Source organism: Panicum virgatum, chromosome 9N (genome assembly GCF_016808335.1).
Source record: "Panicum virgatum strain AP13 chromosome 9N, P.virgatum_v5, whole genome shotgun sequence".
NCBI classification, from domain to species: Eukaryota; Viridiplantae; Streptophyta; class Magnoliopsida; order Poales; family Poaceae; genus Panicum; species Panicum virgatum.
In genome coordinates, this window is record NC_053153.1 from 82,265,322 (window position 1) to 82,515,589 (window position 250,268).

Consider the following 250,268-nt stretch of genomic DNA (forward strand, 5'->3'; position numbering starts at 1 on the left):
ATATAACATAATGTACGTAGTAGTGCCTAATTCCTTCGTTTTGTGAGGCGAGGCGTGGCGTTCCGGTGCACACAACTTTAATCGATCTGTTTTATAGAGGCAGGCTCAGCATGCTCCTAGCTAGCAGCTTAGATAGTGCGTGTGCTTTGTTGTGAGGCCGGCCCGGGCTGGTGTTACATCCCTCTCAACCTTGCTAGCACCACACACCAATCATTATCGCACCATCGAGAACATGGACGAAGCTGATTGGATCGATGCTGCCACCTGGGAATCACATATATATATATATATATATATATATATATATATATATATATATATATATATATATATATATATATATACCAACCTATACTAACCTATCAATATGTGCTCCCGGGCTAAGTAGAATTAATATAAAAATAAGATTTATACCTAATAATTATAATTATATATCTCACGCTATTCTAACACATACTCTAAAATACATATTTATCATTGTCTACATTCTATTTTGTATCGCACCTCCAACTGTGTTTGATATATTGTTATCGCCATAAATTAACATGATTAATTTATGGGCCGAAAGCAAGATGAGCTTAAAGCAGAAGATCAAGAAGACTTGTAAATCGGCTCCTGCGTGAGCATCTGGGCCACTCGTACTGAAGCGTTTTTGATGGCGAGTAATGCTAATTATCTTGATATTCGTAGCTTGACTTTTAGCAGATCTATTGTGCTTTATTGTTTATCATCTACGAATATCATGTTGTCTCTATGCAGTCACGTTTCAATCTCATGCTAGTTCTTATCGCATAGAATTAGTTGCATAGAGGCAACACCCTGCTTCTTTTAAGTTTAATAGATCTGATCTGTTATGGTTTGCTCTTTTCTTAAGAGTTTGCGTAATATCTGCTAGGTTAGGCCTTGCAAACGGATTGGATGATCCGGTGGTGTAGTAGATGTTTTATCGTGGTCTTAATAGGGATTGTTCCGGGAATCGACTCTTGCTAGTTCTTAGGCCTCTGTTTTGGGTTACGGTTCAGTTGTCTGTTACATTCATTAGGCCTAGTCACGTGTAGGATATTCCGATCTAGCAGTGAAGCTGTTGCCATCGTGGATTAGATTAATTAGATTTAATTGAAGCAGTTTCATGGTTATTTGTTTTATTCATCAATATCTGGATAGATATAGATCCACTCTGACACCGAGATTCGATCGGCTCTTTAAAGCCGATGCAAGAGTCGTCCCGGGGAGCCAACCACGGCTCGAACTTATGTTTACACATGTCTTTGTATGCAGGAAACTGTTTGGAGCACGTTCGCACCCTCCTGATCGGGTATAGGTCAGGTGGCACGCCCGGCTTTCTACACATTCTCCGGGCGCGTGGCGGAATTGCGGGCCGTCGACGAGGGAGCAGTGCCTGCCAGCGCCCCAGCAACCTCCCGGCTCTTCGTGTTGCCCGTCGCTGCTCGCCGGTGGGTTTCGACCGACAACACATTCTGGCACGCCCGATGGAACCCTTCTCGCCAACAACGTCCACTGCAACAATGACTGGAGCCCAAGATCAAGAACCCGCTCCCAAGCCCGTCACGTATGAATAGCTCTCTTCTGAACACAAGAAGAAGTATGATGAGATCAAAGCTCTGCTGGAAGCCGATCTCATCGGCTCTTTTGAGAGGACCCGCAACCATGGCATCAGGTGGAAGGGGTTCTCGCCTGAAGGCGCTCTCGACAACGTGGATTTGTCTATACCATCAGAAGAGCGCACCAGGGCCCTGCGTCAGGAGATGAACTACATGGTGTCCCATTCGCTTCATCGGCACTCTCAGAGCCTGATGAACGAGCTTGAGCGCATGGCGCACTGCGTCATCCAGGAGATAATCAAGAATCAGTACTCTCCATCGGGACCAACTCTGGGGAGTCACACAGAGGAAGCCACACTGCATTCTAGGCCGCAATTGTCGTTCTCGTTTGCGGCCCCAAGACCACAAAATTCGCCGATCTACGTCATCCACAAGATCGGCGGTGATCCTGGAGAAGGCCAATTCCTCACTGAGCCACCCAAGAAGATCCCGCACGGCTACACGTGCACCTGCATCCCTGACAGCATCAATCCAACACACTCGGTGCAGATGGTAAACCCAGGAGCTTCTGGAGCAGACGCGGAGAAACAAATGTGGCTGGCAAAGTACGCTACTGGGCCGAGTGCTGAGCCATCGGCCCCAGGAGTTCTTAGTGTGGAGCAGGTCAGTGCAATACTAAGAGACCAGTTCGGCATCCTGCCCAAGAGGAAAGCGATCGGCTATTCCAAGTCGTATCCAAGCGACTATGACTTGATCCCACTGCCACCCAAGTATCGGCTTACTGAGTTCACCAAGTTCAACGGGTCAGAAGGAGCCAGCTCCATCGAGCATGTGAGCCGATACTTAACGCAGCTTGGGATGATCTCAGTGTCGGATCCGTTGAGGGTCCGGTTCTTCAGCCAATCCCTTACGGGCCCAGCTTTTGGATGGTATGCATCACTGGCTCCGGATTCGATTCGGACTTGGAGGCAGCTTGAAGATCAATTCCATACCCAGTACCACTCGGAGTCTGCTGAAGCTGGAATTGCCGACCTCGCCCAAGTCAGGCAAAAGCGAGGAGAGACTATATCGGAATACATACAGCGCTTCAGGGAGGTCAAGAACCGATGCTACTCGGCGCGCATCACTGAGAAGGAGGCAGTCGATCTGGCTGTCCTGGGACTCGCTAAGCCGATCAAGGACGCGGCTTTTCAGTTGGAGTTCACATCTATGGCGCACCTGGTACAGAAGCTTACGACATATGAGCATTACCATCCTGAGCTCTACCAGGACAAGTTCAAGCGCCATGTAAACATGGCCCAGACGGAAGAATCTGATGACTCTGGCGAAGAGCAAGAGGTGGCCGTAGCAGAGTGGACTCGGGGGCAAACCCCGTCCCGTGCAAGTGGATCAAACAGTAGGGTCTTGTGAAGGGCTTTGACTTCGATGTGACCAAAGCAGAGCAGATATTCGATCTGCTCCTTAAAGAAAAACAGCTAAAGCTCCCAGAGAATCACAAGCTACCGACGGCACAAGAGCTGCAGGGGAGGCTGTACTGCAAATGGCACCACTCGTTCACCCATGCCACGGGTGAATGCAAGGAGCTACGTCGTCAGATCCAATCGGCTATCGAGCAAGGCCGATTGATCCTGGCTCAGCACACGATGAAGGTTGACACAAAGCCCTTTCCACAAGCTAACATGGTGGAGCTGTCAGATTTCGGATCCAAGGGCCAGGATTTGGCATTCCAGATCAACATGGTGGGACCCGTGCGCCGCCATGACAAGCACAGGAGAGAGGCCGCTTCTGGCAAACGGCCGCAGGATGAACGCAAGTTGGAACAGCAACATGTGACTGAAGAGCAGGTGCGTCATATCCGCAATCAGCTTTCAGCTTCTAATCGGCTTCTAGAAAAGTACCAGTACCAGTACAAGTTGCGCCGCCGGTACGAATCGGAGGAAGATGAGTATGAGCACCGCACAGGGAGGACACTGGGGAGACACCAGGCTATACGCGACCACTGGCACTGCCCGTTCTTCAGGTACTGTTGGAATTCCGGCATGAGCCGATTGCCTACTATAGATGATTGCTTGGCGTGCAGGCCTCGAGGACACCAGCAGGATGAGACATCGGTGTTCCGGTGCTTAGGTCCCAGAACACGTCAAGATAACCATGTGAGGTGCCCATCCAGGAGTGATTCCGAGCCAGAAGAAGAAGACAGGTACCATCGCCCACAGTGGTGTCCTGACGGGCTTAATCGCTCGCAGAAGCGCAGAGTGCAGCGCTTGCGCAATCTAGAAGAAGCGGAAGCAAAGTACCTCGACGTGCTGAGGAAGGCGCGTCCGGATCTCGCGGAACAAGTCAGGCGACCGCGAAGGGAGGAGAGGCGCCCTCCAAGAAAGGAGTGGCACCCCAAGCAGACAAAAGCCGATGAGAAGCCATCGGCTGATGTGAACATGGTGTTCGTGCTCCCGTCGGAGTTTCGGGCACCCCAACCCGAGGAATTGGCCATTGCGCAGCTGGATCTCGGCCCGCGGCCAATCATCTTCGAGAAGCCCATGGAGAAAAGCTACAAGCACTTGAAGGGATTGTATCTCAAGGGCTTCATCAACGGCAAGCCTGTGAATAGGATGTTGGTCGACACTGGCGCCGCGGTCAACCTGATGCCATACTCTGTGCTGCGCCGATTGGGTCGTTCTTCTGCGGATCTGATCAAGACCAATGTGATGCTTAATGATTTCAATGGACAGCCATCAGAAGCGATGGGGTTTTTTTAATGTGGAGCTGACAGTTGGCCGCAAGACGATCCCGACTTCGTTCTTCATCGTCAACAGCAAGAGTACATACACGGTATTGCTTGGGAGGGATTGGATCCACGCCAACTGTTGTATCCCTTCCACAATGCATCAGTATCTTGTCCAATGGGACGGCGATGAAGTAGAAGTGGTCCCTGCAGACGATTCCAGTGAAGTCTCGCTCGCAGAAATGAATGCCTGGGACGCGGAAGGACAAGAGCCGATCTCAGGGATTGCCCTGGAAGATTGTGATCGGATCGAGGCGACAAAAAACGGACTGAGGCTGGTCTTATCCACTGGCCTCACAGAGTAGACGCATCCTGGCATGCTACGGGATGTAATAGAAATAGAGAGGCCGGTCCCAGCGATCGGCCCAAAAAAATAGAAAAATCCTGTGTGGGTTCGGAATTGTTACATCATGTAAACACGATGGCCTGCTCTGGCAGTTGGCCACTCATCGATTATTTGATTTCAAATGATAATGGAATTATAGAGGTGGCCAGCCCGTGCGGTTGGCCAAGTAATTTTTCCTGTCATCTCCCTGTGTTTGCCGCTGATCTTGTGGATAACGAATACTCGCTTGCGTTCGCAGCTGATTTTTCAGACGACGGCAAACTCGGATACGGGTTCACGTCAGTTTGGAAGAGGTTGACATCGGTCCTGGGGATAAGCCACGGCTGACATTTATCAGCAAGAAGTTGGATCCGGCCTTGCGAGAGGAGATGATTGCACTGCTGAGAGAATACCGAGATTGTTTTGCATGGGACTACACCGAGATGCCCGGTCTGGATAGAAGCATCGTCGAGCATCGGCTCCCGCTTAAGAAAGGGTTTCGACCATTTCAGCAACGAGCACGTCAGATGAAGGCCGAAGTCCTAGAAGAAGTCAAGAAAGAGGTGGAGAAGATGTTGGATGCTGGGTTCATCAGGCCATACCGGTATGCAGAATGGATCTCCAGTGTGGTACCGGTGCAAAAGAAGGATGGACGATGGCGTGTCTGCGTTGATTTTAGAGATCTCAACAGAGCGACGCCAAAGGATGAGTACCCGATGCCTGTTGCGGAGACATTGATCAACGCAGCTGCCGGCCGTAAGATGATGAGTTTTATGGACGGTAATGCCGGCTACAACCAGATCTTCATGGCCCCAGAAGATGTGAACAAGACCGCGTTCAGAGTACCAAGCGCGATCGGCTTGTTCGAATATTTGGTTATGACCTTTGGACTGAAAAATGCCGGTGCAACGTACCAACGTGCCATGAATTATATTTTTCATGATCTCATCGGCAAACAGATAGAGATTTATATTGATGATGTTGTGGTCAAGTCCAAATCAGCTGGGGGCATCTAGAAGATCTGCGTCAAGTTTTGGAGCGGACTCGAAGGTTTGGGCTCAAAATGAACCCAAAGAAGTGCGCTTTCGGTGTATCGGCCGGTCAATTTCTGGGATTCTTGGTCCATGAACGGGGAATCGAGATCGGCCTAAGGAGTCAAGAAGCTGTGAAAACAATGAAGCCACCTACTACAAAGAGAGAGTTGCAGAAGCTCATCGGTAAAATTAAATTTGTCAGACGATTTATTTCTAATCTGTCTGGACACATCGAGCCGTTCATGGGTTTAGTGAAGATCAAATCTGATGATGAGTTTCGCTGGGGGGCAGAACAGCAACAAGCTTTTAATGAAATTAAAGAATATTTGTCCAAGCCTCCAGTGTTGGTTCCTCCTCAGCAAGATAGGCCGTTTTACGTGTACCTATCCGTGGGTGACACTTCCATCGCTTCAGTATTGGTTCAGAAGCACGACGGCCAAGAGAGGGTGGTCTTCTACCTCAGTAGACGCATGTTAGACGCCGAGACCAGGTATCCTGAAATCGAGAAGCTTTGCCTTTGCTTATACTTTACATGTACAAAGCTTCGTCATATTTTGCTCTCGGTGGAAACAATTTTCATATGCAAATTGGATGTCATAAAGCACATGCTATCGGCTCCTGTCCTGAAAGGTCGACTTGGAAAATGTATGTTTGCATTGTCAGAGTTCGATATCCGATACCAGCCTGCAAAAGCGGTCAAAGGACAAGCGCTGGCGGATCTTGTCGCAGACAGGATCAGCACTGATATTGCTGCATTATTTATTCGTGCTTGGGCTATGTTTTTCGACGGATCGGCTTGTGATGATGGGTGCGGTGTGGGAATTCTGTTGGTCTCGCCTCGTGGGGCGACTTATTCCTTTTCCATCAGAATGACTGCCCCATGCACCAATAATTTGGTGGAATATGAAGCCGTTCGCAAAGGGATGGAACTGCTCCTCGAAGCTGGTGCAGAAGCGGTGGAAATTTTTGGAGATTCAAAGTTGGTGATTTCTCAGCTCACGGAAGAATATAGATGTGAGAGCGATGCTCTATTTCCGATATGGATGCAGTGCCGTGAGTTGATATCACAATTCAGGTACATCAATTTTCTACTGGATACGCATGACTCTGAACAATGAAGCCAATGATTTGGCACAGATGGCTTCTGGCTACAGGGAGACAGCCGATGGAGTCGACGTGGAGGTTCAGTTTCTAGAACCCGGAGACTGGAGAGCCGATATCTTCAATTACTTGAAGGATTCGGCTCGGGGCAGTGGCGGACCTAGGATTTCTAAGTAGGGTATTCCTAAAAAAATGTGACCAGCTGCAATAACCTAAATGAAGTATTTTGGTTCAAGCATACTGAGTATACATACCAAATTATCTATACATATATACATATATTTCACTTGTTTTTCTGCCAGCAGGGTATTCCTAGGAATACGGGGGCATCAATACTAGGTCCGCCCCTGGCTCGGGGGGCACCCAAAAGGATAAGACTCAAGGCCATGAAGTATGTTCTGATAGGGGATGACATGTTCTACAGGACCTTGGAAGGACTACTACTTAAATGTCTGGGACCTTCAAAGTCAAATCGGCTCTTGCATGATGTTCATGAAGGAGCCTGCGGTACTCATCAATCGGCTCATAAGATGAAGTGGCTGATTAGGCGATCGGGTTATTACTGGCCCACTATGCTTGAAGATTGTTTTAAATTTTACAAGGGATGTCAAGCATGTCAGAGGTTTGGCAAAATTCAGATAGTGCCACCATCAGTAATGAATCATATCATCAAACCATGGCCATTCAGAGGTTGGGGCATGGATATGATTGGACAGATCAACCCGTCGTCTAGCAAGGGTCACCAATGGGTCTTAGCTGCTACAGATTATTTCACAAAGTGGGTAGAGGCAGTGCCTATGAGATCAGTAGCGTCAAGAGATGTGATCAGCTTTGTCAAAGAGCACATCATCCACAGGTTTGGGATCCCTCAGACTATTACGACCGATGGAGGATCGGTCTTTATATCGGAGGAGTTCAGAAAGTTTGCCGATGACATGGGGATTAAGCTGATCAGATCAACTCCGTATTATGTCCAAGCTAATGGACAAGCTGAAGCATCCAACCAGAGCCTTATCAAGCTCATAAAGAGAAAGATCGATGAATATCCTAGGCGCTGGCATGAGGTGTTGTCAGAAGCTTTGTGGGCGTATCGTATTTCATGTCACGGGACCACCCAGACATCGCCGTACCATTTAGTTTACGGCCAAGATGCCATGCTACCATGGGAGATCATGGCTGGATCAAGGCGTGTCGAGTTCCAGAATGATTTGACAACTGAAAAGTATGCAGCCTTGATGAACGATAATGTGGAGGACCTGACAGAGCTAAGGCTTTGGTCGCTGGAGAAGATCAAAGAAAATAAGGCTAAAGTTGCTCGAGCGTACAACAAGAAAGTCAAGCCAAAGAATTTTCAGGTTGGAGACTTGGTTTGGGAGGAAGTATTGCCATTAGAAACTAAAGATAAAAAGTATGGCAAGTGGTCTACAACTTGGCATGGGCCGTACAAGGTTGATCAGGTCTTGCCTGGGAATGCATACATGCTCAAGGAATTGGACGGCGTCAAGTTTCCTGTTGCTATCAATGGTCAACATCTCAAGAAGTATTTCCCGAGCATGTGGGAAGGCGAATGACGAAAGCCGATGAGATGCATCTGGCTGCAGTGTAATAGGCCAACACGTTGAGTTGGCCGCGCAAAAAAAATCATGATAGGCCAACACGTTGAGTTGGCCAGTAAAAAAATAATGAATGATGGGCTAACACGTTGAGTTGGCCGGTAAAAAAAAAGAAAAAAATGCATATGAGAAGTAAGATAGCCGATGTGTAACCATCGACTTAAGATGTTTTTAAACAAGTACAAGTTTCAGGTTAACAGGCAGTACTAATTGTCTCTTGAGCCTATCTACTGGTTCAGGAATTCTTCTATGGCGTGGATGGCTTCTGTGCGGACGGTGTCTGCTCGTGCTATGATTGCTTCGTCATCCTTGTCATCGCCTGTAACTATCTGCCGACTCAAGGTGCTGATCTCTGCAAACTCTGCTTGTATCTGCTCGGCTACTGGGTTTCTTGTTTGGAGTTTGCAACGGAAGCTTCCTCGGCCTGGATGCGTTCCTTGGTGGTGCGGACCTTTTCTTCGAGTTCCGCCAGTTCTTTCTTAAGGAGGTCGAGTCTCATGTTGGCAGACACGTCAGCTTTGATATCTAGAGTTGCCTTCTTTTGGTTGAGGGCCTTGCACTTTTGGGTAATGTCAGCTTTCAGAGAAGCTTGAGAGCGACGTGCTTCCATCCTTTGTTGTGCTTTACTCACTTCTATCCGAAAGAATGGAAGGTTGCTGGCTAGCCAGAGATTGATTTGCAATGGCTCCGGGAGTTGGGATTCTATTTGCTCGAAGATGTTCTTTGTCTTGCTGGAATCCTCAACTAGAGTAGTGATCGGAGCAGATAGAAGATTCTTGATGAGTTGAAGCTGATGTGCCAAATTAGCCGATTGTTGCGAAGGTGGTGTTTCTGCTCCAGGGATAATCAGACCCATCGATGCCAGGTCAAAGGAAAGTAAACCTGAAATGTCAAAGTCCTATGGACGTATCTGGAGTTAGAGCAAGATGCATTTATGGAGCTATCGGCTGACTCGGAATTGGTTTTGTAATGTTACCTGTTCTGAAGAAGTGTTGGGCGGTTCAGGAGCAATCGTCCTGATAGAGCTTGTGTTGACATCGAGGACATCGACTGTATCGGTTTGTTCCTCGTTTGCATCCATCAGTGCATCAGGAGTTGCAGCCGTCTCGTGTTGTTCCAGGCTTTCTACATTTGGGATGTTTTCGGCTGCGTCCTGGGAATAAAATTACAGTCAACCAAGGTACATATGTATGAAATAAAGAAAAGTTTTGTATGATGAGTTACCTGGTTGGTGTTGGACTCTGATGAACTTGGGGAAGCTGGTGCTAGTTTCTTGATCACTCGGCTCGTGATCATCTTCCTTTTCTTGGTCAAGACTAGGGGGGCAACACTTGTAGAAGTTTGTCTTCGCTTGGAAGCCGACTAGAGTAAGTCTGGCTGAACAGTCATTATCACTTTCTTCATTGGTGGTGACCCTTTGCAGAAGAGTACATCAGGAGCAGTTGGAAGAAAGTGGAATGGCTCTCCAGTGCTGGTCATAGGTTCTGGACCATCTTGTTGCTGCTAACAAGGAGAGCAGGATTAGCCAAGAGAAAGGAATAGAGGGTTTGGAAGGAATAAAGTGCATAAATTCAGTACCTCTTTCTCAGGGATTACATATTCAAGATCGATTTGCTGCAGTCGAGGACCTAGAGCTTTTCTGAAGACATGAGTTTTCCAGATATTCCACCAAGTATCAAAGCCGATTGATGAAGAGGTGAAGGACAGATCGGCTGGTATTGGAATGTGGAGATTATCAAACATGCTGTAGCATCTCGAGCTGGTGAGACCATCAGGCAGATCGGCTCTGCTCTCCACCAAGTAGTGAATATGGAAGTGGGGAGGGACCTGTCCTAGGCCAAATTGCCGAGCTGCTATGACTGGCTGGTAAGATTCATAACCTGGCTTGATAATTCTATTAGAGGTGCTGATGCCAACGGGGAGGAAGCCATGTCGAATCATCAAAGAATACAGATGCCGAGTGCTGTCGTCATCGGCAAAGTTATCTAATCTGAAGGCAGTTGGGTTTTCAAAGGATTCAGATTCAGTAAATGGGAAATAAAGGGGATTATCTAGTCTTTTGTAGAAGATTCTGAACCAATTTGCTGCATCTGTTGAGTTCAATTTACTGCCAGGAAGATTGAATAAAGCTTGGCCATAGCTAGTACATCTAATTGGTTTACCACTCTCATCAGGGAAAGAGTTCTTGGTTAGGCCTTGGAAGTTGGGGATATGGTGCTGAAAGTACAGTTGTGCCCACAACTGAATAAACAACCAAGGGCCTCCAGTTCTCAGTTTCTTTTTATTGAGCAAGTTAGATGTCATCAAATGGAGATATCTGTAGGTTTCTCCAAGGAAGAGTTTGCCTAGGCCGGTGTGATTACCATGGGCCAGGTGATAGGTGTAAGGATCACCGGGGTGTCCGACCCTAGAGGGGGAGGGGGTGAATAGGGTCGCTAATCGCTTTTCTATCCTAGGGCTCAATCTAATTGCATAAGATAAACCTAACACGTCCTACACATGCTAGTTATGACTAAGGTTTATCTATGCTACCCTCTACTTACCCCAAAAGACTTGCAACCTATAGCCAATCCTAATCAAACTAACTAGGAAAGTAAAGGTAAGCAAGAAAGAGTAAATGCGGAAACGTAATGCGGTAAGTAAAGCGGTAAGGGAGAGGATATGCAAACTCCCGTGAAGACACCAAGACACACGATTTAACGTGGTTCGGTTAGGACACCAAAGTCCCTCCCTACGTCCACGGCCACTTGCTCACAAAGAACAAGTGGGATGCCGAGTCTCTTCGCTTGATCACCGTCTTGCCACGCCTCCAAGGCTCCCGACAAGCAAAGGCTAAGTGACACCAAGTCACAAAGACGAGGTCACCGCCACCGTCTATCTCGAAGCGTCACCACGGCACCGTCTTCACTATCTTGGAGCTTTAACACCAAGTAGGGGCCTCCTTCCCCGCACAAAGTGTCGTTGCCACTCCACACCAAGTCGGAGGGTCACACGACGAGTACAAGTGTTTGCTTGCCGCAGCAAGACTTCTCTCAAGGGAGCTCTCGCAAGAACTAATCCCTAATTAAGCACTAAGCACTCTAACAAGTGTGCTTAAGCCTATATGATGTACAATGAAGCTCTATGGTGGTTGGAGATGATCTTTAGCTCTTGTATACTTCCTTGAACTCCAGCACACTCAAATGGTGCGGCCTTGGGGGTATATATAGGCAGCACAAGCAAATATAGCCGTTGGAGAAAAGCTGCCAGAAATGTGCTTAACACCGGTTAATCCGATGCTCCCCAAATCGCCATCGTCGGTTTAACCGGTGATACTAAACTGCCCACTGAAAACTAGCCGTTACGTGTACGGGCAATCAACCGACGCAATCGACCGGTGTATGTAATGTTAGCGTCGGTTTAACCGGTGAGTGCAACTGTCCTCTGATCCTTGAAAAACAAACTCTCTGGACAACTGCACCGACGCCATTAACCGGTGCATCATCGGTTCATCCGATGTATGCATTTTCCTTGGTCTGCTTCTGCCATTGCACCGACGTATTCAAACTTCCTATCGTCGGTTCATCCGGTGCCAAACCCTAGCCCGCAGGCCATCTCTGTCATTGCACTGATGAGTACATTTTGCCTTACGTCGGTTCATCCGGTGATACTAAAACTCCCAGACGTGCTCAAGTCAATGCACCGACGTGTGTAATTTGCTTGGCGTCGGTTCAACCCCCGTAGGGGCGGCCCTTCGGGCCTAGCTTCGCCTCTCTTCTCTTTGTCATCACTTGAACCTAAAAGCCTGAGTATATCATCTAAGCAAACACATTAGTTCAAGTGTTGCGTGTGTCATCAATCGCCAAAACATTATATTGAAATATGGCATGAGAGGCCATTTTCGCTACAATAGGCCAAGGGGAGATAGTTCTTAGTTGGAGCTAAAGAAGGACCACAGAAGATGAAGTGCTCTAGCCAAAAATTTAAGAAGGTTGTGTGTTCCTTCTCAGTCACTGGACCTTTTTTTTCATGTGCTGACTCATGTGAGTACCCCAGTTTGTGCAGTTAACCTTGGAAGAAAGTTTGAAGGGGACTTCTGCCATTTTGTGAGCAGCAGGATTAGGAGAGCTAATGTCTAGTCCAGTGATAATGGTGACATCCAGCAGAGTAGGGGTCATGGGTCCATGACCAAAGAGGAAACAATTCAGAGCATCAGACCAGAAATAGCCGATGGTTTTTAGAAGATTTTCATCTTTGTCAAGGGGTGACAGTGATAAGCTAAGTGCATCGGCTATGTTCAAATCCTGCCATAAGGGCATGTGAGCTTTTGCTACTCTGTTGTACCATGTAATCCAGCTCTCAGGAGGGTTAGGCCAGGCTCTTAAGTAGTCGGCCCAGAGGTTTAGATCGATGTTTTGACTCACAAAAGGAATCCAATTTTCTTCACAAGAGATGAAATCTATGGGATTTTCATGGGTTCGTGGGCCAAGACAGAAATATTTTGGGTTAGAAGGATGCGGCAGAAGGATGTCTGACACCTGAAGTTCAGAAATTCAGAAGTATGCGTATGGTGTCATGTTTCAGAGTTTTAGTTTCAGAAGCTTGGTGAGCTGAAGAAAACTAAAGGATCAGGTTGAATGTTACCTTCAGGCCGCAGATTACCGCATCATCGATCGCGGAGCTTGTCGTCTGAGCTGCAGAATCTGCCATGGTTCAGATCTGTCGGCTTAGGGTTTGATTGTTGTAGGCTCCTATTCGAGTTCCGGCTGCTTGGAGAGTTCTTGCTCAGATTTGTAGAGCTTGGTTCTCAAGTTATGCTCGAATTTGAGAGTTTGTTGAGTTCGGTTCAAGCTGGGAGCGATATTCTACTCTTGTGCGGGTTGCTTCTAGTTTGAATTTTGTCGGCTCTTGGATATTTATAAAAGCCTGATGCGTTGCCATCAGCTTTTTAGAAGGTAATCGGGCACACAAAATTAAAGGAAATTGATTTCATTGATATGAAGTTCATTACAAGGAAAGCCGATTTTTTACAAAGGAATCAATCCTTCGGCTTTATGATCCTACCCCTACGATGCTACCTACTACTACTGTTCGTGGGTACCTAGTACCTACGGCGCTTGGGGCTTCGGGCCGGCACATCCCCGCTGCTGTCGTCACTGCTGTCGTCGTCGTCGTCGTCGCTGCTGAAGGCACTGCTACCGCCTTCGGACCCGAGGTCGCTCCAGCCGTCGCCGCCGCCGGTCTTCTCTTCCTCGCTGTCCTCCTCGGAGGACCCGAGGAACCGAAAGGGCTTGCCGCCCATCGGCTCGTCGTCATCGGAGGGGGAGTCGATCTCCTCTTCCGAGGAGGAGTCGACTCCGTCCGAAGAGGGGTCTTCTTCCTCGCCGCTCTCCGACTCTTGGAACAGGAGCCGGAGGTCTTCTCCTTCAGTCATGGGCTCGTCCTCCTCGGAGACGACCCCGAAGTCGAACTCCTCTGCATCCTAGTGCAGAGGAGCCAGCGCTTCATACGCTGCAGTTGGGTCCCACTCTGGCGTCGGCTCCCGACTCTCCGGAATGGAGTCGATGGAAGAAGCAGGGAGAGGGGAAGAAGAAGGAGAAGAGGAGGAGGAAGAGTCTCCAAAGGAGTTGGAGTCGGAGGAGGAAGAGATGGCCATGTCTGGTGGAGGATTGGGATTTTCTGTGCTACTGGCTTTGGGAAGAAGAAGGAGTTTTGCCGTGAAGAAGAGCCGATTCGGGGTGAGTTTAAATAGTGAAAAGATGGAAGATGGATCGGCAGTTTCACATTCTACGAGGAGCCAATTGCAGAGACGTTGCATCTTTCTTGTTGGTTGCAGTGTGTTTAATGAGCATTAACGGGAAGATGAAGCGACGGATTGGTTTTGGAACTATCATTGCCAAAACCAGGGGGGCATGTGTTGTCGCCATAAATTAACAGGATTAATTTATGGGCCGAAAGCAAGATGAGCTTAAAGCAGAAGATCAAGAAGACTTGTAAATCGGCTCCTGCGTGAGCATCTGGGCCACATGGGCTATGTATCCTTAGATTTAGTTTAAGATTAGAGATAGAGTCTAATCAGGACAAGATTAGTTTAGATTGTTTCCCAAGTCTCTGGACTATAAATATGTACCCTTTGTTATTCGTAAGGAAGAGCGACATCACGTCTCGCAAACAACAACTCTCGGCGTATCGCCACCCCTAATCCTAGGGTTTCATCCAAGTAAGCGCCATGCTGCCCTGATCGCTTCTCGCGATCAAGGCAGCGTTGTCCTTGCTTTTACCTTGATATTACTCGTACTGAAGCATTTTTGATGGCGAGTAATGCTAATTATCTTGATATTCGTAGCTTGGCTTTTAGCAGATCTATTGTGCTTTATTGTTTATCATCTACGAATATCATGTTGTCTCTATGCAGTCACGTTTCAATCTCATGCTAGTTCTTATTGCATAGAATTAGTTGCATAGAGGCAACACCTGCTTCTTTTTAAGTTTAATAGATCTGATTTGTTATGATTTGCTCTTTTCTTAAGAGTTTGCGTAATATCAGCTAGGTTAGGCCTTGCAAACGGATTGGATGATCCGGTGGTATAGTAGATGCTTTATCGTGGTCTTAATAGGGGTTGTTCCAGGAATCGGCTCTTGCTAGTTCTTAGGCCTCTGTTTTGGGTTACGGTTCAGTTGTCTGTTACATTCATTAGGCCTAGTCACGTGTAGGATGTTCCGATCTAGCAGTGAAGCTGTTGCCATCGTGGATTAGATTAATTAGATTTAATTGAAGCAGTTTCATGGTTATTTGCTTTATTCATCAATATCTGGATAGATATAGATCCACTCTGACACCGGGACTCGATCGGCTCTTTAAAGCCGATGCAAGAGTCGTCCCGGGGAGCCGACCACGGCTCGGACTTATGTTTACACGTGTCTTTGTATGCAGGAAACTGTTTGGAGCACGTTCGCACCCTCCTGATCGGGTATAGGTCAGGTGGCACGCCCGGCTTTCTACACATTCTCCGGGCGCGTGACGGAATTGCGGGCCGTCGACGAGGGAGCAGTGCCTGCCAGCGCCCCAACAACCTCCAGGATCTTCGTGTTGCCCGTCGCTGCTCGCCGGTGGGTTTCGACCGACAACATATATATATTTAATTGAACCATCTATTTGTGAATTGATATTCTTATCTTTTCCGTCAGACATGCATACATCATGGTGACACATATCATGGATTTTATTTTTATATAAATAATATATTAATAATGGTAAAAATAATAATTTAGAATTTTATATTGGTGTACTTTAATATTTTGTCCTGGTTATATAATTTTGATTCAGATTTAGAGATTACTTTAACTTTTATTAATAATATAATAGGATAATTCATATGAAAATTTAGAGGGTTGTTTGCATTATTTTTATATGGCAGGGGTGGATAATTTACACGAAGATTAGGGGGTTACTTTAGATTTTTTTTGTAATGGTAGAGGTGGGTAATTTAGATACATGTTTAGGGGTTATACTTTAGTCTATTTTTATAATGGCAGAGATGGGCAATTTAATAGGAAAGTTTTCATATCCCATAACTATTATGATTAGAGTTGTCGGATTGTTGGCTGGATGTTTCTGATTTTTGTGAGAATTTCTCTATTTTTTAAACTGTCCACCTAGCTAGGATCCTAAGTGGGTTCACGTGGAGACTTCAAAAGAAACATCTAATTAGTAGTAGTAAGATAGCTTATATATGTAGATGCTCTCTTCTATCTTCAATTAATCAATTTCTTCATTTGGTGCCCAGTTATTCTACCACCCATCCATTCATAATAATACACAGCAACTTGCCAGCTAGTTAGTATATATAAATTTATACCACCACCAGCATATCATTCAGTGATGATCTATAAATCCTTTTTGTTTTATTCATGGCATGCATGCAGCATGCATGTTAAGCTAGGAGTGTTCACTTGTTTGAGATATACACAATGCACCTATACAGTACCAGATTATTACTAGCTAGTTACACATATTGAGATTATTATGCATGTACGTGTACCGGTGTACAACCACCAGTTAAAAACCGTACCGCACGAGGTCTGGCCGTTATGTTAATAAACAGCTTCAACTCAAACGCCCCCTCCCTATATGATCGAGTTTACTGCTATTTTTTTTAACAAAAAACCATGTGCATGCATACAGCCTAACAAAAAAGTTAATCAGTGATGATCAGGAGAGAACATGCATCGTCTAGCTAGCTAGTTGTCCTGGTAAAAAGTAGAGGGGTTTTTATTCCCGGGCACGCGCCTATGTGTGGATCGGACAAGCACATGTGCATCTTATTTCGTTGCCGTAACCTTTACTGCACTATTTGCTCAAGGTAGTGACATATGATGGTTCAATGCATCTTCTTTTCCTTGATACAATTAGTTTGGCCCTCCAGGGGCATATGTATGCATGTCAACAACTTGGGCTAAGAGTCATATCTTTGTATGCTTGCTATGGGAACAAAAACTTTTAATTAATTGCTTAGGCCATCTTAATTATTACTATATCATATCCATTAAGGGAAGCTATATAGCCGAAAATTAATTAGTTGGGAGTTGCATTGCCAACCACACTGATGATTCCGACTGTTAGGCGGCACACACACATATAGTTCTATGATCCAAATAAATATCCATATATATGTTGGCCTACACGCCACTCGTTTATACTATATATGTCGGCTAATGTCTTAATGACACGTACAGTCGTATCACTGACTCGGTGCAAATTTTATACAATGCGAATAGTGGATTTCTTTTCACATAATAATAATAATAATATAGAAAGAAAAATCATTTACTTCGGAAAATCGACTCACCCACCCACCAAATGACAATGCTGCCTAACTTTGCCATGCGTCCATGCGTGCTGTATGTGTGCAGAAGCAGAGGCGAATGGGCGTGTGGATTTGCTGGGTGGGGTTAGCGGGGCATGGACCCGGGGGCATGCACGTTGCGCGCCACCTTCTTCTCGCTACCCTGCGGGGCCCAGCGCACAGCTGTTATAGTGTGGCCTTGTCTGGGCTTCTCTGTCTCTCTCTCTCATCGTCCTCCAATCCAATCCAACCCCTTCGTCTCTCTCTCTCCCTGCCTTTGTTTCCTCAATCTACCACGTACAGATACTACTGTACATTCTTGGCTTGTGAATTTACAGTGAAGGAATGAATAAGGCCCTGTTTAGATCCAAAACGATAAATGCAAATTTTTTATAAATCATTTGCATAGTGTACTAAATGTGGTCGAAAAATAAATCGTATTACACAAATGGATTGTAAATCGCGAGACGAATCTAATGAGCCTAACTAGGACGTGATTAGACACTAAATTGCTACAGTAATGCTACAGTAAATATGATCTACTGATGTTTTACTTAGGATCATTAGATTCGTCTCGTAGTTTACAGACGAGATATGTAATTAGTTTTATAATTAGTCTACATTTAATACTTCAAATGTTAAATATTCCCTTCTAAAAATATAAAAATATAAAATGTAAAATGATCTAAACAAAACCTAACATGCATGTATATCTTGTGTAAAACATTTTCGTCAGGTAGCTGGGGCTACCTGCCTGCCTGCCATGCTCTGCTCTGCTAGCAGGAATGCAGGATCGATCGATTCGATCGTCAGGGCTGCCAGCGACAAAACGTTTCAAAATTCATCTATTACATCAAATCTCTTACCTCATGTCTAGAGCATTAAATGTAGGTAAATAAAAAAACTAATTGTATAGTTTTGATGTATACGACGAGACGAATCTTTTGAGCCTAGTTAGTTCATGGTAGGACAACAATTATCACAAACAAACGAAAAATACTACAGTGTGCTATAGTATCCGATGTGACCTTTTTTACCACTATTTTACGGATCTTAGTTGTGTTTAGTTCCAAAATTTCTCTCTCCAAACTTCACTATTCACCTATCACATCAAATTTTTTGCCTCATGCATGGAGCATTAAATGTAGATAAATAAAAAAATTAATTGCATAGTTTTGATGTACACGACGAGACGAATTTTTTTGAGCCTAATTAGATTATGGTCGGACAACAATTATCACAAACAAAAAGTGCTTACCACTATTTTACGAATCTAAACACAGCCATTTCCCCCTTGGCCTCTCCATGCCTTAAGCTCTCTTTTTCAGCACAATGTAGTCGCTCGCGGTAACTATTTTTCACCGAATTGCCAAGAGGAACATGATAATTACTTTATACGACCATCTCGCACCATGCATCAGCAGCCGCCAATCATATATAGCATTGGGATTAGAGGTAAAAAAATCATAGCATGCATGGGGGGTGGTTAATTTGAGGTAGAACTAGAAAGCAGCTAGTTTTCTTCTAGGTCGTCTTTGAATAGATAATTTTACCGCACGTGGTAGGAGTTTATATTGTGTGGATAGGTAGAGCAGCTAGAGGTAACCTGATGGATGTACCCCCTCCCCTGACAGCGCAGCAATCTCGTTTGTTCTATCACCGCGCGCCGCTCTCCTCACTCTCTTTCTCACATCATCATCTTCATCCATCACCTCCTCATCTCTCTCTCCCTCCCCCGGCGCGTGATGACCTCAACCTCAACTTGGATAGATAGATCGATCACCACCGCCGCTGATGATCTGGGCTGGGGATGCCCATGCTCACCGGTCCTCCTCCTCCTCCTCCTCCTCCTCTATTATATTTAGAGCTGCTAGCCCTACTGCTACCACTACAGTACTAGTACTAGTACACCCCCTCTCTCTCCCTCCCCTCTCGGCTCGTGGTTGTGGGCAGCAGCGAGCATCTACCTTCTCTCTCTCTTGCCAGCCAGCCCAGCCCAGCCCAGGCTTGTACTGCTCTAGCTCCCTTGTTCTTCTCCATCCATCCTCACCACCTCCTCCCTTTTCTTTCCCCTTTTCCTCACACCCCCTCTTTCCAGTTTGTGCTGTCTGCTGTGCCTCCGGCGTAGCTACCTTTAATTTCTCGCACCACTCGCTCGCCTTAGCTTCATGCGCGCTGATGGCCGCAGCCTCATCCGTCTCGCCCACCTCAATTCTGCTGTAGCACAACAAGCCTACTACTAGTACTAGCGCCAATAATTAAGCCGGCCGGCATGCAGCAGCCGGGCATGCCGCCATTCTCCGGGACGCCGCCGGTGGGGGTGGGCCAGAACGCCGCCACGCCTACCAGCACCCGGCCGCCGGAGGGACAGCAGGCTGTGGGCGGCACGGCCTCTGCAGCAGGAGGCGCCGACCACGAAGCAGCCGCAGGGATGTCCGCGGGCGGCGACGAGGGCGGGCCGTCGGGCAACCGGTGGCCGCGGCAGGAGACGCTGGCGCTGCTCAAGATCCGGTCGGAGATGGACGCCGCGTTCCGGGAGGCCGCCCTCAAGGGACCCCTCTGGGACCAAGTCTCCAGGTGCGTGCCTACTGCTCCATCGTTGGATCCCTCCCTGCAGGCTGCATGAGCGAAATCTCTTGCAGCTCAATTCCGATGTGTTGCTCTTCCATCATTCCATGCATCTTGCGGCCGGCCGGTGCACATGCATGTTGCCCACATCAACGACGACGACGATCCAACACAGTGAATTTATTTATTTCCCAATTTAAAATCATACACACATCGCTCTCCTCCTCTACTTTCCACTTCTTTTTTTCCTTTTTCCTTTCATCCCCCCCCCTACTACTGTACTAATCCTTAGTTTGTGTCACTTCGTCATCCGTAGGAGTAGCAAAAGCTACTGATTTCCTATGACTAGTTCAGATCTGATGCCCCCCGCCCCGGAGATGGCATCGTCCATCCATCCCAATTCCCAAATCCTCATCAACCAATTTTCTGCCTGCGTTACTTCCAAATTGAGCAGTATATAGTAACTTTTTAAGAAAAATCTCCTGTTCCCAAACGGAGCGGTAAAAAGATGGGAATAATCATACCGAGCTCGAGCTACCTACAAGTAGATAGATGCCTCTTTTTCTTTGAGAGCTACATGTGCTGCGTACATGGTGATGGATGCAATAATCCTGATGGCAACCTGCATGCATGAGCAGCTTGACGAGGTTAATTAGCTTTAATTTGTATGTGGTGGCTATGCTCTGCAGGAGGCTGGAGGCCATGGGCTACAAGCGCAGCGCCAAGAAGTGCCGCGAGAAGTTCGAGAACGTCGACAAGTACTACAAGCGCACCAAGGACGGCCGCGCCGGCCGCGGCGACGGCAAGGCCTACCGCTTCTTCTCCGAGCTCGAGGCCCTCCACGGCGCTTCCTCCTCGCCGGCGCCGACACCTGTGGCTATGGCGCCACCGGCCATGCAGCATGCCGACCCGCTGCCTCGTGTCGCCGCCGTGCCGCAGCCGGCGCCGCTGATGATGAGTGGCGCCACCGCTCCTGCAGCGGCCGCCGCCGGCGACGCGGCATGCATGTTCACGCCCGGTGACGTGAGCTTCTCCTCGGGCTCTGATGGGGAGGACACGGAGGACACAGGCGACGGCGGGAAGCGGAAGAGGGATGGCGGGGACGACGTCGGCAGCAGCAAGATGATGCGCTTCTTCGAGGGCCTGATGCGTCAGGTGATGGAGCGGCAGGAGGAGATGCAGCAGCGCTTCATCGAGGCCATCGAGAAGAGGGAGCAGGACCGGATGATCCGCGAGGAGGCGTGGCGGCGCCAGGAGGTGGCGCGCCTCGCCCGCGAGCAGGACGCGCTCGCCCAGGAGCGCGCCATGGCCGCGTCCCGCGACGCCGCCGTCGTCTCCTTCATACAGCGGGTCACCGGCCAGACCATCCCGATGCCCTCCGTCTCCGTCGCGCCGCCGGCATTCATCGGCGCGCTGGCACATCCGCCCTTGCAGCCCACGCCGGTGGCTTCCGCTGCCCCGCCGCCGGCGCCGCACCAGCAACCGCCGTCAGTTCAGCTGTCGCCGAAGACGCACACGATGCTCAAGCCTGCACAGCCCCAATCACAGCATCAGACGCCGCCGCCGGCGCAGCCACAGAGCAAGGAGATCATCGTCCGTGCGCCGCCGGCGGAGTCGCAAGACACGGCGGGGTCCGGCGGCGGCGCGCCGTCGCCGTCTAGGTGGCCCAAGGCGGAGGTGCACGCGCTGATCCAGCTGCGCACGGAGCTGGAGGCGCGGTACCAGGACTCGGGGCCCAAGGGCCCGCTGTGGGAGGACATCTCGGCGGGGATGCGGCGGCTGGGGTACAACCGGAGCTCCAAGCGCTGCAAGGAGAAGTGGGAGAACATCAACAAGTACTTCAAGAAGGTGAAGGAGAGCAACAAGAAACGCCCCGAGGACTCCAAGACCTGCCCCTACTACCACCAGCTCGAAGCGCTCTACCGCAGCAAGGCGCTCGCCTCCTCGTCCGGCGCCGGCGGCGTTGCCGCAGCGGCTCCGCGCCAGCCTCAGGCAGCAGGTGTCACCGTGCTGGCCGCGGTGCCACTCTCCCAGACGGCGCCCCACGGGGGCAAGCAGGAATGTACCAACGGGAACGGGAACGGGAACGGGTGCGCGGGCAGGGGCGGTTCGGACAACGGCGGCAGCTCCGGGGGCATGCAAACGCAGGCGACCAACGGCAGGTTCTCCGTCGAAGGCGCCGGCGGCAATGGCGTCGCGTCGAACAAGATGGTAAGAAATCAGTCAGTCAATCAATCAATCAATCCTGTAGCTGTAGCATTGCGCCTTGCATCACACTTATGGCGACCCGTTGCTGATTGCCTCTATATATACCGTACGTGTGCTTGCATTGGTCACTGCAGCAAGAAGAAGGCATCACGATCACGAAGGAGACGGCGGCGACGGAGCCGAGGCCGCAGCCGGTGTCGACGAACGACAGCTACGTGAACGACACCATGGACAGCGACAGCAGCATGGACGACGACGACGACGAGGAGGAGGACGAGTTCGACGACGACGACGAGCGCAACGTTGACGGCGGCAACAGCAAGATGCAGTACGAGATGCAGTTCCAGCGGCAGCAGCAGGGCCAGAGCGCGAGCGGCGGCGGCGGGTCATCTGGGCCCCGCGGGCCGGCAGCAGCGTCATTCCTGACCATGGTCCATCACTAGGACTACTAGCTGCATACACACATACCAAAGCCGCGTACACAGGTACGGTACGGTAAAAGTGGGCATCAACATCTACCGTCAAGTTAAAAGTTTTACTCCTTCCAACCGATCGATCGACACAACAACAAGCTCCAAAGTAATTCCGGCCAGCTAGCTGTTCATCATCATCGTTTTTCACTTGGATCTCTCTGCACATACACATGGACGTATACGCCATGGAAAGACACGTGAGACTCACCGTACATATACAGATGGTATTGGGGTGTACACTGTCGAGTAGATACCGCGTGTTTTACTCTGCTATATATATATATTGTTACTTGTATGGTACAAAAGCACAAGGACGTTGTCTAGAGCTGAGGGAGAAATTAATGTGCTCTTGCGGGAATTTCTTCATTTTTTTTGGGTATACTTTTGGGCCTTTCTTTTTTTCTTTCCCCTTTTAATTAAGAAGAGTTACCGAACTGTCCATTATGTAATTTATAAATTCGTTATTACATATACTGTGGTTATATTAATGGCTGTTAAACTATATATATGTACACTTATTAGTTGGTAAATGTAAATTTCTTGAGGTTCTACATGCATGCATGCATGCTGTAACAGCTAGCTGCTGAATTAGTTATTTGTATCACACCCTGCGGTTAGACTCTCTTTTGATCTTTCAATAACTTACTAGTTGCATTAAAATACAATCTGAGCTGTGGTTATTCTCTTGGGATCCCAAGTGAGGTTATTCTCTTGGAATCCAAAGTGACCATCAGTTTAGTTTATTGTCAACTATACTACCTCTAATTTCCCCCCTATAGATCCCAATTCGTAACAGCTCTTGATTAATATAAACTATACTCTAACCATTGCTTGGAACATGACCTGACATATATGCGTGTCAACGTCAGTTTACAATAACGTAGTAAATGTAGAAGCTACTATGTGAACATGCCTTGTGGTATGCGTAGGTCCGCGCGCATATAGCCATGCATATGATGAGATCGATGAGATGCATGGCAACTGTATCTTTTAATTTATTATTCTGGAGTTTTAATAGGATCGGTGCTTTAGCACTGAGAATCAACAAGAGAATAGCTATCTTTCTAGCTAAATTTGGAGTTTTACCAACCCTGTAAAAAATAGAGAGCTTTCAAAATGTTAGAAAAACCAACATATTAGATAAATCTTGGGTATGTATATTTCAAATGAGATCCACATGGACCTGGATCCACTCTTTTCCGTGCAGTGGCAGCTCTGTGCAGAGCGCCGCAGCGGCGCTTGACTAGAGGTCTCGTCGGAGCTGGCTTTTCCCCACTCTTATCGCCCCCACTTCTAAAGGTTACGTCGATTGACTCCACCGCCACCGCCTGACCATCCATGGGGCCCGCCGGTAGGAGCCCTGCACTCGTGCTCCTCGGTCTCCTCCATCTCACCATCTCCGCCACATGTGGCTCGTCGAACGGCGGGAACGTCCTCCGCCTCCCCTCCACCGCGTCGCGGCACCTGGCTCGATGCTTCCTCCGCTCAGCCGCCGTCGACCTGATCCATGCCCTCAACCTCCACCCTGTCGACGCCTCCACGCGATCCGCCCCCGCCGACAGTGCCCCCGCCCAGCGGGGACCCTCGTCGAGAGGCCCATCCGCCTTGCATCCCTCGCGGCCGAGCACACGTAGGTGAAGGATCTCGGCCACCACGCCGGGGTACTACTGCCTCCCCAACACCCATGATGCCAGGTGTGCTTCCCCCGTCTCTTTAATCCCTCGCTCATGGTGGCGCGGCGAAGGGGACGGAGGGGATGCCAGATTGGAGGGGCCAACAGAGGGGACAGGGCCACAGAGGATGTGCGGAGGTTACGGAGGACTCGCGGGAGGAGACTAATATCGAGGCGAGAGTCTCGCCAAAGAAAGCTTGCGAAGGAGGCTTGATTGCTAGCGAGATACCGAGCCAAGAAGTTTGGAGAGACCGTTGGATCTGAATTTGAGCCTAGTTTTTCTATTTTTACAGGACCGTGGAGATGCTCTTACTATCACATCCAATTTGGAGTACGTATTTATTAGTTATGAGAATTTTAAAATTCCTTACATCTGGTCTATATACAAAGTTGTTTTAATCAACATTTTCTGCGAGTCTTTTTAGTCCGCAATTTTGTAATGTGCTGCAAGTATAGCTACAAAATTGTACCCGAAATTTGAGTAATAAAGATAAAATGTCCATCCAAAATGGAATGCTGGGGGACCTCGATGTTAGTGCCAGATTGGCAGCCTTACAAAATTAGTTCCGGGTCAGTGCCGGATCCGTATAAACGGTTGCAGGCCAAGCGAGGTGTCATAATAAAAAGTGGGTTTTTAATGGGAAGGGTAGCTGTGGGATCGGTGCTCGCTAACCGTCGTCAGCGCATGCGAGCATTCCCATCTATCAGTAGCTTCTGAATCCGATGCCATTTTTTGTTTCAGCATATAGCGTGGCATGGCACCAGGTAGCGCCTAGGCAAGCGTCGTCGTGCGTGGTGATCTACCTGGCCTGACCGGATGTGAGCAGCGTCCTCTGACATGCATGCTCCACTCGCTGATCGACGAATTCCCAAAAATTCTTCACTTCCCACTAGAGGACTGGCTGTATATACTGATCATGGAGTTCCGTTACGTTTTTCTTCTCTCCATGCATGGAACTAACAAGGATTTCTTCCCGAGAATATAATCGATCGCTCGATGGACGGATGGAAATTTCGATTCCTGATGCATGGAACTCCAGCTAGCAGCAGACTCCGATAGATGAAGTGCCCGCACGGAATTCAAGGCCACCACCCTTCGCTCGCTCACACCGTACCGTCACACGTGCTGGTGTCGTCACTCGTGTGTCATGTTCAAAGCGCCTCGTTTATATGCCACCACTCACCATTATAGCCATGTCACACGCTGGCTTTACTGCATGCCCTTCTCTGCTCAGAAAGCTACAGGCGGACAACCGTTTCACTCACACTTAAATCAAAGGGCTTAATTAATACGCCCAGTTATTACTGAAACATAGTATAAATTTCTCCACGTAAATTCATTTTGCAAATACTATATGTATATATATCAAAGTAGAAGAACTTTGTTTTAAAATCAAAAGAAAGATGGAGGCTTCAGTGAGTGTGTATCCTATCCTAGGTCGCTGGTGGTGCTGATAGATGGTATCGTCTCGGCATTTTAATGCCGTGCGGTTAAGTGAAAACATGCATACTACGCTCTTTCACCCTGTTCGGCAGGCTGGAGCTGGAGTTGTGTGAGAGAAAAACACTGCTGCCTGGCTGGTGGCTGGAGGCTGGAGCTGGAGTTGTGTGAAAGGAAAATACTGTAGAGACTGGAGGCTGTCCACCAGCCGAACGGGGTGTTTGATTGCAACGGCAGGATTTGGCAAAAATCAAAGTGTCCCATCTGCCAGGATGTTTCCTTCAATTAATTGCCACAAATAGTTGTTCCTATATACCAATTAATTGTTCCTCCAACGTCGCCCAAATTAATATAAGTATACTTACTACTAAGGCAGTTGAACAACAAAGTTAAAATTCATATTTCATATAAAAAAGAAAACAATGTTAAAATTTGCTGGAAAACGGGAAATGGGGAAAAAAGAGCAGTAACAGTAACAGATTTACCTCTGCTGTGTGAAGAAAGCTAGCATCCAGCAAAGGCATAGACAGAAAGGCATCTCGCATGGCTAAGGCGACAAACTGGTAAACGAAAAGGCCATCGTCGATCGAGAGGAAAATTGTACCAACCTGGGGAGGGAGCTAGCTGCTAGCTAGTGGGTCTGTCTGGGTTAACACGTACGCCGCCCGAGTTGCGACGACACCATGATGCATGCATGAGCTGCTTCATTTCATTTCCGTTTTCATCTCCTCCACACTGGGATCGGATCGGAGTGCGGCCGGTCATCACCTCTAGCTACTTCCACAGCAGCGCCGCCAACAAGCGTTGAAACACCTGCAAGTTGTGCACGCTGTTGCGTGACTTGCAAGGCTGCACCTGCACATACGGCTGAATGATATGTGTATGCCTCTTCCCCAAAAGTACAGAAGCAGATGATTTCATTATTAACCACTATCAGTCTGTTACCAAGAGATACAGAAAAACACTCTAGTACAAGGTAGCATATATAGTGAATGATAGATAATTATGTTATACAAAAAAGACGGTAGATTATGATTGAAAGGTTCTGTAGAATTGACACACACACACACACACACACACACACACACACACACACACACACACACACACATATATATATATATATATATATGCAATGAAGATCGATAATGCATTTTTATAATGGAGCACAAAGAGAGGGAAACTGTACCAAGCAGAATGAATGCAAGGGGCGCCCATGCTGTAGATAAGCCGTGGCGATCATTCACTTCAGAATAAAACGCCTCAAGGGGGTCCATTTCGGTGCTCGTCGACACAGTACAGCCTAACAAGTGAACCATTATTATTATGGTCCCATGATGCTGGATGGAGTGCTGAATTATACGCGCCCATCTGGACATATCTTTCTTTTCTTGTCCTCTTTCAGTGAGGAAGTAAACATGCAGAGTCTTGCAAGGAAAGCTTTGTCCATCATGGACCACTAGAGCAGAGATTACTACACCAGTAAATCTCTCTGATCTGACCAAAAGGAATCAACAGATGGAACCACAAAGTAGAAAGACTGATAAAGGGGAAAATCTAAAGGAAAATGATCTTTCAATTTGCAATTCCATTTGAAGCCTGCCTAACAGAAGCTTTAACGACAACCATTAGCATCAGAGTAGATCTCCTTTTCACCTTTACCAAGTGTTAGGTGCACACTATTAACGGCATGACTTGCTGTGCTTATTAAGTGATGTTAGGAGTTAGGACCAATTGTTCGTTGTTGACAGGGATACTTAAGCAATAGCTATGAATGTTGCTGGCCAATGTATTTGCCATCATATTTGATAAACCTAATGATGTAAATGTAAAACAAGCATTACTGTCATGCAAGCATTCTTGAATGATGCTCTATATCTTCCCGACTTCCCCTTTACTCTACCTATTCTCTTTTCTATGGATTTATAGGAATCAGCATGCAGTTCAAGTAATAGTAGTGTTTTCAATATAAGTGGATCTTACAAACACTGAGGTCCTGAAAATCTAATCCAGTCCAAGTACATCTTACTAGTTACTATACTATGTTCCATACAGAATATGCCAGATCCCACCCATTTATATGGGCCTCAGTTAAGAGATACAAGCAAGTTTCTTATGAAAATATGTGCACACCTATCATTTTCCTCGACATGTAGAACTTGAAATGGTTCACTTGTATCCATTGCTCTCTAACATTATTGAAATGGACAGGTTCACTCTACATCTGAAATAAATCAATGATAAATGCTGTTCAGTATTTGTTAAGAGCACAGCTGAAAAGAAACGTTCTGCAGGAAGCCAACACCATCTTAGGAGCACAGCTTAGTGGTCTAAACTGAAATAGGTAAAGTTGCTGATGGACAGGTTCACTTAACAACTGCAACAAATCAATGATAACTGTTGTTCAGTTTCTGTTGAGATTACAATTGAAAAGAAACATTCTGCAAGAAGCCAGCACCATCTTAGGAGCACAGCTTAGTGGTCTAAACTTAAATAGGTAAAGTTGCAGAGTACACTGAAGCAAATTAAGTATGCTACTAGCTCACCAAACGAGTAATATAATACCACATCTTAAAAAAGAAATGCCCAGCCTTGCACCCTCCCAATATTCTATGAAGATACCTAAGATGCATGAAACTTGATCTCTCAAGTCTACCAATAGGCTGGTGCTCAGAGTAATTCACAACATTTAGAGGCTTCCAAAATGATAAGAGTTGTCCTCGTCCAGGCCACAATAACAGTCTAATCATGCTGTGACCACTTATTCCCTGTTTCTCCTAAGGCCAAAGTGCAAAGGATTTCTCCAATACACCCAGATGCTCTTATAAAAATGTAAATGAACCTCCACCCCCTACAGCCCACTTAACAGTACTATTATGATAATATAGTAGAGCTTACAAATGACCAGTCCATAACATTGCCGGATAAAAATTTACCTCACCTTAACAACTGCACCAAAATTATTACTGCAGTTGCCATGCATCCTTTGGCAGCTTTTTCAGATATTCACCCTGTTAAAAGCAGTGCAAGATACTCGCTCAATATGTATGTAATTGATGTTGCCCACACAATCATAAGCATGGAAGCCCTTAACTGTAAATCAGCTAGGTTTAATATGAAAGAGACACTCAAGCACCTGCTGTATGCCTACTGGGTAGTGTTTCTCTAAATTTCATAAATGAAAAGAAAGAAAGGCATCACTGTAGCACCACTGTTATCTTTTCCCATGGAATAACATAAAAGGATAAAGAGATAAAGTGGAAGTGGGGATATTAAGTTGGTGGTTGTTATTCCCTTGCCAGAGTAGTCCAGCCAAGATTGAAAGCTATACAGAAATACACACTAAGTAACATGGACAGACATTGCTCCCATCCCATGTTACCCCCATCCAACTGTTGTTCCCCACTTGTGTCGTTGTGCCCTTCTTTTGCACATGGCCTCACAACTAACCCCTTCTGCTTTTCACTTCTCCCATAGTTAACATTGAATCTGCAATTAAACAGATTGTTTGGAAGTGTAGCAACCACAACATAGCAAATAGTTTTATGATGTATGCACTAACTATTTGAGTAGTTTCTCTATGAACTGAAACTAGCTACATGATAGAAAACAATTCCAAGAAGATCAACTTCAGTGTAAACTTCAGGGAATCCGCAAGAAACAGCATATCTCACATCTTAACTCAGAACAACATGTTAGCTGAAGGGTGATGGCAATGCAAGATGTTATATACTTGTGGGTGTTCCCATTTGTATGAAAGTGACAGGATTTATCACTTCACTTTGATGCCCATCTGTACCATCCTTCGTTTTCAGGCAAACTTTGAGAAGTTGTCATCATGTTACCCATAAGATGTGACAAAAGTGTGTTGGGCAAGTGGGCCAGGTGTTCAATTAGATAACTACAAAAGTACATTATAAGACCAAAAACGGGTCACATGCCACGGTTATAGCAGAGAAAAGAATCCGAGGGTGATAAAAATATGGTAACACTACAGTCCACAGTAAGAGGATGTGAGAACATTGATTCTGTGAAATTGCTGGCCACATGAGTGGAATAGCGTTTGATATGTCATTTCTTATACGCAAACTCACCTTTATTGTAGCTTTGATGGAGAAAATGCAAATCATGTTATATAGAAGTAGTACCGGATCAAATGTATTGGCCCAGAACTGACAGATTTCACTAAATTTTGTCTGATGGATGATGGACTGATATGTCCATGTTTCCTATGTAAGCCCAAGTAGCTTTTCAATCAGCAGATGCCCATCTAAGAATCTTCACCCGAAACAAACTTTGGGAAAACAAAAATCAAATTATCTAAATATGAACTTGGTTCTGAAAATGCAAGGAGGAAAAGGTAAAAACATGATAGGTATGTATCCATCGATCTTGATAAGACTCGGTGCATGCTGAGCCTGGAATGCTTTCAAAAGTGTGTCACCTTTGTTTCACACTCCAAACAAAAGTTGGCAATCCTCAAAAGAAACACTGACTTGACATTCCAAGCAATTAGAGAATTTGAGGTCTGAGTATCAAAATTTATATGGAAAAATCAGATGCAATTGTGCACCCATTCCGCATTTTTCGGAGCCCAGTTAACAAGCATTTCAAGGAGGCGCGTACCACAAGAAAGGGCTCAGTCAGTAAAGATTCTAAGGTTACCCAATAAGAAAGTATTATAAGGTTGTGACTATGTGCCAGCTTCAAGAGAGAGGCATTAAGATCCTCATAAAATTTGGGTAAAATACAATAGCAGCGATTCTTATGTATTGACCAGGAAAAGGAGATAGTGGCAAGAAGCAAACTCTAGATACATAAAAGTTCAACAGGTTTAATAATCTACTGACAATAGTAATCTACTGTGTTGCCAGTATATGATTGGGATTGGACTTGCGTGTTTTTCATTTCTTATCAGAAATAAACTTGAAGAAATTATTTGGAAAAAATGAAAAATGTGCTCTCTTAAGTTCGAACATGTTCTATGAAATTTAACCACTGCCATTATCCTATACTATAGGATCTCAAATTTTGAGCTTGATGGAAATTTCATAAAACATCCGTAAGAAATTATCTTCAGAGAGCTTGCTCGCTTTCAAGTTCAGATTCATCTCCAAGATTGCAAACAAACAAAATCATGAATTAGCAATAATATGCATCTGAATAACAAGTGAATCAGCGCCAAAGTTTCAAGCAAAGATTCACCCAATATATGATGCTAGAGCTACATGTTTTTGACTCAATATATGATGCTAGAGCTGCATGTATTCACTTAACTGAAGGGCACATCTAAACTTGTGGATGTCAATCAGTACAGCTAAAATTTACAGAGCTCAATTTTGAGGAGAACCCCCAAAAGACAACTGGACTTAATTTTCGCGAGGCATCAAACTGCGTGATGACTTCACCGCCTACAGCAATTTGCAGGTCCGGCTAGTACCAAGAAGGGTTATGGAGGTTGCAATGAAGGCAATTGGCATCGTCATGATAGAATCTTAGCAATGACACACAGAAGTCATTGAAACTGTCAAGAGGGGCCAAATAAAGGCTGAATTAGCTGAATGACTATGTAATGTAAGTGGCACTGTAATGAAGGTTTATCAGAAATAAGGATGTCATCCTAAATATAAAATGTTTTCAATCGAAATCAGTAAGTAAATTTTCCATTCAGCAGCTCAAGCGTGACTCATCCATTCAATTTAGCAGAATAAGCACTGAGTGAAAATAAATCAAAACAGTGAACATTGTACAGGCCAGCGAGGACAATGTTTGTAGCATAGCGGCATTAATCAACACATAGAGTGGAAATGAGAGTACTGATGTCAATGAATACATGAAACTTCATTACTATGGGGAGGTCGCATTGAACCTACCCACCATGCTGTTGCAAGACCGAAAATAAATTGCTAGTGCAGGTGGAAGCATAGTGAACGATTTGGAGCCAGCAATAAGAATGCAGATACTTGCAGCATAATGCGGCAATACATCAACATTTTAAACGATCCCAATTCACAATCAAAACTTTGGTAATGTAAACATGCAATCGGGAGAATATACCAAAAATACAGATCCGCGCAAAATAGGAACCTCGTACTGAATTCCCGGGGGTATAAAAAAAAAAAGTAACTCCAGATATGCTCGTCAGAAGCATCGGAGCAGGGATGACCTCGTGCCTTCATCGACGGCGGTGGTCTGTTGTTCACCTCCGTGCCCCTTCCAACCGGATGAGAAGGGGATCGCCGCCTTGCATATTGGCGCGGCCCGCTGCGGAGCGCCTAAAGCCTAACCTCGCCGTCTCCATTGGAGATGAATCACCTCTTGGCTCCCGCCCCCTGCTGTCTCTGTCTCCCAAAACTCTCGCTCTCGTTTCCAACAGCCAGTGGCCCATGGCCCATGGCTGCTGCTCTGCCCGTGACGTGGGCTGGTGAGGGGATATGTGTCATGGTGATTCGGGCTGGGCCTTTCTCTCTGTTGGGCCAATTTCCCTTGTAAAAAAAAAAGCTAAAAAAGAAGATGCCACTATGCTTGCTAACTAGCCTTTTCGGAGCCCAAAAATACCTGAATGAAGGTGGTTCCCTGCACCTAACAAAGGCAAAGCTCTGCAAAACGCCAACGCTCTAGCAGCATCGAGCCGCTACCAATTCAGGTCAGGTTAGGTCAGGTCACCGCATCTGATGACTCCGCGGCACGAACGGATCCAAGGAATCATCAGATGCACGATTGGTGGATGCAGGCCCGATCGAAACGAGACAGCATCGATGATAAGGCAGGCGACTGTTTAATTTGGACGCAGCTGCTACCTCTCTGCTGCTCACCAGTCTAAGTCACCACAGGTCATGGTCATAGTCTCGCAAGCTGCTTCCTTGTTGCGCGAACAAGGCTAGGTGCTCGGCGTGAGGCAGCCACCAACCAGCATCAGAGTGGAAGCCATCGCGCCGAACACTTGTTCCAAATAGTAGTAAACTCAAGTGTCCTCTTTTCAGTTTTCAGACTGTGCGGCTGCTTTTGTGCAACACTCCAATAATATATACCTACCATTTACCAATGCAAATATGCAATGCGAGAAACTGGGGCTTGCACCTGCATGCCCACTGTTATTTATTTCCCTTGAGAACATGCAATGGAGAAATAAATCAGCTAATGAGCATGGCCCTGCTAGCGTTAGGTAGGAGCACTTAAACTCTTGAGTCTTCTCTGTCACCATTCACATTCACTCTGTTCTCTGTACTGGTGCTAGTGGCTGGTGCTGGAGTGGTGTGAGAGAAAAATACTATTGCCTGACTGGTGGCTGGAGGCTGGTGCTGGAGCTATGTGAGAGAAAAATATTGTTGGCTGGCTGGAGGAACCAAACAGCGAACATAATGATTCTCTGCTCGGTTGATGCAAAGCGTTAGGTAATAAAGTAAAAAGTACATACACACATATTCCTTCCTTGTGGTACAATTGTTGAAGTGCTATTTACTGTCATACTAGTCTTTATCTAATTTTCCCTTCGCTATCATAGTATTCAATCTGTAAACAAAGCATCTCATATGTACTTCTTCCATCCCAAATTACTAGTCGTTTTGACTTTTCTAGATATATAGATTTTGTTATATATATATATATAATATTTAGATGTATAAAAAATACATATCTAAAAAAATTCAAAATGACTAATAATTAATTGGAACAGAGGGAGTATAAATGTAGCTGATGGAGATGTGCTAAAACAACCAAACCATGTCCACTCGTACTACTTACTGCTAAAGTGCTAATCAATCGACAGCGTGCCGGAGGTCTACACTGTTTTTTTTTTAAAAAATAAAGATATCCAAAGAACAGACTAAAAATCGCCTTTTTACACTGGCCGCTGCCGCTCATGGGGTTTCTACTTCTTCCATGGTTTCACCGTCACCCATTTCACGTCGCGTTAGAGCAACTCCAGCCGAGTGACTATTCAGGTTTCTATCCGACCTTTTAGTCGCTCTGGGCCAAAAATCACCCTCCAACGGGGCGACTATCCAGGGCTCCATGCGACTAAAATTGGTAGCCCACCAAATTTTGGGGCAAAGCCCACAAATCTGGGGTCCCTCTATCCTCCCTCTATCTCCTCTCTCTCCTCTCCCTCTCTCTCTTCTCCTCGCGGTGCTGGGAGCGAGGCGGCGGCGGCGCTTCTTCTCCGGCGCCTCGCCGCCGTGTGTCCTCGCGGTGCTGTGCTCCCCCGCCGCCGTGGTGGAGGTGTCGGCGCGGAGGATTGGGGAGACGTGCGGCGGCGGAGTAGATCCGGTGAACCAGACCAGCGCGACGCGGGCCTACTCGCCGCTGAGGCGCGCGGCGAGCTCGCAGCTGCCGGCGCGGAGGCTGGCGGCGCGCGCGCGGAGCTCCTCCAGGTGCCTCCCGCAGCCGGAGTAACCATTGAAAGCTGCTAGCTGCCACGGTCGGATCTCTGAGCTTTCGCTCGCCGTCGGTGAAGGAGAAGGCGACGGGGACGGGCTCGGCCACAGCGGCGCACCACCGAGCTGGTTGCCGTAGTTGTGCAAGGTGAAGGCCGCCGCCGGGCTGTCGAGGCGTGTCTCCGCCCTCGGGCGCCGGCCGCCGCCGAGCAGGAGCCGCTTGAGCTTGGTGTTCCAGTGGTTCTTGACGTCGTTGTCCAGCAGGAGCGGGTGAACAGGATCCAGCAGGACATGAACCTCGGCGGCGGCGGCGGGCAGCAGCCTCGTGTCGTCGTCGACGGCTCCGACGCTCACCAAGCTCGAGGAGCTTAGGGCCTACCTGCACCACCTCCAATCGGAGAAGGCCAGTTCTGATCGATTCTTCACATTTAATTTGAGCTCTTATCTGAAGGAGTTCATTCCTGAATCCTGATTGATTCTTTACGATAATTATATTCTTGTTTTGAAATTTGGCAGGAGAGCCGCACCAGGAAGGTTGCGGAGCTCATGAGCTTGTTGCAGTCTTCGTCCTTGGTTCTCGGCATGGATCCCAGGGAGATCACCGCCGCCCGCCGCGGCGACGAGCATGCCGGCGACTTCAGCGACGCCGCGATCGCGAGGCTGGCATCGGAGATCGAGAGGCTGAGGGAGATCAAACGGAGCCAGATGGAGAAGCTGCAGGACCTGGTGGCGAGCATGCTGGAGCTGTGGAACCTGATGGACACGCCGGCGGAGGAGCAGCGGCGGTTCCAGGGCGTCGCCTGCAACATCGCCGCGTAGGAGGACGAGATCCCCGACGGTCTCCGCGACGGCGTCGGAGGAGAGGCGGCGGCGCGCTGGGGAGGAGGGCCGGCGGCGCGCTGGCGTCTGGCGGGCGGCGTGGGGGCGTCGGCGAGCGAGCGGGAGAGAGATGGGAGCGCGTCGGGAGAGAAGACAGGAGAGAGACGGGGCCCACTGGTCAGATGGATAGAGGCCCTATTTAGTCAGTTGGGCTGGAGCACACCTCTCATTTGGCCCTCTAAAATTTTAAAACTGGCCCTCAAAATGAAATATAGAGTCCCATTTTTAATCAGCCCACTGGAGTTGCTCTTAGTTCCAACTTCCAAGCTGGGGGTATATATAAACAAACGGTAGCTGGACCATCATATATATGACACGCGGCTCCAAAGTCCAAACCCGCAACGCTCCAACTCGTACGACGCCGACCAGGCGGCGGCCATGGTGGCGCTGGCGGCCGCGTGCGTCGGGGAGAACCCGAGCCTCCGCCCGTCGATGGCCGACGTGGTGCGGACCCTGGAGGCCTCCATCTGATTGATCTCCACCGTACCGTCGACGGAAAGCTAGCTGAATAGGTTGTGTGATGGCAGAGACGTGGCTGCCCAATCAAATAGAACCCGCGCGAAAATAAGATATCCAAACGCTAACAGGTGAAAGTGCTAATAAGATATCCAGATGGAAATGCTAATGGGGTGTGCTAAATTTTAACTTAAGACTCAACAACTTTAGTATGTTTATTACTTTAGCTCCTCCAAACATATAGATGCTCAGGATATACAAAAGGGAATGTAGGGCATTTCTGGCCCAACTTTTCTAGCATCAGGATCTAGGACATAGTCAGAGTAGATGTAGTCATCTTCAAGATCACCCACCTTGTCTAGGGCTTTGACATATAGATCATCGTTGGTGTAGTCCCTCCCGTCTGATCCACGAAAAAGAGGTTCTCCAACCAGCACCTTCTCAAACTCTATTATGTCACGCCCATGAAAACCATGGACAGCTGGATGCACAATCCTAGTCCCTTGCTCCTCGCAGTACATGCAACGGACATGCTCTGCATACGCACATTCTGGTGATGACATTTTTCATGCCAAGACAATTTCTGCCGCATTTGCGCACTACACAAATACGAAAGGGGCAAACCATTTCAAGGTTTATTTCTTGCTTGCCAAAATAATAAATAAGCTTACCTCCTTAATTTTGCATGTTTTTCTTTAACTACAAAAACAAAGCGTCCACTTTCTTCCCCGGCATTCAGATTTTATATCTAGGGGTAATCATCATCATCATATAAAGAGCATTGCTACGCATTCAGCATTCTACAATAATTCAACTGAAATTAATGTATGTCTACACTATGATTGTTACTTACTAAAAATCTCCCTTCAAAATTTCATGGACGAACCAGAGCTGAAGGTTCCTTGAGACGAGAGTTGAACATAATCTCAGAGTAGCATATATATCTCAAATTCCTAACATAATTTATTCTGGTTATATTCAAGGTATGCCCTTTCATTTATCCTGGTTACAATGCCCATAGCATCTTCTAAGCTGAATTCTGTTCTGCACTTTTCCATGGCTAGGTACATTGGTGTCGCAGGGCTTTCACATATGGGCATACCGAAAGAGGTGCTTTGAAGTGAAAATGTTATTGGCATATTTCCTTGCATTTTACATGCTTATGAAGAGTTTAAGTGTGCCTATTACATGTTAAGACTTTCAAAAGAAACCAAAAGTTCAGAATGAAGAGCTGGGGTGGAAGAATGTCAATATAATACGTCTTTTCTTCCATAAAATCGAACTTTTGCTTTCCACAAAGTGTCAAGTCCAAGGAGAGCATTTTTCACTGGGGGTGTTTTGTTTGAAGAACGATGTGGTGCACCATGAGCCTATTCCTTAAATTCTTGTTTGGTTTGAGGAATGGAATAGGTTGGCCCATCTACTTGACCCTATACAGATCTACTCTAGCATTTCAATTAGTCAAGCTTTAGCAGTGTCACTATTATTATTTAATATCTCTATGTTACACAGCAACAGCCAACAGGAATGATTTTCAATTAGAGATAGAGATAAACTAAACAAGTCCTAACCAGCTCTTATGTAATTCCAGAACACACAAACTCTTATACGTACACTATATCACAAACACGGAAATTGTAAGGTTGATAACAGAGCATACCAGTGTCTTGATCCAGATTCACAGGTAAGCACCAAGATTCATTAGGCCTATAGTTGCCACACTCAGCAAAAAAGAGCTTTGCAGGAGCATGCACAGATTGAGGGTCTTCACAAGTTGCAAGAAAATTGATATGGCTGTGATAATATTTTGAAGGATCCCTCGGATTGTATCCTATGTCCAGGCTGTACTCCGGGCCAGATACGTGTTCATTGACACCACATATAAAATGAAGCTTATACTTGTCCACCTTAAACCATGGAAACAAAGAGTTACATTGGAAGGTTGAGCGTACGACAAGCACAGGGGGATCAATAAAAGTAAAAACTTTGTAGAGTAAAAGTAAGAGAAGAAATCAACCTTGCTGTTGTTGAATTTGGTCAGTGCTTCTTCCACCTTCCTGAGGACTAGTTCATGCTGTTTCCAGAACTGTTGGCATCGACGAGAAAACCAAAGTAAGGTTGAGCTGTCTACCTTTCGAGGCTCAGGGTGTGGTTGCTGGTACAAGTCATCAGCATAGGGAGGCATGATGAAAGTGGCAATAGTCTCAACATTCTCAGAGGAGAGTATGCGATCGTTACGCATCACCCGCGTACAGGCTAACTGAAGCATATGCACTGAGTCAGGTGATCCAAGAAGCGCTTGCTGCTCATGCGGCACGGGGTGGCTCGCAGCAGTGGCTGCTGCATTATATGCTACTTGGACACCGGGGTGTGAGCTTCTTCCCCCAACCAAACTTTTTGTCGCCCCTCTGAGCAGAGATGCAACAACCTGTCACAAATTACCAGAGAAGCTCAGTGCATTATCGTTCCTCGTAGCCGCTTGGAGCATATCACCAAAGGTGGGAACAGCAACTCGCAGGTCAGCATTGGCGTCTTTGTAGGCGCTGCAGAATCTGGTCGGCTGTACGATCCGGGTAGCGGGCACACATGAAGGACACAAGGCCATAGAAAGACCGGGCCACAATTCGCATCAGGCAGCTGATGCTGATCATTTGTATTGTAAATTGTTTGCTTGGCGGGTAGGCTTTGTCATACCAAATGGTGTTGATAATGATGTTGGAGACAGGGTCCAGCGGGCCATAGCAGTGGCCCGCCTTGAGCAGGCTGTGGTGGTACCGAGAACACAGCTCGTCCTTGGGCAGCCTGGCCAGCGCATCTAGGTAGAAACCATGGATTCTTGCCATAAGCACTCGCTTCCTGGGTGCCCGGGTAGGAGGCAGTGCTCGGGGTTTTGCTTTTGCGCGCTCAAGCCTAGATTTGGCAAGCTCCCAGGATCTTTCTAGTTGGAGAACTGAATCCGATGCTACATGATGCAGCTTGAGCAGAAGTTGGTCAAACTTGCATTGAAGCCTCGGCTGCTGGAGGTTGTTGAGGCCAGGTGAAAGTGAAAGCAGCTTCCACACTAGCACGAGCCTGTGCGGATCTGGGTGGCGGGCGGCGAGTGCTGCGCATCGGAGGGCCGCCTCGACGGCGGCCACGGTGGTGCCGGAGTCGGCCACGAAAGATCGCTCTATCCCGCGGCGATTGATGATGAGGAGGGAGGCGACGAGGGGGTCCGCCTCGGCGGCGTCGAGGTATCGCATGGCCTCGACGATGGGGAGGTAGGGGAAGAGGCGGGTCGGGAAGGCGACGAGGCCATCGAGCGACCGCTGGATGATCCTGTCCGCTGCAGCCTCATCTCCTCCTGTTGCCGTCGCAGCCACACGGGCAGCAATATCTGGAGCCATGACGGAGTTGACATAGATGTTGGAGGCGGGATCCAGGAGGCGTCACGTGCACTGCGGGTCCAAAATTTGGGGGGGGGGGGTTAACTTTATACCATTCTAACGAGTGTCACTTCTTGAGATAGTATTTTTATTTTTGACACTAGAATCAGCACAGGAGAGAAAATGTTTATATTTTTATCACTTTTGCCCTCGTGGACGCAGTCCAGGTAGGCTCCACGTCAGCTCCCGCCCGCCTGTGCCCGATCCCAGCCCTTTTGTCCAGCCCGCCAGCCCAACCCCAGCCCATTTCCACTCCGGCGTCCCTCCTCTGTGGTCCGCGACTGCCCGCCCGCTCTTCTCCTTCGCCGCCCGCTCCGGCGTCCCGCCGGCCCTTGGCTCTCTTCCCCTCTCCCGCACGGCCAATGCCCGCCCTTGCTCTGCTCGTCGGCCGGAGAAGCCCCGCCGCCGGCCCAGACCACCTACTTGCTCCGATGCCCGACATACCCGCCTTCCTGCCCGCGCACCTCCCACGCGGCGGCGCCAAGGCCTCCGCCTTGACCAGCAGACGTCGGGGAGCACGGCGGTGCCCCGCGTGACGCTCGACCTAGTTGACTTCATCAAGGGGCACGGGCAGCGCGACGAAGCGGCGTTCAGCGTGTCGGCCTCGGGGTGCAGCTCCTGGGCACGCGTCCTACTCCCCCGCCGTCGTGGGGACGCTCCTGGCTCCACCTCTACGCGGGCCTCTCCTGCCCCTCGACGCGCCTTCCCGGCCGCGTGCTTCAGGGCCCGACTGCCCCCCTGCCTCGGTCGTCATCGTCGGCGCGGGCCTCACCGCCGCGTGCAGTTGCTCTGCTTCGGCCTCTAGGTGCTCGTTCTTGAGGGCCGTGCGCGCCCGGACGGCAGCTCGGTGCGGAGCGTCTCTGCGTCCTTGAACGGGTCCAGCACGCGACGTATGCCAGCTCACCGTCAGAGAAGGGCAGCGAGGACTGCGGCCAGTGCAGCCACTTGAAGTACAGGTCGTCCAGCTTATCGTGGGATTTCTGGGGGACCCACAGCCGGGTGGCGGAACGCACCCGCCTAATTCCAGAGGGGGAGTACACGGAAAGTTACTAGGCGATTGGGCTAATCTAGCTCTGAGTTAGGCACACAAGAACACACGATCTAGAGTGGTTCGGGCCGCCGGAGCGTAATACCCTACGTCCACTATGTGTGGTATTGATCTTGGTTGTGTATGAACCTATCATCTGCCGGGTCTTGGCTATTACCCAGCCTGAGTTTTCTTCTAGCGGACGCCCCCCTTTTATAGACCAAGGGGTGCGGATACATAGGACGTTGATGCCCCGACAGGTGGGCCCAACGTAACTGTGCAGCGTACTGCGTAGAGTACTTAAATGGCTACAGTGGTTGCGAATCTTTCCTTCGATATGCTTCCATGCCCTGCTGACCCTCTGACGAAGGGAAGTCTTCTCTTGTCCCGTCACCAAGGTGCCCGTTGGGGGAACGTAGCTTGTGGCGTGACCTGTTGAGGCTATTATGTAGGCGTCATAATGGGTGAAGCCGAGCCGTCGTATCCATCTGTTATGGCAGACTGGCAGGCGCGGCGTGGGCGGCGCCAGCAGCTCCACTATGCATCTTGGTAATACGCGATCAATAGTGCCCCCTGGTCAAAGAATCGCCTCGGCTTCTGCTATATTAATGCGGACGTCCTCCTACCGCAATGAATGTAGTGGTAGGTGAGCCTTAATATGGAGACCAAGCGGCCTTATATACGTGTCTGTGCTTTGCAGACACGTGGCGGCTCCGGACCACCCCGAGTCGGGGTGTCGATTCCTTCCCTTGGTGAGGGGTCCGATTACTATACAGGGGGTCCGGGATTCCATGGGGATCCGGACCTCCATGGGAGGTCCGGAGCCTTCGGTTGTTCAGGCTGAGCGCCTGCTTCTTCCGGGAACACGCGGTGGTCCCGAAACTATCCAGGGGACGGGCCCAGGACTGCTGCTGGGCGAACAGGGCTCCGGACCGCAGGGGTCCGGCTGCTGGACGTAGTTAAGGATAACTACAAGGCTCTTGCCTAGACACAGCAAGAGGGAGTACCCCAGTCCTGGGGTACCGACAGTGGCCCCCGGGCCCACCTTGGGAGAGGCACGAACCTGCGAGTGGGGCCTACTATCGTGATGTGTTTCCACGCAAACTTGATTGCGTTGGTGTGCTCATGCAAAGAGCGGGTGCTCCGGACCCCTGAGGTCGGTACACGGGTTGCCAGGTTCAGGTCCTAGAGCGCTCTCCATAGGGCGACGAAGGTGTAGGATTAGGGTGCGGAACCAAGCTAAGCGGCTACACATACCTCGGATCGCTCAGGGAGCCAGCACCTCTTCCCGGACCCAGCTCTTGGCGACCGTAGCGAGCGGTCTCCGCCGGAGCGGGCCACCGGAGTGGACTTGAGTCGACCGTGGCGAGCGGTCCGCCGGAGCGGGCCACCGGAGTGGACTTGAGTCGACCGTGGCGAGCGGTCTCCGCCGGAGCGGGCCACCGGAGTGGACTTGAGTCGACCGTGGCGAGCGGTCTCCGCCGGAGCGGGCCACCGGAGTGAACTTGAGTTATTGCTGACGAACCAAAGAAATATGTCACCGGACCTCACAGTAAGGTGCAAGAAACCAAGCCTTACACTAGAAGGGAGCCCGAGACCTCTAAAGACAGCAGTCTCGGATACTAGAGTACTTGTAACAGGGTAGTGAAGTACGTATACTTAGGGTACATTACCAGGCTAAGCCACGCGGAGCTTCTCTACTCCAGGATACGAGTACCACTTCTCCAGAGCAGGTCCTTAGGGGTCTGGACTGCCTTCCAGCTAGAAGGGGTGTCCTCACCTGACTACAAGCCAGCAACTTAACTTGGATTGCTAGCAACAAAAGAAAGACTCTGTTTGGGGGGAAGAGACGGTTAACCAAGAAATAGCCAACCAGAACGAATGAATGTAATCAGGGTGGAGTCGAGATAAGACTGAGAAAATAAATCTCCTTTATTACTGTGGTTATCATGGTATACATCAGAGGTCGGGATTACGAGGTCGGACCTCTACCGCTCCGGACCATTTTTTGCATGTTTGTGCAGTAGTAACAGAGGTCGGGTTTACAAGGCCGGACCTTGACCGCTCTGGACCACACGTAGGCGCCACATTATTACAAAGGAGGAACTCTCTTAGTTTTATCTAGGGGTAACCTATAGCTGCCTTCTATACAACATGTTCTTCTCCGGTTGGAAGTGGTGCGGCCACTCCTGAATTCTTCATAGTCGTCGGAGGCGAAGGCGCCCTAGATGTGCCTGAACTGCATCATCTAGCATCACCTCGGGAACTCGGGAGGCCACTCCTTACCTAAGAGATGTCATATGCTTAGGTAGCATGAGACAAATTCTTTGGCTTTGAATGAAAGAGGCCCCCTGCCGCCGCTGTCCGCCCCCGGGAGCCAGCCGCCTGCCACTCGCTGCGGCAGGAGCTGGCTTTCCGCCCTGACGCAGCGGGAGAATGTGTGCTCGTATGGACGAGCACGGAGTGTGGAGAAGGGTGGTCGTTCGCCGGCTTGTCCTTGGTGCTCGCGCCAGAGGCCCCCGCGCCTAGCGGCGGGGTCCTGTCTGTAGCAGCACCAAGCACCTCGGGTGGTGCCGGAGACGATACGACGACTCGGCCAACTTCCTCCAGGATGGCCGTCGGCTCCAGGCTCCATGTTGAGAGAAAGCCTTGAGCCGACGTCATGCCGCCGCAGAGGAAGCGTGGCTGTTGCTTGAGAGAAAACCTTGAGCCGACGTAGGGGCGGCAGCGCCCAGCAGTGCCTCCGCTGTGCGTTGCCGCGCCGGCTCCGAGGTGTCGCAGTGGCGACGCACAACAAACGCCGCTGCCGTGCACCGCCGCACTATGGGCATTGGCGCCCCAGAGCCACGGCATTTGGCGTGGGTGACGCCCTGCCTTCCTTCATCTTCTCGTTCGCCGTTGCAGAGGATGAACACAGCCCCCCAGAAGCCTGAAGATCCAGCCCGCGCCTGACCTCCCCACGGACGGCACCAAATATCGTGGGATTTCTGGGGGACCCATAGCCGGGTGGCGGAACGCACCCGCCTAATCCCAGAGGTGGAGTACACGGAAAGGTACTAGGCGATTGGGCTAATCTAGCTCTGAGTTAGGCACACAAGAACACACGATCTAGAGTGGTTCGGGCCGCCGGAGCGTAATACCCTACGTCCACTGTGTGTGGTATTGATCTTGGTTGTGTATGAACCTATCCTCTGTCGGGTCTTGGCTATTACCCAGCCTGAGTTTTCTTCTAGCGGACGCCCCCCTTTTATAGACCAAGGGGTGCGGATACATAGGACGTTGATGCCCCGACAGGTGGGCCCAATGTGACTGTGCAGCGTACTGCGCAGAGTACTTAAATGGCTACAGTGGTTGCGAATCTTTCATTCGATATGCTTCCATGCCCTGCTGACCCTCTGACGAAGGGAAGTCTTCTCTTGTCCCGTCACCAAGGTGCCCGTTGGGGGAACGTAGCTTGTGGCGTGACCTATTGAGGCTATTATGTAGGCGTCATAATGGGTGAAGCCGAGCCATCGTATCCATCTGTTATGGCAGACTGGCAGGCGCGGCGTGGGCGGCGCCAGCAGCTCCACTATGCATCTTGGTAATACGCGATCAATAGTGCCCCCTGGTCAAAGAATCGCCTCGGCTTCTGCTATATTAATGCGGACGTCCTCCTACCGCAATGAATGTAGTGGTAGGTGAGCCTTAATATGGAGACCAAGCGGCCTTATATACGTGTCTGTGCTTGCAGACACGTGGCGGCTCCGGACCACCCCGAGTCGGGGTGTCGATTCCTTCCCTTGGTGAGGGGTCCGGTTACTATACAGGGGGTCCGGGACCCCATGGGGGGTCCGGGATTCCATGGGGATCCGGATCTCAATGGGAGGTCCGGAGCCTTCGGCTGTTCAGGCTGAGCGCCTGCTTCTTCCGGGAACACGCGGTGGTCCCGGAACTATCCAGGGGACGGGCCCAGGACTGCTGTCGGGCGAACAGGGCTCCGGACCGCAGGGGTCCGGTTGCTGGACGTAGTTAAGGATAACTACAAGGCTCTTGCCTAGACACAGCAAGAGGGAGTACCCCAGTCCTGGGGTACCGACACAGCTGCTCCGGCAGGCAGAGGTCGTGGTCGATCGGCACGAGGTCGGTGGCGTTCCGGTGGCGGCGAAACCGAGAGCGGATGGGGAAGGGGCCGGTGAGGAAGAGGAGTATGCGGGGGAGCTCATCGAGAGCTCGAATCGTGCGGAAGGTCATAAGGGTGGGGGCGACGGCAAGGTGGTCGACACCGGCGACGGGGCTTCTCCGGCCGGCTGGAAATCGGCCGATTCCGGCCGGGGAAGGGCTCGGCCGGGTCTGAGGAGGTGCCGCGGAGGTGCGGGGTCTCACTGTCGGAGCTGGCGGCGCTATTCGAGGGTGTGGGCCACGCGGTCACCGACGACGAGGTGCCGCGCGTGATGGAGGAGGTCAACGCGGGGCGCCATCGGCCTGCCTGAGTTCGCCGCGCTCGTGCGCTCCACCGACGTCGATGCCGTTGAGGAGGACCTGCGCTACGCCTTCATGGTGTTCGACGCTAACGGCAACAACCTCGTCACGCCTGTCGAGCTCGCGCACGTCCTGCCATGGTTGAGCGCCAGCCAGAGCAGAGGGAGAAGAGAGTGGAAATGGGCTGGGGTTGGGCGGGCGGGTTGGACAAAAGGGCCGGGGTCGGGCACGGGCAGGCAGGAGCTGACGTGGAGGCTACCTGAATCAACCTGCTGGCGTCCACGAGCACAAAAAAATAATAAAAATATAAATATTTTTTCTCTCCTACGCTAATTGTGTAGTGCCAAAAATAAAAGGGCTTGGGGCTGCACGCAGAAGCAGTCGACCCAACTCAAGAGTCAAGACCCCGCCTCGAAGCAAACGGGCCCCCAAAATTCCAAGGCAGGCAGAGCTGCCGGCGCGCCACCGCCGATGGCCACCACGCTGACGCCCACGCAGCGCTACGCGGCGGGGGCGCTGCTGGCGCTCGCGCTCCGCCAGGCGCAGATCCACCAGTCCGTGCCCCTCGGCGGCGGCTCCCCAGGCCCCGACGACGAGGAGCGCGCCAGCAGCGCCAGCGGGGGCTCCTCCGCCTCCACCGCCACCACCAGCGCCTCGGCTTCGGAGTCGGACGCCGCCGCGGACGCCGACCTCTGGACGCACGACTCCCGCGGCCTCCTCCGCCCCGTCTTCAGGTGCGCTGCTCCCCCGCGGTTCGTCCCCGCCCCTTCTACTGCTTCTGATTAGTACTCGCCATCGCTGCCTGCTATGCTAGGTTCCTGGAGATCGAACCCCAGGCGTGGGCTGGCCTGGAGGAGACCGCCGCGTCGCCCGAGGCCAAGCATCACATCGGCGCGGTACGCATTCCCTTCCCACCCGCCCCCGCCCTAATTAGTTTGGGGGTCACCAACTCACCATCGCGGGGCCGGGGCTCCCTCATTTTGGGGTTTCTGTTTTCCACTGGGGGATAACGATTATTATGCTTGTAACGCCCACCAGATCAAATTGATCATGATCATCTCTCTAAAATGCTGTTCAAATTCTGTGTGCTTAAGCAAGCAGTCCAGTGAATGTTGAACTGACTCTTTCAAGATTGCATTTCACAGTCTCGTTTCGCTTCACGTTTTGCAGTTTCTAAGGATAATCTTTGAAGAACACGGTGCGGGCTCTTCTGATAGATTGGAGCAGGAACATGCCTTGGTGAAAGCAGTTGATGTCATGGAAATGAGCTTGGGCAGTGATATTGTGCCAGATGAGAAAATCAAAGACGAGGGTAAAGACTCCGCGACTTCTAGCTCTGGAACTGCAGAATCATCAGAGGCAGGCTCACCTGAGAACTTGCTTGGAATTGACAAGTTGTCCTTGGATGATGTTCCTGCTAACCATCACCGGAAGATGGCTTTGCTGTATGCACTTCTCTCTGCGTGCGTGGCTGATAAACCTGTTTCACAAGAGCAAGAGGAGAGGAAGTCGTCTCACTTCAGGAAGGGTTATGATGCTCGGCATCGTGTTGCTCTTCGGTTGATAGCAACATGGCTTGACGTCAAGTGGATCAAAATGGTCCGTGCAAACTATTCCTTCTCAATGCAGCACAGTAATAAATCAGTTGGTGTAGAATTTCAACAAACAAAAATGCACTGAGATCATCCAAGGAGGAACTTGATCATATGCATGTATTTTCATATAGCTTGACTTCTTCTGTAACCATCAATCTTGATACTGTAGGAGGCTATAGAGGTAATGGTCGCATGCTCTGCCATGGCTGCAGCAAAGGAGCAAGAACAAGAGCAAGAAAGCGCATCACCGAAGAGCAAGTGGGAAAAATGGAAGCGTGGAGGCATTATTGGTGCAGCTGCCTTGACTGGAGGAGCATTGCTGGCTATTACAGGGGGTAGGACTAAGCTCCCAATAATATATCTATTAAAGTATAAACACATTGACAGTTCACTTGGACACACTGCTCCCAGGAGGTTGATATGCTCTCAACCTCTTCTACCCGACAGGTTTAGCTGCACCAGCTATTGCGGCAGGATTTGGTGCGCTAGCTCCAACACTTGGCACACTTGTCCCATTCATAGGAGCTAGTGGATTTGCTGCTATGGCTGCTGCAGCAGGATCTGTTGCTGGCTCTGTGGCAGTTGCTGCTTCATTTGGAGGTTGGTAGAGAAGTTCTTTTGAAACTGCTCTGATGATGTTATTTTGTGCTTCTATTTCTTCATTATATGTCCTGTGCTGTCTACCAATAAAGATTTATTTAGTTTAGTTAACAGTGGACACTTCTCTGCTGGTATAGTTGTTACTGTATTGCTTTGTGAACCTACAACACAAATAACGAATAGGCACACCTCTTTATGAGTGCTGGCACATTTTCCAATTAATTTTTTTCCTAGGTGAATTCCTTGTGGTAGTTGTAATGTATTATCCCAAAAAGAGAAATAGGAAGTAGTTTGGAATTGTGGTACTTAGTTGTTTATATTCCTTGATTGATTGTTGGCAAATTAGCTGCTGGAGCTGGCTTGACGGGAAGCAAAATGGCGAGACGAATTGGAAAAGTGAAAGAATTTGAGTTCAAACCTATTGGCGATAACCACAATCAGGGTGTGAGTTCCTTTTCTTTCTGACTTTCACATTAACTTTACGTGAATAAATGCCATTCACCCATCTTGGAACCAAACTGATTAGGTCTTTGTAAATGGTGCTAACTCTTTCAGCGCCTTGCGGTTGGCATCTTGGTCTCTGGATTTGCTTTTGATGAGGAGGACTTCTGGAAACCTTGGGAAGGATGGAAGGATAACCTAGAGAAGTATGGATACCTTTCATATCTGTTTCATGAATCATAGTTGATGTACTTTATCCATGTGTTTTACATCTGTGCTATAAGGCTGGAGCATTCTTACACTGTCGATTAATGTTTGACAGGTACATCCTTCAATGGGAGAGTAAGCATATAATTGCAGTGAGTACAGCAATACAGGATTGGCTGACATCAAGTAATGTTCAGGGTTTTGTACTCTACCTTACACTGTCTTTGAACACCTTGTAACTATCACTGTAATTGTTGATGCAGGACTTGCAATGGAATTGATGAAACAAGGTGCAATGAGAACTGTCTTAAGTGGTCTTCTTGCAGCATTTGCTTGGCCTGCTACGTTGCTTGCAGCTACTGATTTTATTGATAGTAAATGGTCTGTTGCTATTGACAGGTGCTTGCTAACTCTCGTAGTACAATGTCTCATGTGACAACTGCTTATTTTTCCAGTAGTAATATGCTATGTGGTAATTGCTAAATTCCCAGTTACAGTACTTTAGAATATCTATAGTGTATCTACAGTGCAATGGTTGAAAAATGTGTCTCTTTAAGGATCACAGCAATTTATTTAGCTAAGCTACTCTACCCTAGTACCCTCTCAGATCGGACAAGGCAGGAAAAATGCTTGCTGAAGTGCTTCTAAAGGGACTGCAAGGAAACAGGTAATTAAAGCTGAAGCACTTTTTATCCAGTGGGGTTAGTTTCCTGTACATTTTTTTCCCTGATTTCAAAATTCTCCCAGGCCTGTGACTCTCATTGGGTTCTCGCTAGGAGCACGAGTTATATTCAAGTGTTTACAAGAGCTTGCTTTGTCAAGCGACAATGGTATCTGCTCTATAATTATCTCCACCTAAAGATCATTGCGACTTTGCTCACACATTTGATGGTTCTATAATTATCTCCACAAAAGTTCATCATGTCTTTGCTCATACATTTGATGGAATGAATCAGAGGGACTTGTTGAGAGGGTTGTCCTCCTAGGTGCACCAGTTTCGGTGAAGGGTGAGCAGTGGGAGCCTGCCAGGAAGGTAGGGTGCAAAGCTGTGTAAATCTTCAGTTACAAATGGTCACTAACGCCCAATTTGGCTGCTTCGATCACTTAACATGCCTTCGCGTTTGCTTCGCTGCAGATGGTTGCAGGAAGATTTGTCAATGTGTACTCGAGAGATGACTGGATTCTCGGTGTTACCTTCCGAGCAAGGTGAACAAAATAGGATTGATTTTGGATTGGATAGCCATTGTGGGAACAGTTTTGATGTTTTTTTTTTCTGTTACTTACTAATTCTCTGATGCAGTCTGCTCACCCAAGGATTAGCTGGCATCCAGGCCATTGATGTGCCTGGTGTCGAGAATGTAAGTATGCTGATGAGTGATGACCATTCTTGTGCCTTTGATCAACTCTGTTGACCTACTGTTTGCATAACCTTTTGTACAATTTACAGGTTGACGTTACCGAGCATGTTGATGGCCATTCGTCGTACCTGTCAGCTGCCCAACAGATCCTAGAGCATCTTGAATTGAACACCTACTATCCTGTTTTTGTCCCCCTTCCGGCAGTCAGCAAATAGAAGATGTAACAGTTGCACAGTATGCATTTGGGACAAGATGTAAATATCTCCGTTAGGAAAAAAAACTTCCGAACTTACTAAAGTTTTACATATATATTTACTTAACAGATGTTAAAAGATTTCGGATTGGATATCGGCATGTTCGAAGTTTTGGACTTTTGTGATTTCTACTCGTCGTTTGACTGCTGCTATCTCCACGGTTGACGAAGCAACTGCTGACAGGCAAATGTTAAGTGCATCTGTGGTGCTGAACCAAGCGGAGCAAGCACGAAGTAATAGGAAACCGGGCAGAGACCAGCATCGAATGCCATAGCAGGTTCATACATGACAAACAGCTACTCATTTCTCACCTTCGCTACATGGCAACACATCACTTACGAGCAACACACAGGTCTACGACACACCACATCTATTTACATGGAGCAGCCGTTCTATATTCTAAATATTTTAAAAAAAATTCTAAGTGCTATTTTCGCCTTCATCTTCCTGTCTGGCGCATACAACTCCTTTCAGCAAATCATCTTCTACACTCACCAAAACAAAGAAAGAAACCATCTTCCACCAAGTTCGGTGTACAGTTACACTAAAAATCACAGAATATCATCCAGTAACACCAGATATATCAGAAGCTAAACCAATCAATCAGACATCACTGTTTCCAGTACATCAGGCGTACCAATGCGTCAAGAGATTGTGGTGGTACAATGGCTGTTCCATCGAACAGAGTGTCAAGATGATACAGACCATGCCCAAAAGCTGAATCTACTTGTTGGGAAGCACATTCGGTCATACCTCTATGCTAAACATATACTCCTTGCTACAGTTGAGTGGAGCAGATATGGTCATTTACGCTCTGTTGACTACATTGTAATTAGCCTATACAAAGGGGAAACATATGACAAAGAATTTAAAACCTATTTCTGCTGCAGAGATCAAGGATGCAGGTAGCTACAAGATGCACCCTTCCTCCTGCTCTCATCAAATTTACATTAACCCTTAGGTTGCCCTTTCGAAGTTGATCTTGATGACCCACTGCTACCAAATCTATCAGACCTACTCCTAGAGTGATTTGAACTAAGAAGCCAAGACTCGCTGATTTGAGAGTACCTGCCACGGTGATGATTCCGCTGGCTGCCCCGATTTGCAATACCAGAAGGTGGGTTCAAGCCCTTTCTGGTGTTTCCAGTGGCTTCTCCTGAACCAGAAACACTGGAATTGGTGGATTCCTGCTTCTTTGTTGCTTCCCAAGTCCTTTTACTTGAGGGCTCTGCATTTTCTTTGCTAGAAATGTTGAGATTCTGGCTAGTGCTCCATGTAGTACCCTCATTTAAGCTCTGATTGGCTGATGGCTGCCAACCTACAACTCCTGTACTCTCATCTACTGATGATATTGACATATCATGTGGTATTGACGGAACCTGAAGTAGGGAAAAACACAATGTCATATGAAGTCATATAGGAGGAAAATGCCATTCAGGCATTACATACAAAATTACCTGCTCAGGCAGGACCCAATGTGTGGGAGCACCCAAGTTCACCTGGTTCACAATGTCGTCAACTGGCACTGATCCTCTTTGAACAATTTCATTATTACCATGGGCCACACCTACCTCGTTGATATCATAAGTTTCCTTCCCCTCAGTTCCAATACCTGGTGGAGAGAAAACAGATGATTCCACAATAAAATTAATGGAGAGTTCAGGACATGCTAAGCATTGCATACTGACTAACCAGATGAAGATTGGAGCATAGGTCTTGGAGAAAGCAATGACCACATATCGTTGATTGGATCATCTTGGACACCCCATAGTGCAGAATCAATAGCATCACCTTGGTAATAACTAGGTTCACCCCAAGGAGATAATGCAATAGGGCTAGAGCATTGTGGTTCTTCCTCGGCAGAGGTGGCTAGGAAGTCCTCCAAATCAGTTGTTCCTTGCATGTACGAAGTCCCACACCTTTGTTCTTCCATTAAAGATTCCAAGACATCTGACACATCAATTGACTCAGCACCACAGGAAGGATCAATTAACATGTTCCCTCTTGTAAGAACAATAGATTCACTTTCACAGTATAGTTCTTTCTGAATATTTTGTTCACATTTAAAATCTGACTTCATGGCATCTAATTCCCCAGTTATTGGATCAGACTTGGGTGATACAAAAGCATCTGGTGAGTCCACATGCTGCTTAATTAAATTTTCAGGTGCAGCTGATGTTAACACAGAGCTGAACACAACAGTCTCCTTAATCTCAGGTCTAGGACCCCCAGTTGGTTGACCAGACTTGGGTGATACAAAAGCATCTGGTAAGTCCATATGTTGCTTAGTCAAATTTTCAGGCGTTGCTGATGTTAACACAGAGCTAACCACAACAGGTTCCTTAGTCTCAGGTCTAGGACTTGCAGTAGGAAATTCACGTTCAATATCTAGGACAACAGGAGAAGACACAAGGAAAACCTTGGATTGAGGAGTCTGAGTAACCGAACCATTTGTTGGATTTGCTTCAAGTGATCTTTTCTCGTTCAAGATCTCCTCCATCTTGCATATATCGGAAGCAGATGCAGAGGTAGAGGTTAAATTTTCAGGCACTATTGATGTTAACCCTGAGTTATCCATGAGAGGATGCTCACTCTCAGACCTTGGAGTTGGTTTAGGATATTCACACTCCATATCTTGGTTATCAGGACATAAAGCGTCAGTGCAAGAAGGCTGATTAAGTGAAGCATTTGATGCATCCGACTCATGTGTTCTTTCCTTATTTGAAATCTCCTCCACCTTGCATGTACCAGAAGCGGGCACAGAAGTTGACGGTAGATTTTCTGGCCCTACTGATGTTAACACTGAATTGTTCACAATAGGGTCCTTACTGTCAGATGTTGGAGAATGAGGAGGCTGATTAAGTGGGCCATTTGATGCATCCGTTTCAAGTGTTTTTTGCTGATTCACACACTCCTCCATTTTGCATGTATCAGAAGAAGATGCAGAAGCTGTCGTCACATTTTTAGTGGCCATTGATGTTATCACTAAGTTGTCCAGAAGAGGTTCCTTACTGTCAGATCTTGGAGGACATTCACGCCCAATTTCTTGATTATCAGGAGGAGATGCAGGGGAAATGTTAGAATGAGGAAGCTGATGAAGTGGACCATTTGATGCATCTGTTTCATGTATTTTTTGCTGATTCACACGCTCCTCCATTTTGCATGTATCAGAAGAAGATGCAGAAGCTGTCGTCACATTTTCAGTGGCCATTGATGTTATCACTAAGTTGTCCAGAAGGGGTTCCTTACTGTCAGATCTTGGAGGACATTCATGCCCAATTTCTTGATTATCAGGAGGAGATGCAGGGGAAATGTTAGAATGAGGAAGCTGATGAAGTGGACCATTTGATGCATCTGTTTCATGTATTTTTTGCTGATTCACACACTCCTCCATTTTGCATGTATCAGAAGCAGATGCAGAAGCTGTCGTTACATTTTCAGTGGCCATTGATGTTATCACTAAGTTGTCCAGAAGGGGTTCCTTACTGTCAGATCTTGGAGGACATTCACACCCAATATCATGATTGCCATGAGGAGATGCAGGGGAAATGTGAGAATGAGGAGGCTGATGAAGTGGAGCATTCGAAGCATCCGCATCAAGTGTTTTTTTCTGATTCACAAACTCCATTTTGCATGTACCAGAAGCAGGCGCAGAAGTTTCCGGTAGATTTTCAGGAGCCGCTGATGTTAAAAGTGAGTTGTCTGCATCAGGAACCTTATTCTCGGACCTTGGGGATGAACTGGGACATTCACATTCCAGATCTTTGCTATTAGAAGATTCCGGAGAAACCTTAGATTGAGAATGGTTACCCGAAGAATTTGATGCGACCACCTCAGGTAATTTTTGTTGACTCACAATCTTCACCGTGTGTGTATCCGAATCAGGTGAGTTAGTAGTAGTGACATTTTCAGGTGATGCTGGTGTTAATCCTGACTTGGCAACTGCAAGCTCCTTATTCTCAGATCTTGGAGTTGGACTAGGAACCTCACAGTCAATATCTTGGTTATCAGGAGAGGATACATGGAAAATCTTTGATTGAGGAGACTGGTTAACTGAAGCATTTGATGTGTCCGCTTCGAGTGTTCTTTGCTGATTCATGATCTCCTCCATCTTGCAAATATCGGAAGCAGATGCCAAAGGGCCTGAATCCGGACTGCAGATTGGAACTCTTTCTGAGTGACTCAGCATGCCGGATGGCGAACTAGAACCTCTATCTTCAATAGGAGTTGCTGGAGCACAGCTCATTGGCTTTGCAAAAGCAATAGAAGAATGAAGTTCATCGAGAAAGTTTGGATTGGTTGTTGAACTTAAGCAAGAGCCTTCATGTTGACTTGAAGCGGTCCTGGACTCGGAAGGACTCCAAGCAAACAGAGGACTGGAGACATCTTTCCCGACACGTTGAGTAGGTAGATTTTTCGATAGATCCCGCCTTGAATTCAGATCTTTAACAGATCCACATTGTGAACTACCTTTGGAATCATGTTGACATTGTGACCACAAAACATGTTGATTCTGATGCGATTCCACATTACCACGTCCACAACAACTCATGTGGGCCGTGACTGGACATAGGGCTCCGCTGCTGTGACGGTGGTTCGATTCACCAGAGTATCCTCCCTGCACTCCACCATGGTGCAAGTCTGTTTGCCCATATGAATTCCCAGGAGATGGAATAAGAACTGAATGCTTTGCCTGGCACTGTGCTTGGCTATTCACAGTATGAACATCCTTGGGTGGAACCGAACTAGTTGACAATGACAAGCTATCATCCGGAGAGTACACACTCTCTCTTTCTGGAGCATAATACTTATTAGACTGAACGGTTATTCCAGAAGAACCAGCCATACTATAACCAACAGGGGATAGAGCATTCGTCTGATCCACACTTGGGCTGTTCATTGTATGTCTAGTGCCAGCCAATGTTGCCTTGCTACTTGTAAGCGATGAAGCCTGAGTGAAATCTTTCTGCTGTTTTGAAAGCACTTCAGTCAACAGCAATGACCTCTCTTCACTCTCAAATGTAAGCCAAACTCTCAGATCACGTGGGAAGTAACTTATCCACTTTGATAGTTGCAAAAGAGTGAATGGGCCTTGAACATTCCCAGCAGGATCCTTGTAATGCCAGACTTTCTCTGGCTCCGTGTCACCTGACATTGTTACTCCAGACAATGAAAGTGATCCAGCTTCATACACAGCTCTGTTTGCTATGGTGGTGTTCTCGAACTTTCTTCCAGCTCCAGATCCATGTATTGTACCTTCCCAGGACAAGTTTTTTGGATGGCGGCTAGAATCAGAAACTTTTTGTGGATGGTTTTGCATAGTGTTTGTATATTTTGATTTTCTTCGTGATATGGACGTGTCTGGTCCTGTCCGATTTATTGATCTTGCAACTGCACATAATAAATAAATAATGCTCAAACACTAAAGTTAATCAACACTTAAACTAAGGAAAGTTTTGTCATGTGAACATCAATGCAAATCTTTTACGATGTCAAGTGAAATGTTACCGTAGTAATAAGAAAAGGTCGCATTGCATCTTTGCATGAAAATTACAATATAAAAACTTATACTAAAGGTTTTACGGATACGTACTACAACAGACCACATGAAATTATGCTACAAGTGCCAGATTTATTGGACACGAGGCACCTAGTATATTCTAATATTTATTACTGAACATAAAACATAGACATTTCGGGAAGATATATACCAGCTTTTTTGTCATCCATTTCTTCAGCAGATTCATAATTAGGATCCATATGGGAGTCAACATGCACTTCCAGAACTTCATTTATCCTGCGAGTTCTTTCCTCAGAATTGTTGAGAAGCTGCAGCTTTTCTACATATTCTCTGAGTGTATGATACAGTCAAGGATCACAGATTTATCCAGCAGGGGGTACAAAGTCCAGTGCAATAATAATATAAGAAAAATAAATCTGTCTTTAATCATCAAGAATATTCACAATTCCATACCAAAAAAAAATCATGGCCCTAGCATGAACAGACCTACAGCAAAACTATGATAAGAAAAGGGAGCCGCGAATTGCATAATCTACCTATTTCTAAAGCGAGTAAGGTTTCCACCTAAATTTTTAGTTTGGTCCGTCTCGTATTGTTGACAGGTGGGCCTTAGTCTATCTCGTATGCAAGTCGGACTAACCCCCTCCGTCCATGACTCGATCATGTTGATCCCTACAAATTAACGCACGGGTACCAATACGTATCCGATACTTCTACCAACTTTGTCCGTAGCAACACACGGACACAATTGCCTAGTAAATTATAAACGAAGCTAAAATTAATCTTGGAAGAAGCAAATAATAAGATCCAAAAATGATAATTCAGCCATAAAGAAGATGAGCACCACAAACATGTAAGTAATAAAGGCAGATCACATCTAGTAAAATGGTCTAGAGGATATTCTTTTCTGCGCCCTGTTTCACTTGCACGATCACGAAGATGCCCCAGCCTTTCCTTTTCATTTTCAAACCACTGTAAGAGTAATAAATAGCAGTAAGTTAAATCTGAGATCTTATGAACAAAACAAGATCATTGCATCATTGTATCTATAATTTCATGCAGCTAAGTTCTTACATCATTCACTCTTACAGATTGCAAGATTTTGGCTTTCTCTTGGATATACCCCTGCGTTAATATACAAAACAAACTTACACATATCTGAGGGGCCAGAAATAAATTAGATCACGAGTGTCAAGCCTCATGTAGCATACCACTTTTAGTCTGCTAATTAGACCACACTTCATGCTCTGCCTTAAGCGTTTGCACTCCTCCTACACAAGTACAAGTAGATGTCAGAAGAGGTGAAAACGAAATCCGATGTAGTTCAACTATGATGCACACTAGTAATCCGTTGAGTAATAACTAGGTTAGAAGTAAATCAAAGAGACAATTTCAGAACATAATTTCTAAGAAAGAACTTGGAGCATATAAAGCCTTTAATCAAATACTGGGGGAGGAAAACACCCGTATGGCCATATGCCTGAAAATCTAGGCATTTGATTATGCTCACCTTACCTTATTATTCTATAACTACCTACTCATAAGCGAATGAACATGTGCAATTATAGACACCAAGTATTCAATGATACAAACTATACATAAAGTAAAGACTTTTAAGAAATGCTAGCAGCACAAACTAAACAAGAAACAGGACACCAAGCAAAAGTATCTAACCTCTGTAAAATCCTGGTTCGATATTGTATCCATCGTGATAATCTCCTTTTTGTCTAAATTTAATATCTCAAGGGCAAAATTTGTCATCTTCTTCCCAATGCTGTACTTTTCTGGAACCTTGTGCGTTCCTGAAAAAAAAAAGGAAAATAGTTAGCTCACGGTTAGAAGAAAACTTTAATAATGCAAGTAAATATCTTACCAACAACTTTTACTAGGCGATATATATCTTGTTTCTGGCCAACACCAGAAATTTTTATCCTCACAAATGCACCATAAATTTTGTCTGAGAATGTGGCATCGTCAATTAAATCCTCCATCAGGCTGCGCCTTATGTAAATCAAATTTATATTATGCATATCAATAGCTGCATATGCCTCAAGATTAACTTGTGGTTCTCTGTCCATCTTTCTATGCATCCTTCTCCTCTTATCAGGAGACAATTTTACTGCCATGTCACTGTATCCATTGTTATCTACTTGAGCCAAATTTGGATTGATGGGTACTTGGCTATTATCACTTACTTTTGGAGTCTCATTCATAAGAAAATGCATTTCCAAAAGCTTTAACATCTCAAAGTGAGCAACACGTGATTTCCTGAACAAGCGGTGAAGCCTTGTGTCACAAACAATTTGGCTTTTCCTCTTAGGATCACGAAGGTTATTCTTCTTAATATATTCCAGCAGAAGGGTCTGAACATCGAATTGAGAAATAAAAGATTGATCACCACCTCTCATGTGTCCTACAAACTCCAGCAGTTCTGGTGACGCCCATTTTGTGTCAACTGGCAAGGGCACCCATTCATTTTGTACTTCCATGTCTACTGGCAACGGCACCCATTCGTTTTGTTCTTTAGTGTCTACTGGCAAGGGCACCTGTTCAATTGGTACTTTTGTGTCTACAGGCAAGGGCGTCCGTTCATTTAGTACTTCAGTGGGTAGGCCCCCAGCATCTTTAACTGGAAGCTCAACCTTTTTGGCAGCAATGTTACAGTCTGAATCTACCTTGCGACGTTTTCGAACCTTTTTCCTTGCAGAATTACCTCGCCTTCGTTTTCTTGAGGAGCAGTCAGAACCAGCATCATCGTCATTATTAACGTCATATAAGTCATCAGATGACTCATCTTTTTCTTTCCTAGCAGGAGTGATAGGAACATTCCATCTGTTCTTCGCATTAGTAAGTTCTTCCAATGTTAATGAAAGCTTCCCTTTCAGATCTAGCCAATATAGCTTAAACAGGTACTCCCAACTGAGTATGTCATCAAAATCAACCTGTAAGACACAACACATAGCAAAGAAAGGTCACTTGAGCATGTAGGACAGTGCGCCAAATAATAGGTGAACTATTTAGTTTCTTCACACAAGGACCATATGAGATTGTGATGCTAAGCAGCACATAAAGGCAGGTATAGAATAAGTGTGAAATATTTAATCTCTCAAAGAAAAATGGTGACTAAGTTTGCTAAAAAAATGCATGCAATAACATAACACCAAGCTGAAATGAAATATACTTACTCCGTTCCAAATTACTTGTCACGACATGTGAATTTCCACAATAACAGATAAATACACTATCAATATATTTTATGGTGGAACTAATGAAACTAATCTGATGTTTTAGATATTGGTACATTTTTCTATAAACTCGGTCGAAGTTAGACAAGTTTAACTTAGGACAAAGCTAAAGCGACAAGTGATTTGGAACGGAGGGAGCATTTCTGAATTTTTGTCAAATGAATGGAGTATTTTTTTTAGATTAATTAGAGGTTTACCTTTGTGGCACTTTCATCTTTGGATTCTATCAAAAGTATAGTCCCGAAACAAGTGTCGCAGAAGCCCTTGGTCCCCCTGACACTGAAGAATTTGCCTTGCTTGATGCAAACTTTGCAGAGGGAGTACGTACAAGTGTAGCACATATAGTGCACTGCCTTTTCACAGCTGCTGCATATGTGCCAACCTGATATAAAAAAAAAATGTCAAGAAACACAGAACAGCTGAGTGGGTTTACTTCAAGTGCCAAGCTATTGAATTCCAGCTTAAAAATTTCATGAAAGTACATATTTCTTCGTCTTGTATTACCAGCTAAGCCAAACTAATTGAGAATCATTGCAGAACTCTGCATCTGTCATCATCGCAACCTCTTACACAACAACAGGATACAATTGAGAAGCAATAGATAACAAAAAGGAGAAAGAATTAAACCACCACAAAGCCAAGTGTTGGACATAGCCATGCAAAATGCCTACACAAACACACCTCAAAAACTTGTCCAAATACAACAGGAGCTACTTGGAAAGAATAGAAGCTAATGGGCCAACATCTGAGCATTCATTCATACATACTGACTAAACTAAAGCCTACTAAAACAATCTCTCCCTGTAGTATATACACATGTGATGACGTGAATACAATGAAGCGTGAGAAGGGTCGGGATTATTTATTGTCCATAGCATGACACGCGGCAGTTCTCCACTCCACCGTAGATGACGCATTCTACTTTCCTTTCAGACCTCTATCTTTAGTTATCAATTAACCCATTAATTACTCACATTTGTATCTAGGGAATGTACTGAATGGGAGCCCCGATTGAAGTGATGTAATGCAAACTCATGATACAAGCCGACTGCGTATTGTCCCTTCAATATAGGAGACCTAAGTTTGCTAGCAATCAATGAGGTAGCAGCTGTATACATCATTAATGAAACAGCAGTGAGAATCACTTGCATCTGTTCCCTTAAGTAGGCTATGGTATCCTTGTATCAGCAAATATAACCTAGTAATATCGGCATAGGAGAAGGGTGGCTTGTTTAAGCAAGGAGAAGAAGGGGCGGCTGCGATGGATGAAGCTCACCGCAGTTCCACTTGCTCCGGGACTGGAAGAAGGCCTCGTCGCGCTTGATGCACGCCGGATGGTAGACCTTAGGGCATCCCCTAGAGCAGGAGACAAAGAGAAGCAACCGGGTGAGTGTCGGAGAAAAAGGCACAGCGCAATTCGCGGGCAACGCGTCACGGCACCCACCTCCGATCGCAGACGACGAGGTTGCCCCCGTCGAAGCAGATGAAGCAGACGACCTCCTCGTCGTCGTCCTTCCTCTTGGCGGGCTTGGGCGCCGCGGCGACCAACGCCGTGGTAGGGCCTTCCTTGTTCTTGGGCGGTCTCCCCCTCCTCTTGGGCGCGGGCGGGTCCTGGCGCGGCGGCACCCCGATGATCGAGCTCAGGAACTGCGAATCGTCCATCCCCGGCGCCTGCGGTGGCGGCGGGAGTCGGAGCTCGGGCGGCCAGTCGGCCTCCGGTGGGGTGAGCTGCTGGGCCCCGGCGTCCATGGATCGGGCCCCGGGGGTTGAGGGCTGGCGGCCCCGCGGCGGGGGAGCGGCGGTCGGCGTGGAGCGCGTCGCCGTCGTCGCGGCGGTCTAATCCCGCTGCTCCTCCTCGCCCCGACCCTGTGGGCGCAGCGCAGGAAGCAGCTGCTGGCTGCTGGCTGCGGGCTGGGAAGGGGAAGGGGTTGTGTTTTGCGGTTCGGCCCCTGCGGTCTCGGGTATTTGGGCTGGTTAGGTGTGGCGCGTGCGGGTTGGCAGTAAAGACGGAGGGGGGCGGTCCGTGTGGCTGGCTCTGTTTCGCCGCGTGCCTACACCTGCCTGCGGCATTGACCGGCTCCTCCCTCCCTCCCTCCCTCCCTCTGTTGGAACTTGGAACTTGGAACGTGGACTGCAAGCTGCAAAGGCACCGCACCACAGGGCAAAAGCCACATCCGCGTAGCGTAGACTAGAGGAGGGAGGGGAGGAGCAGAGCCGCTGCTGACCGCTGCGATGCTTGTCTTGGGTTTTAATATTGACCTGGGGGCATCGCAACTCGCAAGTGACTTTATCTTATTCTTTCTTTCTTTTCTTTTCGAGAAAAAAATAAAGAGATCCCGTCGACGGATAACCTTTGTTTTCACCATTCATTTCTCTCCCAAAGTGGGTATGGTGCCGCCGACGTACCACCACATTGGATTGGCGTGTTGCACGACGGACGGCGACGGATCTCAGTCAAAGCCGCACGCATGCAGGCGAGGCGAGGATCGGCTCGGAGTGGGGCACCCCCGACTCTACGAGGCCGCGCGGCGCCGTCACGTCGTCTTCCGCGCCCCATGTGTTCCTTGCTCGGGCGAAAGTTTCGATCGCGGATGACGACAAGCTAAAGAAAAACCAGCGAGTAAGGAAGGAATCAGCAAGCCAAGACAGCTACCGGCTATTATTATCTCCCGACGACAGCGACGAAACGATTTTGGAGGGGATTACCATCGGATGGCGAGTGTACCAGCTGACGACGGCCGGATTGCTTCTCCCTTTGGATGGTTAGCAACGGAACGGCACCTAGCATTTGTTCACATCACTCCCGTCGTACGGTGACAGGCCGGCAGTTATTTTTTAGAGGTACTGTACCTACCGGTCACAGACTCCCTGAAGGCGTGTGCAAGTACAACGGTACAGGTGGCGCCGGCTATCTGTGTGCTACGCTTCTCCTTCTCATCATCCACCTGGCGTCCTTCCTTCCCTTATGTTAAAAAATTAATTAATTAATTAATAGAAAATCCAAAAGGAAAACAAGTTAAACAAAAACCAACAGCAATCGGGCCTTGCTAACATCGGACCAAGGCCCGGAGAGAATTCAATTGTCCACCAGCAGGCAGCAGTCAAGAGAGCTTTCCATTCCACCACCAAGCAGAATAGCAGATTGGTGATATAAAATATGTACCACCAGATTGGTGATTATTCGCGAATTTCGCCATCTACACACGAGCACAAAGGAACAGGAAGACCTGCAGAGTGCACATATTAGAAGCTTAGAGGCAGCACCAGGCTCACTTGTTTCTTGATGCCACAGAGCGAAAGGGCCTGCAACGGTAGAATGAGGCAGCATAACGGCACAGGAAACCCACTGATCATTCAGATAGCCCAAAGGATTAAAGCGATGCAACCACACACACCATGCACAAGGCAAGATCTATTAATTTCCTTTCCCTATCCCAACCTTATTGCTACACAAACTGTAATGCAATGCGCATCAAGGCAACTTTACAATCGGCTTGGTGGAAAATCTAGCACCTTATATAAACACACAAAACTACTGATATTCACCACCAGACCTGGGCAATCAAGTTATACAAATGGGGCAAAAGGGGATGGGATGACAATGACAAACAACAAACTAAGATTACACAATATAGCAACTGCTCCATGGAGGGGCCTTGCAACAGGCCCAAAAGAATCTAGCACTTTCCCGTTGAAGAATCCGCTCAAGACTACTCCGCCAGCCCTTTCCTTGTTCCACGTGTTGTCTTGCCAGCCAGATGCTTGTGGAGATGTTAGATCCTCATATTAAACAACTGTCATGTACATCAAAACTCTATTGTTTTGCTTTTACTTCTCATTCTCATAGCAATCCAGCAAGCATGGCACCAGGGTCATTGTATGTGGCAGGTGCTGCAGCAGGCAACTGTGGCTGTACCGCCGCAGGAGGTGGGGCTGCCTGAGTCCTTGGGATATCGATCAAGTGCTCCTTGATGAATTCCTTCAACCTGTTTAGTAAAATCTTTGAATCAACTTTTATATTCCCATTAGCAAGAAACTATTATTTACGAGACGATGGAGCAAGCTTATACTCGAATGTCAAATATTGGTCGCCAGATGCAACTGTTAGCCGGAGTTGAGTCCTGTCTTGTGGATCTGTTTCAACTCTTATCTGCAAAGAGTCAAAGATAAGTGGCAAAATGTAACATCATGTCCAAAAAAAAAGTCTTCCTCAAGGGATAAAAATAGGACAGCAACATACAGGCATCCATCACATGTAAGCAGAAGCTAGAAAATTCATTAAGATATATTTGCTGTCTTCACAGTTCATGCTACCCTGGATCCAACTGGATATTTACCCTAGCCGGAAAAAAGAACACTAAAGAAAATTTGCTAGGGTTGAACCAGCGTGTATTCTGAACAGAGTGGGTTTTGAATCTAATCGTATTGTGCTCGCCAGTTACAAGTGGTACTCATATGAGTCGGGTCGACTCAATGGTAGAATATGGTTGAACTGGTATAATAATATTGGGTCAAGGGTGCATTGGAGTTCAGTTGGGGATCAATTAGTAAAATGGATCAATACCATAATAGCTCCAAAAGAATATAAGGCAGCAATCTATTTGCATTCTAAAAATGTAATTCATTATGGAAGGAAAATAACCATGGTACATAAACAAAGAATGTAAAGCACAGACAACCATCATGCTTACCAGACAAAGCATCGCACGTGTCGCTTCAGAAAAAAATGTAGTGCACGCAACCAGATTGTTTGGGTTGTTGTCCTACAACGAACAAGAACTTTAATAATTTGAAAAAACAAAGGCTCAAATTAAGGAGACAAATATCACATAACATACAAGTCCAGGAGCGACCGCCAAGTGAAGGCTCAGGAAAAGATTAGTCATCTCAGGAAGAGGCATCGGTTTCACACCTTTTACCTGTTTGTTCACATAACAATATGGCCATTAGAAAGATTCTTCCAATAAACATTCAACCAAATAATCGTAATGAGATTCTTTCATTTTCCACACGCCGAAGATCACTTTTTAAATCGGCTTATCCTCCAAATTACAATTGAGGCCTTACCACTTCTTGAACCTTCAGCGAATGAACAGTCAGTGCTTTCCACTGGGGGAAAAATTCATCAGGGGTAAGAGTTATAGGTTGCAAAAATTTATTCAATACAACAGGGAGTCGAAGTTTGGCATCCACCTGCATAAGCAAAACAAAGAAAGCATTGTTACCTTGTGAGGAAAAGAGAAAACATGTGAGCATTGGGACACTAAGAGAACAAAATATAATTGCATATAAGAATCACCAGTGCAGTTCCAAACGTATATGAGAAATCAAGAACAGCAACATCTCTACTTGCACGAAGATTTGCAACCTCTAGTGGAACTTGCACCTACAGAAAACAAAAGAGAATTGAATAAGACATTGAAGAGAATATTAAAGGTGCAAAAACATTATACTGCATCAAATGATACCTGCGCTCTTGGAGGGATAGTATCTGGAACTGACGAGAGCTCCATTTTTAAATGACTAGGAGGCAAAATCAGAGCCCGCACTGACATAAGGGGTGAAGTATTTTTGTTTCCCAGGAAAAGAACAAGACGACCATGATGAGCACGCCATTCCGCTTTCAAACCAATCTAGAAACAACATCAAGGAGGAAAAGAAAGTTTGTGTTAAAGTATGGTAAGGCAGATATAAAACATGAGGATTAAAAAAATTGCAGCTATGGGAAGGAAACAATATCTATCCAAAACCTGAATGTGAGGATCCTCATACAGCACTCCACTATCTTTTGTGCACAATATATGAAACTTCTCCTCAACATTGACAATTGGCTGTATAAAGCATAGTTCAGTTCACATGTGTCAATTGAAAGATACAGTTCAACTTAAGATGACAATTAGCATACAGCCAAAGGAAATAGGAATACACTATTACCTGAACTGAGTTGGACTGGTCCTCAAGGGTAGCTAGTGCCAAGTCACCTACTGGACTTTGATTAGTGTCTAATCCTTGGGCAGGATGTTGCTCTACAGCAGGAGGGGCCTCTATTGCAAGAGGACCCAAAAGATCTGCTAGGAGGTCTGCAGGAGAAGTAGAACGGGATGTCGAAGGAGGTTCAACTTTAATCTCATTGTTGATCTCAGTAATGTTTGTGGCATTGCTCTCAACTTCAACAGGACCATTTTCTTTGGGAGCTTCAACAGGTGGGTTGGGAGCTTCTTCATAAGTAGCACTGCTCTCCTGAATATCAGAAACAGTTTGGCTTGGCATCTTCACAAGAGTGAGATGATTAGCTGCTGGTGCTGATCCATTTGCAGAGGGGTGATCAGCTATGACAAGAGCACTGGAAGTTTGCTGCTGACTTCGTAGCTTTATAGCACTCTGCTCAGCTGTGTCAACTTCAGCATCTTCAGCCTTCTTCAGTAAAGCAGACTACATTTGACAAGTAAATCCATAGTTATAAAAAAACATTCTCAATGGAATAAATTGACAAAAATATAAGTGTATCCCATCAAAATATAACTATGGAGGTGATAGTTGGCAGTGCAAGTTTTCTTTTTCTTGAACACGCGGGAGAGCTGCGTCTTTCAATAATAATAAAATAAATGTTAGGTTACCTGGCCCTAACTGCCTATAAGAATAGTCGGTCATGTATGTTACCTCACGTTCAGGGAATTTCGGCATTTCGGCCAACACATCTGCCAAAGCAGAGCCTTTCCTGCTTAGTTCAAAATATTCAACTGCTCTTTGTTGTATTTCAACATCAATATAGCTCTCATACCTAGAATATAATGTAAGCAAGAGAAACAAAAGTTTAACAACACAAAATGTGGTAGCACATCATTAAGCTGGAACTGAAAAATCATTTATTACTTTTTAAATATTGTGAGGATTTGTTGCTGCAATCCAACATCAGGAGGTTGAGTGTGCATCAATATCTTGGCATAGGTTGAGAGAAGAATGGCAACAGTACTTGTCCTGAGGAGAAATTGATAGTAAATACATTACAACAGGATATAAAATGACAAAGAAGTTACTCAAGTAGGTGCTTTCACAACTTACGATACTGTTGGAAGTTTATCATTTATAATAGCAAACAATTCCTTAGGGCTACAACCAGGTCGCCGGGCCAAAAGATGGCCATACTCTCCAAGAAGGTAAGCACTGACCTGTATTAGTGAGAAAGAAGGATAATTTAATGCAAGAAAGAAAATGTGTAGGTACAAATAGGAGGTGTAACAAGATGTCAGACATATTTGTCCATTTTTGTAAATAAATAAAAGAAGATAGAACAAAGGTTCCAGTTCAATCAAGGCAATTTCATGTAACCGAAATATGTATCCAAAATAAAGGTAAGCATATCATACTAAGAAGTGTATACCAGGTTCCAATGAAAAATAATATCAAGTAGTAGCCATGTAATTTTTCATAATACAACAACTTGAGCAGATGAAAAAAATACCTTGACCATTGTCTCATGAATAGCAGGCTTATCAAGATATTCCCTCGCCTTTGCTGCAGCATATGGCTGATAAAATTGCAAAATCAAACCATGGATTTGCCAAACAAAAAGAAGATTTCATGCAACTAGATATATAAGCCAACCTGCAAATCTTCATTGTTGGTGACAAATTGTACAACTCGATACCATATATCATCACTTACAAAATCTCCTGCTTTATCTATAAGCTGAAGAATAACATCAACATACCTGAACAAATACAATTTAGATATAGCACAAATTCAAGGATATGAAATTGCACAAACCAAAATGCACATCAAACTAATGACACAATATGCTACAGCTGTCACCCTACCCTACAAGAAATATCAAAATCCAATAATTAAATATCTGAGATTGGTCATTGCGCAGCTATGGGCACAGTAAAAGGCTGAACTTGATGGCATTAGATCTTCTAGTCTTGGCTAACAAAATACCTCAATAACACCAACAACATCAATAAAATAAAAAATTAATCCCAATAATGTTGGAGTATTAAACCCCTCAAAAGGAAGCATGTACAAACCCATTACGATTCACTAAGCAGGAATTCTTCTTCAGACATGCAAGACCCTAGCTCATTCTACAGTTAAGAATTTCAAATCTTAACCATTATTTTCCTAGTTTTCCAGGATTGAATGGTGCTCGTGTTCTAATAAATAAATGTGGCCTCTTTCCTGGTCTCTTTGCTTCTTAAACATAAGACAAAAGGAGGTAAAATATGGGAATAAATGAGGACACTGAAGTCATTCCATGGCGTGCCTCGATTACTGTGCCTAAAGCTAAAATTGTTTATATTTACAATCAAAGGGCAGTAAAATAAAACATTTCTATCTACTAAAGTTCTAAAATAGAAGCTGAGAATACGTTTCTGACAATTCAAGGCACAAAATGTACTAACTTATAACATGTAATTATGTGATTTCAACTGCCACATATATCAGACATAAATGACAATTTGCAACATACTAACTGGAAGACCGGTCTGATCTTGTCATCAAAATATTACCATGAAAGACCTGGAGCAAACTTCTCCGCAAGAATAGCTGCCTTCAGAGAGAGCTCTTCACGCATTGCAAATTCGGCTGTGTTAAGATACTGTGCGGGAAAAGAAAACATTCAATCTAAGGAATCACATTAATGAATCAACAACAGGAGAGCGAGGTTAAGTTTTCCCACTGCTGGGCCCCTCTCACAAGATTAGTTACCTGCAACAACTCCTCAACAATTTCTTTCGCATTTGTAACATCACACATGCCATATAGTAAATCAAGAGCCCTCCGTCTAATGCTGCAATAAAGTATCATAAAAATATGAAGTTGCAGCGAAGGTGAATGTACACAGATTATTACAGTAAAGTTGAAAATATTTAGCACTGTTCTTAGTGTTTGACCTTTACTACAATCCAAAGTCACTCCATGCAAGAGATTGCAGGTGACATCAGACACTCTATGATGATAAATACAAGATAATTGATGGAGTACTTTACTTTACCTAAAAATGAATGATCGGATCTACAGTTGCAACTAAAAACAATAAAAATTGCATTTGAGTGGTTAATTTGGACCTATAAATGTATTTGTGATTCATATGCACTTCCATCTCTATCCTAGCCGAATCTGATTGGGACTAAAAGGTACTGTTGTATTCGGAACCAAAGGTGTGGAGTCTATGTAGAAGCCACCCTAGATAGTTTAGGTACAGCCTAGTGAGAAAGTCAGGATGCTCATATTATTCCATTCAATTCATTGAGAAGTATAGGAAATTAGAGACTGTCAAACCTGATATCTGGATCCTTCAAAGACGTAATGATCTGAGCCTGGTGCCTTTTGATGATGTCCTGCACATCTGTTACTAGCAGCATCCTAGTCATGTTTTCCTGCGAAGATAGATAAATTACTGTCTCAATATGCTAAATTTTCCACTTGCACAGCTTCATGTGGATGCAAGACGGACAATAAAAGGCATAAATCAAGTAAATGTTAAAAAGGCATGCAATTACCAGACCAAGATACCGAATATTTGGTTCCCGGACTGCAATAAACTTCCCAAGAAGAGCCACACACTGTGACATCATCTCCTTTTCAGCATCCAGATGCATGACCTGTAAGGAAATATAATACATGCAAACAGACTTTATTAAAGAAAAAGAAGTAAGACACCAGGCTATCAGTTTTAAATTGGTAAAGTGAAGCATAAATTTCTGCAGAAAGAAAAATGCAAGACCAAATTGCTAGAAATAAATATTTTTTGCCGTTCATAAAGTCAGTATAAACTCACCAGAGCAAGAGCTTCAAAGAGAACAGCATGTGAGGCATTGTTCTTGTTAACGTTTTTAACAACATCAGTGCCCATCAAAATGCGCTGCAAAACCTAAAGAATGACAAGAATATAATTATAGTTCACAAATGTTTGTTCAGATGAGTACAACAGTTAAAGTAAAACGTTGTACCTCAAACAAAGCTCGTCTTGCATTGGGATCTTCAATGGTAGGGAAGTACTGAAGAGCTCTCATTGTCTTAACCTGTGAAGATAAAATTTTATGCTTAGTTGAAGGTGAGAACCATTTCCATCTATACACACAGCACACATACAAATTTTCCTTCAAGGCTTCAACACACAAATGAAGAAGTAACTAAATTCAAATTCGTAAAGGTCTATAATTTCAAAAGTTGTGTGTTTCTGCCACGGCCATGCACAGCCTAATACTACCCTTCAGAAAAAGGTTCTATCTCCAATGAAAAAAAAGGAATATGCATTCTAACAATAGCAACTCCAGCTGTTTAGTTTCAGTAATAATTCCTTACGGCTGCTTACTTTTTATACACAGTACAGAATATGTAACATAGATTTCAGACTGGTAAACCTCTAAAGCGTAGCCCTCTAAATCACAACTTGCCTAAGTAGCTTCAGTGTTACAAACGTGTAGCAACCATTAAACTATACCCATGACTAGTCACTTTTGTTGGTATTTACATATCTCCGCTCACAGATTCACTGTTGTTATTGGTCAAGCATAATAGAATGTAACAGTTTAATTAAAAACAGATTTGACCTAACTTAGTAACTTTACTGATAAATCAAACTGGATGAAGGAATGATGGCATGAGAAAGGAAAATACCTGAAGCCAAGGAGATGGGATTCCGTAGTAAGTGTATTCCTGTGGAATATCTTGATTTCTTGCTAACCTCTCCAGTATTCTTACACATTTTGGAAGGCAATTCCAATATGCTTCAGCATTGTTGGATACTAATGAAACAAAAAGGCTCATGACAGATGTCAGCACACCTAGGTCGCGCTCATCTAGAAGTTGTGCCATTCGATCAGCCCTGATATGCAGAATCCAATTAGCATATTATATTAGGTAGAGTATAATGTAATACTTCTATATTCTACAATATTACTACCAGCCATCAATATTCACAACATCAGGATTCTTCCTATAAAGCCGCAGAAGGCATAGAGCAGCCTTCTTTCTGACAACAGGACGGCAGCTACTTGAAATCTGTGACAACATAAGATGTTTCATTAATATTTAATAGAATCATTCACAAAACAATGAGAGGGGAACATAAGCAATAGAACATCCACTCACAAGAAGTTTCTGGACATCTGGGGCTAGTGACTCTGAAAATTCTTTCCCACCAATGTTACCTACCTGAAAAATATTTTAGTAAAAGATATAACACATAATGGACACAAAATGGTGCTAATTGTGCAGGAGAATCAGATAAGAACTAAACTATCAAATCCAGCATATAAATGTCAAATGTGGTAGCTACTAGCTAGAACGCGTGCAACGTGCTAATCATGGAAAGGCTCACGGCCTGGTGTTCAGCGTAACAATAATGACATTTGTCCATATGCCACCGCCTATTTACTTAGATCATCATATATAACCAATGCATGCAAAGAAAAAGGTCGACTCATAAAATATAATGAAGTTGAAGCCATTAAATTACAACAAAAAGATAATAATCTAAAGTTGTCCAAATTACAGAAATGAAATCAGTAAAGTAAAAGCCTTAAAAGCATGCTTTACAATTTTGGCGTACTTGCAGGCTCGGTTGCTTATTTTCCCTAAAGATGGCGACAACAATTTAATGTACTGAACGCTGCTATTTCTAGATCAAATTTGTTCCTCTGTTTTTAAATATGACATTTTAAACTAGTTAGCTTGTCATAAACATCGTATATTTATAAATGGAGGGAGTATTCGATAGTTTGAAAAGGAAGCTAGGACCATTAGAGTAGGATAAGACAGGATGGCATACCATTGTCAATGCTAAGCACTGGAAAGTCTCATTTCGTCCAATTATGTCATTCCGTACTGTATTTATTACCATCCTTAGGAAATCATTATTCTCATTCAGTAAGCAAGATGTCACAATATAGCCAACCTGCAGCATGTGTCGAAGGATAGCAATCAAGAAACAACTGAAACAAATATTTTGAGAAAGAATGCTATGACTAAGGATAACATAACTACATGTTTTACCTGCTTCTCAGGATACTTTGGTGCAGATATCAAAGAAACAGTTTCCATATGCCCAAAATCAACATCGTAACCCAGCATATAAATGTAAAGCATTTTCCACACATACTTTTTCTTCTCGTATGGTGATAAGCCCTGTAGGGTAAGAAAACACAGTGATTTATAGCACGGTTGCAAACTTTTGTCGATGATTTGGGGTTTTCAGGCAATTAAGGGGAGGGTTGCATGGCTACAACAGCACGTTTTAACACCATTACTCCCAGGGAAAGCAAGGCCCTTGGTGATTGAAGTTTTATCTTGAATGGAGATGTCATCTTTGGCATTCTACACTAGGTTAACAGGAAATGCCTACTGTGGCCCACATAACATTTGGTGCATTGAGGGAAACACAAGTGTGTTGTCAACTTGTCATAGACAGGAACACAAGTTATTGGATTTGTCTGTCTTTCCATATGCGGCAGTCTGCATGAGCTGATGAGATTGATATCCCAACATGAATCAGGTTGTTTAGCACATTGTGGTGCTATTTTATTTTAGTAAAGAACTCCCTAATGCAGATCCATGCATATGAACACATCTATAAATAGCAAGTCTATCAGCAGTTTCATTTCATATGTCTAGCATCGTGGCAAGTCTATCAGCAGTTTGATTTCATTTTTCTTAACATCAAGTCTTGTCCAGAAACACATGCTTTTACATCATGTCGTAGAAAATTATCATTGGGCTTTTAATATCAAAGGTCACAACAATCATTTACGTTCCGTAATCATGCTGTTACAATACATACCTCTCTTTTGGATATAGACAATATAACTTGTCAAATTTCGACCAAAAATTTCATAAAAATGCTGCTAATGTAATGTTTTACAAACAGCTTCGTAATTAAACATGTAACTAGAAAAAAATGATGCTCAAAGGAGCAGAAAGGAGACCTCAGCGATATGAATGAGAAATATTCATCCCAACATAAGCAGAAGATTAGCTAGTCGCATGAAACTGTAAGTGAAGAGGTAGCTCAAAGCACACTGGCAAACCCTAAATACCACTACCCTAACTTCCAAGAGAATCCCAACGTACCCAGTGCGGCGTGAGTTAATTATTGAACAGTTGGAAACCATTTCCACTAAATACGAACTGAACCAGAGGCTAAGAAGGTTGAAAACCAACCCCTAAATCGTTCGAAATGGTCGGTCTCCTTGACAGACTGTTGCAATCAGTAACAGTTGAGACTTGAGACAATAGACAGCAATGCCCACGCGACCAAAAGATATAGTTGAATGAAGTATAATTCTATCAGACGTCGAACATTTTGAAACTAGGACGGCTCAAAACTACACTGCGGAGCTACCTGTCCCGAACTGACTAGTGACTACCAAGCAGCAATTCAGCAGCACGCAGCTCCTCAATTATCGTCCAGCGGGGCATTTCGAGCAAAATCCCCAGCGCCCCACCCCCTCAATTACGCAAATGCATTCGCACCTATCAACCAGCATCAAACCAAAAACTCTTAAGAAAAGGGAGGGGAACAAGCGTGACCTTCTCATTTTTGAACCGCGTGCGGATGTTGCCCAGCTCCTTGTCGACACGGAGGCGCTCCTGCTCCTTGTTGTGGCAGTTGCGTATGTCGCTGATGAAGACCGAGAGCCCCCGCATCCCCGAGAGCGCCATCTCCTCGTCCCCCGGCTGCCCCCGCCCCCGACGCCGCCTCTAGAGAAACCCCAGATCCGCTTACCGCCGCGCGAGATCTGGCACCGGATCGGGGGAGCAAAACCCCGCGGGGCGGCGGAATGGATCGGTACCTCCGCGCGTGTAGACGGTGCGGGGAGGAGGATGGAAGCGGTTTTGATTCGGTGGCGGCGGTCGTCGGAGGTGGACGGCGGGGAGGGGCGGCTGATCTGCCTGCCTGTCTGCCCCGGCGGTGGTGTGCGTGTGCTGGATTGGGGGGCGCTTTTTCGCTGGTTTCTGGAAGGTTTATTGCGTCCGCCAAAGAAGAGGAAAAAAATTGGCGTGGCTGGTCGGGTTGAAGTTTAAACTCAGGCCATGAGATTTTAGTAGATTTGGGGTTGACTTTGATCTTCCGTCCAGCAGCGGACTCCTTGGCTCTGAGGGTTTACATGCAAACTGTAAAGAACAAAATTTGCTCAGTTTTAAATATGCTCGTTTGAGTACCAGCGCACATTTGTTCTTTTCTTTGGTCAAAGAGCCTGGTTTGATTGATTAATTTGGTGCTGATTCATTTGAAATCCATGAAATTTTGATATAGTCGTTAAGTATCAAAGTAGATATAATTGGTGGATCACTCTTTTTTCAAATATGTGATAAGGAAATAGATTGATACAGTTGGTTTGAATACAAGTGGTTGCCATACCACTAGCTATATTATTACACAATTTATGGCATTGTGAGAGAATACTTACTCTGTTTTAAATTTTAAGTCGTTTTGATTTTTCTAGATATATATAAACTACATATATATATTTTTATAGTTGAAGATGAATTGTGGATTATGTTATGTAAGAATAATTACCTGATTACAGGAGCCATGTCCTTGGTTGTATAACATAGACTACATAAATAAAACATGCAATATGATAGAAGTCCCAAAAGATCACACCACATAATCTTTCATGGGGTACACTCAATATAGAACACAATTTAGTAGTATAGTACGTTAGTTAGTTCCGGGCATCAATACTATTATTTTGAGCTTGGAGCAAGACCAGTTTCGTTGGACTTACACCGACGGTGTCTGGCGATGATCCATGTTGAAGTCTATAGGAGCATGTTCAACAGATTACTCATCCCTCTCCCTAATACACTATTTTGGTGACGGAGATGCTCCAGCAGATTACCAATTACCAATCTAATCTCCATTTGATAATCACTAAAACACACCACCCTCTCACTTAAATGTGGAGGGTTTTTCCTCTATCCTACTATTAGTGATTGTATTTTGATAGTCTCCTGAAGCAACTATTACCTAAAACATAAAAATAGTTATTATTAATTTGACGGAGATGCTCTAAGTTAAACAACTTTCACTTCAATTCCAGGCATGTTCCTTCTCTCGTGCAACCAGGGTTTACGAAACTGGTGGTAACTGGTCCGGTTTGACCGGTAACTGGCCCAGTTTCGGTTTGGGCCGGTATGAAACCGGCACAAATTTAAAATTTGAATTTGAATTAAAAAAATGAAAAATGCCCAAAAAAATTGCTAAAAATACTTCAAGGTGCGACGAATCTAATGGTGTCAAAATTTCTCAAAAATTCGTTCATTTAGTATAGTTTGCGGAATTTTGAATTTAAATCAAAAAACAAAAAAGAAAAAGAAAAAAAACCGACGGACTATTAAGACCCACGGCGCTCTGGCGAGGTTGATAACGTTCTGGACAGAGCTGGGGGGTCGCGCGACCCCAGAACCCTACCGCCCCCCCCCACCCACTCCCTGTCCGCCGCCCCAGGAGGCGACCGGCGCCAGCAGCCGGAAATCCGCACGCCGAGCCCGGCTAGCCGGCCGGTTAGTCCGGTAAGCCGGCCCGGCCTCGGGCTGGTCGCCGACCGGCGGGCAGAGGCGGTTAGCCGGCCAGTGCGACCGGGAGAGAAGGTAAGAAGTGATTTTTTTAATAGAATGATTGGTTAGGTGTATGATTTAGAACATTAGATGATTTGTTTTAGGATTTAGGTTAGAGTTAGGTGTATGGCTGATATGTTTTAGATTTTAGGTAAGATTTAGGTGTAAGAATTAGGATTTAGGTAAGATTTAGGTGTAGGATTTAGGATTTTATTTATGTGATTGATATGTTTTTGTTGTCCATGTATGCAGATAGACAATGGCAGGCAAAGATGTTATATGGGAACACGGTGAAAATCTTTATCCCGGATGGCGATGCAACTATTGTCGTACGCAGAAAGAAGGAGGTGGTGCGACTAGATTGAAATAACATTTGGCTGGGCGCGGGGCAGAGGTGGTCCATTGTAGGAATGTGCCACCTGGTGTGCAGGACTTCTTTCAGCGTAACATTGATAGGGCAAAGAAGACAACTGCTGACCGGGCTCGAGAGAGGTTGAGACGGGAGAAGTCTGCAGCGGAGGGAAACTATCCCGGTGATGAGGAAGATGAGGAGGCTCAGGTGCAGCATGCCATGGATCTATCGAGAGCGGAAGCAGAGTTCCGACGGGGGTGGAACAGAGAGGAGGTGCATACGAGCGTGGAGGGGGCAGTGGTTCGACGAGGGGAAATGCTATGTAGAGGATGTTTCGAAGGACAACTTCGCAGAGGGAGAGTCCTGTGGTGGAGGAGTATAACTTGGCAGTTGGTGGGAGAAGAGGAATGACGCAACCAAGGATTGATATAGGCTCGTGGACGCAGAAGGGTAAGAATGCAAATGAAGCTATTGGTAAAGCTTGGTCAAAGTTTTTCCATATTGCAGGAGTACCTGGAAGACAGGCTGATAGTCCATACTTTGTCAGCGCGGTCAGGGAGACACAGAAGTGGGGTAAGTTTCCTTTCATTGGAACGACACCTATGAGCTTACATTCTTGTATCTCATGATTTTCATATGGTTGCAGGTGATGGTATTGCATTACCCACTGGACGGGATATTGATGGCAAGTACCTTGATCAGAACGAGCAAGACTTGAAGACGAGGCACGTAAAGTTTCAGAAAGACTGGCCCTTATTGACCAGTTGGTGATTTCATTGACCAGCTGGCTCATCTTTCTTTCTATGATGAGAATAATCCGGTGCGGGAATGGATGGAATATGGTAGATTTAACCGGGCTCCAGTTCTGGACGAGGATGATGATGACAGCGACATCCCTCTCCAGTCCCATCTTGTCAGAGATCAAATAAACTTGTCAGATCTACGTGAGGCTACGGGGGATGCTTCCATCAGCGATTGAGCATGTAAAAATGTGGGTGACACTCACCTAGGGAAGAGGAAGTTGCAGAAGGGGCTTACGAAGGGTCACCCGAAGCGTCGAAAAGCCAAAGGAACAGCAAAACCAGTAAGCAGCGACACCGAGACTGATGTTGATGATAGTCCCCGTATCAGGAGTCCAAGGATAGCACCTCGGCCGATGATAGTGATGATAGTGACGGTGCTGATGCTGATGCTGGTGGTAGTGGTGGTGGTGGTGCTGCTGGTGGTGGTAGTGGTTGTGCTCATGGTGTTCGTTTCACAGGTATATATTGCACATACAAATACACACATATTTCTGATTATGAGTATTGACTACTAATTATGATATATGGTTGATTGCAGGGGAGACTCAGTTCACACATGCTACTCAGGACACCGACCATTTCTCGCAGAGGAGAACAGGTGGATCGACGGACTACGACACTCCACATGACTCTTCTTCCTCCTACAGCGATTCCAGGCACTCTTTTCACTACCCCATTCTTGACATCAGCATGCAGCCACCGACGAGATGGGTGTACGAATGGGAAGACCCCCATTTCTACACTATGTTAGTTCAGGAATGACAGACAACATCGGCGTGGACGAGCCAAACTTGGCAATACTACAAGGCTGAGCTGCTTAGAGTGCGAGGTATCGCTTTGATGTCCACCGCCGAATACCAAACCACGTCCCAAATGGGGGTCTTCCCATTCCTACGTTGAACTCTTATTTGATGTGTATAAGTGTATGACTCGGTATTTATATACACGCTTATTACTATTGTATTTGTATGCATGATTATAAATTGTTGCTTTGGTGTGGTCATTTACATTAATATGTGCATAGCTCATGCTAAAATTTTCATTTATTTCACACCGGGGAACCACTTTTAACCGTCGGAAAATATCATTAAACTAGCGGTATACCGGCCAAACCGGCCGGTAAACCGATCCGAACCGGTTGCACTGCGGTTTTTGAATTCAACCGGTTTGGACCGGTTTCCGGCCAAACCGGACCGGCATACCGGTACCAGACCGCGCCGGTTTGGCCAGCGCCGGTTTGGCCAGACCGGTCGGTAACGTTAACCCTGCGTGCAGTGCAGCACAACTTGATTGGGTACGGCTACCAACGCAGCTCAAGCGAAATGTCGACACAATCTGATTGGCTGACTCTTGTCACGGCCACTACGCGCATCAACCGAAACGAGCACCTCAAACACGCGATGCAAAACCACATGCTCCCTCTCACCTAGCCTACGCTGTGTATTTTTCACCTACCCTTCAGCACATACACCTCAAACAATCGATGTATACACATGTGACCACCTGTGACATTCGCTGCCACTGACGATGTTTTTGCTTCAGTTTTGACTTTTGAATGCAGACATCCGAGAGCAGCGGATGCGGGCGCAGGCCAGCGGTTCGGTTCAGCATGGGGGCAATGTGACAAACGGCCCTTCTCTATATCATTGAAATTTGAAACCGATCATTGGGCTAGAGTCACATGTTAGCATACATTATAAGCCAGCCCAAACCAGAACCTGTGAACCAGCAAAAATCCCTCGTTTTGATTTCTCAGTTCGTTTAAGCCTTGCCAACAAAAAATCCAACCAGAATTCGTCTCATTAGAGAACCACCATGTACGGATATACCATGCAAGCACAACAGCCCCCTGCAACCATGCAACTTCATAGAATTGCACCACCTTTGTCAATCATCTTCAGGTGGCGAAAACTCAACCATTTGCATACCCCTCCCAGCAACAGCAATCTGGTAATTCGTATTTGCCCTGATAAAGACAAACCACCACTACCATCAGAAACATCAAAAGATAGATGTAAAGCACACACATTGTTAAAGACTGACTCACCGATCATGGAAAACATCTAGAGTTTCAGGCTCAGGCACACTAATGATAGCATGGGAGTATTCCGTGAATTTGCCGGATGATCCTATCCTCCAGCATCTTACTCTTTGATCAAGGCCAGTAGAGAAAGCCCAGGTACCGTCTGTCCATATTCCTAGCGAAGTAGCGAGAACATGCAAATGTAGAAATGCTTTACTCCAATGAAACAGAAAGAAAAGGTAGAAACATATGAACTACATTGATTCAAATGGTGACAAACCTTTAACTGCGGCACTATGGGCTGATGGGACCTTATGTTGATGTAGAATTTTAAGTATACCATTGTCATGCAAGTTTAGCCTAGCTGTGGTAGCTGAGCAGTTTTCAAGGGATCCTATTGTGAAGATGAAGCACTGAACAGCCTGATCATCCCCACCACTTATGATGCAGTATGACTTGTCAGGTGTTGAGTATGATATGTGGAGACAATTTACGCCTGACTGATGAACACCAGATAATAATTGTATAGGCCTCAGCTCAGGTATCTCACATGATTGGGTACTTGAAGGAATCTCAGAATTTGAGCCATCCCTTCCTTCATGCACTGCATTCTGAGTGTTATCCACACCAGAAGTTTCAGACGAATTTGCAGCAGCATATGGGGTACTCAGGTTGCTTCCATCAGGGGGTGGTATATCTCCATCTCTCTTCTTCAAAGAATGGTTTGCCAGTGATCTCCACCAGCGACGACCACCTTGGCTCCCTCTTCCTGTCCTGGGACGCTTTTGACAATCAATACTCATGTGTGGTTGTGTCTCCGATATTAGTTGCATAAAACCATGAACTGTTTCTGTCAGGTTCCAGAAAGTGATGCTACCATCTGTAGATCCACTCACAATAAGGTATCTATCTCCAGCATCATCTGAAAATCAGAGTGATAATTTCATTAAGATAAAAACAATGTCACAACAGGAGAAGAGAAAAGAGAACTGACCTTTATAGTGGCTCGCATTGATGATAATATGCCGCAGCACCAGAACCGGTGATGTCTGTGGAACCAACAAGGCAACATCAAACCTGTACAAAATGGAAGCAGCAGCTCAGAAATACAGCCAACAATAGTACAAATAAGAAATTTGTTTCAGAAATTCAGAACGCGTACCACAATCGAGAAGGCAACAAAAGAGCACGGAGCATAACTGTTGCGTCCGAGCAAGCAACAACAACAAAGCATACTGTCAGCCTGCCACAGAAGGGAGATTACATGATGCAAAAAAAATGAAACAATGGCATGCTAGCTAGATTCTGTACTGCAAGCAGCACATGGATCACAATATTGGATCCTACCTGAGAACCGGATGTTTCAAAAGAAATGCTGTAACAGAAAGGTAACGCCAGTCATTTTCCATGTGATCCATAACACCCAGATTTGGCTGCACAACAGAGGAATTTCCTTCCTCACTACTCTGTTTTATATGGCCAGCTTTCAACCTGTTCCTGCTAAGCTTCGGTGGCATGTGGGTAGTCAGCCATTGAAATGACATGGCCAAATCACCACTTTCCAAGTTTTTGGTGCTTTGCTTGGAGTCAACATCTAAGCCATTCAGACATACTTGTCCATTTTCTGTCCTAGGTTGCAAAATCCAAGTAGTCAGGACTTGCTTTGATCCAACAGATATGAGTAAGAAATTCTCGTCTTTGTTTGCAAGCGCAATGTTATCAGAAATGTCGTTCAGACTGTAGTTACATGATTTATCTGTTATTGTGTAAGTCCTCGGGATGAAGCATGTAGCTCGCACAGCTGACCCACCAACATGCTCCCCTAGCAACTTTGAGGAACACCATCTTCCAGAACTACCAATCATGAATCTGTAATGGACGTCACTACATCAGTATAAAGATGGAACATCTGATTACAAATTGATCACTTAAGAAACAAATTATTTACCTTGTAAGGCGCACAGTTCCATCTTCACATCCTGTTGCTATCAACAGATCTGAGCTATTCTCAAGATTTGAATAGCTTGCTGGATCTATGAAGCACAATGAGTGCACTTCTCTACCATGAAACTGCAAATGGAGAACTTGAGGGAGTAATTTCTTATCTTGAGTTGGTGCCCAGTGCCTGTGAATGTGAATATCATGATCCTGCTTAAAAGCCAAAAACAGCAAAACGTTTAAGTATGCGATGAAAAATGTGCAACACAAAATGTAGTCAAACAACGGCAAAACTCAACTATGTGATGGAAAGTGTATAAAATGTAAAATATTGTTCCTTACAAGTTACGTAAGTAGGCCTTAGTCTGTGGCATTTTAGAGTTGAGACCATAGTCACAGGATTCGGGGTCGATGCCTCGTCCCACGACCCGGGAACGCCGTTCCGACTCGAGGATTGTGGCCGAAGAGGGTCAGTGTCCCATTCAAGGTTGGATCGTGTCCCGGTTTGAAAGGGGTCGCAGCCCCATTGCTAGCAGATTTAATTGGGATAAGAAGGTTAAGGACAGTGGATTGGTGTGGTTTTTGTTAGACAATGAGCTGAGCACGTGTAGCATGATCTAAATGTACTCTTTTATACGTTTCTTATATGCTTGTGCAGATTAGTTTCGTTCATTAGTAGCACATAATAGTTTTTGTCTTTATAAAGACACATTGACCCGAAGATATCGACCCCGATGAATCAGGGTCGCGTTCCACATAATAATTTATCGTTCCATAGAGGTATACTCCCTTCATACCACAATTTTATAAAGTGACGACTCGACCCTCGACCCCGTTCCTCGACCCGGTCGACCCAGGAACTTTGTGACTATGGTTGAGACATGATTACGGCTCAATACGCAAAAAGATGGAAACTAAAGTTGCCACTCTTGTGGCTAGTTCAGAGTTATCAGCCCCTCGAAACAAGCAACGATGGCAAGATATAACACATGCAAGCTTTGGAACGGAAGAAATAGTTCCCATGAGGTGTGTTGACTTTCACTAGAACATCAGCTGAGAAAAAGAATCCATAAAACATTACTAATGCAATTTAGAATACAAACCTTTACAAAGGCAAAGCAGTTCTGATACTCGGGGACCGTCCCAAGATAATAAGAATAAGGGCGCCGCCAACCTCCACAGGATACTTGAGCCATCTACAGAAGATAAAAGTTTGATACTACTGATTAGCAGAACTGCTGGTTCTGATTGGCCAATTCATATGGTACACATTGTTCTGTTACCTTTGTTTCATTCTCAAGGTCCCAAATGATAAAATCCGCAGAAGTGAAACCTATTGCATATGTACTCAATTGGCTCTCAGGTGCAAGATTAGTGTAGATGGATTGAATGGTGCCCAATTCTTTTACTTGCCTCATTCCAAAAAATTCAATCTTTCGCACATTTCTACCATACTTGAAGAAGCAAATGCAGCCATCTCCCCCAGTCTATAAAATTTGAAGAATGGGGAGCATATGTCAGAATGAGTCAATGACTGCGCAACATGAATAACAATAACATTCTGGACAGACATACAGTGTGAATTTCAATATGATCAGAAGTGGAGTCTTTTATATAAACACTTGTGACACTAGAAATGCCATGAGCTCCTTTAAAATGGTCACATGGAGGCATCTTCTGTTGCGCCACACAACTGTCATACAGTACCAATATTTTAGGGAAAGGAAAGGCTGTGATGTTACCCTTTTTATCACCAGCTATAAGGATCTGCATGGGAAACAAAGAGAGAATTTTCACATCGTATAATCACATATTTAGTTAGTTTTATGAAAAAAATCAGCTAATCAGCAGTTAACGATAGGATGTATTTCAGTCTCCCCACAGGGACTGAAACACCCTGTTCTACCTTCCAAGCAACAACTTACAATCTAGAGTCCTCCTTATTATCTTCATTCTTCTGTTGGCTAATTCTAGATATATAAACATTAACACTATGATCCCAGATAATAAAATACAATGTTCGCACAAAGGATTCTACCAATAAAAATTTATGGTTTTGTCTTCAACTAGAAATCGAACAGGCTTTAAAATCAATACCTCCTCTCGAGGAGATGCATCTAAACACATGATTCTAGCCCCAAAGGAGGATTCAAACACTGCTACAAGTGGACACTTCTGAGGTCCATTGATAACATCCGTACTTGAGAACAGGGCATCTCTTATGTTCCATAACTTAAGCACACCCCTAGGATCAGCTGTGAAAATGTGACTGCAAGTGAAAGAAACTCTGATGAGAATAATGATTAGCTGCTATTTAAAATTTTTTAATTAGAAAGTTAACAATTCACGGACCTACATTCGAGTGACTTGCACCAGTATACTCCTAGTAGTTGCCTATCTTTTTCTGCTGGCCAGGTAAAAGATAGGTTCACTTTAGGTTCAATGCTGCCACTAGTTAAACGGATGATAGTAACATTTCCCCGGCCATCTCCAAGGGCAATTACGTCCTCCTTATTCAAAGAAAGGTTTGAGTACGTTGGCATGACATCCATGCAGATAATTGGTGCTTTCTCAGTGACCTGAATAATCTCGGTCCATCTTACATCCTCTATGTTAGAGAGTTCAGCATGATGCAGATATCCATTATTTGTGGCAACATAGAGAACATTTTCTTCTCCAAAGTGTAGACAACGAACATACTCGCTTTTACTGTAATGAAGCAATGAATAAACAATTTCACTGTCACAACATGAGAGAAAGAGATATTATGAAAATTGTGGAACCATAAAGAAATACATCACACCTATCCAGAGGACCACAATGCCCCAAAACTGAAGGAGAAGATACTATGAAGATCTCAGAATCATAGTTCAGACCATTAGATACTACTTTGTCTTCCACTTTGTCATGAAAAATGGAGTTGCATAGATGGTGCACTTTGATTGCTGAATCAAACCCAGCAGTGACCAGAAGCAGTGAGCTTGGGTCAAATAAACATCGCCATATTCCTCGGCCACTGTAGATTGGAGTAGCATAGTGAATTATTTTCTCCTTAGAGTAAACACTTCTTGGAATTCCAGATAAATAAACAGCAGCATGCTAATTTTACACAAGTTACAATCTAACAAACTACATCTTCCAAACTTACATGTGTTCTTTGAACATCTTGATTAGCTTTCCATCCATACCCCAAATGCAACAAGTACAATCCTCACCAGCAGTTATAACTATCTAAAAGGAAAGTTTAGTTATAAACAGTAAGAGATCTAAAAAACTTCCAACTGGATATTTTAAATAATTAGCACCCATTCAAGAGAAAAAGGTTTATTGACACTTTTTCTGTGCTAGAAAAACAAGCAAAGTAAAAAAAAAGCACTGCCAAATGAAAGAAAGTCGTCTACAAAAGGAGAGGGAACAAAGTATGATAACTTACAGAATCAGAAACATAGCAATCCCATATCCTCGCACTATGCCCAAAAAGTGTGAGTTTTGGTATAATTTGAACACTGTCTTGACTGGCTGGCTGATTGACAAAACTTTGTGACTTGAAATTCAGCATCCACAGGCGAGCACTGCCACAGAAATAAAACTAAGCAGACCAAATTATCATGAAAGGCAATTATCTGGAACAAAAAGGTTCCTGATCCAGGCAGTGGGAGACAAAAGCAAAACGGACCAACCTACGGTCATCAGAAACAGACATAAACTTTGATCCATCAGAGGACCAAGCTATTCGGAATATTGAACCTTCATGTTCCTTCAGCCTACCAAAATGGACTGTCATGTACTGATTATCACCAGGATGTATGATTTTGTCATCATTTACATCAGAAGTATCCCCTTCATACGAGCGTAACAAGGAGGATCCGAGATTTTGTGGTGCCAATTTCCATATGAGAATCTGGGAAAGCATATTAACATCAAGAGCTATTTATAATGAAATGCGAGCTTCCCCATTCGGCTAATTGGGAAATTGTTTAAGACTTTGCTTGAACATTTAAAGCGGAGCTAAAACAGAAACAGCCTGGGGCCTGGAAAGCTTACCTCATTTAAAATGGTTCCAGATGCCACAAGAAGTTCTCTAACAGAGTCTCCCCACATTCTCATGGAATACAGAAGGCACTTCTCTGCATCCAGAAGGCAATTTCATAACCAATCATGAAAGAGGAATTTGGCACAGATGATGCCATTTGGACCAAGGGAGCACCGAGGTGCTGAACCAACCTGGAGATTTCACTCGGGTAACCAACACACGCTTGTTCAAATCCCACAGTGCTACTGAATTGTCACTCAGACCGATCGCAAGCAGCCTGTCGACCTGCACCAGGAACCGCCGCGGCCATTGTGGTAAAATTGAAAAGTTCCACCGTGAGAGCGAGAACCAAGCGTGGTACCTCCAGGAAACGAGCGTCGAGCACCCAGTGATCGAACCCCGGGAGCCTCTGCTCCAGCTCCAGCTGCAGCTCGCTCACTTCACAGCCATCTGCACTGACATGTAAGCCGAGGGAGAATAACTTCACCCTCCTCTCGCCGAACACCGCGAGCGAGTGGCTGGAGCAATCGGGGCTTCCTCCCCGGGGCTCGATGCCGTGAACACGCACTCCGTCGAACACTAGGAACGCAGCGACGAGCCTGGCGGCGCCCACCTCGTACACGAGCAGCTCCGATCCGGTGCCTGCAGCCACAAGGCGAAGGGCGTGGATGTTATCACCCGGATACTCATGCAGACGCGCACGCGCCACCAGCCGCGCGGGCCAGCCACGGACGAGCTCGCGGCGCAGCAGGGCGCGCGACGATTGGATGGGAAGAGGGAGGAGGCGGGGAGTGTACCGGCGAGGAGGAGAGGGCGAGGCGAGGAGGGGAGGAAGGAGAGCGCGGAGACGTCCCCCAGGTAGGAGCCCGGGCGGAGGTGGCCGGCGGCAGCCATGGGCGAGGCGGCGTAGCTGGAATAGGGTTTATTCGGGGTTCGCCGGTTGGGTTGCTGACGGTAACGGTGGGGTCGAGGACTCGAGGTCGCTCGGTTGGGTTCCTGGGGCTCCGTTTGCATTCCCTCCATCAGTCCCTTCAAACATTGGGCCGGGCTGAGCACGAAAAATATGGCCGGCTGAAATTAAAGCAAATTTTCCTTTTTCTTCCAAAAGAAAAGAAAATAAAGCAGAAGCTATATTTGACTGGAAATTTCACTATGTTTGGCTGGAGGTGGCTGGTGGTTGTCGCTAATTTATTATAAGAGGAAAATACAGCTGGCTAGTGTGACATCCCGAAAATTCATCCGAATATATTGCTCGTTAAAAATAAATTTCAAAATCATTTCAAAATTTTGGTTCGTCGCTGAGCTCCCCAAATCCACCGAAACCTTTCCCATCGAACCTCTGTCCCGGCACCCAATTTCGATCACCACTCCATCTCTTTTTTTCTCCTCATTCCGCGTGCGTCGCCGTCTGACTGGACGTCGCAGCGCGCGCGTGGCTAACCGGCCTCGCGGTCGCCGCCGCGAATTCCGCCGGCGCGATCTCTTTTTCTCTCTCTCCCTTTCTCTTTTTCCTTTTCCTTTTTTTCCCTCCTTCTCCTTTCTTCCTCCCTCTCCTCTGCCGCACCCTCCCGCACGCGCAGCACGGCGCCGAGCGCGCTCGACACCGGCGCCTAGCGCGCTCGACACCGGCGCCTAGCCCGGCCACCGCCGCCCCCACTTGCGCGGCCGCTTCCTGCTCACCCGTCCCGTCGCCTTGCCGCCTCGACGCGCACGTACACCCCTGCTCCCGGCCGCCCCCACGCGCACCACGCGGTCGCGCCGCCCACCGCTGCCGACTTGTCCCGTCAGCAGTCCACGCGCCGCGCGCGCCCTGTGCGCCGCACGCGTTCCACGCGACCCGATGCTCGCCGCACCGCCCGTCGATTAGCACCGCCACCGCCTTCCTGTGCCTCACCTGGCCGCCTCGCCGCTCGCGCCGCCGAGCCGCACATCCACGTGCGCCGTCCTACCCTGCACGCCGACGCCCTCGGCGCTCGCGCCGCTCCGCGACGCCGGCAAGTAGCCAAGCCCGCCCCCACGCCATTAAAGGCGCCCCGTGAAGCTCGCCGGCCTCCACCGCACCCCACTCTCCCCACCGTCTTGCCTCGCCTATAAATAGGCCCCTCGCGCAGCCTCTCGCCACCACAGCCACCTCAGCCGCCGCTCGCCTCCTCCCTAGCTCCGCAGCGCCGCCGCCAAGAGCTCCTCTGCCCGCCGCCGCCGACTCCCGTGGACAGCTCTCCTCGCTGCACCTCAGCCCGAGTCGAGGTAGGGGATAGAACCCTCTTGGTCCCCTCGTGCTTTTCCCCCTCTCCTTGACCGCCGCGGCGCCTCCAAGACGCCGGCCCAAGGCCACCGCCGCCCGCCGCCCGCCGTGGCCAGGCCGCCTCAGACCACCTCTGTCCGAGCCGCAGCAGGGGATCGGCTCCTCTCACTCTCGTCTCCCTTTTCCCTCTCTCCCCGAGCGCCGTCAAGCCCCAAGGCCGCCGGCCAGGCGCCGCCGGCGCGCTGCCCCCTCCTCCACTGTTTCACGGGAGGGAGGAGGAAGAAAGGGCTGTTTTGCCCTTAGGCCCCTCCTTTCCTCCCTATTCCTTTAAGAGTCCTTCTCTTTTTATGTCCTTTTTCCAAATGTTCCCTCCATGTTTTCCAAAATTAAGAAATAACCCATCCCCCATACAAAAACAATTACACATAGACCCCTACACCTTTGTAGTATGCCCCAGATATTTCCAAAAATTGCAACCAAGTCCTTTCTCTCCCAAAATAATTACAAACAGGTCCCTGAATCCTTATTTAACCCCTGAACCCCTCTTTAATTTGTCATTTCATGGGTCAAATATTCTCCGATTGACCCGAAACTTTACCACACCATTCCTAACATAATTTCGACCGTGCCATTAGAAAACCGCCTAGAAATATTACTCCTATCTCCATATCTTAATTGTTCCCGATTCGAGCTCAACGATAAAACCTTTATTTTTTTTCTTGATTGTGTGCTTGCTTGTGTGCATCGTAGATCATGGTGTGAATGAGGGAGAACCTGTCGACGAGCAGTACCACGAGCAAGTGAACAAGGATCAGTTCCGTGACCCCGAACCCGAAGGACAGTACCTCGACCAGGACTTCCTGGAAGGCTTTGAAGACGGCAAGTTCAATCCCACCCTTTGATGCATGTTTTGTCCCAGTTTTTATAAACACAACCTATTGGGCTATTTTTACAAAATTGCATATGTTTTGTCTGCTGAAAATATGGTTGGATAGCCACCCCTTGATTTGTATAACCATTCCTTGACCACCTAGACTAATATCTGAATATTATTTATTCTATTTGGATGTTAATCTCTGCTAGAACGCTTAGGACCTCGAACACGGTGGATGAGGAGTCCGGTAGCAAATTTAAAACTTGGATTATATGTGGATCGACCCTACGTGTTACTCGGTGCGAGAAAGTTGCTTTGAAAATTCTTTTCTTGCAAATGAGCCCCTGCATAAAAATTAGCTTTCCGCAAATTAAACCCTAGCCTTATCCTTGATTTATCCTGCGCATTATATTCTGTTTATACCCCCTCCGTGGGTGTGGTTGGACTTGCTGAGCACGTTTGTACTCACCCATTTCCTAATTTTTACAGAGGAAGATCCAGACTTCGTTCCCGAAGACGTTGAGTAGGGGTTCCGTCCTGCACCAAACTCTGCCTGTGGTGTTGGCCCTGTTCAGGATGCTTTCGCTGGCGTGATACTCTGAGCCCGAGCTGGATCCCATGTGGGTCGTGCTCTGGTGTATCACCGTAGCCTTCTTATTTCTTGTTATTGTCTGTTTCGAGTGTCCACTTCCTCGGAGGATTGTACGGTAATGTACCATCTGATGTAATAAATGTGTATTAGCCTCCTGAGACTGATATTTGTATCATATTTAAGTCTTCTCTTGTAAGGGAACACTTCAGCTAGCTGGTGGCTGGTGCTGATTTGGTGTTAGAAAAAAGCACTCATGGTCGTGCGCGGGTGGGAGCGTGCGTTGTAGAAGCCTGAGCATGCTTTCTTCTGACCTATGATTGGTGTGTGGTCCATATTGGCTGGCTGTTGCATGCGATTATGGAAACAAAGATTAAAAGAAAAAAGTTTGTAAATTTTTAGTCAAGTGCCCAGTAAAATTCTAATGGTACCGTTGTGTTTGTTATGACATGATCTTTAAAACTGTATCACATATGACTATATTTTGATAATCTTTTTATCAGAATAATTTTCTATAAATGTGGAAGAATTTAGTTTTGAAAGGGAAACAATTGTTCCATCTCCACAGTAAAATTGTTTCGGTATAAAAATTATCAGAAATATTTTTTAGAAATGTGGAACAATTTATTTTTGAAAGAGAAATAATTATTCCATCTTCACAATAAAATTGTTCCAGTACAAACTTTATTCAAATATATTGAAGAGTGATTTTATTTTGAAGATCTTATCATAAGACACACGATGATGCGATTCGATTATTATTTTAATATTTGTGCTAAAAGATATTGCTTTTCGTATGTTGCAATTGAACTTTTCTATCTAAGAATTTCTATCTTTTCTTAGTCTACGTGCCGAGCTCATCTTACTTTTTTCTCTATCTGGAGTCGGACATGTGACTGCTAATACTGCCCTGTTGCCTGTTGGGCTGCAACCTGAGGCTCGGCTTAAGAGTCCGTCGAGTGTACACCCAATCCCATGAACGTTTTGTTGTTTGTAACCCTGATGAATGTGTAAATTTTTTTTTTGGCGGGTGATGAATGTGTAACTTACTGAGCTCCGTTTTCTTTTTTATGGAGTCTATCAACACGTAGGACAGTAGCAGCACTGTGTTTACGATTATCAGGTGCCCAGGGTGGTTGTTTGGTGAAATGAGATGGCAAGATAATAATAAAAAATTATAAAAAAAAGAACATCCTCAAATGAGTGGGTGTTTAATGACTTGTCTATTACTCCAAGGGGTGAAATAGGGCTGGACAAAAGGTCATTAGTATCTCGTTTCGTCCGAGATCGCCGGGATGGCGTAGGAGGAGGAACCATGGCTGAGGGAGACGGAGCTTGGTCTTGCTTGGCTCGTTGGATACCAATGAGCTAGCTCGAGCCATCAAGGTCTTAGATCTAACTCAACCTAAAAGATTAGTCTGATGGATGGGGACTGATTCCATCTTATATATTGGGCTCCTTTACCATCGATTTCTGTTATGAGACTAAATCTAACAATTTTCAGAATTTTTGTTTTCTTCGTTCGCATGGTCAACGTCCGCTTGGATGTGCTCGTTCTTCGGTGCTCTACAGAGAGGCGCAGAAATAACTAGGTGTGAGTGTGCTGATGTTCTTGTTGAAGAGAGCACTAAAGCCGAGCTAGCTACGGCGTACTTTCATGGAAGTGGAAGGTGCGCGCGCTGCTGTCTGTCCCAACGAAAAGCATGCAAAATGTTTGGGCAGCCCACGATTCTCGCGCGGCGATTTTGTCCGGTGCACGATCGTCGAAGGAGGCAGAAAGGAATTAATTTTGACTTCTTGAGCGACCACCGACGACATCACGCAACATCACGCAGGGGCGAATCCAGCGAGGGGCTCACTCTCCATTCTCTTCTTCTTTCTTCCCTTCTCTTATTCTTCCTCTCTTTTTTTTTTCATTCTTTTGTCCCAAAAATGAAGGAAGGGCTTAGAGGGGGTATCCATATATCTTAGGAAGGTAGGGGGCTTGACCCCCCTAGCCTCCCATGTAGATCCGCCCTGACGTCACAGTTACGCTACGCCTGCCGCCGGCGACTTGGACGGCGACCGTGGATGCTGCATTACTACGAATTTAAAGCCTTTTCTTCTTCTTTGAAAAAATCGAGTAAGATTTCATTTCTGGTGTCCTTTTTATGGTGGTATATACGGTGTTTTCATGAAAAAAAGGGTTAAAGGTCCCTAGGGACGTACTACTAGGCTTAATAAGTCATTCAGGCACAACAAATTAATAAGTCTGTTGTTCATCAGAAGTATAAAGAAAAGTCTGGCGCGCCGATGTTGACCCGGGAACCCTGCCTGCCAGTCTGACAGACGCCAGGAAATACTGACATGGACGTGCTTGTCTTGTGTTTGATGAGAGGAATGGCCGCCGCACATCTGGATGTTAAGCTTTTCAAAAACATCTGGATGTTAACCACGGCCTACGCAAGATACAAATCAAAGCGCTTCCTCCTGAGACGAGACGAGCAGTCTCGGTGTGGAAACACCTAGACGGTTTTGTTTGTCCTGCTGGTCATCTTGAATGAAGTTGACACATCCACATCCACATCCACATCCACTCGGCCCTCTCTCTCTCTCTATAAGACCGGCCGGCAGCCAGGCCACTAGCAATTTTCACATTTGTGCCAAGAAAGGAAAACTTGTCATCTCCCTTGAGTTGAGCGGTTGAGCCTGAGCAAGCAAGCAGCCAGCAGCCTGTCCTCGATCATATGGCTCAGGTTAGTGATGCCTTCTCCTTCCTTCCTCAGCTCCTTCTCTGTTTTCGTGTCCACGTCATGCTACTGGAGGCATGGCGGCTGCAGAGAGCGAGCGCGAGCTAGTCTAAACTAATTAAAGGGTGTGATATATAAGAGTAATTATTAACCGGCCGGTGTTAGCATGCAGAAGGTGGTGCTCCGGGTCCCGGCCATGACCGACGACAAGACGAAGCAGAAAGCCATGGAAGCCGTCGCAGACATCTACGGTCCGTAATTAAGCAATTCGATCATATATACTAGCATGCATGCATATATGTTTCTCATTATTCATTGCTTAATATTGCTTGTCAGTTTGGATTAAAGCATGCAACAGTTGGATCAGCTGCTGCTGTGTTTGTCTTTCACAAGCTAAGTCTGCTGCAAATTAACTAACCAGCTTAATTAATTAATTAGCTACTACTCTCTTCGTCCCAAATTATTAGTCGTTTTAGCTGATACATTAATTTTGCTATGTATCTAGATATGATACTAATCTAGATGCATTGCAAAATTATGTATTTAGAAAAACCAAAACGACTAATAATTCAGAACAGAGGAAGTAGCTAGGAGACTGATGAGAACGGAGGATGTCAAGCTAGTATACCATATATTATTTCTAGAGCTGAAACTACACACATTGTTTGCTTGCATCCTTCTCTTTCACTTGTTCACCTTGTGTTGTTAGTTATGGTATATTGTAATTATTCATTCACGAGAAACAAGATGGGTTAGCTTAGAAGACCATGGAGCATATATGGCTTATATGCATGCATGGTCAGAAGCTAGGCGGTTGTTATTAGGTGGAATCGGATTGCGACGCCTGATCGAACACTGAGCCAAGAATCCATAGGCTGGGTATACATCTGTCGGAGCCTGAAACGTATTGCTCGTTTGTTCGATGCACAAAGTTATTAATTGAATGATTGGCCATCACTCATGGCAAGCATGAGGTCGATCGGCAGATGCTCGAGAATCTTGAATGAGTCATTGCATTATTACTCGATGCTACCTAGCTACAATACAAATAATAAATCCGTTGGGCTCATCTCATATATATATATATATATATATATATATATATATATATATATATATATATATGCTTATTAGCTAGCTGACACCTGACAGCAGAATTATTAATAATAATGATAATGCATATAGATCGATCATCGCATTTTTGTTTGTGTGCAAGATTGGTGTTGGTTCAGGCATCGATTCGATCGCAGCAGACCTCAAGGACAACAAGATGACGGTGATCGGCGACATGGACACCGTGGCCATCGCCAAGAAACTGAAGAAGCTGGGCAAGATCGACATCGTCTCGGTCGGCCCCGCCAAGGAGGAGAAGAAGCCGGATCAGAAGAAGGAAGCAGAGAAGAAGGATGAGACCAAGAAGCCGGCGGAGGGGGAGAAGAAGGACAAGAAGTGAAACGTGCTCGGTCTGAACGAACAAGGAAGGAAGACAACGGAATATACTATATATAATCACGTAAGTAAACCCGGCCCGGCGCCGAAAATCTTGACATTTCTCTCTCAGCTGAGACCTGAGAGCAGTGAGAGCTGCTGTTCTGTCCCCATTGCCGAATCGCTTTGTGTACCGTACTGCTACGCCCAAGAAATCGAGACGTTTACGCATCGTTGGGGTCGTTGCCTTTTTCTTTGGTCGTTACGCTATCAACGACGGCAGGATAACAACGCTGGCATGAATCCTACTTTACTAAGCGCGTCGATGTGTCTTAGAACTGGCACTGACAGTCACTTGGCGATCGCAGTCTGCACCGGCCGTTGAGGATCGATGGCAGAGAATTGTCGTAACTTGCAAGAGACCTCCAAGGATGATATCGCACGAAAGCTGCAGATCTTTTAGGGTCTGTTTGATTCAGGAGCGATCTGGGATGGTGCCGTTCCATTCTGTGTTTGGTTCACGAGAGTAGAGATGGATCCATTCTAGAGAGGGTATATTCTCTCCACATTTGGGACCAGCCCATTCCGCAAAATCAACCGAACCTAGCGATCCCACTTTCACGGCGTTTCTTGCCGTGACATAACTCAGGCATGATTGATCCAATGAGCATGAAATTGTTATTACAGCTCAAGAATATAATGGCTAGCCCTTCATAAAAATTTCACAGTAATTAGACCACGGAAACTATAGTTATGAATTAATTATTGAAAAATATATATCTAAAGCTGCAACAAAAATTTTGTAATAGAGTATAATATATAATATATCTACTCCATAGATCTTCTCATGTGAAATCCAACAAAATTGGATTTTCCTTTTCATGATTTTTATATGATATATTATAACTTTTAAAGATTCAATCAAAATAAATATGAAAAAAGAAGAAAAACCACTCAAAAAAATCATCCAGAGAGGTGATATGTTCGGTATGGTAAGTACGAAGAGTCCATAGGGACGACTTCGCCGCATGATGAGATGATCCTCCTCCTCCTGTGCAGTTGTTGACCAATGGCTCGTAATGGATGGACGTAGGCCTCCCCGTGACTTGGGCTCCGGTCCGTGCCCCGAGCGAAGGGAGTGTGTTATGGGCTGTTTCTTCTATTTCTCGGCTATTCATGGGCTGTTTGTTCTATTTGTGGGCTATTCATGGGTTTTAGGCTAACACAATGGCCGGGCCGTCCACCGACATGGTCTGGGTTGGTGGTGGTTGGTTTGGTTTGGTTGGGACTTGACGCCGATGACGCCGCAGAGAGAGCGAAGCAAACAAGCGGCTATGGACGGTGATGGTCTGTTGGCTTGTTGCTGGCATCAATGGCGTCGTACTACGTCGCCCAACGAGCAACCACCACCCGACTGAATTGACCCTCCTACCAATGATCCACCGGTTACACATAAATACAGTCCACGCATAGCCATCACATCACGGAGGCGCCGCCCGCCGGCCACGATAATCGTCGGCGTGATCGATCAACGACCGACGAACGACGAGCGGCAGCGGAGCAGGGTCATTCGATCTATCAGCAAATTACTGACCCGGCTGCACTGCATTTACGCAGTCAAAATCGTGATTGATTGATACAGGGCAATATAAGGATCACTAATTTACATCCCTAACCAAACTAATTTCATAAGTCAATCACTAGATGAATCTATTAAATCCAATTAGTCCATAATTTGACCACTAGTTGCTATAATAATCATCTGCTAATCGTACATTAATTATACTTAATAGATTCATCTAGAGCTCTAATTTATACAATTAGTTGTATATTAAATTTACGTCCGAATATTCGAGGTAATATCTCAATATTCGACGTGATAGCTGCTTAAAAACGAGCTCTGAGACTAATGGTCACGTACGGCAGCAGTAGATCGAAAACAAGCATTAACCCGGCCGGTCGATAATATCGATGTATCGTGCATCTGGATCGGGGTAGGTCATATCATATTCACATTCCATCGTCCACCATACGTGTCGGCAGCAGCCACATTACGTAACGTGGCTGCTGCAAGCCGGCCCGGGTGGGGTGCATGCCAGGGCGCCATGACGACGACCTGCTGGCCCATCGGCATCGAACGGCGGCCGGCCGGCCGGCTATAAATGGGCGAGGAGCCGAGCCGGACCTCCTCACCGGCCTGCTCACTCGCTAGCAGCTAGCTCTAACTTAACTAAAGCGGCAAGTGTAGTGTGCTGGTTTGATCGTCCATCGGCGGCCGGAGATGGACACGGTGATGAGGAAGCAAGCTGTGATGGCGTGCGCGGTGCTGCTGCTGGTGGTGCTGGCCGGCGGCGGCGCGTCCGCGGCGTCGTGCAACGCCGGGCAGCTGGCGGTGTGCGCGGCGGCGCTGACGTCGGGCGCCAAGCCCTCGATGGCGTGCTGCTCCAACCTCAAGGCGCAGCAGGGCTGCTTCTGCCAGTTCGCAAAGAACCCCGCATACAGCCGCTACATCAACAGCCCCAACGCGCGCAAGGTCGTCGCAGCCTGCGGCGTCGCTCTGCCACGCTGCAGCTAGCTAGCTACTTGAATTGATCACCATCATCACCATCATCATGTCTCTGCTATCCTAGCTAGCTACATCACATATATATACAGTCGTGTATGTACGTGGCTGCTTGCTGTTCATCGAGCCGCTACGGATACAAGAAATAAAAGATGGCTGCTCCCTACTTTGTTGTGTATCAATCAATCCTCAATATCTATCCTCAGCTGAACAGCTCGTGTTTATCTCGCTTTCTCTATGTTGGATCTGCCTCCGATACACATTATCTGTATCCATCGACCCCCCTTGCGATGAAGTTATTATTGGTTCATTTGGAATGGGCGTTACAAAAACATGGCACAAAATTAAACCAGGAGGATCACTAAAGTTGAAAATAGGAGATTTTGGAATTTTGTCCCTTTTAGCTAGATGTCTTTCTATTTCACGTTAGAGTTTCTGATGTCCTGGCTACACTTTTCACATGCTTTTCAGAGCTGATAATCTTATAGATGTAGCTACTCCTTGTAATAATTGTGTTGCTTTATTGGAAGAGTATGTGTGAAGCCATAAACGTATCGTCAAAATTATAAGACAACATATAGCCTGGGATGGATTTACAATTACATTTAGGTTTTTAGAGCAACAATTACATTTAGTTACTAATACTATTATCTTTTTTTTAAAAACGACTACTACTATATACAAACCTCCGTTTCAAAATAACTAACAACTTCGACTTTACTATTCAAAGTTTGACCGTGCGTCTTTTATATGAATATTTGCACGCATAGATAGAAGTGTATTACATCGATATAGTACTTCTTATCACAAATCTAATGATTTTTGTTTCTCTTAATGTAGTTTTATAATTGAAAAATATTATTGGTCAAACTATAAATAGTAAAAATCAAAGTTGTCAATTATTTTGAAACAGAGGTTAGTACTAGAAAGTTAAAGAAACGAAAAAAAATCAAAAAGACACGGCGCCCACATCTGGCACGGTAGGGCCGGCTGGTGCCACTTTTACTTTCGGACTTAAGTGGGCTTCATGGGCCTCATAGATTGTAGCAGAACCGCCCAAATTAAACCGGCTTAAGTGCGCTAACTATCATTTTAATGGTTAATCAAGCTGACACGCACTTAAAACGGTGTAATCCGGTCGTCTGTCGGGTTAAGGATCGAAAAACACTGGAAGTCTCGCACGAAGACAAGCACAGATAATTACAAGCAGACAAAAGTTCTCAAATTTAATTTACAATGCGGAGTTTTACAAACAAGTTTACGTAAAATATCAGAGTTCAAAGTGCAGCGGAAATTAAATAAAAGTTAGATTTAAAAACCACAATAATACGAAGGCGTGAGGATATCACATCGAGCCCACCGATGTGAATCCTGGTTAGCTCCAGCCAGCAGCAGCTACACCTGAAATAGGGTAACAACAAACTCTGAGTATACTAATACTCAGCAAGACTTACCCGACATGGGTATACTTAGCCCACTATCTAGACATGCAAGCTTTTTGGCTCTTGAGTTTATTTTTGCTGAAAAGCGATTAATAGTGGATCCTTACTTTCAATATTTTAGCTCAAGTTTGATGTACAAATATCAACTAGGTTTGCATAAACATCTAGAGCAAACAGGGTATATCTCATTATATTTTCCAAGAGTACAATAAACATATATTCCATCTTCGCCTTTCAACTCTTATTCCACTTCTTTACTACGATGTGATGAAGTGACCAAGGTTCTCTTAACCGAGAGAGACGGCGAATCGATCCGATTTAACCTTGCAAGGTGGACCTAACACACACGACACGTGCAGCCACGCCGGACCACACATGTCAATTGTTCCCATCATCACCCCGGCGTCTGAACCACGCCTGCCAAAACCCGGGTGAAGGGTCCCTCACGGTGAACTCCCAGAGAACCCGGAGACGACATACATTCCAACACCCGCCATCATTCCACTCCCAGAGTAGCAGGTCACAGTTCAAAGTATCGTTGCAATTTAGGTAATTAGCTTACCGGTTTTACTACGTCCTACTCCCGGCATGTGGTTAATACTGTTCAAACTTAGTCAGCACAGCCAACAACGGTACGGTCCTCAATCGACACAGGCGGAGGCTTACTTTCCATACATTTCATATCTATAATCCAATTCCTCTCCGCCCGGTCTCCATTTTCCTTTCGTCATTGGTTCATTCTCAACTAACTTTGTCATAAGTAATCAGGTCCTATATCTTACGAGTGACAGGAAATCACTCGACTTCTACCAAATTCCTACTTAGCAAAGCATTTCTAACGACACCTGTATACTAGTAGAGACTCAGGGGTACCTAGGAATAACATGCATACTAGGGTTTTATACAACTCCTAGAAACGTAAATGCACAAATACTTTAGTAACATTGGATACTGAAATTAAGGTTTATGCTCCGGGGCTTGCCTGGGAGTAACACTAAGCTAGTGTTAGTACTAACAAGGCCTTGGGCCCTTCCGACTTTGAGCCGGGTCTTCGGTTGCTCCAACGGGTCCTTCACTCTTCAGGACGCGCCCACCCAACACCGTCTTATGGTTCGGTTCCGTCAGCACGTGCTCCCCGTCCACACGTTATACGTCTACCGTACCTAAATGATAGGCAACAATGCAAGTACATGAACTTCAGAAAAACAACCCTGATGCATGGGAGTTCATGATGTAATGCAAGGCAATATGATTAAGAAGAAAATCATGACTGGGCAATCATTTATCGAGTAAGCACCACAAACAAGCTCAAAAGGCAAAACGGGTTGGTGCTACAATACGAGAGTTCATTCAAGTATTTTAGCCTGAAGTGTTCCCTACTAAAAAGCATTACTAGCTTGCTTAGAAAAGGTTAAGCAAAGATATAAAGCAAGAAAGAACAATTAGGATAATTTATTTAACCAGCAAGTCACGAAAGTAAATTAAATAAAAGCAACCCATGAACTAGTTCTGAAGAGGTTAACATAATTTATACAGGACTAACACAAATTGTTGAATTTAACAAGCAACCATGATTTTCCAGCATTTATTGATAACAGGAAGTAATTAAATTAACCCCAACATGGCATACAAGTTAACTTAAATCAAATCATTGCAAGCACTCACCAATTAAGAATTAGACAAACCTGTCTAGTCAATAAGAGTTAATATGATTTACCCAGAAATGACACAACTTGATGGATTGAATCATGCAGAAAGTAATTGCTCAGCAATGCTTTTGGAAAGTGAAAGATATAGATGGGAACTAAATAAATATAAAACTTAACTTGCAGCCATGTATAGTAACAAAAATTAACTGGCATGATAAGATATTGGTAAGGAGTGTAACAAAAATTTATCAACATTTATCGGTGACCGGAAACATTTATTTTAGCCCTAGGATGGAAATCAAACAATAATAGATCCATAAATATGCACAGAGGCTATGCACCCGAAAATTTTTCAGTGAACTATACAAGCAAAGAGTAGGCTACCACAAAATTTTCAAGATATTTAGGCAAATAAAACAACAGATACAAAATAAACTAGCTTAAACGCAAACCAAAATTTTAGCAGGGGCAAAATTGACATTTCACATGCATGAATATTTTTCCTATGAAGATCTTGATTTACGAAACCTAAAAAAGTTTATTTTGTATTTTTAGCTTTTTTCTGTAATTTGTTATGCATTTACAAAACTTCAACCATAATAAAGGATTTTGGAAAAGAAAACCTAAATAGGAGCTGACAGCTGGGCCCCACCCGCCAGTGGGAGGCCCAGCTCCTAGCTCCCCTGCTCTACTCTCCGCCCGCACCAGCGCCAAGGCCGTGGCCACGGCCAGGCTCGGCGGCGGTTCCTGCTGGCGGGGTCCGGCCGGCGGCGCGGCGGGGCGAGCCGGCGGCGCGGCGGGGCGAGCCCGCGGCCGGGGCGAGCCGGCGGAGCGGGGCAGGGGGCCGCGCAGGGCCGGGGCGGCGGCGCAAGGCAGGGGCGGTGGCGGCGCGTGGCGTTTCGGCGACGGCAGAGTAAGGCGGCCACGGGGCGGGGCGGCGTGACGCTCAAGGGAGCCAGGTGGCCTCAGGGTGCGCGACGGCGCTACACGAGCTCGCGCAGGGCGGCCCCGCGGCGTGCGGCGGTGGGAGCAGGGTGGGCCGACGGCGGCGTGGCAACGCTCCGACGCCGGCGAGGCGGGATTCGAGCGGGGAAGAAGGCTGGGAGGATGAGGGGCTCGCGCTCAGTTTGGGCGGAGGGAGCCCGGAGAGTGGAAATCAACGTGAGGGGTGGAGCTCCAGTGAGGACGTCCATGGCGGCCGGCGGTGGCGGGCTCGATTCGGCCGGCGTAGGGCTCAATCGAGCTCGTGGAGGGGCGGCGTGGGTGCGGGGTAAGGCGAGGGAGGTCGGGGCGCGAGGAATCGGCGAGGGACGGTGAGGGGTGGCCGGAGCAGGGGCGCTCCGCGGCGGGACTGCTCGTGTCGGGCTCAGCTCGAGCTCGAGGTAGGAGAAGGGGATTGGATAGGGACGGTGCGGAGAACGGATAAGAGCGGCACGCACGTAGTACGAGGGTCGCCGCGATGGCCAACGCGTGGAGTCGCCGGTGCATCGCTGGTCGCGGTATGAGCGTCGGGCACGCACAGTGGAGGAACAGGGGAACACAGTACTCGGTTTTGACCGGTTTTTGCTTGCATTTGACCGTCCGAAACTCAAACTTTTATATAGAAACTTGAAATTTGGCCAAAATAAAAGTTGTAGAGGAAGGGAAGATCTACAACTTTGTATTTGGGCGAAAGTTGATTTGAGACTCGGATCAAGGAGAAAAACGTGATCGAACGCGGCTAAATCGATGTTTAACACGCGAACTCGATTAACGCTAATGACATTGCTTAGATCCATAATTAGCGAGTTAAACACGTGATTAGCATCTCGATTAACACCGGGGTGTTACATAGATACACGTGGGCTTTGCTTCCAAGATCAAAAGGGGAAGAAAAAAATCCTTTTTACCTCCCTACATTATGGGACGAATCCGTGTTTCCTCCCTAGACCACAAAATCGTCCGTTTGGACTCCTCGAACTCACAATACCAGATATATCACCTCCTTGGCTGGTTTCCTCAAGTGGTTTTCCTCCTTTTCTTTTATATTTATTTTGGTTGAATTTTTGAAAACTCATAGTAAATCATACAAAAATCATAAAATGGAAAATCCAATTTTGTTGGACTCTATATGACTAGACCTATGTACTGAACATATGATATGGTATACTTCAGTATAAAATTTTTTTCTATAGCTTTAGATATATAATTATCTATAATTAATTCAGAGCGAAAGTTTGTGCGGTCCAATTATGGTGAAAATTTTGTGGTAGACTAATTATTACATTATTGAGCTATAACAAAAATTTCAAACTCATTGGATAATGCATGCTTGAATTATAGATTTGTCTAGGTAAACATTTGAAAAAAATTAGTAAATAACAAACAACTCATAAAATGGAAAATCTATTTATTTTTTGGATTCCCCAAGAGCAGATTTATGAAATGAACATATTATATGGTATAATTTAGTACAATTTTTTTGTTGCAGATTTATATGTATACTTTTTTGTAATTAATTCATAGCCACGATTTTCATGGTAGAATTATGGTGAAAAATTTATTGTGGACTAATCATTACATGCTCGGTCTACAATAAAAATTTCATTCTCATTGGTTCATGCATGCCTGAGTTATAGATTTATCTAGGTTTATCAATATATTTATTTAGGTTCACTTAGACAAATATATAACTCAAGCATGCATGATCCAATGAGCATAAAATTTTTATTACAAGTCAAAAATGTAATGGTTAGACCACCATAAAAGTTTCAACATAATTGGACCACAAAAGTTGTGGCTATGAATTCATTACAGAAAAGTATATATCTAAATCTACGGAAAACATTTGTACTAAAATATATGATATAATATATTCACTGCATAGATCTAGTAATGTGGAGTCCAACAAAATTTGATTTTCTATTTTATGATTTTTATATAATTTACTATGATTTTTTAAATATTCAGCCAAAATCTTACTATTAGTAATTGGAGGCTCCTTTGGAGCCTTCACGTGAAGCCACCTAGGATCCTAGGTGGACACTCTAAAAAAATAGAGAAATCCTATAAATTCTCACAAAAATTAGAAACATCCGGCCATTAATCCAACAACTCTAATTATAATAACCATCGGATCTGTTATCTTTCCTAAATTACCCACCTCTGCCATTATGAAAATAGACTAAAGTAATCTCCTAAACATCTTTCTAAATTAACCACATCTGTCATTATAAAAAATCTAAAGTAACCCCCTAATTTTCACCTATGCCATTATAAAAACAATACAAATACCCCCTAAATTTGTATATAAATTATCCAATTATGTCATTATCATTACAAGTTAAATTCTCATAAATCGGAATCTAAATTATATAATTATAAAAATATATTAAAATGCAGCAATATAAAATTCTATAATTACTATTTCTATCATTATTAATATATTATTTATATAAAAATATTACCCATGATATATGTCATCATATATTCATGTATGATGGAAGAGATAATAATACCAATTCACAAACAAATAGTTCAACTGAACATATATTGAATATATATGGAGGTGCACAAAATGAACTCTATTGTAACTAAATAATGAAAATATATATTTTAAAGTATGTGTTAGAATATTTAATAGATGAAAAGGGCGTGAGATAGACAATTATAATTATTGACCTTATTTTTATATTAATTCTAATTAGCCCGTGCGGGAGCACAGATTGATAGACTAGTAAATATAAAAGAAAAGAAGGAAAACCACTTGGAGAAACCAGTTAAGGAGGTAAAATGTCGGGTATTGCGAATTCGAGGAGTTCAAACGGACGGTTTTGTGATCTAGGGAGGAAACACAGACTCGCCCCGTAGTACAGGGAGATAATAAGGACTTTTTCCAAAGGGGAATCCTATCTATCTTTTGGAAGAAGAAACTCACATATCTTCCGATGTTTGAGTTTCGTGCAGTCTTTTTCTACCTTTCGATTTAGTTAGAGCCAGTTTAGTTTCTAAAACTTTTCCAGCTCTACCGTAATTTCGAACGTTTGACCGCTAATTAGGAGTATTAAATGTGGGTAACTGACAAAACACATTTCATAACCCCCTGGCAAAATCACGAGACGAATCTAATAAACTTAATTATGCAATGATTAGATTATATTATGCTACAACAAATAATATCTAATAATAGATTAATTAGGCGTAATAGAATCATCTCGCGATTTTCCGTCCATCCGTGCAATTCTCTTGAGCATGTGTCACTCTCTAGTTGGCTCTGGTGTGGGTGGAAGTTTGTTTTGCATTTCAAACTTTAAATCTCAAACCGTGAATCTATTTTTGAATCCGTTTTAACTGGTGTTTTGTTGAGAATTAATCCAACATAACTTCCAATTGCACGGAGGATGCATAGGAGTGTCCCATCCATGACACTTGTGCTGTTGCATTTCAAAGTTCTTGCGTCCCATAAAAGTCAGAGTGCAGTAACAGCAAATACTATTTCCACGACGAAATCAGCCATTGATTAACGAGCTAGCCTTCGTGTAACCAAGTCCTCCTACTCAACATTTTTACCGGCACAAATAAAATAAGAAAGAAGCCGCTGCTTCACCTTTTCCCCCCTCTTTCTGAAGATGCGCTCCTTCACCTTTCGGCTCTGATGTTGCTTCTGCTCCGTGCACGCAGCCAGCCCAACCCATTCCACTTCCAGGAGGCTGTAGTAGATGCATTCGTGGCCCACCTGTCGGCGAGGGAGGAACAGAGAACCGGCACCAAGGCACCATGTAGTACCGCTCAGCTAGCTGCCCTACAGGCTATAGCCACCACCTGATGGACTGGCTGATGGATCATTGCTTCGTTTCTAATTCAGGTTGGATTGGAAAGAACAATACACAAACGATCCACTATGGCCGGCTCGGCTTATTAGGTAGGATTCGGCTGCAACATTCCTTTTTTTTTTTGAAACAGTTTGCTCATGCTGTCACGCACCAGCATCTATCGCAACCACACCGATTCGATTCGATTACTATTGCACTCTCATACCTGTATGTGTAGCAACTGACGAGAGGGGTTCAGGCTTTACAAGGACCGGACCTTCAGATTATAGTAAGCATTCCAGGCGGCAATGCAGGTTGAGCTGAGCTAGGCCGCAACTCATCCTTGCTTTCCTTTTGGCAAAAGGGAGAATGTATTTTTCAACAGACAGCTAATTTACTTTTAAAAAACAGACAGCTCTTTTCCTTTTTTATTATTTCAGGTAGTACAGCAGAAAAAGCAGCAATAAGTTACTACTCCTAGGGTGGGAAAAGGCGGCGGCAATGATTGTCACAGACACAGCTGTAAGCTCTGGAACGAACTGGAACGCTGGTGAACGGCGCAGGCGAGCTCGGAACCCCGGCGAGAGTGAAGGTGGACACACGCGAACACTTGGAACACGAGCACAAGAGAGTTTGGTGCTGCCCAAAACCGCAGCGTTTTCTGGTTTGTTCTTCTCCTTTTATTGAACACAAAGCAAAGGACTCCGGTGGCGATCCGCACACCGCGCTAACGACGCGTCCATCCCCACGTCCACGATGTGCGCCCACCTCCGGTTGTCCGAGTCTAGCGCGAGCTATTCTCGCGGGCACAATGCGCATGGCAACCACAAGCCGGTCCTCATGTGCATGACTAACAGAAAGATTACATGCAAATCTAACTAACTCTAACAGACGCTAGGCTCATCTAACAAGTCTCCTCCTGAGCCTTGTGTCTCTACTTGATCTTGACGAGGCCGAGCTTGTCACGAAGTTCACAGAAGCGCTCCCGCGGCAATGGCTTCGTCAGTATATCTGCCAGCTGCTCGGTAGTGCCAACTGAAGCAACATTCACCCTGTCCTCCTCGATGCACTCGCGAATGTAGTGGTATCTTGTATCTATATGCTTGCTGCGATCATGAAAGACAGGGTTCTTACTTAGCTGGATAGCCGATTGTCTGTCGATGTGGATCCTGACCGCCCCTTCAGACTTGCCCTTCAGCTCTGACAGGAGGCGAGTCAGCCAAACTCCCTGGCAGGCAGCTGCTGTGCACGCAATATACTCGGCTTCGCATGAACTGAGTGCAACAACCTTCTGCTTCTGACTCTGCCAGGTGATGATGTTCTTGCCATGGAAGAACAGGACACCTGTGGTACTCTTGCGAGTGTCAATGTCTCCAGCATGATCAGAGTCGCTGAACCCAACAAGTTGAGCCTCATTCTCCCTTGTGTAGACACAGTCGTAGTCAAGAGTTCCAGCAACATACCACAACACTTTCTTCACGGCTGCCAAGTGCTCGGTGGTAGGTTTCTCCATGAACCGGCTAACATAGCCCACCGAGAAGGCCAGATCCGGCCTCGTGTTCACCAGGTATCGCAGCGAGCCCACAATGCTCCTGTAAGCAGTGGGATCAACGCCGGGCGCTGTGCTTGCCTTGCTCAGCTTCAGGCGTGGCTCCATTGGAATGCAGCTGGGATTGCATCCAATCAAGCCAGCGTTCTCGAGTATCTTCGCTGCGTATGCCTTCTGACCCAGAGTGATGCCCCTCTTGGACTGATTCACCTCCAGCCCGAGGTAGTAGTGGAGCAACCCCAGGTCACTCATTTGAAACGTGCCCCTCATCTGCGACTTGAACTTGTCGATGTCGCTTGAGCAGCCGCCAGTGATCACCAGATCATCAACATAGACTCCCACAAAAAGGCGGCGTGTGCCCTCTCCTCGGAAGTACACGGCATGCTCGGAGTCGCTCCTTCTAAACCCAAGTCCGATCAGCGAGCCATCCAGCTTGGCGTACCAGGCCCGTGGTGCTTGGCGCAGTCCATAGAGTGCCTTGACGAGCCGGAGCACCTTCCCCTCATGCTCCTTGAGCACGAACCCGGGAGGCTACTCGACGTAGACCTCCTCCTGCAGCTCCCCATTTAGGAACGCCGATTTGACGTCCATGTGATGCACTGGCCATCCTTCATTCGCGGCGTGCGCCAGGAGAAGACGCACGGACTCCAGACGTGCCACCGGCGCAAACACCTCGTCGAAGTCCACGCCTTGACACTGCACGTAACCCTTCGCGACTAGCCGGGCATTGTACTTGGAGATGATCCCAGCTGCGTCCTTCTTGGCCTTGTACACCCACTTGAGGCCGATCGGGCGCGAGTGATGCGGTGGATCTGCAAGCTCCCACGTCCCGTTCGCCTCGATCGCGGTCATCTCGTCTAGCATGGCAAGGCGCCAGCACTCATGTTGCTGCGCCTCGGCAAAAGTGGACGCCTCGGTGTCGCTCGCCAGCAGGAGATGCTCCTCCAGCTCCCGTTGTGCTAGTCCCGCGCGGCGAGGTTGGCCCGAGCACGTTGTCGAGTCTCCTGAAGCGAAGAGGGGCGTCGTCATGATCGGCGTCCAGGTCCACGTCCCCAGCGCTAGGTGGCGTGGCAAACTCCACTTGCTGCCAGCGACGTGCGCTGGTGTCCACGGCGACGCCGGTGCTGGTGCTGCTGCGGAGGAAGGAGGCGCGGGCGATGCCCACACGGCAGCAGGGGTTGGCGAGCGTGCAGGAGACGTCGTGTGGGCTGGCGATGTAGCGGTAGCTGTTGTCATCACTGTGACGACACCAGGGGGCTCCTGCAGCCCCTCCTCGATGACGAAGTCGCCGCTCGTATCTCCCAGCTTCCCGGTCCAGCTCCACTGGCCACCCTCGTCGAACATGACATTGCGGCTGATGTGCACGCGATGCATTGTCGAATCGAAGAGGCGGTAAGCCTTGGAACCAGGCTCATACCCGACGAAGATGGTGCGCCGGCTTCGGTCATCAAGCTTCTTCAACCCCGGCGTCGTGATCTTCATGTGTGCAATGCACTCGAAACGTTCTCAGGTGGTGGACGCCGGGTGGACTCCCAGTCCAGAGCTCGTAGGGAGTCTTGCCCCCCACGCTCTTGGAGGAGGAACGGTTCAGCAGATATACTGTCGCCGTGACCGCCTCCACCCAGAACACGCCTGGCAGCTCCTTGGCCTTTAGCATGGATCTCGCCGTGCCCACGACGGCTTGATTTCGGCGCTCGACGACTCCGTTTTGCTGGGGAGAATACGGAGCCGTGAGTTCACGCTGCACTCCCAGCGTTGCGCAGTACTCCTGGAAGTGGCTGGCCAGGAATCCCCCCCCCCCCCCCCGATTGGTACGGAGGGCAAGTAGTGGCTTGCCGGTCTTGCGCTCCGCCGCGGCCTGGATGCGCTGGATGGCTTTGGTCGCGCCGTCCTTGCTAGGCAGCAGGGCTAGCCACATGTAGCGTGAATAATCATCAACGAGGAGCAGGAAGTACCGGTTACCACTGGGTGTTGGAGGCGAGATCGGTCCGTAGAGGTCGCCGTGGAGGAGTTGGAGGACTTCGGTGGAGCGCCCCAGGGCACGTTGAGGAAACGGCGTCCGCTTGTGCTTCCCTGCCAGGCAGGCGTCGCACAGCTGGTCGGGCTGGTCCAGCAGCGGCATCCCGCACACCAGCTCCTCCCTGCCCATCTTCCTGAGTGCGCCGAAGTTGACATGCCCGAAGCAGGCGTGCCACAGCCAGACGTCCTCCTTAGCGTGCGCCGCCCAGCACACCGGCCGGGCGATGGTCACCTCCAGCACATAGAGCCGGCTTGGGCCCCTGTGCACCTTGGCGAGTAGGCGACGCTCCTCATCGAAGACTCGCATCATCCCTTCCTCGATGAGCACCTTGAAGCCCACCTCGTCGAGCTGGCCGACGCTAATGATGTTGGTGGTGAGGCGTGGGATGAAGTAGACGTTCCCGAGGGTGCGGTGCTCCCCGTTCTTGCAGGAGAAGAGGATGGTTCCGCGGCCCTCGATCCGAACGACGGAGCCATCGCCGAAGCGCACCGTCCCAACGACGCCTGTGTCCAGGTCGGAGAACGCGTCACGGAAGCCAGTCATGTGGTTGGTGGCTCCGGTGTCCAGGACCCATCGCTTCAGGTCCCGGTCCTCCGGAACATCGGTGGCGGCGAAGACCTTAGCCTCCACGATCTCAACCCGAGTCGGAGGCGGCAGTGCAAGCAAGTCGTCGACGCCTGCATCGGGGACTAGCAGGAGCGGTGTGGAGTTGGGCAACTCCACGGCTGGGCCGCTCTCGTCCACAGCCCCGTATGCGAACATGAGGGTGGCCTCGTCCTCCTGGGCCGCGTAGGCCTCCTCCTTCACCTTCAGTTTGCCGCGACAATCTTGGGCCCAGTGTCCCTTTTTGCCACAGTGCTTGCATTCATTGTCCGGGCTGGCCCGGCCCGAGTTGCTGCACCCCTCAGGAGCGCCCTTTCCTCCCCGGCCGCGCGGCTTGCCACATCGCTTGCCCCGGCCGCCGGAGCTCGCTCCTCCGCGGCCAGAGTCGCCGTCCTTCTGTTTGTAGCGGTCCAGCCACTGCTCCTCCGTGAGCAGCAGTTTGCCGCCCGAGGCTTGGGGCGACGATGGTGGTGGCGGCGTGTCGACCTCATCGGCCGCCCGGAGCGTGCCGGTGACCTCCTCGATCGTCAATGTAGAGATGTCAATGAAAGATTCCATGAATATGATGAGTTACTTGTACCAGGGACGCGCCACTCGCAAGTACTTTGCCACCACCTTGGCCTCCGGCTCCGGATCGCCAAGCACCTCGAGGCGCTGCACGATCCCGTTCAGGCGGTGCGCGAAGTCCTCGATCAACTCTCTGTCGCAGAGAGCGATCGTCTCATACTCGGTGCGGAGGTTCTGCGCAGTCGCCTTGCGCCGCCTCGCGTCACCGATCCGGAGGGTCTTGATGGCCTCCCATGCGTCCTTCACCGGGTCCTTGACAGCAAGCGTAGACACCATCTCCGTGGGAACGGCACTGCAGATGGCCTCTAGTGCGGTGCGGTCGTCGTGGTACTCGTCGTCTCCGGTGTCGACGACGTCCCACAAATGGCGCGCCTGGAGCTTCAGCTTCATGAGAAGAACCCACTCATTGTAGTTCGTCTTCGTCGGCTGGGGCCAGTTGCCGGAGCTGCCGGTCTCACGAATCACGTGCTCGACGACGACTTCGCGCGGACGGCGCGACTCGCGGCGGTACTGGCGTCGGGTGTCGCGCGTGCGCGAACGGTGCGTCGGGGAACGGCTCGGCGACGGCGTGCATTGCGGAGTCTTCCCTTTGGGCGATGCTGGTGGTGTCTTGTTGCCACCCGACGACCCAACCTTGGGCGGGGAACGGCCACGGCGCGGCGGGGACGCCATTGGAACGCGACGGGACGAGCGGCCTGGCTCTGATGCCAAATGTCAGCTCTGGAACGAACTGGAACGCTGGTGAACGGCGCAGGCGAGCTCGGAACGCCGGCGAGAGTGAAGGTGGACACACGCGAACACTTGGAACACGAGCACAAGAGAGTTTGGTGCTGCCCAAAACCGCAGCGTTTTCTGGTTTGTTCTTCTCCTTTTATTGAACACAAAGCAAAGGACTCCGGTGGCGATCCGCACACCGCGCTAACGACGCGTCCATCCCCACGTCCACGATGTGTGCCCACCTCCGGTTGTCCGAGTCTAGCGCGAGCTATTCTCGCGGGCACGATGCGCATGGCAACCACAAGCCGGTCCTCATGCGCATGACTAACAGAAAGATTACATGCAAATCTAACTAACTCTAACAGACGCTAGGCTCATCTAACAACAGCACAGGTATACCCGGACCCACGCGCTGGTTTATCTTAACTTAATGATTGGTGATTCTAGCTTAATTCCCCAAAGCTAGTGGCAGTGGCAGCTACATATAAAAAAGGGAATCCCATCCAATTTCTGCTTGGAATCCCGAAAGCTCTGTCGCTTAGAATCACTCATCAAACAAGAGTATCTGATTCCCACTTGGCAGTATCACTCATCAAACAAGAGTAGTTTCTCTTCTTCTCCCAGCAGCTGCTGCCGCAGCAGGACCAGCTCGTTATATGGGTATGTCTAGCTGTGAGCTGTTCAGCTGTTCATCTATCTATTCTATCTAGCAGTGGGGTGGCCGGCGCAGCAACCTGGAATGGCGAGGCGGCGGCTGTCCTTGGCCCCATGTAAGGTTGGCACCGGTTGGCGGCCATGACGTGCATCCAACACCAAATTGGTCATACTATGCTGAGCTAGGAAATTTTATTTTGCGTTATTACCAAGAGTCCAACACATTTATTTATAACCATCTAAATTCGGACTCGGATTCAACATCTCTGTTTTTTTTAAAAAAAAGAAAGTCACCACTCACCACAATGCACTGCTCACCTTGAATTGATCGAATAATCTTGATGTGATGATGCAATTGCAATCGCAACCCTCTACCAGCTCACCGCCTGCCTGCCTGGAACAGCTAGCCCATCAGTCGTCTCAGTTTCTCTTGTCACTTAAGCCACCTCAGTAGCTGTAATATGCTTTGTGTGCTTGCTTAAGCAAAACACTAGCACACTTTATGTTGTTTCTCTCTCTGCATATACTAACTCTGCCAACTTCTATTATATATCCTCTTAGCAGCTAACTGTTTCAGCCCCTGTGCGACCATTCTTCATTCTGCTGCTTGCCACCTCTTCACAAAGCAGGCCTTCTTCTTCTGTAGCTCTAAGCCTCTTGCAAGCTCAGCTGCTGCTTGTGACAAGATCCCCATCCGCTTGAGTTCAGCATCGATGGCGGCGGAGGAGGCAAAGAAGGTGGAGGTGGAGGCGACCAAGGACATCGCCGAGGAGAAGGCGATTGTGCCGCTGCCGACTCCACCGGCTGCGCCCAAGGTCGACAAGCCGGCCGACGACTCCAAGGCCATCGTTGTTGTCAAGGGTATGTAAGACTACAATCCTTGTTAGTTCTTCATCCTCGAAAACAACACAATTGCGGTTGTCTGGTGCTTGTAGTCTTGAACTTGTATATTTCTTTCCTTTTTTTACCAAAAAAAACAAAGGGGCTTTCTACTATATACCAACTTAAACATACGATCCACTCGAGATGCTTCTATTTATTACTTTATACTAGTTTATTAGTTTGATCTCCGCAAAGCTAGCAAAGCTTACAAGGTCAATGCAGGGAGCAATTTTCTCACCTGAACATTTCTCTAGTTATATATAGAGGGGAAACAAGTTCCCTTTCATCTCTTTTCGGAGTACACTGGTTTTCCGGTAAAATCAGACAGATCAAATAAAAACTTAAGGCCATTGTTCGTGAATATATGGAAACAAAATGTCCTCTTTTTTTTATATTTCGCACACAAACTGCAAAATAGACTATTCAAATGCGTGGCATTTTTTCAGCAATTTTTTGTGATGCAAAAAAGGAAGAAACAACAACAATCAGGCGTATCAGCAGTTACTCTAGCACTAGAAGTTATGAGTTTACTGAGCAGAACCAGCTGAACATTCTGATACTCTCCGAAAAAAAAAGGAAACTGAAAATTCTGATATCTCGGTCACCTCCTTTTTTGTGCAGACGCTGCTGAGAAACCTGCAGCTACAGGAGGTTCAACTGAAAGAGGTAGTAAAACAAAAGAAACATGTTGATCAAAACTCCCAATTTAGACAACGGGAGAAAAAACAATTCTGATCGTCCAGCTTAAATCGCCTTTTAATTTCTTCAGATGCTTATCTGGCGAAAATTGTATCCGAGAAGAGATTGACTCTGATCACTGCATGGGAGGAGAGTGAGAAGGCGAGAGCTGAGAACAGGTAATACTCAGCTCAGATGTATTTAATTTGGAGTTTCTTGAAAATGAAATTGTGGGGCATTAAATTCGTAGTTGCTTAGAAGTAAAACGGATTAAATTAGCAGTGTGTGGTCTACTCGAATGGCACTTCACTCTGGTTCTACTTAAATATCTTAGGATGCACTCAAAGCATGATCGAGAAACGAAAGCGCATGCACCTTTCACCTCCATTATATTGCATGGAAGATGCAACTGACCTCTCAACCACACCAACAACAGATTGTACTGTCTCCAGTAGATGAGCTAATGATCGATGACAGGGCTGCCAAGAAGCTTGCCTACATCACATCTTGGGAGAAGGCGAAGAAAGCAGAGATGGAGGCCGAGCTTAAAAAGATGGAGGTATGGTAGGCGATGAGCTAGTTGATGACAAGTCACCATCGGCAAGTTGATGGCGGTTGATCGGTGACAGTTTGCAGCAGCACTGATTGGCATGCATGTATGGCCTGCAGGAGCAACTGGAGAAGAAGAAGGCGGCGTACGAAGAGAAGCTGAAGAACAAGCTGGCGATGCTCCACAAGACGGCGGAGGAGAAGAGGGCGCTGACGGAGGCGAAGCGCGGCGAGGAGATGATCATGGCGGAGGAGCTGGCCGCCAAGTACCGCGCCAAGGGTGAGGCTCCCACCAAGCTCTTCGGCCTCTTGAAAGCATAACAAACGTCATCTCGATCTTCTATGCCGATCCAAGACATGCATACATACATACGTTGGGATGGATTATTATTGTTACCTATATATATATATATATATATATATATATATATATATATATATATATATATATATATATATATATATACTTGGTGCATGGCCTGGTTTGTTTGTGGTTTGTGAATGTGTACTTACTTGAAGGCCACCGGTGTACGTACGTACGTTCTTGTATATTAATTAATTAATTTTGTTGTTGGAAGCAGGTTTGATATATCTGGTGCAGTTTGTAAAAAGGAATTCATCTGTATATGCATATATCGGAGTGCAGCTCAATTTTTTGTTTTGTTTTTGTCCTTTTCATGAAAGTTTTGTCTGTTGAGAGATTAATATCAGTAATATTTAAATCGACATTTGCACTTCCCATTTTGTTTGTTGCTCATCCAATTTCAAAGTGAGATCTGATTTTTGAAAAAAAAAAGTACAAAATTTTGAACTAAAGAAGGTTAGAGGTACACATAAAGATCACTAATTAATACCCCTAATCTCGCTTGCAATCCGAAGGACGGACGATGCAGCTCCAATCTCAAGTCTGAACGGCCACAATTCTGAAGGCGCAACGCAACAAGTGGGTAAGAGAATACGCTTGTGCTCAGGGAAGGCGCATTTACCTTTGGAAAACAAACAAAACTGCCACCCCGCCACCCACCCCCGACCCGATTGGGTATGGGTAAGAAAACAAACAAATAGGCCCACCAGTCAGTGAGCCAACAACCGGACGCCCACGCGAATCTATCTATGCCGCATAGGCCTAGCGGCGGCCGTGGGGCCCACCGCGGCGCCGCCGGCACGGCCACCAACCCCTTGTTCCTCCACCAGCATCCCAGTCCCACTCCCACCGCCGCCGCTGCAGCCCCCCGCACCCGCTCCGCCTCCACGCTTATGCGCTCGCATCCCCCTCTCGCCGCCCACCTCCGCCGCCTCCTCCTCCTCTCGCCCTCCACCCAACTAACCCATCGCGCCGCCATGGCCTCCACCGCCGCCGTCGCGCGGGCAGGTGCTGTGGCGCCGGCGGAGTACGAGGAGGTGCTGGGGCGCCTCTCCTCGCTCATCACGCAGAAGGTGCGCGCGCACAGCGGCAACCGAGGCAACCAGTGGGACCTCATGGCACACTACGTCAAGGTCCGTGCACGCATACCCAAGTCCTAATCCTCCTCCAGGTGTCAATGAATGATCGTTTGATTCGCTTCGATCTGGCTGCAACGGCCCGTAGATTCTGGAGCTGGAGGAGCCCATCGCGCGGATGAAGGTCATCCACGTCGCAGGGACCAAGGGCAAGGTAAACTAACTGGAAATCTAGTTTCATCAGAAATTTCAGATTTTTAAATGTCTCCAATGTCCACCATTAATTGAGCTTTAAAGAAAACACGTACCAGTTTAGTGCTATTTGTATATGGTACTAGGATGCAGTGCGACCAATTACATGTCTGTTCTGTATTGGCTACCAAAAATGTAAAATGATGAATATTGTCAAGTCCCCGACTTATTCACGATGTATCATTTGAAAAAAAATGCATTGGGTGTATCTACAGGGTTCGACATGCACGTTCACCGAGTCAATCCTGCGATCGTGTGGCTTCCACACTGGGCTGTTCACCTCACCACATTTGATGGATGTCAGGGAGCGATTCCGGCTAGATGGGTAATTCTTTGCCTACTCTTCTTTTATCTTATATCCGCACCAAGTTCCGGTGATGATAACAGCAGATGCTTTATGCTTCTGAATAAATTTTCTGTATGCTGATGTGCTGGGACATCTTTATGTTGCTCCTGTAATTGGTGATTGCACTGACGTAGCTCCTCCTTTCCGAGGGAACCAGAGTTGATATTTCTGAAGAGAAATTTTTGAAGTACTTTTGGTGGTGCTGGAATAAGTTGAAGGTAAATGTCTACATTTGTTGTTTTATACAAAATCACTCTGTGCTGGATGCCTACCACCTACAAAGCGCAAACAAGAGAATTAATTTTATCAGGATTATTTTTGTATTTTTGTTATATAAGCTATCTGATCTACCCCAACTTGCTTGGGAAAAAGGCTATGTTGTTGTTGTTGTTGTAAGCTATCCGATCTCACCATATTCCTTTTATTTTATATAAAACTGGTGGATGATGAGGTAAATGGGCTTACTTCCAGGAGAAGACTGATGATGATATTCCCATGCCAGCCTATTTCAGGTTCCTGGCGTTGCTCGCATTCAAGATATTTTCTGCTGAGCAGGTGAAATAAACACAAGCATCCCCTGTCCTTTCTGCCTGCTTTGCTAATTTCAGTCGTTACATCTGTCTAGCCATAAAGATGGCCAAGTCATTTTACTTGCATAGCAGTGGACAAATCTATGATTTTAAGGTGGACACGTCTATCACATATGGATATGGGTTCTTCTGAGACTTCGATTTTACTCACTGGTTATACATCTTGAGTTTCCTACATCAACATCAACATCAACAAAGCCTTTTTCCGTGTCTTTTTATGGCTCTAATAGGTAGATGTTGCTGTCCTCGAGGTTGGCCTTGGAGGGAAGTTTGATGCAACTAATGTGGTATGTGATGTTCTATTCCAGTAATGTATACCTAAAGAGATTATTTTTATGAGCATCCTTGCATCATGTGCAAAGGGATGGATTAGGTCAATTTATAGGCTTGTTCCTTGTTTAAAATGCTGTGTTATCTTGGCTCTCAAAGTTACTCCGTTTAACTGTACCTTGTATTTCTTCTGAGCGATTCTTCTGAGCGACATCATTTGTATTGCGCACTGTGATCTTGAACTATCCAAAAACTAAGAGCTTGACAGGTCTGTAAATTTGGGTGTCTGCAGGTTGAAGCACCTGTAGTTTGTGGGGTATCTTCGCTTGGATATGATCATATGGAAATTCTTGGTTAGTCATGTAACCTGACAATTGAAGTACTCTACTATTAGGAAAAACAAGCTTCATGCTCTCATGTTTGCCGGTGTCCTGTGAGCAGGGAATACGCTTGGAGAAATCGCTGGGGAGAAGGCTGGGATTTTCAAGGTTTTCTTAGTTGTTTCCTAGAAAACTACACCTCAATTCCATAGTCAATTTTCTTTAATTCTTTTGGTTCGCTGGTGTCTGTTATTAACAGAAAGGAGTTCCAGCCTATACTGCTCCACAACAAGAAGAGGCAATGGTTGCTCTCAAACAAAGAGCTTCGGAGTTGGGTGTATGTTCTATTATCAACTCCTTTCTATTTTGTTTGGTTGCTCCTATTCTAGCCGTGATACTTAATGCAACATTGGTTTCTGAAGATACCTCTCCAAGTTGCTGATCCTCTGGTGCCATATCACTTAAAAGGTCAACTTCTTGGACTGAATGGTGAACACCAATACATAAATGCTGGCCTTGCAGTTGCTTTGGCTAGTACATGGCTTGAGAAGCAGGGACATAAGGACAGGATACCACTCAATCGTACTGTAAGTCTTCTCAATCATGTTGCATTTCCAAAAGAAAGATGGCATAACAATCTCTTCTGCTATGATGGAATTCAGGATCCCCTACCAGATCATTTTATTAGAGGACTATCAAATGCTTGTTTGCAAGGCCGAGCACAGATTGTTCCAGATTCACGAGTGAATTCAGGAGCGGCCAGAAATTCTTCTTTGGTTTTCTATTTGGATGGGGCTCACAGTCCTGAAAGTATGGAAATATGTGCCAAGTGGTTTTCCCATGTCACAAATGATGATAGAAGAATACCATCTTCCACAGAGCAGTCTCAGAGTTCTAAGTCTCTAAAGGTATGTCTCAAAGCACATCTCTACTTTTGCCATGCTTGAATTGACCTACTTTTGCATATCTTACATCTTAGATTATTCCCTTATATGAAAATTTTATTTTGAGACCCATTTCAGATCCTTCTGTTCAATTGCATGTCTGTGAGAGATCCTATGAGACTGCTTCCGCATCTCCTTGACGCCTCAACTCAAAAAGGTACCTAAAAAATTTTCAACGATGAAAATATCCATTGCTATCATTCACCATGTAATTCATATACTGTTTAATGTATCGTTTAAACTTGTTTAACTGGTGTCAATTGAATTTACTTCCTTGAGTTCTGTGTGAAGTTTGAATTCACTTTCAAGTTTGACCTTTGCTGGTTCTGGCCTTCTAGGTTGAATGGATGCATTCATTGTTATCTAATTTTGTCAGGAGTCCACTTTGATCTGGCCCTATTTGTGCCAAACCAGTCACAATACAACAAGCTTGGTTCTAATACATCAGCACCTGCTGAGCCTGAACAAATCGATTTGTCATGGCAGTTGTCACTCCAAACAGTGTGGGAGAAGTTACTTCAGGATAAAGGTTCTTCCAAAATCCGAACTTGGTCGCTTTAGCCACTTTTGCTGCATTTCTTAATGCCTTATATGTTCTCTCCCTTGAAACAACCATTGTCTGGTCTGAAGATAATATTCTAATAACTTGCAAGTAATCGGTGCAGGAATAGGTAGTCCAAATTCCAGTGACACTAGTAAAGTTTTTGCATCTCTTCCACTCGCGATCGAGTGGCTAAGGAAGAATGCCCAAGAAAACGGATCTACTTCTTTTCAGGTAAAAGCTCATGAGAACATAACCTTTCCCCTGTAGAAATATGTAATATTTATCATAAATGTTTGTCAGCTTGGTTTGTCCATGCATTCTGATCTGTGTATTTGCTTGTTTCGTTTTTTTTAATGATTCCGGAACTGTTATCTTATCGTTTTGTCTTACTTATCTAGCTGCCTTCACACTCGAATACTCGATTCTGATATATTTGCGTCTCATGGCACCGAACCAGGTCTTGGTTACTGGCTCCCTACATCTTGTTGGTGATGTCTTGAGGCTTATTAAGAAGTGATCTATTTAGAAATGATATACAGCTTGAAGTTCAAAGTGGAAGCAATCTATGATGTGTCCCAGGGCTAACATGATTAGTGAGGGCAGAAATTTCAACGGCTTTGGTTATGATGCTAACCAAGCTGTGAGGTTCTTGACTTTTACATTCAGTGTTTTCTGGCTACGGTTTGTATCCTACACTCAGGAAAATTGGTGTGCCCACTGTTGTATCTCAGAATGTAAACTCATGAATAAGGTGATTTTGATCAGGCCATCATTGAACTACTCGGTCTAGCAATAATTGTGTTTTGGTCTTTCTCAGAATTTGCGCTTGCAGCTAAATCAATCCAATTATTACCCGCGGAGCTGTGATGGTTATGGTTACAGAATTCATTGGAAAGATAGCTGTACTTTTCCTAAGCTTGTGCTGATTGTAGCTAGCCCCGTTAAGGGCTGACCATATATATCCCAATGATAGGGCACAACAGTGGTTTCCCTGTAGCTCACCCGTGCCGTGAGAAACCTGCTTTCCATGCCCAGCCACGATTGTTTTTTTTTTTTGAGGGAAGATTGTGTTTTATTGAAGGGTCAAGAATGGAGACTGCTAGCTACGTACTGAAAGGTCATTAGTATATTGCATCAGTCAGCTGTCCGCGCCAAGCCAAGCCAAAATGGTGAGGCAATCGCACGCCTGCCCTGCCCTGCCCTGCCCCCGTGTCTCGTTTCGGCTCGCTCACACAAGTGATGCTGATGCATGATTGGTTGGCTCGTCGCATCAGCAATTCAACAGCAGCAGCTGCCTCATGGGTCCAGTCCAGATGGCCAAACTGGATGGATTACTAATTTCTGTGCCGCTCATCTTGTCTTGATCCGCATATACAAAACAAAACATTTGCAAGCCGTTACTTGGCTATGATCAGGACGGCATCATCCAATACCACACATGCTATTGCCTCCCTGTTGCCCCATACGTCAAGAGAGAGACGGACGTTTTTGACTTTCGGCTAGGCTCTCCCTCTCTCTCTAGCCTTGATGCACGCTACGCTATATAGCGACTGACAAACCAAACCAGCGCATCTCTGTTCTGTTCAGAACATCAGACACTTGGTAGTCCTTTGACTTGTTGTAACCACCATGAGATTATCAGATAGCAGCAGCTTCAGGTTCATGCTAGTACTAGTATTCACTCTGTTACTCCTGGGAGGAGAGCTAGGCCTCTGCCATGGCCGGCGAATCCCAAGCGCGGAGGCGGTCATGGCGCACGACGTGGAGTCGCCGCCGGGCGAGGGCTTCTCCAACAAGCACAAGCAGCAGCAGCAGCAGCAGGGGTCTCGTTGGAGGCGCGTGCAAGACGAGTCCAAGAGAAAGGTGCCGCAGGGGCCGAACCCGCTGCACAACTGAAGTGAAGACGACCCAGCTCGAGTCAGTGCTGCTCCGCAATCCGGATGAACAGTCTGGAGCCCAGCCACGGCCACGCCCAAGAAAAAGAGGGATGGATTTTTGTAAGCAGGAGTCGTATACATGTGTAGCAGTAGTAAGGGTAAAGTAGCAGCGCAGACTTGAGATCGCGGTTTACGTGTGCGTGTGTGTGTTTATGGAATGGCAAACAGATTTGAGAGCTGGGAATTCAATTCGCGACATGGTTGCTGCTTCTGTCTGTTCCTTGGGTCGCAGTATCTGGGTAACATAGGCGTTGGTCGCCGGCGGCGAGCCACCGACGGCCCGGGCCTAGCGTCGAGATCAGCCCGCCGCATCAAGCTCATCAGGGCACATGCCGGCTGCTGTTCTGGGTTTGCAGGCATCTGTCAGCCTGATGATTGATATCTGCTCTAACTGACAAAATACGACATCTCTTGATATCGATAACTTCGATCAAGCTAGCAGTTGACTGTCGAGGTCCATTCATAAATACAGTGTTCATTCTCTTCTTTATATTGAGTATACTACAAGAAGTTGTTGTGGAGCACAATTTGCAGGCACACTTTGGGACAGAGTGCACACGACAGTAAAACATTCCCATATGAGCAGAGATGTTGTTCGACTCCCAGCAAGGTCTGTGTTCATCTGAAGAGTGCAGAGGCATGGCTGGTCTACATCAGCTGGTTCCCCACGGGGTCGACGGTGAAATGTAGCTGGAGGGATTTCTCCACAATAGGATGGAACTTTGATGCCCACATCTGCGACTCACAAGGCACACAAACAAGCAGCTATGGAGATGGCAAATAAGGAGAGTAAAACTGAAACAGTAGCTCTTATAATTTGGCACGTAAACATCTACCTTATGTGTAATACAATTTGTTTAAGGTATGCGAATCCAAACAGGAAACTCAAATATGAACAGATGCAAGTAGAGAATCCTTACATCCTTGTACTCCATGCTCTCCCGGAACAACTTGAAGTCATCAACTGCATGAAACGATAAATTAAGTAAGCAACCATAGGTCCAAGTAACTGTCAAGCTTTTGATCAAGTGACCCAGGAATTCTAACTTATGTACAGAGATTACGACTTAAGCATAAGAGGCCAGGAAACTTATAGCCCACTAACATGATGGAAACCGGATCACTGCAGCGTGATTATATCCGTTTTCCGGATTCAAACAGTGGCCTGAGACAAAATAGAAGTATGACATCAGAAGCAGTTGCCTGAGATTGTGGAAAACAAAAGTTTCAGTAGGAAAAAAACTGCACATATTAATAACAATCTATGTTAAACAAGATAGATAGGTTATTTGCCTTCAGCTTCAGCAAAATGTACAGGTGATCCAAGGTTGGCAATTCGACAGAGGAACCATAAGGATACCATGCAGTCTTACCACAGGTTGCCTGAACAATAAATGAACTGCATTGGATGATCAACCTCTGCAGAGAAGATGATGCATCCTCCATTGCCTCTCGAGATGCAGTTTCCACGAAAGACATGAGCAACATAAACTCAACACCGTAGTTAAAATCCTGACACAAGGACCAGCTTTTCTGTTCAAATGCAATGGGTATTTTACATAGTAAAGAATGGTACCAATTTACGCCAGAATAAGGCAGCTTGAGATACCTCTCCCCTACGAAAGAGGGGAATAATGTCATCTTCCACCTCAGACTCGAAATCTACAGAAACTGAGCCCTGTAAGTTATCCAAAATGTGACAATCATGGTGCTATGAGCATAAAGAATCAGGAAGGTGTAGGAACTGGAAAGAAGATTACATGCTGAGGCGTACATAGGAAACAGGTTTTACGTGGTCATCAAGAATTTTGGAATAGTAGGCACTACTGTAGAACTTCACAATGTCTTCTTTCTGCTGAAAACGCATGAAGACAGCGTGCGTAAAGTTCTCGCTATTTGGCTCCTCTATGCGGCCTGCATACAATATAACACAAATACCAAACTGAAGTTCATAATTTCAAGTGATTCTGCTGTTGAGGTGGATATAACCCTCTCACCCAACGAGATTGTGAGTATCCCTCTCATCTGGTATTGTGATGTATATAGATAATCCAGCATATCTTTCTCTTCAGCATCTGAGATGTTTGGCTTGGCTCGAAGCAGAATAATGTGCTCCACAATCTTTCTGCAAAGTTACTGAATCAGGTGTCTACACCTCTGCATAGTCCAGATTAGCATCTATCCCGTACTATACTAAGCTCTTCCGAAACATGAGATGACAATATGCAGAACTTAGAACACCAAAGGTTAAAAATTATACTTTCACAGGGCAACATTTTTCCATTTTGAGGCAATTTAGTAATGCAACACTCAGAACACCCCACCTTTTTTTCACAAGGCCACCGGATGGTGCACCATTGCTGGATTCGAGCACACCACGAGTGGAAAGAATCATCTTCTTTCCAGTCCCTCGCCATCTGTGATCTACACAAACGCAGGGCAGTTTTAAATCTACATTGAACATCCATAGACTTTGCAAAGAAGCCCAAAGCTAAGACTGAGAACTCACATCGGTCAGATCGTCGATGAAGCCCAAAGCAGTTTGCAACAGGTCGTATGGTGTGAGGCACCTGGGCTGATGCGGGCGCCAACATGCTGAAAATTCAGAGCCTGGAAACTTTAGCTCTCATTGTTGCTGCACTGGTTTTTATGGCTTTGGGTGGAGTTGCGGTATGGTGGTAACCGTGAGGAGAAGCAGGATCTTTTGGGTTGGGGTGCACACAAGCTCCTCACCCTCAGTGGGTGGTTGGAACTTATAGCACTGTCCCTTTCACAGCTTCACAATTTCAGATATTTGTTGCGTCCAGGAGTACTGTTGCTCCGATCAAGGATTTGTTCCCAAAGCAACTAGAACTCATTGAGAAATACTAATTACTAATTTAAAAAAGTAACGCGTCAGTGGCTCAGTGCCACAGAATTGTGCCAATATGACAATTTTGCATTGATCACCAAAGGCAACTAAAGAAGCCTGCATTAGAGTAACAAGTGAATTACACCAGCCAGCCTTCAAATACCAATTCACTAATTCAACAAAAAGAAAAATGCTAAAATTCTGGAACAAGACAACAAAGGTACACAGAAACTACAGACGGCCCATTATCTCCTTCACAGACTCCAAAATCCTAAAATAATGGAAGAACAGTGCAGATTGTTCGCCCTCCAAGCCATCTCTGTGGTGACGGTTGCTCCCAGCCAGGTTGTTGCACGGACTGCCTCCAATAACTAGATCAAAACCACCAATTCTTCTAATATATGCCTCGATCTTCTCCGAAGTCAGTGTTTGCACATCGCTAATCTCAATCAGATTGCCTGTTTGTGTCTGATCCCACCAGCTCTTTAGAATGGTCCTGTTCACTTCAGATTTCTCTACAGAAATTACATAGTTCATGCGAATACCGAGCCTGTGGAGAGCCACCTCCGCCCCTCCAATACCAGAGAACAAGGACAGCACATTCATGCCGTGTGGAAACATGTCCTTGAGTACTGACAGGTGGTACGCAACAGTGTCCACTTGGAACGAGTTGCCCAGGGACCGGTATCTCTCTGTCCTGCTGATTCCTCTGGTATGATCCTTCGGGAAGCCGAGTAGGAACTCCATCTCATCCGGCTCTAGAGGAGCAACCTTGTTGAGACCAACCCATACCAGATTCCATTTTTTGCATTCTCCAAGCACATAATTTTGAACTGTTGCAGGAGGCGGATCTTCACAATTTGTTAGGGCTAGGCGAATCCTCTCTAAATTCTTAGCACTAGCCACACAAGTCTGAAGGCAGTTAAATTGCCGTCTTGGATCCCACGAGGGCCACCACTTCTTGGCACGAGGGAAGGCATCAAATATTGTCTTTGGAGGTATGGGAAGTAGAGGTGACCTATTCACGAGTGGCAGATTATGTATGTAGCCTCTCTTTCTGGCAGCTGCACAGAAGTACTTTGAGTCTACAAATTCTGGATCAATATCATAGAGGAATCTTGATATTTTACGCCAAACACCTTTTGGGGCAAGTGCCACGTTCTCATAATAGAAGTATGGTGGCCCAATAGCCGGTCCAGGTAGCAATCTGTTGTTCACTGACCTTAAACCGTTCGGCAAATTAAAACCAGCCATTGGTTTTGGGAGACGCATTGGCTCATCATCACTACCATCTAGGGGCCCTCTACTTCCTTGTGCTTGACCTCCAAACCTCTTTCTCTTTCTCTTGTTCCCTTCCATGGACATTCCTTTCTTTCTCCCTCCATACAAATTATCCTGCAGAATTACATAAACAGTTCCATTGTCAGCCTATTACATTAGAACTGGACATTTATGCAGATTTAAATTGACAGTTAAACCAAAAGGCACCTCGTGGTCAGAAGAATTGCCACAATAACCACCTGCTGTTTGTGAGGCATAGATCGAATCAGCCAAAACAGAAATAGATGCATCCTGCCCTGAGTAGTTTCAAAGTTTGAGATTAACCTTAGAAACATGGTTTCTGAAAAAAAAAATTGCTTGTGTTGCTGAAAAAATCTAAGGGATACTGAGGTTAGAGAGAGCATACCACATCTAGAAACAGCCATGGTGACCTCAGCTTCTGGAAATCCCAAAACTTTCACCAAGTAATCAACTTTCTCATCAATCTGTGACATCTCATGTAAGAAATCCTGTACAAAAGCACAGGAAAGCACTGAGAATACAGTTGATGCAACTACATAAACTAGCAATACAATTAACTACCAAAGTACAAAAATAAAATTCTTGAATCATCATAACTATGGACAAGTAAGGAAACAAATAGCTGTTTGATTGAGAAAAAGTCTGCAAGGGATAAAAAAATGAGAACCCCAGCTGCAGTATAATTCAACAAACTTTTAGATACAGACAATTACATGCCCAAGACTGCAAAGTACACGACAAGTTCAATATTCCAGTGAAATACAGATGGTTTTGAACATAGAACCTCCAATTCTCAGGACCAGTGATCAATTTGCATAAGTATAAAAAAGGAAGCGTGCAATTAAGATGGCATAGATTCCACCCAACTCAAGAACCTTTTGTGAATGCTACAAATGATAGGATGGAAAGTGAGATTTGTTATTCCACAGTGGTGTGTTGTTCAAGCATGTCACTAACACTGTAACACATTGTAAATTAAATGCAGCAGTTTCGAAGTTTATAATTGACACAACTATATTGACTACCAATACGATTCTCATACAAAATCCAGGTTTCTAGCTTCATAAGAACATGCTGTTTTGCCTAAAAGAACACAATCCACCCAAGTATAAGGAAAAAGCAAAGCAGATTATTAGATTTCTAATACAGCTATGTGCCAATGTAGCTAACACCTGTTCAGAAACAAAAGGAACAGGAGCAAGTAAAAGTTTAATGCCGAAGTAGTCTATGGTTTTTGACGTAAGTAGTTTATTTAGTATTTACTGCATTATAACTTGAAACAAGTTTAATGCAGAAGTATTTATGATTACGTTAGTAGTAGCAGTAGATGCATAGCATGTTTCTCAAAAAGAAAAGTAAATGCATACAGTCACCAAGGGGGAGCATGAAAATACCTCGTCACTGGATTCATCGAAGGTAGGACCCCTGTTTCCCTCGCCAGCATCATCATCATCCCAGCTTTCTAGATCGTCATCATCGTCACTATCCTTTGCAGCTTGGGGGACACAGGGAGAAGCAGAGCCCTTGTCCACAGAGGGATCATTGCATATGGCCTGCATTTCACATCACTTGTAAATACAAATTATCTTGCACGCACGCAATAAGGTCATCAAAGAATTACGAATAAAAGCAGGCGTGTAGATGAATACCTGGTAGGTAAGAAGAAGTTCAATTAATGAATCTGCACCATTATCCCCTGAAAGCAAAAGCAGCAGTCGAATAGAGTATGTAAAATCACAAATAACGAAAATAAATGAGAAGAAATGGGTTATTAAAACTACCATTATCTTTCATGGCCTTCAGAACCATGTCCTCCGGAAAACCCATATCCACATATTTCTGAACTGAAGAGGCAGATGGCCAAGCCGTCCCATTACCATTAGCAACCTTTTAAAACAGACCAATAAACAAACAGCACATTATGATCAGAGCCCCAACAAACGAGGTAAGAGTAACATTGGGGTTGTTCAAACTATACCCCCAGCCAGTTCAGGCCAATTGGCAAGCCGGTTTCACAGTCTTGAGTAAGATTAACTGAAGAACAAGTAGGTAGTGAGATCATGGATCGGCTAAGTGCCTTACCCTTGTCGAGGGGCCAGGAGCATCGATGTTCGTTGATGGCAGAGCTGAAGAACCAGAACCAGCGGCGTTGAAGGTCACCGCATCCTCCCCGTCACTCTCCCACTCGAATTTATCACTATCCTCGTCGTCGCTAACCCAGTGCTGTAACACGAATTAAACAGCAGACGTCAGGAACCTCAATCAACAATTGAATAAAGCGACCACCAATCCCAAAATGGCATCAAGAATGCGAGTTCTGACTCAATTCCAGCGCAAAAACCCCAAGTTGGAGCGCTATAAGAGAAGAAAACAAATATTGGGAGTAGCGCACTTCGAAACATCACAAAGCCAAATCTGACGCGCAGAATCACCGCAGAATTAATATCAAGAGTTCATCAAACAGAAAAAGAAACGTATATCTCCTCACAATACACGGATGGGAAGAGAACAGAGAAGAAGATGAGGGGACGAGAGAGAGAGCTCTCACCACCATTCTGGAACGTTCGCGAAGCGTCTCGGGCTAACTCTCCCTCGATCCCTCTGTTCCTCGTCGAGACCACGCCGGCTCCGCCTCTCTCCACCCGCACTCCAGAAAATCTCCACGGACGACCTCCCTCTCGCCGCCCTCGGCCTCGGCGCGTTGGGAGGCGGCGGCAGAGGAGGAGCAGGAGGCCGCGACGGCACCGGGCGGCGGCGCTGCCTGGCTCCGCCCTCTGCCCTCTTTAGACGAGAGGGGGGGCTGGGGAGACGGCGAATCTCAACGGGGCCCGCCCGGCCGGTGTTGTTGGTGTGCTGCCCCCTGCCCCCGCCCGCCAAGTAGGCGCGAGCTGTGGGCACGTCGCTGATGATACACCACTGACCTGTGGGGCCCAGTTAACTGTGACCCTGTCTTGTCAGTGAAGGGAATCGGCACCGTCCTTGGTAAGCGTAAGGAGTAAGGATCCAGTGTGGCGATCGACATGCGGTCACCTGTGTGGGGAGTGTTCCGCGGAGGGAAGAGACGCGGTTGGGTCCCGCTCGGCCGCTCCCCGTTCGAATTTCGAAAACACACAAGTGGATGCAGAGTTGACTGCATAGCGCATGTCTCAATGCAAGTGGGAGGAAAAAGAAAAACTACCAGCTATAAAGCCAAACCAAACACGGCTGTCACGCACTACCGCCGGTAGCGCGTGCCAGCCTTTGACCGTTTGTACTGGCTCACATTTATAAGAAATTAATGATCTTTATGATTTTATAATAAATAAAAATATATATTTTGGGATGTGTGAAATCAACATTGAACTTAATATTTTTCGTTATCATTAAATTTTAATCTAAATAATTTTTACTATGTATCTAGACAATTGTTTGTCGAGATGCACAGAAAGAATCCCTCTTCTTATACATATAGAAGAAAACCACTTTTTCTTGTTGCATGTTGTAAGCTTACATAAACTTTGGATGCTAATCTCTTTTCAAATTTTAAATAAATATGTTAAAATAGTGTGAATGCAATGGATAAGAATTACGAACTAGCACATCGTGTCCATGTGCTAAAATGTACGTAGTATGAATTATAGAAAATTTAGAGGATAACTTGAACTAATGAGTTTCTTAAAAGTAACTAGTGATACAAAGTCAGGTTAGAAAATGTCTAGGCTCTCTCCCATCCGCTCCGCCCTTTTCCATCCGCACTGTTTCTGTGGCTTGCTGCCTTTTGTGGCGGCATAAACTTTTGTAATTCCGTTTCTCTTCGAATGGAATTGGGGTTCAGCCTCATTCCAAAAGAAAGAAAAAAACTCGTGATACAAAATCTCTACTACTAAAGGCAACCACTGTGTGCCTACGAGTTATCAAGACTTTGCTGCAACCGTGCATGGTATCTGAGAAAATTGGGAACCAAATTAAAGCATGATGGTTTTGTGGTCAAAGTTCATTCAGTACTTCATTAGCTTTGTGACATTTAATTTGTTGTGTTGGTTATATGAAATGAGGTGGTGACTGCTATAGGAGAGAAAGAAACCTAGCATCAACATGATGACAAATGGTATGGGTTTTCATGTTCACTGTACGTGCGTTAAGATTGGATCCTAAGATTAAATAATTAGATCTTGGGTCATCAACCATTGGGTTTCTATTTCGTTCACCTCTCAATATTGTTTTCTTACTTTAGATTTGTCCAGTAGAGCTTTGATCGAGATCTATATGGGATTTTGAGACTCCAAAGATTGAATAAAGTGATGGAGACGAAACAAATTAAAAATAATAACGCAACCCACTTTTTTTCCCTGCATTTCAAAATTCGATATGTTTTGAATTTTGGAATGGTTCCAATTTGTGGAATTTATTTGTAAGCATGCAGGCCTTGTCTACACTACACGTACATGGGTGCTTTACGTTGATGATGATTACTACTCTAATGTTTACAAATAAAATGTTCACTGTGTAGAAATCAATGGAACGGCATACCCATGAGGGTGCCGGTGATCTTTATTATATAGGCCGGTAGATGACCGACTCAGGTAGGATACAAAGTAGAGTCCATGTAGGACATCGTGTACATGAACAATATATGAACTAGGACTCTAAAGTCCGTATCCTATTACTCTTACAGCCCCCCTCAATCTAAACCATGCAACACAATTAGCCACTTGCAAGGTTAAGATTGTGTCGAAACTCTTGAAGCTGTCACAAGGTTTGAGCCTTTGTAAAACCATCCGCCACTTGATCATTGGTGGAAATAATGCGAACATCCAGGAGCTTTTGAGCAACACGTTCACAAACAAAATGATAATCCACTTCAATGTGCTTCGTGCGAGCATGAAAGACTGGATTGGCTGTTAAATAAGTAGCTCCTATATTATCACACCATAAGATAGGAGGACGAGACTGCACAACTCCAAGTTCATCAAGCAAAAATTGAACCCAAATAACTTCAGCAGTAGCATTGGCCAAAGCTTTATACTCAGCCTCCATACTTGACCGAGAGACGGTAGCTTGTTTCTTGGCTTGCCAAGAAATAAGAGTGGCTCCAAGAAAAATAGCAAAGCCACCCGTGGACTTGCGGTCATCCGAGCACCCTGCCCAGTCAGCATCTGAGAAAGCACTAATTTCTTGAGATTTAGATGCAACAATCTTTAAGCCAATATCGATGGTACCGCTGATGTACCGTAGTATTCTCTTGACAGCACTATAATGCTCTGAAGTGGGACAATGAAGATACTGACAAACCTTGTTGACAGCAAACGCAATGTCAAGACGTGTAAGTGTAAGATACTGAAGACCCCCGACAATGCTCCGATATCTCTTAGACATGTCATCATCCAAAGGATCACCATTATACATAGAAAGCTTCTCAGAAGCCGAAAGAGGAGTAGCCATAGACTTGCAATCTCGTAACCCTGCTTTGAGCAATAATTCACGAGCGTACTTGGATTGTGAGAGCAACAAACCACCATCAACAGCGACACTTCAATTCCCAAAAAATAATGGAGTGGACCAAGATCTTTTAAGGCAAAATCATCTCTTAACTGATGCAGTAGACGATCAGCAGCTGAATCACAAGAGCTGACCACAATAATGTCATCAACATATACCAACAAATAGATGATATCATTGCCATGACGAAGGAAAAATAAAGATGTATCAGCTTTGGAACCTTTGAAACCAAGATCTTGTAATTTGTTGCTCAACCGAGAGTACCAGGCTCGTGGCGCTTGCTTGAGACCATAAAGGGACTTGTCAAGTTTGCAAATATAGTTTGGATAATCTTTATCCTCATAACCAGGCGGCTGTTTCATATAAACATCCTCCTCCAGAACAGCATGCAAGAACGCGTTTTGAACATCTAGTTGGCGAATACTCCAAGAATTTGAAACAGCTAATGAAAGTACGAGACAAATAGTAGCTGCCTTAACAACAGGACTAAACGTGTCCTCATAATCCAAGCCGTACCTTTGTTTAAAGCCCTTTGCGACAAGACGAGCCTTGTAACGATCCACAGTACCATCAGCTCGATGCTTGACCTTGAAAACCCATTTACAGTCAACAACATTATTGGATGATGAAGACGGTACAAGATGCCATGTTCTGTTGCGTTGTAGAGCTTCAAATTCGGAGTCCATGGCAGCCTTCCACTCGTCTGATTTAAGAGCTTCTCGAACAGACTTTGGTTCTGAAATTTCACTGAGCAAACCATAGCAAACAGTCCCATCCGTATATGTTTTTGGCTTGCGAATATTATATTGAGACCGAGTCATAATATGAATTGGTCCCTGAATGGGCCGGGGAGGTCCAGGCAGCGGAGGCGGAATCCGACTAGCTCGAACCAAAGACGTAGGGGCACCCGGTGGAGAAGATCCAGAGGGCACACTAGATCCATGCGGCCTGGACGGGGTTGCATCCATCGGTGTAATAGCAGAAGAAGTAGGCGCAGTTGGTGTTGGCGGGGATAGCGCATCAGGAGAGGCTGCAGCCGAATCAGCCTCGACTGCAGGCTCCGACAGCGCAGGGAGAGCCGCGTCGGGATTGGCGACAGGAGATTCCTCGACCGGGGTAACAACCGTGTTAGATACCCCGTGTTGATTAGAAGACACGCCATCAGCTTCCAAAAAAGGAAAGACCGCAATGCGTCGTGTTGAAATGGGTGAAGCTGACCCTGCATCATCAGACAACAGCTGTACAGGCTCTAGAAGAGCATTAGTCACATTAGCAACACCAAAATCCATACTCCTGTCGTGATTAGTAAGATGATCGGGTAAAAGAAGGATTTCATCAGCAATACGTTTACGAGAATTTGGAGCAAGTTCAGCAAACGGGAAAACACTCTCATCAAAAACTACATCTCGAGAAATATAGACACGACCAAAGGACGTGTCTAAACATTTGTATCCTTTATGAAGAGTGCTATAACCAAGAAAAACACACTTCTTTGATCAGAATTGGAGTTTGTGTTTGTTGTAGGGCCTAAGGTTTAGCCAGCAGGCACATCCAAAGACACGAAGAAAAGAGAAGTTGGGTTGTTCTTGAAAGAGATGAGTCAAGGGGATGTCAAAATTAAGAACACGACTAGGAGTGCGGTTAATGAGATAAGTGGCTGTCAAGAATGCTTCATCCCAAAATTTGAGAGGCATAGATGCATGTGCTAGAAGAGAAAGGCCAACTTCGACAATATGTCGATGTTTGCGTTCAGCGGAACCATTTTGTTGATGAGCATGAGGACAAGAAACATGATGGATAATCCCAATTTGTTTAAAAAAAGGAATTAAGCTTTTGATATTCACCTCCCCAGTCGATTTGCATAGTCATAAGTTTTCTATTAAACTGGCGTTCAACAAGTTTTTGAAAGTCAAGAAAGACTTGATAAACATCTGATCGATTCTTAAGAAGAAAAATCCATGTAAATTTACTGAAATCATCAATAAAACTTACATAGTATTGATAATGACCAACGGACTTAGGTGCAGGCCCCCACACATAGGAGAAAATCAATTGTAAAGGAAAAGAAGACTCGCTAACAGACTTAGGGTAAGGTAATTGATGACTCTTAGCTTGTAAACAAGCATCACAAACTAATTCACTATGATCCTTTGTGTAAGACAAGTTATGATTCCTAAGGACTCGATTAACAATAGGAGATGATGGATGGCCGAGACGATAGTGCCAACGTGTAGATGAAGGAGTGGTGACATGATGAACTTCAGAAGCACGTTGAAGAGGATAGAGCCCGTCGCGACATTTACCGTGTAGAAGGGGGGTCTTCGTAGCAAGATCCTTAACACAGAAGAAGGAAGGATGAAATTCAAGAAAAACATCATTGTCAGAGGTGAATTGATGCACTGAGATTAAGTTTTTTGTAGCAGCAGGAACATGAAGAACATTATTGAAAGAAAAATCATGACTAGATGTATGGAAAGTAGTATTGCCAATATGATTAATACTCATACCTTTGCCATTGGCTGCATGAATCTGCTCTTGACCATTATACCTCTCCAGTGTGGATAATTGCTCAAGAGAATTGGTGATGTGATCTGATGACCCCGAGTCGAAGTACCAATTTGTATCGACTCCATATGAGTTTATAACTGTGGATGCAGACTTCAGAGGTGCAGTCCTAATTGGTTTCTGACCTCCATCTCGTGGGGCAACATATTTCTTGTTGAGCCTATACCAACAGTCATGGACAGTATGTCCCGTGCGCTCACACAATTGACAGACGGGGGAGTCATCAGAATCAGCAGCACTAGGGGATCCTTGTCGTCGAGAAACAGACGGTCCTGAACCGCCACGTCCAGAAGAACCACCACGGCTAGATGAAGAACCACGACCCCGACCCCGAGGGGCACCACGGCTCTGGTCACGCGATATAGTGTTTGCCGAGGAGTAGGACCGAAAAGTATCAAGACTCTGCTGCCGGAGACGAGCTTCATAGGATAGAAGTTGAGAGTAAAGATCACCAAGAGAAAGAGTGTCTTTGACTGAAATCGAAGACACAAAAGGATTGTAGTCAGAGTCCAATCCGTTGAGAATATAACCAATGAGGTCATCGTCTTCAATCTTCTTGCCAACTGCCGCCATCTCATCTGCAAGGCCTGTCATCTTGCTGAAAATATTCAGCAGCAGAGTAGTCTCCCTTCTTCTCTCTGGCTAACTGAGATCGTAGCTGCAGAATCTTGGACCGAGACTGTGAGGAGAACATCTCTGTGATTTACTTCCATAAGGAAGCAGCGTGTTCATGTGATGACACTTGCACCAAGATCTCTTTGGTCATGGTGGATAGAAGATATGCGAGGAGCTGCTGATCTTGAACGATCCATGTCCTGTATGCAGGATTATCGACCTCTTCATCGCCGCCACCTTATTTCGCAACACGTATCGTTGCCGTTGCCGTTGGTTGGAAGACGGATCCATCGAGGATGCCCATGAGACAAGAGCCTCGAACGGCAGGGAGAACTTGCGCTCTCCACATGAGAAAATTGGCGCGATTGAGCTTCTCCGAGACAGGGATGCTGAACATCACAGAAGCTGACGTCGAACTTGATGAGGCCATAGATGTCGCCGAAAAAAAATTGCAATATGCAACTAGATGTATTTGGTTGGAGAAGGTGGCTCTGTTACCATGTAGAAATCAATGGAACGGCATACCCATGAGGGCGCCGGTGATCTTTATTATATAGGCCGGTAGATGACCGACTCAGGTAGGATACAAAGTAGAGTCCATGTAGGACATCGTGTACATGAACAATATATGAACTAGGACTCTAAAGTCCGTATCCTATTACTCTTACACACTGCTGTGCACGCCTTTCAAATTGAAGACTGAACCCCGGATCAATTTGAAACCACTACACAGTCAGTCCTCCGGGGCACAACACAAGGCACAGCAAGACACAAGGCACAATCAGTCAGCCAAACGCTGCAACAACAAGCGTGTGGGCCGCGGCAGTTTCAGTTCAAATTAGCAGCATATATATGATGATTGATTGGTGTGTGCTGCATGTGCACATTTTGCATGCTGATGGATCGATGACGGCGACGGACCACGCCACCGGTGGGCGGTGGCGAGCCTGCCCGCCGCTCACCATAGCCTACCATACCACGGCTGCGAATTGAAGACGAAGATGGCCGGGGTACGTGCTGAACCACCGGCGCCGTCTCGCCCTCATGGCTGATCGATCGGTCGATCTAGGTACCTTAATTGGGGCGCTCCTTGATAACAATGATCGAGTGCCGGCCGGGGATGTTCCTTCTTCGGACGCTCCTTGTGATCAATCAGTAAGTTACTAAACACAACGAGAGAATGTTGTTGTGCGGACGGCTCTACACGCACGATGCAGCTCTAAGTGCTGCAAACATTAAAGGATCATGTGCTGCTGCCACACAGACACAGCAAGGTCCGTAGTTCCATCCTGCGTGGGGGCACTCTTTTTGCCTCGAGTCCCTTTTGTTTCTGCATAAGTTATTTTTTCGAGCCATTTTTGTTTGTTTTTCCTTGGCCAGTTGGCCTGCATACTGCAGTTTTGCCTTTGTGTTCCACTACATACAATTCTTTTTGTGTACTTCATACAGCTGTTTTTTTTTGTACATAACAAACCATATTACATGTTTATTTGTTCCCAAATATTGATGTAATAATCCTGCACTAGTACTATATATATATTTTTTTGTTAAGACTACACAACACTCACAACCTACAAACACTCGGCTCTTTAAACGCACTGGTAGGATGGCTAAATATCCCCTTGAACCTTGATCTACCATCATGTGATGCCCTCGAGTCGCGTGGCGTACCAAGTGAAGATTTCCAAGCCGAGGAAACGGGCAAGAAGAGCTCCTCCTAGTCTCCCTCTGACAAGCGGGCCACACCGTCGAGGGTGAGGTGAGGTGAGGTGAGGTGCCACCGCGCCAAGTCGAGCCCAAACACGCAAAGCTCCCCTCCCCTCCCCGCCCCATCTCCGGCGAGCTAGGGTTTCCGGCTCCCACCTTGCCTCCCCGCCGCTCCCGCTCGGCAATCCCGCCCCTCCCCGGATCTCCAGCCATGTACGGCGGAGGTAAGCTCTCTCGCCCTCCCCTCCGCTCCCGCTAAACCCTAAACCCCTGGAGATCTCACGCGCCCGCCGCTCCGTTTTCCCTTGGCAGACGAGGTCTCGGCAATCGTCATAGACGTGGGCTCCTACAGCTGCAAGGCGGGCTACGCCGGCGACGACACCCCCAAGGCCGTCTTCCCGTCGGTGAGAGAAATGCCCCCCTCCTGCTGTTTCCAAACACCTCAATTTCGCTTTGGGGTCACAGTCTGCCCACTTCTGCGGTATTCGTAAGCTGTTAGGCGCGAAATGCAGTTCCGGATAGTTTGTTTTGGGCTGGCCAATTAGCATCTACACTGAAAGTTCGTGAGGTAATTTAGGCTGTTGACTTCAAATGCTGGGTTCAAACATGGTACGATGCTGCCTCACTTCGTTCTGCACACATGTATGCTGTGTTCTCTTACAATTTTGGATAGGTCCGTTCAATTGTTAATTTTGCAACATGTCTTAACCTGCACATAGATTCTGGCTTAGTGTATGGATACTTTAGCTGATTGCAAGGTTAATTAGTGCTTTAGTTTTGTGTTTGCAGCAAGCCCTGTCGTGTAGCCCAGTGGGTGGATAGTTGCTCTCTCTTGGTATAGTGAACATAGTTTCAACCTAGTTGGTCGTGATGCCTGTTGATTCTAGAGGCTAACTTCAGATCCCATGGAAGTGATAATCCACATCTTCTGTACCAGTTCTTAAATAAGAATTATTTTTCTCTTATCTTGCTAGCTTCACTGTTTTTTTGAGAAAATGCCAAGACATCATATATATGACAAACTCACAAACGTTAAGGATTTACTATGTCCAATGACAAATTATGTCTACTGAGTAACATTAATGACTAATTCAACTGTTAATTGTTTAGCAACTTCTTGTCATCTTTTCTAGCAAAATTACTGCGGATTAGAAATGTTTTTGTTTTTACTCCATGGGCTCATGCTCGGAGAGCTACCTACAACAAATTCTTACCATGCCTTTTGACATGTCAAGGTTGTTGGTTCAATTGAACAAACGGGAGACACTGATGACTCCAAGCCAGAGAAAGAATCTGACTCTGCATCAGATTCTAAGAATGGAGCCAAGCCTATGGATGTGGACAAAGCCAAGACAAAACGCAAACTTTATGTTGGTCAAGAGTTGGAGTTCAGGAGGGATAATATGGAGGTTAGTGCCTGTGCATGCTGAGGATTAAGTTCGGTTATTATTTGTCGATGGTCTTCCCCTCACTCCCCCTTACAGGTGATTTCACCTATGAAAGATGGAACAGTAACTGATTGGGATATTGTTGATAATATATGGAATCATGCCTTCAGGTGAATTTTGTTACCTTTTTGTCATGTTTCCAAAAAATTTCTGCTCGCTACCTTTTGTAGGGTTTCATTTGAATCTGAACATTGTTACTGCTTTACCCTTATAATTTTATGTTAACCTGATGCAGTGTGTTGTTCGTGAAATCTCCTGCTATATCTGCTAATAAAATACAATTTGTTGTTTTAGCTTGATAAAATTGACGAGATGGTATTATTTCTCTATAAGCCAACGTTAATGAAATTAGAATTTTCTATTTCTGATGTGGCTCTGCACTTCCCTTTGCCCCTTTTAGTGTCACTCTGACTTATTACACATTTCAGACGGAGGTTGTTGATTAATCCTGAGGAGCATCCCATGCTCATAGCCGAACCATCTACAAACACTGCACAGCAAAGAGAGAAGTATGCGCTTATGCTTTGTATGTACACTGTTAGTATTACAATACTTATGAGTCATAGAACAACAAAACTGGTTTCCTACTTACTTTCGTGATCATGACTCTTTCATACATACCAGTTCTATTAAAAGGACCTGAAACTTCTTATCTTATTTGTTAGTAAGAATTAATTTGCAAATACTACTGTCATTATGCCTTTTTATATTTAACATATTTGTATTTAATTTGGGTTGTTTCTTTCTGGTGGTGGTTCATGTTTGGGTTTCATATGTAGCCTATCCCAACATGCTAGGGCCCAAAGGCTTTGCTGTTGTTGTTGTTGTTGTTTTGGTATAAACTTGTTGGTGCCTCTGTCTTTGCTAACCCTACTAGATGAATGTCAAGTTAATTCAAGGTAGAAGGATTTTTCCAACCTAAATGTCTTCTGAATATGGTTTGCATATGAATTCCAGAAATGTGGAATTTGCCCTAGTAGATCCAATATTATGTTTGTAATTAATTACATACTCATTTTCCTTATGAGCCTAGAAAGACTTAATACCTTCATGGCTGACTGTTGTTTTACATGTTTTCATAGAGCAGCAGAACTTATGTTTGAGAACTACAAAGTGCCAGCACTATTCCTAGCCAAAAATGCAGTATGTCTCTGTCATAATCAATTCCTGTTGCAATTAGTTTGTTATTTTTTTATTGTTGATTTTGCTACCAGGTGCTCACATCTTTTGCATCTGGACGAGCTACATCTTTGGTGGTTGACAGGTGAGCATTTTAATGATTCCATTTCTCTCAGCTGAAGCAGATATTGTTTCTTATATGAAACATAGCTCCCTTTCCTCATGTTAGACTAGTCAGTTCATGAATGAATGCATCTCCATTTGCTGTCTGCTTGATTAGTTCTTCCTTGTCCTTGTTATCTAATACAACACACGAACTATACTTTTGCATCATTAAGTCGGGCACAATTGCACAGGTATGATTACTGATTAGTCCATCCATCCATACCATGGAAATAAAATGGATTTGAGTAACTAAGTTGATACTATTCTTGTTTTGCAAAATTGCAACAGCAGATTTTACACCATTGTTACTATTAACTAGCAGACACAATGATAATTCCCTTATCATGATTTTCACATTGGTTCTTCTGTATTAGTTAGTTGTGTAGATCGATGCCTTTGAGCTTTTAGGTATAGCTATCTTTGTTATTTATAATTTTACGAACTATGGTTTTGAATTATCTCCATTTTGAAGTCTGCTGTCTGTGTTGGGACACTGCTTGTATTACAATTACAGCATGGATTCAATTCATCTTAATTTCCATGGCTTTTGGAGCTTCATCATGATAAACATGGCTGGAATATGACAATTTGGCCATTTTTGGTGCAGTGGTGGTGGGTCTACTGTGGTTTCAGCCGTGCACGACGGTTTTGTTTTGCAAAAGGTACGATATATTTTCACATGTGACAAGCACGCAAGTTATAGGTGTCTCCGTGTCTGTAAGGGGAAAGTATACGATGCCATCTTTTTGTTCAGTATTTCCATTTGAAAACTTGAGCTACCAATACTTATTTAATTTTTAATAAATTAGTTAGTTAAGCTGTATTACATTTACATAGCATCCCCTCAATCTTATCTGATAGCTGTAACTTATTTATTTGATAACATATTTTGTGATTGCAGTCTGTGGCAACTTCTCCAGTTGGCGGTGAATTTTTAACTGACTGCATGATGAAAAGCTTGGAGAGCAAGGGCGTCGTTGTAAGCTTCTCTCTGGTTTCACACAGCATACTAATTTGCGCTCCCTGTTCACTCTTGTTTGTTCCCTTTCCAGATTAGACCCAGATATTCATTTAAGAAGAAGGAAATCAGTCCTGGAGAATATAAGGTGCTGTTTCCTTTAAATTATGTTGATATTAAAATCATTTCTGTCTGCTTCTGATTCTTTCAAGCCAAGGGAAAACTCGCCATACCATTGAAATAATAATACTATGTAGCATGTAAGTTGATCTGCCATTGTGCTTGAAATACTTTAGAAAGACTTTATAGGCTTTTTTCGATAGTTAGGGATGCAACCAACACAAAAATAAGATCACCGGAAACAAACCCAGGTTGTTTATTTGGCTGTCATCATTAGCATCTTCGATCTAAATGGTTCTGAAATAGGAGCCTCATATTCATTCATATGATGGAGTTGTTTCATACCTGTTATAAAATATAAAGTCTCATTGTTTTACTGCTGTATTTGCTTGCTACTCCTATGTTCCAAAATGTAAGATGTATTTGTTCTGTCCTAAGTCAATTCTCTAACTTTGGTGAAGTCTTTAGAAAAATATATTAACACCTATGACATATTTCATAGTGGATTCAATAAGACTAATTTGATGTCGTAGATGTTGGTGCATTTTTCTGTTAACTTAGTCAATGTTAGAAAAGTTTGACTTCGGAGAAAACTAAGTTTCTTACATTTTGGAACAGAGGAAGTACTACTATTTGCCACTACTACAAGATAGTAATCAGTATGCAATACCAAGCTCTGACACACTTTTGCAGCTAAAACTGCATGAATGAAAGGCAAATAATCTGTATTTTTTCCTGTAACTTTATTGTCTGTACGTGTTGTTTCAGATTGTAGATCTTGATCTACCAAACACAACAGAGAGTTACAGGTTGTACTGCATGGTATGTTCATTTTCAAACCTTTAGTTTTTTTGTTATGTTATTTTTTTCTCCTTATGATTTCAATGATGATACGTTGGATTACAGAGGGCTATTGCTAGTGACATCAAGGAGTCTGTTTGCCGGGTTCCAGATACCGCTTTTGATGGTATACCATTATAATTACAATATTTATGTGTCAGTTGTTATCTTTAGTGTTGTTTCTATTGTGAATTCAATGTTCCTTTGACTTTATGTGTATAAATATTTTTATTTCTTTGATCTATATTAAAAAAATTTCCTTGCATTTCTTTGTAGAGTACTTACTTTCCCAGCTTTATTTTCCTTGCAGAAGTGGCATATGCAAATGTTCCTACGACTTCATATGAGCTTCCTGATGGACAGTAAGTTATATTTCAGCCACATTAATTTCCAGTTAAATGAGTACTTGTATTGTCTCGTTAGCTTAGTCCATCCCTGTCAAGGATGGTCTTTACCATGGGGGCTTATTTGGTGTACCTCAACTCTCAGTGCATCTGGGGCCCTGGGCATCCCATATTTGAACGGCATACAAATGGATCTCGAGGGACTCTGACATCATAATTTTGATTAAACCAATTCTATCATGCCACAAAATGGATCATGAGGGACTCTAATAACCTTGCCTGGCTAGTCACCCAAATCATTTGAAATTTTATGACCATTTGCATTGCCTGAGGTGGGATTCACAGATGCATCGAGAGGGTGGATGCAGTGTATATCCCACCTTTTCCACTGCTCATCTTTAGTCTTATGTTCATTTTTTTTTTCTCCTTTGGCATGTTCTGTTTATGGGATTTTTAACTTATTTATGAATTTATCTGATATTTGAGCAGGACTATTGAAGTTGGCGCTGATAGATTCAAGATTCCTGATATTCTATTTAATCCATCTCTATCCCAGGTGAGTAGTGTGGAAAGGGGTTGTACTTGCTGGTTGGAATGATTTGCAACTTTCTCTCTCTGTACATCTCGTTCTCATGCACACAAATTTTATGATTAGCAGACTATTCCTGGGGTTGATGGATTTGCAGATTCAATGTCAGTCCGTGGCCTTCCACGAATGGTGAGTTTTCTGAGTTTCCTTCTGTTTGTGTGTCTGGACGCATGTCAATTCTTTGTATAGCTAAAATTGCTGATACTTCATTTCTACCCAGGTCATTGATAGCATAAATAGGTGTGATGTTGACATACGCAAGGAGTTATTTAGCAACATCCTGGTAAAGACATAAATTACACAGCTGCAGTTTGCTGCTTTATATGTACCATGCATGATGGCTTGTGCTCCTTCAGCATTCTTTTGCAACACTATCCTAACATCTGCAAACTTGTTTCCTGGTAGCTTTCTGGTGGCTCATCATCAATTCTGCAGTTAAAGGAGCGCCTAGAGAAAGAAGTACTAGAGGTAGAACTTGTTTTTGCTCATATATAAGATGGACACTATATTAGTGGATTTTCCATACAATAGTTTTCATGGTACTGCAGTATTAAATAATTTCATTCTACATAACTATGGAAATAATGGTCAATAGAGTATATTTGGATTTATTGATGTCTACCTCTCTGTTCTTGTTGGTTGGTACAAGTGAGTACAGCGTAGTTCACAGAATCAAGCTTCTGTGGTTAATACTGTCGAAATGGTTCCTTAGTCCCTGACTGTTTTGTATGTTCTGGTTCTTATTTTCACATTGAATTATTGCAGGAGTCTCCTCAAGCTGCTCGTGTTAAGGTTATGGCAAGCGGAAATTCAGTAGAGAGGCGATTCAGGTTAGACTAATATATTTGCTTGTCTTGGTAGCATTTACCCTTCTCTGACGATTGTAGATAAGATTCAGCTATTGCTTCTTTCGCAACTGCTATGTGCAACGGCATGACTGATTTGTTGGACCTCAATGCAGCGTTTGGATTGGAGGGAGTATTCTTGCATCACTTGGGTCGTTCCAGCAAATGTGGTTCTCCAAAGCAGAGTAAGTTTGATATTTTAGGTTGTCTACAGTTTATCATACTTGCCCTGGACACCTGATAATCCGCACTATATCTCTCACCAGGTATGAAGAGCATGGAGTTTCCTATATTCAAAGGAAGTGCCCGTGAAGCAGTGCAACAACAGTTGTCTGTCAAAAGGGTGCGTGTGTACAACAGTTAGATGCCTTGTCATGTTGGCTTAAGAAGACTCTTGTCAAGCTATATTTATCAATGTCGTGACTAGTTAGTTTTAGGTTATGCAGGCAGCAAGGGTGTAACCGTGTAAGAACAGGGTCAGCTAATACTTGTCATTGATGCTAGATAAATGTGCTAAATCCTTTCCTCCCTGCTGTAGAATGAGAAGGGGTACTTACCTACCGGAGCTAACTTTTTTACCGGCAGTTTAGACTCAGATGACCTTGGTCTTTGTACCGGTTGTTTCAATCTCTGCCGCAATTCACCTTGCTTTTCTTTCACAATATCTACAATTATCGACTCCTGACAACACAACGTATATTCATGCAGGTAAAAATAACGATAGGTACCATACCGTTGTTAACAGAACGGTTACCGCTCGGTTAAGCAGTCGCGGTCTTGTGACTGTTACAGGCGAGTTAGCTATGTCCCCACTTGGCAATTGTCTCTAGATCACACACAGGTTTACAGGTCATGCATGCTTTCGTTCTCGCATTGCTCAACTTCCAATTATTCATTCTGGCATATATTATTCACAAAAAATAAAAAAAAAAGTTTATAGAGGACCCATTGGCCTGTCATGGGCTCATGGCAACCCATATGAATAATGAGGTCGAAACGGTCCACCACAGTGGAATGAACAAAGCCATTTCTTTATTTGAGCATAGGGGCAATACACATGCTGCTTGGTGTTTACCTTCTTTCCTATATGTATACAAAAGAATACCCCACAAGGTTCAACTCTCAACTTTATTTTATAACGACGAAACATCTGCTGCTACTGCTGGCTTGGCACAGCAGATTCAGTACAGTTTGTATGTGGGAGCTATGTATCACTGTATCCGTCATGCCATTGCAGCATCCCTCCTGCCTTAGCAGTGTCCATCGTCCCTTGTGTGGCCGGGGAACTCAGGAGGCACAGTACAAACCAACTCTTCCAGGCCCTTCCTGCACCTCCACTAAGATGCCAAAAAACAACCAATAAGTATAAGGCATGTAGTAACAAAGCTATGAACCTCACTAATCTTTGGCAGCCTTGTTTCTCCAAGCAGCAATCGAATTCGGAATGTTGTCGAGGAGGGGCTTCGGGATGCCGTCGAACAGCGGGAGAGGAAGTGCGAGGGTGAACGCATCTGGTTTCAGGTTCCACTTGCTCTTCAACCATACCGACGCAATGCTGATGCTGTCTGAATCTTGGAACTCTGGAGTGCTCGATGATTTCTTCACAGCGTGCAATCCATCCCCGTATGAAGGCATCCACTCCCCCAAGAGATCTTTCTGGCTACTGTTCATATCTGCCCGACTGCCAGACTTTGGCCTCATGGCCAAACCCTGCCCGGCCCTCGCCAACAGGCTACCGCCACTGTCCTCCCTTGTTGTCAGCTCAACATCAGCTTTCTGGCGCCGCCTTATGGGCTTTTCAGCATCATCAGTCTCCTTATTTGCATCTCCATTCTCAAGAGCGAAGCTGCTAGATAAGCTTCTAGCTTTCCTATGTTGACCTGGAGCCAGGCGGTTCAGAGTTTAAGTTCAGGAATTCAGTGCATCACTGGATCAGGAATCATAACCAAAGCAACGGTAAAGGGATACCTCTAATGTATGTCGTCATTTCAGTGCCTTCATTGATAAGGTTCTCATTTGGAGTTGGTGTGAGGCCATAGTATCCCTGCAAGAGGCTCATGGATGGCGAAACTGTGCTCCGCGGTGGTTTAAGAAATGGATCCAAAGAAGCTGCATTTTTGGGAGGGCGACACATAGTCCATTCTCTGAAACAAATCATATTGTTACTGCAGGTAAAGCATGGAGTATACCTAGCCAAAAAGGTCCAACGAAATCAAGACCATTGGTCAGAATTGTGAAAAAGCGTCACATGGTAGCATCATTATATACTAGAGAAGGCAGCACAGCATATGCAATCACAACTAGGGGGGAAGTACTAAGAATCTATATAGTGGAGCATCAACTAATTAAATATGATGTCCTTTCACATCAAAATTCATCAAGAATAAAACAAAAAAGTTTGTGTACTTTGTCAATGGATTGTTCTCTAATATTTTTGTAACTATTCAAGGTTGTATGGATGTATCTGTCGAGAATAAAGTGTGTGCGGTGATGTAGAGAGTGGAAGCATGTGGAGGCGGGCTGCACATCTGTTTGCCAGGCAGGAATGCATCATCTTTCCTCCTCGCTGTTTCTCTTTGGGTGTTGCATCATTAGCAGAACAGGTGGCAGATCCCTTTGGAAGCTCAAGAAAGAAAAGGCACACACAGCCTAGTTGCCACTAGGCGTCAGGTTAGTGCTCAACTCACTCAAACTCAACAGTGTGGGTGCGAGTGTGAATTAATCGAGGAAGGGGCAGTGGGTTTGTCTGAGTCACCGGTGGAGCACTGCCTGCCTAACACACCGGTTCTCAACGGTGTCCGGGCCAAACCTGCCAACCTCACCATGCTTTGACTTGGAAACCTTGTGGAACACTGCCAAATCAAATCGTGTACTGGTATTGTACGCATCCAGGAGCAGGAGAGATGAGCACAGAGTCAAAATCAGGCCCGAATTTGTCCAGAATAGTTGACGACTGATAGTAGGCATGATCGAAAATGCAGAAGGCATGTAACGATGCAGTCACGGTTCCATATAATAACCTCATAGTACTAATTGGTAATAGCAATCGACTACAATGCAATCACATTATCGGAGGAGGCGGAAGAAACGATTTTTAATCTGGTAAAAATGTCGTGGTCGATCAGAGACGGAGGAGGAAATGGACAAAGGGGTCGCACCTGGTGCAATGGGCGTGGCTCGGGGAAGAGGAGGGAGCAGAAGTGGCGGCGGCGGGCGGGTGTCTGCCGTGGAGCGGAACCCGGAGCGTCTTGTGCGCGAACATCTGCAGGTCGGTGGTGAGGCCGTTGGCGCGCTTGACGTCGACCACCTGCAGATAAGCACTAGTGTTACGCCTGTTGGCCATCCATCCATCCAATCGAAAAGGTAGCAAGCCGGTACCTCGACGCCGTATTTGATGGCGACGCCGGCGAGGGTGTCGAACCTGCAGACGCGGTGCAGGAGGTAACGGCCGCAGGACGACATGGGCGGCGGCGAGGGCGACTGGTCGAGCAGGACCTCCTCGCGGGCAGCGGCGCTGCCGGTGCTGCTGCCGCCGTCGTCGTCTTGGTCGTCGTCGTGGAGGCGGCGGCGGACGAGGACCTGCTTGACGCCCATGGGGGTGGCGCGCCTGGCCCTGGCCCCTCCTGCTATTTGTGTCGTCTCCTCCCGGCGTTGCCGCTGCGTCGGTGCCCGCCCGCGCCCGGGCCAATAAACAACAAACAACAAGAGGAGGAACGGTGCGGGGCTAAGTGCGACCCTGCCGAGCTCGTCTTCCTTTTCTTCCCTTCTCTCCAAGTGCTTTTGATTTTTGGCAAAAAAAAATTAAAAAGAATTTTATTAATTTAGAGTATTAAATAAAGATTATTTATAAAATTTTTTGCACGAATAGATTGTAAATCGCGATATGAATCTAATGATTCTAGTTAATTTATAATTTGCAACAGTGATGTTACCGTAACTAAAATTAATATATAAATCGCGAGACAAATGTAATGTTTCTCACCGCGGATTAGGATGGAGGCCCTCTCCGGCTCGGCTCCTCCGGCGGCCTCGAGCGCCTCTCCGGCGAGGAATGGCAACCTGCTCCGCCTCCTCACCTTGCTCTGCTTTCCACCGATCGTGCCGGCCAGGAGCGGCGTGCAGCCACCGGATCCGCCGTCCACCTCCCCAGCTCGCGCCCTGGGGCGGTTCTCACCCTACGTCGTCGTGCGGTTGGTTGGCATGGGCTCGAGGGTGCGGGTCCCATGCCACGTCGATGCGAGCTCCTCTACCTTCATTTGATTTGTCGACGTCATGATAGTGTTACATTTACCATTGTCAGGTGTAGACGTTTTTTCGGTAAAATACTACTATAGGATGGGGTAGCAGGTTGCATGGTGTATCTAGTGCGGACAGCGTTACTGGCTCGGGTCGGGTCGGGTCGGGTCGGTGAGGCCACACCCCACACTCCACCAATTTGTCGGTGATAGCCAGACAGGGAACATGGGTTGTTCGATCGTTTCCTTGAGTCGCAGCTTGGCGTGCTCCAGACCAGATTGAAGGCAATGGCACATTGGCACCATCACCATACATCTCCATGTGTGTGTGTGTGTCAAGAATGATGGCCGAACCATGATGAAGATTGGCAGTATCGATCGATCCGTTCACACCAGCATCGTCTTCCCTTGTTGATTCGTGCCTGAAATTCTGCTTCCTTGCATGAGTACAAACGCATGCCAACCAACTTATAAGTCGTAGGTAGTACGGAGTAATTTTATTAATGATTCGCAACCGAGAAGCAACACGATAGTTAATGTCAACTCTTGTACTTTTTTACATTATAATATAATTTATAATTTTGCTTGGCATGCCTGCACGAGCAAGAGAATCGCTCGATGACTTCAACTCATCACGGGCAGTGCTTTATTCCTCCCAAAATGTCCTGTCTTAGGGGTGATAATCAATCATGACTCTAATGCTCTCTTCATAATTTTATTTGGCTTTTAATTTTTTTAACTCAAAATTATATAAATTAGAGTCTGATCCTAAAAGGTTCGATCATTAAATTATCTAGGCTAAAAATTAATGCACTTTACCACCCATTTGTCCTCGGCGCCATAAAGGAAAATAAATATAAACATTTTTTTCCTTCAGTAGTAGATACCTAAAAGGTTGTGCCATGCAGTACAATACAATCCTAGAAAACAAAAAGAATTTGATCATGTACGAACTCTGAGTTACTATACTACATACTGTCTGTAGTAGGTCGTAAAAATCATGAGCATAACGTAGTACGTCCATCGTCCTTTAAAGGAAGGGACTAACTTTGAGACTTTTTTATATTTCTATTAGCAGCAAATAATAGTTATTAATCAAGTAATAATAAAACTGTCATGCAGTTTTTGTCAGCGAATTAAAACCGCGTACAGGGAAACTAGCAAGTGGGTCTCTTGCTAGATTGGAAGAGGTGGAAAAAGGCGAATCCAATCAGTACCCCGTATGTCTCTCCTCTCCAGTGGTGGTGGCTGCCTTCATCAACCTTAGCTTTCTGGTTCTCTGAGATAACTGATGGACGGAGGGACTGAAGGATGACCGCTGATATTTGTTTGATGGAACAGCAGCAGTCGGCTTCAATCATCAGAACTGGGGACCTGATGAAATGCGTCTCCATGTGTCGGTGTCCATGAAACCGACAAGTGCGATCGACCTGGATGTTGAATCAATGTTGAAGAGAAGAGATGATATGCCTGGCCTTGCCTTTGCGTCGGTGGACGGGTGGAGGAGCTGATGGAGTGGAGTGGAGCACAACTCAAACTGATGAGCAGAGCAGATCACTGGTCGTCTTTCTACTGCTTCATCCAACAGTCTTGACACATTTTATTACTGATGGAATGGAATCGAATAAACAAACAAGATGCCTCCTTGATCGCAGCGGAAGTGCGGAACCAAGTCAGACTTGGCGGCAGACAAGCAAGGAAAGGAAAAACACGGGCAGCCGCCAGGTTTTGCTCCGTCAACCATGGACAGGAATAGGACGGCTTTAGCTTTGGGCTCTAGGCTGGAAAGTGTCGGCGGCGTGCACAGCTCATCGGCGGCAGGTCGCGTCGCGGCGGGGTTGGATGGAGATGAAGGCGGGCGGGCGGACGGACCCCGACTGACCTCAAAGACTGACACGCTTGCTTGCTCTGCTCCTGATGCAAACAAACTGATGAAAGCCACACCGAATGCTCCGCAAGTCCTGATGCAAATAGCGACGCAACGCGCTAACCAAACACCAGGCTGGTTGGATGTCCAGAAAATCGGTCTTTTCTTGTGCATCTATCCACCAACGAAGCCATTATCTTTCTTTTTCTTTGTCACTACTGTCACCAAACTCTGACTGAAATGAATCCCAGGCACAACAAGCAAAAACAGCGAGACAGCCCTGTCAGTGTGTTTGCGAATCGCTACGATTCGGCCCGGCCCGGCATCCACCAGATCAGGCACCATTGCTCCTCATTCGGCCCAGGGTCAAGGGCTCAGCTAATCAGAGCGCTCGATCTCGAACAGCGGGTGATTTTCCTTTTCAGGTAAAGTTTCTCCGCGATTTCCTACTTTAGAAAGTTCCTCGTAGCATATGTATAATGTATAATTTTTTTTTCCAGATAACTATTAGATGATATTTTTTCAACGGGATTCCTCACCATCAACCGGCTGAAAATTGTTTTCTATCAGCCGGCCGCTGTGTGATGGCCCAGCTGCTGTCGGGACGTTAAGGCCAGTAGTCTGTTATTGTTTTGATCCGATAAATTAGTTGGATGTTTTTTTAGCCTATTTTATTTTATCTTGTAGGACCAAAATTCCATAAACCACGTCTGTTGGATCCCACCACCCCGCGCGATAACCATCTACTTTTCTTGTAATTTTTCTTAAGAATTGTGTTTGTCAACAATGTTACCGTGTTTCTAGAGAAAAAGATAAACTGAGGTATGCATCAGCTTAGTACACCGGAGATCAAATGCAAGGACATATTACTACTAACACGTCATTATATATAATTAATTAATTACTCGCTTCACAAACCGCTACCATCAGTGTTATTAGGTCCTCCAATCTCCCAGGACTGGATCGGGATGATACGATGGAAGTACTATGGCCCCGTTTGGGAGGGCTTAGCGGTTTGAGACCGGCTTCACGTGTGAAGCCGTTTCTGAAGCCATCGGCGGCTTACACAGTCAAGATAAAACCATGAAATTGTGGCTTCACGCAGCTTACACATCAATCTAACAAGTGAAGCTATTTTGCCAAACATTTTCTAAAACGGCTCCAGCTCCACCGGAGAAGCCGCTCCATCTGAAAAGCCAGAGCCGGTACTATTTTTGGAGAAACCGGAGCCCTGCCAAACAGGCTCTATATCACTCCTCCAATCGCTTCAGATCGGATAGTTCTCGTTCATTCCGCAGTACTTTTCAAGATGCAGAGGATCTCGTTTCAGGGATTGTTCGGCTGGCTGGTTCAGCTAGCAAACACAGTATTTTTCTCTCATACAAAATCAGCCCAGCCACCAGCAAGCCAGCCATCCAGCAGTATTTTTCTCTCACACCAAATCAGCTCAGCTACCAGCCACCAGCCAGCCGAACGAGCCGTCAAAATGAACATCTCTCTCCCCCCGTCGCCCCGCTTCCTTCTAGATGCAGAAGCACCCGCCGGCGTAGTACTTGTCGTCGTCCTTCCCCTTCATCTGCTGCCCGACCGTCCTCACCGCCGCCGGGGCGCATGGCGTCCACTCCGCCGCCATCCGCACCCTCGACCACCACCACCCGCCGCCTTTCCCCTTCCGCCGCGCTGTCACCGCGGCCTCCTCGGTCAGGCGCCGGTTCTCGGCGCGCAGCCTCTGGATCTCGGCGGCGCCCGCCTTGCGCTCGGCCTCCCACTTGGCCATGGCCTCGTAGCACTCCCGGTTGCGGAGCTCCAGCCCGTAGACCTGCGCCTGCAGCGCCTCGATCTTGCGGCCCAGCATGCACACGCGGTGGTCCTCCCGCAGCTTCACCACCAGCCGCGCCATCTCCGCGGCGCGCCGGCGCGTGTAGCCCAGCTCGGCCGCCGACGCCGCGGCCTCCTCCTCGGCCGCCGACGCGCGGAACCCCAGGCGCGCGTTCTCGCCCAGCAGCACCAGCCGCTCCGACTCCAGCACCTCCACCAGGCTCCCCTGCAGCTCGATCTTGCGCGCCGCCTCCGCGCGCCGCCGCTCCGCCTCGTCCGCCAGGATGTCTTTTTCGGCCCACGCCAGCACCAGCTCCGCCACGATCACCTCAACGTCACCACCCGGCCCATCGTTGACAGTGTGCTGGAAGGAGAGCGAGCTGTCGGCGTCGGAGTCGACGTCGGAGGAGGAGCAGCAGCAGTCGGAGACGGCGGCGGCCTGCTTGTGCTTGTGCTTGGCGTGGTGGAGGGACTGGGCGTAGCGGTCGGCGAGGCAGAGGTAGCGGTGGTGGAGGTCGGTGAGGAGCGCCAGCAGCTGCGGCCGCTTGTGGTAGTAGTTCTCGGCGCGGTCGGCGAAGGAGTGCTCGGGGGCGGCGTCGTCCCCGCACAGCGCGCGCACCCGCTGCTCGATGTCTGTCCGCATTCAAATCCAAAACATGCATGCAGATGAGTCATCTCAAGACCAAATTACAGAAACTTTTACTAATAACAGATTAAAGCGATGATTTTTGCAATGTTAATGACAATTACTAGTAGAATACGCAGCCGAGTGTTACAGTATTTCGTCACAAATTCACAAAAGGAGAGTGACTTGACTGTAAGCCAGGGAGCCAAAGGGCATTGACATGACACGACGAGGTACGAGTAGTAGTTTTCCGCGCCCAGGGCGGATGGATGCGTTGACGTGGATGGACATGATTTGGCACCTGTAGGAGTAGATGATAGAGAGGGGGCCATGGGTTTCAAATTTCAAATTAGGAAGCGCTGCAACCTATAACCTACTACTACAGGTGAAGAGAATGGAGGAAACCCCAAAGACAGACAGAGAGAGGGAGATTCCAAGAGGAAGCTAGGGAACAAAGGCAAGGCTACGAGCTCACGTCATCTAAGAAGGGATTCGGCCCTTTGGGTGGTGTGTTTAGTTAATTTTTCAAAAATGTGTAAAGATGTAAACAAGATATTTGAAGTACTAAATGAAGTCTATTTGCAAAACTTTTTGCATAAATGGGTTGTAAATCGCGAGACGAATCTAATGATGCTAATTAATTCATTTTTAATCAATAATTAGCGGATGGTTACTGTAGCATCACTGTTGCAAATCATGAATTAAGTAGGCTCATTAGATTCGTCTCGCGATTTACAGCCCAACAAAAAATTTGTAAATAGACTTTATTTAATACTTCAAATTAGTAAGATTCCTTTTCACTTTAATGCGTTTACGACTTTTTTGCGTTTACATGTAAATAACTAAACGAACGCCTTTGCCTCCTGTGCTCCGTCGGATCGTCACCCGATTCTAGTAGTGGCCACCATCAGCATTGGCCGGCCATGGCAAGACGAGGATCCTACATGTGCGTCATGGGCCCTGTTTAACAGTAGCACAACTACGACACACAATTCCCGAGAAAAAAAATCTTACATACATGAAGTACTAAACGAAGTTCATTTGCAAAATCGAGACGAATCTAATGACAGTAATTAGTCGATAATTGACTACAGTGATGCTACAGTAACCATCCTCTAATCGCGCGGTCAAATGCCTCATTAGATTCGTCTCGCGAAGCCGTGCAGGATTGTGGAGTTAGTTTTGTAAATTGTCTTTATTTAGTACCCCTAATCATTAGTCAAAATTTTTATGCTCCTCGTGCTACTGAAAACAAACAGGCCCATGAATCCAATGCAATGCGTATCAAAGGACGCCCGTGACCTCCTCACCTCAGTCACAGCCTCACAGGTGATCCATGATCACACAGACAGCCAGCAACTACTTTTACCATGGCATGGCAGCAGGAAGAAAGTAGAATTCGATGAGCAGATCCACTTCAATGCAATGCAATGGTGGTAGGCAGGAGTACGTTATGTTACGTACAGGTGCAGCAGGCTGCGGCACATTTATAATAATGCGCCCCACCTCGAGCCCAAGCAGAGCATCACACACAGGAACAAAAAAAATAAGACGACGACATCAAAAGAAAAGCAGGGTTGGTTTACCTCTTGCTTGTTAATGTACCCTGCAGCTACACTACCTCAGAAGCAAATGGAGGATTGCTGATGCTGCTCGAGTGCTGATGCAACCAACAAACGAAGGAACGTTGGGGGAATGGGAGGGTGGAGGGACTCACTGACCTGCGATGGCCGCTTGCAGCCAAGGCGGGCACGTGGGCGGGCGGCAGCTCTCCTGCTCCTCTGACTCCACCATAGCCATCAGCCCCCCTACCTCCTGACGGGATTCGATTCCTTTCCTCTTCTTTCGATCCAGCCCAGCGGCTCTCGTGACCACTCGCTCAGACTGCAGAAGCCAGCAGCGGCGCCCTCGTCGCTTCCCTCCAGCACCCGTCCAGTCCCCCTGTGATGGCACCAGGAAAGATAGATAGGTAAGCAGCTGCAGAGCTGCTAGTTGAGCTAGTGTGCCGTGAACGCACAAGCAACACTGTATATTCAACTGTAGCAGGACTGTGTGTTATTTGTAAATCGCATCGCAGGAATAACACCGAGAAGAAAAGGTGCAGTGCTGGTGTAGCAGTAGCAAGGAAAGGAACACGGCAGCACCGGGGCGAGGTATCGTCATGGCCGGGGCCTTGCAGTTATGCAGTAGTACACACCACCATCCATCGATGGGACATGGGAACGGGACGCCCGTGGCCGTGCCGGAGCCCGGTCGTGTCCAGGCCTTGCGTGGCGTCTGCGACATGGCGCGGCTATCCATGCCCTTCACCCTATACAAACCCTACTGTGATAGTAGGGCTGATTTTTCAGGGACCGAGGGTGGGCGGCGTGTTGGAGTCAGTACTCTGTTTTCAGCTCGGCTCGGCGGGGAGCAGTTCAAATGGTGTTCCAAACAAAAAAAAATACTATACTACTTTTTTTACTGCGTTGCAGTTGAGTAAGGATGAAAATGGTAAGCACAGTTTTTTTACACTTAAATAAGCACAGTTGATCAGGATGGTGTAAACGCCTCCGCTGGCTCTGAGAACCAAAAAGAAAAGAAAAAAAATCCCCCATTGGCCTTTGCTTTGCACGCAAAAGGGAGCAGCATGTACTAGTAGCATAGCAGTGCAGTGAAATAAATTTATTGTCCTCTATCTAGTCCATCCCACGAGTTTTACGGCACAAAACAACCAGCGCCACTAGCAGTTTGTTTGCACCCTTTTTTTTCTCTCACAAAATAAAAATTACTATTTCCTTTCAAAACAAAAAGAGGGATGGCTTGCGAGACAATTCAGAGGTCTATTAATCTGCTACTACCATCATCTACTAGTCCGACCCAACGCAACAAGAAAGAGGGAGGAGCGCGCGACGACCCGAGGCTACAAGACTCGGCATCCTTGTCAAATAATCACGACTTCACGAGTTGGCCAACAACATATCAAAATCCGCAGGTTAGCGGTGCGTTTCTCTTCCGGAAAGGGAAAGGACTGGCGCACAGCTAGCAACAACAAAAGGGGCGGCCCATAGCGACAAGGATGTAAGGAGGAAGAGAGAGAGATCATTAGCCTGCAAGACAGCAAAAGGATGTAGATGAAGATGGACTTACAGGTTAGTGCAGCAGATTAGATTGTGGAATGCAGAGGGCAGCAGCTACGGAGGGGGACAGAGACCGCCATTCTTCCTCTCTACTATCTTCTTCTTGCTGTTGCAGCTTGCAAGGCAAGGGCAGGAAGGTGGGCAGAGCCCCTGCCTGATGAAGCTCTCCTTTTGATCTCTGTGGACTGTCGAGTGTGAACAAGGTGACAAGGCTTCTCTCCTCTCTGCCTGTACTGCATATATAGCACCAGTCGCAGCGGCACTCCTTCCACAGCTTGCGCTCGTGACCCTGTGTCATCCAAGCCCAGCGACATCCCCTGGCTACAGGCTACAGCATCCCACAGTTGATCACAGCCGTCCGGGTGCACTGCACCGGAGAAAACGGACGGTCCTGAGTGCTTGACCGGAGGTTGCTTGGAGGCCCAACAAACCAACCAACCAAAATTACTGATCCAGCCCTTCTTCGAATTGCGTGCAAGGAGATATAAACTCGAAACGAGTTGTACCTGCGAACTCGAAAAATGTTGCCGGGTTCTGAAATTTATGGAACGAATTGAGGTTTCGCCTGAGGCTATCTCCATACAATGGAATGCATATTTGAGTATCCATTTGTACGAATGCCGACTATCTCCAACAATGGAATGTATATTTGAGTATCCATTTGTACGAATGCCTTCTCTGTGTCCGTGGATTGCGGCATGCAAATATTATGCACTCCAACGGAAGACGCAAACGGAGAGGCAAACGAGGGAGACGGTTGGTTGGCGGGCTTTTACCAGGGGCAAGTGTATTTTCCCGCGCTCGGACGCATTTACCGCGGTGCGGTCGTTGCTCTGGAGGCCGATGCGTCGAGGAGAGAGGGTACTCATTTTTGCGTCATCTCTCTCCTCCAACGCAAAATGGATCCCTCATATGCATCCTCTGTTGGAGGCTGATGCATACTGCTACAATACGTTTCGAGAGGCATTTTTGCCTTTGCGTTCCCGTATGCGTCCGCTGTTGGAGATAGCCTAGTTGGCAAAAAATTTTAGGTTTGGTTACTGTAGCATATTTTGTTGTTATTTAATAAATAATATCTTATCATAGACTAATTAGGTTTAAAAGATTTATTTCATACTAATCAGTTAAATTGTGTAATTAGTAAATTTTTTAATTTCATTTAATGCTTCATGTATGTGTCCAACAATTCGATGTGACAGGTACTGTTTTTGAGAACTAAACTGGCCCTTCGAATTTCAAAACTGAAAATCCATCCCATCAGTGATCAGACGAGCGGGCCGTGCAGTTGAAATAAATGGCAAATAATAATATGGTTATACTATGTACGCTCATGGTTGCACACCCAAAAGGAACAGAGGCATACGGATGCGAAACAAGCTTTCTATATACATGTCAGGTTAACACCATGGCATGGCGTCAATCAAATCAGTAACACTGACTAAAAAATGCCCAATTTCAGTCGTAAATATTGTCAGCAATTGTCCGGACCGAAATATTACAGCTTCTATTTCTCCCCGGCACGAGCATCCCTACTAGTGGTTTCAGTTTTCATGTTATCATCAGCATCAGTTTCAGGCTCGCACTGTCCGCTTTCAGGCCCAGAGACTTCCTCAGGGCTCCGCTTCTGCCCATCCTCCGCGGCGTTATCAGAATCCATTGGTACCGCCCCTTCTTCTGGGTCACCCCCGCTGCCACCACCATCAGTTTCAGGCGTGGCGGCAACCTGCACAGAATCCACAACAATAATATAAACATGCTACTACAATAATATAAACATGCTATCGTTAGTATCTATGAACATTGAAATGAAAATATGTAACGTATGCTGCAGATCACATGTACCTGTGGTTCTTTGGGTTGGGCTGAAGCACCTTTTGAATCTTCCCTTTTCAGTCGTTTAACCTTTTCAGCAGGCTTTGAAGAAAACTTGGCATTTACTTCAGGTGGCAGGAGTTCTGAAGGTACAACTCCTTCAATCCCGTAGTCTGAAAACTGAAATGCACATGGTGATTATTACCTATACTCATTCACTCTTACACTATTGCAAACAATGAAATAATTATGTTGTAATGATTCATAGCATATTACATACCCGGGCAAATCCATCCAAGTCCTGCCTGGCTGAAAAGCGTAACCCTTTCCAGCAATACACCTGTCACACAAACACTGCTCTTGAGACCAATCTACTATCTACATGGAAGTTAAACATGAAATGATATTTCCCACATCAAGCTATAAATATGGAACACCAAAAAAATGGCATTTATGAAATCAGAGCCAATGGAACAAATAACGGCTCTTGTTTTCATGGATACTGGCATCTGGCAAGCTTTATCATGTTTCTTTTGAGTGTGATGGGGGCTAGTATAGGTAACAGACCATGTCAGCATTATGCAGGTAGATCAAGACATCAGGCAGTGCCGCAGGGTGAGCTTTGACATAATGCGAAGTCTTCAACATTTCTCGAAACATACTGATACTATGGAAGTTTACTCAACAAAAGGACTATAAGTTCCAAGTTGCTTTTATAAGGAAGGGACTAATGGAGGGCTCTGACAATTTAAACATAATCAGCATGCAGGGTTCACTTTGATCAATTCAACAGAAAGGTTCTGAAATCCATCCCATCAAGTCAAACTTTAGAATGACCAGCAATATTAGTATAGTTGGGAGCCTGGGATACAAACTTACCCGATTGCTTTTGTGGTGGTACTCCTCTTCAATTCCAGCTGATGGATCCATCTGCATGTTTTGATAGGTAAACTGTCATTACAGGACTGTTTAAAACTCCATTTGCAGCAAAAGAATGAATCACCAAAGTGCAAAATAAACATCAACTATAATCCCATGGAACTTTCCACTTTCTTAATAGAAAAAGGGCAGAAAAAAGCCAAAGCACTTACATCTTCAGCAAGTGGTTTCCAATATTCTGTAATTGATGGCATGCGGACTCGGTCAGGATCAGTCAAAACATTCTACAGTTCCAATAAAGAAAACGTGAGTGGTTAAATTAAATGTCAAAGTTGCACAGTGAAAAATAAGTGGTACAAGTACAAGAGTACAGAAGAAAATTCTGTGAAAGAAGTATAGCAAGGGAGCAGTGCCCTATATAGCCTGACATTTTTCAAACAACACAAAGGAAATGTTAAAACTCAAATTAATGGGACAATTCCTATTTTATAGCTTTAATCTCTTTAACCACTTAGGGAAATACCAAACTAAAATAGATGTTTTTAGACTAGTTAAGAAGTTGCAATTCATTGACATTGAGAACTTAGAACACAAGTACTACCCCACTGTCCTACTAAGGCACTGGCACCAAAACTTGCTACACTATATACAAGCAGTCAAGCAGAAATGGACTGCAAGCTGCAAGCACCTATCTTTCAATATCAACGGCCTCAAACTGATATCGACAGCCCCATACTGCTAAATTTGTACAATTTAGTACTAATAAGCACGATAGTTGGGAAGATGTACATACAGGGTTCTGTTCTGCCCATTTCCAAAGTTGGCTAAGCTCTTTGTTTCCCAGTCTCCACCTTGGCTTCCTAAAATGAATGAAAGAAAACATGCATTATCACCTCACTGCTGACAGTATAAAAAGGGATTTTTTTTTGGGGGGGGGGGCACCAATGAGCTTTAAGATTGTAACAGTAACCAAATACTTAAATTTTGTGCAAAATATCCCATGATTCCTTTTACATAGCAGAATCATAACATTGAACAATATGATTGGACATGTCTTTCTGAGAAATAAGTATGTTTCAGATTGAAAACTTAAAAATATATGCAATTCTGTTATTGCAATTTCTCTCTTATTAAATTTTCCAAAACAAATCTAGAGCAATAAATTTTGATGTGATACCATTGACTGACAGTGAGTGCCTTAAGCAAGTAGCATACCGTTTTCTGCCTCCAGCCTGACCTGATTTTTTTTCAAAGGGTGGTTTTTCAAATGCGAGACACCCATCGCGCTTCCACCAAACCTTTTTAAGATGTATCCAGAGGGATGAGAATCATTGTTTGTGTGAGTTCCTATAATAATGGTAAAAAAAAAATTGTACCATGGGCAGTTAAAAGCATACCCAATTTTTCTCCCGCTCAAGAATATGTTCAATGCTTTTCAGAAATTCATTCCCTTTTGGTGGAATACCCTCCAGAAGCTTCTTAACACGCTCTTCACATGATTTGATTTCCTCTTTCTGGTTGAGTAGAAAAATATACAAGACCAATTATTCCCAGTTGAACCGTGGTGAGTCATACAGAAAAAAAAAAAAACTTAGCCAGCTGGAAACTATTCCAAGATTATCTTCCTCTATACACTGATTTAGTCAATATGGCTAAGTTTCCTTTATTGGGTGAAGATCAGTTAGTATTGCTTGACACTGTTAAAACAGGTAGTACCACCAATTTACTCTATGCAACAGCTGATTTATCCTTTTTTTTGCACAATCTTCAGCTCATTACAAACAACTAGTTTTATCTACACCCAAAGGTTCGGGAAATATCTATAACTGTAATGTATGAATAATTTGTACTTGGGGAGAAGTGAGATGATACGGAACATTGGGATAAAAATATTCTGAATTATTCTGGATGCAACTTGATATTTCTAAATTGGAGAACCTAACGATCAGACAGCCAATGCTTGACAGTTGATACAGCATTCAATTATTTATTGTTCAGGTCTCAGATAAAGATTGGAGGAAGAGTATCCAGCTTCTATGGATATATTTACAGAAGTCTTATCTGCAGTCTAGTAGATGCCGGCACAAGATGCATAAAAAGAACAAGGGGTTTCATTAGAACTGATACAATAGCAAATTAGCTGTTGAAAAAATCACAATGATGAGGCACAATTATTAAACGAGATGTCAAGTCTCGATGCTGACCATGCCCCCAGTAGGACCTTCTTTGTCATTTTTCCCAGGCACCTGAGCAACAAAATAACTTCATCAGCAGTCTGCACTTCATTGATTGTAACAGGCTAATCAAATGAAATGGTCAAGAGCAAAATAGTACAGATGCACAAAAGCAGGGAATATTATAGTGAATATAATAAATGATACAAGCGTGTATGGAAGACTGGCATATTTATTTCTATTTGGGAATATTATAGTGAATATGATAACACAAGCGTGTATTGAACACTGACACAAGTATTTTTATTTGTTTATGATTTTGCACTGTACTATTGTGGATTGGCAACTAAATGCCACCATTTCTTCATTCCAAGTTAATGTACCTTGAGGTAGTCAAAAAATATAAGACACTGTACAAGGATGTGGCGTCGAAAACTTGGGTCCTTCAACTGAAAAGATGGAATGTTCATATCAGAACAGTGGATAGTAAAAGTAAAGCAGAGCCACCTGCTCACAAGTTTTTACCTCCAAACCCATCAATTTACTACTAGTCAGGTACTTAATATTGAAAGCGGCATCTTCCTCCTGGTCAAGATTGTTAAGTTTTCCATCATCATCACTAAGAGGCTGAGCTTCAAATGTGCTCAACACAACCTGGAATGAAGTTAGTGATTATCTTAGTATGAATCAGATGTTCATAATGAGCGCACAGGACACTGAATTGAAAAATGAGAATGAAGCGTGTCATTGGAAGAAAACTTTATGAATTATGAACTATGATTCTATGAAGGGACATACCGCCAAATTAGACGAGAACTTTTGCCATTTTGCTGGGTTTGTATAAGTCAAAGCTGGGTTACTGAAATGCTCCTAAAACATAAACATTTGAAAAATGACCATTAAAACAAAAAATTAATGATGTAGAATGTAGTACATTGAGTGATAATTTCCAATTGCATAGAATGACAGAATGTGCAAAATATCAACCTGTAGACTCCAGAGGGTCTTGTAGAAGTTGAAATCAACAGAGATTCCTGATAAATAAAAGTATACATCATGATGTAGCATTTAGGACTGACAGATACTAGAATAAGTGAAGATAGGACCAAAAAAAACAGCTAATTGCAGAGGTCCAAAATAAAACATTTTATAACATAAATGAGTCATACTCACCATCCATTGCATCTTTTTCATACTTTGTTACGTTTGATGTGTTGAAAACTCCCTTAATGTTGAGAGCTGATAAAATAGACAAACAAAATGAATGGTGTTCCAAAGGTTATACACAGTTAACCAACAAGAGGCAAATAATGCAAGGTTGGGAAAAGGGATATTTTAACATGCAAACCTGAACGCTCCGACAGTGGGAAAAAATGCGCTAGAAACATGATAATGCGCCCACAGAACACCACATCGTTTGCCTGAGATATTTAAGAATGAAGGAAATATCAATGCTGGCTCAACAGAAGAGTAAAATGAACCAAAATGCCATTTAGGTCCATAATTTATTACAATGAAGTAAATGTCATTGCTGTCATGCCCCCTCAATGTCAGAAGTCGTGTACTCATGTTAGCACAAGTGGCACATTTAACAAGTTTAGGGATCCAAGCCTTCAATTTAAAAGTTTAGGGAAGCGGGGGGACAAATTTAATGATGAGAGAATTATTTCCTTGGCCCTAAAAAAAGTTGTGATTAGTTTCTTGGCCCTTTTTCTCTTCAACTTAGCTATTTGGGCCCAAAATAAGTTTCATAGAAATATCTACTTTTTGGTAGCTCAAATGGTATCTTAGTGATTTTTGTTGGATCCAACATGCTTAGATATGACTCCAGTGAATTTTTCACTATTTTATCACGTTCCTACGATTTTCTGTGATTTAAAACTGAAAATAGATTTATAAATGCCTAGAAATTATTTTACAAGTGGGAAAAATACCAAAAATTCATGAAAAGTTTCTTTATGTTATCATTATCTTGGATAAAAACCTAAACGGATGCGTTTGAATATAATTAGACTGTAAATCTAATTGTAAGTTACGGAAGGGCCAAGAAACTAAACAAAATTCGTTTTTTGGGCCAAATAGCCAAATTCAAAAGAAAAAAGGCCAAAAACCTAAGCACAACTCTTTTTAGGGTCAAGAAAATAATTCTCTCTTTAAGGATCCGTGGAGCATTTTACTCTTCAGCAAAAGGAAAAAAGAAAAAAAAGTGCTGGGGAAACTCTAGTAGATACAAAGAGTAATAGATGAAGGTGTTCATGAGGTTAAAAGGGCCATCTCTTCAAAGGGTACAAGACTTTTGTGTTATGGTACAATAGATCATTTAGCTAAGAGAAAAGTTGATTAGCAAAGCTCTTACTGAACATAATTTACAGTTCACTTTAGAATAACCAGTTTAATAGACAAGATCACCAGGAAATGCGCCCAGCTCAGTTGGTGGTGTGGGAGGTGTAGAGCCAGGTTTAAGTCCTCTTAGACTCGAATTTGGGTGCCTATTTCTTCTTATTTATACAGTCCCACCAAGTTGAATTTTTTTGGGTACTTTTCTACCAGTCATCTAGCAAGTCAGCTGGCAAAAAGAACAGGTCCACTTAATGTCAAACTGAAATTTAAAAGCAACAGCAAATAAAATTCAAAGAGTAAGAAATAAGAAAGCAACCGAATCTAACCTTTGATAATCTTCGAAGAAGTTGGTTACAAGTCCTTAGCATAACTAGTTTTCCACGTCCAAAAAGTTCTTGCTATAAACAACCAAACAAGAGTTCCGTCAGCAAATATAGAAACATGCATCTTCTATACCTAACAGAACTAACCAAACAAAATAAAATAAGGATCACAGTTACCTTCCCCAGTACATCTTGCTGGCTCTCAATATAACCAAAGATATCTTTGCAGTCTTTGATTGTTGACATTTCAGTTAGATCTTCTAACAGCTGGAAGACCATACCACCCTCAACATGACCTCTTTCGCAAAGGTAAAGCACAATATCTATCAGGACAGAAATTTGATTTCTCAGAACAGAAATTGATGCCGCATAAGCACCACATAGCAATCAGAAGTCAGAAGTTGATGCCTTAAGGTCCTCAAATAGATACGGATTTGAACAAAGAATAACGCAAGAGCTGCAACTGACCAAGAAGGCGAGTTATAAGGCAATTGCTTTCTCCGCTATCCAAGGAGTTTCCGTATTGCATAATCTTTTTACCTGATTGGACTGCAGATGACTAAGAATACAAATATAAAACAGAATCAGCAATCAGTACTTTCTAGTATTGCAAATAAAAAATGCACCTACACCTTCCATTTTCTATTAGAAATCAGTAAGAAAACCCTGCTACTCAGAAACATAGTATTCCTAATGATGCAGTGGCCCCGAAAAATGCAGGTGCCTACAACAATCCCTAACAATTTTATCATCAGGTGAGAACAAAGATTAGTGTAGCCACATAAGAAACCTTACCACAAGTTCCTGCAGCAACGGTCGAAGAGCATTTTCCAAGGATTGGTTCTCCTCTAGGACCAGCACTGTTTCCTTCTGCGAAATGAGAAATGAAATATGTGTGTCAAATCGGATGAGCAAATGACCCCCAAACTGCATGCAAATCAGATACGTGACTTATCTAAGATACAGGCATTCAGTAAAGCCAAGTAAAATGATAACATGAATCACAAACAGCACATCATCATCGATCAAGATGACTGATGAATACTATATACCTGAGGTTTAATTGCTTCCTGAACTGTTGGAAGGGCAAATGTTTCTGGGGGTTCATTCCTAGACAGTGCACTCCGGAAAACTCCCTGCAAAAAGAATGAAATCACATCTGGCCAGGAATATACTAGTTGTAGCATATAGAAGCATTTTCATTAAACTTTTCAGCCATAATTATACTTGTGACAGTTCCATCATTATTCTAACTATGCCCATTCCTAACTGCTGATATACTGCCTTAATGGGTGTGTACAGCCAGAAGTTCCATGCTGATGTGCAACCGATATTTCGAAGCTAAGTCCAAACAGGGGGGAAATGAATGCATCAAGGGCGCGGGATGCTTCATCTCGATTCCACTAGCATTAGCAATCACAGAAACCAGAACCCTGGGTCCTACCAAGATAACGGCCGAAAAAAACCCAACTATGACCGCAGCTAGGGTTGAGGAACGGGGCGCGACCGCGGGAGAGACTGCGTGTACTCACGATGATGCGGTCGCGGTCGGCGTGACTGGAGACGGCGGTGGATGGAGGGGAGGGAGGAGACCGGTCCTTGGACAGGAGGATTCGGAGGCCAGCGTTCGACGGCGGCGGCGAGGGCTCCGCCATGGTGAGGGCTTCCTGGCTTGGTGGAGATCTGCCAGGGGGCGAAAGCACCAGCTCTGACCGCGAAAGCAACGGGACCTACCTTTGCCGCGATTCCTTAGCTAAGGAAAGTGGCGGCGGGAGGCGGCGGCGACGAACAGAAAACGGAAGTAGAGCAGCAGATGCGCGGCAGAGGAGGAGAAGGCTGAGGCAGCTGGGCCGCGCCGCGCCATTCTGCATGGACTGCGGCCCATAAATGCCGAGTCCAGTCCAGTTCAAGAAATCTCCTACCGCAGGCCCAGTCTTGGTTGGATGCCAATTTGTACAGAACCAAAATCATAGCAAGCTATATAAAAAAAAGAAATCATGGCACGCCTATGTGTTGGTAAAAAAAAATTCATTTGGTTGGGTACCAAAACGTTGGCAACCAATACTTTTTCTTTGTAAGGTTTAAGAAGTTTACGGTAATTTGTTATTGTTTTGGTCACAAATATTGAAGTGTCAATTTAATTTTTAGACATCAACCAGTTGGTACTTGGTAGCCAAATTTTGTACCCTAATTTTGGCTTGGCAAAAATTGATACCCAACCAAATAGGCTCTAAGTTCACATGATTTTTTTTAACATCATGACATTGACACTCTTCCTTCCGATCTTGTGGTGGTGGAAGGATAGAAGCGGTAAGTTTAATGTGTTCAGAAGGCCAAGGCTGAATGTACTGCAATTTTGTGAGTGTTACCATTAAGGAAGAATTCCCTCACTCCGTGAGCAGGTCGCATATCAAAAACCCCTTTCTCCGGATACGGTCAGAGAGGCGAATCCCGTGCCGGCGCCGCTCCCTCCGGTTCCCCCTCTTCTCCGGCGGCTGCTTCGGCGCCGGAGAGGGAGGGGAACTGAGGGATTCGGTTGCTTGGCTGTATATGCTCCTAATCTAGGGTAGATCTAGGTAGGGTAGCTCCTTGTTCCCCATGTCAACTGGGGATTTTGCTGTGCCGAGTTCCTTCCCTGGCATGCTGCTCGTCAGTGACGCGCGTCGTGCTCCGCTTCGTCCCCGGCGGCTTCTTCGTCGGTGAGTTCGGTGAGTTGTGTGTGAGCCTTTTGCTCATCCTGAGCGTCTTGGTTGTGCCTGTGCTTCCCGGTGTGAGTTCCGTCCTTGGCGGTCATGGCGGTCGTCGCAGCCGGGATAGTGTGTGGCTTGGCCTCTTGTGTGCGTTTGTTGCCGACGGATTGGTCTTGGTTCCTTCCTTCGATCTAGTTCGACTGAAGGGGGGACGACGAATCCGATGTGGCTTGTGGCTTGCTTCATCTCTGCGAAGGGGTGGGAGCTTCCAGTCTTCCCCGTCTGTGGGATTTGGATTCCGGCTGTCGGTTTCGCCGGCGGCGGCGGAGAGCTTCGCCGGCTGCTCCTGCCGTAGTGGATGCCGATGCTCGTTCAGTGGATTACATGCGGCATGGAGGTGGTTCTGTGTCGTTGGCTTCTGCGGCTTCACATGCGTGGGTCCACTTCGGCGGGGGCAGCAGGACAGTACGGTGGTCGGCGGCGAGCAGTGGCCAGTCGTCGCGGTGACTAGAGAAACGCCTGGAAGCTATGAAGTTTTGCAAACAAGTCGTCTATGTACCTTTCTGCTTTTCTTCTTTAGTTTCCAGAGTGTTTATGTAAGTGGGGATTGTACTGTTGACCATATTTAATGAAATCCCCATCCTTTTGCAAAAAAGAGAGGAAGAATTCCCTCAATGCTATTAGAAATTACTCACTGTTGTAATTTAAGGCTGAATTTAAAATTTTGTGAGTATAGCATTTCCCTCATTGCCATTTAAATTCTTTAATTCGCTCTATTGCTATTATTTTAAATTTCCTATCCTTTGGTTGCCATTTCCGTCCGCCCAGGCAGTGCTCACCCTTGGCCCGTTGGCCGCGTCCAGACGGTGCTCGCCTCACGCGTGCCATTTTTAGGCTCGATGGGGGTGCTCTTCTAGCAGGGGATGAACACGCCGGTGCCGGTGCATTGGTTCGTCCGCGAATTGCATGGGCGCCGCATGCAGCTGGCAGAAGATAACAGAGGAATGGTTTGGGCTCAAGCTGTCAGTACTCAGTACTCCAACTTCAGACTTTCACGGGAATAGCAACTAAGGGAATGCAAATTTAGAACAATGGCACTCAAGGAAAGTATAAAATTCCAATAGCACTCAAGGACTCTATATAAATTCTAGTGGCAATGAAGGAATTTACTCCACTATTAAAGTTTTATTTTCCCCTCGACCCTCATATTTTTAGTGGCTCGCGATGTCGCTGAACCTACGAAGTAGTAAGGACGACCTGTAAGTTTTCTTTTTTAAAAAAAGGAATTCATTTCCCATAATGCCAAACCGGGTGCTGACAATAAATTCAGATAATCAGACCAGGTAATCAATCTACTCTAGTTTGAGAAGAAGGCGCACACAACAGAATCACAAAAATGTTCAGAAATCAAATGTTTCAGTAGGCAAGCATTTGACCCAATATGGCAATACCACTGTTAAAGCCATCATCGTACTTGAAGATTTCTACTAGGTACGCATCATGGTTCCAGGAATTGCATAGGCGAAGGGCATACTTCTTACACGATTGCCCTGTACAATCTCAACACCAATAACCAAAACCTGATCCAAACATACAGCTATACAAGCAGGGGACGATGCTACACTGCTACAGAAACCATCACTGCAAAATGATAAGCTTAATGTTGGCTCGGAACAATCGCTGATCAACAACAGACTGTCAAGATTAACATATAATAGGCAATCATCTCTTTATATGAGACCATGAGACCAATATAATTATGTACAAAACTTAAGGCGTAAAAATACAATAGGAAGACCATTTGATTATTGAAAACAATATTGCTAACAAACTAAAGATGAAACATACAATTAGTACCGTATCCTAGGACACACAACAAAGTTCGAAGTCGTACATCATAGGGAAAACCACCAAGCTGAAAATAGAAAACTAGATTTAGACCAGATAAGCTAGCGGCTCCAACAAACCAGATTACCAGCACAGATCAGCCCTAAATAAAGAAGAGTGAGGAGGTTCTGATATATATATATATATATATAGTTCACATTTAAAGTAGAATGCTCTCAGAAATCTGGAAAACTGCTGAGGATGCATGGTCATATTCATAGACAATTTCAGATATGAAATGATCCTGCCATTAGTGTGTCACTGTGCGGAGGAGAAATCAGGTTGCTTTGGAGCAATGTACTCCGTACGAGACTATCAAACAAATATAAAGACTATCAAGCGAATATAAGTCCATCAGGGGAGGAAGTTGTACACATTTCTAATCTACGATTGCACAGGCAACTACACATTGCACCATGACTTGCAGAAAGAACACCAGATTTTGCTTACCTGTGGCAGCCAACAAGGTAAATAGGTAATGCATGTTTTGCAATAACAAAGTACTAGGAATTATTTCAGTTTGACTAGGTAGGAAGCGTATTCATTCATAATTTCAATTTCCTTTCCCCAAACGACATACGTACATAGACAGAATCGGACAGACGCAACACATATATAGGTGCATAATACTACAGCTTATACTGCATAATTTAATTCCGAGTAAATCATGCAATGTTATTGTGAACGACGAACCCTTTGGTTGCCCTCGGTAAGACTAAGATCCCCAATCCTATTTGTTACCGGCGCCGTACTCCTCGGCGTCGTGGATGATGACGTATCCGGCCTTCTTGGGGCTCTCCGAGTCGGAGAGTTGGTCCTCGTCGTCGTCGTAGCCGGAGGCGCAGGTGGAGGCGATGAGCGACCAGACGAGGTACATGGTGGCGGCGGTGAGGGCGCCGCAGCCGAATCCGAAGAGGAGGCCGGAGACGACGACGAGGATGTCCTTGGCGCGGTCCTGCGCGGACGAGGCGACCTCCGACTCGGAGGCCGAGGCGGCGGGGAGGGCCTCGGTGCGGCGGATCTGGTGCGGGCCGAGGCGGCGGACGCGGAGGACGGCGACGACGGTGGTGGTGAGGGGCGCGGGGTTGGTGGGGTCCGGGTTGGGCCTGGAGACGGAGGAGAAGGAGATGAGGAGCGTCTGCGCGTGGCCGCACGGGCGCGCGTCGGCGCCGGGGGAGGTGGCGATGAGGGACACCGCGGCGACGGCGGCGAGGAGGAGGAGCTTGCCGGCGGCGGCCATGGCGGCGGATTTGGGGGGAGGGGGAGGGGGGCGTCGTGTTAGTTGGGGTTGGGGAAAGGGCAAATTAAGGTTGCAGACGTTCGGTTTGGGTTGACTCCCCCGCTAGGCTCGGTGTATGTATGTATCCTAGTCTTCGTCTTCGCGGACGGTGTTTTTTATGGTTTGGTCCTTGCAGTATTAGGTTATTGTGTGACGTGTAAATTAAGGTTGCAGTATTAGTCAAAAATCATTTTGGCTTGGTCGTGATTTTTAAAACTCTTATTTTGTTTTTGACTAGGCAATTGTGCCCGTGCATTGCTACGGATAAAATTAGTATAAATATTGGATAAGTATTGATACTCATGTGTTAATTTGTAGAGATCTACGTGACCGAGTCGTGGACGGAGGGGTTTAATCCGACTCGCATACGGGATGGACTAAGGCCCACCGGTTAATAATGCAAGACGGACCAACTCAAGCAGATCAAACTAAAAATTTAGATGGAAAACTTACATGCTTTATAAATAGATATAAATATAAATATTGATGAAGGTAGTTTTGAGTTGGTAGCAATGCCCACCATGCACACAATGGGAGTCATGATCATTGAACGGATCACAAAGTAACAAAATAGAGAATGCCATTTGTTGTTCGTCAGAAATGAACGATTAACTCGTTATGGCCACACAAAAGTAAAAGAGTAGGTACATAGTGGATGTGGAGAGGACGAGAGAGTGGATAGGGAACGCGTATGTACTTACGCGGACGATGCCTAATACGCGTATGTATACCAAATTAATTTCTGCAAGTTTTGAGCTTGCAAGATTTGGCAATGGTCGTCCAACACAGGTTATCATGGTGTAGTTCTCGTTTCCAAAACTCGGAGCCCCTGGGCGGATCTAGCGTGGGGGCAGAGGGGGCTCAAGCCCCCTACCCAAAAAACTCCATGGAAAATAGAGGCGAGAAGGAGAGAGAAAAAGGGAAAAAAAAGAGAGGAAGAAGAAGGGAGATAAGACCCCCAAAGGGCAAATCGTGAATCCGCCACTGCGGAGCCCATACACATTTACACATGCATAGTAACCTCATTTTCATCTGCTCGCCTCGGAGCAAGCCGTGTAACCAAAAGGGTTAAAGATCACTTCCAAGCCTGTGCTCTTCTTCGCGCCAAGAACATGACCATTCGCGGGAAGAAGGTCGTCTTCCTCTGCCTCGCATCCGCCTCCGCCATCAACTCGGTCCTCGGCATGTATCCTCCTCTCGGGCTCACTATGTGAGGGTTCCCGCGCCCGTCGCCGGCGCCCGGGTCGTTGAGCACGGAGATCTCTGCGAGCCCCGCGCGGGGCGACTCCGTCTCGCCGGCCGCGCCGCGCCGCTGCGAATCGTGCTCGGCATGCCACTGCCTCAGCTCCCGCTCCGCCGAAAGCTTGTCGAACTCCGCCTCCTCGGCCTCCAGCGTCGCCGCCTCAAGCGCTTGCCGCCTCTGCTCCGTCTGCCTGTCTTGCTTCGCGAGCTTCTCCAGGATGCGCACCTCCGCGTCCTTGGCTTCCTTGATCAGCTTCACCGCCTCCATCACCCGCTTGCCGGCCTTCTCCTCCGTCTCCCGCGCTCTCCGGCTCAGCTCCTCGTACTCCTCCACCGTCAGTGTCACGCCCCCTGCTTCGACGGCCTTACTCGGCGGCTTGCTGCTTTCCTGCAGAAGCGCGGCCGCCGAGGCCGTGGCCATCTCCTCCGACGTGGCGGCGGCGAGTATCTCCCGCTGCACCGCCTCCAGCCGCGCCTCCATGGTGGCGACGGAGGCCTTCGCCAAGCCGGCTTCTTCCCTGGCCTTTGCAACCTCCTCGCGAGCGGACCGGGCCTTGGCCCTCGCCTCCTCCGCTTCTCGCCGCGCCTCGCCTATCTGTTGGGCGGCCATCTTGCAGCTCTCGTCGTTGGCCGCCTTCGCTGTCGCCTCAGCCGCGGCGAGCTCGGAGGTCAGCCGGCTCAACTCGTCGTTGAGAGATGGGATGGACGCTGACGCGAGCCCTTCCCTCCGCCGCAGCGCGGCGAGCTCCGCCTTCTCCTTGGCCAGCTCATCTCCCATCGAGGCGGCGGCGGCGCGCAGGCACTTGGCCTCGTCCCTGGCCCTCTCGACGCTCGCCTTCACGTCTTGAAGCTCCTTGTTGACCTCCTCCAGCATCGGCAGGGAGCGCTTGTCGTCCTCGCCGCCGCCGCAAGCGAAGAGCTCGGCTTTTAGGCTCGCCAGCAGTTGGGAAGCGGCCTCTGCTTTCATCTCGACATCACAGGCCGCCATGAGCTCAGCTCGTAGCCTCTTGGCCTCCTGCTGGGCATCCTCCAGCTCCATCTGCCATTGCGACTTGTCTTGCTCCAAGGCCAACGCGAGGCTGAGTCTCTTCTCCTCCGCCGCCACAAGAGCGGCGTGCGAAGACTCCAGCTCCGCTTTGAGCTCAATGAGCTCGGCGGCGAGGCCCTCGACGGCCGCCCGAGTCTCCCGCGACTCCGCGGCGGCGTCCCGCGCTCGTGCCACCACGGCGGCCGCCTCGGCGGCGGCGGCGGCGCACACCTTCTCCCGCGACTGGAGCTCCGCTCGCGCCGCCCGCAGGTCGGCGAGCGCGCTCTCCAGGTCCGCCTTGGCCGCGGCTGTCTCGGTGGCGGCGCGCTGCACCTCCCGGAGGCGGCGGTCGGCGAGGTCGGCTTCCTGGCGCGCTTGGGCCTCCTCAATCTGCGCTTTCTTGAGGCCGAGCCTCAGCTTGTCGGCGGCGCTGGTGGTGGTCCTGAGGTCGTGCAGAGCTTGCGCGCTGGCGGCCTCCATTGATCTCTTGTGGTGGTCCGTGGTGGGCTCTTGCTGCAGCTTGTCGCAGTCATACTCATCATGGGCTTGCTTGCGTTTCTGCACGTGCCATGAAATGCAAATGCATGTGCATGCAAAGAAGAAATAATCATCTAGTTTCAAAAAGAAGAAGAAGAAGAAATAATCAACTGAAAGTAATACTACTAATTAAGAATGGAATTGCACAATAGTACCTCTCTCCAATGAGGGATCCCCCCGAGTTTGGTGACGGCGCCTTTGACGGAATCGATCGGCGCGGCGGTGTCGACGTGGGACGACTTGGGATCCATCTCTGAGGCTTGTTTGTAGCTGCTGCTCTGCTGTTGCGTTTCATGCTGTTGGTCGTCGTGGCCGTCTTGTTGAGAATGGTGGTGAGACAAAGAAGAGCTAGTGGATGGAGGAGATGCGGGAGCGACGGTCCCGTCCCCTTCCCCTTCCCCTTCCCCTTGAAGGTTATTAGCTGCTTCCTCCATCCCGCAGCCGCAGCCGCAGCATAGGCGTATGATGTAGAAGAAATGTCTGACGCCGGAGCAGAGTAGAGGAGAAGAATCATCAATCATCAATCATATATGGACCTCCAAAAGGGTAAGTAAGTACTCCATGCGAATGAATGCAAACACGATTGCAGCTGATCCGATTGTGTCCTTGGCCTTGGTCACACGAGACAATTGGTACCACCTCATGGCCTCTCAATCGATTCAGGCTCTTTCTTGTTTTTCTTTGACAGAACGATTCAGGCTCCTCCTTGTTCGTTCCAAACTCAACAAGGCGATTCCAATTCCATGGGCACACAATGAAGGAATGCACCGGCAGAGCGAGAGGCGAAAAATATATAGGGGACAAATTCATTCATTCATTCATTCACATGCAGGCAGGTGGGTAGGTACCTGGATGGCCCCTTGGGTTCGTCCTTGTCTCCTTGCTCGGTTTCTCGCTGGAAGTCCGTCGATGAGAGGAGAGCAGACAGATTGGGCTGGCTGCCAATCCTTTCTGCTTTGGCCGGCCGTTGAGACGAGAGGACTCACCGACTCTCCTCCAAGGGAGGCAGGGAGAAATGTGGTGGGGAGAGAAGCTCGGGAAGAGGAGCCTCCTCCTCCGTTACCATTACCACTCGTGGATCAGATCCATCATCCATAGCCCACTAGAGGCCCAGAAGGCCTACCACCACCACTGTTGCTTGCGGCAATCGATTACGCGGCAGCCCGCATGCCGCCCCATCATTTTTGTGGCCGCCCGCGCGTGCTCCTCGCTAGATAGGGACTGTTTGGTTGGCTGCGTAAAGCCCAACCAGGCTCTAGTAGGACAAGGAGGAGATGTTTGGTTGTCTGTTTAAAAGCTGGAGCCAGGCTCCCATTGTGCAAATGGACGCCCGTGGCCAGGCTATCCTTATGCGGCCGAAATGGTCGCACAGTCCGGGCCTGGCTCCGCTAACTGGCCGTACGCACGCTCCCGCGGCTCCGCTCAACTTCCTCTCCTCCTGTCGCCCTTTACCTCCAACTCTGCTCTGCTTCTCGCTCAACTACGCCTCGCGCGTCTTGCCTGTCTCGACTCTTCCCGACTTTTCCCCTTGCTACAGTTGAGAGGGGCGGAAAAGGGGGGATCGCCGTTTCCGGCGGCGATTCCGGCAGCCTTCTCCCTCTCCGGCGGCCGCTATGGCTCCGGAGAGGGGGATGGGCCACGGAATCGTCGTGCAGATGTATATAGCTTAGGTAGTTGTCCTCCTAGGATTAGGTTTTGCTCGTCGCCGTTGCTTAGCGGCGGAGCTAGGGTTTGCGCGCCGGTAGTGGCCGGTGGAGCTTGGATTCCTGGCGTCGGCGGCGAGGTGGTGGCGACGGCGGCGCTTTGGAATAAGTCCTCGCAGACTCGTCCCCGTCCCTGCGGCGTTTCTCTCCGGCGCCACTGGTGGGTCTGTGGAGGTGGTGCTCCCGTGGTGGAGTTGCTGTTCCAGGGAAGTTCGCCGGCGGCTTGTTGTCCCGCGTTGGAGGTGAGTTCGTTGGCCTTTTGCTTGGTGGATAGAGGGGATGCTTCGGGGTTGGTGGAAGTCGAGGGTGGAGCGGGTCCAGTCTTCCTGCGGCGGCTCGGGTCGTCGACGGCGGATCTGCTTCCACGGCCACAGGGGCTCGGGGTGCGTCCCCGGCCGATGGTCTTCTCGCGGTGGCTTCAGATTGCCCTTGGTGGCGGTTGTTCTTTGCGGTCCGTTTCAAAGCTTCATAGCGATGGGGTTCCGGCTGGCCATGGGTTCGAGGAGATCGATTCCGGCGGCGGCTGCTGTTCGACGACGGCGGAATCTAGAGCACAGAGGTTCTAGGGACCTAGTTGTATTTTCTCGTTTTTTGTGGACCTTTGTGCAATTTGTCTGGTGGTGTAGGTGTAATTTGTATCCTGCCAAAATGTACCCGTATTTGTACTGTTACTTGTACCGTATCTTTTAGTCTAATACATGTACGTTTGATAAAAAAAACTACGCCTCGCGCGGTTTACCTTTGCGGCCATGGGAGCTCCGCCGGGGCCACGGCAAGGGATCGAGCAAAGAGCGGGGTTGAGCACCAGAGCAAAGCAAGGAGCAGGCTGGGTAACCGCACCGCTACCGCGTCCACGAGCAGGACAGCTCGCCGGCCACGTAGATCGGGACGGCGGCGCGGGGACGGAGTGGGGCGTGACCAAGGAGGTCGTGCTGCTGCAGGTGAACTCCTCCACGAGCTCCACCATCTCCACCGAGCACGAGTCCGTCATCCCCATCCTCAAGCCAAGCTCGTGGATATGCTGCTTTTTGGATTGGGCTCGTGTTTGTTGTGTGGTGCCACCGTGCTCGTGCTTGTGGATGGATTGGATGGATTCAGCTGCACCGGGTGCCTGTCGTGCTCGTGCCACCGGGATGGATTGGATGGACTGGGCTGCCACCGTGCTCGTGCTCGAGTCGAGAGAGCAGAGTAGTCCTCAGCATGTTGGTCAGACTAGGCGCGCACCAGATGTTTGACGAAATTCTTCAAAGGAGGTAAACTTACCCAACCAGAGAAGATGTGATTGTATTAAAATAAAACAGGCAACCAAACATGCCCTGAACTAGCCAGGCTAATATAGTATAAATAACCAAACACTAGCCGTTGTTTTGATGGGGGCAGGCTAAGCCTAGCCTGGCTTAATTTTGCTAGCCAGGCTAGTTTAGGAAATGAACCAAACACACCCATAAATGCTCCAGTTAGCCAGCTAGTGGCTGAAGCGGCATGCAGCATAACTCCACTAGTCCATTAGCAGGTTTAGCAAAGTCAGAAAATGCAGTCATTTTAAAAAGGGAACGAGATCCGCTGCAGTTGAGTGCCCTGCAGTGGTGTCCCTGACACGTGGGCCCCACACATGCAGGCCCACCTGTCAGTGGCCCAACTGCAGGCTGCCGAACTGCAGCGGATCCCTTTCCTTTAAAAAGGAATCATAGCGAAGTTCCAAGTAATTACATTCATAAATTGTATTTATCTATCACAATAACAACAAATAATATTAATAAAGTAAACAAATTACAAAGTGTACCGTTTCAACTACTAGTAATCTAGCAGGAGACATTTTTGCGCTGTTAAATTCACTATATAGTTCCTATGTGTGTATTATCAAATCATAAGCAACTGACCACCAAAGAGAGAATAAGCTTCTTCAACTCTCCTTTGTGACATCAATCACCTAGCTCTGCAATCTCTAATAACAACAAAATTGACTCAATATGTCAACATATGTTTGATTAAACAGTAGTGTACCCTATATATGGCTACTCATGGATAAGAAATGAGAAAATGATAGTGAACTATGACAAAATTAACTAGCTCACATGCAAACAGACAATCTCAAGAAAGAAAACTACTTCAAGCACACAAATGGGGTTGGGCGATTGGTGCCACCAGCACGCAAATGTGCGGCGGGGCGCGAGGCGAGCCAATAATGTTGCTAAAATCTACTTCAAGCTCCTGGCGACTTAGTTTTGGCAAACTTTTCAGCATATTGGAATCTGGAGAGAACATGGATACATCAACCAAATACATATTAACTTATTCATTGACTGTTCTTTTGGGCAGTGAACTTAATACTAACCAATCAACACTGTTATCTCATCGCTCCAACTCTTTGATCAGTTCCATGAGGATATTCTTGTAGAGGGCTTCAGCTTGCAGCTTCTGGAAGCAGTAACGATACCAGTAATCACAAAGACAACGAAGAATGCCATTGCAATTTCTAAAACAAGGAGCCAAGTTGGTTGCTGCATTCTTTCATGCTTATGATTAGGATATTTGGATCCATTTATGCCACCTCGCTGGCCAGTAGAACCACCTACACCAAAAGAGTATATTCACGTTCAGTGGATCTGATAGAGCAAACAAATACTACTTCAGATAAAGTAACACAATATCAGGACATTGCTCATTTGCTCTGAAGTTAATATTTTTGTTTTTTTGTTTTCCCATGTATGCATTCCATGAATACAGAGTATAATAACAGGACTGTAACTAGCTGCATTTGTTATTCTGGTAATTCTCTAAAATTTAATATAAATATCTCTGTTACAGTGTGGAGCACCACGCACAGAAGGAATTAGGAGAAGTCACCAACCCGATATTTGAAGTAGGAGAAAAACTGCCAGTATTGCTTCCCGGAATTGATCCCTTCAATCTATTCCTGTCCAACCTCAGGTCAACGAGGTTCGGTAGTTTCCCCAACTCTGATGGTTTTTTCCCAGTCAACCCATTTGAATGGAAATTTCTGCATGACATGAAGAAGAAGCACCCTTTAGTTGTCAGTTCAGATATCAAAGATGAAGCCACACTAGAAAGTAACAAATGCGAAAACAAGATAGATGTGCCATACATTACGCTCACGCTGCCCAACCCGCCTAACTCGGACGGAATAGGGCCAGTGAGCCGATTAACACTCAAATCCAGAACCCTCAATTTGCTCAGCGACGCCCACGAGGCTGCCGACGCTGATTTCTTTGCCCTTCTTGTTCTTGTGGATGGGGTGGGGATTTGGAAGACTCGACGTGATAAGCCTGTGGATCCGCTGGCGACGTCAGCGCCGGCGGCGGCGCACGCGAGACGGACGGGGCGGCGGCGCGATGGGGTCTGAGTGACCGTTGGGCCCCGCTGGCAGGCCGCATTTAGCCCAGCGGGCTTACGGCATCCCTACCACACACTGACCTGACCCGACCTGACCAGTCAGGTGAGGTCGCCGCTCGCCCGCCCGCCACCACCGACCATCGATTCGATTCGAGACGCCGCGCCGATAGGTGGTAGGATGACTAGGCCTCCGGTGAGCAGCGCGGCCTTCGCGTCCGTGCTGCTGGGCCGCCGCGCGGTCGGGCCTTCTCCGGTCGCCGCCCGCTGCGCCTCCTCCTCGGCCACCTCCCCTGCCGCCGCCGTTACTGCCTACGGTGGGTGAGCCGCCGAAACCACCAGAGTCTTCATGCCTCTCCTTCATTGCCAACCTTGCCTCCGCCTCGCATTTTTTATTCGGTAGGAATCCAAGTGATTACCAAATCACTACTCCTACTGTTCGTTATTTATCCACTAGGAGTATGCATGCCCCTGCCCACTGACGGCTGTTAATAAAGCCCATGTCATCGTTACTTGATGGCAAAATTGCCTCCATTCATGTGCCAGTGGCGTTTACCTCACCAATTCATCTTGTGTGTCTTGTGCCTTCTGATGCCCTCTGTTTGGATTGTATCCATGCACTCCATTAACTAGAATCAACGCCATCAGACTGCCAACAAATCCATTTCTTCCCTTAACAGTTTTCCTGCTCAAATCCAGACCATGCATCCTTTGTTAAGGAAATTGCCGCAACGGATCCACCGGAGCATCTCAACTCTCTATTGAACGTGCTTCAGGCGCGAGGTAGGACGCAAAATATCACACTGCCATTTTTCTTGCTTTTATGGTTGCTTCTCTATTGCGCATATCTATTGAATGGGGGGCCTTTTTACTGGTCCGTGTTCGTTTTTCTGACAGAGTGGAAAATTGTTTCAATTCGAGTTTCTGGTTGACTTTTTGGCAGCAGAAATCACACTGTTCAAAATCTTGCTGTTGGCACTTAGGACCCTCTCCATCTTGACCACACAAATATATTTGACAGGTGAAAAGATTGTTTCTCCTGGAGCAAAAAGAGGCTTGATTCCGGTGGTTGTTCCTTTAGCACAAAGTCCAGCAGGTTTGGATGCCTTATAGTTTGAGCGAATTACTTGATCGCAAACATTTGTGATCTAGGTTTGACAAGTCTCTAGCTTTACCTGACATCATCTGTCAAAAATGTAGGTAATTTAACATCCCTACTTAGATGGCCAACTGCTCCAACTGGGTACAATGCCACTCCATGTGCTGTGAATTTTATATCCAGTGTATAAATCCTGGACGATGGCAATCTAATTAATGTTTATGTCTATGTATCCGCTTGTCCTTCAGGATGGAGATGCCTGTAGTGGAAGTTCGTAAGCATGGGTTGTGGCTTTTGGCTAAGAATGTAAGTTTATATTGTTTCTTGTTACTAGTGTCTTGCCTTATTGTAAATGAAAGGTATGTGATAAATTTCTGTTCACACTTTTGCTCATATTTATCAGGTGAAACAATATATTCACAGAATACTTGTTGAGGCTGACATCAATGCTAATGCTGGTGACGATGTATGGGCTGCTGTGGACGAAGCTGGTGAAAACCTTTACACTAAAGGTGACTTCAAAGAGTCACAGCTGGCGGATCTTGATGTCTATTTGTTGAAGAAGGTTGAGAGATACACATTAGTTCCTAATTACTGAGTTTCAAGGTAGCTTTTTGTACGTACTGATGCTTTTTTGTAGGTTGGACTTTTCCCTGATGTTATAGAGAGGAAAACATTACGCCATCTAGAAAAAGGAGATAATGTAAAGCTCCTAGATCTTCTAAGAGATGCATCAGTCTTCTTTGGATACTAATTTTTGATATGCTTCAGTTTTTCCTTTTAGGTCTCAGCTCTTATCACTGCAGAATTCTACAGTAGAGATCAATTTCCTGGATTTGGAAGACCTTTTGTGTTCAATGCAGAGATTTTAAAGAGGTATTACGTAACATGAGCTGTTTAATTTCCTGATTTAATTGCAAGATGCAAGAAAACAAATATTGGGCACATGTAGAATTTGTTCTCAAACAGGTATGAACTCTCTGGCCTGAAAAGGTCAGTTATGCATTGCCATCTGCGGCCACTGCAGTGCCATATATTGTAACTGTGATATTTCCCATGCACAAAGGCCTGAGTACAATTTATTGTTATCCTCTATTCCTAATTTATCTAGTTGTTCTTTTGTTATTAAGAGTCGGGCGGACATCTGAAGCCAAAGATTCAGCTCGTGTGGCTTTGAAGTCACCATGGTGGACGCTAGGCTGCAGTTACGAAGTATGATTTCTCTGGCCTTTTCATGTTTTTGCCTATATGCCTATCACCCATCAAATATTTCCCTGTTGTCTTAAGGTCACTCTTAGTGAAACTAAAGACTAACAGATACAACTTACTCATGAAACAGGAGGCTGCTGAATTAGCTGGGTGGGAGGATGAGCAGATCGAGTTTATAAGAGAGAAGATAACCGAGGAGGGTAAGCGTGAGGATCTGAAGAAAGGGAAAGCTCCAGAACAGGTCTCTAGTGACAAGCTCTTCTTAACTTCTTCGGGTTATAGTGGCCAATATTTTCTTTGCTGACGCCACCACCTTTGCTGTTTTCACGCACCCAGGTGGTTCTTGACGAGGCAGCATTTCTAATGGATTTAGCATATGTGGATGGTAACTGGGATGATGTGGTGGATCGGATTGCTGAGTGTTACAGAGAAGCTGGGCTTGGTGACATTGCAAAGTTCATTGCCTACAGGGAATAGATGTTAGATTCCCTATGCTTTGCAATTTTATTTAACAAATTTTGGGTCCTTTTCGTGCTCTTACTCCTTATTCATAAGAGAAAATCTTCCAACATGTTGAATTTAGAAATACTCATCCATGAGCTAATGCCTGTGTTGTCATTTAATGATTGGCACCATAATAGATATGTTTTCACATGTCCCTGTTCTGTCTAGCTCGCAACATAGTTTTTCGTTTTTGGCATTGCTTAGTTATTCGGGATTATCATGTATCAGGTTGCAATTTTGCTATTTTTTTAGAAAGTAGCCGGGAGCACTGGCCTCTCATGTAAGAGGTTAGCACCCACGACCGGTGGCCTCCCCATCTAGAGCGCCCATACGGCTCGGTCCCAATTTGCTATATAATATCTAGAAGTATGCATCATTTATAGGGCTCCAATTTGTCTGAATGCTAGGTTTAATGTAATCACTAAACAAACTATCACTTCGGGGCTAATCACTAAAGAGTAGTAGTATTTTATAGAAGCGGTTATTGGAGCAAGTATTATAGTAGGCTATAAACAATCTGAATGTTAAGATGGAGGAGAGAGAAAACAGAGAAGTTTGGGCTCTAAGTTTATAGCCAATTTCGACACAAGAATCAAGAAATTGTGTGAGATAGACACGTAGACCATGTATTAATGGTGAAGAGCTAAATCACTATATAAGTGGGCTGAGAGATGAGCTTGCGGCCAGTAACGAACTAAATCATTAGCCTTACTTTACCTTCAATCAGCCAGCAGTGCTTTTCTCTCACGCCAAATCAGCACCAGCAGCTACTAGCCAGCCAGCTGTACTCTTCTCTCGTAATAAATTAACACCAACCACAACCAAATGAATAGAGTGCGGACTGATACAGGACACTCTAGGAGGAGACAATCCAACCAACCAACCCAATCAGAATTCCGGTACTACGGGGGATGCCAAGGCAGCCCAACGGATAAAGAAATCATCGAATCAAAATTTTCGGTTCGAGCCCAGCCTGGCGTATGATCGAGTCTGAAAATCCGAGTTTTCATGTATACCCTTCTCTTTTTAATATTATGCGGAAAAAACATGCAACGGTAGCATCAGTCTTCGATCGAGTACCTCTTAACGTGTCCTTTAGACGAACGTTGACAGATCTATATTTATGGCATGATTTGGTTGCTCGCATTAGTCATGTTCAGTTAAATAATAATGCCGATGCCTTTCGTTGGAATCTGACTCAAGCCGGTACGTTCACCGTTAGCTCAATGTATAATGCACTTATTAGCAATGGTAATGTACAGTTTGATAAACATATGTGGAAATTAAAGATGTCCCTGAAGATTAAAATTTTTATGTGGTGCCTAAAAAGAGGTGTTATCCTTACTAAAGATAATTTAATAAAAAGGAACTGGAATGGTAACAAACTGTGCTGCTTTTGCTCTAGTGATCAAACTATTCAACACATCTTTTTTTACTGTCATGTGGCCAAATTCCTGTGGCGAGTTGTACACTATACCTTTGATTTAAGTCCACCTCAAAGTATTACTCATTCATTTGGTAATTGGCTTAGAAGTGTGGGAACCAAGTTAAAACGAAAACTGCTAACATGAGCATCTGCTTTATGTTGGGCTATCTGGTTTAGTAGGAATGACATAGTGTTTAACAGATCACCATCTAAAACTTATATGCAGGTACTTTACCGGGGCACACACTGGCTCAGGCTATGAGCTCTGCTACAAAGGTGTGATGAAGACAAGGAGGAGCTACAGGAGGCATGTCGAACTATGGAGGTTCTGGTCATGCAGATCTTTGCCAACCATGGCTGGAAATTTAGTAATAAGATTTGCTCTTAATAAGTGTTTTCAGCAAACTGTTGGCTGGCTGCAAAATTCTTGCTTAGTCATGTGTGAGTGATTGCAGTCCTTCGAGCTGCAAACTTTGTTTTGGCTGTAGCCTCTCGAGGTTACAGCCGGGTACTATTTCCATTATCTAAAAAAATGTATAATTTCTGGTTTGATCGTGTTTCGGATTAAAAATTTTGTCTTGAAGTCAGCCCATGTATTTTTTTTGAGAATCACACAGTACAAGGAAGACGCCCACAACACGTACGCACACTCACACCCTATGAATACACGTATACAAACTCTACCCCTATGAGCACCTCCGAAGGACCGAGCACCGGCAGATCTGAAGATTCTCGAAGTCACCACTGGCGCCTCAAAAAAATTCTTACCACTTAACGTGTAATACCGGTAAATCCTAGAAAAATCCCCAAAAAAAGTGCGAGCACCAAGATTTGAACCCTAGTGGGTAGCGTCCCACTGGACCGTCCTACCACCATTGGACTACAAGCCAATTCGCGAAGTCAGCCCATGTATATTCATCGGGTCGGGTAGCGGCCCGCGACCCATCTCCTCCCTTGGCTCCCCCAGCCCCAGCGACCGCGCTCTCCACGCGGTCGGCCCGGCTGCACCACGCTCCCCTGCCCGCCCAGCTGCAGCTCGCGTCCGGCGGCTGGTGCGGCGGCACCCTCTTCCCACGACTTCTCTGTTCTTTCTCTCGGCCTCGGTCTTCCTTTCCTAGCGGCGACGACAGTGCGAGTTGCGCTGCCCGTTGTTCGTCGAGCGACGGGCGCTTCGCCGGCGACGAACATCCGACAGGGGTATGCGGTATGCCTGCCTATTCCCCTCCCTCCCCATCATGCTGCGCGAAATCAAACACCCGAACACCCAACATATGGTGTTTGTATTCGGATCTGACCATGATTTTACCTACTAAATTCGATCTCTTTGCAACAGCTGCCACCCTGGGGAGTGGACATGATGAAAACAGTGGCCGACATTGTCCGTACCGCGGAAGAGTGCGGCAAGCACGAAGCTGCGAGCAGGGTGTGGTCCGAGGAGGAGCACAGAGAGCTGCTCTACCGCCTTCAATGGTACTACGGAGTACTTGTGATCAAATCCGTCTTCTGTTTTTTTCCCATACCGTTCCTCTATCTGAATTTGTTCTTCGCAAGGTATGCCAAGCATGACAGTGCCAGCATGTGTCTCCACATCGCATTCCATCTGCCCAACAAGACTGCAAAGGATGTCGCCCTGCGATGGCGGTGGTTGCAGGTGACTGATTTCCTACTCGAATTGGGGGCATGTGTGCGCAGCACCGTTTCTTGTGCTTATATTTAATAAATAAAAGATCATCTGTCAATTCTCTTTTGTGTTCTAGGACAAGGAAAAAAATGCCAAGAAAGCAGAGTTGGTAGAGAAAGATTCTTCTGGGGTAAAGGTTAAGAAGGTAAGCATGAAAAAGCATACTATGTGATTCTAAATTCAACAGTTACAACGAAACTCAGCTTGGTACAATTTATACCAGTATGACATAACAGCTTAAATAAGGACTATCTTATCTTATTGTGAAAGCGCATGTCATAGATAAATACTTGCAGAACTTATTCCTTTTGCTAATCTAAGATGACATCATCTATGAAGAAAAGAGGGCATATAATTGAACTTCCTCGGGTTGATTAATTGGATCATGTGACGCCATCACAGTAATATCTGCATTTATCTTTCCAATTGGCATGGAAACACCATCCTGTGAATTTTCGGCCTTTTTTAATACAGGCGTGTTTTTCATAACCTTCATTACTAACTTGTAATCTGTAACGCGTTGTGCTTCTTCCTTTTGACCTAATAACTATCTCACTGGACAGGGGCAAGGAACTAAGGGCGCTAAGAAAAATAACATGTATCCCCTTTCCAAAGGTACTGTTGATAAAGTTTGCCTATTCAATAAGAATTCTTCCTCCCGTAATCAGTTAATCACATTTTTTATCTTTTAGATTAATGGCTTGCTGATTAAGGTTGTTCATCTAGTCAGTATTCTTTGCCCTTTTCCCCTGAATTATAATGCTATTCAATTTGCCAAGAATTCAAATATTGCTCATAACATTTTGGTTAGCCCCAACTTTGAAGATTCAATAAAATTTAGTTATGTCCCGACTCTGTAAATGCTATCCCCGAACCAACTTTGTGAATGGCTAATCTACCTTTTTCCATTATGTTACAGATGCTCTAGATTCCAAGAGTACTAGAGAGCTTCTCCGGGATAGTCATATTTTTATGCAACAAATAGAAGAGAACATAAAAACAGGAGAGGTATGCTTTGTCATGCCGTACATTAACTTATATGTTTAAGCCTTCGTCGGACACTTGATGTGCCTCATATCACAAGGTTCTTTAGTCTCTACAGTTTGGTGTGCTACCAGACTTGTTTTGTCTATTGCATTTTCGATTTTTTTTTAGAATATGGAAAAGTTGCATTTTCAAATGCTTCTCAGTTTCATCATGGGAGTAACCTCCCTGTAGTTTTGTTTTTTTCCTCTCAAGGCAGTGAACTGCATTTTTTTTGTGGGCAGTTGGGCAACGATAGTGCAGACTACTTTTACTACGTGAAAACTAACATGGATGCTATAGTAACGAGGTAAATCAAAGACACATACCGAGTGATGAAATATACTGATTTTTTTGAAGCAAATAAAATATACTGATTTTTTTGAAGCAAATAAAATATACTGATTTGAGTATAGCCATTCTCTGAAAACAAGTGCTACGGTTTGCTTGTGCAGAGAGAAGGAATTTTGTAGAATCAGCATCCCTATGCCTCCGATAGATGAGCAAGGCCTAGAGGAAATCCTACAGCAGTCTCGTCACAGGGTACCTTGTGACACCTCGCGATTAATTTGCTGCGTCTGTTTCTGGTTTTATGTTTTTCGCACTAAATGCTATCTTTTTGCTGTCCATGGAAAAAAAAATCAGGCCGGCAAAAATGGTGCATGATGGCTGGAAGGCACCGCACTAAGGTGGGGAGAAGAAGAAGCAGGGCACCGTTGGAATTCTGAAAGATGAAAACGTTGGCATTGCAATGAGCTGTTCTCTTGCCTCCTTTGCACTCTACGGCAACAGTGTTAGGTTTAGCATGCATGCCTGAAAGTTTATTTGGTTTGATTCGTGCTAGCTGGGACAAATTTTAGGCTTTGATTCGATATCCTGACGATGTCTGTTGAATTTCTGGTGTACGAATACTCCAAGTAGGATTTGTAAGTTTTTTGTAGAACAGGCCAAGAAAACCAGAGCCCAACCCCAACCCCCCACCCCGTCCGTCCATTCCGACGCAGGGCAGGCGGACGGACGGCCAGGATTGGCCGCCGCCCGCCGCCCGCGGTTGTTAAAACCCAAACGCGAAGCGAAGAAAAGCAAAGCACTCGGCAGTGGTTGGTTGGGCCTTCCGACTCCTAAGTCCTATCTGCTATTCTTCCTCTTCCACGCCGTCCTCTCGGCCCCGCCGCCGCAGCCACCGCCTAGCCTTGCAAAGGTGAGCGGGACCGCCGGCCGATGCCCCTCTCCTCTTCCCCTACTCTTGCCGCGTTTTGCTTTACTAGGGTTGGACCGCGTTCATGTGCGATTCCGTCGGTTCATTGCTCCAATCCAATGGGTTGTGCACTCGCTCAATCTCCGCAATTTGTCCGTCAGTGCCCTAGATTTGACCCTCGGCAAGCAGCAAGGGGCTTGTGAGATTGGATTTATCAGCATGATTTGCCTATCTGCCATTTTGGCGGATTCCAGTGTTCGGCTGGGAGAAGCCCCCGCTGGATGTGCCCCGTGCTCTCTCACTATGTATCATCAATCACTTGTCTGTGCCTCATGTAACCTTTGTCTTGCAGATGAATGTGGATAAGCTGAAGAAGATGGCGGGCGCTGTGCGCACTGGAGGAAAGGGCAGCATGCGCAGGTTCTTTCTCTTCTTGCTCTTCACAGGTGCTTCAGTGTTGGTGATTACTATGAAATTGTCACATGGGCAAGTATCTTCATGCCATTACAATTCACATAGTATTTGGTGCCATATAATCACAAGAGGCAATAGTTGAAGTGCGCTTTTGATATCATACTGAACATAATGGGCAAGTAGGGCATTATTCAACTTTATGTTGTGCTACCTAACACAATGGGCATCCATATGTACGGTGGGTAAACTGCATCCTTTTTGTGGCAACTTGTGCGGGAACATATCCTTCCTTTAGAGATATATACGTAGTAGATACCTAAGGCGAGTTCCAACGGCTCCCCCTATACCTCCCCCCACCGAACATAGGGGGTGCTTTGGGGGGAGTTGGCGATCCAACGGTTCCCCCCAAAGCTCCCCCTATATACGGGGAGAGTTGTAACTCACCCTATATACTAATCACACCGTTTCTTCGCGATATTAATCCCGTTTGAGCCCCGTAACATGATGATAATGCGTATTATGACAGTACAAATACTGTATGATTTTTTAAAAAAATTCAAAAATGATAAATAAATAGTTAGTTAATGAGTGATCGGTACACTCAGGCAGGAGTAGCCTCTCCTACAAGACAAGGACGAAGGCGCTCAGGAGCGGCAACCACGGACCACGGGTTCGGACCCCCGCGGACAGGTCCCGAACCTCCGCGGGTCGGACCTGTTGAAAGGCCCTTGTTTGGTTTTGGTAATTGAGTGACAACTTAGGTGGACTAATAAGTGTTTATGTTGAGATACACAGGAAATTAGTCCACACAAAGACACTAGTATGAGCAACATGTGCCATGGTGGAGAAATGGCTAAGGGTTGATGCTATGCTCATATAGTGTGATCGAGGAGCTCATTGCATATGAGACATGACATGGAGTCATGTGACCAAAGTGGAGAAGATCAAGACAATGCTTGGCTTGATGGACCGGTTGCAATGGAGAAGGTCAAGTCAAGGCTTTGAAGCGATGGACCGCGAGGCGGTGAAGCTTGGGCAAGATTTGGCGCCAATGGACCGAGGCAACGGTGAAGAGCGAGCAAGGTCAAGATCGATGGACCAAAGAGGTCATGTGATGATATGGAGTGGATCATATCATTCAAGGAAGATCAAGCCAAGTGTTGACTCATGAAGATGATCAAAATGCTTGATGGAGTTTGGTGCTTGTGTGGCATCAATATTTGGAAAGATGAAATGGAATGCGCAAGGCAAAGGTATGACTTGTAGGGCATTTCATTTCACCGGTCAAAGGTTGTGTAGAGAAGTGCATGACCGGATTTAGGATAGATGGCCGTTCTATCAAGAGGGGCAAACTTGTTTGCATATCGGTCATCTAGTGCCACTTGAGCGATCTAACATTGCAATGTAGCTAGGATCGAGTGGCGTGGTGAGATCAAGTGAAAATCCTTTGAAAATGATTGTGAAATGCTAACACACATGCACATGGTGTTGTTCACGTGGTTGTGTTGGCACATTTGCAAAGGAGAAAGAGTTGGAGTTGATGTTGATCAACATTGGGAAGTAAGAAAGGTTTTTCGGTGTTCTCCGGAAATTAGGTGGCTCTTGGAGTGGAATACTGCTTTGATCCATTGTGTTTTGGATCAAGTATTCAGTTGGGTTGTGTAGCCCTCTGAATTAGCTTTCCATAGAGTCCAAGATCACCTAATTTGGACATCGGAGCTAAGAGTTATGGTCGTTTTACCGAGGTACATTTCTGCTGGAAATAGACCTGCGGACGGTCCGCCCTAGACCTGCGGACGGTCCGCCGTTATCTCGGTTGAGCTCAAACAGAACCGTTTTTGGCTCTGTGGGTGGTCCAAAATGACCTGCGGACCGTCCGGTCCATGGGGGCGGACGGTCCGCCTTTAAAAGCTGAAACGGGCGCAGAAACTTGGTTGTTCTGTCTTGGGTGCCCAAAATGACCTGCGGACCGTCCGGTCCTTGGGGGCGGACGGTCCGCCTCCTACTGAAATTTCTGGGACAGAAACACTGCGGTTTCTGTGTGTGCTCACGTTTTGAACTGCGGACAGTCCGCCCCTGGGGAGCGGACAGTCCGCCGGTAACTTCCAGATTTAGTCAGAGACGTTTGCAAATCGGTTGGTTCGAAGTTTTGAACCGCGGACAGTCCGCCCCAGGGGCGCGGACAGTCCGCCCGGGGCTCTAACGGTCGACTCTGACACATAATCATTGCAGTTCTAGCCGTTGGTTTTAAATGGCGGACGGTCCGGTTTTTGTGAGGCGGACAGTCCGCGAAAACTCAGTTTTCCCGGGATTTGAGTGTAACGGCTAGTTTGGGGCCTCCCTCTATAAATAGAGGGTGTGGCCGGCCATTTGAGAAGGCTTAGCACCTTGGGGACTTAGTGTCCATGTGTGAGAGTGCTTGAGAGCCCTCTACTCACTCTAACTTGATAGTAATCATCCGATCGAGTGAGAGAGCGATTCTAGTGCGATTGCTTTGAGAGATTGCATCGAGTGGCACTAGGTGATCGTGTTGCAAGCCGGTGTGCTTGTTACTCTTGGAGGTTGCCACCTCCTAGACGGCTTGGTGGCAAGAGGCTCCGTTGAAGCCTGCAAGAAGATTGTGCGGTGCTCCGGAGAAGAGATTGTGAGGGGTATTGTGCTCACCCCGCGGGAGCCGCGAAGAGCAACTCTAGTTGAGCGAGACTTGAAGAGCAACAAGTGGTTCGGCCGGATCATGTGCTAGAGCTCGGTGTGAGCACTCTACGTGGGAGAGTGTGACTTGAGAGTCACCACTAGCAAGAGGATCGGCGGCAACCTTGGAGCTTGTCTCAACGGGGATTAGCTTGGTGGCAACCAAGTGAACCTCGGGATAAAAATCACCGTGTCAACTTTGTCTACTCTTCTCGGTGGTTTGCTTTCTCCAAATCACAAGCATTGTATTTACATTCTTCTATATCTTGTGCTTGTGTAGTTGCTCTCTAGTGATTAGTTAGCTTGTGTAGCTTGCTAATCAACTTCTTGCTTGTGTAGCTAGAAGTAGAGATCCTAGTGTAACTAGTTAACTTGTGTAGCTTAATTAGTTGCTCTTGCTTAGATTGTGTAGCTAAGCAAGTTGAGCACTTGGATTTGGATTGTGTATCCTTGTCCTTGAGCATCTAGTGAGCTTAGGTTTGGCTTTGTGCTTTTGCTCATTAGATTTGTTTAGGAGCTCCCCCGGTTTGTGAAGTACTAGTGCTTAAGCTTGTGTGTCTTGGCATTAGAATTGTTAGGAGAGCTCTTACTAGCTTGGCACTCCATTTGCTTTGTGTAGGATCCTTTTTGGAGGTGCCTTAGAGTCATACTTAGAGGGGTGAAGTCTTGGCTAAGCGAATAGTTTCAATTCCGCATAAGTTTCGGTTAGCCGGCGTAATTAATTTTAGAAAGGACTATTCACCCCCCTCTAGTCCGCCATCTCGACCCTACATCTGTGCCTCTACAAGTGGAAGCCGGACCTCCAGGAGGCCTGAGTCATCGAGCCAGCCAAGGGACCCGGACCCAGCACCCTATTTGGGTAGGAGTCCGGAGCCCTCGCAAGCCCCTGTGGGCGCGGCCGCCGACACTAGGGTCCGACGCCACCACGTGTCCCACAGGGCCGACCTCCGGACCTCCGCTCCCCGCTTGGGCAGGGGTCTGGAACCGCCACGTGCCCCTGTGGGCGCGGCCGCCGGGTCCGGTGCCGCCACGTGTCCCACAAGCACAAGTCTTCTGCCTAAAGCCAGCCCTACTGCCGCATTAAATGCTGGTGGTTGGGGCGTGCGCTGCCAGAGCAGGGCATCGGATACCCACTCACGGGTTGGACAGGCGTGACATGACAACACGGTAAGCCCGCCTGTTTCCAAGGTGGCTCGTCTGTTACTGAGGCACGCAGCAGTGTCTCAGCGCCGCGCGAGTGGATGACGAGTCATGATGACCAGCTACTAACTGGAGAAACAGTGCATGTTACTACAACGGACTGAGTCAGTAGTTCGGCGCTTCATCATGACATCGACGCGCGGCTTCAGAGGCTAGACTCTACTCCGACAGGACAGCTCAAGATCATCCCTGGTCAGAAGCTACGCACGGAAGCCGACGACAAGATCTCCGGATCTGAGGCATTGAAGGCCAAAGTGTAGTTTATAAGACATCGCCGGGCCCACCTGTCGGGGTCCCGCTCAGTGTACTGCTCCCCTTGGGCTTATAAAAGAGAGCACGCACGATAGAAAAGAAGGTTCGCACAGACACGGAGTTACACAAGTTTTCACACATGCAGAGACAGGCATAGCTCCTCCCCCAGCTTGCACACAAGCTCAGTCAATACATCACACAGGGGACGCAGGGTATTACGCTACGGCGGCCCGAACCACTAAATCCTTGTGTGCTTCCGTGTTCTTACGCCTCTAGATCGAGCATTCCTTGACTGCCCCCAAGCACATCCTACACTTAGGATTAGGCGGGTGCATTCCGCCACCCGGCTGTGGTTTTCCACACAACATTTGGCGCGCCAGGTAGGGGCTGCTTGGTTTTCGCTTGATCATCGGCTCGACATCACCATGTTTCAGGTGGCGAGCGCTCGGGGGCAAGAACTCGCGCGGCAAGCGCCCGCGTCAGCAGGATGGCGACAGCGGGTCATGCTCTTCCAGCTCGTCATCAAGTAGGTTTGGGGGGAGCACAGCTTCAACAAATCCCAGCTCGCAGCATACCTCACTCATGTGAGGAAGCCCGCTCCGGCGGAAAGCCGACTCCGGTCGCACCAAGCCCGCTCCGGCGGAAAACCAACTCCCGTCACATCAAGCCCGCTCCGGCGAAAAGCCGACTCCGGTCGCACCAAGCCTGCTCCGGCGGAAAGCCCACTCCGGTCGCACTAAGCCGACTCTGGTGGCTCTCTCCGATGTTAAGCCGACTCCGGTCGCACCCCGACTCTACATCTCTGTAAGTCCTACCCTTAGAGGCTCAGCAGGGAATAAAACATTTTCCTTTGTAACTAGGTAGTACTTCCGTGTGGTACAGTCCGGTGAGCCTCCCCCGTGGAGGGGTCCGGACCTCTGCGAACCAGGTTCAGGGAAGTGTACTCACCCTCCGGGGAGGTCCGGAGCCGTGTAGCCGCTTAGCCTAGTTCCGTACCCTAAGTCTGCATGCTCTACCTCCCTAGGGCGAGTACCGTAGTACCTAAGACTTGGGGCCCGGAGGTCCGGACAGCTCCGGCCTCATAAACTCGTGTTCTGGCTTACATCGCACATCTCATGTACAACTAATTATAAAGGAAAAGTTTATTCTCAGTTCGCCTCTAAGGATGTTACATTCCAATTTCAATCTACGCATTCTGTTTGCACTAACCCCCGCGTGGTTCCCACTCCTGTGTTTGAATTGAGTTGGCCGGCATGTGGTTCAAATTGGGACCCTCTTACTGCTAGAGGGGGGTCCGGGTCCTTGGGAGCCAGCTTCGGGGAAGAGGTGCTTGTTCCCGGGGGTGGTCCGGAGCCCTGTGCAGCCGCTTATCCTGGTTCCATACCCTGAGCCTGCGCACTCCACCACTCTGTAACAGGTGCCCTAGTACCCGGAACTGCGTACCTAGAGGTCTGGACCTCATTCTAGCTTGAGGCCTGGCCTCCTAAGCTCTGTTCCACAGGTCTGGCTGCGTATCTCAAAGGACCTCTGCCAACGGGATCCGGGATCATTCTAGCTTGAGGCCTGGCCTCCTAAGCTCTGTTCCACAGGTCTGGCTGCGTATCTCAAAGGACCTCTGCCAACGGGATCCGGGACCACGTGGGCAAGTTACTAAACACCAGTCCTAAGTTGTGTACAGGACGGGGGGCCAGGTTGCAGGGGACGAATTCCCCCGCGGAAGAACACCGGCGCGGTCCGTCCGAGCAGGCGTCAACCACGACATGGATTTGGCCCCACCTGCGGGTTAATACCTCACCCGCAGGTGGGCCCGGAGGCCACTGTCGGTACACTCAGACAGGAGTACCCTCTCTTACAAGACAAGGACGAAGGCGCTCAGGAGCGGCAACCACGGACCACGGGTCCGGACCCCCGCGGACAGCTCCCGAACCTCCGCGGGTCGGACCTGGGCCTCTACAAGTGGAAGCCGGACCTCCAGGAGGCCTGAGTCATCGAGCCAGCCAAGGGACCCGGACGCAGCAACCTATTTGGGTAGGGAGTCCGGAGCCCTCGCAAGCCCCTGTGGGCGCGGCCGCCGACCCCAGGGTCCGGCGCCACCACGTGTCCCACAGGGCCGACATCCGAACCTCCGCTCCCCGCTTGGGCAGGGGTCCGGAACCGCCACGTGCCCCTGTGGGCGCGGCCGCCGGCCCCCCGGGTCCGGTGCCGCCACGTGTCCCACAGTCACGAGTCTTCTGCCTGAAGCCAGCCCTCCTGCCGCATTAAATGCTGGTGGTTGGGGCGTGCGCTGCCAGAGCAGGGCATCAGATACCCACTCACGGGTTGGACAGGCGTGACATGACAACACGGTAATCCCGCATGTTTCCAAGGCGGCTCGTCTGTTACCGAGGCACGCAGCAGTGTCTCAGCGCCGCGCGAGTGGGCGACGAGTCATGATGACCAGCTACTAACTGGAGCAACAGTGCACGCTGCTACAGCGGACTGAGTCAGTAGTTCGGCGCTTCATCATGACGTCGACGCGCGGCTCCAGAGGCTAGACTCTACTCCGACAGGACAGCTCAAGACCATCCCTGGTCAGAAGCTACGTACGGAAGCCAACGACAAGATCTCCGGATCTGAGGCATTGAAGGCCAAATTGTAGTTTATAATACATCGCCGGGCCCACCTGTCGGGGTCCCGCTCAGTGTACTGTTCCCCTTGGGCTTATAAAAGGGAGAGCATGCACAGTAGAAAAGAAGGTTCGCACAGACACGGAGTTACACAAGTTTTCACACATGCAAAGACAGGCATAGCTCCTCCCTCAGCTTGCACACAAGTTCAGACAATACATCACACAGTGGACGTAGGGTATTACGCTCCGGCGGCCCGAACCACTCTAAATCCTTGTGTGCTTTCGTGTTCTTACGCCTCTAGATCGAGCATTCTTTGACTGCCCCCAAACACATCCTACACTTAGGATTAGGCGGGTGCATTTCGCCACCCGGCTGTGGTTTTCCACACCACGACAGATACTATATAGGGGGAATAGATATGGGGGGAATTGTTGAAGAGAAGGAGTTATAGGGGGGAATCTTTTGGAGGGAGGTAGTAAAATATAGTAAATAGTACGTTTGGGGGGAGTTGGAGAGGGGGAATGGTTGGAGATAGCCTAAGCACCTGAGCTAGTGTCGTGATAAAGATCCTTTTCAGCCTAGCTCTCCCCCTCCCCTACTAACAATAATGTGCTGTCATGGAGTTTCTTCTGGACCCATGGTTCCATACTGATAACGTATGAGGAAATTCTGTTGGCAGGAAGAAGAAGGCAGTTCACAAGACCACAACCACCGATGACAAGAGGCTTCAAAGTACTTTAAAAAGAATTGGAGTGAACACTATTCCTGGTATTGAGGAGGTCAACATTTTCAAGGATGATGTTGTGATCCAATTTCAGAACCCTAAAGGTGAAATCTTGCCATGCACTTATGCTGGTCCTTGACTTTGTCTAACATTGTCAATCTTTTTGTTTGCTGCAGTGCAAGCATCTATTCCTGCAAATACATGGGTGGTCAGTGGAGTACCACAGACGAAAAGTGAGTGGATAATTTTCTTTAGAATCTGTGCATGCTTGATCGTAGTTTGAGTACTCTTCTATTTATACACTCTGCACAAATTCATAGCTGGTGCCTTAGACATGGTTTGATGCCTGACTATATGATACTATCTTGGTTATTATGTCCAATGTCTTAATGGTTGGTCTTGCCTACCTTCTTAACTTGGAATTACTCGACATGCTGTAAGAGCAAGGATTGCAACTAACTGCTAATGATGTGAATTTGAATAGCCTTGTTTTCTAAATATATAATGCCGTTAATTCCTTATATGTTCCATGATCCTTGCGCTGAATTATATAAAAATAAAAACCTGCTATAAAGAATCTTTCTTAATGTTTAATGCAAACTCAGCCATACGTGATCTTTGTTATTCCAATACAATTCTTCAACGTGGTGTATCAGGAAGGTTTCCATTTCTCTGTTATATTGGAGGTTTTGTGGCCCTAATCGTTGGCTTTCTTGTTTGAACAGGTCTGCAGGACCTGCTGCCAACGATTATCAACCAACTGGGTATGAATATCGTTACATTGCTTTGTTGAATGCACTTCGATTAATTGCGTCTGCTTGTTGTGAAACAACTCTTGGTATTGCTTGCCTAATCTTGGCTTACTCCTCTTCAGGCCCTGATAACCTGGACAACCTTCGGAGGCTCGCTGAGCAGTTCCAGAAGCAGGTACCTGCGCCTTGTTCGGCTGGTTGGCTGGCTGATTTCGCGTGAGAGGAAAATACTGTTGGCTGGCTGGTTGGCTGGTGGCTGGGCTGATTTTGCGTGAGAGAAAAATACTGTTGTGGCTGGCTGAATCCGGCTGAATCCGCCAGCCGAACAAGGCGCTGGTGCTGAGACTGGTGCCACTGCAGCTGCACAGGACGATGATGATGTCCCTGAGCTTGTCCCGGGAGAGACATTTGAAGAGGCAGCTGAGAAGGAACCGGAGCTTGAAGAGAAGAAAGAATCATAATTTTGTTACAGATTTCATCCATTGTTGATCCAGTGCTGTCATCCACCATGCGAGAGACGTGCTCTTCCTTGAACTGAGTCTGACGTGCGCCATTCTTCTCCATATGCTCCAGTTTCCAGTTTTACAAGGATTTTGGTCGAATCCCAGTCAAATTGAGTTTTGCAACAAGTGTGTGTTTCACGTTTACAATTATTTTTTGTTGACGAGAAACACGCAGAGCTGTAATCTAGTGGAGGCTTAAGCTGCAAATGGTGGGCGGTGTGATTATGGATGGGTGCTCTTAAGCACTTGTGTTTTTCAAAGTTTTCATTGGCTGCCTGATTTAAGCAGAGCTCTTAAGCACCGAGTTTTTCAAAGTTCTCAATGGCTGCCTGTTGTAAGCACGTGGTTCATCGACGGTTGAATGCGAGCGGTCTTCAGCTGTCCTCTGAAAAGTTTGTGGTTTAGTGATTGGTGAATTGTTACTAAGCGATGCTAAGGATAATAAGCGACTGAATGTACTACTAAAAAATATTGCCGTCTTGTCCTGCCAACCATCCTTTCTCCCAATCTTTGCTCCAGTCCCAGGAGCTGATCGTATTGACTTGCAGAATCTGGAGTTCTGGACAAGTTCCATCTGAATGGAGAAAAGCAGTCAAGGCTGAGAGAAGCGAAAGTTTAAAGATTGATCTGATGCATCAGGTTGGATGCATAAATCAACCAGATGCTAGCAACGTCCTAAACAAAACAAGATAAACTGCCTGCTTATGGTCAGGCGACAAATGAAAGTGAGATCAGACTTTGCATAACCTCCAGTTTCGTCATAAAATACACTGGATCCGAGACCTAGAACTAGTGCGACGTAAGCCTTATCACGGCTGATGATTTCCCTTGTCGAGATCATACAAAAATGGATATGCTAATCACAGAGACCAACTCAACATCACACAAAGGACCAGTTCATAAAGCAGAAAGCCAGGCAGTGGACGTTGCTGTCCTCACCTAGCACCTTCCATGCTACAGCTTGATCGAATGAAACATGGCGACCCATTCCTGACATGCACACTCCCGACGGCAGGTACACATAGCCCTAAAACAAGGAATAAGAACATGAAAAATATTCATTATACATATGGGCATTCCAAACTTAAGAGCATGATAACTATTCGTCATTTATGGACATTCCAAACGGAGGATGTATTATTGTCGGGGGTGCATCGAAGCAGTTCTAACCTGTTCCATCAATTTTGAGATATCTGAGAACAATGCTTTTCTTCCAGACTCGTCGAAGATTTTGTCTAGAGTCAGATCTTGTAGGGCAACAAGGGATGTCTCTAACATGTCAAGCCCTGCCTTGTTGGCAAACGTAAACATAGGTTTCTCCTGAAACAATAAGTTTGGTATTAGGTTTGAAGGGTGCCTCTTCTCGACTTTTAGAGCAAATGCCATCGGATGTCTCTACCCTTGGGTCGAGTTTTTTTAGGTTCAAAAGGCAGCACGGATGTTTTAGTGCAAAAGCATAAACAATATGGGCTGAAGGGTCTGATTTTGAAGTATGTTGAATATATCACAAAAAGTTAAGATTTGAGTCAGACTTTTATAGTACCTTAAATGAGCAGCACAGAATAGCATCTGGATGATGCCAGAGCATTTTCAACAATGCCTCACCAGCTTCATCTGATTGATTAAGTAATTCCACACCAAGATGGTAACTGAATTGGAGCCCCAGAAAAGAACCATGAGCTTACAGTTGAAAAGAATCAAAACGGCATAAAAAAAGGGAATTATAACTTCACTTACTGATAGCTCTGGCAAACCCATCTAGCCAATGTGCCTGCTTCAGGGAAGCCAGAAAGCATCCTCTGCCCAGCGTTTAGACCAGACTGGGAGGGAGATATAGCCATGGAAACTCTTTGCACAGCAGAAACAACACTACGGACATATTGACGGGCCATAGTTGCAACGCTGTCTTGAAGGTGCATCTCGTAAGGGAATTGAAAGGCAATTGTCAGCACAGATCTCAAATTGCAGTCATCTGGAGATGCATCCCCTGAGGCTTGGGGTGCAGCAGAGCCCACATCAAGACTAGATGCCAAATCTAGTGTCCTACCAGAGGATACACCATCCTGCATGAGAAACAATGATCAAGAACTGCAGTGGAAAGAGAATTTCAGCAGACAAAAACTTTCGTATATTTGAAAAACTAAACTAGGTAACAAATTACAGTTAGCTAGAACAGAGGGAAAATTTTTCCTAAAAAATATTACAATCCCTTCATACAATAGGTCAATGGCAGAAATGTGAGTCTTTGAATAGCAAAATGGGAAACCAAGCAGTTGCCTATGGGGGAAAAATAGAAAGAAAAAAGTACGGTCGTTGGCAATGCTTAACTGTTTTCATATCAAGGGGTATAACACGAAAGCCAGAAGAAATCAAGGGTGCGTCGTCCGGAAAATGTTCATCAATTGGTGCAAACACAAGCTGGAAGGAGGAACCCACAGATTTCTCATCAATTCCAGTGCAAAGCTGAAAATTAAATGAACAAAGGAGGGATTAGCAATTCATAAATAAATAATATAAACTAAATACAAAGGAGAGTTTCATCAAAAAAAATACAAAGGGGAGGTCAGCAATTCATAAATGATATAAACTAAATAGTTTTGTAGGAAGGTCAACCCTTCCATACACATCATATACTTAATGGCAGTAACCAATTAGCAATACATAGTTTTAAAAATTGTTCAGGATACCCTGGATGCTGGACCTATTTCTTTGTTCAAGACTCCAATTATTATATTACTAAACAGACATGGACCAGTTCTTACTCCATTGGCTGCCAGATTAGATCATTTGATGTACTGTAAAAGAGACAATTAACCAAATATAAACCACCATATCCTAAGAGCATACCAAATAATTTTAAGTCAAAGGTCCTATAAACATAATATTGAGAAGCTACCAATTAACAGTGAAATTGTGCTACTAGACATTTTTCGTTCAGCGATAGGACTTGAATACTACCTGGAGAAGGTGGATGTCCCTTGAAAGAAGAGCTTCATCATGAGTAAGAGATTGCCCTTCAAGGCGGACAACTTCAAGAATCTGTGAATTATTCCGTAGTCATTGACAGTAATTAATAAGTCATATGTACATCAAACATTTGTAGCCAACAATGAGAATGACACTAACGGTGGGAATAACAAAGTCAGTGTGAAGGAAACCAAATGATTCAGTTTTAGTAATTTATATCATTTCAATTCAATTATAGCACTAAATGTCTCACACATGTTTTTCCATAAAAATAACCGCAAACATACCTCCTCGTTCTCCACTGTGTGAGCTAGCGGCATGATCATCTGGCCCCCAGAAAATCTCATGGGTCGCAACCCGGGAAGTGAGCACGCACTAGCCTTTAGTGATGAAGCCAAATAGGCATCAATGTTATAATCCGCCCATTCAGATCTATGCTCCCTCAAAAACCGAACCAGTACTGCTGGTGGAACACTCTAGAATAGCAATAAAGAAACATGTAAGGATTTAGCATGGCTCATTCTTCTTTTTCTTTTTTTGCCTAAAAGAAAATGAAGCTTTTGCACGAGAAAGCTATATTGGGAATTATCAAGTAAAAGACACTAAAATCAATATCATATTTTTGATTTCAAATTGGGCAGGACCTCTTCCAATCACCAAACATAAGGGTGCAACACCCAGCAGTCCACCATTGCATTTCAGCATAATCCGTAAATCTCTCGTGTGCAATACTCTTGTACGACCAAAAATTCATCTATTTTGCCACTTTTCGCTTAGCACTGACAATTATGGCATCTCATATACATAGATTAACAGTTATGAGGTGCACAGCCAGGAATCTATTCATTAAAGTCCAAATCAAGTAGTACGATCTTAAAGGTAACTCACAACATAGTGATCACCCTTACCTGCAGTAACATGGACGCCTTAGCACAAATAATGCCTCCAGGGGCTCCAAATGTAATCCCCACGCTGCTGCTATTCCTAATTTTCTTAGTTGAGTTGCAAGCAACTATGACGTCTTCAATTCCATCTCCCCCCATTATAGACCAGCCATCATCATTGAAACCACTAATGGCATCATTAAAGCCCCTAATAGAAGCATATGAAATTCGATGTTTTTAACTGGACAACAAGTTCTACATGAGAGTTGGGACGAAATTTCAATAAAAATTTACCTGCTCAGCCTTTGACTAAAGGTCCGTAGGACTGCAGGTTGCCTGCCCAAGGCGTAAACTACTTCCCCACTTGTTTCTTGAGCAATTTGTCTAAGGTGCCGCAGTGCCTGGATACATATAGCAGCTTGTAAATTTTAGCATCAAGTAGTGACAACAATGGGCTATTTGAAGTTTCGAACACATCTGCAGAACTAACTTCAATCAAGTGTACATATGTCATTACTCATTTAGTACATATACAAGAGACTTTTTCAATTATGAATAAATAGCTTCCCACAAACTTATGATTGCCAATCCTATTGACAAATGATGAAACTAACAAATTTAAACTGAAAACATTGGAACAAATAATTGCAGGCATGTACCACGGTAGTCATTTTCTGAGCAACTACTCTAGAAGACTCATAAAGTGGTCGAAGCACTTCAGGTACACTCCGAGCCTGAAAGAAAAAAAAACAGATACAATCATAAATGGACAACATATAGACTGAGTGCATCTAAGGATTAAAATACAAATACAAAGTGGAAACCAGACCTCAAGATCTAGATGGTCCACTATATGCACGATGGAACCCCCACCTTCACATGGGCGAACTAAATACCCACTTGGAAGCATCTCAGCTCTTACAAATTGATGTGCAGAGGCTGCATTTGGACCACCCCCAGAACCACTCAAGGATCTCTCACAGACCTTAGAGATGGGAGGAAGATTAGCAAATATGTGTCCTGGCTCATTCATTATCAATGAAAAAAAAATAGAAGTGCAGTTCAGATTCACACATACCATAAGGCTGCCATCTTCCGTTGTTGTTGTGTATCGTAACGTCCAAAAATCACGTGCAGGGACTAAAGTTGTTGGGGCATACATCTGTAGGAACATAACAATAATAGCATCAACAAAAAATGAGTCACGCGGTTCGGTAGAAAGGCTGAATAAACATCATGAATGGAGCAAAATAAAATTGCCCACCTGCATGTAGACAAGTTCAATTGTTCCTCCATTTCCAGCTGGAAACATTGTAAACACTTCAAGGCTTCGACAATCACGGAACCAAGATGGACGATCTTTCAAGATCTCTATGACCTTTCCGAACACAGACATGTCATAAACAGAATTTCTTGAAAGCAAATACTACACTTAACAGCTAAAATTTTGGCATTGGTTGGTAGGTTAAATATGAAAAATATTCAAGGGCATCTGTACAATGAAATAAAGATTTAGGAGTTTTATTAGGCTGCTCAGGGACTTAGGTTACAAATAAATGAATATATAAGTGCCTAATCATACCCAGATGACACAAAACACTTGCAGATGGAACACACTAGAACAAAGAAAAAACGAGGAATGACAATAATGGTAGCATGAAGTCCCAAACAATTGAAATACATACTTTTGTTGGTTCTAGATTCACCAAACCACAGGCACGGGCAGCAACACCACGGCAACCATGCGAAATGGCCACAATACCAACCGAATCCGGACCAGGCTAAAATCACAAAACAGAATGTAGTTAGCACCTGGCACCTATATGAAAAAAAAATATGGGTATGCAAGCAAGAAAAAGAAAGTAGAATTGGCATATAACCTTCATCCCAGGCATCTGGACCCAATCAATAGCTGTCCCAGTAGCCTTTGAGAGGAACTCTGTGAAGGTCTCCTCAGCGATCGAAAGGAGTCTGAATCAAGAAAAAAAATTGCATTATAAAAAAAGGCAAGGTTATGCAACAAGGATCCTTCTCGTGACTCGCAGAATGATTTACTTACCCAGAAGGGTTAGTTGCATCCCTTATAGGGTTTGGAGGGGTAGTCACATTTGATTCGCAGCTTGTATCATTGGCCAGTGATGTCTGTACCCAAATCAATGGATGTTATCAGGAAATTGTAATGGTAAAAATACAGCTTAAGGTGGGATTAACATCTCATGGGCATGAGTTTGTTGGCATGCATTATCTGAAAGTCATCCGCTGGTACAGCACAACATTCAAGGTACAAAATAATGCACGGAACTGGACTTTGACATAACTCGCCAACTCGACGTACGTATGTAGTACTAATACGGTAGGAGCAAAGGATTTTGAGCACTAACATAACATGATTGTGTAAGCAACAAGGCCGAAAACTTACATTCTGCAGCTGCTGCCGCATGTGCGCATTTTCATGAACCAGCTGAGAGACCTGCTTCTGAAGACGCTCATTCTCTTCCATAAGGAGCTTGTTCATTGCCGTCAACTTTCTGTTGACAGCCTGAAGCCGAGAGGATTCCTTGCGCTGCTTATCGCGGCACCTGTAAGGAGACAGGCTCAGTTGAGGAAAACACGGGGAAGGCATTGTAGTGGGTGGAAGCAGTAAGTTATGATGGGTGGCTGACGTACCTTCGGTTCTGAAACCAAACCTTGATCTGCTTTGGCTCAATGTTGGCAAGTATGGGGCACTCCCGCAGCAGCTGCTGCCGCCGTGAGGAGCTTGGCTTGGGGCAATCGATGTAGAGCCGCTCGAGCACCTCGACTTGCTCCGGGGTGTAACGCACGTATTTCCCCGAGTCCATCCCGGGAATTTTATCAAATCCACCGCTGTCGCTGCTTCCCCCTGGCATGGCCACCACCGCGGCCATTGGTCCCTTGCCGACGCGAAGTCAAGTCTCGAGTCTCCTCCTCGTTAGCGGCTGTCCCTTGACAATACTTGCTCGAGGTTCCAGTTGGCGGATAAGATCCCTAAACGAAATTAAAATTGCGGAGGCAGAATTGAAATGGAGAAATCCAGAGGACGAAGACACCAAAAGCGAGAGAGATCTACACTAACACTAGAGAGGCGCGGGCATGGCGAGAGGAGAGCAGACCTAGCTAGTAGTCGTAGATCCTCTTGGTTCCTAGGTGGCGGAGCTGTGACCTGCAGTGCACAGACGCGCGGCGTATAGAAGGTCACAGCCTCCCGGCTCCTCAAGCACTAGGGTTTGGGTTTGGGTGTGGTTGTGGAATTGAGGAGGGGAGGGAGGGAGCAGGAGGGCTCGGGCGGGGGATGGGGAAAGGTGACAGCACCAGCAGCAGGGCGTGCCAAGGCAGGGAAGAAGAAAGGAAAGAGGGCCTGCCACTGTAGTACACCACCCGCACGCCTTGGAGAGGACCCTGTTCTGCTAGCGCCAGCAACAGACAGCAGCCTCTGTCCACTAGTCAGCGGTGTTTTTCTCTCACACCACTCCAGCAGCAGTCTCCAACACCAGCACAGCAAACAGTGCCGAGAGAGGAGGCTTTGGTGGTGCTGCGTGATTGCGCTGATTGATGAATCGGGCGGGCGGGGCCCACGGGAGGCCGGGAACCGGACGCGGGCATCGAGGAGCGCCGCGCGGGTGGGTGGGGGCCGCTCAAATCAGCGCCGGAATGACGAGAGTGCCCCCCGTTCCGTTTTTTCTGTACTACTACCGGCAGGGGTGGGCACAATTTCCCGAACCCGAATTACCCGATCACTATTTCGGGTAGGAAGTTGAAAAACTCGAATTTAATTCGGGTAATTTGGATTTTGACTCTCGGTATCCGAATTACCCGAACTCTTTTAAAACCCAATAAATTATGGCATAATCCACTCACTTGACCCTAGCAACCCAATAAAAATTTTAATAGTTTTTATTCATTGATTGCTTGTTTGTTTGGACGATATGTTGATCTTACTTTTGTATTTCATTTTTTTTACTTGTTGGCTAATAGGAGAGGCAATTGATGGGGTATTTCAGAAAAAATCCGAACTCGAATCCGAAATTTATCCGAAAAAATTAATACCCGAAATTTTCGGATAGCATTTTTAGATACCGAATTTTTCAAATTACCCGAATTACCCGAACGCCCAGAGCTGCCTAGTGCTAGTGGTGGGTAGGCCTGCTAATGGGTTGGGTTGAAATGGGTTTTATGGGGTGGGTTTTGAAATGGAGTGTGTTTGGATGATTTAAAATGGGTTGTATTAGTTAATGGGGTGGGTCGGGGCGGGTTCTATATAAATGCGGGTTGAGGCGGGTTGGGGTGGGTTGAAATGGATACTTTTTACAAAATAGTATAACTATATATAAATGTGGGTCCCACGTGAGAGCTGGACTCTGAAATTAAAACCACGTGTTTATATCAGAAAATTTTATCGAAATTGACTGAATTTTGTTGGAGATGACTCAGTACGACTGGCAGCTATTTTGTGCAAAACAGTGTGGCTAGAACTACCTGTGGGCCCCACATGAAGAGTCGGACCCTGGAATTAAAACCTCGCGTTCACACTATAAAATTTTATCGAAATTGACTGAAATTTGTTAGAGATGACTCAGTACGACTGGCAGCTACTCTGTGCAAAGCAGCGTGGTTAGAACTACACGTGGGCTCCACATCAAGAGCCGGACCCTAGAATTAAAACATCGCGTTCACACTATAAAATTTTATCGAAATTGACTTAAATTTGTTGGAGATGACTCAGTACGACTGGCAGCTACTCTGTGCAAAGCAGCGTGGTTAGAACTACACATGGGCTCCACATCAAGAGCCGGACCCTATAATTAAAATCTCGCATTCACACTATAAAATTTTATCGAAATTGACTGAAATTTGTTGGAGATGACTCAGTACGACTGGCAGCTACTTTGTGCAAAGTAGCGTGGCTAGAACTACACGTGGGCTCCACATCAAGACTCGGACCCTGGAATTAAAACCTCGCGTTCACACTATAAAATTTTATCGAAATTGACTGAAATTTTTAGAGATGAGCCAATATGACTGACAGATACTCTGTGCAAAGTAGTGTGGCTAGACATATATGTGGTCCCCACATTAAGTGTAGAACCACTAAATTTCTCTGCATAGTAGAACCCATGGGTTTTTATGGGTTATCCGCTTATAATGGGGCGGGTTAGTTAGAGTTGAGAAATTAACTAATTGGGTTGGGTGGGGTTGGGTATCTAAATATGTTAATTTTGGGTGGGGTTAGGTATGGTGCAGGTTCCAACCCATTAGCAACAACCCATTAGCAAGGTTAGTGGTGGGGAGACCGGGACGGCACGCGCGCTGTGCTGTGGCAATGAAAAGGAAGCCAATGTTTTTACAGTTTTACCCCTCTGCCTCTCCGGACTAGAACGGCAGTTGCGCTTGCTCCCAAACGGGGCCTTTTACACCGCTGCTTTCTTTTCCCCTTCACGGTGAAAGCGATGCTACAGTTCCAACTGGAGCAGGAACACAGTAGCATTTTTTATACTACCGCTACAGTAGTATATAAGGCCTGTTGAAGCTTGATTTTCCCCGAAGCAAAGGCAAAAGCTACTAGTGTGATGTTGTTCAAGGTCGGTAGGTAGGTACACTAGCGGAGTACTGGTAGTATTGTTTGGATTAGCTCAATATGCAATGTTACTTCAAAAGAAAAACAAGCTCAATATGCAATGCAAATCTACACTGCACTTGGGCGTGCCTTGTGGCTCCTCTTGACAGCATCACTGGGACTGGGAGCCCCTTTTCTCTCCGGAGCCACAGACTGGGCCGTGCATGATAGTAGTATAGTAGTATAGTAGTAGTCCTCGTTGATAGAGGACTGTGAGGTGGGTCACGGCGCTGTTCCCTGCCACTAGGAGTAGTAGTGAATGGGAAGTAAAGTTAAGCCTGCTAATGGGGTTGAACCCGTCCTAAATCTGTCTCTACCCATATTTCAAGAGTCCTAACTACCACCCGTCCCGACCCACCCCGTCGACCCAATGTCCCAACCCGAAGTCACGACGGAAGATGATATGCGACTTACACACCGATCTACTATTATAGCGCCCAACCCGTCTGTGTCGTCAACTCAACCCAACCCGCCCCAATTCGTTTTATAGTATCACCCGTTTCCACCCATTCAATATTACCCGTATTAAAACCCACCCAAAAAACCCGTCAAGTCCCACCCCATTAGCAGGAGTAAGCAAAGGAAAAGGACGGCGAGGTGGGAAACGCTTGTGTCTGCTGCCAGCCGTTTAGCAATCAAGCTTCCTTGGATCAATCTCATTTGGTTATATATGTCATATGTGGCAACGTTTTCTACACTTTCTTTCTTCCTCTATGCTGATGATAGGAGCAGCATGTGATTGACTTGGATTTCAAATAAACCTCAACATCTTTCAACAGGATACTACTGATCTAGTCCAATTGGCTGCAATTGCAACTCGGAAGGACGTATAGTCCTTCCGAGTTGCAATTGCAGCCAAGTGGAAGGGGCAAAGCCAACCGAGAATGTCGTCGGGGTCAGCTTCATTGCACGTCGGAGTCAACTTCATTATGAGACGTGCGAAACAGTGATTTACCGGTTACCACTAATTTTGCAAAAAAAAAATCATCAGGGTCGGCGGGCACGAGTCTCGCTAATTTACGGTTGACCGTAGGGAGCCCCTCCCTACGGTCGATCTCCCGACCGTTTTTTTCCTTTTTTAGTAAGTTTTTGTTGTTTTGTGATAAAAAGGTTTAGAAAAAAATCCAGAAAACATTTTCGGAGAGATAGAAAAAAATTCAAGGGGATTTTAGAGAGAGAAAAAAATTTCAAGAAAAATTTTAGACAAATAAAAAAATTCAAGAAAAAAATTGAGAGAGATGGAAAAAATTCTGAAGAGATAGGAAAAAATTAACGAGAAAAAATTTGTGCAAAAATCAATTGAAAAAAATTACATAAAAAAAATTGAGGTAGAAATTTTTTTATTCAGATTATAAAAAAACAACCCGACGGCGGCGGCGGCGCCTCCTCCCCGCCACCAGCGCCGCGGATCCGCTCGGGGGCGCCACTCCGCCGCGGATCCGACATCGCGGAGCCTCCGCACCGCCTCCCCGCCGCGCGCCGCTCCCCCGTCGCGGATATGGCGCCGCTGGAGAGCCGGCCGCTGTGCCGCCGGAGGGAGGCAGGAGGTGCGGCGCGCGGAGGGGGAGGAAGGACCGTGGCGGAGGCTCATCGGAGCAAGGCCTCAACGCCGCTCCCCTGACGGCGGAATCTGGACGGAACAGCGGGGGGGGGGGGGGGGGAGTCAGCGAGGTCGGGAGCTCGGAATTCCCCTCGATCCGGCGGGGCGCCGAAACCCTAGGCGCGGATCAGCGCGAGGGAGCACGGAATTTTACCTGCGCGAGCGCCGGGCGAGCAGGGGACGGGGACGAGGACCGGGGTGGGGACGAGGACCGGGGTGGGGCGAGGGCGAGCGCATGGTGAGGTGAGTTGAGAGCAGCTCCGGAGATGGCAAGGCGAGAGAGATGGAGGGATAGATGCGGGCGGGGGGCGAGCTGGGAGGAGGTCAGGAGGGGGATTGTGCCCGTGCTCGGCTTCCGCGTCATGTATGCAGTGGAAAAAGGATAGGAGGAGCGCGGAGGATGGATGGGAAAAAATCGACCGCTGGAGGTGGTATGTTACGGTCACCCGCAGATTCAGCATTCCGGGCGGGCACGGCGAGCGCTGCGGGGCGTGGCGGGGCGACCGGAGGACGACGCGGTGGAGTGTGGCGAGCGCCGCATCCATCCGTCCCCCGTCCCCTACTCCCGCTAGGCCATGGTGCAGCGGCAGGTGGCGCAGTGGGTGGGCGGGACGGCGGGCGCGTGGTGGCGTGCGTGGCGGCAGGAGGCGCGTGGCAATGGTAGGCGGCCGAGGCAACAACTTTGGACCCGTCGATGGGCTTGGCGGCTCTGGATGGGTTTAATGGGCTCATCGAGGGGTTTTTCTTTTATTATTATTTTTTTATTTGATTAACCGAGACAGACAGCAAACCGTCTCGAAAAATATATCATTTACCATGACTTTCATCCAATGCAGTTTCGAAAAATGCCTCGATTAATCGTTTTTATCCGGCCCATTTAAGATTTTTGTAGTAGTGGCATGGGCAAAGTTGAGAACGAACAGTATGCACCATGCATGTTATTATTTAATTACTACTCATTTGTAGCTACAAGCAAGTACTAAAATAAAGATTTAGTTATCATCAAATACTGTAGTAGCCTTAATAAAATAGTCTTGGGGCGGTCCATGTCCATGCATGCGCGGATGCGTGAAATATACAGTGTCTTATGCCGCACGCATGCACGCGAGACAAGAAGCAGTATACAAAGAAGCAAGGCCCGCTCCCATTTCCCTTGGGGGCTGCAGGGGCATGCAGAAACTAAAGGGAAAGAAGCTTTTTTTTCTTTTAAAAAAATAAAAAAGAAGAAGAAGAAACTACCATTGACGCCTGCAGTGAATTGAAGCAGCTTCTTCTTCGTCGAATCTGTTGAAATATTAGGCAATTGCATGATTAAATTCCGAAATAAATAAATCATGAACATAAATTAGATCTAACATGAACAACTCTATCATACTAGTGGCAAGGCACAACATGATGATTAACTCTGAGAACATGATTAAGAACTGGATGGAAAAACAGATTACGTACTGAGCCTTGGCTTTTGGGAAGACGAACGGAGATGACCGGACGAAGACAGTCCTATTGACGGAGTGCAGCAGCCGATGTCGCAGACGACGGTTCGCCACGGCGCCTGACTTAGACGAAGGACGAGCCGTGATGAAGACCTTGGAGCAGTCGCGCCGGGCGCTTCCCAAAAACCTTATTCGTCCTCTCCCGGTGCAGGATCTCGAGGACGGATGTTCCGGAGACCCGCTCTCCCGATCGTCGGTGCACGCCGACGCTCGGGATGGATTAGACTACGATGGCGGCGCAGCAGTGAGAAAGAGGCAAAACTCTAGGTTTTGTAACCCTAACTCGGTTTTGTAACCTTAGCTTGAGTTGATGTGTACTCTGGTGGTAGCCTATGAGTTAGATATATAGGAGATCCATAGGACCTCCTCAACTTCCCCTAGCAATGTAGAATTAAAGGTTTGCACTCTTCCACCACTTTCTCATATACACATGAGCCTTTGAGATTTATTTGGAATAGCTGAAATATTTAATGGGCCAATCCAGATTTGTACCTCTCCACCACTTTCTCATGTTCGCATGAGCTTTTGAGATTTATTTGGAATAGCTCCAACAGAATCGTCGTCGTCCCATCCCATATTCCCGTACCTCGGTCGGGTTGGGTTGGCAGCTCCGAGAGAGAAAAAAAGCGGATACTTTGGATTTTGGAAGGGTGTACTATAGTATGGCATGCATGGGATTGATATACGATGCTGTAAATAAGTAATATTGTACTGTACTCCGTTGCAGTAGCAGACAACTTGCAGCCGGGGGCTTTGGAGCAGACATTCCCCTGCCTGCCTGCCTGCAACCTCAAGGCACATACATGCATGGATCCCAATTCCCAATGCTATATGTTTTTTTTTTAAAAAAACTATCTCATGATGCATGTCCGGGCCAGTTCTAATAAGGAGGGAAAAAAAAAATAAAAGCAGAGATCGGGGACAAGATGCATAAGCACGGGTGTTCTTTCTCTCTGTGAATCGTAACTTTTATTTTGCCATAAGCATGCAGTTTTTGGCCGGGCCCAGCACCAGCAGCAGCACGGGTGGCAGCAAGCATGCATAGCGTAGGAGCCAAGCCTGCCTTGTCCTGCTTTAATTTCCACCATCTAAAGTAGACTATACTAGCTAGAGGAGGCATACTACATGCACGGGAGTTTGGCCTTGAGGGTCATCCAAAATTTTTACATCCAAAAACATCACATCGAATATTTGGACGCATGCATAGAGTATTAAATGAAGTCTATTTACAAAACTTTTTGTATAGATAGACTGTCAATCGCGAGACGAATCCATTCTATTGTAGTAGAATATATCTCCAATGCAATCCATACATGCATGGAGTACTTCATTTAGTACTTCAATCCATTCTATTGTTGTAGAATATATCTCCAATGCAATGCGATTTGTATCTGAATCTGGAAAAAAAATACGATATATGCAATTCATGGTACGTAGTATTTAGAGGGAGTGAGTGTTCAGAGTTCAGGGAGCATGCATGATTGCTCTCACTTGGACAGACTGTTGCCTGGTCCTGCTGGTTACTCTACATGTACATGCATGGCCTGCAGGCTGCACTTGTGCAGCCAATGTAAATATGTAATGAATTGCAGCCGGTGTAAAGTCGCATAGCTAGATCTTGTTTAGATGCGACAAGTTTTGGGTGTAAAGTACGGTAGTACTTTCGTTTGTGTTTGATAATTATTGTTCAATTATGGGTTAACTAGTCTCAAAAGATTCGTCTCGCAAATTATAGTCGAACTGTGTAATTAGTTATTTTGTTTAGCTACATTTAATACTTCATGCATGCGTTCAAAGATTCGATATGATGGGGAATCTTATAAAGTTTTGAAATTTTAACTGCATCTAAACAACACCCTAGGCTGATCCCAAAACGCAAAATGCAAAATTTTTATAAATCGTTTGTATGGTGTACTAAATGTAGTCAAAAAATAAATCGCATTACACAAATGGATTGTAAATCGCGAGACGAATCTAATGAGCCTAATTATGACGTGATTAGACACTAAATTGCTACAGTAATACTATAGTAAATATGCTCTAATGATGAATTAATTATGCTCGTTTAGATTCGTCTCGTAGTTTACAGACGAGACCTGTAATTAGTTTTGTGATTAGTCTATATTTAATACTTTAAATATTAAAGATTCTCTTCCAAAAACATAAAAATGCAAAATACAAAGTCATCTAAACACACCCCTAGTCAACGTAGCAATGGATGTATGATATGAAGAGGCACACCCTACCAGAGTACCAGACCGGGAGGCAGCAGCTGGTCAGCTGACACAGAACAGGAATGCGGGAGGGGCCCATCTCCTCCTCCTTGTGGCCTAGACGCTTGTTGTTTTGCTGGGTGGCATCTGGCATGGGCCGCGGCCGATCGAGCCCATCTCCCTCTCTATCTCTCTCTCGTCGGTCCAACTAAACATGCATGTCTTGTCTTAATTGTAAGGAAAGGAAGGCCACTTCCAGCAGGCTTAGGCTTTGTTGTGCTTTTTTCTTTTAATAATAATGGTAGGCTTGTTTTGTTGGTGGCGAGGGACGTACACCGTCGTGGTAGGGGCGGATCCCGTGCTAAGTTTCAGAGGCGGATCCAGTGGTAGATCTTGAACTGCTCTACCTCCTTACCTCCAGCGATTCCATGGAGCACTTTCTAAATTTTTTCTATAAATTTTATTTGCCATGCATATATACACTACAAGTAGTCGCGCTTTATGCTTAAATTTGTGAACTCTGCTGTATCACCTTTGTACCGAAACCTGGAGCTTTGTTTCTCTGAAATAAAGCGGGACCTTTCCTTTTCGCTAAAAAAAAATATACACACTACAAGAAGTGGCTGAGTTGCATGGAGGTGGAAGAAAGTCCCGTAACAATTATTCTGAATCCAACTAGCGGTTGGGCTTATTTTGGTTTCATTTCTAGGCTTTCGGTTCTCAGCCATGATAACATGGGCGGAGCTAGTATGGATGCACGGTAGGAATACCTAACTATTCTACCAAACTTTAATTTTGTGAGGCAACTGATGTTTATTTAATTAATGTGTATGTCCTAATGTCCATATAAATCATACAGCTCTGCAAAATATAGAAGAAATTGATTGGTAGGAAGTAACCAGATTTGAATGGTTATGTCTATGATGTCTTTCAGTAATAAAATTTGTAATAGATCTTAAGAATTTTGTAATTTCATAGGTCGGAAGATTACTTTATATATTTTGTAATTTTACTTAAGAGTGAAGAATTTTAATCTTTAGCTAATAGTATTAGTGATTTTTTTACTTCTATTATGGACTTTTTTGTTAGAAAATAGAAATACACAACTTTGAAATTCTAGCTCCGCCACTGCGTGATAAGCAAGCAAATCACCTAGTCAGGCAGGCATAATAATCTAGGATATCAAACGTGTGTATGCGTATTTATACTGCTATATAAGCAGGACAAATAGAAGATATATAGATAGATGGAGCATCGAAATAAAATGCTTGTCGGATCGGAGGAAGGGAAGACATTAATTACGTACCGGCTTACGATGGATGGCAACTCTTGCAGAGTACCATATCCTCGTGGAATAATGCATAGTAGCATATACTCCCTCCATACTTGAAAAGAAAGTCGTTTTGGACAAGATTTAGGTCAAACGTTGGGAATATAAATCATGAATAACTTTTAAGTTGTTGAGTTTCAAAATACAAAAATAATATGAATAGATTTGTCTTGAAAAATATTTTCATATAAATATAAATATATCACATTGCGATAAATATTTTTATAAAAATAAGAAGTCAAAGTTATGCTTTGGAGACCGCGTCGCTGTCCAAAACGACATTTTTTAGGAGTATGGAGGGAGCATGTAGTTATGTACCAACATAAAAGGCTTTAGTTAGCTTTAGCTTTAATTTTTTAAGTAGCCAGATCTATCAAAAATAATGGAGGAAGAGTATCATCTCTCGACGTTGATTATTGGTCAATGGTCATACGACAAGCACACCACACCAGGAGAGCACCGTTTAAAATGATCTATTAATATAATATATTCTTCACACTGCCAAACAAGCTGGAATAGCTCAGTTGGCCAGAGCGTGTGGCTGTTAACCACAAGGTCGGAGGTTCGAGCCCTCCTTCTAGCGTCAGTCATTTTTTTTTTAATTTTACATCTGCTGACCCCGAGTAGCTTGCATGCTACATTTTTTTTTACATCTGCTGACATTGTTTTTACCTGCTGACCCCGAGTAGCTTGCATGCCGTATTTTTTGTTTACATTGTCTTCCTCGCTAGCTAGCTCCATGGTACGGTCTCTCCTCTCACTGTTGTCGTCTCCTCGATCACTTCATCAATTCGGCGACCGGTTGTAATATAAGGTACGGTACGGTACGGTACGGTACGTTCTCCCTCGCTCGATCTCTTTCCTTGTCGATCGTAACGCACGCAAGACCAGCTAGCTAGCATCTTTATTTGGCGATAGGCAACTGATGAATGTGAGCTACCTACTGATAGATGTACGTACGTTGAGGTTGAGGCATGAAATTCAATTTCATGTAAGAAATATCGTTAATTGGATTAGCTACTGTATTGCTAGTTTTTTTAAAGAAGCGTTGGATTTCATTATCACAGGACTGTTACATCCATTCCTAGCCCTTAAACAGGGCACCCCTGACTGACAAAAAAGAAAAATTAGATAGAAGTCCGCAGCAAGAGCAACCAGCGATCCTCGCCGCCGCCGACCATTGTTGCTGCAGACCGAGCCTTCTCCATCTCCCGCAATGGAGAAAAACCTAGGATGAAACTCATAGCCGGAACCCAAATAGATGAATAGATTTTCAAAGCCTGTCAGTAGCACCCAGAAGTATGCAATTTCACCGATGAAAGCTTCGGGCAATCCTTCCATTCACTGGGCTCAGATGCCGATCGCCTCACCAGCAACACCCATTCGACGAGTACAATCCCGTAAGGGGAACTAAAGAACATCACCACGAAGAAACGAGCAGGTGGAGAACAAACCTCACCAAATGACCAAAATAACCAAAACAGTCACAGACGACACCGAGGTCATCTAAACCATTTTGATGGGGACCAAAAATCCCCCGGCCTCCAGCGGCTATATCGGCGATAGCAAGCCCGGCGATAGTGTTTCGCTAGCTAGTGCCTCCAGGATCCTATTATTATGGGCCAATGCGTCTGGGTCTGGCCGCATTTTTTCTACAGAAATAGCTCGTAGCAAATCCATCGGAAAGCCCAGCCTGTCGTCCACAGCCCATTTCGCACGCTATCTTATCTTACAATATGATTCTTGAACCAAAAGAGTCAGCATGGCCACGATCCTGTTGTTCTCGGCTATCGGATCGGCCAAGCAGGGGGTTCGGATGATGCTTTTCCCTGATTATTGCCCTTAAGCTTTAAAGAAATGGACGTAGCTAACTTACGGCCAGCCGTAAATTAGTCTGCCCTTACAGCCTCTCTATTTTTGGAAAGTAGAACCGTCCACTATTAGCTTCTTGTTTTTTCTGGCAAAATCTGCTATTGACGCTTTTTTTTTTGCAAGCACACATCTCGCCACGGTGTGCAGTGGGCCCACACAAGATTCCTACCGAAGAAACAAGTCTCAAGTTGAAAAAATGCGTAGTTTTACAATTGAGCAACCAAATTCAAATCTGGTTGTACCATTGCGTTCACCTCGGCAAAAACTTTAAAACAAGATCTCACTTCAATATATTTCGATCTCTTTACAGTGAGAAGCATTTTTGTTAAAAGTTGAAAGCATATTATAATAACTCATAAGCAATTTACAATAAATGTACAAGCAAATAATGACCATGATTCAAAACAACATTTGTTTCTTCACCAAAATAGGGCAAATCGAGATGAAATCCCAACAAAAGTTGCATTTTGCTTCAAGGACAGAACATCCGTGTAAAGTAGTTCTTCTCATCTCCTCATTCTTTAATTGCTCCTTTTATCCACGCACATAGAAGTAGCATTTTACTTCATAGACAAAATCATTTTAGTGAATAAACTAATGAGCTACTAAACTGACCAACCAAAGCAAGCAATCAATGATTAAATAATGGAAATAGCAGTAGCATCACTATAGCGTGAAAAATAAAATCCATAAACCTGACATCTGAAACCTTGCTGAGTGCTGATCTGCTTACCTACCCAAGCTGATGATGATAGCCATTGTTGTTGTTGCCACAACAAAACAACTCATGCTGCTACTGCTACTCAATCAAACAAGAGGAATTGAGATGTTGTTATTCCTGTCACCCTCGAGCGGAGAGGTGAAACTTCAGTAAATTGTAGACAAAATCCAATCAAAAATGGTTTACTTCAAAACAACATTGTTTCTTCATCAAAATAGGGAAAAATCGAGATGAAATGCCTGCAAAACTAGCATTTTACTTCATAGAAAACATCGACATAAAAAGTAGTCTTCTCATCTCATCGTTGTTTAATTTCTCTTGATAAAAGTTAAGCTGCAGTTGCCTTCATCTGCGAATGATGCTAGAAAAACTACTATGCAGGTCAAATGAGATGAACAAAAGCACATGAGCTAAAATTTATTTTAGTAAATAAACTAATGAACTACTCAATTGACCAAACAAAGCAAGCAACCAGTGACTGAATAATGGAACTAGCAGTAGCATCAATATAGCATGAAAAATAAAATCCATAAACCTGACATCTGAAACCTTGCTGTGTGCTAATCTGCTTACCTACCCAAGCTGATGATGATAGCCATTGTTGTTGTTGCCGCGACAAAACAACTCCTGCCGCTGCTGCTACTCAATCAAACATAATGCTGTTACAAAGTTGATGAGCTTGAGCTTAGACAAGTTGACACTACCAATATTATTACCTAGTTCTAAAAATGCTTCTAGTATTTGATGAATTGATATATTTGCCTACTGGAAAGTACTGAAATGTTTCTCATATTTGATGTATTTGCCTGCTGGAAAGTACTGAAATGCATCTAGTAATTTTTTAGTTAAAATGTGTGACATCCCGAAAAAATCACTAAAATTAAATCACGCGCTAAAATAATTTTCATCGTTGAGCTCAAAATCTTCCTAAACCCCTGAGCCCTAATTCCCGAAACCTGTCCCATCGGATCTCCGCCCCGACACCCGAAATCAATCACTGTGTCGTCTCTTTCTTTTCCTATTCCGCACGTCGTGTACCGACGACCGCCGCGCCACGCCCGAACGGCGGACGTACGCGACCGGCCGCGGTCGCCGCCGCGAAATCCGCCGATCAAATCTCTCTCTTTCCCCTTTTTCTTTTCCTTTTCCATTTTTTTCTCTCTCTCTCCCTCCTCTGCCACGCTCTCGCGCACGCGCAGAGCAGCTCGACGCCCCCGTGCCCCTTGCGCCGGCCACTGCCTCACCCCGGCCGCTCCCTGCCCGCGCACGCCGGCCCCTGCTCCCTGTCTAGCTCGCGCGCACTCACTCCCGGTCGCCTCCACGCGCCCACGCGCGCGCCCCCGCGCACGCGCTCCGCGTGCCACGCGGCGCACGCTGCCGAGCCGCTCGCCGCCATCCTCCCGTCCACGAACACGCGCACGCGCTTCATGCGGCCGTGTCGCTCGCCGCACCGCTCGCCGCTGCCGGCCTTGTCACATCGCCTGTCTGTCGCCGCTCGCGCCGTCGTATGCGCACTGTGCGCGAACAGCGCCACCGCCTGTGCCGCCTCGACACGGGGGCGCGAGCCAAGCTCGACGTCGGCCACAGCAACCGGCCACGTGCGCGCCCTGCTCCTGGACGCCGCCCTCGACACACACACTGCTCCGCGACACGCAAACGCGGCCGAACGCCATTAAGGCTCGCCGCGACGCTCGCCGGCCGCCACCACCTGCCCCACCCGCTCCACCGCCTTACTAGGCCTATAAAGAGGGCCTCCGCGCAGCTCTCGGCCACCGCAACCATCTCCACCACCGCTCGCCCCTTCCCCAAGTCTGCAGCACCGCCGCCACGGCCATAGCCGGCCACTTCCGCCCGCCACCGTCGCCCGCCCTTCACAGACCACCTCCGCCCGAGGTGAGTAGGGAAATCGGACCCCCTCCTCCTCCTCTCCCTTTTCCCCTCCTTCCCGGCCGCCGCCGAGCCCCATGCCGCCGGAACCGGCTGCCGCCGACGCCCCTGACCCCCTCCTCTGTTCTGTTTGGGAGGGAGGTTGAAGAAGGGTGTTTTGCCCTTAGCCCCCTGCCCTCTTCCTTTTTAGTTATGAGCCCCCACCCCTTTATAACCCTTTTTCAAAAGAGGCTCTTTCTATTTTTCCTTTTTGCAAACAAACCCTTCCACTAAATGAAAATAATTCTAAATAGATCCCTGCTCTTTCCAAGAGTGACCTTGACATTTCTGAATATTATAAACAAGCCCCTGCCATCCCAAAACTATTTACAAATAGGCCCTTGGATCCTTGTTTAGACCCTAAACACCCCGTTAACTTACCATTTTATGTGCCAAACAATCTCTAATCGACCTGAAACTTTACCACGCCAATCCTAACATAGTTTTGGCCATGCCATTAGGAAACTACCCAAAAATATTACTTCTATCTCCATATCTTAATTGTTTCCGAATCGAGCTCAGCGATAAAACTTTTATTTCTTTTTCTTGATTGTGTGTTTATATGCGTCGTAGATCACGGTGTGAACGAGGGAGAACCCATCGACGAGCAATACTGCGAGCAAGCGAACGAGGACCAGTTCCGCGACCCCTAGCCCGAAGGACAGTACTTCGACCAGGACCTCCCGGAAGGCTTTGAAGACGTCAAGTTCAATCCCGCCCTTTGATGCATATTTTGTCCTAGTTTTTAAAAACACAACCTATTGGCCTGTTTCAAAACTGCATGTTATTTTGCTGCTAAAACATGGTTGGATAGCCACCCATTGATTTGTTATAACCATTCCTTGACCACCTAGATTAATGTCTGAATGCGTTTGGATGTTAATCGCTGCTAGAACGCTTATGACTTTAAACTCGGTACAATTTGTTTTATAAAAAGAAAACGTGTGAGTGTGTGTGGGAAGAGAAAATATGGAATTTTTGAAAGATGAGTTTAGACCGGATGGATGTCATTTCTGTGTGATTTGCCAATTGGTGTGCTTGTACCTGTGTGGTTAAGCAAGAAAGGGCGATATCCATCTTGTCACAACTAAGGACCGAGTTGGTGTGTCATCTCACCTAACTCTATTACCATGCAAACCACTCGACCGTTGAATGGGCAACGGCTTAGCATAAACCCCACTAGTTAGTCTGATAGCCATCAGGAGAGCTGAGAGCAACGGGTGATCAAGGATAATGGATTAGCTCTGTGTGACTTATGCCCCGGTTAAAACCTCTGTGATAGGTCAATGACCCCTTGGTGGATCCTGTGATGGCTAGTCAGGTCTAGCTAAGGTGGGTAATGGCTTTGTTGGGATCTGCACCGACACTAAGGTGATCGAGTTGCGGTACCCCGCTTGTGGGTAAAGTTGCACACCTCTGCAGAGTTAAAATCTATTCGAATAGCCGTGCCCACGGTACTGGGCGAGTTACGACAACTAGTGTTTCTTTTGGGATGGGTTAGCGTGATTTGTTTTGGAAAAATGTCCGGCAGTTGTGTCGTGTGCTACGGCGGATGAGGAGTCCGGTAGCAACTTAAAACTTGGATCCTGTGTGGATTAACACTACGTGTTACTTGGTACAAGAAAACTTGCTTTGAAAATCCTTTCTTTTAAATGAACCCCTGCATCAAAATTTGCTTCCCGCAAATAAAACCCTAGCCTCATCATTGATTTACCATGTGCATTATATTCTGTTTATACCCCCTCCGTGGGTGTGGTTGGACTTGCTGAGTACGTTTGTACTCACCACATTCTTAATTTTTACAGAGGAAGATCCAGACTTCGTTCCCGAAGACGTTAAGACGTTGAGTAGAGGTTCCGTTCTGCACCCAACCTTGCCTGTGGATAGGGTCACCCGCAGAAGTTCCGTATGGCGCAAGACTCTGATGACCCCCTTTTCGCAGTTAATATCGTTGTGTGAGTTTTAGTTGTTATCCTCGCGATAGTGGCGCTTCACTGCCCACTTCCGCGTAGAGTTGTTCGGTGATGTACCATCTGATGTAATAAAAGTGTTATCAGCCTCCTGGGACTGATATTGTATCACTTTTAAGTCTTCTCTCATGAGGGGACACTTCAAAATGCTTCTAGTAATTGATATAATTCTCTATAGTAAAGTACTGAAAATGCTTCCTTATTTTGACAAAAATGCCTATTGCAAAGTACTGAAATGCTTATGATGATGTGAAAAAGAATGCATAGATGCATTATATTCTCTACATATAGTTAAATCCAATTACAGAAGAAACGTTAAACAAATTGTGAGGTGAATTTCAGTGCCCAATATCTCCATACAAAATGAAACTATCGAACAAAGTAACGAGGCAAAACAGTGGGTTAATGATGAAATCTATATTGCAGAAGATATTAACAAGTTCCATAAATAATGCAAATATCAGACTCCTACAGTTTGCAATGTACCCATTAAGTCATTACCATGAACAAACCCATTTCCACACAATACCAGAATTAATGTGGATTAACCAATAAATCGAACCAAATTAGTATGATCAGTTATGATTGTATGAACTATTAAGACTATTGGTCGTGTGACAGTGAGTCTGCACTTGTCATGCCTGATCACATGAACACCCTCCATGGCCGCCTCACCTCGTCGCATCCACACCATCCAGATCGTACTCCTTCATCCCTGCGCCCGCCCATCAACAGTTCAATTACATCAACATGTAGCATTTCCCCCAATCGAACGGCTCGTGGGAACAACCAAACCTGTGAAGTTGTTGTAGATGGCGACGGCGCCGGACGAGAACACTGTGTGGCACTGGTCGAACGTGGCGGCGAGAACACAGGGGCATGAGTGTATTGTCCTTGTCAAAGATGACGCCGCGGAAGCAGCGCAGCGGAGCTAGGCCCAGTCGAGCCGCCCCCAGGAAGTGCGCGTGGCCAGGGGTAGAGGTGCGGGCAGGGAAGATGACCACGACTCTTGAGCGCGCAGATCCGGGTAGGGGAGGAGTCGTCAGGTGAGCTGACGAAGACCGGCGACCAGCTACCATCCATGGCGGCAGGGAACCTAGGGTTTGCAGGGTACAGTGGGAGGTAGAGAGGGGGGATGGGTTAGAGAGAGGGGGGGTTGGCAGCCGCCGGCGACCTGCTGTTGCGGCGGCCGTAGATGGCCGGGAAAGGAGGGCGCAGGCGGTGGACAGCGCGCCGTGCCCCGCCTCGTGGGGGAGCCACGTTGGGTGGGAGCTGTTTTTTTTTATGACAAGCAAGGGTTGGAGCTGTTGGTGGGTGGATGATGGGTCGGGGATGGTGCTGATGCAGGTGAGTGGTAGACGGCCTGTGGGTGAGTGGGAGCCGCCCTCCTTTGTGAACATGTCGTGTGGATGAAAGACCGGCGTCCGTGCAGGTGAACATATTTACGGCCGGCTACAATGAAGTCTTTACGAAATTAACCTGGACTTATCACTCAAGAAATTTTTCAAGAAAATCCTCTCCTTTTTTCGAAATCAATCCGGTCCAATGGTCCATATTTAGAGAAATTTGCAAAAAAAAACCCCTTAAATTTCTATAAAATTATCCGATCCTCCTGATGCAGTTGGTGGTTTCCTGAGTCTGGAGCTGGAGTCTGGTTCCGAAGCATTTTGGAGTCGCGGATCGAGAGTAGCGCCGTGTTTTGCTGCTTGCGATTGATGATGACTAGTAGCGGCGGGGTCGCGATTTGCTTTTGGAGTTCAATTCGTTAGTTGCTCAGTCACTGCTTGGTCCGGTAGGGTTTTGGGTTTTTGGATTCGAAATCCGCGGATGCGTGATCGCAGTTGAGTTATTGAATTATTTGGGATTCGAAACTAGACCACCCCGATTTCGAGTTATGAGCATCCATCATTGAAGATTTAGACCACCAATTTTAGATGTTCAGTTCAGTGTCGGGCTGTCGGCTTTCACTTATATCCTGCAGAGATTTTATTCAAATTTTTTTTGATCCGTGCGCTTGGTGTGCGTTGCAGAGCAACGAGGAGGACACGATGAGCCAGGGGAGCGCGGGAGGCGGCGTCCTCCGGTGTGGTGGCGGCCGCGACGGAGGGGGACGACATGGCCGTGGTTGCGGCGGACGAGCAGATGGGGTCGGCGGAGACGGAGGACCACATCCAGCGCATCCTTGTCGCCATCGACAACTACACTCGCCAGGTGACTAGTGAGAGAGCCGATCTGTGACTGGATCGGAGGACGCGCGCGGTGCTCATTCCATTGCCATGCGTGCTTGTGTGCAGGTGTCGGAGATGCTGGATGCCGGCCGCGCGCTGTTCAAGGACCTCGCCGCCGATTCGCTTGCAGATCGAGTGCCGGAATTAATGCTTAATAATTACTGATTATTGTGACTGCAGGATCCACAGGGAGAGGTTGGAGCGGTGGGAGGAGGAGATCCGGGAGCTGCGCGCCCGCGACGCCGCCAACGAGCAGGCCAGCGCCCTCCTCCACAACGCCCAGCTGCACCTCCTCCACACCGGCAGGGAGCGCTTCAACTCTTCTGTGACTGTTACGTTCCATTTCCTACTACTACTACTACTAGGCGAGGATACCGTGTGACCTGTGTCGAGGTTTTTGGTTCATGTCACTCCAAGTAGCAAGATTTTTCAAAAAAAAAAAAAAATCCAAGCAGCAGCAGCAGACTGCCTTTGCTTTACCACGTTACCCTATCTGTCTACTCTTGTCTTGTTCAAGATAGATAGATAGATAGATGTAAATTCATGTATGGATCAGGCAACAATGAGCTACCAGTTGCACACCTGAATGCTATTAATTAAAAAACCACCTTGTTCAGGCTGCAATTGCATACATCAAAACTTGTTCTACAAACACTAGATACTGGCCTGTTCATGTGCTGAGATATGTTACATCACGAACGATTGTGATTTCTAGGGGCAAAAACGCACAACTTGTTCACGCAGGCGTAAGGATTCAGGCTGTTGAGACATGCACTTCTAGACGCAGGGCACGTCGTGCAGCGGGTGCCCCTTCATGTTCCTCTCCATCACCCTCCTGGCCAGGGACACCTGCTTCCCCACCGCGAACACGAACGCCTTACCGTTGCCCGACGCGCCACGGGCCGTCCTCCCAACACGGCGCACGTACTCGCTCGGATCACGGGGGTAGTCGAAGAGCACCACATGGTTCACGTTCGCAAAGTCGATGCCTCGCGACGCCCTGCCAACCATCGAATGCTACTTCAGCACTGATGAAACGATGGCTGCAAACAAGAAGAAACTATAGCAGAGTGCAGTTCAGTGACCTATCTGTGCACACAAGGAACATGGAGTCTGCCGTTTGTTTTTTCAGGAACTCTTTGATGTTTGCGATGCGCTGGGCCTGATCCAACGCAGCATGGAATGGAAGAACCTTGATTTGCGAAGCTTTCCTGTCAAGCCTCCTCAGCACATTCTCAACCTTTCTGCATGTCTCAATCTGGCAATAGAAAAACACAACGATGATATGGTTATCAACCACACCGTGGTTGATCAATCCATAATCACATTAGGGGCTACCTTGTTGCAGAAAATAATTGTTTTACGAACAGGAGATTCCTCGACTATCTTTACGAGTGCTGATTTCTTGTTGGAAAAGGCTGTTTCTGGATTCTTTTCTTCATTGTCATCTCCACTGCAGTCTACAAGAATCTGCAGTTGAGCCAATACAATACAGATGTAATCACTCTTAAGAAAACAATGATGCATTGTACCAAATGCCACGGCCCTCGTTATGAGCTTAAATGCACCGCACAATTCTATACCTATGTGTCATTCATAACCAAACAATCTGCCGAGATGTTTATGAATGACCAATAACTAATCTGATAATCAAGATGCATTTCCTAGAGGCCAGAGGCTCTACGGAAAGCATACATATGTAACAGAATGAAAGGTAAAAAAGGATGAAGAAAGTGAGAAATGGCCCACCTCTTCAAGGCGGGAGCTTGTTCGGTGCACACCAGGTCCCATGATAACCTCACAGTCAGGAAATGTTTCAACAACCTTGTTATAGATATCGAGGGGAAGAGTGGCAGTCACAAAAAGATATTGTGTTGCCACTGGTGCGATGGTAATCAATTGATGAAGCACTTGCTCAAAACCTTCTTCACCAAATAAAATGTCCACTTCATCCAACACAACACTGCAACCAGGGAGAACTTCAATTTTATGCTGACAAGTTAATCCATTCTTTTGCTTCATTTTATCATTCTGTGATGCAAAGTTCAAATAATGGAAACATGTAAAAAACAAAGATCTATACCATCTGAGGTTAGCTAGTTGCACAAAGCCTTCCTGCATCAGATACAAGAATCGTCCGGGTGTTGCTATAAGTACATCAAGCTCTTGCTCAAGGCTTTCTAGCTGTGTCTTCTGTCGAAATCCTCCGGTTGCTACCATAGACCTAAATGGAACCCCAGATTTTGATATCAAGCGGCAATTGTTAAGGACCTGCGATTAGAACAGGAGGCTCAATGGGCAATTCTAAGTATTTAAGTATCAGAAAAAAATGGAAAGCATTAAACAATAAACATACCTGAGAAGCAAGTTCAGCAGTAGGGGTCAATATTATCACCCTGGGGTTCCTCGGAGATGATTTATGGAGCCCCTGAACTTCTTCCTTCCTTAAATTTTGCACTATAGGGCAAAGATATGCCAGTGTCTTGCCAGACCCACTTTGATCAGCAATCACACAACTCCTCCCCTCCAAGATAGGACCATACGCCAGAGCCTAAAATAGTTTATCAGGCTTTTAATGAAAGCACGTGTAGGCATGCGTTCATGGATGCAGATGCTAAAGAAATTCGATCAGGATGTTTTTGCTCATAACAAACGAGACAAAGCAGAGCATGTACTTTTGACAAGTATTTACCTGAATATGCGATGGACGAGGGAAATCAAAATTTCGCAATGCATCTAGAATTTCATCGCTGCAGCCGATCTCCTTAAAGGATCTGCGACTGAAAAATCCACTGTCCAAAGGCCCTTTTCTTTGAGGGAAATCTAGAGGCTCCCTTTGCTTTCGATTCTGTTGGCCATAAGTAGCATCGGCAATGTTACCCCATCCTTTGGAACCAGAAGTAGCCTCTGAACCTGGGGAGTCCGAATCATCACCTCTGTATTGGCTTAAAACAGAACTCAGAGAATGTGCACCTCGAGTCCTTTCATTTCCGGAGTTACTGATCTGCTTTGCATGGCGTTCTGAGTCCGCGCTAGGCTTTCTTCTCTCAAAATAGCTTTCCTCCTGATCGGAATCATCAAAAGAGGGTTCATCAAACCGGTTAGTGCTTGTGCGATTGGAACTCTCTCTCTTGAGGTGAGCTGATCTCGCAACCAAGGATTTTATTTTCTGTGCCTTCAACCTGCCAAAATTCCCTATACCTGTACCTCCCCCACTACCTGCATTGTGAAACATAGCAGCTTAGGTTTAGCTGAAGTGAAATTCGGCCGACACCGCACCACAATGCAAAAGAAGACAAGACAGGTGACGTGCATCAAGGTTTATGATTTCACCCCAGGGTTGTCATTTTTTTTAAGTTATCAACTAGGACAGAGGTGAAACGAATGACATGAAGCAGCATTTGCGGAAGCTGAAAATTCAGTGCAATATCGGCAGTTTGAATGAAGAAACAGGGTGTTCAATTCGAGATGTTCAATTGGTGCACTCAATTGGCTAGAGGCATGAGCCGCCGAATCAAACGGTGCGTGACCTCTGCTGGGGCGGTCGGTGGTCTCTATCCTGGAGAGCACCGCTGGGGACGGCATGGCGGCCTCGTCGCCGTCGTCGGTGCCGCCCCACACGATGACGCTGCGCCCGGTGGCCCGGTCCACCAGGCGGTACGCTCCAGGGGTGTCCATTGGCACCTTGTCGTAGCCCTCCGCCGTGGCCGCCGCCGCCCAGCTCCGGCGGACGGAGACGGAGACGGAAGTCCGTAGGGAGGAGGGGTGGCGGAGCAGGAGGGGAACCGCGCGGGCCTGAGCCCCCGCCACCTCCATCTCTCTCCTCCTGAGCCTCCTCGGCCGGCGACCTCCTGCTCGCTCGCTCGCTCTGCTCTGCTCACACTGCCGCCGCCGCTGCCGCCGCCTCGTATAGTCCTATCCTATAAAGATAGATATTCCTACCCCCATTTCATTATTGGGCTACGCAGTTTGCCTTATGGGCCTTTGCTGGGTTAGTGGGCTACTTTTACTGCAAATTGCGAATGCGCGTCAATAGGGAAACGTAAAACGGGAAATAGTGGACCTTGATGGTGTTTGTATGGAAAACAGTGCAAAATGGATTTTACACACAACAGAGCTACTCTGCCATTCAAAAAACGAAGAGCCAACCCAATAGCTCTTCTGGTTGCCTGCGTCAGCTGAGCTCCTACATTCTTAACAGAACAAAACCTAAGCGTTCCTGCAGAGTAGTAATGATCTTGATAGTTGATACTGCAACTGGCATCTACCTACAAATCTGAAAGATTGCAACCGTGAGCCTGCACAGACTCCGCCTGAAAGTTCCACAGTGTGATGCTCTGCACATTTTCCACACCAGCCAGCGACACAAATGAAAATGTCACCACGATATACCCAAGAAATGAACACACAAATCATTCTGTAAGAACAACACGGTCCGAACGATGGAAGTACAACTGTACAAGGCAAAGATTGATACCTCGTATCTCCCAATGACCAGCGTGTTTGGATACCTCGGGTGGAAGCTGCGCGAGCGGAAACAGCCGTTCCGATCTAGCTCACGGACAGGTTGCCCGTCTGTAGACCAGACCTTCGCACAATTGTCACTAACAGAAGCCAAGCAATTGACACGTTCATTCCAGCATATGGAGTTCAAAGGTTTGTTATCCCTGTTACCCTGCAAATTTTGGGCACTTTTTTGCTGAACCGAACCAGGAAACGCATGTGATTTTAAAACTGCACACTCATACTCACCTGTAAACACTTGCACCTTTCATCTGTCTCGACATCAGTAATGTTCACACTGTATGAAAAACATTGGACACTATATGTTATCAACTTTTTCAATGAACAAATTGACATTCTCGATTCCAGTTGCACTAAAGTATCTGGTAAGAAAAACTACCACAAACGTATCTTGCCACTGATACAGAGCAGGTTCCATGAGGTGCTGGATGAGTTTACAGAAAGAAGCATCCCTGATTTTTCAAAGTATGACTCTGTGTTGGTGGATGTTCCTCTTCAGAAGGCCTCAAATAATGACTGTGGGTTTTTTGTGATGATGTTCTTGGAATGCTATTTTTTTCGAACAAATTCGGGGGGAGAGATCCCCACCTACTATTTCATTGATCGAAAGAGCTCCGAGACGGAGCCGTTACAATGACACTTACAAAGATTATCTCGGCAAGCCGAGGGAGAACAACGTGAGGTCGGCTAGGCCGAAAAGAGAGAAAATACATGAGAGGTTACATGGACACATCACAAATTCTAATACAACTCAAGAGTACACCAAATGTATTCTACCAATCGTCTATGGGTCCAGCGCCGAACAACTTGCTTGCCAGGTTCACCGCAGCCAAAGTGCCGCCACAACACCCCTCGCAGCTACGCCGCTCTGTGGTCACCCTCCAATGAGTTGGGAGGGTTTACTGTCACACCCGGTTTTAAGGACAAAACCGAATGCATAGCTATATATATGTCAGGATCAAGTTTCATACATATAGAGACATCATAAGTGAATAATCAGTAACAGTATCACGTAAAAGAGAATTACAACAAATAGAAGATTATCAGAGTTATACAGCTTATCCTGAAAACGAAGGCTCCAAACTTCACAGGCAATCGACTGGGGGTTGTGCATGCCTAGAACTCAGCATCATCTTCAAAAGACTTCACCATAACTTTCTTCTTTTGAGCAGCAGTAAGCAAGGGTGAGTACACTTATGGTTGGTACTCAGCAAGGCCACAAGAAATAACCAGAATGTGATTTATATCCATCTTTAAGTTTATTAATCATGTGAGGGTTCAAGCCGCTCTTGACCGTGAGCACGGCTGATATATCAGTTTTACACTCTGCAGAGGTTGTACACTTTCACCACAATTCGCGTAAAAGTTCCGAAGAACTTTGAACCCAACCACGCAATGTGCTAGCTAGGCACAGTATCACACTTCCGAGGTGTGATTGCATAGAGACGCTACGAGGCCTTTACAAAGATTCTCTAACCCGTGACAATCCGCTAAGGTTTCAAGCCAAAGTGGTCATAACACTGTCCTAATGAGGTGGTACCTTACCAAAGGACCATTAAACAATACCAATTTCCCCAAGAGGACCGAGCTATACCCCATCGATGCATCCCCTCTTGCCCTTTCGGTAAGATTGTCACAAGCTAGAGTCTCTAATTAATCAGCCAAGACCAGAGCCATGTAGTATTGTGGTTGTACGGTTTTCTTGGGTGGTTCTCCATGTTCTGATTAAATCATAATACTCTTGTAAATAAACATAGATAGAAAGATGGTTGGGGTCACTTGCCTTTCTCCAACGAAAAGCTACTCTTACTGCTCTTCATCTTTTGCTCACTTAGAACTCTTGATCTTCAATCTTCGAACGGCGATCCTTCTATTCGAAGCAATCATCGAGCAAACATACAAAGCAACAAACAAAAACCACTATGAACAGTACACCAATCATATAAAAGCATTAAAAGGTTGTACTAAAGGATCGCATATCAAATGGGACTTCTAGGCCTGGCGCCACCGGAACAATTTAATGGAGGAGCATTTCAGCAGTATTATGACCAAGGATACAACGCAAAAGCCAATCAAGGAGAGTGATCGACGGCAAGACCATGAATAAAATGCTCGCACGTGTGGTTTGGGTTTTCTATTTCTTTTCATTTATTTTCAGCATGTGTGCAAACTTGTGTGTGCGTAGCAATTTCCTATTTTATTTATTTCAGCATGTGTGCAATTTGTTTTCTTTTGCTTTCATCACCATGATAAATAAATGCATCACCCATGCTTTAATGTTATGGTTAGCGATGATGATAGAAAGTTTGTGCCATGTTAAAATATGATGATCGTTGCCGCTTTGTCTACTTTCTTGTGCTTGGTTTATGCATGATTAAACTAATGCTCTCTCTAACATGATCTGAAAATTAATTAAATGTCGGCTAATTCAAGTATGGAGGTTATGATAAATTAAGACACATATCTTTTATTCTTGCTCTCTTACTTAAGCTTGTCAAGGAAAATTTATTTTGGATTTAATTTTGAGCTAACCTTGTCAATGATACCTTTTGCAATTGCTCTACCCTTCTACAAGCCTAAATGATATATCATAACGAACCATAGAGCAAGAATTATTTTCAGGTGAATTAATTCAGGATTTATCTTCTTTGGTACGAGACTAAGAAGCTGACCATTCCGTATTTTTGCGTACCTCTCTTTTGCTAGCCATTCTATCCATGCATTGTGAGTTTCTATACCGGGAACATCGCAAACCTCGCTGGATATCCACCCCTAACCAAAAACATCTTTTTGTGAAACACCTCCTTGACCACAACCTATATATTGAGTATATATTTGTTTCGACGGCAAAACAGTGAAATCAAGAGCAAAATTCAGTAAAACATAAGCTTGGGATGCATCAAAGAGTTCGCAGAAGAAAAATCCGAAGAAGTGGAGGCCTACAGGCAATAGGCCGGTCGGACCAACACCCCTAGGCCGGCCGGCCTGCCCCTTTTCCTCCTCTGTTGGCTTCAATCTTTCACGAGGAGATGCTCTATTAAATTCCAAAGTTGAGTCCAGAGAATTGATAAATGTTTTGTGCACTCACTCCATCAAGTTATCATCACTTCATTGCTTGAGGACAAGCAAACGTTCAAGCATGGGGGTAGATGGAGTAAGTGCATTGTGTTGCCAATGGTTCTGAGGAGCAAAAAGAAAGAAAGAAAGAAAAAAAGAGGAAGAGAGAAAAGAAAAAAAATAAATGATGATGAAAAGCTCCTCGGCCCCGTTTGCTTCATTAAACTCCAGATACTTTGAAGATTATTTTATACTCAATTATTCCAACCATGTGCAATCTGATAACAAGGACTTCAGTTGTGCCTTGGGATCAACCGTTGACATTTGCACATGTCCACCATCCAAAGTGTGTGTTCCATTCTCTCCCTCTCCACAAAGAAATTATTTTCCAATGGTTTTTTGACGAGTCTTGGTAAATCCATAAGAAGTATTTCTTGTTTTGATAATACCTTGATTATAATATCTTTTGTTAGGACTAACCTTTCCAGAGCTCCAAATAAAGCCTCACACATACATATGAGAGAAAGAAAGGAGGTAGTTCTAGCAAGATTGAGAGACAAGATGAGCTGAGAGTTTCCATGAGCAAATTGAAATGAGGTTTGAATTATTGATCTTGGTTTAGCATTAGTTATGGAACTTACTTTCTTAATTCTGAGACTTGTTTAATTTTGAGAGCATGTGCTTAATAATTGTGGGGAAGCATTTAACTTGTATCTACCTTCCACATTGAAAAAGCTGGTTACAACTTGAACTATTAACTGCAAAATATTTTTTGGGAGCATTGTGTTTTCTCGTGTATGATCAAGTGCAGGGATTGGACACTGAAAGATAGCGCTGATTTTTAATCAAAGACTTACTCGAGGATGAGCAAGGTTTAAGCATGGGGGGAATGTTGGCGCTCCTTAAGTATCCATTTTATCCCCTGTTTAACTTTGATAATGGCATGAATTTAATATCAAAATCATTAACCATCCTAACCTCGGCCCAATTATTGGTCGTTTTCGCGTTTGCACATATATTTTGGAGGTACTTTGTTTTTTCAGGTTTTTGACCAATTTTGGAGCATAAAATGGTGAGGCCCACGATCACGCGATGACACGAAGAAAGACAAAGGCCAAAGCCCGAACAAAGGATCGAAGGCCATGATGATTAGAGGCCCGTTCATGCACATCTACCCTCCAATGAAGCCCAAAAGACAAAGCCCACAAGATAAGATCAAGATACTTCGGGGCTAAGCAAAGCAAAGAGATATTTAAGGAAGAATTTTCCATCCTATCCTTCTCCTCGAAGAAATCTCGAAGATAACGATGTCTAATGGGGTGCAATCGTGAAATACATAAACTCTAGAAGATTCCAGGAGACTTGGGGAGAAAGATGAACACGAGTCGGTGAAGGAAAGAGCCAGGCCGGCCGGCCGGCCCAGCCCTTTTTTAGGTCGGTTCGACCTCCTCTTTGACCGAGGGTTCCCTGAGGCTATTTAAAGACCCCTCCCCAAGGTTCACGCAGAGATCAATTCGGGAGACGATGCCAAGGAGCAGAGAAGATAGAGGGACACCTCTCGGAGAGCCGAGGGTCGTGCTAGTTGTCTAGGGTTTGCCCTAGCCGACGTGGGAACCTTGCAAGGAAGACCACGTCGGAGTTCTGGAGCTAGGATCATCAAGATCAAGGTAGGGCCCCGGTTGTGATCTTGTGATGTACAATCATTCATGGTGAAGTTATTTGTGATTCCGAATGTTTAGCGACCATGTTCTCTCTTTCGATTTCGTTCTTTTCTTTGGGTTTGCTTCATCCTAGATCTATTATCGAGATAGATCGCTTAGCATGATCTTGTAGTCATGGTGGCTAGAGGTTCATGGCGGAACTACCAAAGGGGGTTCGACTTGCTTCAGGGTATTTCGTTCAAAAGGGGGGCGTCATGACAGGCCGTCTCCACAGAGTAGGCAGAGTATCGAGGGATCGGATTGGAGATTTTGGGTTTAAAGAGGCTTTTCATTGAGATTCACATCTATCTTACTTCACTACATCTAGCTGGAACTACAACATATGCATGATCTAGGTGATCTAGATTGGTTATCTCTAACTTTCTCTTGCTACCTTCGGTGTTTGTCGTGTTTTTAGTAGATTAGATTCGTTTTCACCATCTCAACACAAAGGAATCTCTATGCTAGTAGATTGTTTCTTGTCTCTTTGGTTCCGTGGATTGATAAACCTTGGGGGAATACTCTAAGGGAAAAGCTACACGAAACCGTGCGCTTGCGGTATATAAATCGGGGGCGCTAAGGAGCGTCAACAAGCTTTTCTGGCGCCGTTGCCGGGGAACCATCGATTTAAGATCCAATCTTACTTGCATTCGTAAATATTTCTTGATTTTTCTTTTTGACCTTTTTTTAGATCTCTTATTTTTCTGAGCTAACTAAAAAAACGGATCTATTCCACGAAAATCAAGCTAATCTAGAGTTTTCTTTATTTTGCTTTATTTTTCTTTTATGTTTTAGATCTTGTATATTCATGTTTTAGATCTCGTATATATTTTTCTTTTTCACTAACCCCTAACAGGAGATGGACGGGAGCCTCTCTAACAAACCCAAAAATTTTGTGGATGATCCAGAAAAAATTTACAGGCAAAGGAGACGAGAAGCACGATCAAGGAAGCCGGAACTAGTAGATCCAAAAGTTGAAGCTGACAATTCATCGTCTTCACCTCAAGCAACTCCACCAACAAGTCCAAAGGAGGCGCCACTTCACCAAGGGATGGCGCTCCCGGAGCCGGACCGTACGATCGGAGAGCTATGCACTCCGGACGTTCGGGACTTGCCGATCCAAAATCTCGACAACATCAGAGTTCCATTCGAGATCAAGACTTCAATCATAAGGATGGTGCAAAGCTCGCCCTTCACTGGAAAAGAAGACGCTAATCTACATCTTCAAGCGTTCCTCCAACTATGCCGCACCTTCGACATGCAATGGATGACTCAAGATCAAATAAGAGCGAGGATCTTTCCGTTCTCTCTACTTGGGAGAGCGCTGCAATGGTTTCATTCTCTACCACCGCGCACGGTGCAAAATTGGGAGTCCTTGATGAAAGAATTCATGACGGAGTTCTACTCGCCGGGCAAGACCCAGATTCTGCGCAACAAGATTGCAACATTCGCGCAAGCCCCGACGGAGACTATTGCGGAAGCCTATGAGCGCTTCAACGACTACATCCGCGCCGTACCTCATCACAAGTTCTCAAGGGAAGATATGGTCCAGAAGTTCTATCAAGACCTCACTACTCATCTAGGGGGATCATTGACACATCAGCCGGAGGTTCTATCATTGAGCTCACGCCTACTCAAGTTTTCAAGTTATTCAAGAAGGTGGCGGACAATGACGCATGGGCATCATCGGGATGCCTACAACCACTCCAAGCCGTGGGCGCCGCGAAGAGTGTATTACAAGTGGAACGCGAAGAAGTGCTAGAAGGGAAGATCGACTCGCTCATGAGAAGGTTGGAGAAGATGGAAGTGGTAAAGAGAGAAGCCCAAGCTATCGATTTAAAGGCGGCCGAAGCAAGGTCTACATGTGAAGAATGTGGAGAGTACGACCATGTCCAAAAGAATTGCCCGGAGGAAGCCAAGATGCTCGACTACATGAAGAAGGGAGAATGGATTCCGCCAACCAACTTCCGCTACGGGCAAGGTAGACCCCAATTTAATGCAAGCTCTTCCATTCAAAACTCGGTGCCTCTTCGTATACAATTGAAGGAGTTCATGGAGGAGCAAGACAAGATCAACAAGGACACCGTCACCAAGTTCAAGGCTATGGACAAGATCTTGGAGAACATTGATGGCAAGGTGACGGAGGTCGGGAGCTCTAACCTTCAAGTACTCAACATGATGAAGATGCCAGAAACACAAGTAGCCCAGCTCGCCGGACGCCTATCTAGCAACGAAGGAAAATTGCCCGGGCAACCTCAAAGTCCGGAGACGGCAAAGGCAATTCAAACTCGCTCGGGAAAGGAGACCGAAGAACCCAAACATGCAGCGGGAGCAAGGAAGCCTAAGCCAAGAGTTGAAGTGGAAACCATCATCAAGGAGAAGGCACCTACTCCTATGCCAGAGATAGTCACCGAAGAGCCGGAGTTTGAGCTAGATGATATAGACACCAAGATTCTACCGCCAAGGCCACGATACCACAAAGGTAAACATGAAGATGAGCAATTCAACAAATTTGTTGACATGGTACGCAGGTTGAGCATCAATATGCCGCTCTTGGATGCTCTACAAGTTCCGACGTATTCTCGCTACTTCAAAGACATCATGCAAGGCTCGGACGGCGCGTGGCGTGCGGCGGCCGGACTCCTTGAGTCCGCGTCGCTCACGCGAGGGAGACGACCCCGACAGGCGGGGCCCACCTGTCGGGGCAGAGAGAGGAAAGGGAGGGGGCATCAGGCTGGGCTTCGCGGGAGAGGAAGGTGGGCCGGCAGAGGAGTTTTGGGCCACGGGAGAAAGGAAAAAGAAGGAGAGAGGAAGATGGGCTGGGCCAAAAGGATATAGGGAAAAGAGAGAGAGGTTACTTCTTTTTTTTTCAACAAAAGATTCAAACAATTCAATTCAAATTTAAATTCAAGAGAATTTAAACTCGAGTTGAACAATAAGAAATAAAATAATGCATTGCGGCATGAATGCAACACAAAAGAACAATTTTATTTAATTTATTTAGAAGAGAATCAATTATTATTATTTTTTAATACTAAATTCCCTGTGAAGAAAATAAATGTTGAGAAAATTTTAAAATTATGAGAAAATTGTTGTTTTATTTTTAATTTTAATCACATCCTGAAATTCAAAAATTTCAGGGTGTGACATTTACCGACCGAATGGGGGCTAACGGTAAGCAGGGCATCTTGATCAAACTGTCACCGGAAACGACGACCTCCCTTCAAGCTGACTGTAATACCAAATGAGGCACATCCAGACGCCACATACCGCCATCCAACGCTCTTCGACGGGAGGAAGCCCCAAAGGAGGGAAGGCCGGCAGAGGTGATGACCAATATTTGATTTTGATATCCCGTCAACAAAGAGAGCACCGACGAAGTAGAGGCGCCAGTAGCTGGGACTTGTGGAGCAACAGCAGAATCCAAAGGAACACCAACAGTCTTGTAAAATAGTTGCAGACATGAAGGGGGGAGTGGTGGTCTTCCGAGGGAGCCACTGCCGAGATACTTACTTGCCAGGCTCCCCATAGCCAAAGTGCCGCCACCACACCCGTCGCGGCTACGCCGTTCTGTGGCCACCCTCCAACGAACTGGGAGGGCTTGCCAATAGAATGGGGGCTAAGGGTGGGGAGGAGCAGCCTGACCAAGACGTCACAGGAAACGATGACCTCCCTTCGAGCTGATGGAAATACCAGTGGGGGCTCATCCGAACGCCGCATACCGCCATCCAACGCCCTTCGGAGGGAGGAAACCCCAAAGGAGGGAGGGCTGGTGAAGCGTCCCCTCATAAGAGGTGACTCAAATGTGATACAAATATCAGTCCCAGGAGACTGATAACACATTTATTACATCAGATGTTACATCACCGTACAACTCTGCGCGGTAATGGGCAATGAAGCGCCACTATCGCGAGGACAAGAACTATAACCCAAACAAGAACGTGAACCACGAAGAGGTCATCAGAGTCTTGCGCCATACGAAGCTTCCTGCGGGTGACCCTATCCACATACAAGGTTGGGTGCGAAACAGAACCCCTACTCAACGTCATCGGGAATAAAGTCTGTGTCTTCCTCTGTAAAAATTAAGCAAGGGTGAGTACAATCGTACTCAGCAAGTCCAACCACACCCGCGGAGGGGGTATAAATAGAAGGGAAAATTCGATTCATGCCACCACAACTCCATGAATTTGGGTTTCATGTTGAAAATCATGCCACTCAATGGCATGGATTTCAACATGAAATCCAATTTCAAGAAATTGTAGTGGCATGGAATAGAATATATGCACAGGATAAATCAAGGATAAGGCTAAGGTTTAGTTTGCGGAAAGCTAATTTTTATGCATGGATTTATTTGAAAGCAAAAAGATTTTTCTGAACAATTATTTTTGCACCGAGTAGCACGTAGGGTTAGTTCACCCAAGATCCAAGTTTATAAGTTGCTATCGGACTCCTCATCCGCCGTAGCACACGGCACAACTACCGGACACTTTTCCAAAACAACTCACGCCAATCCATCCATTCCCAGAAAAAGTGCTAGTTATGTGACCAAACCGTAACTCGCCCAGTACCATGGGCACGGCTATTCAAATAGGTTTTAACTCTGCAGAGGTGTGTAACTTTACCCACAAGTGGGGTACCACAGCACGATCACCTTAGTGTCAGTGCAGATCCCAACAAAACTATTACCCACCTTAGCTAGACCTGACTAGCCAACATGGAATCCACCAAGGGGTCATTGACCTATCACCGAGGTTTAACCGGGGCATAAGTCACCGCGATCTTATTTTTTCTCCTTGATCACTCGTTGCTCTCAGCTCTCCTGATGGCTATCAGACTAACTAGTGGGGTTTATGCTAAACCGTTGCCACACTGAAAGAGCATCTAGGCCCCTAGTGGGTTTTGGAGTATTGATTGACAACACGATTAAAGGACTAACTTGTTTGCATGAGTTTATGAGCAGGAATTTAGTTATGAAATTGGTATTAAATGAGATGGCTCATGTGTTGCAAGCAAGTGTGTTTATCCCATTGGTATAATGTGTATGTGACAAGCAAAACAAGAAAAGGAAAATAGAGCAAGGTATTCATGGTTGATATAAAGCTCTAATATTTTTGAAGGCTTGTTAGACTTATGATGGGATTCAAAGTGACAAGTAAAGGTCTTGAGAATGAGATATGATATGTTGTTGCATAGTCTCAAATTAGGAAGAACTTGTCACTTGTGATAAATAGTTGTTAACAAAAGAAGAAAACAAGGCAAAAGTGAATGAGACATGAATTATGCATAGATGACGTCTCAAAATGGAAAGCTTGCATATGCGATTGAATTGAGAATTCAAATTGATAAAGAAGATTTCAAGCATGACACAAATCAACATGAGTTCAAGATGAACGGCTAGGATAAAGGTAGAGGACCGAGAGGCGTGTTTTCAAGAGGCTACGCAAGTGACGGCTTGGGGGGAGCAAAGAAACCGATGCGGGTCAAAGGCCGGAGATCCTAGAGTCATGGAGAGCTCTATGTTGAAGAGTGTCATTATTCAAGTGAAAAGATGACTTGTGAATCAAGATGGTTTTCACTCCTATGCAAATTGAAGATTCAAAGTCACTAGCTCAAAGCGGGTATGCTCAAAAGAATGAAGATGTTGATGCCCTCACGGTATTGATCGGAGAAAGGACGGCATGATCAAAGTGTGAAGCTCAAGTTGTGATTGTGGTAATTGTATATTTCATTTATGCACTTGAGTATAGGTATGCCGTACTATCAAGAGGGATACCATATCAGTAGGTTTAGACAATACCAAAAGTGCTCAAATAGTCCCTAGAGAGAATAGGCAAAGTGAGAGAGAGAGCTAACTGCAGAAAACAATGAGGGACCAGTCTGACCGGTCCATGGAACCGGTCTGACTGGTCTGGGCAGAAAAACCTCCCAATGGCTATAATTTCAAAGTGACCGGTCTGACCGGTCTGACACAGACAGATGCAACAGCTAGTTTTTGTGAGAGTGATATTTATACTCCATGACATCACCCATTCGGGGGTGCTGATGCTAGAGCTTTCAGAACACTTGTGAGAGCCTTGTGAGCACTTGGAGAGTCCTCCCCAACCTCTCTTTGTGAGAGTTGCTTGATTCAATTTGAATCTTTAAGTTGGGTTGAGTGAATCCATTCCTAGAGAGCCATTTGAGCAAGAGAGAAACATCTCGAGCTTTGAGCACTTGAGGTTGCATCGGCCAACTTGATTGAAGCATTTGTTACTTTGGGAGCATCGGCTCCTAGACGGCTAGGCGTCGCCGGCTAGCTCCCAAGCTTGTGGTGAGCAGCGGCAAGTTTGTTGCGACTTCGATTGTGTGCCAAGAGGGCGCATGGTCATATAGTGGAGAAGAGGAGATAGCTTGACCTTGGGGTCACTCCGAGCTTCCTCAACGGAGAATAGGATTCACACGTAGGTGCACGGGGTGAATCCGAACTTCGGTCAAACAAATCATCATGTCTCCTTACATCATCTTCATTTCGGTTTGATTTACATTCCTTGCAATTATAGTTTTGAGTTTGAATTGTGCTTCCGCTCGATCTACTTGGGTGTGCTCTACTTATGTGTAGGGACCTGTTTATATTGATAGAAATACTCTGCGAAATTCATATCCCATGTTTCATATAGGTTCAAATTCGAGAAGGGGGACAGTTCCCTGCTGGTCAGTGTCTGCCTGTTCAGACCGGTCTGACCGGTCTGGTGGACCGGTCTGACCAGTCCAGGCAGCTGACAGCAGGGTTAAGTGCCGAATTTTGAAGAAATGCCTATTCACCCTCCTCTAGGCTACGACATCGTGTGATCAAGATCCTTTCAATTGGTATCAGAGTTTTGGTCTCCGGATTGAAGCCTCATCGCTTGGAGAATCATCATGTCTACATTTTGCGAGGTACTGTTTGAGCCCCTTGGTATGAATGGCTCAAACTACATTTCTTGGTCAGCTCATATTCGTAATATGTTAAGGAACATATGTCCTTCTTTTGAGCAAGCCATAAATACTAGCATTCTACCTAAAGGACTTAAAATTTTGTCAAAATTGTCAAATAATGAAAAAGAATGCTTGTTGTGTAATCGGCGTGTCATTGACCTCTTGTTTGAGAGCATTGACAAAGATTTTGCAGATTCTATACAAGAGGACAAGAAATTTGCAAAGATACGTCTTGATGCATATAGTCTTTGGTAACTTCTCGAGGCAATATGCAAAGAAGATAGTGACGATGAAGATCAAGAAGAAGATGAAGAGTCACTAGAGGAGTATACTACTTCAAAGAATCATACTCATCCACTTGTGGCTCCTTCCGATGATCAAGGAAGAAAAGGAGCAAAGTCTGCTGGTTCCCTGTTGGAACTGGTCAGACCAGTCTGACCAGAGGACAGCGCAAGGAGAGCAAGAAGTGCTCTCGAAGGCGATCAAAGCAAGCACAAGCTTCATATGAGTCAGCATCTTCAAGTGATGTTGATCACAAGTGCTTGACCACCGAAATCAAGAAAGGAGAGAACCAAGGAGTTGAGCAAGCCATGAAATTCAAGAAAGAGCTTGATAAGCTCAAGATCATATATGCCTCCTTGGTAAGAAAATCAGAAAATTTATCTACTAACTCCTTATCTTGTATTGATTCTTTAGAGAAGGAGAATCAAGTGCTCAAAGCAAAGTTGGAGAAGCTCACTAGTGAGCGGCTTTGCAAGGAACTCATACGGAGCTTGAAAAATCCTATAAGATGCTTGTGGACTCACATGTCTCACTTGAAGTGGCTCATGAGGTTATGGATACAACGGTAAAATTCTATGAACCTCTAACTCACACTTGCACATGCTCACAAGTTCAAATTGATTTGACTTGTACTAAACCGTGTTGTTCTCAAGCAAGCCAATCTAGCATTGAGCAAGTGTTTGTAGAATCTTGTGATGACTTCATTGCACAAGAAAATGAAGAACTTATGCATGAAGTAAAGAGGCGCAAAGAGAAGTGATCAAGTTGAAGGGCAAGGAGCAAGTGAGACCTTCTCAAGATAACCGCGACTCCGTGGTGAAGAAGCTTGAGAAGGGTTCAAACATCACTAGCTCAACTCTTCAACAAAATCAAAAGAGCATCAAGCACAAGATTTCAAGAAAGAAGACTCTAGGACACATCAAGTGCTATAGGTGCCTAGAGAAAGGGCATTATGCAAGAAATTATCAAATCAAGCCCGATGAGAAAGAGTGACTCTCAAGAAGTCAAAGAAGACTTCCAGAAAATAGAGTTTGCTTTGGATGCAGGAAAATGGGGCATATGATTCACTGCTATCCTCAGCAGTTCAATTCTGACCAAACCGGTCAGACCAGTCACACCCGACCGGTCAGACCGGTCCAGGCCAGAGCTGCTGCAGGACCCGTCAAGAAGCCCACAAAGCCCACTCTTCCACTCAAGAAGACTTGTGATGCTCAGAAGCATAATAATAAAGTCAAGAACACCTTCATCAAGTTTAAGCACCGAATTTGCTAAACTTGTCGAGCAAAAGGGCATATGAGCAAGGATTGTCCAAACAGTAATTTGCTTAACACAAAATTTGTTCAATATGATTTTGCTAAGCTTGGGAAGGACAAGATGAGTACTTATGCTACTAAGGTGATCAAATCAACCAATATTAGCATAAGAGCTATTTGGGTCCCCAAGTCTATTGTGGCTAATGTTGTAGGGCCCAACAACACTTGGGCACCAAAGAAAGCTTAAAAAGGTTGCAGGTACATGGAGATGCATTGGAGGATTTGGCTCATTAAGGTCTATTTCATATTAAGCCATTGACCAAGTTCAAAGAATAATCTTGCATATCTTCATCCAATGCCATCTCAGTAACTTGTTTTAAATTGCAAAATTTCATTAGTCACTTAACTTTTGGTGAGTGCAAGTATGCCACTTATGTTAAGCATGTGACATTCTAAATAAGTGACTAAGGCATTTCTTTTGAGTTACTCCCCATTTGCCGCGAGATGCGTTTAATGGCTCTTGTGTAGAGCAATGTCTTGTTATAGTACAGATAAGCAAATCTATCTAGTAGATCACTCAAGGATACAAGACATGGACAAAACGAGGACTACTGCAGTTCTGCCTGGTGTGACCGGTCTGACCGGTCTACCAGACCGGTCTGTGCCAGAAAACTGCAAGTAGTCAAGAGAAAAAGGAAAAGAAGCTATCGACAAGATTCTTTCTCAGTACATGTAATTAAAAGGCATCTCATGGGGTCATGTACTACAGGCAATAAGAAATTCTAGCACAAATTCAATTAAATATTGTTGACACAGAATCGCGCCAACACACTCGAATGCGCTAGAACGCGCGATGACCGTCAAAACGACCAACACAGCGAAAACCCTGGGCGGACCGGTCTGACTGGTTTCACCGACCGGTCTGACCGGTGCAGGCAGGGAACTCGCGAAGACCTAGAACAGCGAGCTCGGGAGGGACCCCGTCAGAGCTCGTGATCGTAGGGTTGCTCTGAGGTTGGCAGGCCACTCAGAACGTCTTCAAACGCCGCCGGGACGAAGGAAGAAAGCAATCTAGGGTTGGAAAAGGCTAGGGTTTCAGAGATAAAAGTAATGAGATTTTTTGTATTGATTCGATTGGGAATAACCTCAATCGGCCTTAGCCTTTATATTTATAGGCCAGGGAAGACGTACCCCTTCACGAGTAGGATTACATGAGGACTCTTTACAAAAACCCTAATTCTACTCGGACTGTACAGACCAGACCGGTCTGACCGGTCGGCCTGACCGGTCAGACCGGTCGACCTCAGCAGGTGCCAAATTTGGCTGTCAACATATGCCCCCCTGCTTTTTGGTGAGTTTCACAAGCCAAAAAGCAAGAACTATCCTGATGTACATGTTTTACACAGAGCATACAAGTCTAAAAATAAAACTAAGGGCGATATCCAATACCGGCCATCTTCGTCTTCACACACTTTGCCATATGCTAGGATAGAATTTCTTCAAGTATCTCCCATTGATAGCCCTGGGTAGACGTTCACCTTGCACCGTCTCCACCATATACGAATTTCCGGAGATAACTTTGATAATATTGTATGGACCCTCCCAACTTGGCAACCATTTGCCAAACTTGTTGCTTTTCATCCCAAGAGGCAATATTGTCTTCCAAACCAGATCCCCAACCTGAAAAGATTTAAGTTTTACATTTTTGTTGTAAGCTCTGGCCACCCGAAGCTTGTCTTTCTCAATCTCCTTCAAAGCCTTAAAACGCTTGTCGGTCACCTCAGTCAATATTATCCATCATCAAATCATGGTAATCAACAGCGGAGAGGTCATTTTGCTTTGCCAACCTATATGCGCCCAGATTTACCTCAACGGGTAAAACGGCCTCTTGACCATACACAAGCTCAAAAGGAGTAACCTTAGCAGAACCATGTCTAGATATACGATGAGCCCACAATGCTTCGGATAACACTTCATGCCACCTCTTAGGATTTTCTTCTATCTTCTTCTTGATAAGTTTGTTCAAAATCTTATTACTAGACTCGGCCTGCCCATTGGCCTGAGCATAGTATGGAGATGAATTGAGCAACTTAATCTTATAAGATTCGGCAAAGGCACGCACCTCTTTTGATATAAATGAAGGACCTTGATCCATTGTCAAAGTTTGTGGATTGCCGAATCTATGAATAATATGCTCAGTAATAAACTCAATTACCTCCCTATGTGTCATATTCTTCAAAGGAACTGCTTCGGTCCACTTAGTAAAATAATCTGTAGCAACTAATACGAAGCGATGCCCCTTTGAAGATGGAGGATTAATTTGTCCAATAAAATCCAACCCCCAACCTCGGAACGGCCATGGTTTAATAATAGGATGCATCAACGCAGCAGGCATCAATTGCAAATCACCAAATCGCTGACATTCTTCACACCCTTTATAGTATCTAAAACAATCGGATAGCATGGTGGGCCAAAAGAAACCGGCTCTTCTGAGTAACCACTTCATCTTGGGAGCCGATTGATGAGTACCACAAATACCTTCATGAACCTCACCCATAGCAACCCGAGCCTGGTCCGAGTCTAAACATTTGAGGAGCAAATCTTCGGCAGTTCGACGATAAAGTTCATCGTCAATTAAAACATACTTGAAAGCCAAACGCCGAATATTTCTCTCTGCCCCACGACCAGGATCTCTCAAATACGACATAAGAGGAACCCTCCAATCCTGGTCTTCGGCCGAGACAATTGAATCATCTTTTTTGGCCGAATCAGAACCAGCAGCTGCATCACCAGTCAGACCGGTCTCTAGACCGGTCGGACCGGTCTGGGCGGTCAGACCGGCTTCACTGACCGGTCGGACCGGTGCGTCCAGAACCAGACACTCGGCTTTCGTTTGCATCGGCTTGCGAATGTTGAAATATTTTTTCGTAACATTATAGCCAGATGCTTGTTGAGCCAGAGTATTTACCTTTCCATTCTCTTCCCTCGGAATATGTTGATAATAAATTCATCGAAAGAAGAAATAATATCGAGGCATTTATCAGGATATGCATTTAGAGAACCATTATAACACTAGCATACCTTAGATACTTGCTGCACCACCAGAAGAGAATCTCCAAAGGCTTCAACATGCTTTACGCCCATGGATTGCAAGAATTCCAAGCCAAATAGAAGAGCCTCATATTCAACTTGGTTATTTGTGCACTCTTCTTCCAATCGGTTTGAAAATTCAAAAACAACACCATTCGGAGAAATAAGAACAGCACCAATCCCTTGACCATCATCACAAACCGATCCATCAAAGTACAACTTTCATGGTGTGCAAGTAATATAGCCGACTTCTAAATCATGTTTGTCATTAATCCGATGCTCAACAATAAAATCTGCTACAATTTGACCTCTCATAGACTTTAAAGGTTCACAAGCCAAATCATACTCAACCAAAGCATAAGCCCAGTTACCGATTCTACCACTCAAAATCGGTTTTTGTAACATATGTTTGATTACATCGGTTTGACATACTACTATGCAAGTACTAGATAATAGATAATGTCTCAATTTGGTACAAGAATAATAAAGAGACAAACATAACTTCTCAATAAATGTATACCTCGTCTCTGCATCAATAAGTCGTCGACTTAAATATGTAATAATATATTCCTTCCCTTCAGTCTCTTGAGTCAAAACAGCACCAATAACCTTGTCTTCAGCAGCCACATAAAGTTTGAAAGGTACTCCTCTCCTAGGTGCTTTGAGTACGGGTGGTGAAGACAAATAAATCTTGATCTTCTCAAATGCTTCTTGTTGTTTTGCCCCCCAAGTAAATTCGGTTTCATCTGAGTAAAATAATCAATCTTCCCGGATAAGTTAGATATAAATCTTCTCAAGAAATTTACCTTGCCCAAGAACTTCTGTAAATCCTTCTTGCATGTAGGGGCTTCAACCTTCTTCATGGCTTCAACTCTCTTAGGATCAATCTCTATTCCCTTCTCATGAATAATGAAGCCAAGAAACTTTCCAGCCAATACACCAAAAGCACATTTGAGTGGATTCATCTTTAAACAATACCGGCGCATCCTTTCAAGAGCAATTCTTAAATCGGCTAAATGATGATCTAAATCGGCCGATTTAATGACAATATCATCAATATACACTTCCAAGATGACACCAATCAAATCATGGAAGATTAAATTCATAGCTCTTTGATAAGTAGCACCCGCATTTTTCAAACCAAAAGACATAACCATCCACTCAAACAAGCCGACAAATCCCGAACATCTAAAGGCCGTTTTAGATATATCTTCTTCGGCCATAAATATCTGATTGTAACCGGCGTTACCATCAAGGAAACTAATAACACGATGTCCGGAAGCCTCATTGATCAACATATCGGCTATAGGCATAGGATATTCATCCTTGGGAGTAGCTTTATTAAGATCTCTAAAATCAATGCATACTCTAATTTTCCCTGAATCTTTCTTCTCAACGGGTACAATATTAGAGATCCAATCAGCATAACGACAAAACTGAATAAATCCAGCATCAAGTAAACGATTAATTTCAGTTTTAATTCGGTCATAAATAGTGGGATTGAAACGCCTAACCGGTTGTTTATAAGGTCTAAAACCGGCTTTAATTGGTAAACGATGCTCAACAAGATCACGACTCAAACCAGGCATTTCATGATACTCCCAAGCAAAACAATCAACATATTCCTTCAATAAATTAACCAAATCGGCTTTATATTCAGTCGATAATTTTTTGTTTACAAAAGTCGGCCAAGGAATAGTTCCATCACCAATATCTACCTTTTCTAAAGGATCGGCCAATGTAAACCCTTAGCCCAACTTATCTAGATCACCAGAATCTTCAATGGCTTCACACATAACGTTCGTACGCGCCCGATATTGATCTAGTCTCTGCTGTAGCCATTCTGTGTTGGACCGGTCTGACTGGTCGGGGTATCCGGTCTGACCGGTCGGCCCTGTGCGCCGAACGGGACAGGACCGGTCTGACCGGTCGGCACGGGCGGTCTGACCGGTCGCTTCTGGAGCTTCTGTTGTACTCATCTGATTTACATTAAATGATTTAGCCGATTATCCATCAGCTTTAGTACAGCAGAGACAAAACCATCCTTAGTGCAACTGATCAAATCATAATCGGACAGATCCACGCCCGATAAACACTTGACTTTGTCGTGTGCACTAATAGAATCTGAATCGGCTAAAGCAACAAAGGATGAAGTGTCCCCATGGACAATCTCAACCTCATCGCCGATCCACTGAACAAGAAATTGATGCAAGGTAGAAGGAACGCACTGATTTGCATGAATCCAATCCCTCCCAAGAATCAAATTGTAGTTACCTTGCACTTCTGAGACAAAGAAAGCTGTAGCAAGCGTCTTACTCCCAATGGTGAGCTCCATGGAAGCAACTCCTTTGGCGCTAAGAGGTTCGCTCCCTCCAACACCGCTGACTGTCATGTTCGTCTTGGCCGCCGAGCTTCTTGTACAATGAGTAGGGCATAAGATTTACAATGGCCCCACCATACACTAGCATGCGAGTCACCGGCTTTCCATTGATGTGTCCCCTCATGTAAAGAGCCTTAAGGTGATTGTCTTTCTCGCTTGGCTTCTGGAACACAGCTTCACGGGGACCAAACTGAAGATGAGCCATGTCTTCCTCCAGAACCACAAAGTAATCTGAAGACAAGTGCATCACGTTAATCTCCAAATTGGTGCGCTCCGGAGATGCTTCATAATCCACCAACTCCTCATCTTCGGCTGTCGAAGGAACTGCTGGGGCTTCGTCAACAGAAGAAACCGAAATGGGCGGCGCCGATTCGGCTGCTGGCTCTGCAGAAGGCTCGACCGGTCTGACCGGTTGGTCAGAGCGGTCTGACCGGTCTGTCTGACCGGTCGGTTGCAGCGGTCCGACCGGTCTGGCTGGCTGATCAGCCGTCTTGGCCTTCCAAACCTTGCTCTGAGGGAACATGTGCCTGTATCTGTTGAAGTCCTCATCCCTCTTCTTCTCTTTCTCCTGCTCCTTTTCTTTGTTGCGAAGGCGCTGCAATTTCCTCTTTTGTGTATGAGTTAAACCCGAAGGGCACCACCTAGGCTGATGGTACTTGTCCGCCGCACTCTTGCTGCTACTGGCCTCAGGATCATTGGCCATGACCGGCTTTTGCGAAGGAACGTCAACCGATGTATCTATATCCATCGGTTTCTTGCCCGTATCCTTTATGGGGACCTTGATTTCACCGATTTGAACCACAACATCGGCTTTAAGCTTCTCTGGGTCGGCAACAGGCTTCTGCTCCCCTTTCTTCTCCTTGACGCGATACTCAAACCTCGAAATAGGAGCTTGGCCCGGCCTCTGATGAGACCGGTCTGACCGGTCGGAGGTGACCGGTCTGACCGGTGCAGCCTGCTGTACTAGACCAGATTGGCGTGGTCCCAATCGGTCATGTACTGGTACTCTGGAGCTTTCCCCTGATAATGTGGAGGATAAGGCATCGGAAAACACTGCATCCATATCCCTTCATGCTCCCACACCGGATTTGTTGCATTTGACGCCGGTGGCATCCATGGCATGGTAGCATACATCTTCTGAGGAGGATACAATGTGACAACATCACCTCTGCGCCTGCTGAACTCCCTCCTCGGGGACGCTGGACGACTTTGGTGCGGTGGTGATCGCGGTCTCTTTTTTAGCGGCCAATCGTTTTGAACGGTCTTTGTGTACTTGTTCAACAACTGGTTGAAGGTGGGCTTCTGATTAGTAGCTCTTCCCTGAACCTTCACCTCATTGGTCTTCCAAGTACCCACTTCCGGACGTTTTAGCTTGAAAGTCCTGGGACGGTCACCAGGGCGGTCAGACCGGCTGGAAGAACCGGTCGGACCGGTCTGACCGGTTGCGCCTGATCAGCAGATCGATTTTCTAGTGGAGAGCTTCCTTGCCCCCCGAGTCTAGGATTTCTCACAATGATCTTCAAAGTATCCTTGCCATCATCAGTCTTCTCTTTGATAACTTCCCGGGCAAGGATCTTGTCACTTGTATTCATCGGTCTTGGATCACCGATGACAACATGCTTCCCCTTAGCTCCTTCGGCTTGCTCCGGCCGAATGAGCACCTTTGGATTGTTCAATTGCAGCGTATGGACAGGGAAAGGAGCTTTGTCAATTTGCATCTCAGAAAGTACCAATCGTCCTTCAATAATGGCTGATTGTACCTGTCGACGAAAAACATTACAATCAGTAGTAGCATGAGATGTAGAGTTATGCCACTAACAATATGCATGTCGTTTAAGTTCGTCGGGAGATGGAATAGCATGTGACAATCGAATGTTACCATTCTTAAGCAATTCATCAAAAATCCGATCACACTTAGAAACATCAAAAGTAAATTTCAGCTCCTCTTGCCGATTCTTTTGAATCGGCTTGAGAGACGGAACCGAACCGGGTTTGGCCTTTGATGGACAAACAAATTCAGTGGCATATACTTCCTTACTATCATCGTCCGAACTATCCGAATCATGATCAAGAACATGTGTGTTGGACCGATGAGGCTTGAAAGTATCTTTAGAATTTTTGTACTTAAATTCGGTGCCAATAGCTCGCATTTGCAAATGATTAATCGTAATGTAATCAAAACCTTCAAGTTTCTCCTTCAAATAAGAACGCATGCCATTAAATGCTAAATCCGCCAAATCCTTCTCCGAAAGAGATGAATTAAGACACCGATTTTTTAAAGCTTTAAATCTTTGGAAGTAATCCAAAACTGATTCATCTCGGTTTTGTTTAATCGACGTCAAATCTAACAATCGAATTTCGGCTTCCCAACTATAGAAGTGATCATGAAATTTGAGCTCTAATTGATTCCAATTTAAAATAGATCCCGGCGCAAGCGAGAAAAACCAAGAGAAAGCGGTTCCAGTCAAAGACAAAGAAAACAAGCGAACCCGCAAAGCATCATTAAGACCCGCTTCTCCCAATTGCAAGACATATTGGCTAACATGCTCCCAAGTCGTGCGAGAATCTTCACCATTGAATTTGACAAACTCGGGAACGCGCCAACCAGCAGGATATGAAATAAAATCAAACTCAGGAGGACATGGCTTTTGATATAAACGCGACCCACCCATATCAATCCCGAGTTTAGATTTAAGTACACCGGCCAAATCTTCTTTAAATCTATTAAAATCGGCCTGACAAGCACCATTGGCCGAATTATACGAAGAGGATGAAACACGTTGAATGGTAGGACCAGAGTAAGCCACGTTAGTGATAGGAATCGGTCCTCGATGAGGTCCAGATCCCTGGTGTGACGTAACATGGGGCCCTGTATACATCACCATCTCATTAGTTCGGCTAGGGACGACCGAACTAGGGTCGGACGTGTGCGGCACAGAGGGCACTGTCTGCTGTCCCGTCAGACCAGTCTGACCGGTCACGTAACCGGTCTGACCGCCAGCACCGGTCTGACCGGTGGTGCATGAACAATAGATGGCGACGAATTTTCCCTGGGAACGAGTTCGGCGGCATCCCATAGAATTGATCTTGGGTAAAAGACGTGCTAGCCGAATCTGCTTCTGTGAATTGAGCGCCACTCTCGACAGTTTTACCCTTTTTAAGCGCTGCAATTTCATCATTAAGCCTAGCAAGAGTCTCTCCCACAGCTACTTGTGCAACAGATATTTTCGAATCTACCATGAGAGAGAATTGTTTAACTAATTCAGAGGGATCATTAGGAAGTACCTCGACCTTGTCTTGGTTTAACTTGAACGATGGCATCACGAACTCCCCGACCCTCTTGAATAGGCCTCCTCGCTCCTTCTTGAATCCTTGAAGAAACTGCTCCTTCAGGTGCTCTTCAGCGATGAGGTAGGCCTTGCGCTCCTCTTCAGTGAGCTCCTCCATGGTTGCCTTGATGACGTTGTCGTTGTGGATTTCACCATGAGTACCCATCTTCTCGGAGAATCTAGATTAGATCGGTTTTAAAACCAGATTAATCTAGTCCCCAGCGGAGTCGCCAAAAAGTGTGTTGACACAGAATCGCGCCAACACACTCGAATGTGCTAGAACGCGCGATGATCGTCAAAACGATCAACACAACGAAAACCCTGGGCGGACCGGTCTGACCGGTTTCACTAACCGGTCTGACCGGTGCAGGCAGGGAACTCGCGAAGACCTAGAACAGCGAGCTCGGGAGGGACCCCGTCGGAGCTCGTGATCGTAGGGTTGTTCTGAGGTCGGCAGGCCACTCAGAACGTCTTCAAACGCCGCCGGGACGAAGGAAGAAAGCAATCTAGGGTTGGAAAAGGCTAGGGTTTGAGAGATAAAAGTAATGAGATTTTTTGTATTGATTCGATTGGGAATAACCTCAATCGGCCTTAGCCTTTATATTTATAGGCCGGGAAAGACGTACCCCTTCACGAGTAGGATTACATGAGGACTCTTTACAAAAACCCTAATTCTACTCGGACTGTACAGACCAGACTGGTCAGACCGGTCGACCTCAGCAGGTACCAAATTTGGCTGTCAACAAATATCTTTTATGTGCTTTGTGACCAAATTGTCAAAGTAACCTCTCCTTGTCCCTTAATTTGGATGAAGTGCATCTAAAAGAAATTCAAAACTCTTATGCACACAATTAGGGAGAGATCACTTTACAATTTGTGTCTTTGGGACTAACATTTTCTGTAAGTGAATTTGTAGTCTCTCATAGTGACGATTATGCTCTTTATGGATCCAATGTGAGTTAATATTAGTTTATTCATCAAATGGATCAAACATTGATTGACTAAGCATGATCATGAGTATTTGTGCTACATTAAACACTATTTCTCATCATTGAGAGCTAGTGTTGTCTCTAAATTACTTATGCATAAGTTTAAGTGGCTAAATGGCAAAGGTGTGTCCTCTACTCATTATGTTTTATCTTTGAGCATCTAGGCCACATGTTCATGCTAGTGTGTGCATTTGTGTGTATTAAGTGCAAGAAATCTTGTCACCTAGATGTTTAGCTAAAACCCTCCTAATTGTGACTAAGTGTCAATCTTGAAGTAAAATTGTGTAAGGTTTATGCTAAGCTCTCTAGTGTGGTGATAGCTTGACTTGTTACATGCCATGAGTGTTATAGGATAAATATTTTTGAAAACTCAACTAGCAAGATAGGTTGTGTGTCAATTTTGAAAATCTTTGGATCTTAGTCTTTGTGACCCTATCAATCTACTTGTGGCTATAGTTCTCATTAATTGCTTGATGGCTAGTCACAAGTAGTGAGATTTTCTAAAGTCCATAGTTTCCTATCTATATCACTTCTCTCATCCAAGGACCGGTTACATATTGGAAAATCTTATCTTCCTTGGAAGCAACAAGGAGCTCTTAAATTGGAAAAATGTTCTTCACCAAAATGCACTTCACTTAGATCTCTTCCACCTATCCTATCAAGGTTAGCACATAAGGTCAGAGAAATATGAATTTTTGGATAGTGCTTAACCATTTGATCAAGGAACTATCATTCTGAAACTTCTTCATGATCATTTCCCGAATTGTTTGGATTTTAGCCCGAATACTCTGGGCAATACCCGGATACTCCGGAGATGCACTCGGATGGTCTGGACGGCAACATTTTTCTCGCACTCTGGGTGCGACCGGTCTGACCGGTCCAACCCGGCAACTTCCCTTTTTACCCCTCCATGGGGTAAACAATCAAAAACATTCACTTTTCACCACTTTGCCACCGACACCTCCTCCCTTCGGTTCCTCCCGTGCGCCTCTCTTTCTCATTCTTCACTCCATTGAAGATTTGAGGTTCTAGCTCACGGATTCACTACTCCTACACGTGCTTTGGGGCTAGAACGCGCAGATCAACTGTTGGTGCAGCCGGTTTTGAAGTTCCTCACGAAGTTCATTATCTTCCCAAGGTATCAAAACTTCAAATTGCCCGATCTCTTAGCTCAATGCATATTCTTTCAATTCCTTCGGTAGACTAGTTCTTGCTAGGCCTAGGAATAAGTCCCTAAGAGATCAAGTTGATTCAGGAACTACATTGCTGGGAATCAAATTCTAGGATTGGGGCACCGCCCGACCGGTCTGACCAGTTCGCCCGAGCGGTCAGACCGGTCGGTTTGGCCAGAACCCAAAATTCATAGATTTATGCCATTCTCTGTTCCTAGAGTACTGCTAGATGTTCTTAATAATGGTTATCATCATATCGAGCAAGTTCTTGCTGCACTTAATCATCAGATCCAAGCCATTTCTCTTGCTCCTGTCAAGGACCGGTCTGACCGGTCCGTGACTGACAGTGCTCAGTTTTCTAGTTTTTAGTTCTTTCAATCCAGATCTTGTGGTTTGCTTCTCATGATCTAATCCCAGTATGAATACTTCCTATCTCAGGTTGGAGATCATGAATCGATACGTGAAGAGGAGCAAACTCAATGAGGATCGAGTTGCACGAGCAGCTAGAGGGGCTTCGAGTAGTGGTGGTATCGAGGCAGCTGCAGATGTTTCAGCTTTGCACCCTCTTGCAGCAGCTCCTGGTCGGCGTGAGTTGAGGCCTAGAAGGGCCAGGACAGATGCTCAGCCTATGGAAGTTGAAGGGTCGTCCAGCAATGACACAGAGGAGGATGCGCCCTACTTGAGAGATCCTCGTGATACTGAGGATACTGAGACAGATACAGATGTAGGTGCAGATGATATGGATGCTGATGATGGAAATAGTGATGATGATGACAGCGATGATGAGTCAGAGGAGAGTGCAGCTGGCAGCTCAGATTTGGAGGGTCCTCTGGTGACCCCAGCTATTCAGGTACTTGTCAGGCAGGCCGGTGTGGAGTTAGTGAGTTACTATAACACTGGGATGACAGCGGCCGCTCGTCTGTTGAGGCGTCAGAGTCATTTGGATGTCCCAAAGGACATAGTTGACTACAGGTTTCACACTCGCTTTCAGCAGGACTTCTACCAGTCCGTGATTCTAGCCAAGGCAGGGATTGCCTCAGAGGCTCAGTGGGTGGATTGGACACATATGGAAAATTTGGGCAATGAAATCTGTGATGAGGTGGCTCAGATGTGCCAGGACAGGCACATCAAGGACATCATGGGGTTCCAGCATGATTGGAACAAGGAGGTGATAGCTCAGTTCTATGCGAAAGTATATTTTGGGCATGATCCAGAGAATGATAATGAGAAAACTATCTACTGGATGACAGAGGGACACCGCTACCAGTGTTCCTACACCTCTTTTTGTCAGTACTTGAGACTTGATGCTGAGGACGTGGATCGTCCTAAGCTTCACTTTGATTTACCTCTGTCAGCTGATCAGGTGAGATTCATGTATCCGAGGGATAGGGTTGGCAATGCAGGCAAGGTCACGGGGTTGTACACATATTACTCCATCCTGAACAGGCTATTCAGGAAGACTCTTACACCCCGGGATGGGAATCCTAGTGATATTTCAGCGCATGCCAAGAATCTTATGAGCAGGATGCAGCCAGACCCTCGAGGCGGTGACTTCAGTATTGGTGACTTCATATGGGAGGAGATCAAGCATATTTCTGAGACTCCCTTGAAGACATGTGGGTATGCACCATATATTATGAGAGTGATACTGAAGGTCACTAGGAGGAATTTCGGAATGGATGTGAAGCATGAGCCGATTAGGATCAAGCATCCTAAGCATGTGAGAGTTCCTTCTAAGGGCAGATATGATGAGGCTCAGGAGGATGATCAGGAGGATCAGGGTCCGGGTCTACCTCAGCAGCAGGACCCAGCTGTAGGCTATGTGCCTCACGAGGGGAGAGATGCAACCCCTCCTCGCAGGTCTTCTTCCTCTTTTAGGCGTATATTCCGGACTTTTGCTGGTATGATCAAGAACCAGAGAGACATTCTGGTTAATCAGGAGAGGGAGAGGAAAAACAACAAGAAGCTGAGAGATAACTAGAAGAGGATGCACACTGCTATGCAGCTCCATCCACCGCTTTCACCTATCTCACCAGAGCCGGAGGCAGTAGTGATTCCTTCCGTAGAGCAGATGATTGAGAGCTTTCAGGGGATGGACTTTGGGTAGTATGACCACCTGGGGGAGCAGATGTTCTTTGGTCAGGAGAGTCAGCCGGGTGAATCTTCTTCAGCTCCTCAGTTTCCAAATGGACCATCGCCACACTTTATTCCTCAGTTCCGTCCAGGTCCACAGCTCTTCACTTCAGGCCCACAGATGTTTGCAGGACAGTTTGTGGGATCTCAGTTTGTTGGACCGTACTCAGGGCCCCCACCGTTCACTTCCAGTTTCATGGGGCCGATTCCACCGTTTAGTGCAGCAGCTCAGTTTGGGACTCACGTCAGTTCGTCGACAGTTCCAGGATTGTCGGCGATATTTCCTATAGCTTCTGCACCTCCTCCACTTCACTTTGGATTTGGAGGGACTCTGTCTTCACCAGACACGGGGTATGCAGGGACAGCCGCTTCACCTTCTCCTACTCTTGACTCAGTTGAGGCGACCATGGCCAGCTGGAGTGACTCGATATTTACTTATCCTGGTAGTTCTGGTGGCTTCTCCTCGGGTGGACAGTGAGTTCAGATTGGCAGCACACTCTTCTTCTCTTGTGCGCTTTTTGTTGATGGATGACAAAGAGGGAGAAGAAAGGAGGATTAAAGCTTATCTAGTGTGTGTGTGTGTGTGCTGTGTTGAGAGTAGATGTGATATGATGTGATTATCTTGTATCATCTAGCTCTTATCATGTATAGATCTTATCATGTATGGACATCATGGTGTATGGATGGTTTGGGTGAAGACTTGATGGATGGATTTGTGTATCCTTGTCTCATTTGGTAAAACTTATCCATTTTTATCTATTTAAGGACTTGTGGACTTGAGAACATTTGTATTGTGTGCTACTTGGTGTATTTATCATGTTTTAAATGTCTAAGAGACATTTGTGATAGTGTGAAATTTTTGAGTGATGTGATGTTTTTGTTTCAGCCTTGGGCTGTGTTGGCTGTCTCTGACCGGTCTGACCGGTCCAAGCCTTGTGGCGTGCTGGCTGGTGTGGACCGGTCTGACCGGTCCCACTGGTCTGTGGCAGCAGCACCACTGTTGTGTTTGATTGTGTGCTTTACCTGTCTTATTGCATCACGGGCTTATTTATAATGTTTTCACACACTTGTTGCCCCCCACGGATGCTGAGATTTAGGGGGAGTCTCGCTTGTGCTCAATATGTGTAATTTGGTATGTGAGGCCAACTTGTGATGAATTCAATTCATATGCACATAATGAGGGGGAGCTTCAACTAAATCTAAGAATTCAAAAGCTTTATTGAATATCTTTTTGTAAGCTTTAATTAGGTTGTCATCAATCACCAAAAAGGTCGAGATTGAAAAAGCATCTAGGCCCCTAGTGGGTTTTGGAGTATTAATTGACAACACGATTAAAAGACTAACTTGTTTGCATGAGTTTATGAGCAGGAATTTAGTTATGAAATTGGTATTAAATGAGATGGCTCATGTGTTGTAAGCAAGTGTGTTTATCATATTGGTATAATGTGTATGTGACAAGCAAAACAAGAAAAGGAAAATAGAGCAAGCTATTCATGGTTGATATAAAGGCTCTAATATTTTTGAAGGCTTGTTAAACTTATGATGGGATTCAAAGTGACAAGTAAAGATCTTGAGAATGAGATATGATATGTTGTTGCATAGTCTCAAATTGGGAAGAAATTGTCACTTGTGATAAATAGTTGTTAACAAAAGAAGCAAGCAAGGCAAAAGTGAATGAGACATGAATTTATGCATAGATGACGTCTCAAAATAGAAAGGTTGCATATGCGATTGAATTGAGAATTCAAATTGATAAAGAAGATTTCATGCATGACACAAATCAACATGAGTTCAAAATGAACGGCTAGGATAAAAGTAGAGGACCGAGAGGCGTGTTTTCAAGAGGCTACGCAAGCGACGGTTTGGGGGAGCAAAGAAACCGATGCGGGTCAAAGGCCGGAGATTCTAGAGTCATGGAGAGCTCTATGTTGAAGAGTGTCATTATTCAAGTGAAGAAGGTGACTTGTGAATCAAGATGGTTTTCGCTCCTATGCAAATTGAAGATTTAAAGTCACTAGCTCAAAGCGGGTATGCTCAAAAAAATGAAGATGTTGACGCCCTCACGGTATTGATCGAAGAAAGGACGGCATGATCAAAGTGTGAAGCTCAAGTTGTGATTGTGGTAATTGTATATTTCATTTATGCACTTGAGTATAGGTATGCCGTACTATCAAGAGGGATGCAACATCAGTAGGTTTAGACAATACCAAAAGTGCTCAAATAGTCCCTAGAGAGAATAGCCAAAGTGAGAGAGAGAGAGAGAGCTAACTGCAAAAAACATTGAGGGACCGGCCTGACTGGTCCATGGAACCGGTCTCACCGGTCTGGGCAGAAAAACCTCCCAACGGCTATAATTTCAAAGTGACCGGTCTGACCGGTCTGAGGGACCGGTCTGACTGGTCTGACACAGACAGGGGCAATGGCTAGTTTTTGTGAGAGGGGTATTTATACTCTATGACTTCACCCATTCGGGAGTGCTGATGCTAGAGCTTTCAAAACACTTGTGAGAGCCTTGTGAGCACTTGGAGAGTCCTCCCCAACCTCTCTTTGTGAGAGTTGCTTGATTCAAGTTAAATCTTTAAGTTGGGTTGAGTGAATCCATTCCTAGAGAGCCATTTGAGCAAGAGAGAAACATCTCGAGCTTTGAGCACTTGAGGTTGCGTCGGCCAACTTGATTGAAGCATTTGTTACTCTTGGAGCATCGGCTCCTAGACGGCTAGACGTCGCCGGCTAGCTCCCAAGCTTGTGGTGAGCAGCGGTAAGTTTGTTGCAGCTTCGATTGTGTGCCAAGAGGGCGCATGGTCATATAGTGGAGAAGAGGAGATAGTTTGACCTTGGGGTCACTCCGAGCTTCCTCAACGGAGAGTAGGATTCACACGTGGGTGCACGGGGTGAATCCAAACTTCGGTCAAACAAATCATCGTGTCACGTTGCATCATCTTCATTTCAGTTTGATTTACATTCCTTGTAATTATAGTTTTGAGTTTGAATTGTGCTTCCACTCGATCTATTTGGGTGTGCTCTACTTGTGTGTAGGGACCCGTTTATATTGATAGAAATACTCTACGAAATACATATCCCAAGTTTCATATAAGTTCAAGCTCGAGAAGTGGGACAGTTCCCTGCTGGTCAGTGTCTACCTATTCAGACCGGTCTGACCGATCTGGTGGACCGGTCTGACCGGTCTGGTGGACCGATCTGACCGGTCCAGGCAGCTGACAGCAGGGTTAAGCGCCGAATTTTGAAGAAACACCTATTAACCCCCCCTCTAGGCTACGACATCGTGTGATCAAAATCCTCTCACACACACAACAGTCGAGTGGTTTGCACGATAGTTGAGTTAGGTAAGATGACACATCAACTCGGTCCTTAATTGTGACAAGATGGATATCTCCCAACCTTGCTCAACCACACAGATACGAGCACACCTTTTGGCAATTCACACAAAAGTGTCATCCATCTCATCTAAACTCATCTTTCTTTTAATTTCCAAAAATTCCACATTCTCCCTTCCCACACACACACACATTTTTCTTTTATAGAACAAGTTGTACCATATTTAAGGTCCTAAGCATTCTAGCAGCGATTAACATCCAAATAGAATAAATTATATTTAGACATTAATCTAGGTGGTCAAGGAATGGTTATAACAAATCAAGGGGTGGCTATCCAGCCATGTTTTTAGTAGTCAAAGCATATGCAGTTTTGTAAAACAAGCCAATAGGTTGGGTTTATCAAATTGGGACAAAATATGCATTAAAAGGTGAGATTGAACTTGCCGTTCACAAAGCCTTCTGGGAAGTCCTGATCGAGGTACTGTCCTTCAGGTTTGGGGTCGCGGTACTAGTCCTCGCACACTTGCTTGCGATACTGCTCGTCGACGGGTTCTTTCTTGGTCACTCCGTGATCTACGGCGACCACACAAACAAGAATACAATAAAGAAATAGAAAATAAAGATTTTACCGTTGAGCTCAAATCAGGAAAAAAAATAACGAACAAAGGTAGGAAGAATATTTTTGGGAGATTTTTGAATGGCATGGCCAAAATAATACAAGAATTGGTGTGGTCAAATTTGGGGGCACTTGGAGGATTTTTGGCGCATGAAATGAGGAGTTAAAGAGGTGGTTAGGGGTTAAATCGGAGTTCAGGGGTCTTTCTATAAATTCTTTTATATAGGAAAGGGCTTGATTATAATTCTTGGAAATATTAGGGTCGTCTTAAAAGTAGGTAGTGTCTAATTGAAATAGATTTTCTATAGCAGAGGGGCTATCTTGTGGAAATAAGATGTAGGGGGTTTCTTTTGGAAAAAGACTAGAGAGATGAGGGGGTTCTTTAAACAAAAGGAAGAAAGGGAGGGGGCCATGGGCAAAATAGCCCTTCTTCTTCCTCTCGTCACGGGAAACAGAGCCGGGAGGGGGAGGGGGAGGGGGCGCTGGGGGTAGGGGCGCCGGCGACCCAGGGGACGACGGTGGCCGGGAGGTGGGGGAAAACAGAGAGGGAGGCGAGGGGGTTCGATTCCCCACCTTGGCTCGGGCTGGAGTGGACCGAGGAGGCGGCTCCACGACGGCGGGCGGAGGTGGCCGCCGCCGGTTCTGGAGGCGGCGCTGCGGAGCTGGGGGGCCTGGCGGTGGCTGCCGAGGTTGTGGAGGCGAGGGCGCGATGGAGGGCCTATTTATAGGTGAGGAGAGGCGGTGGAGAGGGCGGGGCAGCGGTGGCCGGCCGGCGAGCTTCTCGGGCGGCCATTAATGGCGCTCAGCGACGCGGAGCGGCGGCGCGAGCGGCGAGGCGGCACAGGGCGATGAGACGGCTCGGGCAGGGGCCGAGCAGCGCGCCGGGCATCCCGAGCGCGTGGTGCGCGTGGGGGGCGCGCGTGCAGCGCGTGGGCGCACAGGGAGTGAGCCGCGCGTGTGCAGGAAAGGAGAGAGGGAGAGAGAAGGAAGAAAGGAGGAGAAAAAGAAAAGGAGAAAAAGAAAAAGAGGAAACGGGAGAAAAAGAAAGAGGGGAGAAGAAAATGAAGAGAGGGAGGCGTCGGCGCGATTCGCGGCGGCGGTCGGCCACGCGCGTGAGCTGCGGCGTTCGGCCGGGAAGTGATGCACGCCAAATGAGGAAGAACAGAGAGACGGGATGGTGATTGGTACTGGTGTCAGGGCGACGAATCGCCGGAAAAGATTCGAGTTCGGCGATGAAAAGATTTTGAAAAACATTTTTAGCGAGTAATTTATTTGGGTGAATTTTCGGGATGTTACAGCCGGTAATGGCGACGCCCAGCATTTGATATGGTATCTCCAACAACAAGGAGAGCGTCGACGAAGTAGAGGCACCAACAGCGGACACTTGTGGAAGACGGCGGTGGAGCAACGGTCGTCACCAATGGTAATGGCGCAAGGAAGAGGAGGCCCTTTGATGACGCCTTCAAGAAGGAAGACGGCTTCCCGAGGACGTCATCGTCATCGGCCCCCACAGGCGGAAAATGGCTTCGCCTAGACCTCAATCCTCAATCCTTGGAGGATGCCGGTACTTGCCAATGGGGGGCTCGGAGTGCAGGGAGACGACCGGAGCGGAGGTGGCGTGGAGGATGTACGGCGTCCCCGCGGTTGAGCCACTAGCTCGCGTCCGGCGGCGAGGGGAAGAGTTGAGGGCCTAGCCGCGTGCAGGACTGACGGTTGGAGGCCCCTTCGAAGCAGCGTGGCGGCGGCGCCAGCCACCGCCCGAGGGGGGCGGAGCTCTGTACTGCCCTACCACCCGTGCGCACACGGCGGCCGCGGGGGCAGGAGCCGATGACGGGGAGGAGGCAGCAGCGCCGGGCTTAGGGACGGCGCGGTGTGGGTCCAGGAGCCGGTGCGGGTGATGGAGGCGGAGCCAGGTGAGCTGCAGGGCTGGGATGGCTGAGTCGCCTGGGCTGTCGGCGTCGGTGGAAGCAGAGTAGTCCACGAGGTCCTCGGGCCCCTGGCCGCCGACATCAACCATGCCGCGGGCACTACGTGGAGGGCGGCACCCGGACGGAGGCCGCGGCCACCGGGCCAACGGCGGAGAGGGGGCCCGCTAGCGAGCGCAGCCCGCCGGTGGTTGGCGACGCCGGAGAAGGAGGGGGCGGAGGCGAGCCCACCACGAGACCCGCACGGATCCGCACCCCAACCCATGGCGCCACCCTTCCTGGTGCCGCAGCTGCCACCACCACTAGCCATGGGAGGCCCCGACGACGACGACACGGCTACGCCACCGCGCAACAGATCCGGGGTGCGGAGCACCGGATCCGGCCCCCAGAGGCCCGGATCCGACGCCCAAGCTCGCCGGCGGCCACCCCTCACCGTCGCCATTATTCAAACTTTTGGGGGAAAGAGAGAGGGTGGAGACGAAGGAAGGGAGGAGGCGATTGCGAGGGAGGTCTTTTGAGCACCCTGCAGCAGGCCGCCGCCACTGCTGGTCGGAGCGGCGGCAGCGGCGGCCACCTATGGCCGGGGCGGCGGGACTGTAGCGGTGAGGGGCGAGTTGCCCCCGAGTCGCCCTGAGAGGACGACGCGAGGGCCTCCGGTTCTTGGAATGCTATGATCCTTACACACGAAGAGTGCACTACGAGACGGTAATATCTTAACACTGTCTTGTACATCTAATTAACTTCGAATTCGTTATTTTAGGATCCTTGTTTTATGTATTTCTCTTACAAATGCAGGAAGACAGTGATGTTTTGAGGTCAAAGATTCTGCATTACTTAATGTTTCACAAGATCAATCAAGCAAAAAGGCCATTCCATGAACAAATTGAGCAGCTACGCATTGGTGCTGAAGATGTAGCACAGTAGATTTGAAGGCATGAAGCCTTGAACTTTTAAATTTATGCTCTTGTCTCGTGTCGTTGTGAACTGTCAATAATGTGTCGTGGTGTACTGGTGTGTAGTGTGCACTTGCATCTGAATGTTGCATTGCATTTGCGCAAGACTAAACAAAAGAACTGTTCAGTTATGCAATTCAAACATCGCTGGGCATGGACTTTAGATTTATCATTCTCCACGTTTACCCAAGGATAATTGTACCATTTATTCTTCTCCACGTTTTCTCTTTTATTTTATGCTTTTCCTTATCGCTTAGAATGGTAAATTGTAATGTATGAAAACTTAGTAACTCCATGCATGGAGGAAGAGGCAAATCCTACTGCTTGACTTTCCAATAACATTGCTAGTCTACATGATGAGTACAAAAAGATCAAATGGAGACTGAACGTAGAACATTACCTTGGATCTATATTTATCCTTCTCATAGTGCGTCCAAGGATAATTCTCAAGATTTATCCCCGTGGAACCTCGGATCTATATTTATCATTCTCATAGGGGGATCAAGGATAATTATATATACTTATCCTTCTCCTAGGGGGACCAACGATAATTCTGTGTATTTATCCTCGTGGAACCTCGGATCTATATTTATCCTTCTCATAGTGGGGCTAAGGATAATTCTTCAGATTTATCCTTGGGGGATTTATCCTTGTCGAACCTAGCATTGACATTTATCCTTCTCCGTTCAGGAAAGGATAATTTTGATATATTTATCCTTCTCCTAGGGGGCCAAGGATAATTCCCACCTATGAAATTGTGAGCAGAAAATGATATAGTTGCTTTTAGGAAAAAAAGAATTGGGATTTTTTCGCTCATGATCCTAATGCCGAACGCAGGATTTGATTAAAGTTTTGCCTTTGATTTTAAGCCTTCGTAGTGGACGGAGACGGTGCTCCATCCCTATCCCAAAGAAAAAGGTGCGCACACATCAACACACCAAAGAGATCCTCCAAGAGTGATCAGGGTTGGTCACTGTTCGTGAAGTGAAGCGTCTCGAGCGGAAAAACAGCCGCCGCACATAAGTCTCCCGCATTTCAAACGCATGAATTCTTTGTGTAGTGTTTGGTGCCCAAACCCCGAGCCTGGAATCTAGCGTGTCGGTGGCAAAGAAAAATAACAGATCAGAGTAGTTTTGTTACCTGAGATGCGTCCCACAATCGCACAGTTCTATCAGTTGAAACTGTAGCAAGCATGGGATTCATTCGGACGGAAGCTGATATCTGTGATGAAGCTAGAGTGTGCATCCCAACTGCGTTGCTCTAAAT

General features: G+C 46.0%; 22 protein-coding genes, 2 long non-coding RNA genes, 1 other non-coding gene and 1 pseudogene across 50 annotated transcripts; 11 read left to right on the top strand and 15 right to left on the bottom strand.

Annotated features, from left to right (window-relative positions):
* Positions 1 to 18,877: 18,877 nt before the first annotated feature.
* On the top strand, positions 18,878 to 23,040 carry LOC120691333 (trihelix transcription factor GTL1-like). The gene is made up of 3 exons (XM_039974374.1): positions 18,878 to 19,819; positions 20,500 to 22,021; positions 22,153 to 23,040. The coding sequence occupies exons 1-3, from the start codon at positions 19,515 to 19,517 to the stop codon at positions 22,459 to 22,461; spliced, it is 2,136 nt and encodes a 711-aa protein (XP_039830308.1). The 5' UTR covers positions 18,878 to 19,514; the 3' UTR covers positions 22,462 to 23,040.
* Positions 23,041 to 35,471: 12,431 nt separating this feature from the next.
* LOC120691929 lies at positions 35,472 to 38,738 on the bottom strand. 2 transcript variants are annotated; one of them, XM_039975134.1, is made up of 3 exons: positions 37,332 to 38,738; positions 36,975 to 37,221; positions 35,472 to 35,849 (listed from the first exon to the last, which is right to left on the bottom strand). In XM_039975134.1, the coding sequence occupies exon 1, from the start codon at positions 38,698 to 38,700 to the stop codon at positions 37,834 to 37,836; it is 867 nt and encodes a 288-aa protein (XP_039831068.1). In that variant the 5' UTR covers positions 38,701 to 38,738; the 3' UTR covers positions 35,472 to 35,849; positions 36,975 to 37,221; positions 37,332 to 37,833. The 2 variants fall into 2 exon arrangements, with proteins under 2 accessions (XP_039831068.1, XP_039831069.1); XM_039975135.1 differs by having other exon boundaries at positions 35,472 to 35,913.
* Positions 38,739 to 44,604: 5,866 nt separating this feature from the next.
* On the top strand, positions 44,605 to 48,802 carry LOC120687784 (transmembrane and coiled-coil domain-containing protein 4-like). Its single transcript, XM_039969802.1, has 15 exons — positions 44,605 to 44,961; positions 45,042 to 45,123; positions 45,398 to 45,826; positions 45,992 to 46,157; positions 46,270 to 46,422; positions 46,769 to 46,866; positions 46,978 to 47,069; positions 47,186 to 47,256; positions 47,334 to 47,469; positions 47,678 to 47,737; positions 47,818 to 47,900; positions 48,027 to 48,103; positions 48,206 to 48,276; positions 48,371 to 48,428; positions 48,518 to 48,802. Exons 1-15 carry the CDS (start codon positions 44,699 to 44,701, stop codon positions 48,641 to 48,643), a joined length of 1,965 nt encoding a protein of 654 aa, XP_039825736.1. The 5' UTR covers positions 44,605 to 44,698; the 3' UTR covers positions 48,644 to 48,802.
* Positions 48,803 to 49,243: 441 nt separating this feature from the next.
* On the bottom strand, positions 49,244 to 59,364 carry LOC120687783. The gene is made up of 12 exons (XM_039969801.1): positions 58,893 to 59,364; positions 58,725 to 58,804; positions 57,646 to 57,830; positions 56,077 to 57,145; positions 55,878 to 56,005; positions 55,415 to 55,474; positions 55,278 to 55,328; positions 55,105 to 55,175; positions 54,394 to 54,539; positions 50,375 to 54,073; positions 50,140 to 50,294; positions 49,244 to 50,061 (listed from the first exon to the last, which is right to left on the bottom strand). The coding sequence occupies exons 1-12, from the start codon at positions 59,195 to 59,197 to the stop codon at positions 49,633 to 49,635; spliced, it is 6,378 nt and encodes a 2,125-aa protein (XP_039825735.1). The 5' UTR covers positions 59,198 to 59,364; the 3' UTR covers positions 49,244 to 49,632.
* Positions 59,365 to 60,819: 1,455 nt separating this feature from the next.
* On the bottom strand, positions 60,820 to 71,482 carry LOC120687831 (AP-2 complex subunit alpha-2-like). Its single transcript, XM_039969871.1, has 26 exons — positions 70,982 to 71,482; positions 69,449 to 69,580; positions 69,225 to 69,350; positions 68,546 to 68,608; positions 68,358 to 68,455; positions 68,072 to 68,279; positions 67,402 to 67,473; positions 67,230 to 67,322; positions 66,952 to 67,053; positions 66,731 to 66,828; positions 66,158 to 66,239; positions 65,959 to 66,047; positions 65,054 to 65,159; positions 64,911 to 64,976; positions 64,511 to 64,617; positions 64,322 to 64,426; positions 64,109 to 64,229; positions 63,383 to 63,880; positions 63,199 to 63,279; positions 62,917 to 63,081; positions 62,748 to 62,834; positions 62,516 to 62,641; positions 62,287 to 62,367; positions 62,140 to 62,211; positions 61,519 to 61,598; positions 60,820 to 61,434 (listed from the first exon to the last, which is right to left on the bottom strand). The coding sequence occupies exons 1-26, from the start codon at positions 71,111 to 71,113 to the stop codon at positions 61,290 to 61,292; spliced, it is 3,135 nt and encodes a 1,044-aa protein (XP_039825805.1). The 5' UTR covers positions 71,114 to 71,482; the 3' UTR covers positions 60,820 to 61,289.
* A 4,309-nt stretch (positions 71,483 to 75,791) lies between these two features.
* LOC120690243 (WD repeat-containing protein 6-like) lies at positions 75,792 to 83,159 on the bottom strand. 6 transcript variants are annotated; one of them, XM_039972829.1, is made up of 20 exons: positions 82,962 to 83,159; positions 82,526 to 82,806; positions 82,356 to 82,449; positions 82,176 to 82,258; positions 81,812 to 82,032; positions 81,565 to 81,703; positions 81,280 to 81,362; positions 80,935 to 81,147; positions 80,484 to 80,840; positions 80,229 to 80,400; positions 79,707 to 79,898; positions 79,415 to 79,618; positions 79,235 to 79,327; positions 78,142 to 78,344; positions 77,541 to 78,062; positions 77,356 to 77,436; positions 77,188 to 77,270; positions 76,474 to 77,115; positions 76,218 to 76,368; positions 75,792 to 76,136 (listed from the first exon to the last, which is right to left on the bottom strand). In XM_039972829.1, the coding sequence occupies exons 1-20, from the start codon at positions 83,056 to 83,058 to the stop codon at positions 76,058 to 76,060; spliced, it is 3,990 nt and encodes a 1,329-aa protein (XP_039828763.1). In that variant the 5' UTR covers positions 83,059 to 83,159; the 3' UTR covers positions 75,792 to 76,057. The 6 variants fall into 6 exon arrangements, with proteins under 6 accessions (XP_039828763.1, XP_039828764.1, XP_039828767.1 ...); XM_039972830.1 differs by having other exon boundaries at positions 78,142 to 78,341; positions 82,962 to 83,158; XM_039972833.1 differs by having other exon boundaries at positions 81,816 to 82,032; positions 82,962 to 83,154.
* Positions 83,160 to 88,463: 5,304 nt separating this feature from the next.
* On the top strand, positions 88,464 to 90,262 carry LOC120693507 (heavy metal-associated isoprenylated plant protein 39-like). 3 transcript variants are annotated; one of them, XM_039976961.1, is made up of 3 exons: positions 88,464 to 88,607; positions 88,777 to 88,852; positions 89,834 to 90,262. In XM_039976961.1, exons 1-3 carry the CDS (start codon positions 88,599 to 88,601, stop codon positions 90,052 to 90,054), a joined length of 306 nt encoding a protein of 101 aa, XP_039832895.1. In that variant the 5' UTR covers positions 88,464 to 88,598; the 3' UTR covers positions 90,055 to 90,262. The 3 variants fall into 3 exon arrangements, with proteins under 3 accessions (XP_039832895.1, XP_039832893.1, XP_039832894.1); XM_039976959.1 differs by having other exon boundaries at positions 88,465 to 88,607; positions 88,774 to 88,852; XM_039976960.1 differs by having other exon boundaries at positions 88,469 to 88,607; positions 88,767 to 88,852.
* A 1,939-nt stretch (positions 90,263 to 92,201) lies between these two features.
* Positions 92,202 to 92,816, top strand: LOC120691891 (non-specific lipid-transfer protein 2-like). Its single transcript, XM_039975091.1, has one exon. The coding sequence runs from the start codon at positions 92,311 to 92,313 to the stop codon at positions 92,602 to 92,604; it is 294 nt and encodes a 97-aa protein (XP_039831025.1). The 5' UTR covers positions 92,202 to 92,310; the 3' UTR covers positions 92,605 to 92,816.
* Positions 92,817 to 107,060: 14,244 nt separating this feature from the next.
* Positions 107,061 to 109,343, top strand: LOC120688031 (remorin-like). The gene is made up of 6 exons (XM_039970154.1): positions 107,061 to 107,444; positions 108,087 to 108,131; positions 108,235 to 108,322; positions 108,621 to 108,702; positions 108,813 to 109,091; positions 109,134 to 109,343. The coding sequence occupies exons 1-5, from the start codon at positions 107,297 to 107,299 to the stop codon at positions 109,011 to 109,013; spliced, it is 564 nt and encodes a 187-aa protein (XP_039826088.1). The 5' UTR covers positions 107,061 to 107,296; the 3' UTR covers positions 109,014 to 109,091; positions 109,134 to 109,343.
* Positions 109,344 to 109,784: 441 nt separating this feature from the next.
* Positions 109,785 to 114,191, top strand: LOC120688030 (folylpolyglutamate synthase-like). Its single transcript, XM_039970153.1, has 15 exons — positions 109,785 to 110,189; positions 110,281 to 110,346; positions 110,600 to 110,709; positions 110,888 to 110,948; positions 111,202 to 111,285; positions 111,551 to 111,607; positions 111,883 to 111,943; positions 112,032 to 112,078; positions 112,170 to 112,247; positions 112,333 to 112,497; positions 112,573 to 112,818; positions 112,933 to 113,011; positions 113,231 to 113,383; positions 113,520 to 113,629; positions 113,856 to 114,191. Exons 1-15 carry the CDS (start codon positions 109,806 to 109,808, stop codon positions 113,913 to 113,915), a joined length of 1,761 nt encoding a protein of 586 aa, XP_039826087.1. The 5' UTR covers positions 109,785 to 109,805; the 3' UTR covers positions 113,916 to 114,191.
* A 1,555-nt stretch (positions 114,192 to 115,746) lies between these two features.
* LOC120692602 lies at positions 115,747 to 118,093 on the bottom strand. Of its 11 annotated transcripts, none has more exons than XR_005682681.1 (9): positions 117,845 to 118,068; positions 117,660 to 117,759; positions 117,333 to 117,460; positions 117,110 to 117,249; positions 116,945 to 117,013; positions 116,629 to 116,868; positions 116,441 to 116,500; positions 116,256 to 116,299; positions 115,747 to 116,070 (listed from the first exon to the last, which is right to left on the bottom strand). XR_005682681.1 is itself a non-coding variant. In XM_039975966.1 (9 exons), the coding sequence occupies exons 1-9, from the start codon at positions 117,927 to 117,929 to the stop codon at positions 115,984 to 115,986; spliced, it is 852 nt and encodes a 283-aa protein (XP_039831900.1). In that variant the 5' UTR covers positions 117,930 to 118,093; the 3' UTR covers positions 115,751 to 115,983. The 11 variants fall into 11 exon arrangements, 7 of the variants coding, with proteins under 7 accessions (XP_039831901.1, XP_039831897.1, XP_039831898.1 ...); XR_005682682.1 differs by having other exon boundaries at positions 115,751 to 116,070; positions 116,629 to 116,847; positions 117,845 to 118,093; XM_039975966.1 differs by having other exon boundaries at positions 115,751 to 116,070; positions 116,709 to 116,847; positions 117,845 to 118,093.
* Positions 118,094 to 118,252: 159 nt separating this feature from the next.
* Positions 118,253 to 122,358, bottom strand: LOC120692601 (DNA (cytosine-5)-methyltransferase DRM2-like). The gene is made up of 8 exons (XM_039975962.1): positions 122,037 to 122,358; positions 121,571 to 121,711; positions 121,270 to 121,375; positions 121,138 to 121,184; positions 120,883 to 121,041; positions 119,874 to 119,976; positions 119,675 to 119,763; positions 118,253 to 119,581 (listed from the first exon to the last, which is right to left on the bottom strand). Exons 1-8 carry the CDS (start codon positions 122,040 to 122,042, stop codon positions 118,418 to 118,420), a joined length of 1,815 nt encoding a protein of 604 aa, XP_039831896.1. The 5' UTR covers positions 122,043 to 122,358; the 3' UTR covers positions 118,253 to 118,417.
* Positions 122,359 to 127,958: 5,600 nt separating this feature from the next.
* Positions 127,959 to 128,086, bottom strand: LOC120693661 (annotated as a pseudogene).
* A 1,791-nt stretch (positions 128,087 to 129,877) lies between these two features.
* LOC120687737 (actin-related protein 4) lies at positions 129,878 to 136,940 on the top strand. Its single transcript, XM_039969771.1, has 20 exons — positions 129,878 to 130,077; positions 130,166 to 130,257; positions 131,089 to 131,262; positions 131,338 to 131,411; positions 131,730 to 131,810; positions 132,384 to 132,444; positions 132,516 to 132,565; positions 133,193 to 133,247; positions 133,487 to 133,564; positions 133,638 to 133,691; positions 134,432 to 134,485; positions 134,570 to 134,630; positions 134,814 to 134,865; positions 135,337 to 135,403; positions 135,506 to 135,565; positions 135,657 to 135,719; positions 135,842 to 135,904; positions 136,202 to 136,266; positions 136,398 to 136,466; positions 136,548 to 136,940. The coding sequence occupies exons 1-20, from the start codon at positions 130,065 to 130,067 to the stop codon at positions 136,591 to 136,593; spliced, it is 1,332 nt and encodes a 443-aa protein (XP_039825705.1). The 5' UTR covers positions 129,878 to 130,064; the 3' UTR covers positions 136,594 to 136,940.
* A 335-nt stretch (positions 136,941 to 137,275) lies between these two features.
* LOC120687738 lies at positions 137,276 to 140,016 on the bottom strand. Its single transcript, XM_039969772.1, has 4 exons — positions 139,660 to 140,016; positions 139,440 to 139,588; positions 138,250 to 138,425; positions 137,276 to 138,161 (listed from the first exon to the last, which is right to left on the bottom strand). Exons 1-4 carry the CDS (start codon positions 139,873 to 139,875, stop codon positions 137,680 to 137,682), a joined length of 1,023 nt encoding a protein of 340 aa, XP_039825706.1. The 5' UTR covers positions 139,876 to 140,016; the 3' UTR covers positions 137,276 to 137,679.
* A 3,214-nt stretch (positions 140,017 to 143,230) lies between these two features.
* On the bottom strand, positions 143,231 to 148,172 carry LOC120687739 (kinase-interacting family protein-like). The gene is made up of 4 exons (XM_039969773.1): positions 147,956 to 148,172; positions 146,548 to 146,767; positions 143,871 to 144,834; positions 143,231 to 143,370 (listed from the first exon to the last, which is right to left on the bottom strand). The coding sequence occupies exons 2-3, from the start codon at positions 146,624 to 146,626 to the stop codon at positions 143,906 to 143,908; spliced, it is 1,008 nt and encodes a 335-aa protein (XP_039825707.1). The 5' UTR covers positions 146,627 to 146,767; positions 147,956 to 148,172; the 3' UTR covers positions 143,231 to 143,370; positions 143,871 to 143,905.
* A 1,094-nt stretch (positions 148,173 to 149,266) lies between these two features.
* On the bottom strand, positions 149,267 to 157,317 carry LOC120690911 (THO complex subunit 1-like). Its single transcript, XM_039973806.1, has 21 exons — positions 157,006 to 157,317; positions 156,526 to 156,609; positions 156,269 to 156,343; positions 155,942 to 156,032; positions 155,651 to 155,796; positions 155,477 to 155,548; positions 154,159 to 154,231; positions 153,984 to 154,049; positions 153,798 to 153,844; positions 153,609 to 153,680; positions 153,336 to 153,464; positions 153,194 to 153,259; positions 152,841 to 152,882; positions 152,034 to 152,150; positions 151,852 to 151,934; positions 151,430 to 151,496; positions 150,849 to 150,920; positions 150,637 to 150,687; positions 150,038 to 150,097; positions 149,788 to 149,937; positions 149,267 to 149,668 (listed from the first exon to the last, which is right to left on the bottom strand). Exons 1-21 carry the CDS (start codon positions 157,126 to 157,128, stop codon positions 149,450 to 149,452), a joined length of 1,905 nt encoding a protein of 634 aa, XP_039829740.1. The 5' UTR covers positions 157,129 to 157,317; the 3' UTR covers positions 149,267 to 149,449.
* A 3,218-nt stretch (positions 157,318 to 160,535) lies between these two features.
* LOC120687940 lies at positions 160,536 to 161,387 on the bottom strand. The gene has a single exon (XM_039970034.1). The coding sequence runs from the start codon at positions 161,288 to 161,290 to the stop codon at positions 160,781 to 160,783; it is 510 nt and encodes a 169-aa protein (XP_039825968.1). The 5' UTR covers positions 161,291 to 161,387; the 3' UTR covers positions 160,536 to 160,780.
* Positions 161,388 to 161,832: 445 nt separating this feature from the next.
* On the bottom strand, positions 161,833 to 165,927 carry LOC120687938 (protein WEAK CHLOROPLAST MOVEMENT UNDER BLUE LIGHT 1-like). Of its 4 annotated transcripts, none has more exons than XR_005680913.1 (4): positions 164,984 to 165,927; positions 164,291 to 164,615; positions 162,325 to 164,162; positions 161,833 to 162,158 (listed from the first exon to the last, which is right to left on the bottom strand). XR_005680913.1 is itself a non-coding variant. In XM_039970030.1 (3 exons), the coding sequence occupies exons 2-3, from the start codon at positions 164,567 to 164,569 to the stop codon at positions 162,405 to 162,407; spliced, it is 2,037 nt and encodes a 678-aa protein (XP_039825964.1). In that variant the 5' UTR covers positions 164,570 to 164,615; positions 164,984 to 165,927; the 3' UTR covers positions 162,265 to 162,404. The 4 variants fall into 4 exon arrangements, 2 of the variants coding, with proteins under 2 accessions (XP_039825964.1, XP_039825965.1); XR_005680914.1 differs by having other exon boundaries at positions 162,325 to 164,156; positions 164,984 to 165,908; XM_039970030.1 differs by lacking the exon at positions 161,833 to 162,158 and having other exon boundaries at positions 162,265 to 164,162.
* A 3,169-nt stretch (positions 165,928 to 169,096) lies between these two features.
* Positions 169,097 to 172,151, top strand: LOC120687939 (protein IN CHLOROPLAST ATPASE BIOGENESIS, chloroplastic-like). The gene is made up of 11 exons (XM_039970033.1): positions 169,097 to 169,506; positions 169,889 to 169,972; positions 170,211 to 170,285; positions 170,390 to 170,432; positions 170,537 to 170,594; positions 170,692 to 170,853; positions 170,929 to 170,991; positions 171,073 to 171,164; positions 171,419 to 171,500; positions 171,628 to 171,738; positions 171,834 to 172,151. The coding sequence occupies exons 1-11, from the start codon at positions 169,371 to 169,373 to the stop codon at positions 171,972 to 171,974; spliced, it is 1,047 nt and encodes a 348-aa protein (XP_039825967.1). The 5' UTR covers positions 169,097 to 169,370; the 3' UTR covers positions 171,975 to 172,151.
* A 2,652-nt stretch (positions 172,152 to 174,803) lies between these two features.
* On the top strand, positions 174,804 to 175,079 carry LOC120693055. Its single transcript, XR_005682841.1, has 2 exons — positions 174,804 to 174,897; positions 174,979 to 175,079. It is a non-coding gene; the product is annotated as an uncharacterized LOC120693055 (long non-coding RNA).
* A 1,291-nt stretch (positions 175,080 to 176,370) lies between these two features.
* On the top strand, positions 176,371 to 186,788 carry LOC120693054 (nascent polypeptide-associated complex subunit beta-like). 3 transcript variants are annotated; one of them, XM_039976453.1, is made up of 9 exons: positions 176,371 to 176,441; positions 176,587 to 176,674; positions 176,777 to 176,929; positions 177,682 to 177,749; positions 185,175 to 185,323; positions 185,396 to 185,452; positions 185,945 to 185,983; positions 186,094 to 186,150; positions 186,305 to 186,788. In XM_039976453.1, the coding sequence occupies exons 4-9, from the start codon at positions 177,682 to 177,684 to the stop codon at positions 186,430 to 186,432; spliced, it is 498 nt and encodes a 165-aa protein (XP_039832387.1). In that variant the 5' UTR covers positions 176,371 to 176,441; positions 176,587 to 176,674; positions 176,777 to 176,929; the 3' UTR covers positions 186,433 to 186,788. The 3 variants fall into 3 exon arrangements, with proteins under 3 accessions (XP_039832387.1, XP_039832386.1, XP_039832388.1); XM_039976452.1 differs by lacking the exons at positions 176,371 to 176,441; positions 176,587 to 176,674; positions 176,777 to 176,929 and adding an exon at positions 177,194 to 177,332; XM_039976454.1 differs by lacking the exons at positions 176,371 to 176,441; positions 176,587 to 176,674; positions 176,777 to 176,929 and adding an exon at positions 177,194 to 177,332 and having other exon boundaries at positions 186,094 to 186,146; positions 186,322 to 186,788.
* Positions 186,789 to 187,164: 376 nt separating this feature from the next.
* LOC120693053 (homeobox-leucine zipper protein HOX10) lies at positions 187,165 to 193,714 on the bottom strand. Of its 3 annotated transcripts, XM_039976450.1 has the most exons (19): positions 193,457 to 193,714; positions 192,993 to 193,331; positions 192,745 to 192,904; positions 192,385 to 192,467; positions 192,206 to 192,296; positions 192,011 to 192,106; positions 191,590 to 191,703; positions 191,404 to 191,487; positions 191,155 to 191,310; positions 190,985 to 191,059; positions 190,620 to 190,726; positions 190,350 to 190,533; positions 189,729 to 189,917; positions 189,433 to 189,513; positions 188,803 to 188,937; positions 188,212 to 188,537; positions 188,018 to 188,123; positions 187,645 to 187,794; positions 187,193 to 187,501 (listed from the first exon to the last, which is right to left on the bottom strand). In XM_039976450.1, the coding sequence occupies exons 2-19, from the start codon at positions 193,229 to 193,231 to the stop codon at positions 187,355 to 187,357; spliced, it is 2,523 nt and encodes an 840-aa protein (XP_039832384.1). In that variant the 5' UTR covers positions 193,232 to 193,331; positions 193,457 to 193,714; the 3' UTR covers positions 187,193 to 187,354. The 3 variants fall into 3 exon arrangements, with proteins under 3 accessions (XP_039832382.1, XP_039832384.1, XP_039832383.1); XM_039976448.1 differs by having other exon boundaries at positions 187,165 to 187,501; positions 191,155 to 191,487; positions 193,457 to 193,698; XM_039976449.1 differs by having other exon boundaries at positions 187,195 to 187,501; positions 191,155 to 191,487; positions 193,420 to 193,698.
* Positions 193,715 to 203,102: 9,388 nt separating this feature from the next.
* On the top strand, positions 203,103 to 203,176 carry TRNAN-GUU. The gene has a single exon. It is a non-coding gene; the product is annotated as a tRNA-Asn (tRNA).
* A 6,049-nt stretch (positions 203,177 to 209,225) lies between these two features.
* LOC120691215 lies at positions 209,226 to 210,270 on the bottom strand. Its single transcript, XR_005682150.1, has 2 exons — positions 209,878 to 210,270; positions 209,226 to 209,797 (listed from the first exon to the last, which is right to left on the bottom strand). It is a non-coding gene; the product is annotated as an uncharacterized LOC120691215 (long non-coding RNA).
* Positions 210,271 to 211,862: 1,592 nt separating this feature from the next.
* On the bottom strand, positions 211,863 to 215,221 carry LOC120690373 (DEAD-box ATP-dependent RNA helicase 50-like). The gene is made up of 8 exons (XM_039973008.1): positions 214,841 to 215,221; positions 214,003 to 214,529; positions 213,667 to 213,861; positions 213,394 to 213,581; positions 213,060 to 213,273; positions 212,649 to 212,780; positions 212,396 to 212,568; positions 211,863 to 212,310 (listed from the first exon to the last, which is right to left on the bottom strand). The coding sequence occupies exons 1-8, from the start codon at positions 215,124 to 215,126 to the stop codon at positions 212,088 to 212,090; spliced, it is 1,938 nt and encodes a 645-aa protein (XP_039828942.1). The 5' UTR covers positions 215,127 to 215,221; the 3' UTR covers positions 211,863 to 212,087.
* Between the last annotated feature and the right edge of the window lie 35,047 nt (positions 215,222 to 250,268).

Bases quoted from the DNA above. Each gene is read 5' to 3' on its own strand.
- LOC120691333 (XM_039974374.1), top strand. From the start codon at position 19,515: ATGCAGCAGCCGGGCATGCCGCCATTCTCCGGGACGCCGCCGGTGGGG. The intron at 19,820-20,499 runs GTGCGTGCCTAC...TATGCTCTGCAG, and splicing joins CTCTGGGACCAAGTCTCCAG to GAGGCTGGAGGCCATGGGCT. The intron at 22,022-22,152 runs GTAAGAAATCAG...TGGTCACTGCAG, and splicing joins GCGTCGCGTCGAACAAGATG to CAAGAAGAAGGCATCACGAT.
- LOC120691929 (XM_039975134.1), bottom strand. From the start codon at position 38,700: ATGGCTCCAGATATTGCTGCCCGTGTGGCTGCGACGGCAACAGGAGGA.
- LOC120687784 (XM_039969802.1), top strand. From the start codon at position 44,699: ATGGCCACCACGCTGACGCCCACGCAGCGCTACGCGGCGGGGGCGCTG. The intron at 46,423-46,768 runs GTTGGTAGAGAA...TTGGCAAATTAG, and splicing joins AGTTGCTGCTTCATTTGGAG to CTGCTGGAGCTGGCTTGACG. The intron at 46,867-46,977 runs GTGAGTTCCTTT...TAACTCTTTCAG, and splicing joins GCGATAACCACAATCAGGGT to CGCCTTGCGGTTGGCATCTT.
- LOC120687783 (XM_039969801.1), bottom strand. From the start codon at position 59,197: ATGGACGCCGGGGCCCAGCAGCTCACCCCACCGGAGGCCGACTGGCCG. The intron at 58,805-58,892 runs GTGGGTGCCGTG...CTCCTGCTCTAG, and splicing joins CTCGTCGTCTGCGATCGGAG to GGGATGCCCTAAGGTCTACC. The intron at 55,475-55,877 runs GTTAGATACTTT...GTACTTGTGTAG, and splicing joins CGAACCAGGATTTTACAGAG to GAGGAGTGCAAACGCTTAAG.
- LOC120687831 (XM_039969871.1), bottom strand. From the start codon at position 71,113: ATGGCGCTCTCGGGGATGCGGGGGCTCTCGGTCTTCATCAGCGACATA. The intron at 66,829-66,951 runs GTAATTGCATGC...CTATCTTCGCAG, and splicing joins ATATTCGGTATCTTGGTCTG to GAAAACATGACTAGGATGCT. The intron at 65,160-65,958 runs GTAATATTTTGA...GTATTTGTTCAG, and splicing joins TTTGCTCCAGGTCTTTCATG to GTATGTTGATGTTATTCTTC.
- LOC120690243 (XM_039972829.1), bottom strand. From the start codon at position 83,058: ATGGCTGCCGCCGGCCACCTCCGCCCGGGCTCCTACCTGGGGGACGTC. The intron at 82,259-82,355 runs GTTGGTTCAGCA...TTCTGGATGCAG, and splicing joins TACCCGAGTGAAATCTCCAG to AGAAGTGCCTTCTGTATTCC. The intron at 82,033-82,175 runs GTAAGCTTTCCA...ATGCTTTCCCAG, and splicing joins CTGGAACCATTTTAAATGAG to ATTCTCATATGGAAATTGGC.
- LOC120693507 (XM_039976959.1), top strand. The intron at 88,853-89,833 runs GTCCGTAATTAA...GTGTTGGTTCAG, and splicing joins AGCCGTCGCAGACATCTACG to GCATCGATTCGATCGCAGCA.
- LOC120691891 (XM_039975091.1), top strand. From the start codon at position 92,311: ATGGACACGGTGATGAGGAAGCAAGCTGTGATGGCGTGCGCGGTGCTG.
- LOC120688031 (XM_039970154.1), top strand. From the start codon at position 107,297: ATGGCGGCGGAGGAGGCAAAGAAGGTGGAGGTGGAGGCGACCAAGGAC. The intron at 107,445-108,086 runs GTATGTAAGACT...TTTTTTGTGCAG, and splicing joins GGCCATCGTTGTTGTCAAGG to ACGCTGCTGAGAAACCTGCA. The intron at 108,703-108,812 runs GTATGGTAGGCG...TATGGCCTGCAG, and splicing joins CCGAGCTTAAAAAGATGGAG to GAGCAACTGGAGAAGAAGAA.
- LOC120688030 (XM_039970153.1), top strand. From the start codon at position 109,806: ATGCCGCATAGGCCTAGCGGCGGCCGTGGGGCCCACCGCGGCGCCGCC. The intron at 111,608-111,882 runs GTATGTGATGTT...GGGTGTCTGCAG, and splicing joins AGTTTGATGCAACTAATGTG to GTTGAAGCACCTGTAGTTTG. The intron at 113,012-113,230 runs GTACCTAAAAAA...TAATTTTGTCAG, and splicing joins TGACGCCTCAACTCAAAAAG to GAGTCCACTTTGATCTGGCC.
- LOC120692602 (XM_039975963.1), bottom strand. From the start codon at position 117,929: ATGTTGGCGCCCGCATCAGCCCAGGTGCCTCACACCATACGACCTGTT. The intron at 117,461-117,659 runs GTGGGGTGTTCT...GTAACTTTGCAG, and splicing joins GGTGGCCTTGTGAAAAAAAG to AAAGATTGTGGAGCACATTA. The intron at 116,071-116,255 runs GTAAGGATTCTC...TGTGAGTCGCAG, and splicing joins AGAGCATGGAGTACAAGGAT to ATGTGGGCATCAAAGTTCCA.
- LOC120692601 (XM_039975962.1), bottom strand. The intron at 121,185-121,269 runs GTAGTTTTAATA...TTTTGCTTTCAG, and splicing joins GAAGGCCATGAAAGATAATG to GGGATAATGGTGCAGATTCA. The intron at 119,582-119,674 runs GTGCCTTTTGGT...GTAATTCTGCAG, and splicing joins GCAATTCTTCTGACCACGAG to GATAATTTGTATGGAGGGAG.
- LOC120687737 (XM_039969771.1), top strand. The intron at 135,566-135,656 runs GTGAGTTTTCTG...ATTTCTACCCAG, and splicing joins TCCGTGGCCTTCCACGAATG to GTCATTGATAGCATAAATAG. The intron at 135,905-136,201 runs GTAGAACTTGTT...GAATTATTGCAG, and splicing joins TAGAGAAAGAAGTACTAGAG to GAGTCTCCTCAAGCTGCTCG.
- LOC120687738 (XM_039969772.1), bottom strand. From the start codon at position 139,875: ATGGGCGTCAAGCAGGTCCTCGTCCGCCGCCGCCTCCACGACGACGAC. The intron at 139,589-139,659 runs GTACCGGCTTGC...GCTTATCTGCAG, and splicing joins CCATCAAATACGGCGTCGAG to GTGGTCGACGTCAAGCGCGC. The intron at 138,426-139,439 runs GTGCGACCCCTT...GATTTGTTTCAG, and splicing joins AGCCACGCCCATTGCACCAG to AGAATGGACTATGTGTCGCC.
- LOC120687739 (XM_039969773.1), bottom strand. From the start codon at position 146,626: ATGGCTATGGTGGAGTCAGAGGAGCAGGAGAGCTGCCGCCCGCCCACG. The intron at 144,835-146,547 runs GTCAGTGAGTCC...GAATGCGGACAG, and splicing joins GCTGCAAGCGGCCATCGCAG to ACATCGAGCAGCGGGTGCGC.
- LOC120690911 (XM_039973806.1), bottom strand. From the start codon at position 157,128: ATGGCGGAGCCCTCGCCGCCGCCGTCGAACGCTGGCCTCCGAATCCTC. The intron at 153,845-153,983 runs GTGAGTATGACT...TTTATTTATCAG, and splicing joins TGAAAAAGATGCAATGGATG to GAATCTCTGTTGATTTCAAC. The intron at 151,497-151,851 runs GTATGCTACTTG...CATTCATTTTAG, and splicing joins CAGGCTGGAGGCAGAAAACG to GAAGCCAAGGTGGAGACTGG.
- LOC120687940 (XM_039970034.1), bottom strand. From the start codon at position 161,290: ATGGCCGCCGCCGGCAAGCTCCTCCTCCTCGCCGCCGTCGCCGCGGTG.
- LOC120687938 (XM_039970030.1), bottom strand. From the start codon at position 164,569: ATGGAGGAAGCAGCTAATAACCTTCAAGGGGAAGGGGAAGGGGAAGGG. The intron at 164,163-164,290 runs GTACTATTGTGC...ATTTCATGGCAC, and splicing joins GGATCCCTCATTGGAGAGAG to GTGCAGAAACGCAAGCAAGC.
- LOC120687939 (XM_039970033.1), top strand. From the start codon at position 169,371: ATGACTAGGCCTCCGGTGAGCAGCGCGGCCTTCGCGTCCGTGCTGCTG. The intron at 170,992-171,072 runs GTAAAGCTCCTA...TTTTCCTTTTAG, and splicing joins ATCTAGAAAAAGGAGATAAT to GTCTCAGCTCTTATCACTGC. The intron at 171,165-171,418 runs GTATTACGTAAC...TTTGTTATTAAG, and splicing joins AATGCAGAGATTTTAAAGAG to AGTCGGGCGGACATCTGAAG.
- LOC120693054 (XM_039976453.1), top strand. From the start codon at position 177,682: ATGAATGTGGATAAGCTGAAGAAGATGGCGGGCGCTGTGCGCACTGGA. The intron at 177,750-185,174 runs GTTCTTTCTCTT...TTCTGTTGGCAG, and splicing joins GGAAAGGGCAGCATGCGCAG to GAAGAAGAAGGCAGTTCACA. The intron at 186,151-186,304 runs CTGCGCCTTGTT...CCGAACAAGGCG, and splicing joins GCAGTTCCAGAAGCAGGTAC to CTGGTGCTGAGACTGGTGCC.
- LOC120693053 (XM_039976448.1), bottom strand. From the start codon at position 193,231: ATGGCCGCGGTGGTGGCCATGCCAGGGGGAAGCAGCGACAGCGGTGGA. The intron at 192,905-192,992 runs GTACGTCAGCCA...GTCTCCTTACAG, and splicing joins GTTTGGTTTCAGAACCGAAG to GTGCCGCGATAAGCAGCGCA. The intron at 190,727-190,984 runs GTACATGCCTGC...ATATGTATCCAG, and splicing joins CTCAGAAAATGACTACCGTG to GCACTGCGGCACCTTAGACA.
- LOC120690373 (XM_039973008.1), bottom strand. From the start codon at position 215,126: ATGGAGGTGGCGGGGGCTCAGGCCCGCGCGGTTCCCCTCCTGCTCCGC. The intron at 213,274-213,393 runs GTATAGATCTTT...CCCTGGTTGCAG, and splicing joins CAACTAGCTAACCTCAGATG to TGTTGTGTTGGATGAAGTGG. The intron at 212,569-212,648 runs GTAGCCCCTAAT...TTCTATTGCCAG, and splicing joins CAATTATTTTCTGCAACAAG to ATTGAGACATGCAGAAAGGT.